This window comes from Cetorhinus maximus, chromosome 12, assembly GCF_964194155.1.
Source record: "Cetorhinus maximus chromosome 12, sCetMax3.hap1.1, whole genome shotgun sequence".
Classification (NCBI taxonomy): Eukaryota; Metazoa; Chordata; class Chondrichthyes; order Lamniformes; family Cetorhinidae; genus Cetorhinus; species Cetorhinus maximus.
Window position 1 is genome coordinate 94,641,650 of NC_135890.1, and position 244,819 is coordinate 94,886,468.

The window sequence follows — 244,819 nt, forward strand, 5'->3', positions numbered from 1 at the left end:
CTTGCAATGGATATCAAAATCAGCACAAAGTGTTTTTACAATTACATTAGGAAAAGATGATCAGAATCATGTGGGACCTTGTAAACTGATAACAATGATATTGTCAATGAAAGTAAGGGCTAGATTTTATGGTCCCCCGCCAGGTATGTTTTCGGTGGGGTGGCAGGTAAAATATGTCAGGTGACTAGCCCACTGCCTTCCCACCCACCCCTGACACAGGCCCCATAATAGAGGGGTGAGCAAAGTGCCCACTAGCCCACCCACCTTAGGCTTATTGAGGGCCTTAAGTGCCCGATTATTGCCTACTTAAGGCCCTCAATCCTGCTCCACTGCTACGAAATGCTGGGCAGTGACAGATGGGCAAGAGTGGGAAGGCCATTTTTTAAACAACTTTGTTGAAAAGGCGGAAAGAAAGTGGGGAGGGGGGGGTGGTGGTGGGAGGCGCATCATTTGGGGGGTTCCCTGTGGTACTGCTGGAGTTGTTGGCCAATCAGATTGGCTGGCAGCTCTTGAGGGCGAGATTTCCTCCTACTGAGAGGCAGAAGTCTGACCCTCAGGTTGTTTAGGCTGCCAGCGGTGTGTTATCACTGCGGGTGGCCTTATTTGGTTTGGAAGCGACTTTCCTTCCAGCAGTGCAAGCAGCACATCCCTCCCATAAAATCCAGCCCAAGGAATTGATGGACATGCTGCGTAATTACATCAGTATTTAAAGTTGAGAGAGCAATCAGTCTGCCAGCCATCCCGTAGAAACTATTATTGAATCAAGGACAGGGACTGCCCTAAATTACAATGCAAACAAAATAACAGTTACGGAAAAATTAATGGCACCAAAGAGTTTCAGATCCCCAGGACCAGATGGTTTTCATCCCAGGGATTTTAAAGATGTAGTTGAGAACATTGTAGATGCCCTGACTACAATCTTCCAAAGTTCCCTCGGTTTGGGAACTGTTCCGTTAGATTGGAAAATTGCGCTTGTCACTCTGCTATTGAAGAATGGTGAGGGAGGGAACCCAAGGAATTACTGCCCAGTTAACCTAACAGTTGGTAGGAGATTGCTAGAGTCCATAATTAAAGATAGGGAGGCTGAACACCTTGAAAATTTTTAGCTGATCAGAGAGAGCAAGCACAGCTCATGCTGAAGAGTCTGATTGGATTTTTTGAACAAGGGACCATATTTGTGGACACGGGAATGTTTGTGGATGTTATGCATATGGAATTCAATAAAGCAAGGAATTGAAGGTAAGTTAATGACCTAGTTAGGAAATTGGCTGATCGGAAGGAGAAGGAGTCTGGGATTTTGCCACCACAAGGTAAGTGCCAACATTCCAGATACAATGTGGGTCCCGCGCCCGCAGAGGAGGGCAGCAGGACCATGGTGGCAATCTTCCTGGCAGTGGCCAATTAAGAGACACTGGCTGCCTTTGCGATCTGCTGGCCCAATAGAGGGCTGGCAGCTCTACAGCTTTGGTAGCTGTGGAGGTTGCCACTGATAAGCCTGCAAGGGAAAAGAGAGAGAGCCTTTATATTGATGCACTCTTTAAAGGAAATGAAAAATTGTTTTGTCATTTGATTGGAGGAGTAACCAATAGAGGGCACCATTGCTGCCAGAAGGGCCCTCTTAGGGGCATGGAGCCACCAAAAACTAAGGCACCACCCTCCTGGGAAACAGCTGGGATGTCGCCTCCATGCAGCTGGCAGCCTCCCCACTTGAGGGGGAGCCTGCTGCTGCCAGAAAGATGTTGAAAAATGGCCAACAATTGGCCTTTTAATTATGTAAATTGGCCACCTGTTTACAGTCAGTGGGCAGCTGAATCACTGCCATTCCCACCACTGAAAATATTCACTGGCAGCATAAACATGTTGGGCTTCCTGCCTGACCCCATTTCACTAGGCCTCCTGCTCCAAGCTTGCCTCCAATAGGCTGATACAATCCTAGCCAGATGGCAGGACACTATAGGGCAGGTACTTTAATCAGCAGTATGTGACTAGTGGTGTCCCATAAGGATCTGACTTTGGGGGTCTCAATCATTCACTGTATTCATAAATGACATAGGTTTCAATTTATTTGTGTTTGCTGGGAGAGGGGTTTGGTTGCAGTTTGGACCTCATGTGGTTTGCAGCTCACAGAAAATGCCTGGCAGCTATTAGCAGGCTCCAGCCAGCTAGGACTTAGAGAAGTCCTTGGGAGCCGAGAAAGTGGTGGAAGGTCACAGGTTTCGAGCCAGACCATTAGGGCTCAGAGAAACTCTGGGAGCCATTTATAACTCGGTGCAGCCAGCAGACTGGAGTTTGGAGAAACCCAGGGGCAATGCCAGCTTAGTGAAGCTAGCAGTTTGAGAAAGAGTGGGAAGCATGCCAGTAATTAGAAGCAGGAGTGCAGCTTTGTGAACCCCATGGAATGCAGCCTCATGAGAAGAGATTAAACCATCGAGGGGTGAGCAGTCCAAGTCAGGACAGCTTTTGAGGGAGTTCAGAGGCTAAATCTTCAAAAATAAAGAGCTGAAATCTCTCATGAGGGAGACAGAGTTTTAATGAGGTTTTGTGGCTCAGTGGTCACTGACACCTGGGTAGGTTGCTGAGAAATCTGTGGGATCTGTCTTAGTCACATTTTCCATTTAATGTGCAGTGTGGTGTGTTCAACCACAGTTTGCCTGTTAATTCATATTTACCTCATGTTAATTCTGAATGTTACAGTATAAGATAGAGATTGTAAATTGTTTTACTTATCTGACTTCATATAGTCAAGTTTATTTTACTTGTTTAAAACTGTGGAATATTGTGGCTTTATTCTCCTAGTGGGCAACTCAGATTTCAAACTTTGTCTACTTTAAACAAAAAGCCCTAACCAGATCGTACCACTATGATCAGTTGCCATCTCTGATTCAACATGTTTGCCACACTAGTATTTCTCAGCACTATTTCATCCCATAAGTAGGATTGTGTTTCATGGCTTTACACATTCAGATGGTGTACATGAGCTAACTCAAACTTTGCTCTTGAGTCTACAGCACCATCTAAAGCCTTCCCCAGCCTCATGTGTTACGTCTTTGTAAGTCACTGTTTCCCCATTATTCCCCCAACACATTATAAGTTTGAATATGTTATCAACCGACCTGCTGACTGGGTGTAATAAAATGGGAAACCAAGCAAATAGCTGAAGGAGAAGCTATGACAGGGTGAACAAATCAGCAATGCACTTGTACAGGAGCCCTCACCCATGGAGGATGAAAATTATCAAATATTTCTCTATTAGTGATTTATGAGCCCTTGGAGAAATAGTCCATCAACTCGTCTTTAAAGTCTGTTAAAATTATATATTTAAGAAGTAAACCTTTGTAGTCATTCACTTGAGGGCAGTTTACTTGGGTTATAAATCAGTAATTTTGTTTTCAAGTGATGTTATGATGGGGAATTCCCATGCCGCTGCAATGTCAGTGTGAAGACTGGTCTGTGAAGATTTCCTTTGATAATTTATAGCACTCACTAAATTTATCTTGTGATCCCAAGACTCTGCCTCCTGTTTCTATATGTTCTGCTGACAAATCACTCAACAAACACTGCAGATAGGTATGACTGCCACACTGTGTAGCTTCAGGGAGTAGGCAATGACATGAAGCTATTACATACCAGCAGACACAAATGATCATTTCAGTCAGTGTGCTTAACTGTCCTGTTGCTCAAATAGTGTTTTGCATTACCTGTAAAAGTTAGAAGAGCTGTCAGTTCATATAAAAAGAGTATTTATTATTTTATTTCATAACATTGAAGATAGTCAGCCCATATTTCATGGAGGTCAGTACACCCATTCCTACCTCTATAAATAAAGCTGCCACGTTGTATCACAGTTAATAAAAATCACAGAAAAAAAAGTTATATCCCTAAGAACTCCTTGGTATGTTCTGTTCATATTTGAGTGATGGGTTTCAACTTAAAAGTTTCGTCAAGACTGGAGAACCATTTGATGTCGGAGCTTAATTGTAACCTCATAATTGTGGAAATCCGAATTTCATAATATTTGTGTTAAATTCAAAGGAGCCTCTTGGCTTCTTCCCACCCATGAAGATTGTGACTAGGACACGCTGAAAACAGATTACTGCCAAATGAGAAAGACCATACTAAAGGTCATCTTCTTTTTGCTTTGCTTAGAAATTGGGGGCATAAAGTGAGTTGTGTGTAATTGGAAACCCAGTTTAAGAGCCAAAGAAAGGAAAGAAAAATAACATTTAAAATTTAACAGCTCAAAAAGAATTTGACAAAGAAAAAGCAAGATGGCTAATGGAAACTCTGAAAATTTCTAGTCAGCTGGAGAGCTTAATCTTTGGAAGCGCCATTTAATGGCAGAAGTGTGTAGTATTATAATAAATTGTTATAAAATAATACACTACCCTTGCCATAAGATCAGCTGAAAGAAAGGCTGGGGTTTTCCACTCCCACCTGTGATGGATGCCATGGAAAATATCACAAGAGCCTAAAAACCTGTTTTACGTCGACTGGAAAACAGTCCTATTGTCTGCTCTGGTCTTCCATGAGTGGGCAGGCTGTTTGTTAAAAGAAAATTGTAAAGGTGGGAAGGAGAGGGGGCACATAATTCGGGTGTGCCCTTTGCACATCAGGGGCACCCTGCCAAGATGTTATCCTCTCCTGTGTTCCTCTCCACTTGCCCTCCAAAATGTGCCCTCCCACCCCCCCTTGCCCCCTTCCCTGAGCTGCTGGATCCCTCCCTGTCCAAGGCCCCCAACTTACCTTGGACTGGACCCCATGGCTGCCTTTTCCATGAGCTAGCTTGCAGTGCCAGCAGTGGCCACTACTCGCTTCTGGTGCTCCTGGGATTACGAGAGCTGCCAGCCAATCAGATTTTCCCAGCCGCTCTTGAGGGCAAGATTTCCTCCCACTGAGGGACAGAAGTCCAAATATCGGCCTATTTCGCCCTGCAGCAGCATGTCATGGCTGTGGAACTAGCTTCTTTTTGGTGCACATCTGCCAGCTTGGGGTGGGGTGGGGGGGGGGGGAAGGGGGGCTGGGGGGAAAGCAGGAAGGGGGTGAGCAGACTGTGCCCCTCCTCCCCCCATAAAATCCAGCCTGGGAAAAATCTATCAAAACATCATAGATGGAGTGACAGACGATGATGCCCAAATAGGTCACAACAAAACATATTCAGCTATGCTGTTGTTCACATGGAATAATTCCGAAACAATGCTGGAGTTTTGACATCTCCACAGTGATACTAAATTACATTAGCTGCCACTTTCTGGGGTGGGAAAGGGGGGAGGTGGACAATGAAAGCCAAATGAACTGCATTTGCGCTTAATGAGAAGTAACTCCTCTGTATTTAAAATGGGTGCCGATTTTTGAAGCACTAAGCTCAGTTCCTTATTCTAGCTGGTCCCATTGAGATAAAGTAGGGATATTTTTCAACTTCCATTTCATCCAGACTTGCTTTACCCCATGATTCGTAAGTTTTTACAAAGCAAGCATCATCCAACCACTGTGTCTTTATATAATTTGCCTCCTTTCCTATTCTTTTCAGCAATGGCTTTAGTGATTGCCAGATCAGCTGAAAGAAAGGCTGGGGTTTTCCATTCCCGCCTGTGATGGGTGTCATGGAAAATATCACAAGAGCCTAAAAACCTGTTTTACGTCGACTGGAAAACAGGGTCCTATTGTCTGCTCTGGTCTTCAATGGAGGAGCGCATTTCCGGACATGCAATGTCGGGAAGGCCATTTGAATACATTTAAATGTCACGGGGCAGAGCATTACGCTCGTCAGGCGGGCGTGCACCCAGTCCGAATAAGCATAAAAATGATGCGCGATGACGTCAGGCGAGCATCCCGGTGTCAGCGAACACTCGCGCGATATTTCAGTTAGCGGACGCACGCGGGAGTCAGCAGCACACCCGCCGACAATTAGCAGGCCTATTAAGGCCATTAAAGTTCTAATTAAATGAAATTTTTCGCTGCCCGTCCAACCTCACGGTGCGGCCTTTGGATTTTTTGCAGAAACCTCATTCACGGGCGGGATGAGGTTTCGATCAGCGATTTAAAATAAAAATATGTTTTCAAACTCATTTCTAACATGTCCCTGCTCAAGTGACAGAGTCAATGAGCAGGGACGTGTTGTTAACATTTTTAAATTCTTTATTTTTTATTTTCAAAATTCTTCAGCTCCCTGAGGCAGCTCTGTGCCCCAGGGAGCTTTTAATGCGTGCACGCCTGTGCATGCGCACAATTCCGCACTCGCGCTCCTCCCGCCCCCATCCCAGCAGCGCTGAGCATTAATTGGCCAGCCAGCATGACATCCATGTCGGGGCCCAATCGTGGGCGTCGATCGGCTTTGCGACCGCTCCCAGGCCCGACATCCACGCCCGCCTGACGAGGGCAAAATTCTGCCCGTGAATACTCATTATAAAACCTGCTTGTAGGTATCATCCCCCCCACCCCACACTGGGTCAAGAGGTCACATCGGCGTTTAATTAGGCTGGCGTCTTTCACAACCGGATATAAGTGACGAGCCCCTGGCTACCAAACTTCACTTGTGATTTCGAGGTTTGTTCGCCTACCTTTCATTGCACTGCGCTCGGGGCACCTCGACTCAGCACCAGGCTTCGCAGGCAGCACCACATCGCTCTCAGGGGGGGTAACCCAGGCGAGACTCTACCTACCAGATCAGCAGTAAGGTGGGGGTGCTGTGGAAGGGTCCGCAGGGCAAGACCTCTATGAGGAAGGAGGCAAAAGTGGCAAAGGATGCACTCCGACACATGACTAGGGGGGATGCAGGTTGGAAGCGTCCTCTAGGCCAGAATGGCGACGAGTGTCTCAGAGAGGCTCATAAGCGAGCTGGGGCCCGAATTGGAAGATGGCAGAGTGATGAGCCACTTAACTTTACAGTACTGACCTTGCAAGGACTGTCCCTGTCCAAGACAAGGGAAGAGGAGGGGATGTAAGTAAAATGTCATTCGTACCCAGCAAGTTGTGTGCAGGTGACAGTGCAGTGATTGAGGATCCCAGTACCTGGCCAAACCAATCGCATAGCGGCCAATTATGTCAGGGGCTGGGAGTGGGGGGTGCGGGGGCGGTGGGGGGGGCGGTGGGGGAGGGGTGGTGAAGGTGAGAGGGGGGTGCTGGTTGTGGGGAAGGTCAACATTCAAATGCTCATTGCTATGGCCAGGATTTCAGTGTCAAATAGGTGCCATCACTGTATCCAAATCCTTGAACCCACAGTCAAACGCAAGAAATATATAGAAATTGGAGCTTTGGAGGCTCATGCTGACTCACTTTTTTCTCTCCCATTGACGCCACAAGGAGGGAAACTTTAGGAAGGTGGAGGCTGGACTTGTTGCTGCCTGCGTTCTCACATACAGGCAGGAAAGAAGGCGGAAACAATTGTGATTGTAGCGCCAGGCTCAACAGAGGGAGAACTAAGCCTTCAAGAGCAAGGGTCAGCAGGGCCCCCTCCGGACACACAGGATGAGGCTAACAGAAATGTGGTGCCTAGGCATCTCTCGAGACTGAGGGTCTACAGACCTCACATGTCTTATCTGCAGAAGAACGAGAGACAGTGTCGCCGTGTCCAAGGATCTGGTGACTCACATTTTCCACATTCTGCAGGGACTGGGAGACTATCCATTGCCAGTGGCTCTGAAAGTCACCACCTCACTGAACTTCTACACAAGTGGCTCCTTCCAGGGCTCCCTGGGGACCTGTACGGGATCTCCCAAGCATCAATGCACAAATGCATACATGAGGTGACAGACGCCCTTTTTGCGAAGGCCTACAATTCCATGCACTTCGCCATAGATCAAGATAGCCAGCAGGCCAGAGAACTGGGCTTTGCTGAGATTGCCGGACTCCCACAGGTGCAGGCTGTTATTGACTACACTCATGTGGCTATAAATCTCCCTAGCCACAGGCACTCCAATACATAAACAGCAAAGGATTCCACTCGCTCAATGTTCAGCTGGTCTGCGACCATAAGAAGCAAATAATGCAGGTGTGTGCAAGACACTCAGGGGGCTGCCACGACTCATACATCTTGAGCAGTTCGCAGATCCCCGACATCTTCGAGGGACCAGACAGAATCCAGGGTTGACTCCTGGAGGAGGTCGACAAAGGCTACCCAGCAAAGGGCCTGGTTAATGACGGCTGTGCAGCGGCCACAAGACCCTGCAGAGAGAAGGTACAATGATGCTCCTATCGCTACCCAAATACTGGTTTAGCAGACCATTGGTATCTTGAAGACGTGACTCTGATGCCTCGACAGATCTGCTGGAGCACTCCAGTACACTTCCCAGAGGGTCTCCCAGATTATCATCGTCTGGCAACCCAGCACTATAAAGGGGGGAGGGCTTGCCAGATGCAGACATGGAGGAACTGCACGTCTCCTCCAATGAGGAGGACATTGAAAGGGATGAAGGCAAAGAGATCGAGGAAGCCGGGGCTACAAAGAAAGAGGCCATACCATGGGCCAGACAAAGTAGGCATGCACGTGAGGCCCTCATGGCCACCAGATTCCAGGAGGAAGATGACAAGTAGTCGTCTGTATCCTCTTGGACAATTGTCCTCTCTAATGGAACCACTTAAACACCAGCGTTGCTAACCCTATCCTTGCAACCGTGCACTTCATTCTAAGAGTGAGCTCTCAACCATTCTGACAAGGTCCTTTGAAGGATGATGAAGGGTCAATAACATGTGTTCTTGTTGAGAACATATGAACAAGGAGTAGGAGTAGGCCATTCAGCCCCTCGAACCTGCTCCGCCCTTCAATAAGATCATGGATAATCTGATAATAACCTGAAATCTGCATCCCACTAACTCCTGATAACCCATCATCCCACTGCCTACCAAGAATCTATCCACCTCTGCCTTAAAAATATTCAAAGACTCTGCTTCCACCACCTTTTCAGGAAGAGAGTTCCAAAGACTCAAGGCCCTCAGTGAAAAAATTTTGTCTCATCTCTGTTTTAAATGGGCAACCCCTTATTTTTAAAGAGTGACCCCTGGATCTAGATTTTTCCACAAGAGGAAACATCCTCTCCCACATCTACCTTGTCAAGACCCCTCAGGATCTTATATGTTTCAATCAAGTCACCTCTTACTCTTCCAAACTCCAGTGGATACAAGCCTAGCCTGTCGAATCCTTCCTCATAAGACAACCTGCCCATTCCAGGTATTAATCTTGTAAACCTTCTCTGAACTGCTTCCAACTCATTTACATCCTTTCTTAAATAAGGTGACCAATACTGTACGCAGTACTCCAAATATGGTCTCACTAGTGCCCTGTACATCTGAAGCATAACCTCCCTACTTTTGCAATTAATTCCCCTCACAATAAATGATAGCATTCTATTAGATTTCCTAATTACTTGCTGTACTTGCATACCAGCCTTTTGTGATTCATGCACTGAGACACCCAGATCTCTCTGCACCTCAGAGCTCTGCAATCTCTCACCATTCAGATAATATGCTTCTCTTTTATTCTTCCTACCAAAACGGACAATTTCACTTTTTCCCACATTATACTCCATTTGCTCATTCACTTAACCTATCTATATCTTTTTGTAGCCTCCTCATATCCTCTTCACAAATTTCTTTCCTACCTATCTTTGTGTCATCAGCAAATTTGGCAACCATCCTTTCATCCAAGTCATTTATATAAATTGTAAACAGTTGAGGTCCCAGCACTGATCCCTGTGGCACACCACTCATTACATCTTGCCAACCTGAAAAAGACACGAACTCAAAGACCTCATTGCGGGCCAACACAAAAGCACCAGTGATAAACCCGTGATGTGCCTAAGTTGCCTTATGTTTACACTTTCAGGTGCCACATCTTGGTGCTGCCCCCTCGCTGGGACTGGCATCTGAGCCAGCCTGCTGACTCTGCTGTCCTGTTGGCCTCGATGACCTTGGAGGCCGTCCTCTGGCTCTGCACTGGCCCCACCTGAGAGGGAGCTGCCAGTTCCACAGCTGGCATCTCCCCAGTCATCGCAGCCTCACCGGATGCAACGGTCATTGGCAGAGGGGCAGAGGAGCTGCCGCCCTCATCTGAGAGGAGCCCGCAGAGATGACAGGCAGCTGCTGCACCGACAGCAATGGACCTGGGCGCATGGCACCTCTCCAGGTCTAGGGCCTCCTGCTCGAACCGGCTAGGCATCACCACCTGGGCCAGTCCTCTGCCAGTCCTCACCCGCTCGGCGGCATTATGTGTATTCTTCTCCTGAAAAGGAGAGAAGAGCATTGATTAGTGCTAATTGTACCTGGACTCTCTTAGCGGCCGGCCCACCCCAGCCAGAGTGGGACATGGCAGGGCTCCAGTGTCTTCTCACCCCGCTGCTGCCGAACACTCACACAAAGATGCTAGACCTGTCCGCCACCACACTGCCCCCACCCTTGGCCAAATGCCGTCTACATCACATTTGGCACTGCACGGTCTAACCTTCCATAGCAAGGAGGCACAAGCATGTGGAGTGCAGAGGACAGCAGATTGATCGGTGCCACGCCACCTTGAAGCTCCCCTCCCAGCATGTCATCACCCTGACTTTGGCATGACCTGGAGTTCCAGCACTGCACCAGGGTGCAGCACCTCCAGGTTACCCCCAAAACAGTCATGTGGGTCTCAGTGTACCACATGCTGCGGGGGCAGAACCCATCTCTTCACCACCCTCTCAGGCTGACCTCGGCAAGGGAATATCTGCTGGCCCACCCAGCGAAGGACACATGCCGTCGATGATTCAATGCAGTCACTACACTCAGCTTGAGTTGGGGAAGGGGTTGTGGCCAGGGGACAAAGCCTACCTGCTGGGTTAAGTGACCAATGCCAACAAGGTCCTCACCCTTCCTGAGCGCAAGAGGTCGTTGAAGCGCTTGCAGCACTGGATCCAGGTGCACCGCACCACATCACGGGAGCTCACTATCTCCGCCACCTCCTCCCAGGCACATTTGGTCATGTGGGGGGGGGCCTCCTCCTCCCGAGCTGAGGTACAAGGGCCTCCCACCGTGCTGCCACTTCCTCGAGGAGGGCAGCAAGGCAATCGTCCGGAAAACGAGGGGCACAGTGTCCCCCTGCCCTACCTTCCTGCCTGGCCTAACCACCAGCAGTGCTCTGGGGAGCCCTTCCAGTCACTATGTTTGTCAGCCTTTGAAAGGCTGCAGCAACTTTTTAAAACAGGCCGCCGGGTCACCATTGGACCCAGCAGTCATAGCAGCCATTACAATCATCGGGTCCACGCCCGCTCCCACTCCACCCGCCCGCCAGAAAATTCTGCCCATATTTCTGGCTAGCTTTCTCTCATACTCTAATTTTTCCCTCCTTATTAGTCTTTTAGTCATTTTTTGTTGTTCCTTATATTCTGTCCAATCTTCTGACCTGCCACCTGGCTTTGCATAATTATATGCTTTTTCTTTAAGTTTGGTAGTATCTTTAACCTTTTTAGTTAACCACAGGTGGTGTGTACATCCTTGGACTTATTCTTACTCATTGGAATGTATCTATTCTGAAATAGCCCCTTAAATATTAGACTGCATCTCCATTGACCTTCCCTTAACCTAATTTGCCAGTTCACTTTAGCCACTCAGCTTTCATACCCTCATAATTGCCCTAATATAAGCTTAAAAACTTAGTCTCAGACCCACTCTTCTCTCCATCAAACTGAATGTAAAATTCAATCATATTATGGTTGCTGCTTCCTAGGGGCGCCCTCACTATGAGATCATTAATTACTCCCATCTCATTGCACCTGAAAACATTCAATGTACTCCTCATCTAGGCTATCATTACCCATCTGATTTTTCCAGTCTATATATAAATTAAAATCTCCCATGATTATCATGTGCCTTTCTGACAAGCTCCCCTTATTTCTTCCTTTATGCTCCACCCTGCCATGTGGTTACTGTTAGGGGACCTGTACACAACTCCCACAAGTACCTTTACCATTTCTCATCTCTACCCAAACCGTTTCCACATCCTGGTTTCCTGAACTTAGGTCATCCCTCTCTGTTGTGCTAATAACAAACAGAGCCATCCCTCCACCTTTTCCTCACTTCCTGTCCTTCCTAACTATCCTGTACCTTTCATTATTCAAGTCCCAATCCATGTCCTCCTGCAGCCATGCTGCCGTAATGGCTAGCAAATTTTAATTGTTTATTTCTATCTGCGCTCTCAGGTCACCTGTTTTTTTTTTCGAATGCTACGTGCATTCAGATACCGGGCTTTTAGTTTTATCCTTTTATTCATTTCATAACCTTTAGTTTCATCTGTTGATTTACTTTTAGATTTGTACTCTATATCCCTTCCTGTCACGTCCTGTTTTTCAGTTCCTGTAATAACACCGTTTTCTTTTGTCTTGTCTCTGCTCTTTGATTTACCACATCTTCCCAAATTTGATCCTTCACCCTCAGTATTTAGTTTAAAACTTTCTCTTCTTCCCTAGTTATGCGGCTCGCAAGAACAACAGTCCCAGCACAGTTCAGGTATAGACCGTCCCAATAGTCCAGATCCCACTTTCCCCAGTACTAGTGCCAGTGCCCCGTGAACCAGAACTTGCTTCTCCCACACCAGTCTTTCAGCCACACTTTCACCTCCCTAATCTGATTTGTCCTATGCCAATTTGCACATGGATCAGGTAATAATCCAGAGATTATGACCTTTGAGGCTCTGCTTCTTAATTTGGTGCCTAGGTCCTCACACGGGCTATGCAGAACCTCCTTCTTTGTCCTGCCTATGTCATTGGTACCTACATGGACAATGACGATTGGGTCCTCCCCCCTTCCATTGCAAGGTTCTCTCCAGCCCTAAGCAATGTCCCTCATCCTGGCACCTAGACTCACACTCTTTGCTGCATAAAACAGTGTCAATCCCTCTGATTATACTATCCTCTACTACCACTACATTCCTTTTTGCTCCCCCCGCTTGAATGGCTTCCTGTACCATGGTGCCCTGGCCAGTTAGCTCATCCACCCTGCAGCCCCCACTCTCATCTAAACAAGCTGAAAAAACCTCACACCTGTTGGACAATTGTAGAGGCCAAAGCTCCTGCCCTCTGAGTCCCCTTACCTGCCTCACTCACAGTCACACTCTCCTGTCCCTGACCACTGACCAAATTAGAAGACCTTGTCTTAAGAGCTGTGACTGCCTCCTGGTACAAAGAATCCAGGTAACTTTCCCCCTCTCTGACGTGTCGCAGTGTCTGTACTTCAGCCTCCAGCTCACCAACTCTGAGCTGAAGCTGCTCAAGTGTCAAACACTTTACTGCAAACATGTTTGCCCTGGATCAAACTGGCATCCAGGAGCTCTCACCTGTTGCAGCTCCTTAATGTGTTCTAATTAAATATTTAATTATTTTATTCAATTATATATTTTACTTTTGTTTTTATATATTTTATTAACCTTACCAGCAGTTGTTAGACTATTTAGGAGTAGGATAAACTTTAGTCACTTACCAGATACTCACCAAATAACTAGCTTATTCTCCTGTAGCAGAGTATGACCACTTCCTAAAGGCTGAGGAAGTTAGAAAACAGAAATCAAAAGAGCACCTCTTTCTCTTCCTTCCCGAACTCCCTTAATGACCCAACTCCCAGCACTCTATTCTAAGGTGCACTTCTTGCAGTAAACCTTACCCAGCACTGAATTCCCACTTTGAACCAAATTCCCAAATATACTCACTCGGTCTCTGTCTCACTCAGGCCGAAGTCTCCCCTCTGTGACTGTGCACCTCTTACTGATCGTGCGCTTAAAAAGTCCCTTTCTTATATAGATCTGTGATGAGTCACTCTCTAGCCTAGCTTCCTGCTACAGTTATAAACACAGGATTTAGGCCCTATTCAGGCAAAGGGCTTTCAAGTGATTGACAGTTAACTGCCACTAAGACAGATGCCTGCTAACTAGGCAACTTAACTTAAAGGCTGTTAATTCTGGGTTGTTAGTTCTAGGTCAGAATCTGACTCTTACTCCAAAATTGAACTTGAAAAAGATTTACCAGTTGAATTCCCACTTTGAACCAAATTCCCAAATATACTCTGAAGAAGTTTCATATGGACTTGAAACGTTAACTCTGTTTTTCTCTCCACAAATGCTGTTAGACCTGCTGAGTTTTTCCAGCATTTTCTGTTTTTATCCCAAATATACTCACTCGGTCTCTGTCTCAATCAGGCCAGGGGAGGGCATTCCGGCATCATACATCAGAAGGCACAGCCTCTTGTAATGTCTCTGCAGCATCGCAGTCACCGCGGAAGCCTACTAGAGGCAGGAGCAGCTCCACAATCCTCAGTACACTGGTAGCTGTATGCCTGCAGTCTGACAAAGCTCCTCAAGGAGCTCCATCTGCCAAAATGGTACAATGCATTCTGTGTCACCTCAATGGTTTAACTGAGAGGTCACACTTGGGGCAAGGTAGCAGGGGATGTTACGCAGGTATAACTCCATTTTGACATCACATGGTCTTTTGTGCCCCCTTCTCCCCCATCACATTGACATCTGTCACTCTCTGTTAGGGATGTGGGCATGTATTCATCCTGACTTTTCCATGGATTCAGAGCACATTAGGATCACAAAGTTCACACGGTCAGTCCGCCCTCATGGCCAATCCTGGCTCTTGCCAACTGCAAAATACAATCACACCATGAACCAGTAAAGGTAAAGCTTGTTTGATAATAAAGGGCACTCATCGGATTCATTACAGTCTGGATTGCATCCCATTGGTACCCTTAAAAATGTCAAGAGCTACCATTTGCTCTTCCAGAGCATGCTCCAAGGTCCCTTTGATCGCATCACATGACCAATTGTTTTTATCTTCAATGACCTTGGTGAGGGTATAGGTGAGGGGGGGCTACTCAAAACGTGTGGCTCAGCGCTTTATCCCTACATTGTGATGAGAGCCTTGTGGCCACAATGCAGACAATGGCAAAGTTAGAAAGGCACAAGGTTGGAGGCTTGAACGCCAGAAAAATGAAGTGCCTTCGAGGGTCAGAGCTCTAGTATTTAAATGTGGAAAGGTGCTCACATTTGTCTCTGAGCATATCAGTTGTGCACCGTGAGAATCAGAAACGTGCAAGGTGGGCAGGATCGCAAACAATCTTTGAGCAAGGCCTCATAGATAGGAAATCCTGCCGGATGACAGTGAGTAAATGGAGTGTGAGGATGTGTGACCCTTCTCCACGCACTTACATCTTTTGATGGACACGAAACCTTCACCTTACAATATTGCAGATGAGCCTCAAACTTAAACAGGCAAGAATGAAGAATACATCAAGCAGCACATCATGTGAATGAGGTTCCTTACACAGCAGAGTTGACATTAAGGACGAGGCATCAATGATGTTGGGAATGATATGAGTGCGATGAGTCCACACACTGGTGATGTGGAAGCTGGCAACATCAACCTGAGGCACTTGGCTTGGACATCTGCAATCAGTGGCGGTAGGGGCCATTTTGTCACACCTGATAGACAATGACACAGCTGATCATAAAGAGGCATACACAGAAGTTGTGAAATGGGTGGTATTCTATTTGTATTCATGCAAAGTATACAACATGTGGTTATGATCCATGCCACCATCTTGCTCCTAATATTTCTTAACTTTCCTAACCATGCCGATATGTCTTGGGTGCGTCTCCAATATCCAAGGTGGAGGTGGAGGCAGCCTGTTGACTGTTACGCTCTGTTGGCTGTGATGGCTTTGGCAGCGTCCTCTGGAGGACCGAGACTTTGATGGCCCCGGCCTGCTTTGGGTCTCCTGCTGTGGCACAGGTGCACCCTCCTTGGCTTGAGGAGCTGGAGGTGATGGGTCACGGGAAGAGGGGATTGGGATCGGTTGGACACTCCCGGAGTCATCTGGGTGGATGGCCCCAGGGTGTCTAAATGCTGGTCCCCCTTCCTATGGGTGCCTGAGGGCTCTGGGTGACTCCTTGAGGAGAAGGGTAAGCTGGAGTGAAATCGAGTTGCCCTGTCCCCCCTCTCACATAGCCACTGATGGATGCCACCAATGGCTACAACAATGGAGTACAGCTCCTGCAGCAGTGCAGGTCCTAAGCAGTCCTGGACTAAGGTCTTCATGGCAGTCGCCATCCTACCAATGTTGACCTCGGTGCGTTGGCATGCACGCACCATAACCCCAGACTGAATGCAGATGCACTCCTCCATCGTTCGTTTCAATTTGTGCAAAACAGCTGACAACCCTTCCTGATATTCCCTTGAGTGTCGCTGAAGCTTCACCAGCTGAGTTAGGACCCAATCCAGAGGCCTGTCATCAGACTTGGACTTAGCAGAATCCTAACCCCCAGCAGTCCTCCAAGCACTGGCTACCTCAGATGTCCCTGCCTCTGCCTGCTGTGCACCAGATTGTGTGCTCTGCTCACCAGATTGTGACCCTGACTCTACTCTAGAACTAGGGCCCACCGAAGTGTCTGTTTCTGTGCTGGTGGAGGGTGTGGTTGAGCATTGTGACGAGTCTTCAATGATGCTCTCCTCTTCTTCTACCTCTGTGTCTTCAAGGCTAGAGATGAGGGCATGGTTGGATGATACCCTCAGGCGCTTTCCAGAGGTGCCTATGAAAGAAAGTAGAGATTACTTAAGGATGGCAAGTGATTGGAAGATAGCAGAATGGACTCACAGTATAGTTGTCTGAGGGATGAGCTGGTGCAGGGTCCTCACTTGGGTTGGCGTCACCCATCTCACCGTTGCCACAGGCACGATCCCTGTCCTCTCCGGCCAGCAGGATGGCACACTCCTCTTAAGTACTGAGGGCCTTAATTTCAGCCATTCCACCCTGGCTTGGGCCCTCTCACTCCTATTGTGTGTGAGCTTGTCTTGCATGAAGACAAATGGAGCGATTGTGAACAGGACACATGCCAAGGCCCATGAAAAGGTTGCCTGCCTTGTGTGCGTGATGAGTAAAGAAGTGGACGGAATGAAGACACGATGTACACAGGACATGAGACCAGATGGAGATGCGAAGGTGTATGTGAGAGAGTGAGTGGTGATGTGACTTCAGCTGGCAGTGTGTGAGATCCCTGTGGAGAGTCATCCTGCTACGTCTTGATGGGCTTGTGAATTGAGAGTGATCAGATGGTTGGCTTCCCCTGCCAGAACGGATGAGATAATTCATCCCCTTCTTGCACCAGATTACAGGCATATATGCCACATTTGTGCTGACTGCCGACCCACCGCCCCCCAAGATGGAGTGGTGGCATTGGTGGACCTCCTCCGGCCATCACTGGGGCAGAGGACATCTGAGCGGGTCTCAACAGCATCCAGCAGGTGGCCTATCGAAGCATCACTGAACTTGGGAGCTGCACTCTTCTTGTCTTTTGAGGCCATTTCTTCTGTGGGGCTAAACTGGCCTGGAGACATTGAGAAGGCTGCACCTTAAATATGGTGCCCAGAGGACAGAACCGCTGAGGTCACAGTGGAGCAGGTGAATCAGAGGCTGCCTGCCTGCGATCTGATGTGCTTCTGGTTTTTGCATTGGTAATCTGTGTGTTTGCTGGGAGAGGCGGGTCTGGTTGCAGTTTGGAACTTGTGTGGTTTGCAGCTTGCAGAGAAGCCGTGGAAGATGTTAGCAGGCTCCAGGCAGTTAGGGCTTAGAGAAGTTCTGGGGAGCTGAGAAGGTGGCAGAAGGTCACTGGTTCTGGGCTAGGCAGTTAGAGCTCAGAGAGCAAAAATGGTAAGAAAACATTGCTCACACTAATATAGACTACAACATAAAAATGTACATGGTCATTTAAACACACCAAGGTAAAACAAAGCTAAAATACAGAAATAATTTCAAAATCAACAGCTTGCATTAGGATAATTCAGTATCGTAAAAGTAGTTATTAATGAAAAGTGTGAAATAGGTGGAAATTTGTTCTTAAATACTTATTGACCTGTTAAAGTAGCCAACTTTGATGTTTGAGCCACTAAACTGGAATGAAATTCCATGAATGTCTATTCATTGTATACAATATGATTTGTTGCATAGGTACTGTAATTTACATTGAAGTCTCAGTTGCAGTGAAAATGCTGTTTTTCAAGTGGATTTGAACAATATTCAAATCACTTGGCTAATTCTTGCTGTTACCCAAACTGCAGTTTATATGCAAAAACATTAATATCCTTCTATGCACCATCTCCAGTAAAAGACCTTTGGTGGGATTTTCCACCCGCCTGCCGCCACGATCTTCCGGTCCCGCCGCAAGTCAATGGACTTCTGGCCAGGGCGCCACCTCACCCACAGCGGGTCCCACCCGTGACGGGGCCGGAAAATCCCAGCCCTTGGGTTTGGTGCCTCATTTATTCCAGAATGGTGCATTATCCTAATAATATCCAAAGATAAGGAACAAGGTAAAGTATTTTCACTCATTGAACTTAAGTAAACCCGTACACAATCTGCACTGCCATAAACTTTTTCCAACAAAGCTCTTTCATAAAGATAAAAGATCTTTGAAATGCCTCTCCATTGCCCAGGGGTAAAATGGAGAAACACCAGAATATCAATTTAACGTTACAGCCTACACTGCATGACCTTGAATAATTGCTTTCCACATCCAAAATTCAGGGTCTGAACAGGACTGGAAACCTACTGTTCCATAGAGTGTTTGATCATCTGTGTCGATGATCTTTAGGGTTTTCTTAAGATATTCATCTAGCTCCTTGTAAATGGGTTAATTGCTATTGAGTTAATTGCTTTTGATGGAGATCAACTGCAGAAATCTCATACTTCAAATCAATAAAGAAATGCCATTCCACTGAAAATAATACATCAAGACTTAACATATTAAAATTGTCCAGAGCAACTGCTGAGGGGAAAATTGAGCTGCTCATTTTTAGATCTTTTTTACCCTAAGTATCTGTAGTGTGTGTACAATGAAAAGTTTCACAACTGTCAAGTGTCCATAGGGCAATGTGTCCATTGGGTATGAGAAAGTGACATGTTTGTGTTGCCTCTGACTCCCAACATCAAATGCATTTACCTCATGGATTTTTTTGTTACTAAGACTGACAACATTTATTCAGATGCCTCTCCTGCTAACTGCCCTCTCCCTGACATTGTCTCTTCAATGGGAATCAATGGCCCTGAAATTGGAATATGACAAATTGGCCAAATGTGGTAAAAGAGCACATCTGCTTTTCCCAACTCCACAATAAGACAAGTAAAACAGTTCGTATTTACTTTCCAGTGGCAGGCCCCCAGCATTCCCTTTAAGGTCTGCTGAAAAATTAGCCACAGAGTGCACTCTACATGCTGCAGTCTTTGCAGAGGGGGCCTAACATCCCTTTAAGACACATACCCTGAACACCTATGAAGGAGCCTTTAACAATGTGATAGGCGACACAGAATGAACACATGCACAAATGCCACCCACCTCACTATCTGGTATGTCACTGACACATTGTCCGTCAATGCCACAGATCCAACAAAAATCAACAGATGTGTTTAACGACCAGCAGAGCCAATATAAGGAGTTTTACACTATCGTCCAAAGTCAAAATGACTTACATAACAATCAGTATATATTACCTTAAAGGCCTAAAGATCCAATATAAAGGCATTGTTTAAAAAAAGCCTTTGTTTTCCCTAATCCAGACACAACTTTTCATCATACTGTTAGCCAGGCACCCACAAGGCAGAATAACCAGCGACATCAGGAAGAACTAAGAACACATTAATCGGCCCTTGGATTTGGGCAGTGATATTCAGAGCTGCTGATTACAGTCTCCAGCTACGTATGCCCTGCCTGTAAATTCCAATTACCTGTCAGGTTTATCAATATTACAGGAACTCCATGGAATTGTGTTCGACAGGTTCATTCAGTAAAAGTTCCTGTATTAGAACAGGAATGAAATAAGAAGGCTAAGGGTGAAGCACATTTTCATTTTCATTATATAATAACTGGTTAATCATCCATGCAAATGTTCACAGTAAAAATACATTGTATGCTGCTATAATAATATTACACTTTCTCAACTCACTGTTATATCCAGGATACCATACACCTGATGGAACATGCTGCTGTGACATAATGATGATATAGCAGGATTGAACCTTGAGACACAAAACGTTAGACAGATTAAATCCAATAATAAAGGTTCTAAGGACCTACGCCTAGAAACTGATGATGCTATAAAGCTTTTGCTCTCACAGTCATTGTCTGACTGAGGTAGAAATATCAGGACTGCAGTATAACACTTACTTATCCATTTTCCCAGACTAAGAAAGTTAATATGGGTAGGGCTAACATGCTTAACAACAATTTGCACTCAAGAGGGAACCCATTGCTGTATTAAGGCATCAATGCATTAGCCAAACAAAACAGGTGTTAGTGGAGAAGTCACACCACATATAGCTGGAATATTCATCTCAAGGAGAGTAAATTCAAATTTCCTGCTTACTGTAGGATTTTAGGCACTATAGGGACTGTAATCAATGCTCTCCCATTACTGGAACTGATAGGAGACAAGTAAGGGCAGGAAAATTATACTAATGATGCCAAGTAACTCATGGGGCACACCCTCTGATGCTGCCACTTTGTCACACAGCAGAGCAGAGGCAGAAAATCCTTCAGAGATTCTTCCAATTGCTCACTATAACTTCAGCAAGAGATCAGCGGAACTAGAGAAACAGAGTAAACAGTCTTCATCAAGCACTTATGGCATTTCTCCAGGGGTTCTGTCAAGTTTCTACCAGAATTACAGCAGGATGTACTTTCTAGTACTAAATTAAATAATCAGATACAGCAGTTCAGCTGTAATTTAAAAATTGTGGTTGCAGCCACATTTAGCAGTTTGATGGTGAATTCGAGGCTATTCTTCAAACTAAGCTAAATACTATCTTTCAAATAAGACATTAAATCAAGGCCCCTGCTGCCCTCTCAGGTGGATGCAAAGGAATCCCATTTGAAAAAGGGCAGGGAAGCTGCTCCCGGTGATTTGGGCAATATTTGCCCCTCAATAAACATCACTTAATAAATAAGAGAATATCTGCTCATTATCACAGTGCTGCTTGCAGGACCATGCTGTGTGGATATCGGCCATCATGTTTCCTACATCATAACAGTTACTATGTTTTAAAAGTACTTCTTTGGTTATAACACGCTTTGCAAGGTCTTTTTTATTGAAATGATGGACAGACTTGTAGCTGCACTTTCTATGTATAAGGTGCTACATAAATGCAAATTACTGTTACAAACCAAATTAACTATGGTGAATCCTCAGCAAATCCTCAGCTTAGTGCAAGCATTAAGACGAAAAATATATTTTTAGATATTCAATTGCCTTTCCTTCTTTTATATTGATAAAATTAGCCATATGTTTTTTTTTCTGGATTGGTTATTTTCATACACTGCCTAAGGTTTTTTATTGGAAATGTATCTACCAGTTTTCCCCGGGTGCGATTGATGCATTGCTTCCTTTACAGCCAAGACTTGTGATGTCACGAATATGAAATTTGAGCAATCACGTGCCAGAGTGATGCAAATTTTGCACACAGCAAATTGTGGCACCCAAACTGTGATCACTGAACCATGATGGACAAAGTGTGTTTTTTCAAATACAGATAGATATGCCCACGGCCTGCTTAGCAAAGTAGTGTGAAAGAAGGAATTTATTCCACAGTTCTTTGTTGTGGGTTTCTATCGCACTTTCTAACGTTATCTTATTTATGCTTTGGACCAAGGGAACTTTTAATAGTTTACATCACCTCACTTTTAGTGTAATTTTCACCTTATTTTGTTTCAATATAAAAAATTACCATAACAATTTAATAGGCTCTGTAACAATATTATGCATTTCATTTATATTTATGAGCAGGTTAGGTGTAAAGCAGCTTATTATCACAGGGTAGAGCTTAGAGGGAATAAAATAGCGTCGTTCATTTGCACTGAATAACTGTTAATAAACATTTAATAAGATAATTTACATAGAATTGCACAGAATTTACAGCAGAGAAGCAGGCCAGAAACAGCCCCACTGGTCTATGCCAGTGTTTATGCTCTGTACAAGCCCACTCCCACCTGACCTTATCAGCAGAACCTTCTATTCCTTTCTCCCTCATGTACTTACCTAGCTTTCCCTTATCCAAATGCAGCATAGAAATATAGGCAGTTTGATGGCATCAACCCACCACCACTAGAAGCAGGTTTGAGACTGCTTATCTCACTTAGGATGCTTACAGTAGACACATGAGAGACTTTCATATATTATGATGGCAGAATTTCATGACATCAGTGTGCCTTCAGCAGCAGTGGTTGACTGATGAGAAAAATTTGATGGATGCCATCAGCCATCAGTAACTCACTCTGAAAGGCTTTCTTAATGTCTCAGCTCAGAAAGTGAATTCTGGTGGGCTTTACAACCAGATGCAACATCAGAGTCAAGTCTGATCCCATCCCGCTGGGGGTTAATGAACAGAAAAATTACGTGTGAATCCCAGGAATACTCAGGTCAATTATACTGCCTCAACTGCTATCCCAGTTTAACTACTTTAGTGCAGACTGAGAATTACATCTTCTGCTTCACACAAGTTATTGTTATAGCTGATGGTGTCCTCACCCACTAGGTTCTGACCACTTCTGTTTTATAGGGTGTCATAACTGGCCAATGGGATCCTTGTAGATCTTCTGAGATAAACTAGATACATATATTTTCACGCTGCTTCCACCTGATAAATTAGTGTAGAATAGAGTTTTGGAATCATAGAATCGTTACAGAAGTAGGCCGTTCAGTCCATCATGTCCATGCTGGCTCTCCTAAGGAGCAATTCATGTACTGCCACTCCCCCATCCTCTCCCCACAACCCTGCACATTCCTCCTTTTCAGATATTTAGAAAATGTGGGAAAATTTATGGCACTGAAGGAGGTCACCCCGCCCACTGTGTCTGTGTGGCCGGAAAACGAGCCACTGAACCTAATCCCATCTTCCAGCATTTGGTCTGCAACCCTGGAGGTTACAGGACTTCAGGTGCATATCCATGCATCTTTTAAATGAGGTGAGGTTTCTGCCTCTACTGCCCTTTCAGGCAGTGGGTTCCTGAGTAATTGGGATGCAATTACTCTGCATCAATTTGTGCACAACGAGTTCCCACAATCAGCAATGAGATAATGACCAGATAATCTGTTTCTTTAGTGATGTTGGTTGAGGGCTAAATACTAGCCAGGATATCAGAAAGAACTCCCCTGCGCTTCATCAAATAGTGCCATGGGATTCGAGAGGGCAGACATTGCCTTGGGTGGACAGCTCAAAGAGAGCACCTCTGATAATGTAATATTCCCTTAGTACTTAGTTGAAGTGTCAGCCTATATTCTGTGCTAAGGTCTCTAGTGTGGGACTTGAATTTAGAGCCTTCAAAATTGGAAGCAGGAGAGCTACGCTGAGATAAGGCTGGCACTGCTCTAGTGAAAGTGGTCCCGCTATCTCAAATCTTACCTCATAACCATTGCATCCCAATCCTGGTAACACCCATGTAAATTTATGTTGTATGATCCCTGTGTCTTTTATGGTCTAACCCTAATAGGGCCCCAAAACTGCACACAGCACTAATTGTAGCCTAACTAATAATTTGTAGAAATTTTACATTACTTTTTTACTTTGGGATTCTATCCCCTTATTTATAAAGCTCAAAATATTGTTGGCCTTTTTTATGGCTTTATGTACCTGCACTTATACTTCAAGGACATTTATGACTCAGAATTTTCTCAAAGTTGTTCTTACTCTAAGGAACTTCTTGTTCCATGAAGGTGAACCCATAAGTTTCTCTGTCATCCACAGCTTTTAGAGTCCATCCATTGAACCTAAATTGCCTTTTTCTTTTTTCCCCTCCCAAACACCAGGAAGTGAGTTATTAAGAACACGCATGTAAAACAGGCCTTCAGCAATGATGCCATGTATAGAGAATGGAGCATACAAAATACAGGGTAAGGACGTTTTAATTAGCTTTAGTTTCATTCCCATAATGAGGCCCATATAACATCATCAATATGAATGTCTTGAGCACACAGTGTAGCATGGGTACACTCCAGACCCCTCTCCCCATACCAAATATGCACTTAACCATTCAGCTTAGCAGGAACTTCCCCCTTAAGGCGCAAACAGGAAGGAACATATATCATTACTGCCACTGACTTTGAGCTCAAAACTTTGACGTTTATGTAGCTTGTGGTATCCACAATTGAATTGAATCCACAAGTTTATTTCAATTGAAATAAACTTTAAAAATTAAAGCCAGCAACTTGAGTATGTGGAGTGCTTGACTATAAGCTAAGAATATTCCCTTATAATGCTTTTGAGCAGTATTTCAGGACTCAATTAACATGTAATGTTCCGAAAGCACAAACTAATCAAAACCTCCTGTGATGCAGGGCAAATAGCCATTTTTTTTCCTTTTTTTATGGACTTCAGCATATCCAAGCCTAACAATCATATGGATCGCATTAGCAGGGGAACTGAGCACTAGGAAACAAATTGAAGCCAGCATATACATTTATTTTCAGTAGGAATGCCAAAGTGCTGATAAAAAGAAAAATTAAACAAAGACAACATTGTTGAAAATGCAGCTCATATGTCGATCATAAACCATACCTGCTGCTCTTTTGAGTAAGGATGGTGTTGATAATGGAAGAAGAAATAGATAACTCTTTAAAGCTAAATACACTACTGTTCCTGCATAAATAAAACTCTGAGGTACAAGTAGGAGTTAAACCCCATTGTTTAAAAAAATATCTTTCTGGAAGATAGTTAAATTATCATAATGGAGATCTCGATAAAAATTCACAATCGTGAAATCCGCCCTCATTCACTGCAAGAACTTCAGTATCCACAAGAAAAGAAATTGTTTCAAAAGTTGTTTCTTTTTTAACTGTTAGCTGCATGTGGAAAGAAATAGTTCAGAGATAATGTGAAACACTGCAGCTCTATACTTAACTGTGCAGAACTGTTTATATTAAAGCTTATGTCTAGTGATATGCACTTGAGATTTTTTGAGTTCAGATCATTCATGTAGGCTTCATTTTTGACGGATTGAGGATGCTTCACCTTTCAAGGATTAATGTAGTTTCTCATTGAATGTAAGATTCCCAACAGAAATATGATCATAAATTTCTAAGATGTCACTATCTTATGTTTAAAAACGAAGGGTATATTGTGATGGAGAATACAGTACTCAGCAGAACGAAGATTCATGTGCGAAGTTGGGCATGTGATGTTGGCTGAATACAATTGTATGAAATTCTTTCACCTTTAATTTAAAGAAAATAGAAGGTTAACTGCTGCATTAAAAGAATGGAGAAAGGAATTTTATACACTAGTATCCCAATATTATACAGCATGATTTAACACAACTAGCTATTAAAATGTTAGACACCAGATGAAGATAATTACAATTATATTAAATGCTACAGCTGGTTGAGATTTTCGCCCCCCCCTCCCCCCCCCACCCCACCCCCCAATGCATCTCCTATTTACGCTATGTTAGGTAAATAATTAAATAAAATGGTAAAATTTATATGTAAATTCTATTTTTAACAGGAATTAAGTTTATGCACAGATTGTGGATTAGTTCAAATGATGTCACTAAAATAATTGTTCACAGAGCCATCTGTTCTCATTTGCAATATTCCCAATCCTACCAGGGTTCCTAGGATACAAATTACTATCTGTTAGAATTAAGATCAGTGATATATGAGTGTGAATGGGCAGCAATGAGTGTGTTACAGTGTATAATTAACTCCTCTGTTGCAGCCATAGCCAAATTACTCTTGGAAAAATGTACTTCCTGTGCTTTGTAAAAGATAAATCTTGTACCATACCAATTAAAGTGATTAAAGATGTGACTTGTAGTTGTTCAATCTAATTTCCAGCATCCTCAATTCTCATGTGCGCTATATTGGGAATGCCTATTTGTAATGCATGTTGCAGCAGTGGGTGCAAAATGCTTAAATTCATTGCTGGCTAGGCGCCTGTAGTGAAAGGTTGGACATTATTCCAACTTCCAGACCATTTAGCATCGGAATCAGGTTCAGTGCATCTTTTGTACTGCACTCAATGGGGGAGACAGCAGGAAAAAGATATAATAGACCATGATATCAGGCTCTGCACAAGGTATATTGTACTGCCCTGCCAGCACTGAGCATAGTGGGTGTACTATTCCAGGTAGAGATATTTAGAGTAGAGAACATGGTACATAAGGGAGTGTCTATGGATGTTATTTATATGGACTTCCAGAAGGCATTTGATGAGGCTCCATACAAGAGACTATAACCAAAAATGAAGGTGCATGCAATTGAAGACAACCTTTTGACATAAGTAGAGAAGACAGGTGGGAGACAGAGAGGACGGATAATGGGTATGAACTCCAATTGGCAGGATATGAGGTCCCTCTGGGATCTGTACAGGAGCTTCAACTTTTTATCATACTTTCATCAATGACTTAAATAAAGGAATGCAGAGCCATATATCCAAGTTTGCTGATGATACTGCTAGGTAGCAATAGTAATCATTAGGAGTAAAAAGTTGCAGAGGAACATTACTTGCTTGTTAGTGGAAAAAAGTTATGGCAAATGAAGTTTGATGTGGGAAAGTGTGAGGTCATTCCTAGAAGAGCAAATGTGGTACCATCATTCAAGAAGGGCAGTAGGGATAAACCGGGCCAGTGAATTTAACATCAGTGGTAAGGAAACTATTGGAAAAAAATCTGAGGGACAGGATTAATCTCCACTTGGAGAGGCAGGGATTAATCAGGGATAGTCAGCATGGCTTTGTCAGGGGAAATCATGTATAACAAATTTTATTGAATTTTTCGAGGAGGTGACTAGTCATGTAGATGAGGGCAGTGAGTTGATGTAGTCTACATGGACTTCAGTAAGGCTTTTGACAAGGTCCCACATGGGTGAATGGTCAAGAAGGTAAGAGCCCATGGGATCCAGAGCAATTTGACAAATTGGCTCCAAACTTGGCTTAGTGGCAGGAGGCAAAGGGTGATGGTCGAAGGTTATTTTTTGCGATTGGAAGCCTGTGATGAGTGGTGTACTGCAGGGGTCGGTGCTGGGACCCTTGCAGTTTGTAGTATACATTAATGAATTAGATGTGAATATAGGAGGTATGATCAATAAGTTCGCAGATGACACGAAAATTGGTAGTGTCGTAAATAGTGAGGAGGAAAGCCTTAGATTACAGGACCATATAGATGGGCTGGTAAAATGGGCAGTGCAGTGGCAAATAGAATTTAATCCTGAGAAGTGTGAGGGGATGCATTTTGAGAGGACTAACACGGCAAGGGAATACACAATGAATGGTAGCACCCTAGGAAGTACAAAAGATCAGAGGGACCTTGGTGTACATATCCATAGATCCCTGAAGGTAGCAGCACAGGTAGACAAGGTGGTTAAGAAGGCATATGAGATACTTGCCCTTATTAGCCAAGGCATAGAATATAAGAGCAGGGAGGTTATGTTGGAACTGTATAAAACACTAGTTAGGCCACAGCTGGAGTACTGTGTGCAGTTCTGGTCACCACACTATAGGAAGGATGTGATTACACTGGAGAGGGTCAGAGGAGATTCACCAGGATGTTGCCTGGCTGGAGCGTTTCAGCTCTGAAGAGAGACTGGATAGGCTAGGGTGTTTTCCTTAGAGCAGAGAAGGCTGAGGGGGGGGAACCTGATAGAGGTATACAAAATTATGAGGGGCACAGATAGGGTAGATAGGAAGAAACTTTTCCCCTTAGCAGAGATGTCAATAATCAGGGGGCATAGACTTAAGGTAAGGGCAGGAGGTTTAGAGGGGTTTTGAGGAAATTTTCTTTCGTCCAGAGGGTGGCTGGAATCTGGAACACACTGCCTGAGGGGTTGGTAGAGGCAGGAACCCTCACAACATTTAAGAAATATTTAGATGAGCACTTGAAATGCCATAGCATACAGGGCTACGGGCCTAGTGCTGGGAAATGAGATTAGGATAGGTGCTTGACGGCCGGCATGGACATGATGGGCCGAAGGGCCTGGTTCTGTGCTGTATAACTCTATGAATCTATGACAGCATGCCCAGACATGGCCTAGAAATGTACCACAATTTCTGTGCCTTCAAATTTTAAATTCCACCTTCACACTATCAAACATTTATGCTATAAGTGCAAGCTCAGTCTTTCTTATTTGCTTCAATACAAACAAGTGCGTACACCGAAATCATAGCTTACAACGTTCCTGTAAGTACTTGTTTTCATGTCATAGTTGTTTAATTACGACAATTCTTGAGTTGTCAGTTTTTTAGGAGCTCTGTCAACTTTTCTGAAGCTGAGAGTCAGATTTTGCTAATTTTCTAAATTGATGCATATCATGGGATACGGGCCATCAGTCTTCAGTTTCATTTCCTCAATCTCTCTATACTCCCTATTCCAAATATCTCTAACGCAGCCACCTTAAATGGATTAAAAGGTCTGGATTCCCATAGACTTCCTATGGTGAATTTCTATTCCCTCTACAGAACAACGTCTCATCTTGCAATTGAAAAATTATGAAGGAGGGCACAAATGATTCAAAGTCGCAGAAGGAATCAAAATGGACATTAGAAACTAATAAAAGGGGAAGAGAGTCAATCATTAAAAACAGGAAAAGAGGAAAAAGGAGAGTGAGTAGAGTTAGAAAATAAGGCAACAGCGGAGAACAGCTGAACCAGAAAACAAATTAGAAAACAGACGCAAAATAACAGTAAGCAGTAGGTTTTAAATATTAACGCATAGCCTACATTTTTAAAATTGCAGCATGCATAAGTGAAAACAGTTTTGGAAACAGTTTTTTTTTTCTATTTTGGTGCATTTGTGCTCTTTGTGTACAGGAAAATATTAAAAATGTGATCTCTGGGAAAAGTCTGATCAATATATGCAAGAACTGAAATTGTGATATTCTTACCCTGGGATATTTAAAATGGCATCATTGTATATATGTGGCAATGAATTTAAATGATGCAATGAGATGCTGTGCATTGTAACAGCCAGGGCTACCTAGCTGAATAGAGATTATAACTTTACTATGATAGAACCAAATTAAATAGAAATTTAGAATACAAGGTATAAGCATTCAAATTCACTATCTCCACTCTCTCTGATTAAAGATCATTCACTTAAAATATTAACTGTTTCCCTCCGCACAGATGCCGCCTGACCTGCTATTTTTAGCATTTTCTGTTTTTATTTCAGATTTCCACACAGCTGCAGCATTTCACATTTGTAATGAAGTGTTTATGAAATTATAATAACAACGTGCTCCAATCCCTCTGCCCATTGGAAAAACTTCCAGCGTCCTTGCGGACTCTGCGTGCTTCCCTCTCCACGGACGTGAATGTAGCCAAGGCAGAGAGGCATGCAGCTGGGACGAACACCGCCATCGACGATGCTCTGTCTGGATCTGTTAATACCCAGGAACAGACTCACAAGGAAGACCTTCAACCCTCATATAGGTTGGAACCCACACCTGGAAGCTGGCTTTGTTGTTGTACAGCAGCTGGGGCGTGGCAGTGTCCTTGGGACCCAGAGGCGCATGACTTCACCTGGCGGGCTATTGGTCGAGGAGCCTGTCAATCAGAGCAATGTGGGCGGGGCCGGTGGGTGCGCGGGGCGACCTCAGCAGCCGGCGTCTATTGGTTGAGGAGCCTGTCAATCAGAATGGCGTGGGCGGTGATTTCCGCTCGGGGCTGGGGCTGCCTCGGGAGCCGGGACTTGGGAGGGAGTGAGTGAAAAATGTCGCTGCCGGACCTCAGCTCCCTGAGCTTGCAGGAGCTGAATGAGTTACTGGAGGATGAGGAGAAGCTGAATAAAATGGCGGAGGAGATGGAGGGGGTGAGTTTCGTGAGGTGATTCCTGGCTTTACAAAGGGGAGGGGGGAAGAACCTGAAGAGTAAACGGGGGCCCGGGGGTGGTGTTGGGAAAGTTGTCCCTGTGTGTGTGAGGGAGAGGGAGAGAGAAACAATGGAGTGGGGGTAGGAGGAGGGAGAGGAGGTAGGAGGAGGAGGAGGGAGAGGAGATGGGGGGACAGGAGGAGAGGGAAGAGGAGGAGGGAGAGGAGGAGGAGAGGGAAGAGGAGGAGGGAGAGGAGGAGGAGAGGGAAGAGGAGTAGGAGGGGGGGGGAAGCAGCTGTGACCGTGGGCAGGGGGCAGGGGGGTCCCACCCAGAGGCGTCCCACCCAGAGGCCCCCTCCGCGGGAGCCTGAGTTTAACGCCCGGCTGAGGATCCTCTGTGTAAACACGGAAATCACCGGGGCTGTGGCGCTGCAACTCTCCCAGGCGGCTGCTGCTGCTGCAGCCGAATCTCCACATTTCCACAAGGATTAGAATCACTCACTGAATGGTCAGGAGCCTTGGTCGAGGGCGGGTTGTAAATTCTTAACCCACCCCCTCCTTTCTGTAGGTAATTAGGCAGCAGGCCAGGAGGTTGAAGGTGAGAAAGACGGGGTGAGTTTTCACCTGAACTTTGCCCAGGTCCACCTGTCTTTATCTTGCTGCCTATAATGCGGCTGTTTTTTTAGAATCATAGAATGGTTAAAGCACAGAAGGAGGCCATTCAGCGTGTTGTGTCTCTGCCAGTGGCCCTGCAAGAGCCACTCGGTTATCTCCACCGCCCTGTCCTTTCCCTGCAATTTTCTTTCTTCTAGGGGTGCTTATCCAATTCCGTTTTGAAAGCCACAATTGAATCTGCCTCCACCTGGCACTCCGTGCATTCCAGATCCTAACCCCTCATTGTGTAAAAAAAAAAAGTTTTCTTGTTGCTTATTTGACCAATTGCCTTAAATTTGTATTCCCTAATTCTTGGCTCTTCTGCCAATGGGAAATGTTTCTTCCCCATCTACTCAGTCTCAACCCTCATGGTTTTGAATACTTTTACCAAATTTCATTGGTTGGGAATTGCCATTTTTCTGTATTAACTGCTCGAACAGCAAATTTAATTATCTTTAAAGATGTTTCTTTTTTATTTGAAAACGCAAAAAAGGTTACAATAGCGAACAAGATTGTGCTCCAAACCTGTGATCTTTACTGCCAAGAAGGACGAGCAGTAGGTGCATGTGAACACCATCACCTACAAGCTTTCCTCTCAGTCACACACCATCTTGACTTGGAAATATATCACTGTTAACTTCACTGTTGCTGGGTTATATATTAATAGCACTCTAGGTGTGCATCCACCACATAAGCTACAGCAATTCAAGAAAGCAACTCGCCACCTTCTCGTGGACAATAAATGCCTGCCTTGCCAGTGACACCCATATCCCATGAATGAATAAGAACAATCCAACTACGTAAAAAGAAAATGCTAAACAAAGCAGATGAATGCCAAAAGGTCTAGGCTAAAACATTGTTTCTCAAGTGGGATCAGGTATTTTTTGTAATAGGAGATGGAAAACGGTTTAAATTAATGTTGGACTTCTTTTGTGCATGTGGAGAGTTGAGACTAGATTTTAGGAGAAGCTGAGTGTGATAATTGTATTGGGTTGTGCAGATGTAATTTAGTACTAAGTTTAAAGTCAGTTTTTATCCTTATTTTTTATTTGCATTAGAAAATTCTAATGTCCACACTTATAATGGGAACTATCTAGTAGTGCTGTAGTGTCTCTATCTAGTGCTACAGTGTCTTGATTTTCAGACTACTGCAGGGAAAATCCTATGCAGCCAACTCTACTTACTTGCTTCATAATTTGCAGTCCATTTGACTATTTAACTCAGAATAGTACAAAACTCAAATATATAAAAAGACAATACATGATTTTAAACTGGTGAGTGGCGTGTGTATTTGTATTTAAAATCTTCATTTCCTGCCCTGAGGATGTTGCCTTGAATAGCGATTCTGGTTCCATGGCTACCAACGTCTTTTTCTAAGATGCTTAAGTATGAACTCATTACCGCATTATTTGTTAATGTATATTGTTTTTGCTGCATTTCTACTTGTGCTGTCTTCTGGAACCTAGGATGGGCACTTTAGGTGTGTGTCAATATATACAAAGAGCCTGCCACTCTCAAAAGTCTAAAGTCACTGGTTTAGCCAGTCTCACCCTCAACTGATTGTGCGCATTTTCCAGCAAAGATTCCTGGACGGAAGCGAAGGGAGAGCCTGGATGTTTTCGCTCTACCAGTAATAACGGTATCTCTGAAATTAGCAAAAGGTATAGTTGGGGATCAAGTCCAATATCATTTTTGATAGCTCAGTATCAAACTGGATGGTACGTCTTTATATAAAAATGCATCTTTGAGGTTTCATTTCCTTCACCTCTTCCTCTCCTGCCAGTCCTCCCAAAAAAATTAACTCTAGTGCGTTTTGGGGGCTTCCTCGTTTTTTTTTGTGTACACTTTTTTAAACAAAGGTTTCATTGTGAAGTGCTGTGACATCACGAATACATTGCTGCAGCTATGTTTCAGGTTTGTTCAGCTGTTGCTTTTGAGAAAATGGCATTCAGAAATGGGAGGTAGTCCTGGAAACTAAATGAGAGAATTGATTGAGATCTACAGGTCTAAGCAATTGCTAAGTTTTATTTTTAAAATGTACTATAGTACATAACCATTAGAATACTGACTTGTATTTGTATTAAGCTGTTTTCTATTGTTTTAAAAAGCCAATACAGTGTTTTAAACATGGAACAAGAGATTGTGTGGAGTGTAAAACTCCAGTGAATTATACATTTGTTATTGAATGATCAATAGGAAATAGCTTTAGGAGTACTGAAATTTACCTTATTTCTCCACTTGATTTTTTTTTTGGTGGGGGTGTTAGATATTGTCAGGCTAGGCCACTGGTTCACGGTTGAATGCTGAGAGAAGAAAAGGCAGGCCAAGGGGGAAAATGGCACGAGGAATTGTACAATCTTGAAGTCAAGATCTGAGAAGTATAATAGACTGCGCCATAGTTTTATGTCTTAAATATTGAACATAAATCTCCTTTCCTAAAGGGATATAGGAAATGTGCTGAGAGGTTTATACTGCCATGTTAGATTTGTATTTTTTTTAAAAACTAGTTTTGTGAAATTTGTGTGTTCATTCGTTTTGTTTTTCAAATCAAAAATGAGTATTTTGCAACAAAGAGTTCCTTTGTAAATTGATGGCCTATTAATATTCAAGGAATGGGAGGAGACCACTATGGAGCATAAACACTGGCATGGACCTGCTTGGCTGACTGGCCTGATTCTGTAGGGTAAATACTTTGTAATAACCTGCCATCCCTCCTGTTGGATTATTATTGAGCCAATTCTAACTGCAGCTTTGGCTGAAGGAACTATTAATGCTGCAGTTATATTTATCTTCTGGATGAAAGCCTTAATACACCGTTAATGTTGTTTTTTTTTATTTATATATATATATATATATATGGCAGTACAAGCAATATAATCTGATATATTTTCATGGACCAAATTTATATTTGTAGAGATTATGCCATCTGGAACATGTTACAAGAAATGGTAGCTACCATGTAGCTTAATAATGGTCTAAACCAAAATCTTAAGGTTGATTGATTTGGTAATTTAAAAACAAATTGCCATATTTATGTAAAACAAGAATAAAAATACCTGGAAAAACTCAGCAGGTCTGGCAGCTTCTGCGGAGAGGAACACAGTTAACATTTCGAGTCCGTATGACTGTTCTGTTGAAGAGTCATACGGACTCGAAACGTTAACTGTGTTCCTCTCCGCAGATGCTGCCAGACCTGAGTTTTTCCAGGTATTTTTATTCTTGTTTTGGATTTCCAGCATCTGCAGTTTTTTGCTTTTGCCATATTTATATAATGGATGCAACACCTATAACAACAATAGTGGTTGGCCTCACTACTCTTTGAAACTGTTTGGTCAGACTTTATCAGTATAGTTGTAGGGGCTGAATAATAGAATGCTAGCCAATTACTCAGTTTACTACCCAGTAAATTAACAGTATAAGTGTATTTATACAAGAACAATTTATATTTGTACAGCGCCTCTAACAGTAAAATGTCCCAAGGTGCTTCATAGGAGTGTTATCACAAAATTTGACACCAAGCCATGTAAATAGAGATAGGTTTTAAGGAGTGTCTTGAAGGAGAAACGATGGAGAGGTTATGGATAAGTACACTGATAGTTTTGACTTTCAGGGGTTGTTTTTACAATTAAGATGCATTGGATTTTCTCTGCATGTTGAATAATTAACCAATGGATTTGGAATATGACTTGGTGTTGATTGCCATTTCAGATTATTCATATCATGGTACTATTACATTCTATTGGGCTGGATAAATCCATGTTTGCTCCATATTTCTTCATATTTTTTGATTGCATATAAACATAACAGGCAGGAAGAGGCCAGTGGATCCAGCAAGGCTGGCCCTGAGTAGCTTTTGTGGTTGGAATGAGCCAGTAAGTGTTGCACTTTGTCTAAAATTTAAAAGCTCATGGCTAGGAATTTCCTCAGTAGGAACTGCATTACATGTGTTTTTTGAGATTTTGCACCTACCTTGGTTTTATGCTGGAATCTTACAATGTCAGAATTCCTCAATCATTTGTGCTGCTCCTATGTTGCATCTATCAAAATCCTAAATTACTCATTAATGTGTCTTTAATTATGCAAAATACAGGTGAATGCAAGTTTCCTATATTAATGCGAGTTCTGAATGGGTATAAATGCATGTCCAGACATGTAAGTGTAGCACATGCCCACCAAACCTGAGATCACTGTGAATGAGGAGTTTCAGTCTTGGAACAAGCCCCGGGCTTGCTTTCTGGTGTGTTTTCTCTTGGAAATTTGTTTTTAAGTTCCCTAGGACTTTTGCTTCCTTATATATTTGTGAATGCTTCTAATGGCAGTAGAATCTGTACTGTTAAAAAGATTCCAGAATTGCGTACTCCTACATATGCACAAGTGCATGTTTCTAGAGGATAGAATTGAAGAGCAGATAACTTTCTTTAAATTTGTATAGAACTTTGATTAGCCCACAGTTGGAATACTGTGTATTCCTGGTCTCCACTTTACCTAAAGGTTAGAGGCACTGGAGAAGGTGCAAAAAAAGATTCACAAGAATGAATCCAAAATTGAGAGAATTTACTTATCAGGAAAAGCTGCACAGGTGAGAAAAGAGATGACTAAGGAACCTTTTAAAGATTACAAAGAGGTGGTTAGAGTAGATGTAGAGAAAGTGTTTCTACTTGTAGGCAGTCTAAAACTAGAGACCATATTGATAGTCCCTAATTTCCAATACCAAATTCAGGGGAAACTTCTTTTATCCAAAGAGTGGTGAGAACGTGAGACACTACTACAAGGGGTAGTTGAGGTAAATAGCATAAATGCATTTAAGGGGAAACTAATAAACACGAGAGAAAGGAACAGAGGGATACGCTGATGGGGTTAAATGAAGAGCAGTGGGAGGGGCCTTGTGTGGAGCATAAACACTGGTATAGACCAGTTGGGTTGACTCACCTATTTCTGCACCATTGACTCTATAACTATATAAATTATGGTCTCATGATTTCAATCTAATTTTCATAACATCAATAAGATAAAAAAGGAATGATCTGCATGTTTCTTTGGGCCTCAGTGGTTATACTGAATTTGTGCTTACTTTGTGCTGGTTCTTGCATGAGATCAGGAGATTTTGGTTTAAGCTGCTGACAGTAAGATCAACATAGATTTTGGTGTAATATTATTGCAAGTCAGATGGTGAAAATTCCAGCTGGATCCTTCTGTTCACTTAGCTACAAATAACCCCTTCACTTTTATAGCCTTATCTGGTATTGGCTTCATAGAGGAAAACCATGGAATGCTTTGGAAATGGGAAGAATAGGATTTTGCAGTTCTAAACTAGGATTAAGGACAATCTGTCGCATTTGATTAATTGGGAATGACTGGACTATGCTACATAGGAGCCGAAGAGTGGTGAATTGAGTTGAACTGTTGATTTGAGGTAAAAACAAAAAACTACTGCGGATGCTGGAAATCCAAAACAAAAACAGAATTACCTGGAAAAACTCAGCAGGTCTGGCAGCATCGGTGGAGAAGAAAAGAGTCGACGTTTCGAGTCCTCACGACCCTTCAACGGAACGAAACGTCGACTCTTTTCTTCTCCACCGATGCTGCCAGACCTGCTGAGTTTTTCCAGGTAATTCTGTTTTTGTTGTTGATTTGAGGCATGTGTTTAGGAAGTTCAGCCAAGTGAAATCTCACACCATTCTGGTAAAATTCAGTGAAGCAGCAGGGCCCGAGCCTGGTGTTAGAGCAATGAGTTTCGGATTTGTCAAACAATGACACTAGATCTGGTTAACACACTTACATATTCACTGTAGAGATAGATGGTTGCTGACCTGTATCATCTTAGGGGGAACAATCATTTTGAAACCTTATTGTGGACAGCTGAGCTGAGTCTCATTCTTTATGGGTCACAGCGTTAACCAACTGATAAAAAGGCAATATATATTATTTGGGGTAGACACATAGAAACTAGGATCAGGAGTAGGCCATTCAGCCCCCCTTCGAGCCTGCTCCACCATTCAATATGGTCATGGCTGATCCTCTATCTCAATGCCATATTCCTGCTTTCTCTCCATACCCCTTGATGTGCCTAATATCCAAATACTTATCAATTTCTTTCTTGAATATACTCAGTGACCCAGCTTCCACAGCCTTCTGTGGTAGAGAATTTCCTCATCTCAGTCCTAAATGGCCTGCCCCGTATCCTGACACTGTGGGCCCTGGTTCTAGACTCCCCAACCAGGGTAAGCATCCTCCCTGTATCCAGTTTGTCTGGCCCTGTTAGAATTTTATACGTTTCAATCAGATCCCCTCTCATTCTTCTAAACGCTAATGAATACAGACCTAGTCGAATCAATCTCTCCTCATACAACAGTACTGCCATCCCCTGTATCAGCCTAATGAACCTTCGCTGCACTCCCTCTATGGCAAGTATATCCCTTCTTAGGTAGGGAGACCAAAAATGCACTCAATACTCCATGTGGTCTCACCAAGGCCCTGTATAACTGCAGTAAGACACCCCTACTTCTGAACTCAAGTCCTCTTGCAATGAAGGCCAACATACCATTTTCCTTCCTAATTTCTTGCTGCACCTGCCTATTTACGTTCATTGACTGGTGTACAAAGACACCTAGATCGCTTTGTACATCCACATTTCCCAATATGTCACCATTTAAATATACTCTGCCTTTCTGTTTTTCATACTGAAGTGTATAACTTCACATTTATCCACGTTATACTGAATCTGCCATGTGTTTGCCCACTCACACAACTTGTCTAAATCGCCCTGAAGCCTCTCTGCATCCTACTCTCAACCCCGCCCAGTTTTGTGTCATCAGCAAACTTGGAAATATTGCATTTGGTTCCCTCATCCGAGTCATTTATATATATATCGTGAATAGCTGGGACCCAAGCACTGATCCCTGTGGTACACCACTAGTCACTGCTTGCCACCTGGAAAAAACATTTATTCCCGCTCTCTGTTTCTGGTCTGTCAACCAATTCTCAATCCATGCCAGTATATTACCCCCAATCCCATGTGCTTTAATTTTGCCTCTAATCTCTTATGTGAGTCCTTATCAAATGCCTTGAAATCCAATACACCACATCCACTGGTTCTGCCTTATCTATTCTACTAGTTACATCCTCAAAAAACTCCAGTGAATTAGTTAAGCATGATTTCCCTTTCATAAACCCATGCTGACTGTCTAATCCCATTAATGCTTTCCAAGTGTCCTATTACCATGTCTTTTATAATAGATTCTAGCATTTTCCCCACTACTGATAGGCTAACTGGTCTGTAATTCTCTGTTTTTACACTCCTTTTTTAAATAGTGGGGTTATATTTGCCACCCTCCAATCTGTAGGAACTGCTCTAGAGTCTATAGAATTTTGGAATGTTATGATAGACGCAGTTGGTAAAGTGGAGTTATTTAAAAATCCCAGAGGGAAACTTTAAACAACTGTCATAACCTATAATTTTAAATGTTATAAAAACAAAAAACTGCAGATGCTGGAAATCCAAAACAATAACAGAAACAGAAATACCTGGAAAAACTCAGCAGGTCTGGCAGCATCGGTGGAGAAGAGTACAGTTGACGTTTTGAGTCCTCATGACCCTTCAACAGAACTAAGTAAAATTATGAAAGGGGTGAAATATAAGATGGTTTAAGGGGGTGGGTGTTTGAGATGCAGCTCTAAATTCAGGAATCAGACTACCAGTTCTCGAGGCTTTATATTAGACTAAATGAAACGTAACACAGGTTAAATATATATATACACATGGCTACAAATTACTACTATCATAACTTTTAACAAATTCCCAAACTAATCTCCATTAAGGCAACGGCAACCCACAGACTTAACCAAACACCAGGCAAAGCATTTTCACCTTACAAATTCAAAATAAGGTTCTTTTCACTCTGGTTCCTGTGGAGACAGTTGGAGGCTTGCAGCTGCCTTTTGATCTTACATTACCTCTGCCCTGCACACCTGAAAACTGCTAAAGTTATACCTACCACCCCCATTGAATGTAAATTCTCATTGTATCATCAACCTCTTTGAACTCCACCTTTTAACAATGAAACCCCTTTGATAGTACCAATTTTATTAGTAATGTGGGATCATCCTCCGCCATTTCCGCCAACTCCAGCATGATCCCACCACCAAACACATCTTCCCTTCACCCCCCCCGGCGGCATTCCATAGGGATCGTTCTCTCCGGGACACCCTGGTCCACTCCTCCATCACCCCCTACTCCTCCTCCCATGGCACCTCCCCATGCAAACACAGAAGATGCAACACCTGCCCCTTCACTTCCTCTCTTCTCACCGTCCAAGGGCCCAAACACTCCTTTCAAGTGAAGCAGCATTTCCCCCAACTTAGTCTACTGCATTCGTTGCTCCCAATGCTGTTTCCTCTACATTGGAGAGACCAAACGCAGACTGGGTGACCGCTTTGCAGAACACCTTTGGTCTGTCCGCAAGAATGACCCAGACCTCCCTGTCGCTTGCCATTTCAACACACCACCCTGCTCTCATGCCCATATGTCTGTCCTTGGCTTGCTGCATTGTTCCAGTGAAACTCAACGCAACCTGGAGGAACAGCACCTCATCTTCCGACTAGGCACTTTACAGCCTTCCGGACTGAATATTGAGTTCAACAATTTTAGATCTTGAACTCTCTCCTCCATCCCCACCCCCTTCCTGTTTCTTCCCCCTCCTTTTTGTTTTTCCAATAATTTATATAGATTTTTTCTTTTCCCACCTATTTCCACTAATTTTAAATGTATTTCCACCATTGTTTATTTCTACATTTTAGTATTCCCCCACCCCCACTAGAGCTATCTGTACCTTATCTGTCCTGTCTTATACTCTTAATTAGCACATTCCTTTAGATAATATCACCACCTTCAACACCTCTTTGTTCTTTTGTCTGTGACAGCTTTTGGTTATCTCCTCCTATCACTGGCTGCTTGTCCCAAACCCCCCACCCCTTAAACCAGCTTATTTCACCCCTTTCCTAATTTTACTTAGTTCTGTTGAAGGGTCATGAAGACTCGAAATGTCAACTGTACTCTTCTCCACCGATGCTGCCAGACCTGCTGAGTTTTTCCAGGTATTTTTGTTTCTGTTATTGTTTTGGATTTCCATCATGCACAGTTTTTTGTTTTTATCTCTATACATATTGTTTGGTAGCTGCAAGGCAGGTGTCAGTTTTCATCCCCACTTGAATGCTGTATTCAAAAAATGCAAATGCACGCTATCTCTTACATATCAAAACTAGTGCACATTAAAGCACCCAGACTAGCTGGCTTTAATCCAATTAAGACACACCCACAGACTAAACTCTATTTTAAAATAAATATTTTCCAATAATATTATATACTTTAATAGCTTCATGACAGGAAGATGACCACCAATGCATCCAATATTTCCAGGGCCACTTCCTTTTAGTACGCTGGGATGTAGATTTTCAGGCCTTGGAGATTTTTCAGCCTTTAACCCCATATGTACTCACCCCTAAATAAACTTGAGAAGATGTCAATGAGCTGCTGCCTTGAACTGCTGCAGTCTATGTGGTACACTGCTGCTGTGAGGGAGGGAGTTCTGGAATTTTGACCCCATGACCATGAAGGAACAGCGATATATTTCCAAGTCGGGATGGTGAGAGACTTGGGGAACTTGCAGATGGTGGCATTCCCATGCATCTACTGCCTTTGTTTTTATATGTGGTGGAGGTCACGGGTTTGGAAAGAACTATCAAAGGAAGCTTGGCGAATTACTGCATTGCACCTCAGAGGCACACACTGCTGCTTGGTGCGTTGGTGGGTAGAGTGAATGTTTAAGGTGGTGCATGAGTTGCTGATCAAGCTGGCTGCTTTGAATGGTGCTGAGCTTCTTCGAGTGTTCTAGGAACTACACTAATTTAGGCAAGTGGAGAGTATTCCATTACACTCCTTACTTGTGCCTTGTAGATGGTGAGCAGGCTTTTGGGAGTCAGAAGGTGAGTTAATCTCTGCAGAATTCCCAGCCTCTGTCTGAACTCTTATAACCACAGTATTTATATAGCTGGTCCAGTTAAGTTTTGGTCAGTGGTAACCCTCAGGATGTTGGTGGATTCAGTAATGGTAATGTTGTTGAATGGGAGATGGTTAGATTCTCTTGCTGGAGAAGCTCATTACCTGGCACTTGTGTGGCATGAATGCTGCACTTGGTCAAATGTACCCTGATGCCTAGGGTACTTGCTCTCACCCCACCTCTGGAATTCAGCTCTTCTGTCCATCTTTGGACCAAGATTGTAATGAGATCAGGAGCTGAGTGGCCCTGGTGGAACCCGAACAGAACATTGGTGTGTAGATTGTTGCTGAATAACTGCCACTTGATATTACTGTCAACAACACCTTCCACCATTTTAATGATTGAGTAGACTGGGGTGGTAATTAAATGACACATTTGGCCTTGCCATATGTAGCATTAGACATTGATCATAAATAGCTGTGCCTGTAATGTGAATTTGCATATTATGTTTGAAATGCGTCAAAAGCAAGATTAGGGCTAAACCTGTTTTATAGTCCTAATGCATAGTTGATTATATATCAATGGAAGTGAAAATAGTCTTATGCAAGACACTGCGGTGTTTGAGTAGAATTTTAAAAAAAATTCAAGTGGGGTTTTCATAACATGTTAATCGTGGAAGTTAACAAGTAAATTTTTTTGGAGATTAATTTTTTAATACAGTTAATTTCCGTGATTAACATGTGATTAATTGACCATCCTAATTTATGTACAAGTATTACTTTACAGGTGTTTTACGAGTTCAAAATGCTTAGTTGGCTGGATGTATCTGCATTATTACTTTGTAGCTTGCTCTGCATTTAAAGCTACATGCTTACTGGACATTGGATGAGTTAATCTTGGGCACCCACCCTGCAAAATGTATCTGTAGAGCTAAATATTGTATTTTCGATTTGGACACAGACTTCCTGTTAGCTTTGACAATGTTTAGTTATTTAAAAGCACAAAGATCTTAAATGCAGAGTAATTCAGTTTTTCTTGCCTAGAGGTAAGCAGAAAAACTAATATTTGGCAGAAAAACTAATATTTGACACAAAATGCAACCAAATTAAAATAAAATGCCAGAGTAGTGAAAAATTAACCACTCCGGACAAAATTCAGCACCTTTAAGGTGCTCCATAATGTAATACCAGAGGGTTTCTAAGTAAGCTTAAAAGTTCTGTTTAACTGCACGAGGGAAAATCTGCCAAATTTTTCTTAACTCGTTGCTAAATATCTTCACTTTTTTTGAAAGGAAGTGATTGGGATGCCATGCAGCCCCTTTTTGCTTAGGGAAAGTACGTAGTATGCCATTTTTTAAATTCGTTCATGAAATGAATGTCACTGTAGTCCCAGAGGACCATAGGCTGCTCTCTCATAAGAGGGAGATGACTGGTGGTGAGTTTAACCTGAGGGTCACCACACCTCAGGCAATGTTGAGAAGGTGGGACCTTCATGGATGACATCAGCCGGTACGGGAATTAAACCTGCGCTGTTGGCGTCACTCTGCCTCACAAACCAGCCACCCAACCATCTGAGCTAACCGAACCCCTATGTGAGCGTTGCTGGCTAGGCCAGCGTTTATTGTCAATCCCTAATTTCGCTTCAGAAGGTGGTGCTGAGCTGCTTCCTTGAACTGCTGCAGTCCAGGTCATGTAGGTACTGGCACCCACTGCCAGTTTCATTCCTTTTAGACTTTATAGCAGTTTGATACAACTGAGTGGCTTGCTAGGCCATTTCAGGGGGCACCTAAGAGTCAATCACATTGCTGTGGGTCTGGAGTCACATGTAGACCAGACCAGGTAAGGATGGCAGATTTCCTTCCCTAAAGGGCATTAGTGAATCAGATGGGTTTTTACGACAATCGACAATGGTTTCATGGTCGTCATCGGACTTTTCATTCCAGATTCTGTTTTTATGTTGAATTCAAATTTCACCATCTGCCATGGTGGGATTTGAATCCAAATCCCTGGAGCATTATCCTGGGTCTCTGGATTGCTTGTCCAGTGATAATGCCACTGCCTCCCCTTTTGGTGTGGGCAGCGAGAAGGCAGAGCCCTCCAACTCCAGTAAGAAAATTATAATGGAAAGGTAAATCTGGCGATAATTGAATCCGCAACTGTGATAATGCCATGAAACCTAAGGTGGAGCAGCACAACCCATCGGGTTTATGCTTCAACTCGGGTGGTGAACATAGAAGCAGGGGTAGGCCATTTGGTCCATCAAGTCTGCTCTGCCATTCAAACAGATCATGGTTGATCATCTACCTCCACGCCATTTTTCCCCACTATCCCCATATCCTTTGATGTCATTAGTATCCAGAAATCTATTGATTTTTGTCTTGAACACGTTCAATAATTGAGCTTCCACAGATGATGTTGATCAAGTTGTTGATCGTTTGCTGGACAGGGTTAGGATAGAGCAAACAAAATTTTGGATTTAAGGTTCAAAATTACTTTATAGGCTTTATTTGTATAACACCATGTTCAAATTCTGCTACGCATCTATTAGATTTCTGCTATGGCGTGAACCTTGCAAAAAGAATTTCATAGACCTTCATTTTAGCAGCTGATGTGATTGCCAGCACTATATTATTGCTATACTGTTGTGACACTGAACCTTTAAAGGAAAATCCAAGCAATGGATCTGCATCTGAAGCTCTGTAACCTGCAAGGCTATGGACCAGGTGCTGGAAAGTGGGATTAAAATGAGCGGCTAATTTCTTTTTCTGGCAGGCACAGACATGATGGGCTGAATGGCCTCTTTCTGCACTGTAACCTTTCTATGGTTTCAATGGGTAACAGTGCATAGACACAGTGGAATTCTACATGGCTGAAATAAAAACAGTTCAAAATACTGCAAACTTACTGGAGTAACAAGGGCAACAAACTAGTGTTCCCACAAGGGCCATCTGTCACTTGTTCATGTTGCACTTTTCGGAGTGCTTTCCCTTGTTCTATTATCACATTCTGCTTTCTTACCTTTTCCACTATCAGCACCTTTTTTAGTCCTTCGCACTACCATTAACACCCCCTTTGTCCTTTTGTTCATGACATCTTTATCAATCTCTCCTTTGCCCCCAACTATCGCTGGCCTTCTGTCCAGCTTCACCTGCTCCACCCCTCTTAAACTGTATAAATTTCATCACATTTCTACTCCTCTTTAGCTCTGAAGAAGGGTCATACAGACTCAACGTCAACTCTGTTTCTCTCTCCACAGATGCTGTCAGACCTCCTGAGTTTTTCCAGCATTTTCTGTTTTTGTTTCAGATTTCCAGCATCCGTAGTATTTTGATTTTATCTGTGTTTGGCAAGGATTGGCTAATGCTCCAATTGTAACATGAAGTTGAAGAATTTTTTCTTGTTTTTCAGGTACGGAATATACAGCCAAATAAAGACATAAGTCTTGCTAGTAATCGTAGTCTAGCAGAACAGAATCTACAATATCACCCCAAATTGGACTGCCTGAAACTCCAATTAACTGGGAAATATCAAGAACTACAGACACTATTTGAAGCATATCAGATGAGGAAGTCAAAATTAGGTAACCTGTTGTGCCTCCTTTCATATGTAGTACACATTGATTTGAACTTTTGGCTCTTCTGCTTTAGTACGTTTCATATGTAAATGCATGCAGCATACTTCTCATGAGTGTCACACTTCGTAATAAACACAACTCCAATCGCCAAAAGTCATTGACCCTAATAATATATTCTGTTAAATGCCATTGAACAGTGTCTTCTGACTTGTCTTGAGCATCACCATTAGCATGGCATTATTGCTTGAAATTTGCATAATTTCGCTAAACAATGACTTGCATTTCAAATCAAAAGTGAATTTAAAAGAAATGCAAACTTCTTTGTAAAGAAAATCTTAATAAATTTGAATCCTCTTCCCTCTTCTTCTATTTTACATAAAATTATCATAATCCCAAATTTTCATAGATTGGTTTGATGTGGCAAGACTTTGACTTGAACTGAATTGCTGTAGTTTTACAGTCCTGCTTCCAGGCGAGCATTATATTTAAGCTTTTTTCTCAGCCTGTCACTTTATCTTCCTCTTGGTTTATTTCATTTTCCAGGAAGAGACTCAGATCTTGGATTTGAATTATATTTGAAAAGATTATGCATTTGTTCATGTTGCATTTCAGTGAGTTGGACACTGAAAATAAGTGTTGGGAACAGTCATTGTTCCTGTTCAATCTTTGTCATTTGAATGTTTATCTATCTATCTAACTTCTCAGTTACATTGGCTCAATGTCCCTGAGTGCCAGTTCCAGAGCAGAACATGTCTAAAACTTAGTTACATCTAATATATACTCAGCAGGCATGTCAATTCTTTGTACTACTTTGTTTCTCTTCACAATCGTGTCTTTACAAGCAAGCAGTGTGCACTATATAGCTCAATCTAAATGCACTTTGTGGGAGCTGTATGTCATATGTTAAATGAAGAAGAAAATTAACTGCATTGTTTTAGTTTCAATTTTCATAATTATGAAGAAGGCAAATGTTATAATGCTCTTTTACTCAGAAGCTTACAGATAATGGCCTAGAATTCACTGAAATGGCATGTTGACCACTAACGCCATAACTTAGATCATTGTGCTCACTGATCCTCCAGTACTGAATTTCTGTCAACGTTTGCCAGAGAGAGTTTGGTGGCGACTTGCACAACGTGGCCAATATATGTTGCTGTAGCAACAAGTAAAACCAAAAACATTAAATATTTTGTCCCAAAGCAGTTCACTTCAATATAGTGCAGTGAAAGAAAATGCGTTACGTAATGGTTGAACTAACACAAGTTAGCCGTATTCGACATGAGATTTAATAAAACAAAATACCTGATAAATATGCATTGCTTTACTATTTAATGGCAAGAATTTGCTATAATTGTTTAGATATTTCATCTGTATATGCAGGTCTCTGCTTCTTCGTTTAAAACAAGTGAAGTTTAATATAAATCAAAGTAACTGACCAGTCACTTGAATATTGTATAAAAGAGTAAATAACATGTGATAAAAGCAAACTTCCCTAGTGGCCATGATGCTTCTGAGCGTGCACGATTGGCAGTCAAACTAGCCAATGTCCACAAAGCCTCTGGTAATGTTCCAAAAGAAGTGTTGACTATTTTGTCCATGCAGAGTGCTGTGTGTGTCTGACCTCAAAACGAGCTGGGCAATGTGCTGGTTTGATCTGTGGTAGAAACTAAAATAGCTGAGATGTCTCAAATGCAGGCGTGCTGCTCCTTACTACTAAAATGCAAAATGCTGCTTAGATCACAGTATAGAGTTGGGTGTACTGTTCTGGGCACCACAACTTAGGATATATTACCCTTGGAAAAAAGTGCAGTGAGTTCAGACTTCAAGGATTGCAATGAGTTATTACATAAATTAGGCTTGTTATTTCCTGCTACAAAAACAACAGTTCACAATATGATTGAATGTAGAACAGGATTGGGCTGAATGACCTACTCCTGTTTCTACGTTCATAGAAGGTGTTGAGTGTTTTATTGAGCTACTGATAGTGAAGTAACCCTACCTGCGATAGGTTAGAAAAACAGAAATCTTGAATAAGCTGATTCCGAAGTACTGTGCAGGGTGAAATTTTTATTTTTTCCCTTGCTGATCTGATTTTTTTTTTAAAGCAATTTCTCTAATATGTTAATCCATCAAAAATTCACTCTCCCCACTGATTATAATGAATTTCCCTGGTTTTCACAAGGACAGGGCATTGGGGAAATCCCAGGAAAATGATGTTGTGGTGTAAATAATAAAGTCACTTGTACCATAATTTCCTGGAATTCTTGTGCCATAAAAGGGATCGATCATGTCGTTGTCATTACAAATTCCACAATTGCAATAACTAAACCAAACACTTTCAGAATGATAATGTACTCATTTCCAGCCAATGAAATTGTAACATTTGAAACTTTTTTGTGACTGGAAAAGGATTTTAATTTTTAAAATACTTTTACAGTAAAATAAATAGTTTTAAAAAGGCATAACTCCCAGAAACAGGTAAAATACAAGGTCCAACAGTCATCGAAAATCATACTCCTTTTCACACTCTTAATACTAGGTTGGCATTTCATTCAATATACCCAGTAAGGGAACTTGGCTAAGCAGATAATATAGTTGCAATAGCTTCCACATCATGTGATGGATGGCCTCACATCCAAGACAGTAACTTGAAGCCAACCCTCTCTGGAGAACTGAGGGGAGATTCGGAGCATTTGTTCTCCCTCTCCTCTGAGCCCACCCCCCCACTCTGTCTCACCCGTTCATTCCATAATAGAGACGCAGAGTTGCATTTTACTACTCGTGGTATGAGAACTGAGATAGACATCTTGTTGGGAATGTGTTCAGTTCATTGATGTTTCATGCAAGGTAAACCAGATTGTTAGTTTATACTTCACCTTGTCTCACTTGAATGCTTATCTACCTTTTGAAAAGGAGACTGTGTACAAGAGCAAATTATCCAGTGTACAAACGAGCAGTTCTTTTGTTAGCAGCACTGGATCAATCTATCATTTGGCTAGAAATTGAGCAGCAAAGATGCTCTTAAGTTGAGTTCTGCTTATAGGAGTCATCTATCCAACTCTTGCCGGCATCCGTCCATCTACAAAAGATGATGGCCACACAGCAAACAATCCATTTCAGATGGGGTGTCTCCATATTATGCACCTTTGCTGCAGGTTAAAGAAGCCAACCCTTGAGAGGCAGGTTTTGCCATAGGTGCCACACATGAAGCCGCCAGGTGTCATTGTGGGTTGTTTTCAGGGCCTCCAACTCTTAATGTATCTAACTCTACCTGAGGTGGCATCTAGTAGAAAACTGTTTAACATTGATATTTGTTCTTGCGTAGCACTTTGCATACTCATATCTCAAAGCACTTTGCGCAATGAATTACCTTTTGAAGTACAATCACTTCAAAATGGAAAAAGATTAGCCAGAAAAATGTTTGGTTTTTTTTTGGCCCATCTTCTCAATATCTTTTAGTCCTTCTGAAAGCAAAAAATAGTTTCCTTGGGCATTTCCTCTGATTTGAAGCTTGACACTGTGCTCAAAATATCGAGAATATCATTGACACCATGTGAATATTGCCTTGGGGATATTCACTAGTGATAGTACAGCTGCACCATATTCCTCATGATCTCTCAGTCACGCTGACGGACTATAAAGTTCAGGCTTAGAAACTCCTGAAGTATATTAGGATGGAAGCAATAGGAAACTTGGGTCACAGCATTTTCTATAATTTCTGCTTTAAAATAAAAATTGTAATATCAATTTGCATTAACTTTTGACCATCAGCCTGTGATGAAAAGATTTACATGAAAAATTCACCTCATGGTGCTTCTTGACTCGAGATGATTTGGTTTTATTGTGGGGTGGGGTGGGATGGGGGGGGGGCGGGGAACTCGGGCAACAATGTATTTAATAATAGCCACAGATTTAATCCGGTAAAATCCATGTTTTAAAGGTTATAGGTAACAATTATAGCTGAGTGTGTTTATTGTATAATTGAAATAACCAAGATGTAGATGGTTCTGCATTTTAGCTGATTGCTACAAGTTGAGCAATATAACCATTAAATGCCTTAATATTTAAATAGAGGTAAATTTTGCAGACTGTACCTGGCTGACACATATGTTGGTTTTTGACTGGTGCATTCGTATTTTTAATGGCAATTATTTTGATCAGTAGAATATACTGTTGTTTCCCTTTCCACCTTCCTATGTGATACGTCTCAAATTGTTGTTAGCATTTTAGCTGATACAGCTGTGTCACCTTTGGTAAGTCTTAACTAGCCCTGTGGACCAAATTTCCCCTAATTCTTCCTTGCTGCCCTAGCCCTGAACTTGTCTTTCTCTAGATTCTGTCCCATCTCCTGTCTTGATTCTTTGAACTCATCTTGCCCAAGAGACCCACCTCCTAATCCCTCAATCCTAATCTGACCAAACTGCTGACCGCCCAACTTCCCTACCTAGACCTACATTAGCTCATTTTGTTAACGGTTCCCTCTCCTCCGGTACAATTTTTTCTACCACCCCCACTAACTACTAACCATCTCCAATCATCTTATCCTCTCCAAAGCCCGTAATGTGCTATTGTCTCCCAAATCTGTGTCCATCTTCCCTGAAATTCCATGTTTGAATCCCCCCCCAATCAGGTTTCTGGTCTGAAACTGCCCTTATTGAAGTCACTAATAATCTTAGTGACAGTGATAAACTTCCCCTTCTCATTGTTCTGTACCTATTTGCAGCCTTCACCACAGTTGACCACAATATCCTGTTTCAATGTCTCTCTTCTGTCATTGGCTGAGTGGAGCTGCTCTTGCTCGGTTCCTTTATTGACTCTTGAATCGTAGCCACAGAATTGCATGCAACGCCTTCACACAACACAAGAATACGAGCATTAGGAGCAGGAGTAGGCCATTTGGCCCCTTGATTCTGCATGACCATTTGATAAGATCTTGCCTGATCTGATTGTGGCCTCAACTCCACTTTCCTGTCCGCCCACCATAACCCTTGACTCCCTTCTCCTCCCACTTCTGTGCTATTACCTTTGGTGTCCCCAAGGATCTATCCTTGGGACCGCCTTTTATTTCTCACCTACCTGTGCATGCTACCTACCTCACTTTACAATATCATCTGAAAACCAGACATCAGGTTGTAGATGTACCTCCCACCACCCCTCTGATCCCTTACCTGTATGATTTGTCTGCTTGTCTGACACAAAAAATTGGATGAGCAGAAATCTTCTCCAACTAAGTGTACAGTAAGTCTGCACATAAAGTTGTTCATGAAAATCACAACTTTAAATGAAACATTGGTTCTCATAAGACTCAATGTTAAAACTGTAGTTAGGTTCTGTATGACCTTCCTTATCAGGAAAAAAAAACAAATATTAAAACAAGTTGTTTGGTAGTACAGAGCTTGTGTTGTTGAAAAAGATGTTGTTGAATCTTTTCGTCTTGCCCTCATCAGAAGAGATTCGCAAGATTACCAAATCTAAAGGGAACAACAATTTATAGAGCATGAGAAGAAGGTGCATTTGATTGGCAAAAGGACCCTGGTAGCGGTGTTGCCGTGATGAATGCACCACATATCTGGCATCACACCGGCACTGAAATTCATATACCATATTATCCATTTGTGTGATAAGCAAAACGTCTTTTTGGTTTGAAGGCCGCATCCTGTTAGTTGCCAGTACCACTCGTGTTGCTATTGCATCATAGCAACATGAAACGGCTAGCTTCACCTGTTACTCAAATTTTCAGTGCCAGATATGTAGACCATACATTCAGACTGGATCGTATCAAACAGCATGGCTGTTCGCAGCGGGCAAAATATTGACCACACTTAACCAGCCTGTGCTTGCAAAACTCAGAACATAGTGTTCAACATTAGATGTGATTCCGTGATTGGGCAACATTTGCTAAACAATCCTGATTGTGCTAAGAATTACAACCAGTTTAAGATTATCAGTAAGGCTTGCAGTGTGGCGTGCTGGAAGCTACATATAATCACACACAAGGCCCTATCCATTGTAAACAGCAACTAACAAAAGCTTAGGGTCATCCACTCCCTGGTTCATTTCCCACGATAATGCCTTGACCAGAGTCGACCTGCCTGGTTTGAATTTAAACAAAAGCTTGGCAGTTAACTGTTCCCTGGTGCAATCTCCATGGCAACGCTTCTACCAATCAAGAATCCACCTGCCACCAATCTCTCTTCTCATGCAGTATAAATTATTGTTCCCCATACTATTATATTCTGGCGAATCTGTCCTGATGAATGCAAGATAAAAAGCTCAGACAACATTCTTCTTTTTGCCAACAAATTATTTCATTGTTTCAGCTTTCCAATTGTAATTTTGCAAAGTGCACAAGCTATTTATCAGAGTTCCTGACCTGCATTGACACCGACTTCTTCAAAACATTCAAACTTTACATTTTCCAACTACCATACAGTGGAGGGCATTGAAAATAATTAGCATCTAAATCACTATGGCACGAAACTTGGTGATGCACAATAGCAGACTCATAATGGGACTTAAATGAGACTATTGTTTAGCAGCCAGTGGGTATTTGTGCCCCTTCACTATTCAAAATGGATATGTGCCTAATTGCTGCATGCTTTTTTGCTGCAGTTTTACAGGCCCTGCTATTGTTTCCATGAATATATTATGTATATGTATAGCATCTTGAGGTATTTTTCCATTCCACTTGTGGTCTGTTTCGAAATCTGTTGCTAACAGCACAGTGGCCAGAGAAGATTTTGGTGGCTTGGCAGTGGATCTATCATATAGAATTTAGCAGAACCAGAACAAATAATGGTTTGGTTGAATGAGACTCAAATTAGTCCCTGCTCTGAACCTGACCTAATTTTCCACCAAAACAATTAGACTATTAAAAGCTTCTAATGTTACAGGCAGTAGTTAACGTCAGTGTTGTAGGCATTTGTCATTTACTCTTGTAAGTGTTTTATACAAGGAAAATATTTTAGACATGGCAGAGTATATTTACTATAGATTAGCCAAAATTTATAGTATTAATTTTTATCACCGTTGCATGGTTTCCCTTACTTTCATTACAATGGGCAGGTTTGTGGATTTTTTTTAAAAATCAGCTGTTTTTCTACATGCATAGCACAATGTTCATGTAAATATGTAAATGCAACCCATTGTAATGACTCAGCTAGTTAAGGCAATGAAGATATGGCAGAGAGGCCAGGAAAGTTTTAATCTCCCATGTGTAGTGATTTCAGCCAGGGCAGTAGTGCAGTAGCCATAATTGATCATGGTATACTTGGGTTGAAAGTACCAGGGCTCCTGCTCCTGCTCACATTGACAGGATTGCGCTTGGCTATGACGTTAGCTGCAGTCAAATAGCCTGCCACTCCCACTACCCAAACAACATAAACGGATTGGCTACTTGGGCAATAGATGGCTGCAGAACCTACCCCAGCAACAAGTCACTGTCAGGTAACAGAAAATTGGCTGGGAAAACAACAGGGGTAGAGTAATGAGTCCTGGAATTTTTTTTTTCTTATTAAGTTTATTTATTAAATTAACTCCTGTGGCCAAAGGCCAAATTAAGATAAGTTTTACAATCAATCTAAGTACAGGATAAAAATACAAAAAAATGATAGAGCAATAGAATAACCTACTGATCATTAGTTTTGACTTTTTTAAATGTCTTCAGGTTCAAAGTTTGACCGTCAATAGAATTTGTTTATTGTGCTGATGAGACATGGCATCGGACCATTGTTAAGCCTTTTTACAGCTTGATTCAGTTGTTTTGAGTTCCGTAGCTGGTGGCCTAAAAGATATGTCTGCGGATACCAAGTAGTAGTTTGGCAGCGTAAGAACTGCAGAGTTGATCATGTTTGTTTTCGAGTGCCCCTAAGCCTTAATTGTGTAAGGCATGTGTGTAACTAGAGCAATTAGGGCCAATGAAAAAGATTAATGGAGTTTTTTTAAAAACTTGAGCAAAATAGGTCACATGCTGGAAATCTGAAATAAAAACAGAAAATGCTGGGCACAAGGGCATCACATCGGAGCATTAACTCCTCTCTCCACAGACATTGCCTGACCTGTGTATTTGTAGCATTTTGTTTATTTTTTAAAACTTGCTTTGTAGCATCAGTTGTTTTTCTTGTTAAATGAAAACCTAATTGGTTTCAGTTCATTTCAGAAGTTTCTGGATGTGTTACTAGCCTATGGTGAGCAAAGAGAAATGTGCCCACAGCACTACTCTGGTGCTGCTTTGAACCTGTTAAGAGTTGACTGGCAATGGCCCAAGATGACAGCACCTTAGTGATCAAAAACGTACCAGCTTGGGAAAACTAAACCGACAGTAATCAGTTTTTGAGCAAGTGCAATCAAATAACAAAATTCTCAGATTTCCCAAGTGTTTAGCATTTGCTGTGGAAAATATATAATTTAACCTATCTAATGGTCTCTGTGGCACTGTAAATGCCCTTTGAAAGAAAAACAACTATTAATTCATCTCACTGCTTCTATTGGTAAAAGATTACATGGTTCAGAGCCATAGAGAATAGTTGTTAATCTCTGCTGAGTTAGCTGATCTCAATCATGGTCTGAGTGGAATTTCCATAGTAAAACCTGTGACTTTTTTCACTGCAACCAGAGTGAGGATGCTCTTATTTTTTTGAATGATGCAAGCTTGAGTTTGGAAGCCACGTGATCTATCCAAGTTAAATGGATAGGAGTCAAGAAAGGCCCCAGGTTTAACCTCCAACCTGTTCTTAGATAGCCAGGGCAGCAGTGGGGCCACTACAATTGTTTTCAGCACCCTCGAGCCAAAGAGAAGAAAATTGGTCAGGAGCTTTTGCTCCTGATAGCTATGCTGTAACCTATGCTGGAATTGTGCGGTTTAGACACAAGTTGCAGACATGATTAGGCTCTCCTCTGATGCCTGATGCAGTGGAATATCCTGACGCCTGTCTAGGCAGACACATGAATAATAGCCCACTTTGGTAATGTGGTGGTGCTGTGCCCCAATAAGCCCATCTCTGTGTGAGAGAGAAGGGGAGGAAAATTATGATTAAGTAGCAGTGAGGGCAAACAAAAATTAGTGAAGGGATCAATTGTGAGGCACAGGAATGTTCCCTTGTTCACAAAATGATTTCTAGAGCTGTATATGCTTTTTTGATATAGTTAAATTGTTAATCAATAATGCAGTTGTTTGTAGTTCATTATCACCATCATATTGGGGAAGATAGTGACATCTTATGCTTAAGAAAAATTGTTTTGCTGGCTGCTGAAATTAAGATCACAGCATTTGTGGTGTTGTTGATCCCTAGCTGCTTTTAGAGTCGTATCTGCTACCTAAAGTCTGGTATGGAGGACTGTAGAGATTTTTATGGGCTTTTGCAACATCTGGAATTTATGAATGCGTAGGTAGAAGCAGAAATTTGACTTATAGGTAGACAGCAGAGAGATGTGAATGAAGAGAGAGAATTATATAGAAAAACGTAACCAAAATTAAACATGGTCTGTTTGGAGTAAAAAAAGAACAGGAAGGGAAGCTCAACAAATTCTAAGAAAAATTGGGGAAATTATTTTGAGTACACTTTTCTTACACTAGTTAATGAATTGTTTTAAAACTTGAGGGACAATCCAGAGATCATAGTCCAAATCATGGTGAGAAAGATTATCAAGACCATGAAATTGCAGGAACAGTAAAATAAAAGCAAAAAAGACCTGAGTTTATCAGCATTTCCTGTTTTGATACAGGAACAGAATTGATTAGTTGTGGTAGCCCATGGTACTAACCAGTGCTGATGAACAACTCCTGGAATATTGCATGTGAATCTACTTCCTACAATTTACCCGACAGAGGTGACTGTTGCCAGTGGGGAAAGAGTGATTCACAATCTGTTTGTTTTTATTAATGTTTGAATCAATGATGAGTGCTTGATCTGATCTCTCAAAGACATCTAGGGAAATCTACCTTGCTGCAACATGGCCAGATGTACTTTTGTTTTCAGTTTAGGTGAGTGGACCTAGGTTAGCTTAGCAGTCAGCAGCTGAAATGGGATAAATTTGAAAGATAACGTTGCACCTTTGCAATGTTAAGATTCCTGTGAATCATTCAGTGAGGTAACAAATGTTTTGTGTTGAACATGATTTAAACAATGTAGAAAGTATTTTTTATACTTTTTTTCTAGATTTCCATTCACCGCCACTTGTTGAATGGTGAGTAATCTGCTTCCAGGGATGTTTGTGCCATCCCATCAACTACTATCTCTCGGGTAATGCCAGTGTCTGTTATCACCTCATCACAATAGCATAACTAAAATTGAAACTTCCTTGGGGAAACGTTGGCATGAGCCCGTCCCATGCAAGTGTTTGTATAGCTGATGTTCCAATGTGTGCAGATAGTGAAAAGCTCTCTTATCGGCACATTCCAATACATGTGATACAAAGGTATTTCCCAACATTTATCAGTCAGCATTTCACTTAGCCTGACCTCCACAGTTGGAAACTGAGGAAAATGTTATATAGTGTATCTCACTTAGATTAAGCTTGTGCTAGCCAGCAAAAAAAATCCATTGATGTGATTATTACTGTTGGATCTTCTTGCTAAACAGTTGAGAATTATTTTTAATCTGTTAATTTATTGGGCTCTCAAATAGCTACACAATTTTGAACAGTAAAAATTGGAGCAGCAAGTACAATGAAACACGCACCACTCTTAAGGCATGTGACTGTGTTGATTTGTAGTCCCATCTATTTGAGCTGTTTTCCCTTTTTAACCACATCACTTTTGCGCCTACTTGTTGTAAGGCCCCTAGGGCATTCCATTATGACATATTCGAAAGGCGATACTTAGTATCAACTTCCTGTATACAGTGTCATGGGAGATTGACCAGTGTGAGAAGAATTTGCACAAGACGATGGTTAAACCAAGGCTCCACTGTACAATTTTTGTCTTCTAAGCTAATAAGACATTAAAGCCATAGAAAAAAGTGCATGGTGTTGATTCATCACAGTGCTAAGAATAAGAAACTATATTGTAGTTATGAGGAGAAATGAGATATGTGCACTGCTTCAATTGGAACAGAGAAAACCAAACAGATGGTTTGTACAGGTTTTTAAAAATGATTTAGAGATTTGATGGGGTGAATAAGGCAAGACTTATTTCCTGTGACTAGGACTTCAGTGCCAAAGTATGACTAATGTAAAATTCCCTGGTAGGAAAATGTCTACTTGGAGTGGACCTTGAAGTGCTTTGACCCAGGCAGTTGAGGCAGACACTTGCTTCTTTTGAGGGAAAGGTGAATCATCACTTGAAGCAGAGGAGCGTACAGGACTACAGAAGTGAGCCAGTGGATTGCTGTAACAAATAGCACTGATATCGGCTGATTAGCTTTGTACTGTGCTGTAAACTTCTATATTTCAGTGGAACATTAGTGCTACTGATTCTGCTGAGAGAGTTTGAGAAGCTAGGGTCCTAATTGATAAGCAGAACCTCGAAAGTAGTAATCTCTGGATTACCATTTTGAGCAATGTGTAAATTAGCATTGGGTCAAACGTTCATAAAATTAAATGCATGGTGCAGAATAGTGTTGGAGACAGATTTCGATTCATGGGGCACTGGCACCAGTAACTAGGGGAAAGAGGGAGCTGCTCACCTGGGATGGGCTCCACTTAAACCGGACAGGGACCAATGTACTTACAAATCAAATAACTAGGGCTGGAGATAGGGCTCATAAGGTTTTAAACTAAAAAGGAGGGAGTGGGGTTTGGGTTGGGTTACAGGGTAATTTATAGATATAAAGAGAAAAGTCAAGGCCATGGGGCAGTGTCGTAATTTGTCTAAAGATCAGAATGTGACGGGAACGGTCAGAGTTTAATGGTAATAGTGCACAGCTGAATAAGGTTAAATCAGGGAGCAGTGATTAAAAGTTAATTCTTTACGAATGCTTCATGCATTCAGATAACAACTGGATTAATGGAAATAATAGAGATAAGTGGGTTTGAGTTTTATCGTGATTAGAGACCTGGTTGCATGTTAACCAAGTTTGGGAGCTAACTAGACATTTCAAAATTAGACACAATGGAAAGTGGTGGGGGGGGATGACAAAGACAGTAGTGAGGAAGGATCTTGGCTTGGATGAGCAAGCAGTTGAATCAGTATGGGTGGGGGTAGTTGAGAAATAAGGGACGGAAGATCCTATTGGGAGCAGTTTATAGACCCCTTAACAGTAACAACACTGCTGACCAGAGTATTAATCAAGGAATAAGAGGAGCTTGTAACAAATGTAATGCAATAATCATGAGCCTTTAATTTTCATTTAGACTGGGCAAATCAAATTGACGAAAGTGTTTAGAGGGTAAATTCACAATGTATTCAAGAGAGTTTCATGGCATATTGTTCTGGGAAACTAAATAGGGAACAGACTATTTTAGATTTGTCTTGTGTAATGAGACTATTAATTCGTAAGGAATCTTCTGGGGAAGAATAATCATATGTTAGAATTTCACATGCAGCTCAAGAATGACACACTTAAATCTGAAACTGGAATATGGATCTTAAACTTAAATAACACCAGTTACATAGATATGATGGGCATATTGGCTACTGTAGGTTGGCAACTGGATTATAAGGTATGATAAAAGCAAACAACTGCAGATGCTGGAAATCCAAAACAAAAACAAAAATACCTGGAAAAACTCAGCAAGTCTGGCAGCATCTGCGACAGGGAGGTCTGGGTAATGCTTGTGGACAGACCGAAGGTGTTCTGCAAAGCGGCCACCCTTAACCGAGGTTTTCCACACACGGTGGTTGACGGGGCCCTCAACCATGTCTGGCCCATCTCCTGCGCATCCGCCCTCACACCTTCTTCTCCCTCCCAGAAACATGATAGAGTCCCCCTTGTCCTCACTTATCACCCCACCAGCCTCCGCATTCAAAGGATCATCCTCCGCCATTTCCGCCAACTCCAGCATGATGCCACCACCAAACACATCTTCCCTTCACCCCCCCTGGCGGCATTCTGCAGGGATCGTTCCCTCCGGGACACCCTGGTCCACTCCTCCATCACCCCCTACACCTCAACCACCTCCCACAGCACCTTCCCATGCAACGGCAGAAGGTGCAACACCTGCCCCTTTACTTCCCCCCCTCCTCACCGTCCAAGGGCCCAAACACTGCTTTCAAGTGAAGCAGCATTTCACTTGTACTTCCCTCAATTTAGTCTACTGCATTCATTGCTCCCAATGCGGTTTCCTCTACATTAGAGAGACCAAACGCAGACTGGGTGACCGCTTTGCAGAACACCTTCGGTCTGTCCACAAGCATTACCCAGACCTCCCTGTCGCTTGCCATTTCAACACTCCACCCTGCTCTCATGCCCACGTGTCCGTCCTTGGCTTGCTGCATTGTTCCAGTGAAGCTCAACGCAAACTTGAGGAACAGCACCTCATCTTCCGACTAGGCACTTTACAGCCTTCCGGACTGAATATTGAGTTCAACAATTTTAGATCATGAACTCTCTCCTCCATCTCCCCCCCCCCCCCACCTTTTTTTTCCAATAATTTATATAGATTTTTCTTTTCCCACCTACTTCCATTATTTTTAAATGTATTTCCATCCATTGTTTTATCTCTACCTTTTAGCCTTTTTTGATTCCTTCACCCCACCCCACCAGGGCTATTTGTATCTTGCTTGACCTGCTTTCTACCCTTAATTAGCACATTCCTTAGATAATATCACCACCTTCAACACCTCTTTGAAGGGTCATGAGGAATCGAAACGTCAACTGTGCTCTTCTCCACTGGTGCTTCCAGACCTGCTGAGTTTTTCCAGGTATTTCTGTTTCTGTTTTTGTTTTGGATTTCCAGCATCCACAGTTTTTTGTTTCTATATCTGTTTCTACCTCTTTGTCCTTTTGTCTGTGACATCTTGGTTATCTCCACCTATCACTGGCCCTCTATCCAGCTCTACTTGTCCCACCCCCCCTTAAACCAGCTTATATTTCACCTCTTCTATTTTTACTTAGTTCTGTTGAAGGGTCATTCGGACTCGAAACGTTAATTATGATATGATGGTAGACAAGCAGTGGTAAAAATTTAAATATTTTACACACCTATCTGCACAAATCTATTCAATTGAGAAATAAATGCTGCATAGAAGTAATTCATTGCCAACCAAAGAGGTTATGGATGGTATTAGCTTTTAAAAAAATGGGCTTAATGTTGCCAAGAGTAGTAGTAAGCTTAAGGATTGGGATAGTTTGTAAACCAGCAAAGAATGATCAAAAGATTGATGAAGAGTGGAGAAAATAAAATGAGTAAACTAGCAAGAAGCCAGTGACTTCCACATCCTGAATAAAAAAAAATTAAAAGCTTCTACAAGTATGTTAAAAGGAAGAGTAGCAGAAGTAAATGTACGTCCTTTAAAAGGCTGAGACTGGGGGAAGTTGTAATGGAGAATGAGGAAGTGGCTGAGATGTTAAATAAATAAAACACAAGTACTGGAATTAGTGGGGAACCAAAATTCTAATGGCAGTGAGGAACTTATCAATTAAGAAAAAGTACAAGAGAAATTAATGGGTCTAAAAGTCAGCAATCCCCTTGGGACTGATCTCTTATATGGTTCTAAAATTCCTTAGATTTTGGAATGGTCCCAGATTATTGGAAGGTAGCAAATGTAGTGTCATTATTGCGAGAAAGGGGTGGGGGAGGCTGGTGGAGAGAACTGGGAACCACAGTCCAATTAGCCTGACATCTATCGCTGGGAAATTGCTGGAATCAGTTATTAAGGAAATGGTAACGAAGCACTTAAAACGTATGACTAGGTGGAGTCAACCATATGATTAGGCAGAGTCGACATGGTTTAAGAGAAGAAAATTGTTTGACAAATCTTTTTTGAGGATGAAACCAGCAAAGTAGATAAAGGACACCAATGGATGTAGTGTATTAGGATTTTTAGAAGACATTCGCGAAGGTGCCGCATCAAATGCTGTTACACACAATAAGGGCTCATGGGGTTGGGGGTTATATATTAGAATGGAAAGTTGATTGTTTAAAGGAAAGAAAAGAGAGAAAGTAAATAAAAGGTCATTTTCAGCTTGAGAAAACTGTTGGATGCTGCAAGGATCAGTGCTTGGGTCTTGGCTATTTAGAATCTATATTAATGGATTAGATGAAGAGACTGAGTGTAATGTGTCAAAATTTGTTAATACAAAGCTAGGTGGGAAAGTAAGCAGTGAGGGTGATGGTCTGCAAGGGGTTGTAGGCTGACTAAGTGAGTAGCAGGAAAGTGGCAGAGTGAGTACAATGTGAGGAAATGTGATATTCACTTTATAGGAAGAATAAACAATCAGGATTTTTTTTAAGTGGTGAGAAACTGTTAAACGTTGAGGGATTTGGGTGTCCTTGCACATGAAGCACAAAGTTAACATACAAATACAGCAGCCAACGGAGAAGGCAAATGGTATGTTGGAGTTTATTGCAAAGGAGTTGGAGTATAAGAGTAAAGAAGCCTTGTTGCAATTGTACAGAGCTTTGGTGAAATGATACCTGGAGTAGTGTGTGCAGTATTGGCCTTCATACCTAAGGAATGATAATTATTTTAAGGATGGTACATCACAGAATTAATAGATTGATTCGTGGGATGAAAGTATTGCCCTTTGAGAAAAAATTGAGTAGACTGGGCCCATACTCTCATAGAAGAATAAGCAGTGATCTCATTGAAACATGTAAGATTCTGAGGCTGGCTGCTTCCCCTGACTGGAGCGTTTAGAACTAAGGCACATAGTCTCAGGGTAAAGTGTCTGCCATTTAGGACTGAGATGAGTGTTATGACACAGCAGTTGGTAAAGGCTGAGTTGTTTAAATCCCAGAGGGAAACTTGAACAACTGTCATAACCTATATTTTCAATTGGTATGTTTGAGATGCAGCTCTGAATTCAGGATAAAACCACCAAGCCGTCGAGGGTTTTTTTTACATAAAACTAACTTAAACATTTATTAATTTAAATTTAAACACATGTCTACAAATTACTACCATAATAACTTTTAAACAAATCATCAAATAAATCACTCCCAGGTAAATCTTCACCAAGGCAACAATAATCCATAGACTTTAAACAGACACCAGGCAAAGCACATTTGACCTTAACGAATTCAAAATGAGGTCCCTGCAATTTGGTTCCTTTGCAGACGCAAATTCTTGGCTTACAGGCTGGTTGGATCTTAAATGCCTCTGCCTCTCACACACACTTCTTTCGATTTATACCTAGCTTCCCCTCTGAATGTAAATTTTCCATTGTATTACTAGGTCTTATTAATTTTACCTCCTAACAATAATCCTTTCATTCCACCGATTTCATTAGTAATATAAACACTGCTTGGTGCCTCCCAGCTAGGTGCAAGATTTTACCCATTCTTTTGAATGGTTTATTGAACAAATGCAAATTGTACTTTTAATTTACATTTATCTAATTAACATCTCTAACTACTATACATCAAAGCACCCAGACTAGCTGGCTTTAATCCAATTAAGACACACACACAGGCACAGACTCTACTACAATTCCAATTCAAAAATTCCAATAACGTTATAGGCATTAATCTCTTCGTGATATCCCCCTCCCTATCGAGAAATGAACTGCCATAATTTTAAGAGGGCTTCATTTCTAATAACCCACTTCACACTATCTTATACTTATTACAGTATTACATTACCAGATGCATGCATGAACATAACAACATACATTCAGTGTCCATTTTTTTAATGTCCAATCTTCCCTTTAAGCTTCAAACTCTTTAACTCTTCTGCGAACAGATTTTCTCTACCAGCAACATGTATAATCCGTAGATTCAATGGTTGTAATAATAGACTCCTCCTGAAAAGTCTTACACTTTTGTCTCAATTTGTCCAAAAACATCAAAGGATTGTGGTCTGTATAAACAATTGTTTCTGACAAATTATTTGCAACATAAATTTCAAATGCTGCAATGCTAACACCAAACCCAGGGTCTCTTTTTTGATCGTTGAATATCTTCTCTATTGTACATTCAGCTTCCATGAAAAATACCCTATCGGTTTTTCAATCCCAATGTCATCCTCTTATAACAGTACGGTCCCAGTGCCTATATCGCTCGCGTCAACGGACCACTTGAATTGATTGGCATAATTGGGTACAGCCAAAACTGGTGTCGCAGTTCGTACAGTTTTCAAACATATCAACTTTATGACTTCTGACACTCCAGTGTTCATTGAAACTTGTTCTTTTTTAATAGTTCAGTCAGTGGAGCAACCACACTGCTAAAATTTGGAACAAATTTCTGGTAAAACCCACTCATGCCCAGAAATCTCTCAACATCTCGTTTTGTTGCAGGCACTGGGAAATCCACGGTAGCCTTGACTTTCACATCTCTCTGAACCACCTTACCATATCCAATGGTATGGCCTAGATTCGTAACTTGCGCTTTTGCAAATTCACTTTTAGCCAAGTTCTCCACCAAATTAGCTTTTTGTAATCGAAAATAATTCTTCCAGATACTTTAAGTGCTCCTCCCTCGCCTGACTGAAAACTATCAAGGCCATCAATATAAACAGCATAATTGCTTAGACCTGCAATTACTTTGTTTGTCAGTCTTTGAAATGTCGCAGGTGTATTCTTCATACCAAATGGCATGACTTTAAACTGATATAGCCATTTGGCATCACAAAAGTCAATATCTCCTTTGCTCTTTCCGGCAACGATACCTGCCAATATACTTTTAGTGAGTCAATCTTTGTGATAAATTTTGATTGTCCCACTTTCTCAATGCAATCTTCCAGCTGTGGTATAGGATAGGAATCCACTTTTGTCACTGCACTTAGCTTTCAATAGCTCACAGTCTATGTTCCATCCGGTTTTGGTACCAGTACAAAAGGTGAACTCCAGTTACTGCTAGACTTGATATCATTTTGAAGCATGAAGTCAATTTCTTTTTGTACTTGTGATAACTTTGCTGGATTTAATCTATAAGGATGTTGCCTTATTGAAGATGAAACTTGCACAGACATATATATAGCTAAATCTGTCTTTTCCAACCTATTCCCCACAAATAGGTTTGTGTGACTGCAATAGCTTTTCCAAATCACTTTGACAGTTGTTTGGAAGGTAACTCAATATTGTATTTAAATTTTCAAGTACCCCTTCATTATCCAATTTTATTAGAAGAAAATCAATTTGAGTCCTGCACTTCTACCTCGCTGTCATCATCCACCATCACCAATACCTCTTTTTGTTCCTCTTCACTGTCAAAGTACTTTTTAAGCATATTTACATGAAACACCCCCTGCTTCTTTCTTCTATCTAGAGTTATTAAATAATTTACTTTGCTCAATTTGTTTTCAATCCTGTAAGGCCCTAAAAATCTTGCATTTAATGAATCACCTAGTACTGGTAACACAACTAGTACTTTCTCTCCAGAAACAAAACTGTGAACTTTCGCTTTCTTATCTGCCTTCACTTTCATCGCTTGCTGTGACATCTTTAAATGTTCCCTAGCCAACTCTGTTTAATCTTTCCCTGAAATTTGATACGTAATCCAGGTTTCTGAATTTTGACCCAGAAATTTCTCATGAATCGATTTCAGTGGTCCCCTTACCTCATGATCATAAACTAGTTCAAAAGGGCTAAAGCCAGCCTAAGTAATAGGAGTGTCTCTAATAGCCAATGACAAGAATGGAATTCCTGTATTCTAATCCTGTGGATAATCCTGACAGTACGCTTTCATCATACTTTTTAAAGTTTGATGCCATCTTTCCAAGCTCCATGTGACTCCAGATGGCAAGCTGTTAAATTAAACTGTTTTATCCCCAAACTGTTCACTACTTCCTTAAACAGCCGTGGCATGAAATTTGACCCCGATCTTGTATTTCCATAGATAAACCATATCTTGTATAAAAAAAAAATTAGTTAACTCCTCCATAATCTTCTTGGTTGTAATATTTCTTTAAGGTATCACTTCAGGAAACCTGGTAGACACATCCATTATTGTCAATAAGTACTGATTTCTCCTTTCCGCCTTAGGGAGGGGTCTTTTACAATCAATCATGACCCTGGTAAAAGGTTCTTAAAATGCTTGTATGGGATTACTGGCACCGGCTTAATTGCAGCTTGTGGTTTCCCTGTTACCTGACGTGTGAAATGTGCTACAGAATTTGACTACATCCCTATGCAATCTTGGCCAAAAAAAACCTGTTTTCCTAAATCCTAAATGTCTGCCCATTGGAATTTCATGAGCAATTCTCAATCTCATTTCTATACCCTAATGGGATAACAATCTGATGCACCTCACTCCAGCTTTCATTTGCTGAGACATGATCCAGCCTCCATTTTCTCATTAAAATATCTCCCTTAAGGGAATAACATACTGGAATACGTTTTTGCTTCTATTTGTGAGTAAGCTTTCCAATATAACTGCTTTAATTGCAAACAATTTTTCTGTAATTCCACTAACCTCTGAGTTAATCACTTCAGCTGAATTGTCCTGCAGTCTTTCCTCCTGAACGATTTATCAAACACAGTGCCACCTAATTGGATTTCGACACCACCTTCTTGCCTTTGAACTGCCTGCCCTTGTTTTTCTTGTTTCAACCTGTGTGCCTGTGATCTCGTTATCACACAATCTGGAAACAATCCAGGATGCTCTCTGCAACACCTCTGTTGAAAACATCTCTACAGGCTGCTGAACTCCATAGGCATCACCCATATCTGTGGCCCAGCTATATCATTACCCAAAATAAATTGAACCCCTATACTGGGCAAATTTTCCACTACCCCAACAATAACTTCACCTGACTTCCATTTACTCTTTAAATTTATCTTCCACAATGGGATAGGTTTAGCATCTCCATGAACCCCACTTATCACCTCCTGCAATGCTCCCTCTGAACAACAAATATCACTACCCCACAACATTAAGGATTGACCAGCCCCTGTGTCTCTTAAAAATTTTAACATCTTTACCTATTCCACCCTGTACACATGGAAAGACTTTTCCTTCACACACACAGTCTTTAAACATTTCTGCAACTTGCACCTCAGAATTCTCTTTGGTAAACTCTGAACACATTCCCACTTCTTTACCTATTGCTGATTTTTCTGTTTTACTTGTACACGCACCACTGGCTTTTCCTGTGTCTGAACCTCAGAACTCTCAGTACTTTTATTTCCATAACTTTTCTGCACCCCAATAATTCCAACAGATTTTCCCTGCAATTTCCAACACTAACCTGTGCCCCTTTATTACAATGAAAACACCTCAATTTTCGAATGTCACTCCTACCCTCAGCACCTTCCCTTACATTCTGAGAAAAAAACTTTCTGGGAATTTCCAGCTACTACTCCTCTTCCCTGACTACCCACCTTCCTTTCACCTTCCCACTTCCTATCTTTTTCGGATTTAAAAGGGTGACCAAAGAGATTTAGCCCTATGAACTAACTAATGATCATCAGCTATCTCTGCTGCTTGCCTTACAGTTTGAACCCTCTGTTCCTCCACATGAGTTCTCACTACTGAAGGAATTGAATTTTTAAATTCTTCCAAAAGAATTACTTCCCTAAGAGCTGCATATGTTGTCTCTATTTTTAACGCCCTTACCCATTGGTCAAAATTACTTTGTTTTACTCTCTCTCAAACTCAGTATAAGTTTGCCCAGGCTGTTTTCTCATATTACTAAATTTCTGCCTGTGTGCCTCAGGAGCCAACTCATATGCAGTCGAAATAGCCTTTTTCACCACATCATAATTCACCAACATTTCTTCTGATAGTGAAGTATATACCTCATGCGCTGTACCCATCAACTTAGACTGTAACAATAACGTTCAGTTCTCCTGTGGCAATTTCATCTATTTAGCTATCTTCTAAAATGAAATAAAGAATGCTTCAATATCTTTTTCCTCAAACTTTGGAACAGCTTGTACAAATTTAAACATTTGCCCACTGGATTTTAGGTTAATAGTTTTTTCATCATCAGAACTCTCCTCAGAACCTGATCTCTTTTTGAACTTCCTGCCTTTTAACCAAGTATTCCTGTCTCTTTCTTTCTCTCTTACCCTGGCCTTTTTTTCTTTATCCTTCTCTCTTGCCTGAAATTCCAGTTCCAGCTTCCTTTCTTTCTCCTGCCTTTCAGCTTGCTCCCTTTGAAATGTCCTTTCTCTTTTCTTTGCTTCTAATTCAAGTTTATTCAGTTCCTTTGCTTCTTCAAGTTCAAGCGTCTTCATTTGTAACTGAAGTCTCACTACCCCCAGCTGTGACTCACTAGTGTCAGGTATCACTTCCAATTGTAGATGCTGTGCTATACCTTTAATTATATCCCCAGTTATAATTTATTTGCCAACTCTTTTAACTTACTTTTGGATACAAACAAAAAACTGCGGATGCTGGAAATCCAAAACAAAAACAGAAATACCTGGAAAAACTCAGCAGGTCTGGCAGCATTGGCAGAGAAGAGCAAAGTTGACGTTTCGAGTCCTCATGACCCTTCAACAGAACTAAGTAGAAATAGGAAAGGGGTGAAATATAAGCTGGTTTAAGGGGGGCCGGGGGTGTTGTTGGGACAAGCAAGCAGTGATAGGAGGAGATAACCAAAAGATGTCACAGACAAAAGAACAAAAAGGTGTTGAAGGTGGTGATATTATCTAAAAGAATGTGCTAATTAAGAGTGGAGAGCAGGACTAACAAGGTAGCTCTAGTGGGGGTGGGGTGAAATAAACGGTGGCTGGAATACAATTAAAAATACTGGGAAAAGAAAAATCTATATAAATTATTGGAAAAAACAAAAGGGAGGGGGAAGAAACGGAAAGGGGGTGGAGATGGAGGAGGGAGTTCAAGATCTAAAGTTGTTGAACTCAGTATTCAGTCCGGAAGGCTGTAAAGTGCCTAGTTGGAAGATGAGGTGCTGTTCCTCCAGTTTGTGTTGAGCTTCACTGGAACAATGCAGCAAGCCATGGAGGAGTGGACCAGGGTGTCACAGAGGGAACGATCCCTACGGAATGCCATCACCCCCTACTCCTCAAACCCCACCTACGGCATCTCCCCATGCAAACGCAAAATATGCAACACCTGCCCCTTCAATTCCTCTCTCCTCACCGTCCAAGGGCCCAAACACTCCTTTCAAATGAAGCAGCATTTCACTTGCATTTCCCCCAACTTAGTCTACTGTATTCGTTGCTCCCAATGCGGTTTCCTCTACATTGGAGAGACAAAACGCAGACTGGGCGACCACTTTGCAGAACACCTGCGGTCTGTCCGCAAGCATTACCCAGAACTCCCTGTCGCTTGCCATTTTAACACTCCACCCTGCTCTCTTGCCCACATGTCTGTCCTTGGCTTGCTGCAATGTTCCAGTGAAGCTCAACGCAAACTGGAGCAACAGCACCTCATCTTCCGACTAGGTACTTTACAGCCTTTCGGACTGAATATTGAGTTCAACAACTTTAGATCTTGAACTCCCTCCTCAATCCCCACCCCCTTTCTGTTTCTTCCCCGTCCCTTTTGTTTTTTCCAATAATTTATATAGATTTTTTTTTCCCACCTATTTCCATTATTTTTAAATGTATTCCACCCACGTTTATTTCACCCCACCCCCACTAGAGCTACCTTGCTTGTCCTGCTCTCCACTCTTAATTAGCATATTCCTTTTAGATAATATCACCACCTTCAACACCTCTTTGTTCTTATGTCTGTGACATATTTTGGTTATCTCCTCCTATCACTGCTTGCTTGTCCCAACAACACCCCCCCGCCCCCCCCTTAAACCAGCTTATATTTCACCCCTTTCCTATTTCTACTTAGTTCTGTTGAAGGGTCATGAGAACTTGAAACGTCAACTTTGCTCTTCTCCGCCAATGCTGCCTGACCTGAGTTTTTCCAGGTTTGTGTTTTTACTTTTAGATACGTTTTGTAACCCAACCAGTTATTTCTTCTCCCAGACAAGTCTTAGCAATTGCCAAAGCTATCTCCGAGCCTCACCACTTATATAAAAAAAACCTCACCAACTCCTGAATTCAAATACTTCTCGTACTTGTAACCCTAAGATTCACCAATTCCAAACCAATCAAGGAATTACAAATATTATCGTGCCAAGCTCCCCAATTGTTATGACACAGCAGTTGGTGAAGGCTGAGTTGTTTAAATCCCAGAGGGAAACTTGAACAACTGTCATAACCTATATTTTCAACTGGTATGTTTGAGATGCAGTTCAGGAATAAAGCCACCAAGCCTCGGTTTTTTACATAAAACTAAATTAAACATTTATTAATTTAACAACAAATTTAGACACACATATATACATGTATACAAATTGCTACCATAATAACTTAAACAAATCCCCAAATTAATCACTCCCAGGTAAATCTTCACCAAGGCGACTATAACCCATGGCCTTTAAACAGACATCAGGCAAAGCACATTTGACCTTACGAATTCAAAATGAGGCGCCTTGCAATTTGGTTCCTTTGCAGACACAGCTCTTGGCTTACAGGCTGATTAGATCTTGAATGCCTCTGCCTCACACACACAAACTCCTTTCAGTTTATAAAAGCAAAAAACTGCGGATGCTGGAAATCCAAAACAAAAACAAAAACACCTGGAAAAACTCAGCAGGTCTGACAGCATCTGCGGAGAGGAACACAGTTAATGTTTCGAGTCCGTATGACTCTTCATTAGAACTTTCCTTAGTTCTGTTGAAGAGTCATACGGACTCGAAACATTAACTGTGTTCCTCTCCTTTCAGTTTATACCTAGCTTCCCCTTTGAATGTAAATTTTCCATTGTATTACTAGGTTTTTTAATTTTATCTCTCCTAACAATAATCCTTTCATTCTACCAATCTTATTAGTAATATAAACACATTGCTTGGTGTCTCCCAGCTAGGTGCAAGATTTTACCCATTCTTTTGAATGGTTTATTGAACAAATGCAAATTGCACTTTACCCTTTAACTTACGTTTATCTAATTAGCATCTCAAACTACTATACATCAAAGCACCCAGACTAGCTGGCTTTAATCCAGTTAAGAGAGACAAACACAAACATAGACACAGCCCTACTACAATTCCAATTTAAAAAACAATTTCCAGTAACATTATAGACAATCTCTTCATAACAGGAGAAACTTCTTCACTCAGAGTTGTGTATCTTTGGAACTCTCTACCCCAGAGGGCTGTGGATGCTCAATTGTTGAATATATCCAAGACTAAGATCGATAGATTCCTGGACACTAAGGGAATCAAGGGATGGGTTTGGCAAATGGCATCGGGGTTGAAGGTCAGCCTTGATCTTATTGAATGGCGGAGCAGGCTTGAAAGGCCCAATGGTACCCTTCCTGTTTCTTATGTTACGCACTATATTGTATACTTATCACCCAGGCTAGGGGCAGTTTAATTCTATATGGTAATGAGATTAATCCTGTTTTAAATTATTGCAGAATTAAATCTTTGAAGCTCCATGGCATTACTGGAAATGAAAATGTTTTGATCTGTTTAGCAAAATATGAAATACACTTCAGTTTATAAAAAATTCTAACATTTAAACTATTGTTCTCCTCTCCACAGACAGTCAATCCAGTGGTTCTTCACTAGACATACTACTTGCACTGCTACAAACAGAAGGAGCTAAAATTGAAGAGGAGACGGAGGTAAATGTTTCTCATGATTCAAACTTTTAATTGCAAAATTAAGGTGTTTGTTTAGTGAGTAACTGCCCCATAAATTATGACACTGAGAAACATGGAAATATTGAGGAAGTCCCAAACTGAATCTATTGTTAACAAAATAAAACCAGAATTACCTGGAAAAACTCAGCAAGTCTGGCAGCATCGGCGGAGAAGAAATCAGTCAACGTTTCGAGCCCTCATGGCTCTTCGGCAGAACTGAAGCATAGTTTCAACAAGGGAGAAATATAAATTGGTTTAAGGTGGGTGGGGGGGAAGAGAGACATTGAGGGTGTGGTGTGAGCAGATAATCAAAAGATGTCAGAGACAAAAGGGTCAAAGAGGTGTTGAAGGTGGTGGTCTTTGTCTGAGAAAAGTGCTAATTAAGAATGGAAAACAGGATATTCAAAGTACAGCTCTAGTGGGGGTGGGGTGGAAAGACTAAAGGTTTTAGTTTTATATTTAAAAATAATGGAAATAGGTGGGGAAAGAAGAATCTATATAAATTATTAAAAAAAAGGCGGGTGGGGGGGGAAAAGAAACGGGGTGGGGATGGGGGGAGGGGGAGTTTAAGATCTAAAGTTGTTGAATTCAATATTCAGCCCAGAAGGCTGTAAAGTGCCTAGTCGGAAGATGAGGTGCTGTTCCTCCAGTTTGCGTTGGGCTTCACTGGAACAATGCAGCAAGCCAAGGACAGACATGTGGGCAAGAGAACAGGGTGGAGTGTTAAAATGGCAAGCGACAGGGAGGTTTGGGTCTTTCTTGCGGACAGACCGCAGGTGTTCCGCAAAACGGTCGCCCAGTTTGCGTTTGGTCTCTCCAATGTAGAGGAGACCGCATTGGGAGCAACGAATGCAGTAGACTAAGTTAGGGGAAATGCAAGTGAAATGCTGCTTCACTTGAAAGGAGTGTTTGGGCCCTTGGACGGTGAGGAGAGAGGAAGTGAAGGGGCAGGTGTTGCATCTTCTGCGTGGGCATGGGGAGGTGCCATAAGTGGGGGTTGAGGAGTAGGGGGTGATGGAGGAGTGGACCAGGGTGTCCCGGAGGGAACGATCCCTACGGAATGCCGTCAAGGGGGGTGAAGGGAAGATGTGTTTGGTGGTGGCATCATGCTGGAGTTGGCGGAAATGGCGGAGGATGATCCTTTGAATGCGGAGGCTGGTGGGGTGATAAGTGAGAACAAGGGGGACCCTATCATGTTTCTGGGAAGGAGGAGAAGGCGTGAGGGAGGATGCGCGGGATATGGGCCGGACACGGTTGAGGGCCCTGTCAACGACCGTGGATGGAAAACCTCGGTTAAGGAAGAAGGAGGACATGTCAGAGGAGCTGTTTTTGAAGGTAGCGTCATCAGAACAGATGCGACGGAGGCGAAGGAACTGAGAGAATGGGATGGAGTCTTTACAGGAAGCGGGGTGTGAGGAGCTGTAGTCGAGGTAGCTGTGGGAGTCGGTAGGCTTGTAATGGATATTGGTGGACAGTCTATCATCAGAAATTGAGACAGAGAGGTCAAGGAAGGGAAGAGAAGTGTCAGAGATGGACCATGTGAAGATGATGGAGGGGTGGAGATTGGAAGCAAAATTAATAAATTTTTCCAGGTCCCGACGAGAGCATGAAGCAGCACCGAAGTAATCATCGATGTACCGGAGAAAGAGTTGTGGGAGGGGGCCGGAGTAGGACTGGAACAAGGAATGTTCCACATACCCCATAAAGAGACAGGCATAGCTGGGGCCCATGCGGGTACCCATAGCCACACCTTTTATTTGGAGGAAGTGAGAGGAGTTAAAGGAGAAATTGTTCAGTGTGAGAACAAGTTCAGCCAGACGGAGGAGAGTAGTGGTGGATGGGGATTGTTGGGGCCTCTGTTCAAGGAAGAAGCTAAGGGCCCTCAGACCATCCTGGTGGGGGATGGAGGTGTAGAGGGATTGGACATCCATGGTGAAGAGGAAGCGGTTGGGGCCAGGGAACTGGAAATTGTTGATGTGACGTAAGGTGTCAGAGGAATCACGGATGTAGGTGGGAAGGGACTGGACAAGGGGAGAGAGAAGGGAGTCAAGATAACGAGAAATGAGTTCCGTGGGGCAGGAACAGGCTGACACGATCGGTCTGCCAGGACAGTTCTGTTTGTGGATTTTGGGTAGGAGGTAGAAGCGGGCCGTCCGAGGTTGGGCGACTATCAAGTTGGAAGCTGTGGGAGGAAGATCTCCAGAGGAGATGAGGTCAGTGACAGTCCTGGAAACAATGGCTTGATGTTCTGTGGTGGGGTCATGGTCCAGGGAGAGGTAGGAGGAAACGTCTGCGAGTTGACGCTCAGCCTCTATTGTTTACTGATTTAATTAAGCCCAACAGTTTGGTGTCCCTGGGTAAAGAAGGAGGAACATATTCGCCCTGGCTTCCCATCGCTGTTCATAATCCAAGATGTCTAGGTGGAAGTGTGTGGAATGTGCTGAGAGTAGGACCAGGCTAAGTCCCGATTCTCCCCTTCATCATATGATCTGTTGACACTTCATCTGAAGTTCAGATTTTTACCATTTGCTTATTCTGTGTAGAAACTACGTCAAGGAAAAATGACACTGCTTACTAAAGACTAAACTAATTTGTCCAGAATTTTTTGTTCTTCAAATGCAGCATTGTTTCCACATACAGATGGAATATTTGCTAACTTGTACTTTTTTTAAAAAAGGCACGGAGGAGTGTTATTTTTAAATCATGTACCAAGGGTTTCCTTTCCTATTTAGTTTTGTTTAGATTTTGTTCCAGTAACCATTCTCAATTAAGCCTTTCTGAAGGTGGCAGCAACCAGCTCCACAGTGCATACGTACATCTGTGACGCAAGTAATCTTACTAGTTTCATTGCAGTGACAGAAATTAGATGGCTATACAAGCAGAGAGGAAGCTTCTTGAAAGGAAGTTGTACTGAATTAGGGATATGAGGAAAACTCTGTCTTCAAAGCAAATTATAACCTTATTCTGTTTGAAAATTTCCACATAAACAAAAAGGCCCAAATCTTCCATTCCCCAGGGGGTCGTACCCCAGAAGATGCACTGGGGGGACCCCATGAAAGTCCCCAGGCAAGGATTGCACAGGAACTGCCCGGGAAGTTTCAACTTCCGTCGGGCAATTACCCTGTGCCTGGAACCTTCCGAAACCGATTTAAATCGGAGACTTCAAATGGTTCCAACCCTCTTAGCAGAATAATGACCTAGGAGAAGTTAGAAGGATTAAAACCACTTCTAACTCCTGGGTAATTATGGTACTTAACACCGTCCCCATCCCCCAATTTCCCATCTGACCCATCCTCTGCCCACTTACCGTCAAAGTGGCTGGGACCTTTAAATTTTGGTTTACAGCAGCTAGTGCTGTAAAACGGAGTGTGGCGTCACTGCACATTTTTCAGGAGGCCCGGGTTGGAAGTCTGGGCGAGAAATGTACAACTCCAGATGTGGTTAAGTGAAAAGGAGCAGAGTGGAAATTTGATGGTGATTGCTACTCTATGGAAGTTCTGGGCCACTGTCTTTAGTTACTAAACTAGTGATATGTATATGGGCTGAAGCAACTAACGCAAGCATGATTTTAAACCAGGTTTATGCATTATTCAGTTTTTATGACTAATGTATTTGGTGGTATAGATTTTCAATGCTAAATTGGTGACTCTGATGTGATTTAAACCCAGCAGTAAATATGAAAAGATCAGTTTTAAATTTTAAAAAGTTTAGTTGTGCCTTTCCATTTAAACATAATTTTGTCATGTAATAAAATGTGAGAATCGCTAATATAAAATGTTCTTTACTTTTTAAAAAAAATGTAGGAATTGAACAAACTGTTAGTGGCTTTAATCTCTCAAATTTTCAGATCATGGCTCAGGAGTTTCTGGATGGTGAGGTACCCTTGGACGTTTTCATTGAGCGGTATCAGAATAAAAGGAAACTTGCTCATCAGCGACGGGTGAAAATTGAAAAGCTGCAAGAGATTGTCTTAAAAGGACCGAGGCTAACTCAGGCACGGTTACCACCGCTGCACAAGCAACCTGAGCCAATACAGACAAATCAGAATTCCAACTTTACGGAATCCAACACTCCTCCCACTGTTGTGCCTCGGAGGATTCCACCTCCCCCACCCACTGGAGCCAACCCCACTCCATTTGCAAGTGCGGCCCTGGGAGTTGAATCAGTACTTCCTTATCCAATTGCTGCTTTCCCTCCTATCCCACCAAGATCAGGGAATAGTGCTCCAATTCCCACATCTCAGTTAGGTTATCCACTACAATACAGGCCACCTTGTCCTCCGCCAGTCACTCAGAAAGCTGGACAACGTCCTCCTCAGCCAGGCTTTATTTTGCAGTAATCTTATAAAATGGGGTCCATTCTACTCTTTGCATAGGTGCTTTTAAATTCTGCTGAAATGTTCAGTGTCTGATAAAGTGTACGTGATCTATATTTCTTTGAGGGCGAATCACTACATTTGTTGGGAGACTGCAAATTAGACGTTTCCTCCAACATGGCATTTTTTTCTTAAGAATTTCAGAAAATTATGTATAACCGCAAAGTTCTATTTTGTGCGAACACTTTTGGATAAAATGTTCGAAGATGTAATGGGACCTTTTACCATAATCTTTCAATTTTATAATGCTTTGGAATCCATTGCACTTTTTTGGATAGAGACCTTAAGTGGAAACTCATTAGATTCAGATGATGCAAAAAAGGTAAATGCTGATATATGAAGTTCATTAAAATTTAGGAATAGCCCCTTAGCATATGGTTGATATAAATTTATTTGCTGATTCACATTTAGAACTAAGTTGATTTATTCCTGAAAACTTACCTTTTTCTGCTTTTATACAATGATTGGTATAGACATAGACTCTATAATCCTTGCAGGTCTCACAACCTGTTTGTCCCTGTAAAAAGGGTAGGATGATGTGTGTTTGTATGTTGAGTGCTCTATGAAGATTATGCCTATGTGATTGTATGGTTGGGTATAGTTTTCTTAAACTTTCGGCTGAATTTTACCATGTTTTTGAAGGGGAGAGTTTCATTGTATTTCGTTCATTTCAACACTAATGAAGCAGATTGATTGAATCTTAGTTATCTTTCACTTGAATGTTATACTAAAGTTTCTTAAAATTAGCTATGATCAAACAGGATTGGCCAAAAAACTGAAATTGAATTGTTGAATTGTCTTGCTGATACATGTATAAACCACTTTAAAACTACAAATCTTATGACTACAAAATTTGCTACTTTTGACTTTTAGCTTTAATTAAAAAGCTTGGTAGAAATTCGTCTTAGGCACTAGGGTAAAAAGGGAGGTATCGTGTCAAATGCCTGTTGCACACCCTGCCTTTTGAAGTCAGTGGATCTGAATATCGGGCAGGCTGTATACCAGCCCGTTGATGCAGTACCACTGAGGACTAATTTCTACCTCTTTTTAAAACATTATATTCTACAACTAACTACCCTTCTCAATTTTTCTACTGTGAAATGCTGGAGCTGGATTCTATTTCGATGACTTACCTTGTGATGAAACTGCTTTAAAATTGTGAAAATGTATAGAGTAAAATTTATAGGAAGTGTGTTAGATAACCCTGTTTCACCCAGATGTATTAGAAAAGTTGTTTTTCTTCAGATAAGTAAGCTGTGTTGCACATTTTATCCAATGTATCTGATCAATGATGCATGTTAAGCAATTCCATTCAGGGCTGAAAGCAGATGTGCTACTTCATTTATTTGCAAATTCAAGGTATCATATATGGCTGAATATTGAGTCTAGAACATACGTTTGTTATGTGCCTTAGCAATATTTGTTATAAGGGACAGTGGGAGATGTTTTACTTTGTAAACTTGTGATGCTCATGTGGGCAGCACTTAACTTTTCATAAAATGTATGTTTTTGGGGAACCAGAGGGATGGAAAGGAGAGTTGCAGGTAATCGGATTATTTGACTAAGCTGGTAGTGTGCAGTATATTGGAATTGTTAAATGACTGTAATCTCCTAATGTTGATACTAAAATTGAGCAAATTAGTTTGTGGTAAGATAACTCCTTGTGTGCTAAAAAATGTGCTATTGCAAGTGACTGACAGTCCAATCTCTTAACTGTTTTGTTATGACCCTGAAATTGCATGTTGAGTTGCAAAAATCCTTTGCCATATTTTGTCATTTACAACTCAGTCAAGTGATGTAGCAGTAGCAACATTTTTAATCTAACAATTGAGAAAATTGTTTGAGTATGGTTTGTAGGACAACTTGGTCAAATTGCTTAAGTTGGCTTGAAAGGACCCTAAGATTAACTATGTCTGCTACAATTTTTCATTCATCAATGATGGAAAACTGTTTATTAAATAGCTGGTAACTATGTGCCTACCATAGGAAAAACTCAGCACTTCAATTTCAAATGTTTTTTTTTAAAAAGTAAAATATTTGACAACACACTTTTTTGTGAAGTTTATAGTTCAGAACTGCTGTTACTAATGATTGTTGTAGGGATGAGCTACACAAAGTTACCTCAAAATATTTTAATCATATTCTATTAATAAAATCCAATGTACTATATCCATTTTCCTATGACTCTAGTTTCAATTCTTCTACATTATCAGTAAATGATGGCGTCTGTAATTACCACGTGAGTCATGAATTGAGTTTAATCTTCCTTTTAGCACTAAGTTCAAAGGTCAATGATACTTGGCAAGTGAGTAGATCTAAAGTAGAAATTAACAGCGTGCCACCTGTTTCTTTGATTTTTCAATGCAAATAGATGTTCGATTCTGGATTTTCATCCAAAATTGAGTTTTTTACAATCAGTTGTAAAAACCTTGGTTTTATCATTTGTGAGAATGGTGTAAAGTACAGAAATAGCTAAGGGGCATTTAACAACTCCTAAGTGCTCAAATTCCATCTACTGGTCTTTTAAGATCTATAATTTGTATTTAACTAGTTTAGGGATCTAATAATAAATTCACTTCTGTATTATTTAATACCCTAACATCTCACTCTGAAATTATATAATCCCTGCAGAATCACAACGGGATATGTGATCTACAATAGCAATAATTCAGATTTATTGTAATTTGTATATATATTTACCCCCATTTTTGTACTAAAGGTTATATCAGCTTAAAATTAAATTGAACTATGTACAATTTCTATAGAGTGACTGGAAATTATTTTCAAAGCACCTCAATGTACTGCCTCTGTACTATGGAGCACTGTTGACTTGGGCAGAGCCTAAACTTGGATCATTTATCTTTGCTTGATCATGGGTATGAATGGGATGTTGAAATTCTGTTGTGGTTGGCACACAAGATTAGTCAAATGGATTATTTATTAAGGCTGACTCATTGGGGTGATATGAAAAGTGCACATAACTCCTTGTAATTAAAACATTGATGCTTGTTGCTGTAATTTGTGACAACTGATCTAGTCTATTGTGAAGCTTGTTAACTCAAAATGCAGATGAATGGTTACTTTGTATTGGCCTACATGTTGTGCACATCTGCATATGCATAAACCTTTATATTCGCACACTCCTGAGGTACTTTGGACACTCTTCAGGCATTAGGGGAGGTGATAATTTAGCAATTTTTGTTTTTGAAGGTAAAATAACGAGGCAGACATGTTTAGAAACCAAATTCAAGTATCAGTGATTGGTCTAGAGCCCATCATTGATTGTGGAGGGCAGGGGTTATTTGCAGTGGGCCAGCGTTAGAAGAGCAAGGATATGTGCTGAGATGTAGTGCTGAAGAAGATTGTAGTGATGGGGGTAATGGAGAAGTTGGGTGTGCAGGAAAGAATAGAGCATGAAAAGTTATATTTGTGTAAGACAGAACTGGGGCAGTGAGGGTGTGTTAGAACAAAGAACAAAGAAAAGTACAGCACAGGAACAGGCCCTTCGGCCCTCTAAGCCAGCGCCGATCATATTGCCCGTCAACTAAAACATTTTGCACTTCCGGGGTCCGTATCCTTCTATTCCTATCCTATTCATGTATTTGTCAAGCTGCCTCTTAAACACCACTATCGTACCTGCTTCCACCACCTCCTCTGGCAGCGAATTCCAGACACTCACTACCCTCTGCGTAAAAAAACTTGCCCCGCACACCACCTCTATAGTTTTCTCCTCTCACCTTAAATCTGTGTCCCCTAGTAATTGACTCTCTTCCACCCTGGGAAAAAGCTTCTGACTATCTACTCTGTCCATGCCACTCAATTTTGTAAACTTCTATCAAGTCGCCCTTCAATCTCCGTCACTCTAGTAAGAACAATCTGAGTTTCTCCAACCTCTCCTCATAGCTAATAACCTCCAGCTCAGGCAGCATCCTGGTAAACCTCCTCTGCACCCTCTCCAACGCCTCCATATCCTTCTGGTAATGTGGCGACCAGAATTGCACGCAATATTTCAAATTATGCTGACAAGAAACTACAAGATTGTCATTTAAGATCATATCTGGATTACTAATGTCCTTTTAGGGAAAGAAATCTGGCCTGTGTGACACCAAGCCCACAGCAATGTGGTTGACTCTTAAATGCCCTCTGAAATGACCTAGCAAGCAGCTCTGTATTACCTTCCTTCTCGAGGCCAATTAGCAATGAAGAATAAATGCTTGTCTTACCAATGATGCTTATATTCTGTGACTGAATTATAAAAATTAGGAGCATAGGTGGGTTGATGTTCCAGTGAATGAAGTAACTAATTGCATATATTTGGATGCTTATTCATCATTGTGAATCATAACACTGAAATATATAGATGACTAATCTGGGGAAACGAGGCAATCGGGAAAGTTATTGAAGATGACCTAACTGGGCTGTGACATGAATGAAGTGTACCAGAGCTTGAGGTAGCACTCCAGGATAGGTTTGAGGGCAAAATTAGAATTCTACTGTCTCAATAGCTGAGTGGGTAATGATTCCTATCAACCAGAAAGTTTCCATGTTCAAATCCACATGGAGTTAGGTGATATCACTAGGGTTTGTGTGGGTATTACAACTCATTGGGCTGTTTCCATGAACAAAAAAAAAAGCCAGAAATAATGTTCCTGATCGCTTTGCCGTGATCCAAGGTGGAAACTGTGAACGTTGGCTGAGGACTTGAGCAGTTTCGACTGTGCTAAGAGGCATTCAGGCCAATTATAACTTCTGCTACTAACTCAGCACTGACCAGAATTTGAACATGCGACAACAGCACACCAGCTGTAAGAGTTGCCCACTGGGCAGAATTAACCCAATTACATCGATGAGACTGACACGAGTTTTAAACAATTACATTTATGTAACCCTATAGAATGCTGTTCTGTACATTATAGATCTTGGGCCAAATCACCTGGTCTGTGGGCCATCAGAGACTGGACATATAACCAGAGGTGTGCATCAGGACCCTACTAGAACGGTAAAAGGGGTGTGTCCCGTGTTTCTCCACCCCCACCCCCCCACACATACTCCATTGCAACTGAGCTCTCCAAGAAGAGCACATTTCTGGTAAAGCAAGGCTCTGAAGACCTAGCAAGAAATGTGGAGCAGTGTCTAGAGCAGTGAGGGGGAAGTTCAAGCGGATTGGCATTCCTCGGAAGATCTCAGCCATTGTGATGTGTTACATAAATGAGAAAAGTAGTTCCCCTGGTGGCTCAATGAGTAATTGCACAGTGTGGGGCCATCCAGCAGATTAGAACAGCACTGAAGATGAAGAAATTCCGATCTCATTCTCAGGGGGGGTGGGGAAAAAAAATATCGTTCAGAATGGGGTTGAAAAAAATTTGGAATGCACTTTTTGAGAGAGGAATTACAGTAGTTTCATAATTTGCAGTTGGGGTGAGAGGTCAAGTGTCCTTCCCTCGAGCACATCAATTTCCATGAACATCTTCGTGTCAACGCAAGGGCTGGATTTTTCTTTTTGAAACAATTATTTGTGGTAATGATAATGTCCTGTTTTGGATTTCTCAGTGGAACTAGGTCCTGGGGATATTCCCAATGGATCTGCTAGTGAATGCAGCAAATAGTTTAAGCTGTGCAGACTAGCAAGGCCAAAAATTTGATCCTTAGCCTTTGCTGTGATCTCAGCTTGAGTGGGTTTTAGGGGTGCTACAGTTGGCTTCAGCGGGTTAGGGAGGGAAAAAATGGCCAGGTTTCTTGCTTATGACCAATATTAAATGCATGAGAGGCCAAGATCAAGCTTGACTTCCTGTTCTGTGATCTCCCTGCTTATAGTCTGGACACAAAGGGAAGAGGGGAGGGTAAAATTCCTCGTGGGTATTAAATCATCAGTACAAAACAAGATTTCTTGGTTTTCACTCAGGCTGACTCTTGGCTTGAGTGGGATACAGGAGGACAGCTGCTGCCCACTCTAAACCCCTACAGTAAGTAACCATGATCAGGGGCAAGAAAACAATATATAAGCTTTTCAAAGGAGTGGGGCAAAGCAGACGAGGCAGAGACAGAACATGCTACAGAATGGATCTGAGGTGGCGAACATCCAGTTTTATAAATCCCTCAGTTCTCTAAACTGCTTGTCATTGTCTAGGATTTGGATGTGGTATTATGCATTTGAGCAAGTAAGTCGTAATTGTTCCCTGTAGTCCAATACTTCTCATTTCATGGCTGTATTTTTGAGTATGGGCATTTGTTTAGCCTGTTTCTAACTTACTGGTATTTCGCCAGTGTCCCAATGACACCCTCATAGTAATTGGAAGTGCCTAGTTTTCTCCACCCTTTGGGCTAAATACCACCTATTCCTACAGACTTGAGTCTTTTTAACTTCACTAGGGCATTTGCATCGAAGTAATTGATTTTGCCTGGGTAATCTGTAGCTGGTATGTGGCTCACATTCCTTATGGAAGTAATCATTCAGAGTATTTGCTATAAAATTCCTATACTATAAGAATCATGTGCTTTACTTCTCAGGGTGAGCAAATTATAGGAAGAGAGTAGGAATCCTAGTATACAAAAGATCAGTTCATGGTTACAGGCCAATCTCAAAGAGCGATCATGATTAAGATCAAAGGAAAGTCTATTGTTCTGATTGTCATACAAGTTTATGCCCTGACACAAGATCACAGTGAGCAGGTCATAGAGGCATTTAATGGTGGTATACTGAAGTGTTATGATCAAGTCAAATCGACTTATTTGGTAATTGTAATGGGAGAGTTAAACATTAAAGTCAGTGAAGGAACATCAGGGACGCATGTCAGTCAATATGGCCATGGATTGAGAAATGAATGAGGAGAGAGACTGATAAAAATTTTGTCAAAATTACCTGATGTTGGCAAACCAAAAAAAGCAACCAAAAAAACTACGCTTGGAGAAGTCCAGGTGATGTGTATAGAATTCAAATGGATTGTGATGGTGAAACATTTTAGAAACAGTATATCTAATAATTATACAGTATCCCCATGCAGATATCAATTCAGATCATTGTCTCCTTGTGGCAAAAATTATGAAACTAAGTCCAAAAAAAGTGTGCAACCATTTAGACCTTAACATGTTCAAGGATGAGAGCATCAGGCGTTCAGTCAAAGTTTTAAAAAAAAAGTATCAAATGTCTCAGGATTGAGGAAACAGAGGAGAGATCTCAGAACAACAAATTGAAAGAAATAGGAGGGATGCAGTAGCAAAGAGATGGATAGAATATGTAAACTGTATGAAGATCCAAATGGAGGCTGTCCTTAAGGTCTAAAAGCAAATGAAGGACCAAATGTTATATCAGGGTAAAGAATGCTTTGAAATTGAGTACAGGAAAAGTCCCAGGCATAAATGAAGTAACAACCGAACATCTAAAAGCCCTTGGAGAAACAGATTTGGAAGTGATAACAGAAATTTGTGATCAAATCTGTATCTAAAAGGATGCATTCCAAGTGACTTGAGACATTGATTATTCAGTTACCCAAGAAATAGGGTGTCATTGTTTTAGAACTATAAGCTTAATGAGTCATATCATTCAAGTGATCTTGAAAATCATAATAGAAATAATAACACGTTTGAAGCAGAAATTGGTGAAACAGTCTGGATTTGGAGCTGGAATAGGAACAAGAGAGGGAATATTTAACCTAAGGACAATCTTTGATAAATATCTAGAAGTAAACAAGAACATTTACACATACATATACTTCATAAACTATGAAATAGCATTTGGTTGTATTTATCACCAAAATTTAAGAGACGTGGCTGAAATGTGACATTGACAGTAAAGATGAGATTTATCCAGAGCTTATATTGGAACCAAACAGTGAGCATCAGACTACAAGAAGGACATTCGGATATGTTTCAGATGGTAGTATGACAAAGCAGTGTACTGTTGCCAAAATTATTCAATCTGTAAACAGAGCAAATCTTTGGAGAATTAGATGTACTTCCAGGGGTAAAAATGGGAGGCAAGAACATAACAAGCAGCAGGTACAATGCCCATAGACCTCTGCAATTTCCACCCTTACTTCCCTCAGTATCCTCAGAGGTTACTCACCGGCCCTGGTGACACATCAGTTTTTTTTAGCTCAACCATTACTTCCTCTTTCATTGACTTGAGAGAACTCCCCCTTGAAATCCACCTGCAAAGGAGTCAAGACATATGCCTAAGTTAGTAAATGATCAGATAGCTGCTTTCTGAAGAATTATACCACCAAACCAGCAATGGCAACCCTTTCCTGCTGATCCCTTTACCCCACCCTTTCCTATCTGAAAGGGAGCAGTTGTTTTCTCACATGGGCTTTTTCAATTTCTGCAACCCTCCTTGGATATGCACCAGAAACATGAGCCAGTCCACTTGCACAGCGCAAAAAATGCAACGATTGCCATTTTAACCTACTGTAATAGTCTCAGCCTCCATCCCCTAGAGTGCCAAACAATGTTCAATGAGCTGAATGATGGTGGGTGTGGCCTGAGGCATACAACCAATAATCACCCGGGTAAGAAAACAGAATTAATTTTGCTTCCAATTTCCACCCCTCCATCATTTTCACATGGTCCATCTCTGACACTTCCCTTCCTTGACTTCTCTGTCTCAATTTCTAGTGATAGACTGTCCACCAATATTCATTACAAGCCTACCGACTCTCACAGCTACCTCGACTACAGCTCCTCACATTCCGCTTCCTGTAAGGACTCCATTCCATTCTCTCAGTTCCTTTGCCTCTGTCGCATCTGTTCTGATGATGCCACTTTCAAAAACAGTTCCTCTGACATGTCTTCTTTCTTCCTTAACCGAGGTTTTCCACCCACGGTTGTTGACAGGGCCCTCAACCGTGTCCAGCCCATCTCACGCGCATCCGCCCTCACACCTTCCTCTCCCTCCCAGAAACATGATAGGGTCCCCCTTGTCCTCACTTATCACCCCACCAGCCTCCGCATTCAAAGGATCATCCTCCACCATTTCCGCCAACTCCAGCATGATGCCACCACCAAACACATCTTCCCTTCAACCCCCCTGGCAGCATTCCGCAGGGATCGCTCCCTCCGGGACACCCTGGTCCACTCCTCCATCACCCCCTACACCTCAAGCCCCTCCCACGGCACCTTCACATGCAACCGCAGAAGGTGCAACACCTGCCCCTTTACTTCCCCCCCCCTCCTCACCATCCAATGGCCCAAACACTGCTTTCAAGTGAAACAGCATTTCACTTGCACTTCCCTCAATTTAGTCTACTGCATTCGCTGCTCCCAAATTTTCTTTAAATTCCTCTAAATTGGAGAGACCAAATGCAGACTGGGTGACTGCGGAACACCTTCAGTCTGTCCGCAGGCATGACCCACACCTCCCTGTCGCTTGCCATTTCAACACACCACCCTGCTCTCATGCCCACATGTCCGTCCTTGGCCTGCTGCAATGTTCCAGTGAAGCTCAACGCAAACTGGAGAAACAGCACCTCATCTTCCGACTAGGCACTTTACAGCCTTCCGGACTGAATATTGAGTTCAACAACTTTAGATCATGAACTCTCTCCTCTATCTCCACCCTCTTTCCGATCCCTCTTTTTCCAATAATTTATATAGATTTTTCTTTTCCCACCTATTTCCATTATTTTTAAATGTATTTCCATCGTTTTATCTCTACCTTTTAACCTATTTTGATCCCTTCCCCTCACCCCACCCCCACTAGGGCTATCTGTACCTTGCTCGTCCTGCTTTCTACCCTTAATGTCACCATTAGCACATTTCTTAGCTAATATCACCACCGTCAACACCTCTTTGTTCTTTTGTCTATGACATCTTTTGGCAATCTCCACCTATCACTGGCCCTCTATCCAGCTCTACCTGCCCCCCGCCGTAAACCAGCTTATATTTCACCTCATTTCTATTTTTCCTTGGTTCTGTTGAAGAGTCATACGGACTCGAAACGTTAGCTGTATTCCTCTCCGCAGATGCTGTCAGACCTGCTGAGTTTTTCCAAGTGTTTTTGTTTTGGATTTCCAGCATCCGCAGTTTTTTTGCTTTTATCTAAGAAAACAGAATTACCTGACCACGAAAAAATGTTTTTTTGCATTTGATGAAGTGGTAAGCCAGTGACACTCTGAGGGTATGAGTGATATAGGGAAAGCAGGCTAGCTGTTCTGAATTCAATACTTTGGGAAGAGTTAAGGTTACTGAGTGTTAAATCAAATTTGCAGAGGATAAACGTATGTTATGAGTAAGAGCAGAAGGAGAGAAAAGGACAAAATTCCAGACCTAAAATAAATCAACCTTTGGCATTGACTAGATTGTGGAATCTTGAACGAGACATGGCGAACCTGTCTGAAATCTGATGTTAAATTGCAATAGAAATCCTCTGTGAAGCTTTACAATGTTTATATTTGAGTGAGGACCAAGGCAAGTTTCACACAGAATCAGCAAAAGGCTTGGTTTAGAGACTCTGAAAATTCAAAAACTTATTTTGTTTCAAAGTATCAATGAAGGTTACTCAATTGCTCGTCAGATTTATTTTGCTTTTATACAAATCTAATTCTTACAATTTGTCGTTTGTTTTGATACTCAACGGTTGGTATTCTTGGTGTTTTTTCATCCAACAAAGTGATCAGCCTAAACATTTTAGTCTATAACTTCAGAAATGGGTAATTGTTACTCCTGTAGAATTCACTCCGTTCAGCGGGTATAATTTTAGATCAATGGACATGTGGATCCCAAGGAAAACATCTTATTGCCATGGCTACAATTCACGTTTACAACAACTGACTCAATGTAGGGGTGGAAAGGGTAGTTGTGGGTTGAGCAGGACATGCAGGTTGCAAGCCAGTGGAGTGGGATATCAGGGGTTTATGGAACTTGAACCATTGACAATTAAATACTGGCGAGAACCAAAAACAAAGGATTATTTTGGTTTTGTTAATGTTGAGCTGTAAGCCAGTTCATCCAAGACTTTATGCGCAACAGGCAGTTATATATTGCACAGCAATGGTACTGGAGTCAGTGGCATAAAGTTAAAGGTGGTTTCAGTGACATAATCATGAAAACTGATCTTATACTTGGAGATAATGTCACCAAGGTAGTTAGATACGTATTCACATTGAGTTCAATGAGAGGCAGAATGATTGTAAATCTGTATTAACAGTATGAGGCATCAGTGATATAGCTGGTTGTCCAGGTAGATCTTTAGGATTTTGTAATCCTATTAGTTATGTCAGATGTACAATAAACAAGCAGAACTAAATGTTAATAGCCATTTATTTCAAATTTCACATTTAAAATTCATGTTTTCATACATGAAATTCAGCAACACAGCCAAAGACAACTGTTCATATGGCAAATTCATGTATGTCTTGAAACTTTGACTATTGCTAATAAATATACCACACCCATTAAAATGTCCACATACATACAAAAAGACTTTGCTCTATCGATTTAAATCTAAAAATGTATAATTTTTGGGGAAGGTATGTACAAAGCTTCTGAAACTATTTTACTAATATTTCATTACTTCAGATAACGTTGCTGGTGCTTTCCAGCAAATCTTCAAATATTCTGACCCAGCAGCAAATGCAAAAGTGTACAGAGCACTTTAATAACCTTTATAGAAAAAAGACATCTCAATGTAATCAATAACAGTCTGATTTGTGATGGACTTCGGTTTACAGAGGTTGCAATGAATAGTTAGTTGGAGGACAGTTGACTTATTGTGTCTCTTCCCATTCTATCCCACATGACCAATTTGAAAATGAACACAGGTGTTTAACAATGTGATTATTCGGTGACAATGAGTTAACACCTATCCTTTACTTTCCATATAAATTATTTCAATCTGATAGAGAGCGACCAGATAAAAACAAGTAATTTGATAAAATGAACAAGTAAGTTTGTGGAATGTAACACTGCCATTGGATGAGCTTGACTTCTGTGAGCAGCATAGAGGAGATCCTTCTTCCCTGTTCCAAAACACTGCAGCCATTTTCACTCTCTGCACATTTCCTTATTGGGAGCTCCGTAAATGAGAAACATAAGTCAGGTCTGGTGCATTTAGCTGCAAAATAACATTGAACAATTATCATATTTGACACACGGTTATAATCAGACAGGAGCCCACTACTACCTTTTCAGGGTAACTCCATTTCGGCAATAAATGCTGCACATTGCTATTTGTGGGAGCTTGCTGTGTGAAAATTGGCTGCAGTATTTCCTAGTTTACAACAGTGACCACACTCCCAAAAGCACTTTATTAGTTGTAAAGCACTTTGGACGTCCAAAGGTCACGAAAAGTGCAATATAAATACAAATTTTTCACTGCGCCCCAACTTTCCCCAACATCCTGAAGCAACTCGAGGTTTAACAGCTCAAGAATCCTCCGAGTCGGCCCTTAGATACAAGTGTTCACCAAATTTCAAGAATTGCAGAGAAAAATATATTACCATTTAAGTGAGAGGTGTCAAACTTGCCTGAGTATCTTTTTTAGCTGGGATGTTTGGTTTTTGGGAAAGCGGTGGCTTCTTTGAAATCTCGGGTTTGGAAGGTGACTTTTCATCCTCCAGTATTTTGTCACATATTCCTCCCAGGTCATAATGCTTCTTCCTTAAATCTCCTAGCTTCATTCTCTCCTGCTGCAGTTTATTTTCCAGCTCCAACACTTTCACCTGGATGAAGGATAAGGAAAGCAGTTAGCAGGGAGCTTGGGCCCTTCATGCACCAGGGCGTAATTTTCCCCCTGCGGTTTGAAAACAGTTTTAAAAGGCCCGAAAGCTTAGAGAAGGTTTGGCACACTAGATTTTTGTTTGTGGAGGAGGAAGCCTGATGCGTCAATGATATCACAGGCATATGATGTAAATCAGGTATTTCAACATATTTGTGCCTCATTGTCAAATCCTGTTTCTATAGGATGCAAACACTTTGATGTTCAACTTGCCCATTGCTTCATTAAAGATGCAACAAGGACTGAGTTAGATCAAGGCAGCTATTTCTATAATGCATGGGGGAAAAGTGGAATTAAAAATAAGTCATTAATGAGGGTTTGCTGCTAGCTGGCTAACATCACCCCTGGCTTCCATAGGCCAGAAAATGATTTTCTGCTAGTGAACTCTGTAGACACCTGGAGATGTCCTCGATGACAACATTTCTTTAAATATTCATGACTTTCTTATTTCTGATGTCGATATCCAGGTGGTTAACCTCAGTGTTCAATTGACGTGTAGGCACTTGCTCTACATATAGTGCGAGCGGTGAAGTTACCTTTGAGTGATATCCACCAGGTTAAGAGTGTTTCTATTGTAAGCATGTTTCCGAGGCCCTCCATTATCTCTGATAATATCAGCAGCCTCTACTAACAGCTCCTCCAACAGAACACAATGGAAGCCTATTTTAGGAATAGTTACTGATTTTTCTTGTCATTTGAGGCTGTGTAACATAAACCCTTTTACCTCGCTAACACAAAATCTAATATTCAAAATGCTTGGCATGCATCAAAACCTATTGAGGTCTGAGGTAGTCTAGGGAAGGGAGGACTTAAGAGTTTCAGATTAAATCTCAGTCCAATGATTGCATTCACTATATATTTTTCAATAATTTCCCAACTAAAACACAACAGAACTAAAAAGCACCTATAGAAAACTGGGTTCATAAATGTCTTTGCAAAGCTTCAATTCTTGAAAATCAATGGTATTGCCAACACCATTACTGTCTGAATTGGAGAATAACAATGTTATGGTCCTGGAAGATTGTGCATTCATTTTCTTATTCATTCTAATTAAACTGGAATAGAAATTAGTAACAAATCAAACGCCAGTTACAGGTAACCCTGTCAATTTCGTTATTGTAGGTGTGCGCACTGCAGATAATTAAGAATTTACTAATTTTCATCTTGGATGTTTTTTTCTAATCCACAGCTGAACTTAAGTTTACTGCTGAGTGTAAACCTGTATTTTCTGCTTCAAATAACATAAAGCCTTGACTTATTATCCTGACCTGTGACTCCTAACATTGGATATCTACACTAAAAGAAACCTCAGTACATTATTGATAGGAAACCCTGGATGTACACACACAGTTTTAAATAATACAAAAGTCCAATGGATTTGCAGGCAGCACCTGTCTTCATCACCCGATGACAATGAATTAGCTCCTGGCTTTGCACCAACTATTAGTGATGATGTACCAGAGGAGAAGTTCCAGTGCAGCTTTTGTAAAAATGCCTTGAAGAAAGCATACCAAACAGCCTGTGGACATTGATACTGCTGGACAATATGTTGAGTGGATTTAATTATAAATCCACAGGCCAACCAGGCCTTAGCCTACCTCAGGGCTACTTTTACTTGTGCCTGCGCCTGCGCTGGAGTGGATGGGCTGGGGGTGCAGTTTGTGTCCAGTTTTTTGTGGCCTGTGCCAGTGGCTACCCTAATCCTAACTCCAACTCGCCTCCAACTCATTCCAGTTTTAATGGAGGGGATACAGTGAGTTGGGCAACCAACCCACTCCGAGGAGGCAGGCTGACAATTTTATTAAATGAGGATGCCTGCCTCATCCAGCCACCACTAAATTTAATCCAAATGAGCCAATTTTTCTGGGCATCAGGAAATCCGACAACTAAAGGGAGGCGAGGACTATTGGAATCAGGAAATAAGTGCCTTTCCACAACCTGCTGGATCCAGTTTACCTGCTTCACCAATCCCTCATACACCTCCCAACCCTCCCAATCTCAGCCCACCCCTCCACCCCGTCCCTTCTGAGCTCAACTCCCTCGAACCTTCCACTCCCCTTCCCGGGGTCTCTGATCTCTCCCAACCTCAGCCTCCAATCTGTCTTCTGGCTTCAGATCGCCCATCACTGCTCCAAACCCCAATCTTGCCTCCAGTCACCAATCTTCCTAACCCCACCCCCCTCAACCTTTCCTCTCTCCCTCCTCTTTGTGCCTAGCTTCGGCCTGGTACCAAAAGGGCTAGCCATCCAACAGCCAGTCAGCCTCTCAGTCTGGCTGGCTAAAGCTAGAAAATAGAGTTTAAAAAAACAACATCCTGATCCGGTCCTACCGATAAATCCGGCAGGAACCCCATTCTTCCGTGTTCCCGACCTCATAGTAACTTCCCCATGCTCTCCCTGCCTCTGAGTTAATATCCAGCCCAAAGAGTTTGCTAGATGGACGAATACTAAACACAAATAGGGGCATCCATTTCTTCACAAAACTTACAACTTTTGGGTGTAATCAGAATATAATGTAACGTTAGACTAACAAGGCTGTGTAATAATATCTGCCCCTCAGAGAGAATGGGACGCAGTACAATCTGGAGTCTGCTGCAACTAAATGCTGGGTGACAATGCAAATTCCAAATCACCGATGCAGCTGGATGATCCAGCAGGACTTACAGCAAACTGTACGCCATGTCTAGGCTCCTGATGGAAATGAGAAAAGATGCCAAGCTGCATAACACCTTCGGCAACCCTGCAGACAGAGCACTGCACATATACAGCTGGCCTAGGCCAAGCGGGTCTGTCCATTCCAGGATGGACTTCCTGTTTACGTCCCAAGTATTCACGATCAGATCCACCGATATCAAGCCGGTGTTCTTCTCTGACCACTGCCTCCTACTGGCCGATTGTCACTTACAGGAAGACCAGAGGGTTGGTAGGGCAACATGGAAGCTGAACGTGAGTTTGCTGACCCCAGAAAACATTGGCGAGCTCACAAAGTATTACAAAGGTTGGATAACCCCTCTTTGACTCTCTGATACACTGGTGGGAGAGAAGCAAGGCGAACATCAGAGAGGTTCTTCATCCTCAAAAGAGATTCAGAAGGCTACAGAGGAACAGAAGGAAATGTCCCGGCTCCACAAAAGCGTGCAGAATCTGCTCCGGCTGCTGTCGCTGGGGGTCGGTGTCAAGGAGGATCTCCAAAATGTAAAGAGCCATCAGGTCTCGCTCATTGCTGCAGAAGCCTCCAAGGTCATCTTCCAGTCCACAGGGTGCACTCCATTGACCAGGATGAGATGTGCTCATGATCCTTCTTCCAAATGGTACACAGAGAGAGCTCTGTGACCTGCAGCCTGAAGGAAGAAGGTGGCTCAGCAATGTCATCACAGTCTGACATTGAGGATCAGCAAGGCCTTTCATGCTGGATTGTATGATGTGAAGCCCACAGACAGCACAGCCTCCCAGTCCTTCCTGTCCTCTAACATGAAGGTCTCAGGTGACAGTACGCGAGAGAGTCTGGACAAACCACAAACTCTGCATGAGCTGACTAAGACCATCAAGTCCTTTGAGAAGAGTCAAACTCCCGGAAGCAACGGCTTACCGGCAGAGTTGTATTTGACTCTATGGTACTAACCAGCTAGAAGTCTAGGTTCTGGCCGGCAGCATATCAGAATGTAAGAGGAAAGGCATCAACACCCTCATCTACAAGCGGAAGGGGGAAGGGAGGAAATTAGAAATTGGTGGCCCATCTCATTTCTGAATATGGACTACAAAATTCTGTCCAAGGTAATTGCCAATTGGGTCAAGTCTACTCTGGAGTTAGTGATCCTCCCTAATGATACCTGTGCTGTACACAGCAGGAAGATCTCTGATAGCCTAGCACTATTCAGGGATATGATTGCCTATGTAGGGGATAGGGGTGTGGACACCTGCCTCATCAGCTTGGACCGGGAGAAGGTCTTTGCCAGAATATCGTACACATAATGATGGATGTGTTCTCCAAAATGGGGCTTGGGGCATGCAACTGGATCCAACTGCTCTACGCAAACATCAGTAGCGCAGTTTCAATCAATAGATGGGAATCGGAAAGCTTCCTGATCAAATCTGGAGTCAGGCGGGGCTGTGTCCGTCTGTTGTATTGAGCCTTTTGTTGAGTCCATGAGGGAGGATGCGGACTTAAAAGGAGTGATGATCCCAGGCAGCGGAGACATGCAGGTCAAGGCCTCCCTGCATATGGACAATGTCGCCATTTTCTGCTCGGTTCCACAGTTGGTGCGCAGACCAATGAGCATCTGCGACAAGTTCGAACTGGCTTCAGGAGCCAAGGTAAATCGTGGCAGGAGCGAGGCCATGTTCTTTTGGAACTGGACTGAACGATCCTTTGACCTCATCACCTTCAGGTCAGACTACCTAAAGGTGCTGGGGATATGGTTCAGAGGGACAGGGGCACGTGCTAAAAACTGGAAGGAGCAAGTAGCTATGGTAAAACAAAAACTGGGCATGTGGGAGCGACGCTCCCTGTCCATTGTGGGCATGAACCTGGTTATCAGACGTAAGGCACTCTCGGTGTTGCTGTACATGGCACAGGTCTGGCCCATTCCTCAGTCCTGTGGTGTGGCGATCACCTGAGCCATCTTCCTCTTTATCTAGAAGTGAAAAATGGACTGTGTTTTCACGGACACAATGTACAAACCTATAAAGGTGGGGGCGGGGAAAAAACATACCCAACATCGATCTCACCCTGACAGCCACTTTTGTGTGTGGCTGCATCAAACTGTGTAGAACCTCGGTACGCTAACACCAAGTGTCACTATGTGCTGAGATTCTACCTGTCCCCATATTGTGAAGATGGGTCTGGCCATGTTGCCATGGAACACTCCAAGTAGTTGGACCGTGCCGAACTATCTGTCCCTCGTGGAAAAATTTATGTGGAAAAATACCTTTGACCACAAGTCCATCAGGCAGTGGTCGGCACATAACATCCTTGAGGCTCTGCGGGAAAGGGAGATGGTGGATCCTGTTGGATGATTCCCTGAGCAGACTGTCAAAGTCATTTGGCAGAATGCCTCATCATCAGAACTTTCAAACAAGCACCAAGATGCAGCTTGGCTGATGGTGAAAAAGCCCTCCCCGCCAGATCCTTCCAACACGCCCAGAGTTTTACCCCCTCCGCATGTTGCCTTCGAGGTGGCTGTGGTGGGGAAGAGATCGTTGTTCACCTCCTTGTGGATTGTGCCTTTGCAAAGAAGATCTGGAGAGAAATGCAGTGGTTTTTGTTGAGGTTCACCCTGAGCAGCTCTGTGATGCAGGACTCTGTGCTCTACAGGCTGTTCCCAGGGACAAACACTGTGATAAACATCAACGCTGGCTGGAGGATCATCAGCTCAGTGAAAGACGCTCTTTGCCTGCTTGCTTGTCTGCCAGTGCAAAAAGTTGTCTTCAACTGAGTGTTGCAGACTGGCACATTCCAAGATCCAGGATTATATGCCTAGGGACGCACTAAAGCTTGGGGCAGCTGTCGCAGAGGCGCAATGGGGACAGGTCGCTGTCTTAAGGCCCTTCGGCCATAGCACATTGAGGGGCTGTAAACTGTATCGAACCCCCCGGGCCATATGTCTGACATGGAATGTACATTGTGAATGTCATTGGCATTGAAATTGTATTGAGGCACCTCATAGTGGAACATGCCAAATGGACATGCCGTATGAAGGAAAGTTGAATTCTATTGCACTTTCTGTAATTTTCAATTTGTAATGTTTTGCCCTCGGGCTGTATGTGTGACATGGAATGTACATTGTAAATATTAAGGATAATACAACTGTACTGAGGCACCTCAGAGAGGGGCATGCTGTATGATGGAAAGTTGAATTTTATTGCACTCTGTAATTTTCAATTTGAAATGTTTTGTAGGCAAGAATTTTCCCGTCGGCGAGTGGGGGCAGGGCCCGCTGGCCGGCGCATAAAATGACGCGGAATGACGTCAGGTGGAACTCCCGACATCATCCCGCGTCATTTGAATTTTCAGGTCGGTGGGGGCGCAGCTGAGTCAGCTGTGCGCCCGCCAACCTGTCAACAGCCTATTGAGGCCATTCAAAAAGCAATTAAAGTAATTCGTGGACCTGCCCGTCCAACTTTAAGGTGGGCGGCAGGTCTGGAGCGCTGGCGGCCACCCGAAAAAGCATAAAACCTACTCCATGGGTGGGATGAGGTTTCATGATTGAATTAAAAGATTAAGATTAACTTTTACTCAAAGTTATGTCCATGTCCCAACTCATATGACATTGTCACATGAGGGGACATGGATGGTGAATGAAATTTTCCAAAGAATAACTTTTTCACTTTGGGAACCGATCTCCCTGAGGCAGCACTTAGTCTCAGGGAGATCGGAGCACTCCTTCGTGTACATGCGTGAAGGAGCGCACTTCTGCATTTGCCATTCCCCGCCCCCCCGCCCCACCCTCACAGGGAGCACATAGCGCTTCCGTGTGGACGTTAAACTGGGCAGGCCTTAATTGGCCCGCCCACGCCCGCTCCTGCACTTCCCCCCACCGACACGGGGAAAATTTTGCCCGTTATGTACTTCAACAAATTTTATGAATGAAGTATATTTTTGGGAAACAAAGTACAAATTCTAAATTGCAGAAGTTAGTTTTAACAAGTAGCCTTTTCAGGACTGAAGCATTTAAATTTGCACCTGTGTGTTATTGTCCCTGAGCACAACGCAACACACAACTAACTCCTTATAATATTCCACAACTAGCTGAATCCCAAAACGAATTAAAAATTACCTGTGTTTCAATCTCCTCTTTTTTTAGTTTAATCCTTGACATTCCTGAAAAATCCATTGTATCTGAGGAATGTAAAAATAGAGGGGCATCAGTACCTGAACCCAAATGTACATAAGATGTAAAGTATCAAATTCAGCAAAAGCTGGTTAACCAGCAAGTCTAATGTGATCTCTGTACCTTTATCTTCAATTTGTTCCTGTCCTGATTTTGTTGAAGCCACTACGTTAGCAGTCATTTCATTCACATGCCTGGAGGCTTGCTGTAATCTGGATAGGTTTCTGCTGCTCCTGGCTGCTTTCACCTAAAATCACGTCAACATGTCCATCATTCGAGAGTGTAGATAACCTGCACGTCTATCCAGTGCCTCATGTAAAGTGAAATGTATCAGTCCCCTTAAATGGACCATAAAGAGGGTCGACACCAAGCAGGGTGAAAAACAGGAAAAGTAGAACTCAGAGACTGGGCTACAGAAAAACAAAAGCTTTTCAGGATTCTTTGAAAGTAAAGCAAAGTGGAAAAGCACGGAGATTGAGAAAGGGGATGGAAAGGCCAACCATCAATGCTGGAGTGGAGGGAAACCAGGAGTAAGAATGCGACAGAGGTGTGGAAAGGATTTGAAAACAATTTGCAATCAATTTGTGGGGCACATTGGGTTACTCCTGACTCCTGCTCCATCCATCATCGGTGGCTTTTATTTCAGCCATTCTGTTTCTAAACCCCTCCACCGTGCCCTCTCAATCCCGATAAACAAGTGAGTCATGGCAAGGAAAGCTGTAAAGTAAAGTCCCACAGCTTATTAGTGTTGGACACTATTCCTTATTTCAGTTGTACCGATTTCTCCTCACCTATTCCCTCCTCTCCTCTCCCCTCCTTTCCCCTGTCTGTTTAGGATCTCATTTTCTTAACACTCTCACCTTTGACGCGGCGACAAGCTGTGCTGTGCTGGCTGCGACCTCGTGTGAGCACACAATCAACTCCTCGTATTTCCCAGTCTTCAGGACAACCTTATCGGCTGAATCTCTGGATTCAGAAAGAAAAATGAACGTGACTTTATGACACTTCATCCCCTAGTCCACCATCAGCTCCACTTCCAAGAGCTGCCATCATTACCAGCCCAAAACCAGACGGGGATCAAGAGAACCTGGCACAGGCTCAGCGAAAATGGAGGAGCACAAACGGAATCCTTTAGCCCATTCATTTAGTGGGTGTAAAATCAGGCCTGGCTCCCTTATGAGTATGTGCTTCTCCACACCCAATGATTTGGTGCTTACTGGTGCCTAATAATAGCACCAGAAACAGGAAATCCTACCCTTAGTCCTTGGTTCACAGCTGCTGTGAATTCAATTAAAACTTTAATAACTTTTGGAAATGTCTCTACATCCTAACGCACAGAAGCAAACCAGGTTAAAAAAAAATAGGTTTGCATGCAAAAGAATTAATATGAGTGGTGAAAGAAAGAACTGGGGTTTTTCACTGCATCACTCTCTAAAGATCCAGAACTGATGCCTTAAGGCCATAGCTAAAGTGTAGATAAAAGCAAAATACTGTGGATGCTGGAAATCTGAAACAAAAACAGAAAATGCTGGGAAAACTCAGCAGGTCTGACCGCATCTGTGGAGAGAGAAAAACAAAACTAATGTTTCGAGTCTGCATGACCCTTCTTCAGAGTTCGAGAGAAGGACTCGAAACGTTCACTTTGTTTTTCTCCCTCCACAGATGCTGTCAGACCAGCCAAGTGTAGAGTTCTGCGGTTCACTGAACTATTCACTACAAAATGGAGAACACCATTCTGTCCTTGTACAAGGCCGGTAGTTAAAATACTGTGCCCAGTTTAGGTTTCCTCACATGATGGAGGTTATCGAGGTCCAGAGGAGGGCCACTTGATTCATTCCCAGTCTAAAAAATAGCTTGGATGTTAGGTGGTTCTTCTCTTCCTACAGAATAGTCAGCTACGCAGTGAACACAGATTCACAGAATTCTTACGCGCAAGAGCCGGACATGGCAGGGATGGAGTTCACCTCATACAAGAGGTGGTTATCTGGTTAACATTAGATTGGTCCCAATCTAATTTCCTGGCATAAATCTGATCATCTAAGAGCGTCAAAGTGGAACTCTCCAATCTTTCATTTTTTTTTAGTGTTCCCAAGTTATTACTTGGCTCCGGGTGGGTGGGCTGTTTGCATCGTGATGGTTAAGGCATCGTAGCTGTGTGGGACACACTGAACGGACCAGCAGGTCTTTTCCTGTCTTGGCATTTGTTTATTTTTTCAAAGCGGACTTGGTGTCTGGTTTAGATTTTGAGCATTTCTGGTCAGCTCACTCAAAAAAAAACAAGACCACCTAGTTAAACACTGGGTGTGTGAAAGCTCAACGCTCAAGATTCTGGCTTTGTTCCAGCTCATAATTATCAAAAACTTTCCATGACGTTTTCTTGGGTGGGGGGAGGAGAAAGAGTCACCTGAAGCAGAATGAACGTGATCTCTTCAAGCTACAGCTCCAGGGCCGTCCTTTATCCTTTATGAGAGAATGTGATGTACACCTGCATATCCACAAGCCTCGGGGGGAGGGGGAGGGGGGGTGCAAGTAGTGAATTAGTGCCAATTAAAATAATCTGAAAGGAAGGGAAAATTAAACAGAATTTGCTCTCACATGGCACCTAGTGGAGAGTTACAGAACAACATTAGCTGTCATAAAAGCAAAGTACTGCGGATGCTGGAAATCTGAAACAAAAACAAAAATAGCTGGAAAAACTCTGCAGGTCTGACAGCATCTGCGGAGAGGGGTACAGTTAACTGTATTCCTCTCTGCAGATGCTGTCAAACATTAGCTGTCAATTGGATAAGAATAACACAGTGGGGGGTGGGGGGGGTTGGAGTTGATGGGTGAGCCCGTGCAGGCACGCTTCTGATTGGCGCCCCCAATCGGAGGCACGGCGCCATTTTATCTGGGCGGGCCAATTAAGGACAATGTCACATGAGTTGGGACATGTTCGTAATTTACAGAATAACTTTATTACAATTTTTAAAACCCTGCATGAAACCTTATCCCGCCGCTGGATGGGGTTTCATGTTTTCTCTATTTGCCGCCGGGGCTGCTGGCTGACCCGCCAGCCTTAAGGTTGGACGGCAGGTCCTTTAATTGGCTAAATAATCCTATCAATGGCCTCAATTGGCTGATTTTGCTGCGCACCCGCCTTCCTGAAAATTTAAATGGGGCGGGATGACATCGGGAGTTCCGCCCAACCTCATCCCGCATAATTTTACACGTCGGCGGGCAGACCCCGCCCCCTGCTCGCCGACGGCAAAATTCTGCCCCTGGAGCTGTCCTTTCAGAAATAAAACTTTTACTTAGATTAGCTCATACAGAGGAATGCATCACAAGTAAAAGGGCTGAAGGTGAGAGCATTGAAGCATTCATCTTGTTTAGCTCACAGAAGAACTTCCAGTGAAGCCAATTAAAAAGATACACAATACATATTGTCTTTTTGCCAGACCATTGCCCAACGTGACAGAACGACAGTTATCAAAGAACAAAGTTTTACTGGCCCCACGCATACTAATCTTGTTTTTAGAAAGAGGCGTGAGAATATGAAATGCAATTCCAGAGTTAATAATTGAAGCAGAAACAGGTCAGCATTTCAGAATAGATTCAAGACAGGTGGTTTGAAGGAGAAAGGAACAATGGGATGTGGGAACAAGCCAAGCAAATAGGATTAGGATTATAGTTTGTGTGGAGGATAAACACCAACATGGACTAATTACAGCCTGTTTGTGTTGTAGTTCAAGCGTAATTCTATGTAATGTGCTGGGTATGAGGATACAAGCTCAAAGACATGCAGAAGGTTCAAACTGAATTCCAACGATTAAAAAAAACTTGTGAGAAAAAGGAGCTTTGCCATGTCTATGAATTGCAGAAAGCTTTCATTCCCACCACACCAGTCTGAAATGTAAAAAACTCAGATCATCCTCCTGTCACTCCATTCTGTGCTGACACTCGGGCATTGCTCTGTTACACTGAGCACTGACTGATTTGAGGACACCCACTCATGGCATGACACCAGCACGATTGGTGGACACAGATACTCCTCCACACAGGTACAAAGTGTACTGCCCATTATTGTGTAATAATAGTAATAAACCTCTCATCAGGATCAAAGGAGAAAGCGTGAGAGTGATTTCCCCAGTGAGTAATGGAACAGGTACTTACACCAGCTGGGTTGCACCCCAGCCCACAGCTTTGGAGGCAGAGATCAGGCCTTCTGTCCAACGAGAATTCTTTGCGTAGAATTCTTTTGGTGTTGCTGCTCCCTGTAAATGCAAACATTACTTCACCAACTGAATTCAATATTTCCATGCATGTTAAAAGGACCCTCTGGTTTTGTAAGATCATTTTAAATGGCCAGGGTGGGAGAGGAATTTCACAGAACCTTTTTCTTAATTGACTTTCTTTTTTAGCAATTGTTTCTGTCCCTCCCTGGAGATTGAGTGACTGGGTACAGGATGGGTTGTTGATGCAGGTGGGGCCAGTTTGATCGAATGTTTGGTCTAATTTTTAAAAATTAATTTATAGGATGTGGACATCGCTGGCTAGACCAGCATTTATTGCCCATTCCTAATTGCCCTTGAGAAGGTGGTGGTGAGCTGCCTTCTTGAACCGCTGCAATCCATGTGGTGTAGGTACACCCACAGTGCTGTTAGGAAGGGAGTTCCAGGATTTTGACCTAGCAACAGTGAAGGAACAGCGATATATTTCCAAGTCAGGATGGTGAGTGACTTGAAGGGGAACTTGCAGGTGGTGGTGTTCCCATGTATCTGCTGCCCTTGTCCATCTAGATGGTAGTGGTCATGGATTTGGAAGGTGCTGCCTAAGGAGCCTTAGTGAGTTTCTGCAGTGTATCTTGTAGATGGTACAGACTGCTGCTGCTGTGCGTCAGTGGTGGAAGGAGTGAATGTTTGTGGATGTGGTGCCAATCAAGCAGGCTGCTTTGTCCTGGATGGTGTCAAGCTTCTTGAGTGTTGTTGGAGCTGTACTCATCCAGGCAAGTGGCGAATATTCCATCACACTCCTGATAGAATACTTGTAGATGGTGGAAAGGCTTTGGGGTGTCAGGTGGTGAGTTACTCACCACAGGATTCCTAGCCTCTGACCCGCTCTTGTAGTTTCTGGTCAATGGTGACCCACAGGATGTTGACAGTGGGGGATTCAGCAACGGTAATGCCATTGAAGTCATGGGGTGATGGTTAGACTCTCTCTTGTTGGAGATAGTCATTGGCTGGCATTTGTGTGGCACGAATGTTACTTGCCACTTGTCAGCTGAAGCCTGGATATTGTCCAGGTCTTGCTGCATTTGGACATGGACTTCTTCAGTATCTGAGGAGTTGCGAATGGTGCTGAACATTCCTGCCCTTTATCACATAGTCAGTCAAATTGTTGAACTCAGATTTAATCTATAATGACACAGATAACTGAGAGCAGATTGAGCATCTGAAAAGGAAGTGACACTGTTCAAGGTGGGCTGTAGAAATGTTCTATGTGCCTCGAGGAAAGTTCCAGTTTGGTGCACTGTAACTTATGCGTAGGATACAAAAGATAATACTTAAAAAGAACAGGACCTGCATTGGGAATAGAATCTGCATGAACTTGGCATCAATTTAACACAATGAATGACTGTTACATCTGACACCCCTCCCCCTCCGCCCCCCCACATTCTGAGAGACCTTCAACCTAATGGGTCTACACCCCTGATGAGTCGTGTTCATTTGAGTATTAGGGTGAGGGGTGTTGGAGTTTGTTATTAGTGGGGTCATTAAGGAAGCCATGGCCCATAAAGTCTAATTTGGACACAGGCATCTATCCTTACCCGTCCACTTTCCACAATCTCCTTCTGCAAACTTGTTGAAGCCACCACCAGTTGTCTTATTGCCTGAAGTGTGAGAAAATGCAATTTTAAGTTAGGGACATGTCAATAGGCTTCTGCAGTTGAGCTAACCAAGAATTCTGGAAGCGCTTCCTCAGGAAGCACTAATCATGTCAAAACCTCTATTCTGCTACATCAGAACATTTGTTCAAAATGAACCTACTTTGCTGCTAAACTTCAGACACAACCATCACATTATTTCAACATCGCTTAACAATGAAATGCGCTGAACTCCCCTTTCCATGAAGTAAATATTATAAAAATAAATAAAAGCAAAAAAACATTGATTATGAGTCCAACTTTTGAATAGATGAAGAATGGCTTCCATTGTCTGGTAACTGAATATTATATTCATTATTTGATAATCACCTGAAGGCTTGTGTGTAGTTCTTACCTTCATCAGATCTGTGCAAGAGTTTAAGATTCTGCAATCAGAGAGAAAAGAGAATTAAATAGCCCCAATTCACATTAGCAAAAATAAAATTGAAATTAAATCTGTTTTAATTAACTGGGTTTGTACATGATTGGTGAATTTCTAACTAACCTTTCATTGACTTCAAGTTTAATCCCAGAGCTTCCTTGCCTGGCTTGGTTCATCATTTCCTGCAAATTAAATGGCAAAATAAGAAGTGAAAAGTCTTCAGTAAGTTTCAGAATATATTCCCTCCAGAGAACAATTTGAACTGTAAGATTTGCTAATGCTGGATGAGTTAAGGTTGTTTTCTGTTTGCACATTTTACGTCATTAAGGATGTCAGTTAACGATTTCTCATGACCCTTTGAAACAGAATGAACTCCTACTGCAAAATACATACCAAATTATAGGGCAGGTCATGGGATATTTCCAATATTGCTTTAGAAAAGCTAAATAGATTTTTAAGAATATATTCAAAGTAAAGATAGAAATCAGTAGGAAAACCTCAAAAATATTTGTAATTGCTCTCACTGAGTCGGTGCTTACATGTACAATGTGATCTTGAACTAAGATACAAACTGAGCAGAAACACTCAATGTCCTCAGGCCAGTGAATGGAGAGATGAAGGGGTCGCAGGGAAAGAGGAAACCAGCCAGGGTTTTCATTATTGACCACATGTTCACAACACAAAGTATTCAGCTCTCAAGAGCTGTGCATTATTGCCCTTTGCTATTCACATACAGCCCAGAGGGTGGTACACAAGAGCAACATCTGACATGACCATTTACAATTTACTTTCCCTGAGCCAGCTCCACAATGGCACAGTTGAGGGACCTCGCCATGTGAAAGTTCATGCCATGATACCCACCTTCTGCCAGCTGGTGCTTCATGATATGATGTATTAATACACTAGGGGATGGTAGAAAATCCACCACACAAATGCACCATAAATAATTACAGAAAACACAGTGATTAAAATCTGAATTCTATATTAAAGTCTTAGATATAACACACAGACCACTGTACATGTGTATAGGAAAAATAAACTGTTGTCTGGATCTAACTGATTCCTCAGAAACTGTAGCCAGTCAAAAAGATAGACATTACTGTCCACTACAATATCTCTCACTATATCTCATAGACTCTTAATATATCCTCCAACCCACCATGATCAGCGCAACAGACAATTAATTCTAATAAATTTGTAAAACATGGCAATTAAAGCTATTTAAGTACAGAGGTTAAATTCAGTCAATGGCATGTGATAAGTACAATAGGTTTATTGGGTTTGGCCAAAGAATACATGAATTATATCACCAATAATAACATTATCATTGTTTTGCAGTACTCAGGGGAATCACTGCCTGAGATCATACTACAGTAAGCTAAAAGCAATAACCTACAGGAAGTTGACCAGAACCACATTATAAAGACACAAATTGACTAAAAAGCAAATTATTAGGCATTAGGATTTTGCAAGAAATTAGGGAACTTATTCAAAACCATTAAAAAGGGAAGTTCTGATGAAAGGTCATCGACCTGAAACGTTAACTCCATTTCTCTCTCCACAGATGCTGCCTGGCCTGCTGAGTGTTTCCAGCATTTTCTGTTTTTATTTCATTAACAGGGGACTCTACTTTCATTAGACGCAGATCCTCCCCTACCTCAATTCTTTTCACCGCATCTTCGATAGCCGCAGATGTTTGTGCCATCTCTTTATCCACCATATCCCCAAGTTCCTCCTGTCTGATATCGATGCTCTTAGGCCTCAATTCCTGAGTGAAAGATTTTAAAAAAGCACAACTCTCCACATCAAGTACTTTTCAAATACAATCAATACTGAAATAATCTACTTCTTAAAAAAAAACGAATATTTTATTTCAAGTTTTATACCCGAAGAATCCTTAACCTGCAATAAAATGAAAACATCTGTTGGAATATAAATAAACCCCCCAATAAAAGATGGAATCCAATTTGATAAAATGTCACCAAACAGAGTAACCCTCTCATGATGCAGTTATACTGCCACTTTCGCACTTCTGTGAAGCCTGTCTCCTTTCAGAAAAGTGACAGTGCAATGAGGTGTCAGAATCCAGTCTAATTCAAACACTTCAGCAAGGGAAGTCGGACTAACAGCCATTTGGGAGGCGACTGATCTAAATTGCAACTGGAGTGCAGTGACAAGCCACTTCTGAAAAGGAGTCCCCAGATATTTTACAACCTCTTTTATTTCTGAAAGCAGAAACTTCCAAATCGCTGTCCGAGCACGGAGTTTCATGGCTGGGATAGAAGTCTGTGTCAGTGTAGAAACAGGCAAGCACAAGGTATTAAGAGTGATGGAACCAAGGTGAGGAGATAAGAGATAAGATGATCTGTTTGAATGGTGGGACAATTTTTGTTCCACAGCGTGTTCTCCTGATCTCCAGAGCACAACACTGTCAGCTGCAAACTGCACTCTGCAGTTGATGGCCTCGGAACCAACAGCCCAGCGTTAGAGGAACATAATGCAACCTGCTCAGACACTGTGGTACAGGATTACATCAATTGTGTACCTCAGTTGAGGAATATTACAAGCAAAGCAACAGTGACTGTTAAGGTTGCCAACTGCGATTAAATATACTCCTGGAGGTTTCATCACATGACTTGCCCCCTCGCTCCAGTCATTAGTCGGCCAACACATCCATCCTTGTTATGCACTGTCTTTCTACACCAATTGGAAAGCAAAAAGACTCATTACCCAATTAGATGAGGCTTGGCTGTCAGCCAAACAGCCTTTTTTCCCCTTTTCAATATTTTTATATCTGGTAAAGAGAAATGTTCAAAGAAAATGAAAGAAAAAAATATTTTTTAATGTCTCTATGGTATTTCTCCAGGGTTGCGCACAGCAATGTCCTGGAGATTGATCTTTGATTCCTGGAGCTTCTAGGTCAATCCTGGGGGGGGTTAGCAACCCTAGTGACAACGCAATCCCACTTAATGCAATCATGAACTTCACAATGGGATGGACCTCACAACCAATTTAGTATCCATTCCCAAAGTTTCCCCTAAATCCCCATCGTATTAAATTGAGGTAGTAGCTTTACACGTGGAACTCTGTCACACATTTGCTAGAGGTTCTGACATACCACGTTACCAGGCTTTCCATAGGATGTTACCTTCTCAGTGGAACATTCTGGATTGATCGTACCTGTCCAAGGTCAAGAATCCTCTGCATCACTCTCCTCACAGCAGCTGGGTCTGCACGGCCAATTGACTGCTTATCCTTCAGGTCATTCAAATAGTCAAGGCTCTTATCCCCACACTCTCTGCAGTTATCAGTCAGTCCTGGAAGGTTGAAAAAAAAACCAATATAAATTCATTCTTAAAAACTAATTTTGTGTTGCTTTCAACAAATTTCATTTTCTCACATGAGGCTGTTTCTGGTGATTATATCGGAACATTAAACATTTTTCTCCAGTGACAGTATCAAATACATTTTGTGCACTGGGGAACCCACAGGTAATATTGATCTATCTTGACTGAAAGTTGGCGTAAAGCAAAACTGCAGCAGTGAAACTTCTGCATTTTCCCTACTGCCCTTGTAAGGAGAGATTCTCAGGAATTGCCAATCTCATAATCAGACATCCAAAACATGCCTGAAATCTTCAGCCGAACAGATGACACTGGAGCTCCGTGCACCATCTACTTATTGTAAAGTTATTGTAAAATATCTTTTTCCTGTCATTGTTCCTGACATTTTATTTATTCTTTCATGCGATGTGAGTGTCATGGGCTAGGCCAACATTTATTGCCCATCCCAAATTGCCCTTGAGAAGATGGTGGTGAGCTGCCTTCTTGAACCGCTGCAGTCCATGTGGCGTAGGTACACCCACAGTGCTGCTAGGGAGAGAGTTCCAGGATTTTGACCCAGCGACAGTGAAGGAACGGTGATATATTTCCAAGTCAGGATGGTGAGTGACTTGGAAGGGAACTTGCAGGTGGTGGTGTTCCCATGCATCTGCTGCCCTTGTCCTTCTAGGCAGCAGAGGTCACGGGCTTGGAAGGTGCTGTTGAAAGAGGCTTGACAAGTTGCTGCAGTGCATCTTGTAGATGGTACACACTGCTGCAACTGTGTGTGGGTAGTGGAGGAAGTGAATGTTGACGGTGGTGAATAGGGTGCCAATCAAGGTTACTTTGCCCTGGATGGTGTCAAGCTTCTTGAGTGTTGTTGGAGCCGCACTCATCCAGGCAAGTGTTGCACATTTAACACGTGCAGTTAACATTGCAGATCATCCGCCAGAACTGATGAAATATTAGTTGTGTTTCTCTCTCCACAGATGCTGCCAGACCTGCCGAGTGCTTCCAGCATTTTCTGTTTTTATTTCAGATTTCCAGCCCCCGCAGTATTTTGTTCTCATCGACCTTTGATTTGTCCATTTGCAGTTTTCACCTTTCTTCATTTGCTGGCCCCCGACTGGTCTTCTCACCTCATTTATCCCATGATTCAATCAGTGGACATCATCGTGACTTAAAGTAGATCATTAGACAACACGGGCAGTGAAGAAAGCGGTCAGTAAAATCAGCACCTCCTCCTGACAACGATATCACAATAATTAACTCCAGGAGCTGATGCATTCAGTACTTACTGTCGGCGTGATCAGTTGGAGCCAGGTGTGATGTGGCACTGCCATTTAAGATGGTGTCTGCAGTCAGGTGCGCAAACCTGGTCAGTGCTTGCAGGAGGCTACTGGCATCTACAGGAGCAAAGGAAAGGAGGTTTAGTCAGACACTGAAGGAGAAGGTCGACGTGAACATTATAGTTTCAGTGTCTTAAATCAGATTTTTTTTACTACTGTGTGTTATGCATAGAATCACAGAGGTCTGGGGTGGACCATGCACATGTATGCAGTTCAGAGGTGTTCAAAAACGAACAATGAGGGACCTCCCTCATGCCTGACCTTTACCCTTGGATCAGCCTTTCATTTTTATCAACAGGTTAAACAATGTAATTGTGACCTTTCCTTTAGATTTATATGAAAGTATAGCTGGTTTTAATAAACCTGGGCTCCACAATGACTGAGTGTGTAAATCATTGCATGGACTAATACAGATGCACACAGACCAGGAAGGGTCCATATGTCTGGCTCAGGCTAACTACTCTGTGTGAGGAGCTGAAATAGGATTCTCAGTTATTATAGCTCCCAACATCCACAGGCTATGGGAGGAGACTAAACAGCCAAGTTCTCTGGTCCAGTAACCCACGCTGGGACGTGTACAGGTAGATGAACTGAAGTTAGGATTTAACTCAGCCATCATGGCTGCCACAGGGGAATAGTCTGAAAATCTGGAACTTACATTATGACAACGTGACCAAGGCACTGTTGGAGGACCAGCATCCACTGAATCTTACCACAGCAGAATGTTATTAGGGTGTCAATGTGTCAGTAATTACATTGTCAAGGTCCAATAACAATCTTCTTGTTGGCCTGCAATTACATTGTTAAGATAATTGCATTGTTAAAACAGGTGATGGGTATTGGCTCACCTATAAATAGGTACAGCTGTAACACTCTGGTGTGGAAGGGATTGGGAGAGTTGGTTATGTTGCAGAGCTGTATTGCGAATAAACTTGTTTGTGGAAAAAGACTAGCTTTGGACTCATTCTTTCATGACACCTATTGTTGGTAACAGGGGAGGGTGTCTAAATAAACCATCCGTGATAGGTTTTGTTTTACGGTGAAGTCGTCAGACTAGGCCATTGGGAGTAGGTGTGTGTGGTCCACTCTCTCGGCTGGGAGGGAACTGCACAGCAGCACCCAAGGGAAAGCTGAGAAAAACAAGGAAGTTACTTGCCTTCAAAATAAATAATCACTATACAGTTTGATAGTTAGAATCTTAACTTGCCAAATTATTAAATGCTGTCTGTGGAATATGGGATGTGGAGTCTTGGAGACTGGGGTTACCATACCTGCCATGTTCTTCAGGAACTCGGAGTGCCCTTGTTGCATCAAGCTTACTGATTCAAGGGCAGCTTCTGCCCTGTTGATTAGGTAATCTACAAGTAATGGAAAAGATCAGATCCCTTTAGTTTTGACTGGCTCTGGACCTGGACGAAATGGATACAGTCAAGAAAAGGACAGATAAGGAGCACTCCCATATTTACACTGTGTAAACTACTGGTCTACTTGAAGCTACCACTAAGGCCCAAAGTGGTCTTGGATGCCATTTTTAAAGCTCTATTTTCATTTTTTCTTTTGCCTCTATAGATTTCTCCCATGTTTGTTAACAGAGTTGTCTAGTAGACCTGAGTTGCTCTTGGATTGGCCAATCATGACTCACCTGCCCCACAGGTATCTCTATTCAACTGGGACCTCACTATGCAAGAAACACCAGAAGAGGGGACCTGGGAGGGAGAAGGGGAACTGACTGACACTAAGTCAGTTTTATTAAATTTTATTACCAGTGGATCTCCGCTGGCATAGTTTATGGTGATTTGGAGAATAAGTTGCTTTTTACTAACAGGTACACTATAAAATATTATATGCTGGATCATTGTGAGCTTGTTACTTACAATTAACCTGCTTATTAGAACACACTGCAGTAGTAAAGTGTAGGGCTAAATTATGCCATATACCTTCTACTTCAGTGTGAGGAATTGATTTAGTAACTGATGGTGTAGAATATAAAATAAAGTGGTGGGTTAGTTGATTCCATGAGGAATTTCAGGATGTGAGCTGGATATTTCCCAAGGAATTAATACTGCAGAGCTGGCTCCAAAAAAGTCACTGAGGTGGAAGGAGTATGATGGAGAAAGTAGCTACTCAGGTTCTGCATCACGCAGCGTTGGCGTGAAAGAGTTTTGAAGCTCACAAATTGTGGGATATAGCAGCGGGGCACCAGCTGCCATAGAGCTCTGGTGGCAACAGCTACCACCGAGTATAGTGTGTGCAAGAAGCACCAAAAGATTGGACAGACGTCTGCTCCACATCAAAGCTTCATGGTGATTTGTTTTAAATGACTAACAGATCCTATGGGAACATGCAAGTCATCCCTCCCACAACTTCACACTTTGTTTCTCAGTCTTCCCTTCTTCTGAAACACAACCTCCTTGTGCTAAACATCCCAAAAGCAGCCGGTGCAGTTTGTGAAGCCTCTGTGTACGGGGACGTGAGGAGGAGGAGGTGCAATGTGAGGAAACAGTCTCATTCTAACACACACACTGTAAAACCATGTTAGCTCAAGAGACTAGGGAAGGTGACAAGAGAATCCTGTTATAATCCGATCAAACATCATGGAGTAATGTTGGAGCATGGAATATGGGATTACATAAATAGTTGGGGGAAAAAAAGAAATGGAAAACTGTAAAGGTGCAGCACCTTTATCATAATATATGTGGAAGCTGAACATGCCAGAACCATTTTGTGTCCTTTTGGCCATGACACAATGATGCATTTGAAATGAGTTCTGTAATTATAACATGCATTTGTAACCAAGTATTTCATACACAATTTCTACTCACAACAGCACCTGTTTAAAATCAAATATGCTCTTGCATTCCCACAAAGAATTGCTTTATTTGCTTGGAAACCATTTCCTTCTCCCCAGAACAAACTAATTCCTTGCGCATCAATTAACAAAGCCCCACATGAGGGGAAGTGATGAAGACAAGGTGTTTATCAACTGATAGCAGGATTCAGACCTGGTGAACTGGTGCATCTAATATGCAGTGGATCATCAAGTTTCGCCACAGCATCTTGAATGATGTTCTCAGCTTCTCTTACAGTTCCCTGGACCAGGCTGAACTGTTCATCTAGAAGCTTCTGCTGCAGCATCTGCTCTCGGTTAGTCTAAAATACAAAGCAACATACAGTGAGCAGCTGTTGAATTTTCTGCATAAATGGAAGTAGGAAAAAAGGCTCTGTATCTACCTCCTTAGCCCTCACCACTATTTGCTTTGTGCATTTCTAATTTCTCTCATTATGCCTCTATTGTCAAATATTAACACTTCACTTATCCACTGGACAGTTTATTCCATTCATCCTCCCATCTGAATGTATTTCCCGCCCCCCTTTCATTATAGATGTTCTTTGTAGGCTGTTCAACTCTAATTCCTCCCAGTTCTCAATGGTCTACATCTGAAATATTAGCTTGTTTTTTGTCTCTGCAGATGCTGACTAATTTTCTGTTTTGTTTCAGATTTCAGGCATTTTATACTGTTACAAACGGGTCTTGAGTGATTAACCCTGTCCAGAATTTGAACAGAAAACTTAACAAACCGAAAAAAGTGTTTTCATTTGTAGAGAACATTTTACAATCACAAGATGTCCCGATGCATTTCACAGCCAACAAAAGACTCTTCTGAAGTGCAATTAGTGTTTTAATTTAGGGAAGCACAGCAAGTTCCCACAAACAAGAATTAAGAAAAATGACCAATTCAGTTGTTGGTAGTGATGTTGGTTGAGGGTTAGACGTCGGCCAAGACACCAGGGAGGGAACTTGCCCTGCTCTTCTTCAAATGGTGCCATGGAATCTTTTGAACTTGAAAAGCAGCATCTCAGACAGGGCTGCACTGCCTCAGCTCCACAACAAAGTGTCAGCCTGGATTTTGCGTTCCAATCTCTGGAGTGAAGATTGAACCCATGACATTCTGACCCAGTGGCAAAGCTGATGCCTAGATAATAAACGGAATGCTAAGATAATTTCTATGGACTCTGACCTTCTCCATGAATTTTTCCTGCAGTTCTTCCAGTTCCCTCAAGCTCCTGTCTTTCTCGGTGCGCATCGCCGTCTCTTTATCCTGAATCGTGTTCCGCAGGGAGTATGCTTCTGCCTCCTTTGCAGCCACGGTTTTCCTCAGATTGTCCTTCTCTGCCTCAAGGCCCTGCAGCCTAGAATTCATCTCAGTGCCCACCTGCAACCAAAGTCCCAAATCTTGATTACTACGATATATATATTTCTAATCCTAGTGAATGGAATTCTAACATCAGTTCATATACGGTAGTTGTAAAAACAAATCTCCATTTCTGCCAGAATTAAACGCAGAATGGGAACAACGTCTGCTTCACAAGACAAAATCAAAATTCCCCTTTACACAGATTCATACAACATAGGAGGTCATTCAGCCCTTTAAAAGAGCTGTCCAATTAGTCCCGTCCCCCTGCTCTTTCCCCATAGCCCTGCACATTTTTCTTGTTCCAATTGTGTTTGCAATGTTGACGGTACTGCTGCTTCTGGTGATGAAGGACTATTACACTTGTGCCGGCATTGTCCGTTATCCTCTTTCCAAACACTAACAAGGAAGAATTCCTGTTAAAAAGGTAACCTCAGAGGTCCTCTGAGTCACTCAGGAGATGAATACACCATCAACTGTGAAACTGAGCAACACAGACCAGGCAAATTTGTAAGGAAAGCATTAATGGATTGGGCTACAAGTTCAGAGCAGTGTTTGTTATGTGGAAGCCAGATGGGTGCAATACTTGCCAATTATATTGATACTTGTTAATTGCAGTGATACTGCTGAATTGAATAGGACAATTTACATTGAAATAGAACAGCTAATCGCAGCAATACACACAGAAAATGCTGGGAAAACTCAGCATCTGTGGAGAGAGAAACAGTTAACCCTCTCAGTCCATGTGACACTTCTGAGCTAAAGAGAAGTAGAAATGTGATTTATTTTATACTGTTTAAGATGGGGTGGAGCAGGTGGAGCAAAGTAGAATGTCAGGGATAGGTGGGAGATAAGAAGAAATTGACAAAAATGACATGGACACAGGACAAAGGGAGTGCTAATGGTAATGTTAAAGACTGAAGAAGGTGCTGAGAATGGCAAAAGATAAGATAGCCGAATGTGTTAATAGCAGGACAAGGGTCAGTGTTCTGTGAAAGCACAGCATAGAAAACAGTGACAGATAGCCCTGTGGAGGGAGGGGTAGAGGTGAGGGTGTTGGGAAAAAGGATAAAGAAAGGATAAAAAATAAAAAGATTTTTTAAAAATAGAAAAAATTAAAAATGAATAAATCAATGAAAATAAAAGAATAAATGAATAAAAACAAATACAAATTTAAAAAAGGATTTTTTTAAAAAGGGGTGAGGATGGAGGAGAGAGTTCATGTTCTGAAGTTGTTGAACTCAATGTTAAGTCCGGAAGGCTGTAAAGTACCTAGTCTGAAGATGAGGTGCTGTTCCTCCAGTTTGCGATGGGCTTCACTGGAACATTGCAGCAAGCCAAGGACAGACATGTGGGCATGAGAGCAGGGTGGCGTGTTGAAATGGCAAGCGACAGGAAGGTCCGGGTCCCTATGGAATGCTGACAAGGGCGGGGGGGTTGAGGGGAAAATGTGTTTGATGGTGGCATCATGCTGGATTTGGCAGAAATGGCGGAGGATGATCCTTTGAATGCGGAGGCTGGTGGAGTGAAAAGCATTCCGTAGGGACCGTTCCCTCCGTGACACCCTAGCCCACCCCTCCGTCACCCCCAAATCCTCATCCCCTTCCCATTCAATCACAGAAGTTGCAACACCTGCCCCTTTACCTCCTCCCTCCTCATTGTCCAAGGCCCCAAACACTCCTTTTAGGTGAAGCAGCACTTCACTTGCACCTCCTTCAATTTGGTCTACTGTATTTGCTGCTCCCAATGCGGTCTCCTCTACACGGGCGAGACTAAACGCAGACTGGGTGACCACTTTGTGGAACACCTTCCTGTCACTTGCCATTTCAACACACCATCCCGCTCTCATGCCTACATGTCCGTCCCTGGCCTCTGCAATGTTCCAGTGAACACAAACTAGAGGAACATCACCTCATCTTCCAATTAGGCACTTTACAGCCTTCCGGACTTAACATTTTTTTAATTCATTCATGGGATGTGGACTTTGCTGGCTGGGCCAGCATTTTATTGCCCTTGTTGCCCTTGAGAAGGCGGTGGTGAGCTGCCTTCTCTAACCGCTGTAGTCCATGTGGTGTAAGTACACCCACAGTGGTGTTAGGGAGTTCCAGGGTTTTGACCCAGCGACAGTGAAGGAACGGCAATATATTTCCAAATCAGGATGGTGAATGACTTGGAGGGGAACTTCGAGGTGGTGATGTTCCCATCTATCTGCTGCCCTTGACTTCTAGATGGTAGTAGTTGTGGGTTTGGAATGGCTCCTCCATCTTACCCCTTTTTTAAACCTATTTTCTTCTTATTCATTTGTTTTAATTTTTATTGATTTATTCATTTTTTTCATTTTTCTCTTTTTTATGTTTTTTATATCTTTTTGTTTTAATCCTTTTTCCCCCACACCCACCTCCCCCCTCCCACCATAGAGCTATCTGTCACTTGTTTCTATATTGTGCTTTCACAGCTGACCCTTGTTCTGCTATTAACACCTTCTGCCATCTTACCTTTATGCCACTATCAGCACCTTCTTTAGTCTTTAGCACTATCATTACCACTCCCTTTGCCTTGTGTCCATGACATCTTTCTCAATTTCTCCTGAGCTCCCACCTATCCCTGACCTTCTATTTTGCTGCTCCACCTGCTCTTAAACAGTATAAAATCTATCGCATTTCTACTTCCCTTTAGCTCCAAAGAAGAGTCATACAGACTTGAATCATTGACTGTTTCTCTCTCCACAGATGATGTCCGACCTGCTGAGTTTTCCCAGCATTTTCTGTTTTTATTTCAGATTTCCAGCATCTGCAGTATTTTGCTTTTATCTTAGCAGTGAATAGCAGCAAACTGATCAAAGCCAGGTGGGAAGAAGTCTTTATATGGCTAAGCCAATGGAAGACAACTTGGGAATTCTTTAACCAACCGAACAACTGATCATGAATCCAACTAAGCAATCTGCATCCAGTAGAGGATTGTTCACGAGCTCTTTCAAAAACTATGTTCTGTGTCTAAACCTGTGTAAAGGTCTCATACAGCAACACTCCAAAGGGAAGACAGAAAATACGTATTGATGGGAGGAATCCCAGTCAGCCAAGCAGGGAGATCTTGGTCAGAGGTCACTCCTAAGTGGCCTACATTAATCTCAGATTAACCACTTGAGGGGTAACTGTATGATTTAATTGAAACTGTTTTGTTCAAAATTCTCAATAAAGGGGTTGGATTTAGTGTGAAATTGGGTCAATTGTAATTCTCAGTCTCCAAATTTATGAAAGAGTAAAATCACCTACAGATTCTTGTTCTGTGCTGACTTTACCTAAGGGAAATTGTTGGGGGAATTCAACGAGTCTTTGTACCCCTGAGCCAAATAGGGGAGAAAACAGCCACAGTCACTACTCCAAGCTGCTGTCCAGTGGCCCATGGTGGAACATGCTTGTGTGTAGGAACTGGCTTGGCCATGATCCCCCCTATTCCTACAGACTGACAACACCAAACTGTGCAGATTCACAATTAAACAATGGCCAACATGGATGAGATGCCAGGGAATGTCTAGAAGTTGTGGAACTGTGCCCCAACATGAGTCGGCACTTTCCAGAGTACCGGGGAAGAAAATGGAAGGTAAAAATGCAACATTTCCATTTGGCACTCTTGCTCCTGGTTACATTCTGGCTTGTACCTGTTCAGAGTTCCGCAGCGAGCTCTGGATGGTAGATAGTTCTTCCTTGCTTGCAGCCAGTTCCCTTTTCAGTTGTTCCATTATAAAGCTCTGGTCCTCCAGCTAAAAGCAATGATATCAGATAATGTCAGGCAACACACCTCATATGGACATTGTAACCCAGTCAGGGTCCTTAATGAGGAAGACTAGCAAATAACAATATGATGAGAGTTGAACTTCGCACAATCATATCAAAAGCAGCTCTACACATGCGTGTCTGATGTAACCTGTAACCAGGAATCTTAAAACAAAGGTATCACATCAACAAGAAGCAACAGGAGGCACCAGAATTAAAATGTTTCATAAAATATTTAAGGATCGTGGGCCAATTTAGAAGAATAAACTCTTTCTCTAACTAATGGCTGAATGCTATTAAAGTACGTTTTCAGACTGTGCTGTGCAAGTAATCAATGATTTATTTTTTAACTGAACCATTGGATTGCCAATGAAGTGAAACTTGGGAGAGAATTTTCCTCCCCGTCGGAGGGGGGGGTTGTGCGAGGGCCAATTAAGGCCGCCCAGCGTGTCGCGCGTCCAGAAGTGCTGTGCGCTCCCTGTGCAGGCGGGGGAGGTGGTGTTCCCTGAGGTGCCTCAGGGAGATAAGTTTTAAGTGTCAAAAATTTGAATAAAGAAAAATAAAAAATTTAAGACATGTGAATAAACTTTAATGAAAAAATTTATTTAATTTATAAACCCTTCATGAAACCTCATCCCGCCCGTGGATGAGGTTCCATGAAAAATGCGAAGGCCGCCTGGGCTCTTTACCTTAAGGATGGACGGGCAGCTTTCTCAATAGGCTTAATTAGTTAATTAATGGCCTGAACAGGCCTTTGACAGTTCAACAGGCGGCCGCATGTCGCCGAACCGAAAATCTAAAAGACACACAGTGACGTCAGGACGCACGCACGACGTCGCCCCGCGTCATTTTAAGCTTTGGCGAGCAGGCCCCGCCCCCGCTCGCCGAGCCGAAAATTCTCCCCTTGGATCAGGAAGCTATTTGGCAGCTAAACTGAATCTTGGCACCAGAGCGCACTATCTAACACCAAAAACATCTGAAGCATGGTTTTGTGTAGGGGATGAACAAATTAACGGGCATCACCCAAGAAGTGTGGCAGGGAGGGAAGGAACATTCCCATCACATGAATACAGTAACATTATATGCACAATTGTCCCATTTACAAGGTGGCACCATCATATGGTAAAGAATTAAAGCAGCCAAAGGCAGGCTAAATGGCCTTTTGCAATACAATGGCACTGGCAGGTTGATGCAATAACCAGTTTTTTAAAACTGTAATTTTAAGCGAGCAGCGAAGCAATGTGATGCTCCACACAATAGGATTTTCTTCACTTGTGTGAATTTATTGAAATTACAATGAGGAAGCAGCAGCTACATAATTCTAAGTTTTACCACACACTTAGGGCAGAATTTTCCCCCTGTCCGGGGTGGGGGGGGAAGTTGATGGGCGGGCATGTGTGGGCGCACTTCCGATCGGCGCCCCCAATCGGAGGCGCGGCGCCATTTTACGTGGGCAGGCCAATTAAGACCCGCCCGGCATGACATCTGCAGGGAAGCGCTATGCACTCCCTGTACGGGCGGGGGGGGGATGCCTAAAATCGAGAGTGCACTCTTTCACGCATGCGTACAAAAGAGCGCACTCATCTCCCTCAGGCTAAGTGCAGCCTCAGGCAGATCGGCTCTACATGTAAAAACGATAAAAGTAGAAAAACAATATTTCCCTTACATGTCCCCTCATGTGACAATGTCACATGAGTTGGGACATGTCGATAATTTTTACACAATCTTTATTTAAAATTTTTAAAGTCTACATGAAACCTCATCCCGCCTGTGGATGAGGTTTCGTGTTTTTTCTAATTCCCACCGGAGCTCCTGGCCTGCCCGCCAACCCTAAGGTTGGACGGGCAGGTCCTTTAATTACTTAATTGACCCTGTCAATGGCCTCAATTGGCCATTGACAGGTTGGTGGGCGCGCAGCTGATTTCGCTGCGCGCCCGCCTTCCTGAAAATTTAAATCGGGCGCGGTGGCGTCGGGAGTTCCCCCCGACGTCACCGCGCATCATTTTACATGTCGGCGAGCAGGCCCCGCCCCCACTTGCCGACGGTAAAATCCTGCCCTTAGTATGTGATGTTAGTAAATGTCACTTTCTGATGGAAAAATTTTAGACAGAACAGAATCAATATCAATGGAAAAACACACCACCAACAGAACATAAAAATATCAGTGCAGAAAATAACATTACAATGCAGCTTTTTCAAACTTATTAATCACAGGTCCCCTAATGATCTGGGGGGAGGATAAATGCACTAAAATATGGTATGGTATGGTATAGACCAGTAGCTTATGGCCATATTGTTATCTGATGTTAGTAAGGACATGTAATGGAACTATTACAATTTGACTCAGTGTCCTTCGTGTATGAGTTAAGATCTTTAAAAGATGGCTATTGATCTGCCTAAAGTTGGTTGTAGCATACATATGAGGTTATAAAGGAATTGATCTGAACAGAGTCTTAGAAATTGGTCTCTAAATGAATTAAAGGATTGAAAGGCTTGCAATAAATAAATCTTGAATCCAGATGGATTTTAATCTTGTACTGAAGGCTTCTTTGGACACATTATTTAAGCATTAAAGTGAAATTCCACAAGGGTTCTCCTGCTAAAACCTCAGCAGGAGCCCTGGTGAATCAGTGGAAACAGTCCACTGATCTCCCACCCAAGTTACAGCGAGAAATCAGGAGAGCCCCCAAAGAATTTCCAGCCCTACAGGTTTACTAGCTATCACGAAACCACTGATGGGTTTCATAAAGATTGATTCTTAATTTCATAAAGTTTGGAAAGCTTTGCAGCAGGTTCTGCAATTGCTGAAATATTAGCATTAAATTTACTAGCGTTTAAGGGTTACCATTGGCACCTCCCAATCTGGTTTCCTACATTACAGTGGTTACACACAAAAGTATGTCTGGAAGGCGCTTTGGGTCATCCTAAGGTCATGAAATGCACTATATAAATGTAAGTCTTTTTGTTTCTAGCGATATAGTAATAGCCTTTTCATTTGTGGATGATATTTATTAACGTCACCTTGAGAAGGTCAGAATTATAAAGGTTTTGCCTCAAAAAGCAACCCAGGCTGAGAATACCTCACCTTCCCTCATCCTAAGATGTCGTCCATTCTGTTAAATTTGCCTTCATCTTTAGGAGGTACATCCATTTAAAACTAATGAAAGTCTAATGCAATACTCATTCTACTCATTTCCATTCTAGAAAGACATAAAGAAAGGGAACTCCTCATATTCAGCTCTAGGTTCATTTTAGAAAGAGGATTAAAAATGAATTTCTCTCAAGTTCAAACCTACCTGGACCGTGCACACAACAAGGTACTCAGGCCCTTTTATATGTGTTTTAAAGGAAACCGTCGTGTATGTAATTTTTGGCCACAAGTTATTCATTGCAGCAATGCTCCCTGCATCATTGCCAGCCAAACAAGTGGGAAGACCTGATGGCGTCTGCTGGCTATCATCCTATCTCCCTGATTAATGAGGACTGCAAAATTCTCATCAAAACATTAGCCGAAGATGTACACCTGCCAAAATGAGGAAGCCATTGAATATTCCACATGACACAAATAAAAGCTTCCGTCTCCCTGGATACTCAATAAGCCAGTGTTGCAGCAAAATGTATTCCATTTAAATCTTTCGAGTGCTTTATTTTCTCAATGGATTTGATGCATAATGCAACAACTTTTAAACCCGTGTTATTGTCATTTCAATTAAGAAGATACTCTAAGTTGCCCTGCATCATTTCTTCTAATTCGTTTAACTTTAAACTTCGACTCATGATATTTAATTAAGACTTTTACTGGCTGTCAAGAAATTTCCCTAATTCAGGGCTCGCTCAAGAAACTCATCAAGAAGTACTTCAGTCAATATTTGTAAGTCCACTTTTGTCAACTGGGAATCTGGATCTTTGTAATAATTAAGTTAAAACTTCATATATAGAGCTACAATACAATGTAGTCAAACTCTACTTCTGTCTTCTTTACTACATTCTCGCCATATTCTGCTGTAGCACAACAAACTAAGTTTTCACTTAAGATTATAATAAATTAACCCAAATTTCGTACTGTGATTTCAAGGTTTAGAAGTGAGTCCAGATCAGCTTATGGCAGGTTCCAGTGCTAGTGTGCAAATGACATAGGCACTGGAACCTATCTATGGAATTTAGTTCTTCTGGTAACATTGGGCTTGTGACAAACCGAAATATTGTTAAGCATCTAAACTAGCTGAGACTAAAATGAAGCACGTTTGTCCATGTTAGGTTGGCTGTTGGTTTCTTTCATATTAATATCAATTCTGCAAGGTGCAAGAATGAATGATACGGTATGGAGGTACAAAAGGGGTCACTTCAGATGCACTATTCTTTAGAAGCATTCACGGCACCTTTTTCTTTCGCTTTCATATTCAATTTGGTCAGTTTGGCAATTGGTCTGGTACAGAAATGCTGAAGTATGGGGTTGTACCCAGAAAGGGAGTTATCCAGTGAGTAATTCAGTGTTCTGGCACAGATCAATGGAACATTCCATTCCAAACATGCTGGTGACAGTGACTATTGATAGAGTGTAGATCACTGCAGTTTAGAATCTGGTCTGTGACAAAATCAGTGACAGTGGATTTGGTTTACACGTGTCTGGGTAACAAGATGGGTCATCTGTTTAAGAAGCAGAGAGCCAGTGATTCTTTGCCACCCCTTTGGTAGAGAGCTATGTGACCAAGAGGTTCCAAATGTGAGGTATATATTGGACTGCTTGGGTTGGTTAGTTAGGAAATGTTGAAACCAGAGAGACCAAGCTGGATGTGGCTCAATAGTTGCTGTTTGAAATGCAAGAAAAGAATGAGTGTCTTACAAGGATCAATGTTATATTGAAAATCATTGAGGAGAAGCATCTTTGAGTTTTAGTACTGAGGAGGTTGATGAAGATTGTAATGACAGTAGATATGCTGTTTGTACTGAGTGCAGGTTACTTACCTGTCTAATGTTAAAGAAATTTGTCTGTTGGTTTATAGTTCGAACCTTGATCTGAGAAGATTGTACTGAAAGCTTGGACGTCTTATAGTGGCACATGTTGTCGCATAGGTTCCTTGCATGATGTCAGGATCACTCTACATTTACCTACTAGGCAAATACAAGGAATCATTCTGGTTCTGAGGAAATACATGATGCCTTTATGGGGCTGTTCCTGATACTGAGCCCAAGTACTAGCTCTTGTCCCAAAGCCCAGAATGGTACTATATTCTTGGTCTGGCATTTCCAGGTCATGGTCTGAGACACATCCCAGAGGTGATTATGGGTAGCTGATCAAGCCAGGTGGACTCTGGAGCCCACAGTCGTGCTTCAGCCTTACCTTCATCTCCGCTTCTCTTTTAGCTTCTTCCATGGCAAATTCAAGCTCTTGTTTTGTACGGGCCACTTCTTCCCGGGTCTGCTGTGTAACCGTCAGCTGCTTGGTTGTCTCAGCACTCTGCGTAAAACAGACAAATAAGAAGGAAATTCAACCCTTTGCCTATCATGGTGCAGTATACCAATTCCCTGCCGTTTTGTTGCTAGATTAGCCCAATCCAGTATAAACTCTGAAGATTCACAAACTACTTGGGGTAGTTTGAGAGCTCAAAGATCTAGGGGTCAAGAACCAGCCTGTTCAGTCACGTGAAGACCGACGGCAGATACTCACAACCCCAAATAGATGTCATCCTCAAATCGAGGGACAGCCGGCAACAGCGGTGACTAAGAACTTTACCATGGATCTCAACAACTCTCCGCCTCCCCAAGTACAACACAGAATCACTTACACAGAATGAGGAAATCAAGCACAAGCATCATTCTGTCCCACTTTGTAATGAATATTTTTCTCCCAATAGCTTAGTAAATGTGTTATAATGTGTGTCACTGGGCCACACAAATCACAGATCAGAAACCTGGCAGCAACAAACAGTGCTGGTGTTTCCAAATTTACGAAAAAAAATTAAAGTGGAACATCAAAAAGAATCAAAATCCAAAATTCTGAATTGAGTGCACTGCTGGATTAACTGTCCCAGATTGATTCCCTGATCTGTACTCTGTTGACCGATCTCAGTTAAGGAAGCAGAAGAGTTGGGGCCAATACATTGTCTCCGGGCTGAGGTGGTGATGGAAAATGAGCTGGAGCTTCCATTCTGGTCGTTATCGAGTGAATCTTATCAGAGAGAGTGCTCATGCGGAGAGGATCAGGTTTGACTCTTTTTGTGTTAATGGCAGTGTTATCCTGTTGAAACCTGGCAGCAACAAACAGTGCTGGTGTTTCCGAATTTACGGAAAAACAATTAACATCAATGGAACATCAAAAAGAATCAAAATCCAAAATTCTGAATTGAGTGCACTGCTGGATTAACTGGATTAATACTGATAGAGTGTAGGTCACTACAGTTTAGAATCTGGTTCGTCCCAGTTATCTCAGGAAAGAGAAAATGACTGAAAAACATTCCATGATGCAATAGGTGAGGTATGAGTATTGCATTCATATCCAGTCATACATGGTAAATATAAAAACACCCACTTCATGCATATCCCATTAACCTATTACCAAGGACCAAACACCTGATGAAAAACCACAAAGTCATAAATGCATAAGTGCTAACACCCTGCTCTGACTAGCTGAAATAATCTTGATTCATTTAGGTAAATGGATCCAAATCTGATAAACAGCAGAATATGCAGAAGATTATGTGGCCAGATACCAGGCACAGAATAAACCAGAACTTTGACACAATACGCTGAAGTATGTTTAAGCCTAGTAACTCTAATGGTGCTCAGCCCCAATCCATGTCTGCTCCAACAGTGTCCAGGAGAAGTCAAGCACTCAAAATCACCCCCCCCGCCCCCAAAGGGATACAATTCTACAGCAACCAGTTACACTCTGGCATCTCACCCAAGTGGCCATTCCTCATATGCGAGCCTCAATATTGTTCAGTACCACTCACGACTCTTCAGATACTGAATGATGTCCATGTCCATATGCAGAAGACCTGGACAACATTCAGGCTTGACCTCATCAGTGGCAAGTAACATTCGGACCACACAAGTGCTAGGCAATGAGCATCACCAAGGAAAGAAAATCTAACCATTTACCCTTGACATTCAATAGCATTACCATTGCTGAACCCCCACCATCAACATCCTGGGAGTTACCACTGACCAGAAATTTAACTGCATAAATTAATATTCTGGTTACAAGAGCAGGTCAAAGGCTGGGAATTCTGTGGCTCATAACTCACCTGACTCTCCAAAGCCTATCCGTCATCTACAAGCTACAAGTTGGGAGTGTGATGGAATACCCTCCGCTTGCCTGGATGATTGCAGTTCCAACAACACTCAAGAAGCTCGACACCATCGAGGAAAAAGCAGCCCACTTGATTGGCACCCGATCCATCTCTTAAAACATTCACTCTCTCCACCACCGATGAACAGTGGCAGCAGTGTGTACTACAAGATGCACTGCAGCAATTCACCAAGGCTCCTTCGACAGCACCTTCTAAACTCGTGACCTCTACCATCTAGAAGCACATGGGCAGCAGACATGGGAACACCACCATCTGGAAGATCCCCTCCAAGCCGCTCACCATCCTGACTTGCAACTATATTGCCCTTCCTTCACTGCACTATCAATCTCCTGGAACTCCCTTCCTAACAGCACTGTGGGTGTACCTACATCACATGGACTGCAGCCGGTCAAGAAGGCGGCTCACCACCACCTCAAAGACAATTAGGGATGGGCAATAAATGCTGACCTTGCCAGCGACTCCCACATTCCATGAAGGAATAAAAAACAAGGTGAGTGTTGGCAAGCTCTTCTGTGACAGTAGTGCCTGATGTCCACAGACACACTTTCACCAGAGTCTGCTGGACAGAGATCAGGAGCGGAGTCAGCAGAGACTTTCTCTTCCCTAACCCTACGTCAGAGCAAATCAGCTAGCTCTGCACAAACTGCAAATAGAGTTGCCAACCGTCCGAGATTGTCTGGGAGTCTCCTGGGATTAAGGAGCTATCTCAGGCCCTCTGTGTTAAATGAATCCAAGCCAGATGGTGAAGTATGAAACTAGACACAGATCCTTTTCTTGATAGTAGGTTTATTCACGGAATGCAGCATTGTATATTTCTGCCTCCTACTTATCAACACCCGGTGTCACTCTTTTAAAAGCAACAATAAATCAAATGAAATAAACTGATTGACTCGGCAAACAACCTCTTAAAGGGGCACTGTAACAAAAAACAAAACTTTACAAGGTAAGTTAATAAATTAAAATGCCATTCTCAGGGCTGATGATGCACCCCAGCCCCTGTGGTGCCCATCGGTCGCGGAAAACCTCAAGCGTACTGGTGGACACCACATGCTCCCTCTCCAGGGACACATGGGCGCAAACGTAACTGGGGAAGAAGGACAGATAGTTGGGCTAAATAACCCCCTCAACCACCGGCTGCCTAGACCTACCAATGGCCACCATGGAAAGGCCCTGAAGCGGGCTTACAAGGAGGTCCTCTACCCTGCCCACCCCCCTCCGCACCAGGTGGCCAAAGGTCAGGAGCGTTGGGCTAAAGTGCAACCAAAAGTTGAGGAGCATCCCCTTCAAATAATCAAAAAGGGGCTGCAGCCTCGCACAATCAATATATACATGGAACACGGACTCTTTGAGGCCACAGAAATGACAGGCGGCCTCGGAATCCGTGAACCATCTTAATCTTTTCTTGCATGGGACTGCTGAATGCAACACCCCTCAGGCCAAATCCCCGAAGGTAAAGGGGAGGACTCCTGCGTATGGAGCCCTCCACTGGAGGCCTCCCCCCACCCATCTCCGGACGGCAAAATGGAAAGCCATAGCATATCCAGACAGCTGACGAGGGTGAGCAAGTGAAGGTTGTGTAGCAACAGCCTGTAGGGGAAACCTCTCTGTGTAGAGCAGAAGGGCACAGTGGGGATTTCCTCGAGACAACTCAAATTTTGGGGCTGAGATTCCCAAGGTAGGGATCCGGGCATGAGGCCAATGTGAAATTCCATCCAAACAGGGGTCATTTCAGACAGGTCACGTCCTTTTTATATGTGTTCAAGATACTTAATCAATCAATACCCTCCACCTGTTTAACTTTAACCTTAATATAAATAGTTGTTTGGTAGTATAGAACTTGAGTATTGCTGAAAAAAAAGAGGCATTTTTGTCTTGATCAACCAGAGTCAAGCTGCCTAGTTTAAATTTCAAACAATGTTTGGCAGTTAACTGTCAGTCGCTATCAACTGGTGCATTCTCCACAGCAATGCTTCTAACAATCAGAATCCACTTGCCAACCACTCAGCACTCTCTTCTCATCCAGTATAGGTATGTTGTTTCCCCTGACATTGGTATTTTCTTGCAAATTGGCCTGATGAGAGCAAGACAAAAAGCTTCGAACAAAAAAAGTCTCTTTCTTCAGCAATACTTAACAATGCAATTAACATAACATTAACACACTGCTGCAAGCAACCCAGAAGAAAATAGAAAAAAGAGAAAAGAGAATTGATGGGCAGTGCCAGTGGAGCAATGAGAGATGGTGAAGCTTCGGCAGACAGGAATGGAGGCCAATTTTCAGGGGGCTAGCTGGGGAGAGCTTCCATGAGCAGGTTAGGCTGTGCTGGAGCCTGTGTGAACACTGTAGGTAGTATTGATGTTGATATTTTGGGAGCAGCAGTAGCCATTTTAGGTGAGTATCTGTCATAACTTACTTTCTTTTTCTATTTGCCTGCCCCCAGCCCCATTGATTATTTCACTGCATCTGTTACCAAGTTTGGAGCCCACCAGTGAGGGAAATATCAGAATATTTTGCATCTGAAACTATAGCTACATTCCCCTTTTCCCCACTGTGTAGCTTCTTTCCTCCTGTTGGTTTTCATTGAAGTGGAGTGTGAAATGGCATTTAAATTCCCCTCCATCAGTTCACAGTGCCTGTGCATGAGGCAGGCTGTGCAATACTCCTGGATTACCGGTGCTGCCCGACTTTCTGAGCGCTTCCAGTCTTTGTTTTCGATTGCATGGGACTGACCACCTTTACCTCCCTGTTGGAGTCACTAGGTCAAAGCCCAATTCTCGGGCTTTGCTGACATGACCTGTCTGAAATGACCCCTGTTTGGATGGAATTTCACATTGGCCCCATGTCCGGATCCCTACCTTGGGAATCTCAGCACAACTCTCAGTTAGAAACTCCACCACCTTCCAAGATTCTGACCACCCACAACTCACAGATCATCTGGATAACCTTTTTGAGACAGCCAATTTGGGCCAGTAGTTTCCAGCGACCCCTGTGCTGATCAAAGGCCTTTATAAGATCAAGACTGACGCAGCAAATGTCCAAGGTTTGTTCCCGACACAGAAGCTGTAACAAACAGGTCCCTTAGGAATCAATACGGGAGGTGCCCCATTAGAAAACAATAAAGTCTGTACGAGTACTTTAGTTTCCCATGACGCATTTAAAACCAGACAAATATCTCAACTGACTTTTCCTATCATCTGTTCACATCCAAACAATCAGCTCGTAACCCATACATTCCACACCACCTTGTTCAGACAGACACGCAGCAATCCACCTTCCATAACAGCTTCTGGACAGGGTTAATAGATGCAGTTAATTCAGTAACAACTTGCGAGAAAGGCCTCAAGCCCTGCCTAGAATGGTTTCAACATCAGTAAACTCCAATCAGCAGCCAACTGCCTAAGAAAGGAGGAAACCAGGCCTATAAATCAACTGGTTTTGACTGTAACACTGACAGAAATCCATCCAATTTAAGTTGGTTGCTGCAGGCATTCAGGTCACACCCAAGCCTCACCGAGACCATCGTTGTAAACATCTGCAAGAATCAATACAATTTTAGAGCTGGGCACACTAAAAACTGAATGCTGTATACGGAAAGAACTGTAAAGTAGAAATCAATTTCAATTCAATTTTCTCTGCTGAGAACCAGGCTGACACCTTAAACCTATGAAAAGTAAAAGGTTAATTAGTGTTGAAATGAACATTAGTTCAACTGAAAGCAAGCACAAAAATAACCTCGCTCACTTTGAATTAGACATGCACCAGATCACAACCCACTGAAAGGCTTTCCTTACCTTCCTGAGGAGCTCTGCATGGGTGTTTACAAGATCACTGTGCTTTTCTTTCAGCTTATTGTAGCGCTGCTCATTCGCTTGCACCTTCTCTGTAAGTATAATTTAAGTGACATTAGAATGAAACTAGAACTCAGCTTCAGAGCAGCTAATGGATGGAGTTAATGGGTTTAGTCATTTTTATTTCAAGTTGGCTGTTGTGATTTTTCAGAGGAGTCTCTTGATTGCCCATGTTCATGGAGTGAAAACTGAACCCAGAAATAGCTCCAGTTCTCAGGTGAGATTTCAGTCTCACAGGCTGAGGACAGAATAGATTACAAGAAACAATCCCATAATCAAGTCCAGTGCTATAGCTTGTCTCACTCTGATAAAAACTAAGAAAACAAACCAAGAAACATTTCACATGCACTTTAATCACATGGGGCAGAATTTTCTCTTCAGTGTGAGGGGGGGCGAACAAGAGCGCAAGACCCCGACTGTCCCTCCTCCCCACCCTGCCCGCACAGGTAGCGCTGAGCGCTACCGGGCGCACGTCACGCTGGGCAGGCCTTAACTGGCCTACCCATATAAAATGGCAACGCGCAGCCAATCACGGGCAGCAATCAGCTCCGCGCCCGCCCACACCTACTCCCAACCGGCCCGCCCAACAGGCAGAAGGTTCTGCCCATGGACAGGAAAGTTTCTATCTACTGTAACCAGGAGCAATGGTGGAATTATCTAATCTCCTCCCATCCTTAACAGATAAAAAAGGACTGGAATGAGTGCCATTCCCAACACCTATTTTTCCCCCACCTTTGCTGCTGGTAGCGCTGATAAGAACAAGAGAAGTGATTCACAAACAAAAACACGTACAAACATGAATAAAAGTAGTCCAGTTTTAGATGGTGGGCAGCTTTCTCTGCGCATTTACTCAGTGATCGCCTTGGGTAAGATCCATTCTCGGACTCAACAGCAGAGGCAAAGGTCTCAACAAGATTAAATAGGAAAAGCCTATCAAATCCTTCCAATTGAAATAAAATATCTAAATAGATTCAAGATTGCCCACTGGTTCTATCTGAGCCGCATGTTAACAGTAAATCCTTGCCTCAGTTTGTAGCATGCATTGTAAGCTATCATTTATACAGGAAGATCCTGAATGAGGAAGGTTGGTCCTTAAGTTGGGACTTCAACAATCTCCAGTCCCTGCGAGAGTTCAGGCTAGTAATGAATGGCAGCAAACCAAATGTAGGGAAAAGTTAGACTTTGGAACAGGCTGTGGATGGGAACTGGGGTGTCATTAAATAGGACAGTAAAGCGGGGGGTTGTTCCGAAGACTGGCACTAATTTGAGCTGAATGCCATACCCTTTGAACCAATATCATTCAAGAGCAATTAGTGACTACATCATAATGAATATGGCAAGAATACAACTCACTCTCCGCCTCAATCAACAAAAACTGTGCTTTATCTGTGTCGCCCTTCTGTTTCCGAAGGTTCTCCAGCTTATCCCGTAGCTCCTCATTATCGATCAGTGCTTTCTGCTTCAGTTTGCGTGTTTCCTCCAGCTCTGTCTCTAAGGTATTAATCTGGGCTTTCAGTTGTGCAATGTACTTCTGGGCCTGGCAAAAAGATAACACTATTGGAAAATGGAGCTGTTGAAAATATCAAACCTAAACAGAGGGATTATCCCTGGCTAGTTAGTCATTAAAAAATAAGTGTTCTTCATTGCTTTATTTACAATGACTACCTAATTACACCATTGCAATTCTATCAGACAATTTTCCTTCCGGCCTTCATTGAACCTGAAACCAGCTACCCAAACCATGCCTGAACCTGTAGGTTTTGTGTTATCTGACAAGCCATATTGGGCTGACAAAGTGATGGAAGGTGTCGTCGACAGTGCTAACAAGCGGCACTTATGAATAGACTGCTCACTGATGCTCAGTTCTGGTCCCACCGGGGCCACTTAGCTCTTGACCTCAATACAACCTTGGTCCAAACATAGACAAAAAAGCTGAACTCAAGAGGTGAGGTGAGAGTGACTGCCTTTGACTTCAAGGCAGCATTTGACCCTGTGGGACATTAGGGAGCCCTAACAATACTGGAGTCAATGGGAATCAGGATGAAAACTCTCCACTGGTTAGAGTCATATCTAGCACAAAGGAAGATGATTGTGGTTGTTGGAGGTCAATCTCAGTCTCAGGACATCACTACAGGAGTTCTTCAGGGTTGTGTCCTAGGCTCAACCATCTTCAGCTGCTTCATCAATGACATATCCTCCATTGTAAGGTCAGAAGTGGGGATGTTCGCTGATGATTGCACAATGTTCAGCACCATTCGCGACTTCTCAGAAACTGGAGCAGTCTCTAGTGTCCAAATGCAGCAAGACCTGGACAATATCCAGGCTTGGGCTGACAAGTGGCAAGTTGCATTTGCACCACACAAGTGCCAGGCAATGACCATCTCCAACAAGATCGAATCTAACCATTGCCCCTTGACATTCAATAGCATTACCAATGCTGAATCCCCCATTATCAACATCCTGGGTGTTACCACTGACCAGAAACTGAACTGCACTTGCCATTGAATACTGTGGCTACATGATCAGGTCACAGGCTGGGAATTCTGTAGTGAGTAAATTACCTGTTGACTCCCCAAAGCCTGTCCACCATTTACAAAGCACAAGTCAGGAGTGTGATGGAATACTCTCCTCTTGCCTGGATGAGTGCTGCTCCAACAACACTCAAGAAGCTTGACAACCAGGACAAAACAGCCTGCTTGATTGGCATCCGATCCACAAATATTCACACACTCCACCACCGACTCACAGTGGTAACAGTGTATACCATCTACAAGATGCAATACAGGAACTCAACAAAGATCCTTTGACAGCACCTTCTAAATCTGTGACATCTAGCAACTAGAAGGACATGGGCAGCAGATACAAGGGAACACCAAGCTCCCCTCCAAGCCACACACCATCCTCACTTGGAAATTTATCGCCGTTCCTTCACTGCTGCTGGGTCAAAACCCTGGAACTCCCTTCCTAACAGCACTGTGGGTGTACCTACACCACAAGGACTGCAGCAGCTCAAGAAGGCAGCTCACCACCACCTTCTCAAGGGCAATTAGGAATGGGCAATAAATGTTGGTCTAGCCCACATCCTGTGAAAGAATAAATAATCAAGAAAAATTAGATAGATTGCTCAGAGATGGAAACATTTGTATTATAATTATTATGTGGATGATATTGGCAAGGTAGCATTTACTGTTCTTCCCTAGTTGGGAAAATGTAAGGCATAATTACAATTCACAGACATACTTACCTGTTATTAGGCATGTCATACATTGCCCTGAGAGCATTAAGCATTAATCAACATAGTGTTCTTGGGAGTTATGTGTAGACCAGACTGTCTATGTGTGACAGGTTTTCAGCAATTATGAATACTTTTTCTGGTGATAGACCAGAAATGACTCATTCAGTTTCACAACTTGCCATGGTTGAACTGGAACTTGCAACTAATAGATTGTCAATGCCGCACCATAACTAGGCTACCATACCCCAAGTGGAATACAGCGTCAATTCTCCTGTCAAAAAGACTTATATGAAGCGTAAAGCACTCATTTGCGGTGGGGATGTAAAGCTGGTGATGCTGGATCAGACCCTCCAACATGGAGCTGACTATCTGTTACTGACAGTTTCACACTTTCAAAGTTAAAAGTTTTGCCCATTATGGCCCCATTCAAATCCTTGGGACATACCAAAGTGTTTCAAAGGAAATTAATTACTTTTGTTCAAGGAGAGAATGCTAGACTGCTGCAGGCGTGATGGCCAATGGTGGAGTACTGAAAATTGGGGATGTGCAAGAGGCCAGAAGTGGAAAAATACTGAGATGCCAGAGGCAATTGCAGCAGCTATCTTGCACACAGCAAAGTACCATAAAAAGCAAATTAGATGAATGGAGTAGTTAACCTATTTGGTTCAGGGACGAATGTTGACCAGGACAACAGGAGAATATGTTGCTTTTAACATACGTGGAACCATGGTTTGACCTCTCATTCAAAGCAATATCAAATGGTGGAGTAGGCTCTAAGGGCCGAATGGCCTATTCCTGCTCCTATTTCCAAATGTACAAATAGATTGTGCTTCCCCCAATACTGCATTAAATTATATGCTGAATTCTGCTGTAGCTGGCTTGCCCACTACCTGCTGACTCACAGCCAAGAGTAATTAATAGTAATAGAAGCTGTGATGTTCTTTTTAACAATAGATGGATGGACTTTGTCAATGTCACAACAAACTTCAAGACAAATATATTTTCACCCCCACCCCTCATGACATGTCAGAAAATCATTAAAAATAATCTAAAAGAAAGTTGTGTGGATAACTTGGAAGTAAACAATCGATGCAAAGTTAAATCACTCAGAAATAACAAGCGTATCAAATATATTAACATTTAGACAGCTTGTAGACACTGAATTTAGAATGCCGCTAAGTTGGACATGGAGACCATGTTGTATTTATCTCTGAATAAATTCAAGAGAACCTTGTCAGTCTCGCATCGTCTCCATATAGCTACCGAGACTGATTTTAGAAACACCACCATATACTTCACAATTCCATTTTAGACTAGCTGCTATTTTAGAACAACATTTTTCATCATCATCAGTGTTTTATGCAGATTTTGAGCTTTTTAGCTGTTGCTAATCATCTTTCATCATGTCAAATTTTATCCCATTGTTTTGTATTGCGGTACTATTTCTAATGCAGGTTTAATTTGCCAAAACATTTCTAGAGAAGGAGGACTATCCACAGCAACAATTTTCATTTATATGGCACCTTTAATGTAGTAAAACATCACTAGGCACCTTACAGGAGTGTTATCAAACAAAATTAGGAGCCGGGCCATGAAAGGAGATCTTACAGGCGATCAAAAGCTGGTCAAAGAGGTAGGTTTTGTGGAGCATCTTAAAGCAGGAAAGAGAGAGGTAGAGAGGCAGGGAGGTTTATGGAGGGAATTCTAGAGCTAACGCCAAAAGCAGTTGAAGGTACAACCAGCAAAGGTGGAGGATTGAAAATTGGGGATGCACAAGAGGCCAGAACTGGAAGGGGTTACAGAGATAGGGAAGGGCAAGAACATGGAGGGATTTGAAAACAAGAGTGAGAATTCTAAAAATTAGGTACTTCCAAATCAGGGGTCAATCTAGGTCAGTGAGCACAGGGATGGTGGGTGAATGAGACACGGTGCAAGTTAGGATGAGCTCAAGTTTACGAAGCGCGTAAGGCCAGCCAGGCGAGCACTGGCGAGCATCTAGAGGTAACAAAGACAAGATTGCACTATAGGTAGCCATTCTCCCTTACTGGAAATGAGAGTTTAGTGTGAGAATAAACCCATCGAAATGGTGGTATTAACTGGACATGGTGCAAAGGTTAATAAAATGGCAACCCAGCTTAGGAGCTCAAAGCCTAAAATACAATCTCTGGCAGCTTTCCTTTTTATCAATCACTTCTTTGGTTCAGGGTGAAATCTTACCTCAGCCTTTACTCTTTCTATCTCAGCTTTCAGCAGCTCCACCTCTTTCTTCAGGTTGTCAATTTGAAGATCTCTGCATGAAGAATGCACAAATGACTGTCTAAAATTTAAACCAAACAACATTGTTTGATAAATCCAGTCATTCTCAAAGCTCAGCCACCTTACCTATCGTCTTTCACAAAACCATTATTAGTTGGGGGACCAAAAGTAGCATCGAAGATGTCCACATCCACCAAGTTCTAGAAGAAAATAAAGTCATCGCATGGTTAAAGTATTTTGAAACGCAGAGATTTCTCCAGTTCTTAAAAGCTCCCTCCTTGCTTGTAAAAGCTCATCAACAAATAAGCAATGACTGATAAACAAGAGCCTTATGCTAACTTGAGGCAAGAGGGCAGCATATGGGGGTGGGGCAACAAGCTCGCTGGTCAGTGCAGGCGACTGGCTGAGGCCATTTTAATCACCAGGCCCAATTTTAATTTTTCACTTTGGAATCTCACCAGAACCTGGCAGAAATAGTGAGATGGCTGGTGGCCAGGAGCAGAGAACTGTCACCACCTTAAGGAAATGACTCTCGGCATAAGGATTTGGGGGTGGGGGGAGAGGGGGCAGTGTGGGGGAGGGGGTCCAATATGATCACAGCCAACAACAACAATTTTATATTGCACCTTTAAAGTAATAAGACGTCCAATGGCATTTCACAGGAGCATTATAAACCCCAATATGACGCCAATAAGGAGATATTAGGTCATAAGACCAAAAGTTTGGTCAAAGAGATAGGTTTAAAAGAGCATCCTAAAGGCAGAAAGAGGCACAGAGCGGAAATGGAGGGGATTCCAGAGCTTAGGGCCTTGGGGGCTGAAAGCATGGCCACCAGTAGTTGAGTAATTATAATTGGGAATGCACAAGAAACCAGAATTGGAGGGTCATAGATGTTCCAGAGAGTTTTAGGGCTGGAAGATGTTACAGAGATAGGATGGGACGAGGCCATGGAGGGATTTGAGAACAAGGAAAAGAATTTTCAAATTGAGCACTGTCAGGCCGAGCCAATGTATGTCAGTGAGCACAAGAGAGTCAGAACACGGAAGGCAGAGTTTTTGACGAGTTTCGGTTTATGGAGGGTGAAAAAAATGGGAAGCTTGCGAGGAATGTCATGGAATAATTGAGTCGGGAGGTAACAATGGCACAGATGAGAATTTCAGCAGTAGATCAGCTGAGGCAGTGACAGAGTCAGGTGAGGTTATGGAAACCTGCAACAAGGCACATTTTTGACATTGCTGGGCCTGTTCTGGCCCTGGATCCACGTTGCAGCAGAATCCCTAAGCACAACGTGTGCACCATGTGCTGCCCACAGTTAAAATCATGTCAGGACATGAATAATGTCACCGGACACCAACTTTTGCATTTTAATAGGGCCACCTCATCGTGCCAGAGATGACAGCCTCCTACATTGCCCACAAACATGCCAGTTAAAATGGTGTGTGCTTCAAATGCAGTGTGAACAAGGTGAATACCACAACTCCAACAGCACGCCCCCTCCCCCCCTGACCTCTGACAGAATATACCAGAATGTACGAGTGCAAGACAAAAAGCTTCGACATATCTCTTTTCAGCAATATTCAAGTTCTGTACTACCAAACCACTATTATTATACCTCTGCTGGTTACTTTGACCTGTTACTTAAATTCTCCTGTAGTAACACCTTTAAAGTGATGTTGCTTCCAACAATATAAAAGCCTATATGTTGGACAGAAGGCAGATTTCCAAGTAGTATCTGGAGTTCTTCTTCAATTGGAATCTCCTCATTATTGAGCTAAAACTATCTTAATCACTATCCTCACGTACGAAGACATCTTCCAACCAAGTCACTTCTGCTCCTACCTCACTCATCCCGTTTTAAAACCGCTCTCTTGCTAGGAGTTTCATTTCATTTTTACATTCGACTTGGGCTTCCGCTTAAAATTACTATAAACAACTCCCAGTTTACGAGACAGCCAGAGGAATCCCATCAGGAAAAATTGCCTCTTACCTGAGATTCAGTCACTGGAGCTGCAGAGACCTCGACGAGACTTTCTGGTTCCTCAATATCATCAGCTGGGGCCTCATCTGGAATAATCACCACAGGTTTCACATGCTCTGCAAGGGCAGAGGCGCGCAAAAAATTTGGAGGACTCTGTGAAGGGCGAAACATAAGACATACTGGATAGTGTCTTGTTCAAAATCTATTTGGGGTACCATGAAATGTCTTTTAAATGGCGGTTTGTTTCTATAAATGGGTAGGAATGTATCCACAATTGGCCGCCTCACCAAATTGAAAACTGCAACATTGAGAACAACCTGGGAATCACAGAACCAGTTCAAACTCCAGTCGCCATGGTCTCATACTAAAACTTTCCCTGGGCAGGGCTAGTTCTTTCATCTTGGGGGTGGGAAGATGGGAAACAAAGGCATTTTCTAAGTTATTTAAGCACAAGCCCTTGTACCTAAGCAAGCAGTTGCACTAATAGCCTCAACAGGGATGTGCACAGCAAAACCTGGATTCCAAATCGACTGTAAAAAGAAAGACTTGCATTTATGTAGCGCCTTTCACAACTTCATGACATCCCAAAACACTTTACAGTCAATTAAGCACTTTTGAAGTGTAGTCATTGTTGTAATGTAGGAAAAACAGCAGTGAATTTGCACACAGCAAGCTTCCACAAACAGTAATATGATAATGACCAGATAATCTGTTATGGGTGATGTTGATTGAGGGATAAATATTGGCCAGGACACCAGGAAGAACTCCCCTGCTCTTCTTCTAAATCCTGCCATGGGGCCTTTAACATCATTGGCGAGAACAGGTGGAGCCTCAATTTAACATCTCATCTGATAGACTGTCATGCATGCAAGGGGAAATGAAAAATATTATACATGACATCTGTTCAGACATTTATTCCGTAATTAAAAGAGTGTGGGCAGAATTCACCATCTTCAGGAATTAAGTGGATCAAACGTTAATGCAAGTCAAAACTCTAATGGGCAGAATTGCTTTCAGCCAGTACAACAGAAGTCAGTAGCTAATAAGAAGCCAAAGTAAATATATTAAAACCGCATTTGTCTGTACTATCCTTCTATTTTTACAAGAAGGTTCCATACCTCAGGCAATTTTGGAATCTGGATTAACCGTTTGAAATATAACATGTCACGAGATCGGCTAAAGAAACTCTTCAGGCTGTAACAAAGTAAAAAATAACAACTCAGTAAAAAAAGAGGCATTCTGTGATATGTTAATAAATACAAAAAAGTATTACTTTATACAGTGCATTATAATGTATTGCCTCACATTTATCTACAATAAAATGTATCTTCCACCTATTTGCCTACTCTGCTGTCCTATACCTTCCTGAAGTCTTGTTAGGGCCCTCCATGCCATTTTCCAAATTTCAGGACTGTGTTCCTTGCACCCAAGTCCACACCATTTATATAAATATCAAGAACAAAGATGGACCCAGCACTGACCCCTGGGGTACACCACAAGGTGACGATCAAGTATCACGTTGCTGATCCTGGCAGACACATAGCACAACACAAGGTCAATGTAAAATACTCAATGCTTTGAGTATGGCCTTCACACCACTACCTCTGTACTGTAAATAATAGGTGCTCACAATCTTTTATACATTTCAATACATGACGTATTTGAAGACCCTGCACATTATTTCCTTCTCTGCTGCTGTATCATTCATTTATAAAAACCTAGGATCTGTACAACGTGAACTCTGCAAATTGCAGACCATTTACTTTTCCCACACTTATCCAGCCAGCTGTGAAAACTACGTGGCCAATTATCGGTCTGTTGTGAGCCGAGGTTTTCTGCAGAGCTCTCCATTAGAGTCTCTCCTGATTCAGTAAAATAGTTATAAATTATAAAGTTATAAATTAGCAGTTGTTTGGTACCTGTGAAACTCATCATAGAATCGGTCCCTGTGTCCTGTCAAAGTGTCTGCTGGCAGACCTGTTCAAGAAGGTACACAATAATGAATTTGGCTCCATGAACAGTACATTCATTTGTTCATACCTTGTATTGAAAGCTGCATGATGAGTTTTTAAAGCCGTCAAACTGAACCTTATTCCAATCAGCAAGGATTAGTACAGAAATGTAGTATTAACACTAAGAACTAGGAACAATCATGGTGATGAAGCATCTGTTCCAGCTACAAGATTCAGTGCAATAGCTGATATCAGATATGGCTGGTCTGAGGTTGGTTAAATATGCTGAATGGTGTAGGACTGTGTCACCGGACCAGAAAGGCTCTAATACAAACTGAGACAGCCACAGTTCACACTTAGAAATGTCGCCCATTGATCAGCAGTGACAGCACCAAGTGAAAGCTAAGGTGATCTTGTTAAGATAAAGGAAGACTAAATGCAGACACCTGACGAGACACATCCAAAGATCCCAAGGGAAATGGGGGAAAAAATGGTGCGGTACTGACATTGGGTGTGTTCCGTAAAAACAGAGAGGAGTCAATGTAACACCCATTTTCAAAAAGGGAGGCAGAGTTAACCTGGGTAATTGCAAGCAAATTAGCTTGTCATCTCTGATAGGGAAACTTGTGGTATCTTTAATTAAAGATGGAAGGAAGATAATTAGAAGCAGCAAACACAGATTTCAGAAACGAAGATCCTGCTTGGCAAATCTGGTGGAGTTCTTTGTGTAGGCTACAAATGATGAATATGAGAGCGCAGTGGATATGGTGTCCATGGACACTTAGAAAGCTTTTGGCAAGATAGCGCACAAAAGACTGTTGGAGAAAATTAAGGGGTATGAAATTAGGGGAGTGGGGATTAGCAAACTGGATTAAAAACTGGTTGGAATGGACATAGACATAAGATTAAATGTAAGAGATACAGGAGAGAGGGCAAGATAAACCTTTTGTTATATTGAGTTGTGACACTGTGGAATGCACTACTGGAGTTAGTAATTGAACAAGAGGCCATGTTAACATTTAAGAACAGGTTAAATAGGTGGCTGAAGGAAAAGGCTTTGGAAACATGGTGACAGATGGGAATAGGACTACTGCTTGTATCAAGGAGAAACATCATGACTGACAGGTTGGACGAAACATTGCAGTTCAATGTAATTGGCTGCTCATGATCAATAATGTTAAGTGGCTTCTTAATACCGACTCCAGTTGTAGAAAATTGTTGCTGTATCCTAACGTGAGTTTTCATCAGATATTTTTGAGACAATGGAAACATCAAGTGCACGTGCACGGCTCCCTTGTTGGGTTTGGAGGGGTCGGGGAGGGGTATTTAGGCTCAGCCCCCGGATGGCGTGCCTGTAGTCATAGAGATCTAGATAGCCCCACTTGCTACATTATCCACCTTTAACCAGCTGCCTGGTTGACATTTCCATATCTGATACAAACTCTGTAAGAATGACCCCATTGTTCATATGTTGGAAATGAGGCAAAAAAGCAAAGTTTGAGGGGATTCAGCTGATTGCTGATTGTGGTTCAGCTTTTGAATTTTAAATCCTGAAGCAGGAGGTATTAATTGAACGACTAAATATGAGCAAAATTATTCCAGGTTGGTCAGCTTAGAATGTACTTTGTACAAGGGGAAATGCACAAAAGCGCTTAAAGCCCAACAAAATGTGATAAATTGAAATGTGCTTAGGTTTAACTTCCTCTCCGAGTTATGCTGTAGGTCTTAAACGCTGTCTGTCTGAAACACTGAGCTGGTGTACTTCCAGAACACGCTGTTCCAGTGATATCAGAGACTCCAGACTGTATGGGTACAGACAGCGCTTATCTGAAAACCTGCACAAACAGTAAATGTTAGGCATGTTCATTAAGCAAGCAGCCTGTTAAATTTGGGTGACAGATCAAAGCATCCAGTGCAGCAAGGCAGCTGACAGCATGTATACATATAACAAAGGGTGACGGGGAAGCTATGATAGTTGTTATGCTACTGGACACGTAAACCAGAGCCCAGACTAATGATCTGGAGATACAAGTTCAAATCCCACTATGACAGCTGGGCAATGTAAATTCAATAAACAATTAAATAATTTTCAGTTAAGTAATTCTGAAACACCATAGATGTCGGTGTATAAGTTGACCTCTGAAGCCTCAAAAATCCCTCCAAAAACGGGATCTACCTGGACATTGAGCATCAAAGTGAACCACTGGCATGGATGTGGGTGGCTGCCATCTTTGCCATTCGCCATGGGATGTCTACTCTTTGTGGGCATATCTTAAACTTCTGTGCATCTTCATAACACAGTCCATATCACCTGCTTGATCCTTTGCATCCAGTTACAAGGTACTGCTAAGTAAAACATCCATTTACGGGGTGAAAAATTGTGGCTGACTACTAAAGCAAGTATAGCATGTCGTGGCTGAAAAGGAAGGTTGACTTATACACCAAATATATGATTTTTGGGGCCAAAAATATGGGGTTTCCTTATATGCCGAGTCAACTTATATGCCATGATCTAGGGTAAAAAGCTAACATCAATAATGGTGACCATGAAACTAGTGGATTGTTGTGAAGACCCATCTGGTTCACCAGTGTCCTTTAGTGGAGAAAGTCTGCTTTTCTCACTCAATCTGGCCTATATGTGACTCTAAACCTACAGCAATGTGATTGACTCTCAAATACCCTCAGAAATGACCCAGCAAGTCGCTCAGTTTTGTATTCATAGGCAGCATCTCACCACCACCTTCTCAAGGGAAATAGGGATGAGCAACCAATGCTGGTTCTAGCCACATCCGGTAAATGAATCACCTTAAGAAAAAACTCAAGTTATTACTGATAGCAATATCATGAATACCCGAGATTGTGCCAGACTCTCGATAACTCAACATAACTCCCCACCCCCCGCCACAATAACCAAGTTGTAGCTTCATGCCAATAAAAAAACCTGACAGACCTGATGTTCCAACCTAGGAAAAGGAGTGACCAGACTCACCCAACACACCCGAGCACAATAAAACATAAAGAATTCTCTGCTGCATATTCCAAATGACCTTTGTACAACCAAACAAAAGATTTTATCCAGCGCAAGGCCCCAACCAAACGTTCACAAGCTTCCTGAGCTGGTGCATGCCAATGCTGTGCCCAGCGACGAAACTCCAACCAAAGACACAATTACTGCCTGTCCACTTATGAGTAGTCACAAGTGTGGATTACAGGAACGATGATATATCAAGGACCTGCAATAATACATGTGTAACGCCAGTATACTTCCCATCCAAGGAGAGCGATGTTACTTCCAGGGCTACTGAGGGGAATGTGGAAAAAGTCATTAGCGCTACTCTAATGATGTGTACAGGAAAAAACTCACTATGTCGATAAATGAGGAGCTTCCTATACATGCCAACCATTTATGTTTTATGCATAAGGAATCAGTGTTTAGACCCAATGCCAACAATAGAATTTGCACAACATAGGAACATTATTTTTATCGATCTTCACATCCGAATGGAATTAGAAACAAAGCAATGGCCAGGATTTTACAGCCCCATCGCAGCGTGTCTCCCCCCGCCCCAGCAGATGTGACGAGCCACTTAAATCTCCATTCAGTTCGGCAGGACCGTAATATCCCACCGGGCGGGAGGGGCTGTAAAGTCCTGGTCTATGTTCCTACTAAATATGTTCTTGCTTAAATAATTTCACCCGCTTGAATCTGCTAACATGTACCTCTAAATTACCAATGTGTCCACGAGCCACAGTGGTATGGTCAACCAAATTTGGAACGACTGGGATTTAATTCTATTCAACTGTTGCTTCATTCATTCAGACAAACGTGGGAAAACATAAACGTGCCTGCTTAATTCAATCCATTTAATTCTACACCTATTCTAGCACCTGGAGTTAGTAATGTTTAAGCTGATACTAAAGGCTGGCTCCACCGAACAAGTTGGATATGTAAATTGGTGCTCTAAAGTCTGAAAATAATATGGGAATCTCCTTTTCTTTAATAAAAATACTTTTTAAGGTGATAGCCTTGCTGATGTAGTTCCATTCCACTCCTCTCCTGGAGATTCTCATACATGCTGAGTTCCAGTTCCACAGACACTGACGGCATCCAGCAAATCATCCAAATGGGAGGAAGGGAACAATACAGCCTGGTCTGATCTTACCAACAACCAATATCCACAGGTGGAAATGCATAAGAGACAGCTGAAAGTACAGCCAATTTAATAGGATTAATAGTTAAGTAAAAAAGCAGGGGATATATATATTAGACTTTGCTTTCTGCAGGGTCCTTGGACTATGGTGTAACCTTGGTAGTCATGGCGACCTCATACGGTCAGCCTGGTAGCTCAATTTCTGGTGATAGACTGTCCACCAATATTCATTACAAGCCTACCGACTCCCACAGCTACCTCGACTACAGCTCCTCACACCCCACTTCCTGTAAGGACTCCATCCCATTCTCTCAGTTCCTTCGCCTCCATCGCATCTGTTCTGATGATGCCACTTTCAAAAACAGTTCCTCTGACATGTCCTCCTTCTTCCTTAACCGAGGCTTTCCACCCACGGTGGTTGACAGGGCCCTCAACCGTGTCCGGCCCATCTCCCGTGCATCCGCCCTCACACATTCTCCTCCCTCCCAGAAACATGATAGGGTGCCCCTTGTCCTCACTTATCACCCCACCAGCCTTCGCATTCAAAGGATCATCCTCCACCATTTCCACCAACTCCAGCATGATGCCACCACCAAACACATCTTCCCTTCACCCCCCTGGCGGCATTCCGTAGGGATCGTTCCCTCCGTGACACCCTGGTCCACTCCTCCATCACCCCCTACACCTCAACCCCCTCCCACGGCACCTTCCCATGCAACCGCAGAAGATGCAACACCTGCCCCTTCACTTCCCCTCTCCTCACCATCCAAGGACCCAAACACTCATTTCAAGTGAAGCAGCATTTCACTTGCACTTCCCTCAACTTAGTCTACTGCATTCGTTGCTCCCAATGCGGTTTCCTCTACATTGGAGAGACCAAACGCAGACTGGGTGACCGCTTTGCAGAACACCTTCAGTCTGTCCACAAGCATTACCCAGACCTCCCTGTCGCTTGCCATTTCAACACTCCACCCTGCTCTCATGCCCACATGTCTGTCCTTGGCTTGCTGCATTGTTCCAGTGAAGCCCAACGCAAACTGGAGGAACAGCACCTCATCTTCCGACTAGGCACTTTACAGCCTTCCGGACTGAATATTGAGTTCAACAGCTTTAGATCATGAACTCTCTCCTCCATCCCCACCCCCTTTCTGATTTTTCCCCTCCTTATTGTTTTTTCCAATAATTTATATAGATTTTTCTTTTCCCACCTATTTCCATTATTTTTAAATGTATTTCCATCCATTGTTTTATCTCTACCTTTTAGCCTTTTTCGATTCCTTCACCCCACCTCACCCGCATTAGGGCTATCTGTACCTTGCTTGTCCTGCTTTCTACGCATAATTAGCACATTCCTTTAGATAATATCACCACCTTCAACACCTCTTTGTCCTTTTGTCTGTGACATCTTTTGGTTATCTCCACCTATCACTGGCCCTCTACCTAGCTCTTCTTGTCCCAACGCCGCCCCCCCAACCCTTAAACCAGCTTATATTTCACCCCTTCTCTATTTTTAATTAGTTCTGTTGAAGAGTTGTGCGAACTCGAAACGTCAACTGTGCTCTTCTCCACCGATGCTGCCAGACCTGCTGAGTTTTTCCAGGTATTTCTGTTTTTGTTTTGGTAGCAATGTGCTGAGGCTCATAAAGTGATGTGTGGAAAGCTGTTTACACCTATGAACTGCAAGTGAGAAAGGGGAGGAAAAAATGGGTGAGTGGTGGGAGGAGGGAGGAGTATATAATATCAACTTTGTGCAAAGAAGAATACATTTGACCTGAAAGAATATGTTCCTCCTCACACATCACATGGGTGTGTCATTGCACAATACTGTGGCACAATGAACTTGTAAAACCAGGTTTTCCAGATAGCCCCGACTCATCTTTCAATAAAATACAACAGATCTAGGCAAATGGACCATACAAGCTTGCAGACATCTCCAGTGAAGTGGGAATATTACAGCAAAGACGCTATTTCTATTTTCGAGCAAGCAGCATGGAGATTATGCAATGATTAGCTAATGTCATGTGGCTGAGAGCAACCAATCATGTTGGGAGAAGGCTCACATTCCTAAAATATACCAAGGCAGACCAGGAGCAGCACATCATGTGATGTCTAAACTGGCCCACGCACCACTGCTTTAGGAGAATCAATCTGAACAAATGTGGTTGTAGCCTCATTACAGTAAGTACTGATGCATATAAAACTAAAATATATGACCTTGATTGTGTTATATAATGATGCCTCTGAAAACAATGTTGTGATATAAACAAGGAAAACTAAATTCTTCCAGAGGAGCTTAAGATGCAAGTTGGTTTCTAAGGGATCTGCAGATGTAAAGCCAGCACCACTTTTGTTGTCTGCACCATTTTGTTCTGATTGCACCACTCCTCTTAGCAGATGTTTTTTCCCCCAGCCATTGTGTGCCTTTTCCAAATAATATCCTACCTGAAATATAGTCACAACTTTTGTGCTAATGTGTGTATGTGAAGTTGTGCATCAAAGTTGCTTCAGTGTTGTTGCTGATGCTTCAAGTTCACCACACAATTTAAATTGGAATATTAAAAGCCTTGATATGCAATGTAAACATGGTCCTTCTTGGATTCTAAGAGTCTTATGTTTGCTAGCTAGCTCCTGGCATGTAAACTATTAAATATGCTGCCTGCCCTGGGACTATAGGCACATATTTTCCTGGATTTACAAACCTGCTAAACGGGATTAGGGAGCCAGGTGCAACAGAAACATACAATAAAGAGGGTAAAGACTAGCTGCTTCGTCAAGCCCATCCATTCTAGCATGGTGTGATTTTTTGACCACCATCACTCCTGATTCCCCCTACCACAAGCAGCCACACAATCTCCTGGGAAAAGCAGAAACAGTGGAATAAAATCTTAGTCCCATTTATGAAATTTATTTTCCAACTTCCAATCACAGTTAATCAAGGTCGACAGTGACCGGTGACAGCACCTGATGATCTACCTCCTTCCTGGGCGTAGATACATCGCCCAGTTTCAGAAGCTCATCCAGTTCCTTTCTATATGCTTGCACTCACTGCATTTGTCAGCAACTAGAATATTCTTGCATGTAACTTATTATGCAAACACACACACACACACACACACACACACACACACAAACACCTCTCTCATTCACGTGCATACTCTCATGCTCACTCACACAAACAAAACATCTGGTGAGTCTCCATAACCTATCCCATTCAAACAATCTATCCACAAGGAGCATTCCCAACCATGGAACCTCTCAACGAACAGCAGTATCACACAATCCAACTGAAACAACCAACAATATAAAAGTGGCTTAACAGATCTTGAGTTTGTTAAAGCACTTAGAGTTGCTTTTTCTATAATATGTTCTGTTTCCTATGCCAGCACTAGAACACTCATTATTAGCCTGTTATAAAAGCTGTCAAATTAATGACATGTTTGCTGTGAACCTAATGTGTAAATTAAGGATGTGGAAATGCTTTTTCTCTTGAAGCATTGTGCTGTGTAATTTTATTAGGTCTATCTGCATCACAACTCTAATTACTGATCTACTTTTAATAAAACAATTACAGCTATTCCTTCCTTCCATCATAAGGTCAGAAATGGGGATGTTCGTTGACGATTGCATAATTCACAACTCCTCAGATACTGAAGCAGTCCATGTCCAAATGCAGCAAGACCTGGACAACACACAGGCTTGGGCTGACAAGTGGCAAATAACATCGTGCCACACAAGTGCCAGGCAATGACCACCTGCAACAAGAGAAAATCTAACCATCACCCTTGACATTCAATGGCTTTACCATCACTGAGTCCCCCACTATCAACATCCTGGGGATTGCCATTGGCCAGAAACTGTACTGAACCAGCCATATAAATACTGTGGCTACAAGGCAGGTCAGAGGCTAGGAATTCTGCAGTAAATAACTCACCTCCTGACTCCTCAAAGCCTGTCCATCATCTACAAGGCACAAGTCAGGAGTGTGATGGAATACTCTCCATTTGCCTGGATGAGTGCAGCTCCAACAACATCAAGAAGCTTGACACCACCCAGAACAAAGCAGCCTGCTTGATTGGCACCCCATCCACAAACATTCACTCCCTCCACCAACGACACACAGTGGCAGTGTGTACCATCTATAAGATGCACTGTAGGAACTCAGCAAGGCTCTTTAGACAGCACCTTCCAAACCCACAACTACTACCATTTAGAAGGACAAGGGCAGCAGATAGATCACCACCTGGAAATTCCCCTCCAAGTCACTCACCATCCTGACTTGGAAATATAATGACGTTCCTTCACTGTTGCTGGGTCAAAATCCTGGAACTCCCTCCCTAACAGCACTGTGGGTGTACCTACTCTACGTGCAGCATTTAAGAAGGCAGCTCACCACCACCTTCTCAAGGGCAATTAGGAATGGGCAATAAATGCTGGCCCAGCCAGCGACATTCACATTCCATGAAAGAATAAAAAAAAATTGAGGAGTCTACATCAATCTTTCAATATAGAAAAAAGCATTCTAAGGCACCTCAAATGGATGTGAAAAATGGATGTCATGTCAAAAGCTCAATATTAGGAAGAGAGACCAAAGGTTTGATGCAAGACGTGGATTTTGAGGAGGTTCCTAAAGGCGAGGCGGGATATGGGGTTAGAGACTCAGTTCAAGGTAGAACAAGGTCTGGAGGTCACCGGGCCTTAAAAGGAAGGTGCCCTAGTCAGAAGGGGGCTTCTGATGGAGGTGCCCCTCCCTTCCGCCTTCCCACCCAAGATCTAACTTGCTTTATTTTCGGGTTTCCCCCATGGACATGCAATGGTCACGCCAGTCAAAAAATTGAGGCTGGGTGGGAAATGGGCCTAAGTGGCCATTAATTGGCCACTTAATTAATTGGCCACTTAAGGGCCTCAGTTAGGGTAAGAGCAGGCTTCCCATCTGAGGCTTTGCCCGCCCCAGCATAAAATCACTGCGAGGTGGGGGTGGGCAGGAACCCAGGGGGAATCTCAGGCTACCCCTCCCCCAACCCCCATCTAAAACCCGCCAATCGGAGGGGAGGGGAGGAAGGGTGTAAAATTCAGCCAAGGAATTTTAAAGGTCGAGTAAGAGGGATGGAACAAGATGAATTACCCAAAAGTAGAAGATACCAGAGGAGTAGGGGAGAAAGCCAATTGCATTATCTGTTTCTCTGTAAGAACTCAAAATCTCTTTACAAATACTTATGGTTCACTTCTTTGCCCATCAGGAAAGTAACCCTGAAAAATCAATCAATGGCTAACCTAAAATGATCACTGACTTTATTGATTAGCAAAATCTTCCTCTTTGCATTTTTCATGAAACCTCAGCCAAGGGCGGGATGAGGCTTCCATTGTTGAATTTTAAAAAATAAAAATGTATGGACAGAATTTTCACATATATATATTCAGGTGACTGATGCTGATGCATGGACACTTTTTTCCAGATTTTAAAATCTTTATTTATGGCTTTTAAATTCTTCAGCTCCCTGAGGCAGCTCCCTGCCTTCAGGGAACTTTCATTCCATGCTCCCCTGTGCCTGCTCTTACGTCAGCGCCCACCTCCACCCTCTCGCCCCCACCCACTCATCCCCACCCCAGCAGCGCTGAGCATTTCAGCACACGTTTCATGTTGACTGGCCGTTAATTGTCCAGCCAGTGTGAAATTGCGGTCGGGAGCCGATCGCCGGCAGCAGCCGTTCCCCGGCTGCTCTTGGGCCTGCCAATCGAGCCTGCACGTCAACCTAAAAATCCTGCCCCAAGCCTAGATTTTGACTGTGGAAGGACAGTCAGTTCTTCTGTCCAGGGCCAGGAGAGTCTGTAATGTAGGTTTCTCTAACTGTGAGGCTCTGCGAGACAAATGGCACACCAGCAACGTTTCCCCCTCACGAGTGTCATCGGTGAGAGGCTTCATACTGTGCACTGGCAGGCAACAAAATAAATACCTCCCAAAAGCAGCAGGCACGGCCAGATTCAAGCAACCAAGCCACAGCACTGAGACCAAATGGTGTGTGGGAGGCAATCGACTCTCAAGGTGATTTAATTTGTCAAAAGAAAGAGCAAACCAAGGTTTGTACAAAGCTGGCCAATTAAGATGTTTGTAAAGGAAGAATTGCAGGGCTGGGGGACAAAGGCGGGAGAATGGCACTAAGGGAATTGCTCTTTCAGAGAGCCATTGCGGACATGATGGGCCGAACGGCCTCCTTCTGCGCTGTAACAATTCTGGGATTCTGAGGAACTCTGATCGCAATTTCTCCTTTCACCAAAAACTACTCATGGAGTCAGGCTACTATAGCAAAATATTCCAGGATTATAAATGGTATCCGCAACATTATCACATGAAAAGAACATTTCATTGAGAACTCTATTCAGGTGGGATAAAGATGATTTGGATACAGTTAATATTCCTTGTCATTTATTTTATTTGTATCTTCCATCTTTGTCAGGTGTAGAAAACAATGTAGCAGAAATTCTGGATACTTACAGGAATGGAGTTTGAACATTAGTGTTACAGTGTAGTGGTAAAGGTGGCTGCAATCTTGGATCACCTGAATGAGAGGAGCTAGTCGGCACTGACCAGATGGTGTCTGGGATACGGCATAGGAGGTATCCAGTGATCTGAATACTGTAAACAAGATGGGAACAAACATTAATGTTAAAAGGAGCCCTTCATAACTTTCTTTGGTTGATATATTGTTTTTCTTGGGGGTGGAGTGAACAGGTCAGCTCACATCCTGGTAGATATTGTCATTTTAAAAGGCCCTTATGCCCAAAGTGGAAAGAGGCGAGGGAGAGAATTAATTGTATGAGCAGATCTTTTAAGGCCCAGGAGCAGCTTGTATGACTCACAACCTTGTACATGCAGTTCAAGCCATTCCTACACTAAATTACTTGCTTCCCTGTGACTTCAGTTGGTCAATTTTATAAACAAATACAATTATTTGCATTTTTCTGTAAGAAAACCAAGCTGACTCTGAGAACTGTCACAACAACAGTGTAGCAATAATGCTACTGCACAATGGACATTCTGATACTTTGCCATCGTTATAATGAGACACTGACTCGGTAGCAAGTCCAGGGTGTAACACACCGAAGATCGCTTTAGGGCAAAGTGCAGCTGAATGCTAACTATAACCCACATCACTGAGTTCGTCATTAGATCCTAAAGCTGTGTATCATTTTCTGAACCTTCTTTCAGTCATTTTCTACCTGGGTTTCCATTAACTTCACAGCAACAACTCAGAAAACTGGTTATGAGAAGGAGGTTAAAAGTCCTCAATGAATCCAGAACCATTCTTTGTTCTTATCAGTAACTCAAGCTGGTTACAACGGATTTCTAAAACAAAGCAGGGAACTTTACTGAAAATAAAAACAGAATTACCTGGAAAAACTCAGCAGGTCTGGCAGCATCGGCGGGGAAGAATAAAGAATATAGGGGTCCCCACCTTAAACCAGCTTATATTTCACCCCTCTCCTAATTTTACTCAGTTCTGTTGAAGGGTCATGAGGACTCGAAACGTCAACTTTATTCTTCACCGCCGATGCTGCCAGACCTGCTGAGTTTTTCCAGGTAATTCTGTTTTTGTTTTGGATTTCCAGCATCCGTAGTTTTTTTGTTTTTTGTTTTTAGCTTTACTGAAAATTCTGAATAAATGCACCAAGTGGCATGCTGCCTGACCTTGCTGCGCAGGAAGGCTCCAGGTTTAATCTCACATTTAACTGGATTAGGTGACGACAACAACAGAAACTTTATATAGCTCCTTTAACATTGTGAAACATCCTAAGACACTATATTTCATAGGCGCATAATCAGACTAACTTTGAGATTAAGTTGCATAAGAATGCAGATGGCCAAAAATTGGCCAAAGAGTTAAGTATTAAGGAGCAAGAGTTAATGATACAGGGAGGTTAGAGAAGGGAATTCCACAGATTAGGGCCTTGGCATTAACCAAGGTGTTGTTGGTGAGTACAGAACATTGGTCTCAGCATCTCCAAGGGAAAGAACAGCTGGGGTTCCAGCTCCTGCTCACATCCCCACAACAAACAGGTTGTGTATGTGCAGATATCTGGTGAGTAGAATAATAGGCTCATCTAGGATTCATTCCACCATGATCAAATAACCCGCCGACGCTCAATGTTTAGGCTCACATTGAGGCAACGAACTGAGATGATGCCAGTACCTGTAGAACTAAGAGGAAGGGGAAAAGTAGAGGAAAGCTGATAACAAACCTATAAGCTAGTCCCTTCCAGCACAAAATCCATGCTGCCTGCTCTTCATGTCACTGAGAGGAAACTGATTTTCACAAGCGAGGTCACGTTTTGGGATCCATTCTGCCCTATTTATTTCAAGACACTTCAGTATCTTTGATTGCTCTCATAGATGGATCGAAGCTCCTTACAATCTCAGGAGTATCTTCACTGACCAGGATCAATAGCAAGTCCAGGGTGTTGAACAGAGGACCTTCCTGTAACTTGCTATAGCCACTGGATCTGTCCTATACCTACAGAACCTCTCTCACATCCCTGAAAAGTGGCAGAGTATCCTAACATTAGATCTCAATTCAACCTTTGAATAAAAAGCAAATTCACATCTCATATTTATTTATATTTATGTGTGTGTGTATGCATGTGCATGTGCGTTTAAATAATTATACATATATATGATAAGCTGGTTTCTTATTTTGAAATTAGCCATCTAATACATGGCAGTCAGTCTCCCTGTAGCCCCTACCAACTGTAGGAGATAAAGTGAACTGACCTATTCAAATGGTTCAAATAAACTAATCGATTGAACATCAAAAACATTGGCTAGGGCTTCCTGAATTTGAACAACTATCGCCTACAATCAAAAGTAACTATCAGCCATACACAGAACAAAGCAAATCTCACAGGATATATTTCTTTAAATGTGGCTTAGCTCTTCCATTGAGTTTTGGAGAAACTGGCAAAACCTTTATTAAAAATTGGACTGCCATCCAAAACATTTCATTTACATTTGTAACCAAACTTAAAGGCCATGAGATTAAACCGATGGTAGCAGCGTGGATACAGAATTGGCTAAGGGGCAGGAATCAAAGAATGATGGTGAACAGTTGTTCCTCAGACTGAAGCAAAGTCCCTCAGTGATCAATTTGATATATATTAATGAATTGGACTTGGGTATATAGCGCATAATTTCCAAAGTCTGCAGATGACATGTAACTCTTAAATATAGAAAATGATGAGGAGGAAAGCAACAGACATCAGGAAAACATAGATAGAGTGGTGAAACAGGCAGACACATGACAGATAAAGTTTAATGCAAAGAAGTATGAAGTGATACACTTTGGCGTGGAGAATGAGGAGAGGCATTATAAGTTATTAAATGGTACAATTTTTAAGAGGATGCCGGAACAGAGATATATGGTTGTGTATGTACACAAATCTTTGAAGGTGGCAAGACATGTTAAGTAGGCTGCTAAAAAAGCATATAGGATCCTTGGCTTTATTAATAGAGGCATAGAGTACAAAACCTTCATCAAACACTACTTAGCCTCAGCTGGAACATTGTGTTCAATCTGGGACAATTCAGAAAGGATGTCAAGGGCTTAGAAAGGATGCAGAAGACATTTACCAGGATGGTACCAGGAATGAGCAACTTTGATTATGTGGACACTGTGTATCATCTATGCCTCAGGTGTTAGCATTCTGCCCTCTGTGTTAGAAGGATCTGGGTTGAAGTCCCATCCCAGGACTGACACTCCAGTGCAGTACTAGGGAATGCTGTACTGTCAAAGGTACTGTCTTTTGGGTGAGGCATTAGACGGAGGATGCTTCTACCCTCTCAGGTGGATGTAAAAGATCCGAGGGCTCTATTTTGAAGAAGAGCAGGGGGGTTATCCCCAGTTAATACTTATCCCTCAATCAAATATCACAAAAAAACACAAATTATCTAACCATGATCACATTGCTATTTGAGTGAGCTTGCTGTGCACAAATTGCCTGCTGTGTTTCCTATATCACAACAGTGACTACACTTCAAAACTACTTCATTGGCTGCAAAGCACTTTGAGACACCCAGTGGTCATGAAAGATGCTATATGAATGCAAGTATTTTCTTATTTTCTTTTACTGGAGGACCTGGAGTCATTCTCCTTAGAGCAGAGACAGTTAAGAGTAGATTTGAGAAGAGTGTTCAAAATCACAAACTGTTTGATGGAGTAAATAAGGAGGAATTGTTTCCAGTGGCGAAGAGGTTGGTAACCAGACGTTTCCAATGGTTTGTTTTTTATTATTCGTTTGTATGGGATGTGGGCTTCGCTGGCTAAGCCAGCATTTATTGTCCATACCTAGTTGCCCTTGAGAAGGTGGTGGTGAGCTGCCTTCTTGAACCGCTTCAGTCCATGTGGTGTAGGTACACCCACAGTGCTGTTAGGGAGGGAGTTCCAGGATTTTGACCCAGCGACAGTGAAGGAACGGCGATATATTTCCAAGTCAGGATGGTGTGTGACTTGGAGGGGAACTTCCAGGCGGTGGTGTTCCCATACTGCCCTTGTCCTTCTAGATGGTAGTGGTCGTGGCTTTGGAAGGTGTTGTCTAAGGAGCCTCGGTGAGTTCCTGCAGTGCAAATTGTAGATGGTACACACTACTACTACTGTGCGTCATCGGAGGAGGGAGTGAATGTTTGTGGATGGTGTGTTAATCAAGCTGGCTACTTTGTCCTGGATGTGTCAAACCTCTTGACTGTTGTAGGAGCTGCATTCATCCAGGCAAGTGCACAGTATTCCATCACACTCCTGACTTGTGCCTTGTAGATGGTGGACAGGCTTTGGGGAGTCACGAGGTGAGTTACTCGTCACAGGATTCCTAGCCTCTGACCTGCTCTTGTAGCCACAGTATTTATATGGCTGGACCAGTTCAGTTTCAGCTCACTGGTGACCCCCAGGATGCTGATAGTGGGGGATTCAATGATGGTAATGCCATTCAATGTCAAGGGGCAATGGTTGGATTCTCTCTTGTTGGAGATGGTCATTGCCTGACACTTGTGTGGCGCACATGTTACTTGCCACTTGTCAGCCCAAGCCTGGATATTGTCCAGGTCTTGCTGCATTTGGACATGGGCTACTTCATATCTGAGGAGTTGTGAATGTTGCTGAACATTGTGTAATCATCAGCGAACATCCCCACTCCTGACCTTATGATGGAAGGAAGGAAGCAGCTGAAGATAGTTTGGCCTAGGACACTACCCTGAGGAACTGCTGCACTGATGTCCTGGAACTGAGATGATTGACCTCCTACAACCACAACCATCTTCCTTTGTGCTGGGCATGACTCCAAACAGCAGAGAGTTTTCCCCCTGATTCCCACTGACTCCAGTTTTGCTAGGGCCCCTTGATGCCAAACTCAGTCAAATGCTGCCTTGATGTCAAGAGTAGTCACTCTCACTTCTCTTCTGGAGTTCAGCTCTTTCGTCCACATTTGAACCAAGGCTGTAATGAGGTGAGAAGCTGAGTGACCCCGGCGGAACCCAAACTGGGTGTCAAAAAGTAGGTTATTGCTAAGCAAGTGCCGTTCGATAGCACTGTTAATGACCCTCTCCATCACTTTACTAATGATGGAGAGTAGATTGATGGGGTGGTAATTGGGCCGGGTTGGATTTGTCCTGCTTTTTGTGTACAGAATATACCTGGGCAATTTTCCACATTGTTATGTAAATGCCAGTGTTATAGCTGTACCAGAACAGCTTGGCTAGGGGCATGGCAAGTTCTGGAGCACGAGTTTTTAGTACTATTGCTGAAGTGTTGTCAGGGTCCATAGCCTTTGCAGTATCCAGTGCCTTAAGGTGTTTCTTGATATCATGTGGAGTGAATCGAATTGGCTGAAGACTGGCATCTATGATGCTGGAGACCTCCAGAGGAGACGAGATGGAGCAATCACTCGGCACTTCTGGCTGAAGATTGTTGCGAATGCTTCAGCCTTATCTCTTACACTTTGTGCTGAGCTCCTCCATCATTGAGGATGGGGATATTTGTGGAGCCTCCTCCTCCAGTGAGTTGTTTAATTATCCACCACTATTCACGACTGGATGTGGCAGAAATGCAGAGCTTAGATCTGACCCATTGGTTGGGTAATCACTTAGCTCTGTCTATCACTTGCGTGCCAAACAGCATAAGCAGCAAGTAGTCCTGTGTTATAGCTTTATCAGGTTGATCCCTCATTTTTAGGTATGGCTGGTGTTGCTCCTGGCATGCCCTCCTGCACTCTTCATTGAACCAAGGTTGATTCCCAGGCTTGGTGGAAATGGCAGAGTTGGGTACATGCCAACATACCAGGCCATGAGGTTACAGATTGTGTTAGAGTACAATTCTGCTGCTGTTGATGGCCCACAGCGCCTCATGGATGCCCAGCCTTGAGTTGCTAGATCTGTTCAAAATGTATCCCATTTAGCATGGTGGTAGTGCCACATAACACAATGGAGAGTATCCTCAATCTGAAGGCAGGGCTTAGTCTCCACAACAATTGTGCGGTGGTTGCTCCTACAGATACTGTCATGGACAGATGCATCTGCAGCAGGCAGGTTGGTGCAGATGAGTCAAGTATGTTTTTCCCTCTTGTTGGTTCCTCACCACCTACCACAGTCTAGCAGCTATGTCCTTTAGGACTTAGCCAGCTCGGTCAGTAGTGGTGCTACCAAGCCACTCTTGGTGATGGACATTGAAGTCCCCCACCCAGAGTACATTCTGCGCTTTTGCCACCCTCAGTGCTTCCTCCACGTGATGTTCAACATGGAGGAGCACTGATTCATCGGGTGGGCGGGGGGGTGTTCAGTACGTGATAATCAGCAGGAGGTTTCTTGCCCATGTTTGACCTGATGCCATGAGACTTCATGGGGTCGGGGGTCGATGTTGAGGACTCCCAAGGCAACTCGCTCCCAACTGTATGACACTGCGCTGCCACCTCTGCTGGGTCTGTCCTGCCAGTGGGACAGAACATACCCAGGGATGGTGATGGTGGTGTCTGGGACATGAGCTGTAGGGTATGATTCTGTGAGTATGACTATATCAGGCTGTTGCTTGACTAGTCTATGAGACAGCTCTCCCAATGTTGGCACTATGCCCTGGATATTAGTAAGGAGGAGTTTGCAGCGTCGACAGGGCTGCAATTGCCATTGTCGTTTCCAGTGCCTAGGTTGATGCCAGGTTGTCCGTCTGGTTTCATTCTTTTTTATTGACTTTTTAGCGGTTTGTTACAACTCAATGGCTTGCTCGGCCATTTCAGAGGACATTAAGAGTCAACCACATTGCTGTGGGTCTGGAGTCACATGTAGGCCAGGCCAGGTAAGGACGGCAGATTTCCTTCCCTAAAGGAGAGGTTGATAACCAGATGACACAGATTGAAGGTCATTGACAAAAGAACCCCATGTGAGGAGTGAAGAAACAATGGGCAGAATTTTGACCTTGATGGGCGGGCGGGCCCCACCAGCTCGGCGGTGGGCAGACAGCCAATCGCCGCCGCCAACACGGGCCCCGCCGCCATTTTGAGTGGGCGGGCCAATTAAGGCCCGCCCAGCAGGCCGCCCAACAGGAAGTGCTATGTGCTTCCTGTGCGGGGAGGGGGGTGGGGGGGGATTCCCCAACTGTCAGAGTGCGCTCTCTCGCACATGTGCACAAAAGAGCGCACATCTCCCTGAGACTAAGTGCTGTCTCAGGGAAAACGCTGACAGTTTTCGTAACTTGAAAAATAGAAAAATAAAAAATTTTTTACATGTCCCCCTCGTGTGACAATGTCACACGAGATGGGACATGTTAATAAATATCACAGAAACTTTATTAAAGTTTTTTAAAACAGACATGAAACCTCATCCCGCCGGTAGATGAGGTTTCATGTTTTTTCAGAAGCCCGCTGGGGCTCCTGGCCTTTAATTGGCTTAATGATCCTGTCAATGGCCTCAATTGGCCATTGACAGGTCGGCGGGCGGACAGCTGATTGCGCTGTCTGCCCGCCTTCCTGAATATTTAAATGGGGCGGGATGATGTCAGGGAGAACCCCCGATGTCATCCTGCATCGTTTTCGCATCGGCGAGCAGGCCCCGCCCCCAACTCGCCGACAGAAAGATTCTGCCCAGTGTTTTCCCCTCAGTGAGTTATTGTGATCCAGAATGCATGGCCTGCAAGGATGATGGAAGCAGATTCAATAATAACTTTCAAAGGGAATTGAACAAATGCTTGAATGGAAAAGATTTACAGGGCTCTGTGGAAAGAGCAGGGGGGTGGGACTAATTGGATAGCCCTATCAAAGAGCTGACACAGGCATGTGGCCAAATGTCCTTATTTCATTTATAATTCCAAATCATTTTTTAAACCTTGCGCCCTTCCTTGCCAAGAACCTTTTCCTGAAAATAAAATATTTTAGTAAATTGTAGCTCAATAAAATGTTTAGTACAGTGCAAGCACACAGTTGTAATAGATCCATAAGTACAGGGTAATAAAAAGTGATTTGATGGCATATCCAGAGAATTTAGAGTGAATAGTCTAATTTACAATCACTTCTATCTGTGAACATTGATTAGTGGGACTGAAGAACATCTTACTCCAAATAGGTTAATAATGATCACTTATAATTTTACAAACAAGGTAGTTCTGATTTTTCAAGCTAATAATGAAAATATGGATCAGATCTTCTTCTTGTTCTTATACTTTGGTCTGTTATGCAAGTAAAGAAGAAATGGGAAAACAGCTGAGATTAACTCCTTCAGGTGCCTGTAGTTCTGTAACATAGGTCATGATGACGATTGTTTTAAAAATAATTCTTTTCAGTGCTTTTTCCACATTATAGCTACAATCTGGAGTGTCACAAGCTTTTCTCCTGTTGAGTAAATACCACACTGTTGCTACCAGACATGGGCGGGATTTTCCGGTCCCACCCGCCCACCACAGGAATCATCGTGGGCAGGACGGAAAACTTGATGAAGCAGCAAACGGTCCGTTGATTTCGGGCAGGAATTTCCGGTCCCAGGGCGGGCGGGACTGGAAAATCCTGCCCAAGGTCTTCCATAACTGTGGCAACTTGCTAGATTCCCCAAAGCTGGCAGCAGTAGTTTGGGCCTTAAACAAATCTTGCTTTAGTTGGACGGTTATTACATCCTTCAGTTCTGTTATGTTTTGCTGGAATTGTGAGCTGATAATGCTGAGATGAGGGCAATGGGATATCTGGGATCTTGCTGGACTAACAGTTTACCACCTTAACTAATGAGATTTAAGGATTAAGTAAGAAACCACGGAATGGCAGAGAAGGTGGGTGGACTGGAGTCAAATCAGGTACAGGAAGAGAAATAAAGAGTGGAAGAAAGATTGTACTGAGAAAGAAAAAAAAAGAGACAAGAAGGAAAAGTAGAAAAATTTAAACTTGACATTTTCAAAATCTCCAGGAACAAATTCCCACCTGAAGGAATGAGACTCCACAACTCTTAAGTGTTCAATTTCTGACCAGGGAGAGATGTTAATTGGCATTGCATTAACTATTATCATGTCACTATTGGCACAAGTACCCTTTTAATTACCAAGCTTTAACATTCTGTGACGAGTTTAATGTGCAAATTCAATAAGTTCTTTAAAAAATAACAGGGAAGCTCAGGGCTCGGGGCTACCTGTGCATAAATCAAGCAGTAACTCACAGCAGATCTCTCAATCCCTGAAACTCTTTCGAGTTATCAACAGTCACAGATTGCAACTCTTTCAAGTACAATCACAGTTCTTGGTTTCCGGGAGTGGGGCATGAACCCACAACCCTCTGATTCAAAGGCGAGGGTGCTATGGACTGAGCCACAGCTGACACCTCCCTCAATCCCTGAACTTGCTGGCCAATTTACACGTTGATAACAGTATGCATCGTTGACAATATGGGAAGCAATTACAAACACTCCGAGTACCACTTCCATTTTTATACCCAGCCTGTAAGAACAACTCCAAGATAATTCATAAACCAGATCAGGTTCATGACTAATATCGATTTAGTACTGTCAATTACTGTTAGAACTACATGAGACTTACAATTCCGACATTCATTTGTCTTTCCAACCCCCCACCCCCATCTTCATCTCAAACATCTCAAACATCCCTTTCCAGATGCCCAGTAGCTGTTGTGCCAGTGACTGCAGCTCCTGCGCAACATGAGTCAGCAAATTCAAAATAGAAAATGGCTGGGTTTGCATTTTCATGATTTTTATTATGTATTTCTTGTTTGTCTGTTATCAGCACTTGCTACGGCCCGTCATATCAAACAAAATGTCCCGTTTGAAACGCAGTAGCCATAGGGTCAGAAGTTGGATCCTTGCCATTGTGGGTGGATAGGATGAAAACACTTGTCATTTGTGGCTGAGCTGCAGCTGGGTCTGACTGCATTGTAAAGGAGCACAGGCCATCAGGTCAATTCTGGTTGCAACCAGCAATGGACAGCTACAGTACTGAGATTAAGCACAAAAAGTGGAAGGTTAAGGGTCAGTTATGTAAATACAAGCTTGTCCACAGTCTTTAATTACAGTGCTGCACCGGGTGCATTTTTCATTCAAGTTGAATGAATTTTGCTTGTAAAGTTCCACTACATTTATATTTTTACAGATTTAGTTGCTTTTGTCACTTGAAACACATCCTTTTAGGGGACTGTCCTTTTACTGTAGGATTCCAGCTGGAATGGTCATGTACCTAGCCAATGAACACTGCACTTCAAACTAGTTCAACTAAATGAAGCGCTCAGAAAACACTGAATACCATCTATAACAAGATTTTGTCTTCCAACCTGTTTAGAGTGATCAGCTCAAGGGGCGCTTTTGTTGGTGGGCGGTGTCTGGGACATGTGGAGGCATATGAGGCATGTGGAGGAGTGGAGCGAGTGATACATGTTCAGCTGCCACTGGTTGGTCGCAGAAGCAGCAAGTTGGTTGGGGTGGGGGAGTGGGTGTGGCACGTATTGGGTGGAGAACAGAAAGACTAGGTAAGGGGAGCCCAGCAACAAAGTTGGCTTGGCTGGGCAGGTTGTTTCCGTGAGGGATGGGATGGGATTGATGGGAGGGATGGAGATGGAAAGAACAGGATGGGCATAGCTTGGGCAGGATGGGAGGAATGGGATGGGGATAGCATGAGAAGGAATGCATGGGAATGATGGATTGACATGGGATGGGAATGCAATGGGAGGGGAGACGAGATGATGGAATTGGTTCAGTGTAGCAAAATGGCAGGGACAATTATTTGATACAATTTATTATTCAAAAGCTATTCTTTGTGCTAAAAATAAAGATTCACTAAATTTGAATGAAAACGTTTTAGAAAAGCTTTCAGGTGAATCAGAAGAACACATCAGTGTTGATTCTCTCGATGAAGAAGATGACAGCAGCCTGTAACCTCCAGGGTTGCTACACTGTCTAACTCCAATGGGCGTGCCACAGCACAAACTGAGGCCTGCATTTTCTTTCCCGGGTCGGGAGCGCAGCGTCGAACATTTCCCAGCCCTGCAAACGCAACACGGAAGAAAGCGGCCCAAGAGGTCGGATTTTCATTCGTGTGGTTGGGTTCCCTGGGAGTCAGGTCAGGCGACCCCCGAATGAGGGCGGAGGATGCCGGGTGCGGAGGCAGACTGGGCGGAAGGCCTGCCATGCGGATCCGGCACTGCGTTGAAGTCTTAAAAACAACAGAGAAACATAAAACAGCCCAACAGCCCTCACCCTTCACAACTCCTCACCACCCCACATGCTCCCCATGCCCTATCCATGCCAACCCATGCCATCTCATGCCTTCAACACACCCCCCCCATGGACCCTCATACCCTCCATGCCAACCTTTCCCCCACCCACCCCCAAAAGCCCTTTGTAGCCCCTATGCCAACTTAGTCTCAACTCATGTTTGCACCCACCATTCTTTGTCCCTACATCTACCACGCCAACTCACTCAGTATCCACCTTGGGCAGACCTCAGGATCCATGCTGAGATTAAATAAAGTTCAAACTGTCTATTGCAGCCTTTATTTTAAAAAAACACTCTCATTCAGAAAAAACTTTTACTACATTTATATTTCTTCGACTACATTAACCCTTATAACAACAAATATTTCATTCAATTGCATAATCCCTTATAAAAACAAGCACGAGAATTCATAGACCCACTTCAGAGAGTCCATAACCACTTGGAGCTGTCAATCACACAGGGCAGAATTTTACATCTCGTGGGCAGGCACGCACCCGAACCAATCAGGCGTAAAATAGCATGAGAAGACGTCAGGTGAGCATTCCGACGTCATCCCACGCTTGCCCGATATTTTGTTTGGCAGACACGCACGAAAGTCAGAAGCCGCCCACTGACGATTAAGAGGGCAATTAAGCCCATTAATGGCGCAATTATCTCTGATTTTCCATGGCCCGTCCAACCTTACAGTTGGCGGACGGGCGAATCGGCCAGGCGGACTTTGGATTTTTCGTCAAACCTCATTCAAGGGTGGGATGAGGTTTCCGTTATTAAATTTAAAAAAGATAAAAATCTGCGGACAGCATTTCTATCATCTATATGTTCGGGTGCCTGATTGTGATGCTTAAACATTTTTTTTCTCATTTTCAAAACTTTATTTCATGGTTTTCGGTTCTGCAGCTCGCTGAGGCAACTCTCTGCCTTCAGGGTGCTTTCTCTCAGTACCTGTCCGCGCCCAACCCCACAGCGCTGAGCTTTTCAGTGCGCGTTTCATGCTGGCCGGCCTTTAATTAGCCAGCCAGTGTGAAATCGCGGTTGGCGCCCGATTGCAGCCAGTGGTCCGTTTCTCAGCCAACCCCTGGCCCACTGATCATGACCACCAGCCAAGCTGAAAATTCAGCCCACTGTGAAATGGCAGGCACCCTACTAATCTTTTTTTTTAAATCTCCAGACAATTGTTTCAAAGAATTAAAGGATAGGAGTTCTAAATGCCTTGACAGCTTGACAGCTCCCTTTGGCAGTTCATCTTGACACTTTTGACACCTCCAATGAGCTTCATAGTTCCACTGAGTTTATGCACTTTTTACGAACATTCATGTCTACCTTTAACATATCAAAGGGCACCTGACCCCCCCATCCCCACCCGAAAAAGGGAACTTGAGGTCAAGTTGGGAGCTACCCCAAAAATGCGCTGGGATTATATCCAAAGGTACTTTACCTCACCAAAAATGGAGAGGTCGCTATCCAAAATAATCCACAAAATTCAGACCTGCCCCTATCAGCTTTAATGTACTCCCATACATGATTTCTATGGGCTTTTGATTTCCAGACTCGTACGCCATTTTCGCAACGACGGGGCGGCTCTCCATTGTTGCAAAAATCCGGACCTTTAGACTCAAGAGCAGTTATTATGTTTCTATGAAACATGGATCCTAAACAAGGGCTTTGTAATGGAACAAGATTGGTCATAAAGATACTGTGATACTGTGATTACAAAGCTCTTTTCTTTGATGATAGATGCATCATTAAACCTGGGGGGCGGCTGCAGTCTTTTTGCCTTTTGTGGACATCTTCCCTGCAGTAGTCGTGGGCTGGAAACACTGAGATGTGTGCGCGGCTAGACATAAAATATGGCGCCTGATGTGATGAAGCGGCGAGGTGATGGCGGGCGGGTGAATGAGAGTCCGCCTGCTATGGAAATGGCATATTTCCTGGGAATGCATAAGGAAGGCAGCCAGTTTGGGACGACACAGCCTGAAAACCTGTCGTCGTGGCTGGCAGGTGTACTTAGTGCAAATCTGGGACAGTTCCGCCCTATGACTATGAACAAGTTACAAGGCCAGACCCTTGACAAAAGTTGCATTTGTATTCCTGGGCCTGTTCATACACATGGACAGCTTTGTGTAGTTTTTTCCAGATGAGAAGTTTTGATAACTAGAAGTTCTCTATTTAAAGAAGTACTGTTGCAATAAAGATACTAAGTGACCACAAATATTTTGCAGGTCTCTGCTAGGTTATTAGCATTCACTTTGGGTTCCATCTATGACACACAGTCTGCGGAAAACCACTTTGCTCCTATGGATCGAGTGATGATCTTTTCTAAGTGTTCACCAGTGCAGGGATGAATTGCGGCAGTGAAATATGTTGAAAGGCTAAAATTGGGAGTTGACAGACAGGGCTGAACACAGCAGCTGTGAGTGATCACTCAAACACTCAAGACAGTTCATTTATTCGTGGGAGGAACAACCAAGTGTACAAGATGTTACAAACATTTCTAGATACCTCTCCCTGGGACCAACTAAGTTACTAAAAATTAAATATTTAGCATCAAAGGTACACAAGCCACTAATATCTGCCCTGACAAGAGGAAAAAGATGATCTTCTGTTCCTGCTGTTCCTTCAATAAACAACAAGCACCAGTTTTGGTTGGACACTGATTTCCTGTACTTAAAGCAGATTGGCACATTGTGTGTTTTCTGTTCCATTGCATAGGTACGTCTAAATAAAATGTAGCATGTGTTTGTAAGAATTCGCAATCCCATGCTAGCGAAGGTAGGGCAATCAGCCTAGTTGCCAGCTCCTTCTTGGGAAGCACGTGCCTGTGAACACCTGGTGAGCAAAGATTTGGTGCCGAGCTCTTACGTTCTTATTGGCTGAATGGCTCATTCAGGCTTTTACGTCAAGTATGTTAGATGGACACCCGAAGGCTGTGGCTGCCTTTGTAACCATGTGATAACAGAAGTCTCCCCCATCCGTGTAACCCATGGGACACAAGAATGTGGTCACTGTTTGTGTAACTGCATCCAGTCAGAACAAAGTTCATTCAGGAGGGGGAAATGAAATACAAGAGAAAATTCAAAATGAAGTATTAAAGAAAGGGGGAAGGAGCACACCATACAATGTGGCAGTCTGAAGCATGAGTAAACTGCAAATTGACCCTAGCTGATAGCCCAAATAACTTTTGGTGTTCTATATCATTCAAGACCATGACACACCAACCAAACTGTATAGATTTTAATAATGATTCACTGTGGATTTTTAAATGTCAGATTCAATAAATATTCTGGAACTTGGAGAGACTCCAATTCCCTAAAACTGACCTTTTCTTTTCTTCCCTTCAAAATTGCACTTTAAGCAGCAAGTCTTAAAAATGCTCGTAGGAATAACCAGATAAAAATAGGCTGCCAGAATTAGACTCCAAGAATCTCCACCAAAGGCATCCGGGAAATGAGGACATGTTTGAAAGCAAGGGCTGGAATTTTCCAGCTTCGTTGGCATCGGACATCATGGAGGGGGCTGGGGGTGAGGACAACATGGCAAGAAGGCCAAACGTCGGTTTCACGCCTTTGTTTGCAATCGTCCACTCCACCCATCAATGGCGGGGCGGTGTTTCCCGCTGCCACAAGTCACGAACCTAATTTCAATACTTTAGCATCTTGTTATAAGTCCTGCTCACTGGAATTATCCCCCCACGTCTAAATTTACTACCCACGTCGACATGATTTCAGAACATCGTGCTTCACGACCGCCTTTAAGAGGCGTGCACCTGGCGAGCTGAACTTCAAGGGGAACTCGGAGGCGAGTGCACACAACCTTGCACAGCGCTCGCGAGCATCGCCTGAAGCACATCGAGGAAGGTGTCGTACATTTGCGGGGGGGCACAAGCAAGTCACTTTTTCCTGGCTGGCTTTCAGTGCAGTGCCGGGGCAAGGGCTGCAGTGCAGGTCATGCCGGGGGCAGGGTCAAGGGGTAAGGCAGCACAGACTGAAGGAAGTACAGAAGCACATGCCGGGGTAGGGGGATGACGAGAAGTAGCCACGCACTGCGAAAAGCTTGTCCAAAGTGAGCATTCTTCTGCAGCTGGGACCGTTCAGCTGCAGCTCCATTGACTTGCTTGGAGTCGGGCCTCTGAAGATTTTCTGCCCACTCAAGCAACGCAAAAGCATGAAAGTTCCACCAAATGCTCCAGAACTTTTCACCCCTCAGGCACAGACTGCAAATTAATGTGAGTTTTAGGGGGCAGCAGAACAATTGCCGACTGGGCAAGTTGTACAATCCCCTTGTGAAAGGTGGCCAGGGTGCAGTCACTGGTGGAGGCGCTCACAGCCCCTTGCAATGTCTTTATTAAGGTTTGGACCAGTATCCCTCATGGTTCAAGCTAACAGTGCAGCCTCACAGTATGGGTTAGGAGAATGCCTGTGCCTGAGCTGAGAGAACAGCAAGCAGTCCAATAGGCAAAGCTGCCACCAATCAGTCAAGTGGAGTGGGGCGGAGGTGGGTAGGGCTTCGGACAGTCAATGAGAACATTACACACTGGCCATTCAAGTGGTATCCAGCACTATCCTGCATGCGTGAAGGGCCTTCAGGCTTAAGAGAGGTTCTTAGACACATATGCTAACCCACACGGCTCTCCCTTTGATTCTGCAGGAGACCATCAGGATCATGGAGCCTGGTGATTTAATGGTATGCCTCATGGTTTACATGGAGCAGGGAAGAAGGATAAATCTGCAACAGAGGCGCCTGGCTTGGCAAAGGGAGGAGCACCACCCTCAAGATGAAGGAGCGGCAGGGCCTGCTGCGCATGCAGCTGAAGATCCACAGAGAGCCAGCACTCATAGGCACCTTGCTAGATCCAGGGTCTATGGATGGTGCTCGTGATTCCTGCAGATGACTGAGAAACAGTGTCGTTGAAGACTGCGCATGTCTAGGGAACATATGCCACCTGCTGCAGGATTTGGCGCCACGGGAACTTGAAGGGCATCCACTGCCAGTGGCCATGAAAGTGACAACAGCGCTCAACCTTTACGCCAGTGGCTCCATCCAAGACTCCACAGGTGACTTCTGCAGGATCTCGTAAGCCTCCACGCACAAGTGTGCCCAGGTCACAGATGCCAACTTCATGAAGGCACAGAATTTTGTGCATTTCGCCCAGGATCAGGAAAGCCAGGAAGCTAGAGCACTGGGATTTGCACAGATCTCTGGTATCCCCACAGGTGCAGGATGCCATCGACTGCACTCACATGGTGCTTAGATCTCCATGGCAACAAGCAGTCAACTACGTCAACTACATCAACTGCAAGGGCTTCCACTTGCAGAATGTTCAGCTAGTCTGCGACCACAACAAATGCATCCTACAGGTCTGCGCATGATTCCCAGGGAGTGTCCACGATTCCTACATCCTTAGCAGGTCTCAGACCCCTGACATCTTCCAGGGTCCACAGAGGCTGCAGGGTTGACTCCTTCGGAACAAGGGCCACTCGCAGAGGATTTGGCTGATGACACCCATTCGGCAGCCTCAGACTGCAGCAGAGTGACAGTAAAACGAGGCAGAGGATGTGGCTGATGACACCCATGCGGCAGCCTCAGACTGCAGCAGAGTGACAGTAAAATGAGGCTCATGCCACAACTTGGACTTTGGTGCAGCAAATGATAGACATTTTGAAAATGAGGTTCTGGTGCCTCGACAGGGCCAGTGGAGCACTGCAATACAGTCCATCGAGGGTGTCACACGTCATCATTGCTTACTGCGTGATCCACAACCTGGCACTGCAATGTGGGAAGGATCTGGCCGAGGAGGAGAAGGAGGAGACGCACATCTCCTCCGATGAGGAGGATGTCCAAGGGGATGATGATGATCAGGCCCTCAAACGCAAGGCTACCAGCAATGAGGCCATCGCACTCGCCAGATGAGGCAGGCGTGGTTGGGAGGCCCTCCTAGCCGCAAGGTTAGTGGAGGATGATGACGAGATGCAGTGAGGACAGTCCTGGCATCCTCACCTTGCCTCTGTGAACGTTTGACTCCTGTATGGCTGATGGCAGCGCACATACCCTCAGTGCTCAGGCTCATGTCATGGAGACACAGTGGAGGCCCTAACAGTTGCCCGATTGCAGGAGGATGATGACGACATGCAGTGAGGACACTGCATAGATCTTCACATTGTCCCTCTGAACGTCTGACTCCTGTCTGGCTGAGGGCAGCTCTGTGGTCGGGGTCATATAATGGAGAGGCAGCTTTAAACTTTAAATGCACCTGATCCCTTGTCAGCCTTCAGCACACTGAGTGAGATTAAACTGCCCTGCACCCCTCTCGCGTTGACATTGTTGGAGGCTGACTATGGCATCAGCGATGGAGTTCAGTCTGTGCAGCAGTGCAAGACCAATGTCCTGGTGGCCACCATCCTACCAGTGTTGACCTCAGTGCGTTGGCATGCCAGCACTATCACCTCAGACTGAAGGTGGACTCCTCCATCGTGCCTTGCAATCTGGGGAGTGCAGTGGCCATCCCTTCCTGATGTTCCTGAGTTTGCCTTTGCAGTCCCAGCAACTGAGGCATGACCAAGTCCAGAGGCTTCTCATCTGACTTGGATTCAGCAGATTTCTGGCCTCCAGCTGTCCTCCGAATGCCAGAAACCTGGGAAGTCCCTACCATCGCCTACTGTGGATCGGACAGTGTGATGTGCTCACCAGATTGTGACCCTGAGGCTACTCTAGAACTAGGTACCACCAAGGTGTATGTCTCTGCACTGATGGAGGGTGTGGGTGAGCGCTGTGATGGGATTTCAATTAGGGTGTCATCACATTCTTCTCCTGAGGTGTCTTCAGGTTTGAGTCAAGAACCTGGGTTTTGGACTCCCTCGGCTGCTTCTCAGATATGCCTGCGAAAGCAAGGAGAGATTAATTAGTGCATGGCAGGGGACTGCAGAACAGGGAACTCACTCACAGCATGGCTGTCTGATGGGTGTTGCACTGCTGGATCCTCACTTGGCTGAGCACCGCTGACCTCACCGTCAGCACAGGAACGGTCCAGATCCTCGCCGGCCAGCTGGATGACTCTATTTTCAAAGTCTGTGAGGACCTTGATGTCAGGTATCCCTCCACCAGTCTGTGACCTCTCACTTTTGTTGTGGTGCCAGTTTGTCCTGCATGAAGTCAGATGGAGAGAGTGTAAACAGGAAGCCTGCCAGGCCAAATGAGAAGGATGCCTGTCATGTGTGGGTACTGACTGGTGCCATGGATGGGATAAGGACATAATCCACAGGGCAGATGAAGGTGTGTGTGAGAGAGTGAATGGTGATGTCCCTTGAACTGGCAGTGAGTGAGATCCCTGTGGATGTGTGACGGGCTTGTGAGTGTGTGAGTTGAGAGCGATGAGAAGGGTGACTTACCCGGGCAGAACAGAGGAGATTATTCATCCTCTTGCAGGGTGTTGGCAGTGACCACCATTGCCACCGCCTCCCATGCTGGATTGGTGACCTTGCTTGCTGGTCTTCGCCAGAGCTGGGGTAGAAGACTTAACGGCAGGCCTCCACTGCATCCAGTAGGTGCCCGAAGGAGGCATCACTAAATTTAGGGGGAGCATATTTCCTCCCTTCGTCAGCCATGACTTTGTAGCACCTTTCGATCCCTGAGAGAGAGCTAGCTCTGTGCAGGGGCGCCCTTTAAATATGACGCCCGGATTATTGAAGGCCTGAGGTGATGGTGGGGCGGTCGAATCAGAAGCTGCCCTGGTGGCGATCCGGAGTGTTTCCCATGCATGCATTATTAATGAGGCATGACATGCCAGGAATGGGATGATATGGGGTGAAGACCCGCTATTGTGGCAGGCAGATAAAACAACTTTTTTCACACCCACTACCGCACTTAGTGAAAATCTGATATGATTCCGCCCAAGATGTCTGTGGGATTAAAATACTGTAGAATGCAGTAAGTGGATCCTTTAAAAGTTCAGAGACTCCTTACTTGAAAAAGACTGGTGAATGAGACAGAAGATTTGAAGCACTTGGTGATTCAAGCACATTTACCAATTTTCTGAAGTCAGTAATTTATACAAGGGCAGCCTGCAGCATTTTACTCAATCATGCCCTTATCTGATGTACATTTCCCAGCAAGGATTTTGCGTTTCCCTAAGAGACATTGAGGCTAATCACAGCACAGAATGATGGTCAATCTGTAATAACGACAACCTGCATTTGTATAGCACCTTTCAAATCGTGAAACATTCCAAGATACAGTGGCATAATTAGACAAAAATGGACACTAAATCAAAGAAGGGGATATTCGGAAATTTGACTAAAAACTTGGTCAAAGAGGTGGGTTTTGAGGAGGGTCTTAAAGAAGAAAAGGGAGGAAGTGGATAGGCAAAGGATTTTAGAGAGGGAATTCTAAAGCAAGGGGCCAAAATGGTTGAAAGCAAATCCGTGCCATTGACAGGATGAAGGAAGGGGAAGTTATACAGAAGACCTGAATCTGAGGGCCAGACAATTTAGTGAGTGGGAGATGTAGGGCTGGAGGAGTTCACAGGGATGGGTAAAGGGGAAAGTAAATTTACCCACTGATCCTGCAGACATCTTGCAGTTATATCTCAGCAGAACTTTCATTTTTCTAATGAAATTGATGCACAAAGATTTAAACATTATTTTAGAGTTTAATTTAAACTTCCTCACTCCCCCATTCTCTTACACACAGCACAGGAGTCAGATATTATGGAAATGTGACCATTTTCAAAACAAGCCAAATCCCTCTGGGATAAAATGAGTCTTGTGGATACCACAAACTGGGAGCCATTCCATCGACTGCCTGTTATACATATCACCCAATAATCAGTCCATTTGGAATTGAAGATCAGTGGATGTGTATAACAGGTGGACCGCCTGATAATGCCCGTTTTGGGCAAGTTGAATTTTTACCCCTTGACCTTTGCATTCCCTCCTAAAGGACAACTGCCCCTGGAAAGAAAAGTGGCACTGTTCCATTTTGTGTTCCTGAGTGTATGTTTAGTCCACCCTGCAGTCAGGCACACAAAGGATTTCAACGGTTACCTTTTCCTACGTACGTCTGTAAAAACAAATTAGATTCATATTTCCCTTTGTACGAGCTATGAATGCAACTCAAATTCAGGCTTTCTCACATTCAGCTTATGAACAGATTCACACTATCCCATATGATTGGGTCAGATTTTCAAACTGCAGCCTGGATGTAAAACTGGTGTTTTGTACAGGGGATTTGGTAATCTACATTCAAAGAAAAAAAAAAAATCAGGTAGTGCCTAGAACAGTCACTGGTAAACAGAAAGTTTAGAAGGATGAAAAGGATCTTGTCCAACACCTACATGTTTAAATACTCATATAAATCAAAATGGTTTCAAGTCCCTAGCAATGTAGCTTACTACATGCTGTCATAGTGACTCACTGGTTTTCTTTTGCCCAATGGCCTCCTTGCCTGTCTCATGCTGGGGTTCCAGTTCCAATAGCATCAGCAACCCTCTCGTACCTCACCACAAGTGGCCACCTGCATGCATAAGCCTTGATGTGTGTGAAAAGTCTATTCAACTGTGGCCAAGCCCAGTCCTGCTCTCCTTCCACAGCCCCCCCATGTATTTTCCATTTGGAGGTACCCATACAGCGAGCAGATATCTAGCTTTTCTCCCCACACCTCCCCCTCAAACCAGGCTAGTCTAAGGGAAGAGAAAATAATAGTGCCCAGTTGAGATCCACTAACTCAGCATATACAATGATGGAACCTGAAACCTTTCTGTTTTGCTTGACTCAATACCACACAATATGTGCATTTCTCATTGACTCTTGGATCATTCAATCTTGTTTAGGATGTCATTGACCGTTAATGCAAAAGGGACGATAATTAACCCCTTCGGCGGTTTGTTTAGACCATTCAGAACACGTTGAAATTATTCTAGCAGAGTCTTATGGATCTGAAAATTATAGTTAAACAACTAACATAAACATGTTTTTCAATTATCTTTTAAAACTGTGAACTGTTTTATTATAATGTGCAATATTGAAAATGGATCAGGAGTACTATGCACATTAGCGCTCTCACAGGGGATTGGGAACCATATACAGCATTGAAAAGGAGAAACAAGGTGCATAAAGGGTTAGGAATGACAAATAACATGAGAGTAAGAAATAGTGAGGAATTAGGTAGGATCAGAATAAGAGGGGATGCAGTAAGGTCTAAATTAGGTTTACAGTGCATTTTTTAATTCATTCCTGGGATGTGAGTTTTGCTGGCAGGGCTAGCATTTAATGCCCATCTCTAATTGCCCTTGAGAAGGTGGTGGTGGGAAACCTTCTTGAACCACTGCAGTTCATGTGGTATAGTTACACCCCTAGTGCTATTAGGAATGGGAGTTCCAGAATTTTGACCCAGCAACAATGAAGGAACGGCAATATGGTTCCATGGGAGGAGAATTTGCAGGTGGTGGTGTTCGTATGTATCTGCTGCCTTTGTTCTTCTAGGTGAGAGTGGGCTGGGAAGCTGCTGTTGTAGTGACCTTGGCGAGTTGCATGTATGTAAACGCACTATGTGTGGTAAGTAAGTCTGGTGTGCTACAAGTGCAGAGAGCCACATGAGAATATGATATTGTGGCAATAATGGAGATAACAGCTCAAAAAAGGGCAGGACTGAGTATTAAGTGTTGCTGGATAGGGAAGGAAAGAGAGGAGGAGGGGTGGCAGTATTGATAAAGGAGAATATCACAGTGCTAGAGAAAAGGATGTCCTTGAGGGGACAGGCACATATCTACCTGGTTAGAGCTAAGAAACAATAGAGGTGCCATTACACTAGTCAGTGTATTCTATAGGCCACCAACAAATAGGAAGGGTATAAGGAGCAAATTTGCAGGGAAATTATAGAGGTACAAGAGCTATCGAGTAGCGATATTGGGGAGCTTTACTTCTGCTGATATGGACTAGGATAGGAATAGTGTAGAGGGCAGGAAGGGGGAAGGGTTTCTGAAGTTTCTTAAAAAGAATTTTCTTGATCAGTATGTTTCTGGCCCAACAAGGAAGGAGGCATTTCTGGATCTAGTTATTTTTCGGACTGGAGGGAAGTATACGATGGGGTTCTCCAGAGATCAGTATTGGGACTGCTTTTCACAATATGTATTAAAGACTTAGATTCGGGTGTACAGAGCACAATTTCAAAATTTGCAGATGACTCAAAACTTGGAACTATTTTGAACTATGAGGAAGACAGTGATAGACTTCAAGAGGACATAGGCAGGCTGGTGGAATGGTTAGGATCTGGAATGCACTGTCCTAGACTGTGGTAGGGACAGATTCAATCAGGTCTTTCAAAAGGGAACTGGCCAAGCGCTCGCAGGCTACTGGGAAAAGGGAAGTGGGAGTTCATGAATTGCTCCTGCAGAAAGCTGGCACAGACACGACAGGCTGAATGGCCTCTTTCTAACCTTTCGATGATTCTCTGATTCAGTCGAGTTTACATGCTAAGTGCCTTCTGACTGAACAGTTACAGTTTAAGCTATCTAATCTAGATCAATACAAGGAGACACCGTCAAACAGAGCAATAAACATAAGCATATGTAGCATTAAAACAATTAGTTTTATTTCTGTCTGAAAGCTCAAGCTACTGGGTATTTTTTTTCAATTTTCCAAAAACCCGTCTATTCAGCCTTTTTCGACATCATTTTCAAAATTAACATTTCTGTCAAGGGGTGGACTAAAAGTGATAAAGATTAAAAACTTACCACTTTCAGCAACTTTCAGCTCGCAGTCCATATAATCAAACATTTCCACCGTAAGCTGGAAGCTGCAACAAAATTTGTTTTATTTTAATGTTGCGTCTAAAACAAAATTATAGCCAACTTTTCCATGTGCATCTAATTATTATTTATAACCAAAATCTCAGCAAAATGTTGATTAGCTCCAATGGAAACAAAATGGCTGATGGCCCAGCTCACCCACCGGTCCCTCATTCCCACACTAACACAGGATCCATTTACATTCCCTTACACACCCATCCAGGACCTACACACAATCACATTCCCACCCACCATCCCTCCCACACCCAAACATGGCCACCCACAATCCTACCCGCCCTTCCTTGCACACCCACCTACAGCCCACCCGCTATCCTACCCACCCGCCCATGGTCCACTCAACTCCCATCCATGGCTCACCCATACCCACACTCCCACTCACCCACCCTCCCACACTGACACATGGTCCACCCACACAAATCCTCCCACACATCCACGTTTCGCACACTCACCCAGTGAAAACCTCAATCCACATTCACCCAGTGCACACCCGGACCAACGTCCTAGGGCCCACCTACCCATGGTCACTTTTAGTAATTTTTGACAAAATAAAATCCCAATTTTGAAAAGAAAGCAACTTATCCTCTATAATATAAAGCTCCACATTGTTGACTGAAGCCATGCAGGAATTATTTCGCAGGCATCATTTAGGCTGACCCACAGAGACAGTGAAGTCTACCACCGCACATTCCTTCTGCTGAAGGGAGACACAGCTTGTGTATAACTACCTCAGAAGAACCTTATCATGCATGAGAGCAATTACTTAGAAATGTAAATTAAAAATTACACACATCAGGGTGCTAACAACATTCAGCAAAAAAAAACTTACTGCAATTGTGGAGCTTTCAGCTCAGAGGAACCTAGCTCGGAGGCCAACAGTATAGAGATCAGACATTAACAATCTCAATAATCTAATGTTTCAGACCTAAACCTGTATGAAGCTTTTCAGGCACGAGGATGATATGCGACCAATCACAAAGGTTGTTGTAGGCCAACTTCACTCTTACAGGTCTGGAACGGTTGACTCTACTTAGAATCACTTTTGATACCATCTTCCATTTCCCAAGGGAAGGGGAGGGGGTGGTCGTACCCCAGATGATGCATTGGGGGACCCTTCAGAAGTCCCCAGGCAAGGACTGCATGGGAATTGACTGGGAAGTTAAAATTTCCAATGGGCAATTAACCCGCACAAGGAACCACCCGACACTCCGAGTTAAATTGAAAATTTCAGATGGTTCTGACTCTCTGTGCAGAATGGTTACCCAGCAAAAAATAGAAGGGTTAAAACTACTTCTAACTCCTGGGTAACTATGATACTGACCTCCCAACAGCACCCCTCCAAATGGATCCCCAACCACCCTCCCCAGCCCCTGACTAACCCTCATCAACCAGCTACCACCCATCACCCTCCGATCCCCGAACCCCCCCTCACACCCCTGATTAATTCCCCACCCCCTAACTACCACCCAATACCTCACAATCCCCGAATGCCCTACCTCCTCCAACTACCACCTGAAGCCCCCTGACCCCACTAACCACCCAACTCCCTCTACACCCCCGACTAACCACCCAACTCCCTCCACACCCCCGACTATCCCCCACACTCCCAATCCCGACCCCTCCCGACCACCTCCCAAACCCGCCCAAATCCCCCGACCACCCAACCCACACCATCCCTCCAACTACCATCCCGATCCCCTGGCAACCACCCGGCTAACCCCGACCCCCCTTCAACTACCCCCGCAACCCCCGACTACCATGCAACTACACCACACCCCCCAGGCCACCCCTGACTACCACCCTCCACCATCCAAACCCCCCTCCATCCCGAACCACCTCCTGACCCACTCTACCCACTCACCTTCTCCCCTGTCAAAGTGGCTGGGGCCTTTAAACTTACCTGGCTTGCGGCAGCTAGTGCCATAAAAAGGGAGAATGGCTTCACTTCCCCCGATGCTGCGGCTCAGGACTGGAAGGATTCCAGAAGCTGCTGAGCTGCACTTTTCTAAGGAGGCCTGGGTCAGTAGTCTGCATGGGGAACATGCAGCTCCAGGAGTGGGTAAGTGAAAAGGAGCAGAGCGGCAATCCAATGCGACTGCCACTCCACGGAAGTTCTGGGCCTATATTTTAAGATTTTGTTTTTCCCTGTCCGAATTTCTCACTTCCTATTCTCTCCTGAAACCAGTCACTCTTAGTAAAATATGGTCCGCAAGGAACAACAAGGTCCTGCTTTATTCAAAAGCTTTATTCATGGCCCGAGGCAGCGACTGTCAATAGTCAAGCTATTTGATCGTGTTTTAAGGTGGGGAAGGAAAAGGAGACTAATGCAGCCAAAGTGCTATCCTATCCTCACCCAGCAGTTACCATGTGGTTACAAACAGGGATCACTAGATGGTAATCAGTAGCAGGAACCTTTGCTGCTCCAACTTTGCCCTGTCCCAGCCATGGAGGACCATCCTGGCATCCACCCATACTGCTGAGATCAACTTATTCAGCCAGGACCAAGAAACCAATAGAAGTAACCCACTGATACAACGGTGTTTAATAGGTTGAAACATATGTATGTGCTGCTCAAATCCTTGTTCATGTCGGGCAGTCACTGCAATAAAGGTGACTTGAGATGAAAACAAGCTGAACTATGCACTCAACCACTACAGTCAGTGCTATATTGAATTCACCAAACAGGTCACAAAGTCAAAGATTTTACACACAAAGAAATCAAAATGCAGGCCAAAAACAGGCAGCATGCGTTTAGTAATAAAGGATTGTTCACATCTTACAAAAGTCTTGGGTTTCGCTGAAGGCATGGCTTTAACCTGAAACGTCCTGCGTTAGTGGACGGTAAATTCTGTGGATGGTTTAAAATTTGGTGCCTCTACAGTCTGGATCATGAGTGCGCAACGTCTCTGCACTGCTATTCTGTGGGGAAGCCCCAATGGCTGAAAGCACAAGACACAGGCTATGTTGCTAAAGCCAGCTCTGCTATTCCAATGGGAGAATCACAGGCCCACATATTCATGGGCTCATGATGCCATCAGGAACAAGCAGCCATGCTTGCTTCCATTCTTTTGCACAGTCAATGCAAAGATTGGATCTTCCCCCATCAGCTGGGCTCAATGTAAAAGTGCCTTAGTTTCAGAATGGGAGCTCACAGCACACTTTCCATGACAGTGATAGCTCATGAAATAAATACAGAACCAACTAATCACCCAGTTACTGCCCAGAAGAAGAACAAAGGTGGTGATAAATGGGCATGGATTATGGTGGGGAATAATGATGAGCAGAGTTTCTATATGTCTGTACATGGTTCTGTACTATTTCACTGCCTTTACGAACAATCTGGAAAAGATTAACATTAATATTTACATATTTTTACACCAATTGTGCTAAGTGGAGCAGAATCCATTAGTACTCAAAACAGATTTAGCATATGGCGCAAAGCTCAATACCAAATGGTACGGCTACAACTTCAAGAGGATCCTAGAGAAACAGAGTTTCAAACTCTGAACTACTGACCTCCATTTGCTTCTCAATCGGAAGGCGAGATTTGGGATTTCAATCCCAAAAAGGGAGAGAACAGGGCTCCGTACTTTTTTGTTTGGCAACAGTTCACAAGCATGCGGCTTTCCAATGCCATCAGAATTCTGACTGTTATGTTCTTTATCTTAGAGTGATGCAACCACAGAATTTCCATGCACCTGCCATATTGGCACTCCTTTAATATGAAAGCACATTTATTGAGTACAATGACAAGTACTACATTTAGACCTAATAGTCATGATCGCAATATACGGTCGTTATTGTGTAGTAGGAAACTATCTGAAGTATTACATACTGGCCCTCGAAAATATCAATTCACAGCATAATACGAATCAACAGAGTATTAGAACACATCAGGAAAAGCACAGTGTAGGTTCAAGCAGCTGATGTTAATGGGATAATTTGTCAGCTCACTCAGGCAGAAAATTGCATCCAGTTCTTTTTAGCTTACCTCCAAAAAGAGAACAATGCTCTACAGAAAGTACAAAAAATAATGACAAGAACGATCCAGAGACCCAAAAATCCTTCACTGAGTACATTTTCCCTGGTTGCTAACGTGAACAAACAGGTTTCCTGATTTTATGCATGCATTTGACTTTTTTTTAACTGCATTAGAAACTAGCTGGAGGTATAGGCATTTATGAAGATAGAATAATCATCTTGCACTCTCTGCTTCTACCAATGTATACTTGGTATCCAAATCACCTCTTGTTGACCAGAATAAACTGGATGAATGGGCTGCATTTGACTGGACTAAGTTACGCTGAAACAAGTTTGGAGGTAGCATATTGCAGTCAGGCACAGATTTTCCTTCTGGTACCCCACTGCCATAATGATATTTGCAGAAGCCACTCAGAAATGTACAGTGAGCATGCACCATCCATATCAGGAATGGAGACGCTCTGCAAGCACTTTAAAACATAAAAATACGACTATTCAACTGAGAGTATGCAACCTGAAGCTCATCCACCTAATTCTCCAATGTAAAAAGGATTACTATGGAGGTCACACTTTTTAGCGCATGGCTCAGCTGGTAGCATTCTCACTTTGAATTAGTAGGTAGTGAGATCAAGTCCTATCTCAATTTTAAAACAGCACTCTAATGCAATACTGAGGGAGCATTATATTATGGAAAGTGCTGCCTTTCAGCTTGTCAAGGCCTCGCTTGTCTATGTTCATGATTCAGGCAGGTATTGGTGATTCCATGGCACTAGAATCACAAAGCTATTCCAGTGCACATGCCAACATTCCTTCCTTCACCACGAAAAATGGATTAACTGTTCGTGGACTCTCCATCGTGGCGAAAATGGCAGAAGTGGCCACAAATCATAATTCCCGCCCCCAAACAACAGCACTTCCCATTTTCACAGGGGGCAGGAATGGGGATGCGGGACATGCTTCATGCATGCGCATTTTACAGAGGCAGCTGACCATTTAAATCATCAGCTGCCTCCACTTGAGTGGGATTTTGGTAGGCTAGGAGTGTGAAACCCAAAGTATGCAGACTAGGCCAGGTAAGAGCAGGTCTGAGCTTTGTGGATTCACTTGGATAGCCAGGGTACCCCTTTGGAGAGGCACGGTACACGTTTGGATCTGGTCCCAAGACACCTTTGGGGGAGGTAGGGTGCCCTCTCGCGAAGGTCAGGTGCCCTTTGGAATTGTTAAACATAGTCATAAATGTGCGTAAAAAGTGGATAAAGTGATTACTCTCAAAGTCATTGGAACTGTCAACAGACCTGTCAAAATTAACTGTCAAAACGGTCAGACGCCTGTCAAAGGGACTTGTCAAAACTATCAGAAGCACCTGAGAAAGGGAGCTGTCAAGACATTTAAATGTCCTGCTCTTTAAATCTTTTAAAAAACATCTAGTGTTAACAAAAGCACGATTCCTTGTTATTTTATTTTTTCTGACATAAGCCTGAAGGCTTCAATTACTGGATTAGTGCTGGATGAGTGATTTCACAACCATCCATTATCATAGTAGGGTACTTGACATTTCACAGTTTGACTGACAACTACAAGTGATTATAGATTCTTTGATGTGGTATTATGTATTTCAATGCTTGTTGCTATAAGGGAATTTGTACATGAATGAAATGTTTGCTGTTATAAGGCTTTCTTTAGTTGGCATGGATGGTAAGAGGGGTTATGAGGGGGCAGGTGGAGCATGAGGTGGCATGGATGGGGCATGGGGAGTGTGTGAAGGTGTGAGGGATGTTTCATATTTTAATCTTTATTTTTAAACTTTGAACACAGTGCCAGAGCCACAAGGCAGGCCTTCCACCCAGCTCGCCTCCACATCTGGCATCCTCCTCAGTTCTTCCTGAATCGCCCACCCCAACTTCTAATCCAGCCCACCCTCGCGGACCAAAAGTCTGACACCTAAGCAGCCACTTTTATAGGGCAGGTTTGCAGAGCTGGGAATCCTCCCATCTCTGCGCTCCTGATCCGGGAGCAAAAATTTGGGCCTTACACTCTAAACTACAGAAAAGTTTCTCTGTTTAATTTTTAAAATGACTGAAAATGCACCACCACGTTTATACTTTAGGATGTCCCTTAAGTGAGCACTTAATTATCCCTGAACCAGTCCAAAGCTAATTCTGCTCCCGATGGCTTGCTTCCTTTCACCTTTCCCAGGCAGATAACTTCTAATCCCAGAACTTACTTTCACTGTAAGGGTTACACTAGAGATTCTTTCTCACTAGCCCAAGCTTCCAACCTCCTTTAAATCCTCATGAACTCAGTCACTTCAATCTGTGTGCAAGCTCCCACCCTAGTCCTATGTGATGAACTATAGGGTCATAATTTTCTCTATTTCAGGTGCAGGATTAGCTGCCTCAATTTTCCTGCTCTCTCTCCCTTTCTCGCTCAGATTCTTGGAGACTGACTTGGGTCAGTGAGATTCAGATATATCTTAGGAAGCCTGTAACCCTATCGACTCTTCTCTTCCCAAAGCCCATCTCTATGACAACATGAATCACATGGGCCTTGTATCCAGGTAGAAATGCCAATTATCTATCCTTTAGACCCCCAACTCCATTCTAGCTTGGAATGGAACATAGTTTAAACTATAACCATTTATAGAACCTGAAATTCCTAACACCTCCCAATGAGTCTTGGAGACTAACTGTCTAACCACAGTCAGCCCAGATTCTCTTGCCATTGTTCACCTTACGAACATATGAACATATGAAATAGGAGCAGAAGTAGGCCGTTCAGCCCCTTGAGCCTGCTCTGACATTCAATAAGATCATGGCTGATCTGTTCGTGTTTCGAGTTCTACATTCTCATCTACCCCTGATAACCTTTGATTCCCTTGCCCAACATGAATCTATCTACCTCTGCCTTCTCAGCAAGTCTTTTAACTTGGGCCCCTCTTGCGCCAAAGCAACCAAGCTACCCAGGCTCATTAGCAGGCAGAATTCAGAGCATGTCACATGACCCCTTTCATTCCTCTATTTTACCTTAAACTAAAGAGACGAACCCAAAATATAACAAACTTAGAAACTTCATAATTGTGACACCTGTTTTGAGCAGTTGACATATATTATTGAGGAAATATCGAGGAAGATATGATGTCAATTGTTAAGATAATAGGATTGATGATGGAGGCTAATACATATTCTCCATCAACAAGTCCTTAGAATGAAAGCTCCCACTTGAGAAACAACCAGTGTGTTTTAATTAAAAGAATATTACTTATGGAATATATGGAGATCTTGTGGTGCAGTGGTAATGTCCTTGCTTCTGAGCTCCAGGACTTGATGGTCGAGGAAGGTGTGTTCATAACATGGACAAAAAGGCTGAATATCAACTTGTAAATCCTTCCAACATACACCTGTGGCAGGTGATAAGAGCAGGAGAGGTTCCTTTCTGCCATGCTGCAGAAGGGAGCAGCAAACCACTACAGCACCTTGCCAAGAATAACCAAGCAGCAACACATAGAAGTCCATGGTTGCCAAAGCCCTCTTAAGGCATGGTATCTGCAGAGAGAGTTACAGAACAGCCTGTCACCTAATACATTAGTGCTGCTCCAGCTATTTCTTTCAAGAGAAACTTCGGATTTAATTATGGAAAATATACAAAATGGAACAGCATTGTAAACAATGCAGAACATAAAAAGAGTTAGGCTTAAGACAAAGAGTTACCCTATCTCAGAAGGAAAAAAACAGTAAAAACTGGGAAATAAGAATACTGACCCGAGCTGGTCTTGTATACCTTAAAATGGAGCACCAGTAAAAACTGGGAACTTAAGAGTACTGGTCCGAACTGTTTTTACCTACTGGGATCTGGCTCGTCCACATTTCCTAGCATCAGGTATGGAGCAGCATTGACAGATCACTGGGAGAACCTGTTCGTATTTCTAGTTAGCATGTTCTATATGCTATATACATATATTGACAAATTATTTTACCTTTTGAAAAATAAAGAGTGCGATTTCAAGGTCAGAAACTAATCTCAGGATTTATAAGACATTCATAAATCATCCGAGATCTGCTCACAGTTCAGGATATTAACTTCTTAACAAGATTTCAATTGCATAATTAAATTTGAGAATTAGGAAAACAGATTAACTAGGTTGGAGTTAAAAATAACAAATCAGTCGTGTTACAAATTTACAAAAATACTCCTTCAGGCACATCTGGGTCAATTATTCATGGGCTGATGAAGATTCGCATATACCTCTCGTCACCCCCTTCAGAAAAGAAAGGATTCTCTGAAATTGGAACAAGCTTGCAAATCCTGGAGGGATTTAGTTATCCTCTGAACACATGAATCCCTACAGACCAATTCAGTGCAACATAAGCAGAAGATTGACATTCTGTGACTTGGTCAGACTTACATGTTATTTACATCTGTGCCAGAAGCTTTATCCAGCGTTTCATCAGTCACCTCCAGATTAGGTGGGAACTCTGGATGCTGTACAAAGCCAAAGCAAAAAAGCGGAAAAAAATGATCAGAAAATGTCCTGATTCAGGTGCTGATATACATCTGATAAAATCCGTCTCTGTTCAAATTAGTTAGAATTCAAAAAAATAGAAATCTATTTCCTTTTCATTATTGAATTAAATTTAGCAATAACCCTACATGGGGAAAACTGTATCCCATCTCCTTTATTACCTCTGCCTGGTTCATTTCTCAGTGTCTCTCACTGCTCTCATTTCATGATTCCTCCCCTTATCTGGTTTGATTGTGGTTCAGGAGAAGCACCCCCGTTCCTCTCAGTTCCACATTCAGACAAGTATATTTTAAACCTTAACCTTCTTGGTTGCAGTCTGCTGCAGACCCTTAAAGGATCACCTGTTAGGTTGTATATTGATGCAGTTTTCCTGAACGGCAGCCCAGCACCAGCTGCACTGGGACAAATCAATATTGTAGAGGGTGCTTCAGATAGGAATTAGGTCTCTTATTTGAATTTGCAAAGGGTTAACATCTGTTTTAGGCAGGATCCTTGGACTACAATTCTTTTCCCCACACCAATACAGTGGGCGCCATACTTCCGGCCCTTAATTAATATGCATTTCCTGCCCGCTATATTGGACGATTAGGAGGCCATTTACCATCCAAAAAAGCGGGCACTGCATGGTCAAGTTTCTTGGCCAAGTGCAGTGGGCTGTGTTTCAGTGAGAATTAAACAGTATCCTGTAAGCTCCTTCTTTATTTACTGATTAATGTTATTAAAGCTGCAGATGTATGTACCCAATCTCTGCATTCACAATTTATCACATGAACAGTCATTACTGTAACAGTTTATTTGAATGCATTCATCCAAACCTTTCAGATAAAGCTCAGATCACTGAACCTTTCTTGGTACCTTTTAAAATATTCATGCTGTGAAATACTAGATACATGATTTTATATGCAAGTTTTTGACTGTACTAAAATTAGATGCACCTGACCAAAGACAGAAATAATGCCTACACACACTTTCTATAACGCACATAGGAACAGCTTGAGGTGTAACTCAAGAATTAAAGTTTTAACTTTTACTTGGGATTTTCATTAGTTGAAATCCAAAAGGCCAGTACACAAACTTCCTCAGATAGACAGGAAACATTGAGAATCTCCCCAACTATACCTGAGAACAGCGGTGTATCGCCACTATTGCAGTCAATAGGATCAGACACAGATTGCGATGGAAAACATACATACACTGCCACTAAACCATTAGGAAACAAGAGGTTGCCTAAGATTATGGTTACCGTACTGTCTCCAGCTGCTGATAGCTGTTATTGCAAAGCCAAGAAGCATGTGCATATGAATGTTGAGTCATCCTAAATTGTACCACTGAGCGTCTGTACCACCATTTGACACTTACTCCACTACACAGTCCAACTTCACCTCTTCTAACTTAGCTTACTGGGTAACAAGTCTCCATTTTCAGCTTTACTTTTATAGCATATTGAATTTCTTTTAAGATTGTGTTAAGTTTTTCTAATCATCATCAGTAATTTAATAGGATAATTCCATTTGGCAACACAAGTAATTGTAAGAGAGTCCCTTGGATTTTCTATAGTTACTGCATAGCAACTGCCTCAACCTCAGTTCTATATTCCACATAAACAATGTAAAAAGAACTAGAAATGACAAACATACTCAATTTCAAAGTGAAGGATAAATATTTGTCACTGTTAAATTTTTCAATAACTTTGTACTGTGGCTAAAACAATTGGCCAGATTCCCATTGGTGAACAATACTCAGCAGCCACTGAGGGTGTGCGGATATCAAGTAAGAACGAGATCAGTCTTTATTGCAATGTGCCTTCGCAGTTGAACCTTGCAACACTCACTGGCTGGGATTTAAGGCCAAAATCAGTTTCGCAACGTCGTGAAACCAGTTTGCGATCGTCCATTCCACCCGCCAATGGCAGGCCACATTCCTCGCCATCGGACTTCGGGAACCTCATGGTATCAGCGTATGATTATAAGGCCAGCCTGCCAGACTCATTCCCACTCTGCCGCTGGATCGTCCACCCACCTTAGCGGGAAAACACGCCAACGTGTTTCACAACAGCATAAATAAGGCATGCACTTGGCAAGCTGCACTTTGCTTGGAAATTCAAGGCTTGTTTGTCTACCTGCTTCGGTCAGCACTCGCAGTCATCAGCGCCAGGCTTCACAGACAGCACCACATCACTTTTAGGGGGACTCATGGCTAAGGCTCTACCTATCAGATCAGCCATATGTCACTTTTCAATGACTGCAGGGCTGGGGCTTTCTTGGGGAAGGGGGAGAAGTGGCCTCAGGTAAGGGAAGAGGCTGCATGACGAGAGCTGTACTGGGGAAGGAGGGTAACCCAGGGTGTGTGTGGGGGCACATGTTGATCTGTGCAAAAGGCCTCAAGATGGTGAGAGCACAGTTGACGTTTCAAGTCCTCATGACCCTTCAGCAGAACTAAGTAAAAATAGGAAAGGGGTGAAATATAAGCTGGTTTAAAGGGCGGGGGGTGTTGGGACAAGAAGCCAGTGATAGGTGGAGATAACCAAAATATGTCACAGACAAAAGGACGAAGAGGTGTTGAAGCAGGACAAACAAGGTACAGAGAGCTCTAGTGGGGGTGGGGTGCCCCCACTAGAGCTCTCTGTACCTTGTTTGTCCTGCTTTCTACCCTTAATTAGCACATTCATTTAGATAATATCACCACCTTCAACACCTCTTTGTTCTTTTGTCTGTGACATATTTTGGTTATCTCCACCTATCACTGGCTTCTTGTCCCAACACCACCCCCCCACCCCCCCACCCCCCCTCCTTAAACCAGCTTATATTTCACCCCTTTCCTATTTTTACTTAGTTCTGTTGAAGGGTCATGAGGACTCGAAACCTAAACTGTGTTCTTCTCCACTGATGCTGCCAGACCTGCTGAGTTTTTCCAGGTATTTCTGATCCAAATAAGATACGTCATTAAAATAGTACAATGAAGTAAATACCTTTTTATGAAAATCCATCTTGGTACTGAGAAGTTTGACGTAGACACTTGCCAATTGCCCGTACCGATCATGCAAATGGCCCTGGAGGAATTTTTAAAACAAGACTTTAATCACTAAATTAAAACATATAATCCTAAGGGGAAAAGATATATAATAGCAATTCTTTTAAAAAAAACTACATAAAGGATTTGATTTTGGAAGTAAGATTCATACTAAACAAAATAACTTATACATTTACAAACTATTTTATTTAATGGAAACTTCCCAAGAGAATATTCCATATCCTCTAACATCTCCCTACCATTTCACTCATCTATGACATTAATTTCTAATGAAGATAAGAGGTGTGGTTTATTAATTTTTTTCCTTGAACTGCCATTTGCCTCAGCCTTGGATAATTCTAGTACCACTATATGCCTTGTGTGCAAATTAAATGAGCAGTTATGTGTTCAATTCTAGCTTGTCCCCAATATTTTTTTAAACACCAATACGCTTTATGACCTGAAACTTAATCTCACGTGGATATTGAGAGATATGGTGTGCAACAGGACAAGGAATCTTCTCTCCTATTATAAAATTGCTGTTGCGTAACATGTCGGGTTTCGCTACATCTCGTTTCACTTCAGAAGATGGATCAGATCAACCATACAATGCTTCTTTTCCATAAGTATTGAATGAATTCATTCACAATTGGTATTATTTACAGGTACCAGCCACACAGGTGAGATAAACTCCAATATAAAAAACCCTAAACGTCTAGGGACAGATTTCATGGGGTTAGTTAAACAAAACTAGTCAGAGAAGTCACTTTAACTTCTTACTGAACTTGAGGTGAAAACATTCTAAGAAAGTAATATGTAATTTGGTTCCTCACTGAAAACAGAATACAGTCTAAGAATCATATAAACGCAACTCAATTCATCCCTGTGCTTCCCTGATGTACATATATGCTTTTCTATATCCTTGGTCCACTTGCTCTGACAACTGGACTCTCAATATTGTTCAGCCAATCACATTTATCTAACAATTCCTACAATTTATTAATCAGTTGTCCATGGTGATAAAGTTTAAAGGGTGGGGCATATTTGGACCAGGGCACACAGGTGTAAGTTAAACCCCATTTTAAAATAATACATTCTAGCCTTATTTTCATGTTTTTCATTCTGAATTTCCATGTCCATAATTATAAGGAAATTGCCTATGTAAGCATTCACATTGTAATTTTCTCCTGTAGCATAAACTGTTGCTATTGTTTGAAATTTGGCATTCTTGCATTTGTCCTGATGAGTGCAAGATGAAAAGCTTCGGCAACATGTCTTTCTTTTCAAGAATACATGTTGTAATTATGCCCTCCAGCCAGTGATGGTGCTACAGCATCTCCATTGGCAGATTGGTTGAAATACAGCAATTTTCATTATGAATGTGTGTTGGAATTGATAATGGGGAACGTTGATAGGAAGAGAAAGCATACGCAAGTTTTCAATAATTACAGATAGGTAAAAATGTACCCTAATTTACATAAATAGAAGCACCTTTTGCATTAATTGCATGATATGCATGATCTGAAGATTTATTCCTTCCCATTATGTAGATAATGTTGTACTGCTGGACCTGTACAAAACTTTGCATATTGCCACATTTTTAAACTCATACAGTTTACTCTGGACTTCACAGTACAAAGGGCAAACTTTAACTCAGCTATGAACACAATTAAAAACTATTATACTCAAGGTTTCCTCTGGAGAGCTTACTGTTGTCCACCCGATTGACACTGGCTTTACTGCGTAAGTCATCATAAGTGCTGGCTGACTCAGTGTAATTTCAGTTGATGGGAGGGTGAGCAGAATGTCACAGCATTCCTGATGTGCACCCTTGTGGGTGGAACCTACAGATATTTTTTCCTTGGTGGCTGCTTCATTGGAGACTCAATTTCTATATATAGACTAACAGATGGTCGAGAGTATTGCTGGGTCTGTTTGGGCCTGAAATAATATTTAGCCACCATGTGAACAATGAAACTTCATACACAAGTCCAGAAGCAATGAGAGGATACATACATATGGGGCAGAATTTTTCCGTCAGCGAGCTGGGAGTGGGGCCCACTCACCGACGTGAAAATGATGCAGGATGACGTCAGGGAGAACCCCCGACATCATCCCGCCCAATTTAAATATTCAGGAAGGCGGGGGCACAGCGCGATCAGCTGTCCGCCCGCCGACCTGTCAATGGCCAATTGAGGCCATTGACAGGATCATTAAGCCAATTAAAAGCCCTGCCCGTCCAACCTTAAGGCTGGCGGGCAGGCCAGGAGCCCCAGCGAGCTTCTGAAAAAACATGAAACCTCATCCACTGGCGGGATGAGGTTTCATGTCTGTTTTTAAAAAGTTTAATAAAGCTTGTGTGATATTTATTAACATGTCCCATCTCATGTGACATTGTCATGAGGCGGACATGTTAATAAATTTTTTATTATTCTATTTTTGAAGTTTGAACCGCTGTCAGTAATCTCCCTGAGACAGCACTTAGTCTCAGGGAGCAGTGCACACTTTTACGTGGATGCACGAAAGAGTGCACTTTGACAGTTGGGGAATCCCTCCCACCCCCGCACAGGAAGTGCATAGCGCTTCCCGTCGGGTGGCCCACTGGGCAGACCTTAATTGGCCCGCCCACTTAAAATGGTGGCGGGGCCCATTTCGGCGGTGGCAATCAGCTGCCCGCCCGCCGCCAAGCTGGTGGGGCCCGCCCGCCCATCAAGGGCAAAACTCTACCCAGGGTATCATTCAGGGCTCAATCGTAGTAGTCTTGGGCCTGAGCAAATGGCTCTGGGCTCGAGCCACACTTTAGAGGCTTGAGCACAAAATCCAAGCTGACCATCCATTGAAATACTGGAAAAGCGTTGCACTGTCAGAGATGCTGCCTTTCAAATGAGAGGTTAAGTTGAGGCTCCGTCTGCCCTCTCAGGTAGACATAGAAGAACCCATGGCATTTAATTCAAGGAGTTCTCCCAGTGTCCTGGCTAGTTTTCATGCCTCAAAATCTGGTCATTTCCCTCGTGCTGTTTGTGGAACGTTGCTGTGTGCAAATTAGCTGCTGTATTTCCTACAGAGATGACACTTCCAAAAGTTCTTCATTGGCTGTAAAACATTTTGGGATGCTTTGAGGTCAGGTGGGAGGTTCAAGAAATTAAAAATCTGAAACAGGAACCCAACCCAGTTCAAACTCTCCCAATTCTAGTTTTATCAGAAGCTGGATGAGGAGCAAGAGACTGACTACTCACAGGAGAAGGGCTGGTCATTGAAATCTTTTAAACCAGGCTGCATGTTTTCATTTTAACAGTGTTTATCTTTTTAGCTCATGCTGCCCAGGTTTCTCAGGCCTGAAGAAATGCAGCAGGTGAAAGGAGGCGGAAGGGCTGAATCAAAAACAAAAATACCTGGAAAAACTCAGCAGGTCTGACAGCATCTGCGGAGAGGGATACAGTTGACGTTTCGAGTCCGTATGACCCTTCATCAGAACTAAGACATATGAAATGAGATGAAATATAAGCTGGTAGAGGGGGGTTGGACAGGTAGAGCTCGATGGGGGGCCAGTGATAGGTGGAGGCCAAGAAGAGACTGCCAAAGATGTCATAAACAAAAGGACAAAGAGGTGTTGACAGTGGTGATATTATCTAAAGGATGTGCTAATGGGGACATTAAGGGTAGCAAGCAGGACAAGCTACTGGCAGATGGCCCCAGTGGGGGTGGGGTGGGGGGAAGGGATCTAAATGGGCTAAAAGGTGGAGATGAAACAATAGATCGAAATAAATTTTTAAATAGGTGGGAAAAGAAAAATATATTTGTTAAAAAATTATAAATTATTGGAAATAGGGGGACCGGAAAGGGGATGGGGATGGAGGAGAGAGTTCATGATCTGAAATTGTTGAACTCAGTATTAAGTCCGGAAGACTGTAAAGTGCCTAGTCGGAAAATGAGGTGCTGTTCCTCCAGTTTGCGTTGAGCTTCATTGGAACATTGCAGCAGGCCAAGGACAGAGACGTGAGCATGAGAGCAGGGTGGTGTGTTGAAATGGCAAGCGACAGGAAGGTCTGTGTCATGCTTGCGGACAGACCGAAGGTGTTCCGCAAAGCGGTCACCCAGTCTGCGTTTGGTCTCTCCAATGTAGAGGAGACCGCATTGGGAGCAGCGAACGCAGTTGACTAAATAAGGGAAGTGCAAGTGAAGCGCTGCTTCACTTGAAAGGAGTGTTTGGGCCCTTGGACGATGAGGAGGGGGGAAGTAAAGGGGCAGGTGTTGCACCTTCTGCGGTTGCATGGGAAGGTGCCGTGGGAGGGGGTTGAGGTGTAGGGGGTGCTGGAGGAGTGGACCAGGGTGTCCCGGAGGGAACCATCCCTGCGGAAAGCCACCAGGGGGGGTGAAGGGAAGATGTGTTTGGTGGTGGCATCATGCTGGAGTTGGCGGAAATGGCGGAGGATCCTTTGAACGCGGAGGCTGGTGGGGTGATAAGTGAGGATAAGAGGGACCCTATCACGGTTCTAGGAGGGAGAGGAAGGGCTGAATCCATGAGTGAGTGTCTTTAAAGCACTGCTTGTGGGTCAGGAGGGGTAGGAGTGCCCAGCTAGCCACCCAGTAAATCCCCAACCCCAGCGATCTCACTTCCCAACCACTACCTCCCCCCACACCCCCAGGATCTCTTCCCCGCCCCCAACCCCACTCCACCCACCACTACAACCAACTACACCAAACCATCCGTGAGGCAGGCAACAGGGAGAAAAATATGTAAAAGACACCCTGCAGTTAAAAACTGCAGCGGGAAACACGCACTTCCAGGTTTCCTGTTCAAAACCTCTCTATCCCATCCCATGTCCCCTCCCACCCTCCACATCCACACTCCAAACAAGCAGCCCTGTGACTTATCTGGCAGCTTTTATTCAATGTATATTTACAACCTCAGGAAGTCAACCTCATGTCTTTGTTTCTACTTGCCTTGAATTGCGCTATATCAGTCAACCTGCCACTTGGATTCCATCTTTTCGGTGCCAAAATGCATGTTTAAGTCTATACTCGCATTAGGAGTCAGCCTCAATTTTTCAGCCCTAAAATGGATGTTTAGGGTTATACTTGCCTTATAAGTGGGCGCAACGGATCAAGCAGGCGATACGGGCAAGAAGATGCATGGGAGTTTAAGACAATTCCACACAGAGCAAAACTGACAAACAGAAATAGGTCTTCTTGTACCAACGCCAATGGTTCACTTTTATACTTGGTGTATAAGTCGACCCCATTTTTCGAAGCTTCAAAGGTCGACTTATACACTGTGATCTACAGTATCATATATTAAAAAGCTGACTTCCATGCAGACTTCCCGTCAACTGTTTTTATTATAAATTCCTACATCCACTCATAATGGAAAATGTCCACGTAAGACTTGTCAGGCTATAATTCCACACTCCCCCCCACAATGGAAACTGCCTGAGCAAAACTTGTCTCGCTGTAGACATACCCTCATCCCACTGCCATCTCTGAAAGTAAGTGTACTTACAGCGAGGAAAAATTACATACTCAATTTCCATTATAGATGCCGACATAGGAAAATTTAATGGAATTAGAAAAATAAGGGCAGAATACAAGACTTTGAAATGAAGACCAGATTACACCTGAGCAGCCAGGTCCAATTATCTCCCTGTAGCCTTAACTCATTTGAAAACCACACTTCATCTTAACTCTACATATATGATGCCTCAGGGGATCCACTAGTATTATATCAAAGAATCTAACATCTACATGCACTTTCTCTCCAATCAACGTATTGGTATACAAAAACAGAATTACCTGGAAAAACTCAGCAGGTCTGGCAGCATCGGTGGAGAAGAAAACAGTTGACGTTTCGAGTCCTCACGACCCTTCGACAGAACTGAGTTCTCTTGCCCACATGTCTGTCCTTGGCTTGCTGCATTGTTCCAGTGAAGCCCAACGCAAACTGGAGGAACAGCACCTCATCTTCCGACTAGGCACTTTACAGCCTTCCGGGCTGAATATTGAATTCAACAACTTTAGATCTTAAACTCCCCCTCCCCCCATCCCCACCCCGTTTCTTCCCCCTCCCCCTTTTTTTTCAATAATTTATATAGATTCTTCTTTTCCCACCTTTTTCCATTATTTTTAAATCTAAAACTAAAACTTTGTTAGTCTTTCCACCCCACCCCCACTAGAGCTGTACCTTGAGTATCCTGCCTTCCATTCTTAATTAGCACTTTTCTTAGATAATATCACCACCTTCAACACCTCTTTGATCCTTTTGTCTGTGACATCTTTTGATTATCTGCTCCTATCACTGCTTGCTTATCCCCACAACCACCCCACCCTCAAATTCTCTCTCCCCCCGCCCCCCACCTTAGACCAGCTTATATTTCACCTCTCTCCTAACTATACTTCAGTTCTGCCGAAGGGTGGTGAGGACTCGAAACGTCAACTGTTTTCTTCTCCACCGATGCTGCCAGACCTGCTGAGTTTTTCCAGGTAATTCTGTTTTTGTTTTGGATTTCCAGCATCCGCAGTAGCTTTTAGCTTTTTGTTTTTATCAACGTATTGGTATATTCTTTCAAACTTGCTTGTCAACTTTTTTCATTAGAAATTACAGTTGGCCATGGAAACTGCAGAAAAACTAAAGGACAAAAAACATTGATATGATTCTAAAAATAATTTCAGGCCTCATCTTTCTTAATTACAATCTTACAATTTTCATGATTCATCTTACCCATAAATTTCCCATTTCACGGATGTTACTTTTATGCCTGGTGAAGTCGTGAAGAACCTAAAAAGAAGTAGGAACAGGTTTTTATGACACAAGGAATCCTTTCGCTTAAAGATTTGAAACAGTAAGAATATTAGGCAAAACAAATCTCTAAGACACTGGTGTCACAGACAGAATGTATCTGCTCTCTTACTGCCCATAATCAGTATATTTTGTATGGAAAGCAGTGTGTCTTTTCTTACCCTTGGAGTGTATAAATAATTCAGCAGCAAGCTTTCATGGGTTTAAAATAAAGCAAGTTATTAATCCTCACACACTTAGCCTGAATTAACACAATGTCACACGCACGGTCACATATACACACATGCATGCACACATGCTCATGCACACAAACATACAAAGATTGGATGCAGATAAAGATGGTGCACTCTTACAGATTACAGTTATTTCAGTCTCTGATTTATAATTTTCAGCTTTCACATGGCAGGTCTGTGGTTTCTTGGGCAAGGATTTTCTGGTCCCACCATTGGTAGGCATCATCGTGGGCAAGACGGGAAAATTTGGAGAGCCATTGACTTTTAACGGCTTTCCAAATTTTCCCGTCCCACCCACGATGATGCCCACTAGGGTCGGTGCCGTAAAATCCTGTCCTTGAATGGATTCAATGATTAGAAGTTGAAATGTGGGTCTTGTAAAGCAAAGGGCTCACAGCAGGCTGCAAAGTTTCTTGTAGTCAAATATCTAGGAGGTGAACTTTGAAATGTTAAGTACTTTGGCTGCTGGATGACTTGCAGCTAGTTTCAGAGTCTTGTTCTCAGACTGGCTGACGACTGTTGGATCTACTACATTCTGAGGTATTAAGAGTGCAGTCCCTGAAATCAGCTTTAAAAGCATGACCACTGGGTTAACATTTCTCAGGCCCACCCAGTCTAGTTTGGACGGTGGAGGCCATCGTGATACAATGGGAAGTTGATGGTGGCCACTGAGTTTCAATCTGCCCTTTTGTCCAGCATGAAACATGGAGGCAGGCAGTCTGAAAACTCCATAGTCTTCAAGTGTTGGCCTATCCTTAAACAATGAAGTGTGTGAATTCCACAAATGGATGTGAGGTTCCCTCACCTATGTCCATATTTAATTAGCTATCTATTTGCCACAGACTCTTTAATTATCCAAGGGCATATTGTTGTGATTCCCATACAAACTTCCAGTTAATAGCTGAAAAGAGTGACACAACAAGATTTCACATTTTAAGACTTTTACTGTAACAAACAGACTAAAAGCACTATTGACTAAACACTATTTTTGTAGCAACTTATACTTTAAACTACAAAACAGCACTTTCTCCTTTTTACTTTTAATAAACTTGTAAAACTCACTTCATAGGTATACTTTACGCTGTACCTTAAGTAGTCTTTCAATTTTCCCAGACCCATTGCAAAGTGATCCTTAGCTCCTGGAAGTGTACTTCCGTTCTTTTCTTTTCCTAGTCTGGTAACTTTTAACCCTAGAACTGCCTTTTATCATGAGGGCTTTTCCTGGAGATTCTCCATCAGCGAAAGCTAGGCAAATCTTCCAGCCTTGTTTCAAATCCTCACAAATTTGGTCTTTTCGATCTGAGTGCGAGCTCCCACCCATATTCCTGCACGGTGAACCATAAAGACTTTCATCTTCTAGCTGCTCTCTTTCTCCCAGATCCTGGCAGGTTGCCTGTGTCTTGGAGTTTCAGGGATATCTTAGAAATCATTCCCCTTTCAAAGCCTATCTCCATAGCAAGGTGAATCACATGGGCCTTGTATCCAGGTAGAATTGCTGATTAGCTATCCTTGAGACACCAACACTCTTCTATCTTAGAAGTAAATGGACAGTTTAAAGCATAATTGCTGACATTCTCAGCACATTCCTTGTACTTTGGAGAATAGCAGTCTAATGAATGTAAACACAGATGCTGCTGCCATTGTCTCCAGGTATGAAAACCTTACACCTTTTCAGCAAACAACTCGGGCCTCCCTTTAAGCTTTAACAGCTATGTCACCCAGGCATTATCAGACAGATCTCAGAACAGGTCACATGACCCCCTTCATATTACCCTAAATTAAAGATACAGTCTCAAAATATAACAATCTCATAAATCTGCTTTTTGTAACAACATAGGCATTTTTATTATATCAGTGAGGCTCCAGTAAAGAAATGTTCAAGATGAAGCATCAACCTCTGAGCATCACATTAACTTTTTCCTTTAAAGTATACAAACAAGATATTAGTCCTTGTTGGGCAGCAATGTTTTCAATATCTCTAATCTCTATTCTTGAGATCCAGGAAAAGTCAACTTTCATGTGTAGTATGAGGCACATGGACCACCAGTAATGGGAATACCATGAACCTGCCACCAACTGCACAGCAATCAATATAAACAAACCTTGTGAAATGCCTCCCCAAGATTCCCTCCTCTCGTCAAGCTACATACTGCTGGCAGCCAAACAAACCTTCTTTCATGGTAATTCATACTGTAGCATTGTTGAAAGGCAGCCTTGCTTCACAATAACGCTGCAGTCACAGTATAAATACAGCTGAGAGGAGGGGTTTTCCTGATCTTGTGGCATAACTTCAATCCTTTATTCCATTTCTAACAACTTTCCTTCAATCTCCCACCCAAGTTACAACAAATGATCAGGAAAAGCCACATGTAAATTCCAGGCAGGTTTGTTGCATGGTACTCCTGCTGCTGCCAGCACACTAGAATGTAATCAGGGAAAACTACTGGCCTCTGATGGAAGCCAGGAGGTGACCTTTCATTTGAACAGAGGTCAGTGCTCATCCTTATACCAGAATGAATCAAAGAGAGAGATTCCAGAGAGGAAGGAGCTCTCTCTGTATTCTTTTGGAGTCCCGTTAGCTTTGTACTAAATGTTAAACTTGTGAAGTATGAACACATCGTTAGTTTTACTGCTACTGCAAGGTGGACTTTCAATCCTCCTTTGTTCACCAACCCCCTTTTTAAACAAACATCTCTGCACCAGATTTTGACAGTGTTCTAAAAGACTATAACAACACACACTGCAAACTTGACCATCTGGTCTAAAATCAGCATCCTTTTGCAGTAATAGATAAATGATAAGGAAATCAATGCTCGACTGCACACTTTCTCCACAATGATAATTGACTCAACTTCCATCTCCACTTCACTAAGGCAGAACAAACATAAAGAATCACATCCACCACATCATTGCTTTATGAATCTATATTGCACGTTAGGTCTTAAAATTACACTCAAGGGATCAGTAAATTGAAAACATTAAAAAGTACAGTTAAAATGAATAATCTGACAGTTCATGATTCTGACTGATCTTTGATAGAAGTACTTTGAGAATTAGACAAAAAGTGACTTACGTTTGGATGTCCATCTCTTAGGACTTTGTGTAGGACATGACAGAACTTCCAGCTCATAATGGAACTGCTAGATAATGGAAGACCAATGGCGTAGCTCCAGAAAGTAAATGCTCCTTTCTCATGGTGTGTCCCCAATATAATTCATTCAAAGGAGTTAAGAAACTTAGATGTAGGAGCAAAACAAAATGTGACAGCTAAATTATTTAAAATCAATACGCATTTGTCCCATATTACCTTCTCCCGATGACAGGAATAAGTCACAAATGTTGCCTTAATCTCCAAGGGTTTTAGCAAAAAAAAGCATTCAAAAAGGTTTAGCAGAATGTTCTTTTAAAAAGAAATTAAGGTTAAAATAAGATACCCCTCCGAGAATAAAATTATTTCATTCCACAAAGCTGAGCATTTGCATCCCATTTATTCATTAGTCAGATACAATGGTTTGAGGAGGGAACATTCAAGAGACAGATACAATTAGAATCAGTCCCCGGTTTAAGAAAACTTTGACATAGTTTAATTCGCTTGCAGCCTTGAGTATCCGCTACCATTAAAATTGCATCATACCTCATAGAATGGGAGTAGAAGACACTGTTGATAGCACATTTCCTTTCACTTCAAGGAACTGCATTCAAACCTAAGCTAGAAAGATGGGGTGAAAGCCTCTCTTCATTGCCAGCTTTATAGTAGTTCCAGCCCAGTGATTAACAGCCATTGGCCGACAGTACAAAATTGTTAATAAGTTAGCAATAATCAGAATGCTAATAATGAAAGTCTGGCATGAGAAATGGAAACATCACATCGATGCAATGGAGAGAGGTTCCAGGCATATTGTTGATGCACAATAGGAGGGAAATTCACTCTTCATCTCATGCCTATACCTGATATGCTGATAGTTGGCCAAAAGAGGAAAAGAAAGTTTTAATTCCCAAGCTGGCATATTCCACATTTGACGAGCACAGGAGTTGACCAACGAGTAGACTGACCATAGTAAGCCACTTCAAACTTTGTCAAACAAAGTGAGAAAATGAACTTCACCTTGAGCTATTGATATGAATGAAGGAAGGAACATTTTTTAATGGAAAGGATACTACGTGCATGCTTTTCTTTGACGGGTACCTCCTGGCTGTTAATAGCTTTGCTGATGCTGGCAGCCTGAAAGAGAAAAACAACTGTCAGCTAGATCAAAATACTGGCATCAGCAAAATTCAGATAGTTTGAAGCTATGAGAACTGGCTGAAGGCAGCTTTTCAGAAGAAATGTGAGCTGAATTTCCTCATTTCACTCATACACAGTCACTGTAATGCTACCACATATAGCGCAGATCCACCAGACACAGCAATGGTAAATGGTGTGGAGGCAGGGAGGGCTTGGGACAAAGCTCAATTTGACCTAATCTCAAGATCAGGAACTGCAGTGGGAATCCAAACAGTGCACAAGGATAGAAATGCTTCAATTTGCTTAGCACGCATTAGATCTGTCTAATGGAAAAGTCAACCTTTTAATGAATTGCGATGCATTTAATAGCTGTTTTTTCCAATCTTCCTCTCAACCACACAATCCACTATCCTGTAAAAGTGTTCCTGGACATCTGTTTGTAACGAACACTCTAGAAATGTAGACTACCGTTCTTTGGCAGCTTATACTATGTACATTTACCATCTGAAATACAAATACCTTTTGACACCTATTATTAGGAGGTACAATATTGAACACCATATAATTAATTTCATTATTACTAAAGTGAACTGGCTATTTTTTTAAATTACACATTGCACAGCAAGTAGGTCACTGTAAACCAGTTCCTCAGGATGAGTTTTGCATTAAGAGTAAATCCTCCAAGATCCTGAAGACCAGATGGCCTGCTCTTCAGGTAGCTTCATAAAGTGTAAAAAAAATCTGGTTCCAATAGGAAGCCCAGGGCAAAGCTAAGTATGGGGGGGGGGCGACTCGCCTCATGGGACAGGTGGGGAGGCCCTGGGGGTGGTGGATGAGGGGGCTGGGGCTTGTGTTGGAAAGGCCATGGGAGGAAGGAGAACTGGGTTGGCAGTGGGGGTGCCAATGAAGACATCTGGAGGTGGTTGCCCTGACCAGGAAAGGGGCCAGTGATGGAGGTGACCCCCATTTCCTCCCAGCCCTGAACTCATTAAGCTGCTGGGCTTCCCCCCTCCCCCCACTTTATCCCAGTCTCCTCCCACCTGCCTCAAAATTTTAGCCTAGCAGAAAGCAGCCCTTTGGCCACTTAAGTGCCTCAACTGGGGTGAGGGCAGGTGGGCCACCCTAGGTTTCACGCACCTCCCATAAAATTTCAGAGGTTGGGTGCTAGCGTGCGGACAGGCAACAGGAAGACCACCTGTTAAATTCTGCGCACCTCCCCACACCCACATCCCACCATCCCCCACCACCCCCCCACCCCCCTCCCCCACCCCTCACCCCCCATCCACCACCCACTTGCAGACCTGCCGGTGGGGACCTGTTAAATTCTTCCCTAGTTTTCTCAGTAGTAGAATAGGAGATGCAAAACATGGTGATGAGATCTGTGATGGGTTCTGCGCATGCCAGACATCTAGCCAACCACAGAAAGAATCTAAAAGCAGTGACATCCCCATCATCAGGGCAATCTGAGTATTAGTGCCAGTGATTTAAATTCTGCCTCCTACATGAAGGGTATGGCTCTATTGTTATAGCTACCAGCACAGTCCAGTACTTCAAAAAAAACTTTTGTATACTCAATTGCAAATGACTCAATATTCAAAAAGGAAACCAAAATATTCGCAGTTTTTTACTATAGCTAACTCTCAAATTCATAAAGTTCACAAATGCATAGCCGCTCAATGACTGCTTAATGAATTGAAAACACTGGAAATACTCAGCAGGTCAGACAGCATCTGTGGAGGGAGAAGCAGAGTTAACTGATCGATGTTCTTTCATCAATAAATCCTTAATAGTTCCTGGGAATGCAATTTGCCGTGGTTACTTAAAATACATTAAATAAAGGTGCATTTTCAACACCAGGTTCCCCTGTACATTTACGATATTAAAACAGCGACAATATTTCTGAAATACTTCATTGGCTGTAAAGCACTTTGGGACCTACTGAGGTTTCGAAAAGCACTTACATTAAATGTAATTTATTTTATTATTCGAGTGTGAGGACATTTGCTCTGAAATTGTAGAGCTGTCGTGGATGTAGAAACTGTACAAGGTGCGCTAGATTCATGAGACTAGCTGAAATGATTGAGTTTGTTTACTGCTTTAAAATGAAAGTTATTACTTACTCCAACAGCTCTAAGAGTTGGACCCTGGCAACTCCTACATTTCAGCAACCTAAGAAGTACATTTGAGTGCAAAGTGAGAGCAAGAATCAAAGCAGAATCACACAAAGAGTAAAAGGTGCTAGACAGAGACACCCCAATTCAGTAAATAAAAGGTAATATGTTCAAGTTACTCAACACTCAGCCTTCAAAGAAACTGACTAAAACATGGACATTAAATGATTTTGCATATTTCTGTGATTGACTGTAAGGAAAGAAAGAAGTTCTCTTTATGTTGTACCACTTTAAGGTTTTTTCGCACTGGAGTGAAAAGGCTATGAGATGCAGGTAGGAGAGAGAAAGCAAGCTAACAGCTAATTGTCAAATCAAGCTATACGGGAAGGACTAGCTGCCGTACCAGAAAATATTTACATTAATAACATTTTTCTTCTTTCAGGCCCAAAAAGAGGTCAGTGCACATCCCGAAGGAATACAAGCAATACAAACAGAAAAGCGGAAGCACGACATCCCCATTGTCCACCCCTCCATGTCCCGCAAACGCCTGACCTAAGAGATTGGTATTCAATATCACCTTTTGCACAAGAAAGTCTGGGCGGCGTTTTGTTTCTGAATGAAAACGTTTTAATAAAGCAATGCACCCCAAGATTTTTATAAAAGTTAATTTGAGGAATTAGGGTGAAGGGTTAAAGTGGGATCTCATCAATTTAAAAATGACATGGTAAAAAAGGCAGTCAATTGGTGATTTCAAGCTTGGAATGTTAAATGCCTAAAGACTGCAGGTGGAAAGAATGACTGAGGGAGGCGAGCAGTTCTAATCCAGTTTCAGGAATTCTGCAAAGCAATGGTAATGGCACAGAAGGTGTTACGTTTTACAAATAGAGTAGCAAGTCAAACAGAAGGCAATTTTCAGATGACTATAAAACACTGAGATTCTTTCCTTCCCCAATTCGATGGTACCGAGCCAACTCGAATCATTGCCAGCTGGTTCTGGTTTCAGCTGGCACTGCCACTTGCAGCTGACAGTGGCTAATCCAGATATTTTGAACAGCACTTTAAACAGAATCCCATTCACTTCTTTCCTGGAGACTATGTTAGCAGATGGTATCCCATCTCGCTCACTCAAAGACAAGGGGCACAAAATTGGGCTCAGTAGTACTCGTTGCTTGGGACCAAAATGGCGTCCGCTGCTTGCATGAGCACTTCTGCTGTGCAATGCACTGGACACTTTTTGTTCAAGAATGCAAAATATACATCACATACACATGACTTTATTTCACGCCAAGAGGTCCTTTGTGTCCCTCATTAATTCAGACTCAGAAAGTTGCAGTCTTCATTTAGCTGCTCTTTTCCCTTACGACACTTATCGTTTATCAGCAATGAAAAGGTACATGTGAGGGACAATGCACCTAAACACAACGTAACAATTAGCTCTGCTGAAACCACAGTGAGTTCTGATGAAAGGCCATTGAGCTGAAACGTCGGGCTCGATTTAATGCAGCCTGTCACAGCAGGAAACATGGGGGTCGGGCCCAATTAATCACAGGAGAGGACCCGTGTCAGTCTCCCGTCTGAGGCAAAATCTCCCTCGATTAAGTCGGAGGGTGGAATGGACTGACATTGGATTTCTGGCCAACAACGGCGAGATGTCAATTAGGCTCGTTAATGAGACAATTGACACCCATTATCCTGAGCTCACCACAATTTAGTGGTGGCTCAGGAATTAAATGGGAGCCACACGTTTTTTCTACGCCTCATGGAGGCTGCGCAGCAAAACCTGGCAGGTTTGCCAGTGGCCTCCCAGGTTGGGGTCCCTCATTATCAGGCAGGCACTCACTGCCTAATGAAGGGATCCTGCAATCGGAAGGGAGGGGAGGGCCACTGAAAGCCGCTCCCCCCAACCTTGCCTCCAACATCCCTCCCCCACCCACTCCCACGGCCCCTCACCCTGCCTACCCCCATTATGACCTCACCCACCTGTGCCCTGGGCCCCTTGCTAATCTGGGCCTCTGGTGGGGGCACTGCCAGCAGCTACTACCACTGCCCCAGTGGCACTGACAGCAATGAGGAGCTGCCAGCCTCTGGTTGACTGGAAGCTCTCGGTGGACGGGACTTCATCACTGGGATCCTGAATCCTATGAAAGGCCAGCCTGAAGGGCACTTAATATCATCAGGCCATCACCGCACCCCCCCCCCCCCCCCCCCCCCCCCCCACCACCACCACCACCCAGGGAACTGACAGGGAGGAACCCTGTTGGCTCTTTGACCGGTGGGCAAGGCCCATTGTTGGCCTGACTAGATTCACCACGTTAACTCTTCTCCACAGATGCTGCCTGACCTGCTGAGCATTTCCAGCATGTTTCTGTTTTTATTTCAACAATGAGCTATTGTACGCCTTCTACCAACAGCTGCCATTTCTCTCAAAGTACTGTACCTCATGCTGCTTCACTATTCACGAGGAGAGTACATTCTGCCAAGTTGCCATAGTGATATGTTAATAGCTTTAACACAATGTTAATTGCTAATTAATTAATCCTCTCAAAACGTTCTCTATGCTCATCATTTTACACTAGGTTGTAGCGAGTTCTATGTTTCATCATCCAGATTGGAATCTATTTTCTGAAATTTATTTTCTAAGACCATGTTTACACTCTGCTGCTGATGTCACTATTAGTAAGACACTTTAGAAGGATTGAAGCGTTGTGACATCTGGAATGGAGGTACAAGATTTCAAGGGGTATCTTCACCCCAGCACCTAACTGGAATCAGAGCGTTGTAATCAAACGGGAAATTTTATGGAGGCATCAGCGGGCGGGGCATCTTGGCTTTCGGTTGGAGAGCCGGCATGCAACGCCGGCTTTCTCCTCTGGCTCATAATTTAGTGGGCCTTCCCCAATCAAACAGTGTGGCTGGACGCCAGTGGACATTCCACAGGGTCAGGACCCCGGGGATGGGAAGATCCGCCCGCCGCGAGCTGTCAGCCAATCAGAGGCCGGCAGCTCTCTTGCCAAGCAGTGCCACCAGGAAAGCACCAGCTGCTGCCAGAGTGACACCCACCGGAGGCCCAGGATCGCGAGATGACCCAGGCCAGAGGTGAGTGCAGCAGGAGAGGTTTCACAAGGCGGCAATCGGCAGCAAAGGCAGGTATTTTACGCTCACCCCCGTGGTGAGTTTGGAAGTGGGGAGGGCATTTAATCGGGCGGGGACCCCACCTCTGCTCATATTAAGTCCATGGTGGGAAGGCCTATGGACGGCTTTCCTGCTTTGCCTGCTGCCAATTGAGGCCCATACCGGGCAATTAATGCCCAATTAAGGGCCTCTTTCTGCTGCCACTGATATTAACCCAGCGGCCGGTGGGTGGGGGACTCAACATGTGGGGAGCATGACGAGCAAACCAGTGCAGGTTACTTGTGGTCTCCTGGGGGAGGGGTCTCTCATTCAAAGTTTCTCAATGCCTGATCTAACGACCCAACATTGGGAAAGGGGTGGGGCGGGGCCCACTGAGTGGATGATGGAATTAGCAAGCAATATCACAGTTAGCGTGCAGTAAATGAGTTGAGAGCAGATATTCTCACACTTCTAAAGCACCTCTCGCACACTCAAGGCATTCCACTTTGCAGCCAGTGAAGGACTTTTTCAAAAGCATAGTCCCTATTGTTTTACAGACAAATGCAATGACCAATACATATACAGTGAGATTCCACATCAGCAAATAAGATAAATGACTGAAATAAAAATAGAAATTGCTGGAAACACTCAGCAAGTCAAATGGCATCTGTGGAGAGAAAGCGTTAACTTTTCAGGTCGTGAAACATTACCTCTGTTTCTCTCTCCACAGATGCTATCTGATCCAGTGAGTATTGCCAGCATTTTCTGGTTTTATTTCAGATTTCCAGCATCTGTAACATTTTGCTTTTGTGAAGATAAATGACCAGTTCATCCATTTTTGGTTGAGGGGTACATTTTGACCAGGACTTTGGGAGAGCTCCCTGCTCTTCCTCAAACAGTGCAATGGGATCTTTTACATCCATCGGAATGGGCAAATGTAATGTTATGGACCGGAGGGGAAGTAATATGTACAGCCCTGATTTCTCCTCTCAATACCCATTTGTAAGCAGAAAGATGTTTTGATTTCTGATTTCCCCCTTTATAAGCGGTGGCATGTTTTCCACAACCCTTCAGTTTGGAGTGATCCAATCCTCTATTAATAACCCAACAGCAAACTCGAGATAGGATAAAATAAGAGGGTTGGTTTATTTCACACACACACAAAGTGCAGGCTAGGAGTTTTGCAACATCTGTCCCCTTTTGTCCTCATATAATAGAAGAGGGATAAGGGAAAGAAAGGGATACAGGGCAAGACTACGATAAAAATAAGAGTTATGGTTTCACATGAGTCCAGAGCCCAGAATCAAAAGCCTAGTGGTGTATTCCTTCAGAGGTTATCAGGCTGAAACTGTTGCACAGTGATCCGACTTTCCAGAAGAAGGACTTCCATGATGGGAGAAGGTATGCAGAGATGAATCAGTCTTGAAGGCACAGATACAGATGATCCAATGTTCCAGTCGTTCACAGTGTAGATGAGAGCCAGGCACCTCACCTAGTCAGAGCTCGTTCTGTTGCTAACTGTTAAGCGGTAAAACAGTAGACTGCCTGGGTTCAGTTCCACACGGCAATATTACAGGTTCTAGCAGCTTGGGGGAGGTCATGTGATATACCTCCCACTTCTTCTCCTGGATGTTGGACAAAGGATGTATTTTCCCAGGTCTGGCATCTTGGTGTTTAATAGAGGAGTCAGGGTCCCTTTTGTCCTTTGCAGGCATACCATCTCCATTGGCCAGAGCTCTGCCTTAGAAATGCAAAGGGGGTTGGTGCATTTCTTTGGAATTTGATTGTTGGCAGTCACACAGGGCATTAGCACCTCCTTAAAAGTAACAAGGTCCCTGCTGGTTTCTGAAGGTTAGAAATTCCTCTGGTATGACTCAGGGGGGCTAGTCAGAGTAAAGCCTTGTCCATTTTTAAAATAAGAATAACAATTTTATAAAGTAGCCAGGGTGAGGTAGAGATATATATTCCTTCCTGTCTTCTGGCCGGGACAGTAACTTCAGTTTAACTTTTTCATTGAAAAACAGCAACTCTGATAATGCAGCATTCCTTTAGTACAGTGCAGTAACGCAGTGTCAACCTATATTATATAGCCAAGTCCATAGCATGATCTGAACCTGCAACCTTTTATTTCAGAAGTGTGAGTGCTACCACTGAGCCCAGGCTGACATTCAGAAGTAAGAAATCAAGATTTCAATGGGGCCTTCTCTTTTATTCTAATATCAGGGATAATGTCAGCCTAGGCATGGCACAAGAGAACTATCCCAACATATGGGACTCTCCCAGCACCTTCAGCGCAGGGTGAAATTAGGAGGGAAAAGGAAAATATTCCATGATGACACAAGTTGAAAGCTGAACATCAACTTGCCTCAGTTGGTAACACTTGAGTCATAGGTTAAGGGTTCTGGCCCATTCCAAGAGCAGAGCACATAATGCACGTTAACATTACATTGAAGTTCTGTGGGAATGCTGCATTGTTTGAAATACCATCCTTTGGGCAGGTCAATAAATCAATGTCACACCTCAGAAATTCTGATGGGACACTAAGGATCCCACGGCGCAACTTTAAACAGTGGAGAACTCTCCCTAAAAGAAAGCACAGCTAGAATCAAGCTAACTGGTCATTCAACTCTTTGCTGGTTCGCTCCTGCTATGTTCAAAATTGTTGCTGGATTAACTCAACTATCATCAGAGGCTGGATTCCCAAGTAATTCACAGTCAGTGATGCACATTGAGTGCTGAAAAATATTTTCTTTTCATTATGAGTAAGTGGCTGTTAAAAAATTTCTTGTACTCCTATGCTCCAGAACTTCAGCCATCAAAGCCAATTATATTGCAAAAACAATGACATTGTTACAAAGTCAGTGTTACAGTGCAAATTGTGTGACTATCCTAAGTACACAAAAGGAAACAATCCCCACACACTCCCAAACACACATAGCCTTGTCAGGCAGTTTATTAAAAAAACACTCAGGAGAAATATTGCTCCAGTCATGAGGCCAAGCTGGTGCAGAAACTGCATTCAACAAGGTCACTGTGCAAGTTATGTGCCTTCTACCTCAAGTTGCTAACACAGGCTTACACGTTACTCTTTATGGAAGTTGAAAAAAGATTAAATAGCTGTCATCTGAGATACACATAATACATCACAAAATTCAGCAGACATACATCTGTATGTGCTCAAGATTAAATCTAGCAATAAGTTAAATTCAGAGTTTAATAGCTACCTTGAACTCCTTTCAAACTAGTAATGAAGGCTGCTTACCAGCAAATTGGAGTGTCATGGTAGTTGTTTAAAGCAAATCATTTTATTTAGTGAACAGATTTTTAAACTAAAAAAATGCTTGATGTTACATAAAAGTCTCTCTCGCTTTCTCTCTTATGACCTCAAGCTTTTATACATCTCTACCATGAGATGTCTGCCACTGAAGATGAGCACAAACACTTGTAATTAGATACTTGACTATAAGAGACTGTTGCCTTGTTCTAGAGAGAAAATTCAAAGAAGCAGTTTTCAATTATTGTCTTTGCCTTTACCAAGTGCTGATTAAATTTCCTGTTTCATTACAAAGCTAGTGAGCCTCTTGTCTGTCAAGATTCTACACCTGAACTTTTAGCACCCAGTGAAAATCACTTAAGTGGGTGCAGAATTTTAAACAGTTTGCAAAGGCAACTTTTATGACAATGAATTGGGTGTTATTACTCAACATAAACTATTCTTAAAACACATTTTAAAATTAGTGCACTCCAATATAAATGTTGCGATAGTGAAAGCGACCAATGTAACACAAGTACAACACCATTCTGGATTTGTTTACACGAGTGAAAGACCCTACATAAGCATCCAGTTAGAAAGTGAAACAAACCAGCTGTGGACCTCTGCTGTATCTGAGCCTGCAATGATAATGATAATTCGGACAGCCTGAAGTGGATAAAATGCCTTGTTGTTTGGTCGAAATGAATTGAGTAAAGGTAGGCACTAATGTTACTTACAACATCTGTGGAACTTTACCCTGCAAGGATTAGCACTTTCATGAGAGGGACTGACAAGAAGAGAGAAATTAGGTGAAGGGAGGATGGAAAAAAACAATGCAAAAAGGAACGCCAAAATATGTAAATTTCCTTTTTTGAAAAAAGAGCTTGCAATGAAATATTATTTGGCTTCAGTTTGTTACGTTAAACTCACACACTAATGTTACAGGACTTTGAGCATCTATATAAAATAAATTTACTTAAGATCAACCTTAATTTTAAATCTAATAAATTTGCTACTAGAAAGGAGTGGTGTAATTTTCCAAAGGAGAGCAGAATCTATTTATTTTATAACTCCTCAACACAGATTTGTACCACCACCTCCACCAGATTGTTTCTTAATTAGCAAACTCTGGAGTCAATGTTTGAGAGACTGTAAATGACAGGCTATATTACAGTCCAGAAACCTTTTAATAAGAGTAATTAAGGTTGATTCCAGGAAACATGAGTAGTTATCCTATTCACATCATCTAGTATAAAACGACAATATTATTTTAAAGCTGTTGGTGAAATTAGTAATTAGTGTCACTTTTTAAAAATGCTCAGGTTTTCTACAACAGTGAAGTCAATTCAGGTTTAATGTTCCCGAGTTTTCAGGCTGCATAGAAGTAACCAAACAAGTTAAGTGACCAGCTCAGATTTCTCACTGAACAACAGCAAAGCAATGCCATTACTGAAATATAAACAGGGAATATTGGAAAAACTCAGCAGACCTTGTAGCATCTGTGGAGAGAGAAAAAGAGTTAACGTTTTGAGTTCATATAACTCTTCATCAGAACCATTACTGAACTTGTTCAGGCTCCCCCGTACTGGTCAACTGCCTATAGTCTCCTTTTAGGCAACAGAGTTCAGTTGTGTATCAGCAATGGTTCAGTTGGTTGACTCTTACCTCTAAATCATGAGGGTCCTAGGTTCAAATCCCACTCCAGGTCTTATGTGCAAAAGTCAAGCCCCACACTACTGTGGAAGTATTGTGCTGTCAAAGACTGTCTTTTAGATGAGACATTAAACCAAGGCCTTATCTGCCTTACCTCCCAATGCGGTTTCCTCTACATTAGAGAGACCAAACGTAAACTGGGCGACCGCTTTGCAGAACACCTACGGTCTGTCCGCAAGAAAGACCCAAACCCCCCTGTCGCTTGCCATTTTAACACTCCACCCTGCTCTCTTGCCCACATGTCTGTCCTTGGCTTGCTGCATTGTTCCAGTGAAGCCCAACACAAACTGGAGGAACAGCACCTCATCTTCCGACTAGGCACTTTACAGCCTTCCGGACTGAATATTGAATTCAACAACTTTAGATCTTGAACTCCCTCCTCCATCCCCACCCACTTTCCGTTTCTTCCCCCTCCCTTTTGTTTTTTCCAATAATTTATATAGATTTTTCTTTTCCCACCTATATACATTATTTTTAAATCTATACCTGTAATGCCCTGTCAGTCTTTCCACCCCACCCCTACTAGAGCTGTACCTTAAGTGTCCTGCCATCCATTCTTAATTAGCACATTCTCTTAGATAATATCACCACCTTCAACACCTCCTTGTTCCTTTGTGACATCTTTTGATTATCTGCTCCTATCACTGCTTGCTTGTTCCTACAACCACCACCCCCCCCAACTTCTCTCCCCCTACCACCTTAAACCAGCTTATACTTCACCCCTCTCCTAATATTACTCAGTTCTGTTGAAGGGTCATGAGGACTCGAAACGTCAACTCTTTTCTTCTCCGCCGATGCTGCCAGACCTGCTGAGTTTTTCCAGGTAATTCTGTTTTTGTTTTGGATTTCCAGCATCCGCAGTAGTTTTTTGTCCTTATCTGCCTTCTCAGGTGGATGTAAAAGATCGAATGACACTATTTTGAAGAAAAGCAGGGGAGTTATCCTGGTGTTCTGGCTAATATTTATCCCTCAAACAGAATCACCAAAACAGATTAGTTGGTCATTATCACATTGCTGTTAGTGGGAGTTTGACGACTCAAATTAGATGCCACATTTCCTACATCACAACAGTGGCTACATTTCAAAAAGTACTTCATTGGCTGTAAAGCGCTTTGAGACATCTGGTGTTTGTGAATAGCCCTATAAAAATGCAAGTCTTTCTTTTTTTATACGCACTCTTTCTTTTCAGAACCATCGACCCTGGTCAATCACTAGAAATTAACAAACTATTAAAAAGTTTCCAGAAGATGATTCTGGTTCTGGTGAAGAGTCTAGCTCTAAAATATCAATTTGTCTGTTCTTTCCACAGAATCTGCCAGATCTGCTGAACATTTCCAGCAATTTCCAATTTTTTTTTTTATTCATTCGTGGGATATGGGCATCACTGGCTAGGCCAGTATTTATTGCCCATCCCTAATTAATTGCCCTTGAGAAGGTGGTGGTGAGCTGCCTTTTTGAACCGATGCAGTCTATGTGGTGTAGGTACATCCACAGTGCTGTTAGGGAGGAAGTTCCAGGATTCTGACCCAGCGATAGTGAAGGAACAGCGATATATTTCCAAGTCAGCCGTTCCTTCACTGTTACTAAATTACTTTCATGAATATACTGTTATATTACAGCTTGGCAGTAACAGTCTCTCAAAGTAGCATTAGGGTTTGTTGTGTTATAGGTTCATTTGGTGACTCATTGATGAGATCTTAAGACTTTTATGTTTAAACATGAACCATTTATTAGTAATCCTTAACTATGTACAGATCCCAGTTACTGCCATGCATGGTGCTGCTCCCATGCCGGTTCCTTCCTGACTGTTCTCTGAGTCTATTATCATGTGACTCTATGCATCATACCATGGGCAGTGCTGTGCTACAGTCCCATATTAACCCTTGCTCTGCTGAGCACCTTTACATTATAATGGCATGCAAGCACACACACCATCCCCCTTTCTTTTCAAAAGAAAACTTTCTTCCCTTCCAATGGAGTATACCTATTTACAATACAATCTTTACTTGCTATCTCTTTTCCCCCACCTCAAGCTTTATCAATTCAGATGGTTTTGAGACTTGACAGTTCTTCCATATTTTGGTCAGTCACATTTGGAGGATTGGAAGTAACATTCAGTGTTTCTGCTACTTGGTTATCTCCATTTAATTCACTTTTTGTGCTCCTTCCCATTACATTTCTCTTTATTAACAACCCATCTACTTTTTTCGGACACCGTGGATTTGTCCCGTTCCTTCCAAAGGAAACGTGCACCTCATTCATTCCCAAAGTGGACACAAATTTTCTTTTCCCGTGGTGCCCACCATGTTCTTGCTGGGTGTTGACATTTCGCAAATGGAACATTCATTTCCACTTGTTTCACAATTTCAGCCAAACGTTTATTTGCTGTTTTATTTTCAAATCATTTTGCAAACTTATGAATATTTTCATTCAACTCAGCAACTACTCTGGTGAGTTCAGTTGTCTTTGTTCCAAAGTTATCTACAAGATCCTTATACACACTTAACAACTTCACCTGGGCATTCAGTTCCTTTCGGTCTTTCTTCCACAGTCACTGACTGCTCCTTAGATTCTTCCAATTCACTCACTAGATCATCAATCTGTTTCTCAGGATTTTATTTTTCTGCTTATAAAGTCGGAATTTGCTCTTCCATGCTGCACATCTCCTCTTTCATTTTCTTCAGATTGGATCGGAGTTCAAGAATTCCATTGCTCTTCTCACGATGAAGTTCCAACATTTCATCAAACTCATCTTCTGCATGTGAAAGTTGGTTCTCTACATTTACCAGTTTTTCCTTAGCAGAGTCTTATTTGTGTGTGCTATCCTTTGAGATCACATTCTATAATTTTATTTCTGCTGGTTGTATCTGAGACTCTTCACGCTCCTTTGTGAGAACTACTTTTTCTTGCAACTGTTCAACTTTCTCTTGACATTCCCTGTTCTTCATTTTCATTTCAGCCATGGTTCTCACCATGTCTGAGACACCCAGTGCTATTTCTTCTTCTAGTTCCATGTGCTTCAGTGTTGGATTTACATTTTCTGACCTTATTTCTTTACTTTCTTTCTCTGCCTGCAACAGAACTTTGTCCTTGTCCTCCATTTTGGTTTCACTGTTGGCCCAGTCTGTCTCCGGCCAAGTCTTAACTTGTTTTTGTTCTATAATTGTGTTACTCGTGGCTTTGTTATCCACTTGCAGCTTGGAAAGTTCTATGGCTTTTCCTTTCAATAGCTCCTCATTTTCATTCAGCTGGTTCTACAACTCCTCTGTCTTTTTCTTGTAGCTTTTGGCTCTCTCCTGGAATATGGAATATTGCTGAGTCTTCTCTGCCGACTGGTTCTTCAGTTTGTTCAGAGTGACATTAAATTCATTTTGCTTCTCTTTGTAATTTTCCGGAGCAACAAACTTTGACCCAAGGGATCCGTGTAGCATGTGAAGATCCTTCAACAGGTTTTCCTTTTCTTTGTGAAGCTCACTCGCTTCATCTTGAGTTTTTCTGTAATTCAGCAGAGTGTCTTCAAGATTCTCCTGCTGTTCATCCATGCTGCTGTTTAAGGCAATCTTCATTTCTTCATATTGCTGAATGGTTACGCATTCCTTTTGCATTTGATCTTGAAGGACAATCAGCTGTTCTATCAACTGTTTATTTTCTTGTTGACCTCTTGTGAACTCACTATGGGCTTCAGTGCATCATTTTGTTGTAACTGATAGTTCCAACACAACTTTTTCTGAAGTATTATTTAACGTCCTTTTTGGCTCCTCATGTTTTTGATGGCTATGTGTTGATTCTTTAAAGAGTCTTTCAGGGTCGCAACTTCTTTGTGTGTCCTTTCTACCTGCTGTTTTGCATGATTGTACATCTGGTTGAGTTTTAACCCCTGTTTTGATTTGCCAACTACAGAATTGAAAGTCGTTATTTCTGCCTGATACCTTTGTGTCGTCCCTGAAATTTTTTTGTTCAGATCTCAAACAGCTTCGTTCATTTAAGACTTCAGTTTATCATGTGTTTTCAAAGGTATATATTGGGCTTGAATATTGTGCTTCAAATCTTCCAGTTCAGCTCTGATGTGAATATGTTCCTGTAGAACAGCTTCATTTACCTTTTGCATCTTTTCCTTCTTTGAGTTACCTCAGATAGCTTTCCTTCATTCACAACCATCTGCTGTTGCAGTTTGGGTACTGTGTCAGCATTTTCAAAAAGCTCTATTTTAATACCTTTCGGCTGCTTCTCAGCCTTTTCTTTCTGCTCCACTAAACTCTTCAGCTCATGCATTTTATTGCGCTGACATGTCGGCAACCATCTAATGGCTTATTTGAATATTAGCTCCCTCACACTGGGGTCTTCTGATCTCCCTCTCTTCAGGGTCTTTTGTTTTCCACGGCACTTTACTAGGGGTCTGTTGTACCTTCCTCTAGGGTCTGCGCTCTCTACAACTTGGAGTTTAAAATATCTGTCAAAGCCTTTTAATATCCCACCAAATGTTGTCAGGTATTGATTTATATGTTTGCTGTGGAGTACTTCACCCACAAATGAACCAAACACTCATGATTCCTGATTTAATCCTATAATTGTCCTGTAAACTAAAATTCTCTTCTCCAAGACTCCCACTCTTGGGTCTGGTTTAGCCATTTCCTTACCTTAGCTCTTCTAACTTTCTGTCCATGGCTGCTTTTTTTTGTAGTAATTGCAGCTTCAAATGTCATTGCCCCTTTAAGGCAGTAACCATTTTTTTCACTCAGGCTCTCCGCAGCCTGTCAGTTTCTTTGTTTTTGATTTTTGCAAGCTTTTACAATTTTAGCGGGCTCTTCGGCGATTGCCTGCCTCATTCCCTTTCAAAGCTTTTAAATTCCTTTTCTGCAGGCATTCCCTTTTTAACTTGTTTTTTACTTGCAGCTTTCTTCCTGCTTCTGCAATCTGCTGCACCCCGGGACTGCTGCCTATTCTACAAGGTAAGTACAGCTTCTTTTAGCTCACCCGTCTTGTGGTCTGACCAGGTTGCTTCACTTTGCATCACTCAGGGTCTTGCAATGGACCTCCACTCACTCTGTGGATTCCTTAACTTCCACGGCTGTAGTGAAGCTTCTTCAACTGTTCCTTCAATTTATCTTCTTAGGCGCATGTCCCTCTGGTCAGGCTTCAGCTGCTTTGAGATTTTCATATCTTGGGATTCTGTTCTGGGTTCATAGTTTAAATGCTACCTTTCATAGCACTGCTGATCACCATGTTATGTTATGGGTTAATTTGGTGCCTCATTGATGAGACCTTGAGACTTGTATGTTTAAACATGAACCATTTACTGGCAATCCTTAACTACGTACATATCCCAGCTGCTCCCATGCAGGTTTCTTCCAGACTGTTTGCCAAGTCTATTACCACATCAAAACGCGATGGTGCTGTTCTCCCACGTTAACCTTTGCTCTGCTGAGTCCCTTTACATTATAATGGCATGCAGGCACACACGAGGGTTGGGTAAACGAGAGACAGTGCAGTGGAGGTGGTGGTACAGATCTATATTTTCAAGCTACCATGCATCACTTTATGTTCTCTACACTCAGCATATTAAAAAATAGGGATCTTAATTATGAAACATAAAATTTGGTTTGGGAATGTCTCAGAGGATTAGCAGTTGTTAATAAAAATGTGGACATATTTCTTCCAGTCCTCTGCAAAATAAATAAGCATACAAGAGTAAGAGAAGCAGAAAGCACTGGAAAAAGTCAGCCTGTCTGGCAGCATCTGTGGATAGAGAAAAAGTTAACATTTCGAGTCCAGTATGACTCTTCTTCGGAACTGAAAAGAGGTAGAAAAGTGATGGGTTTTATGCTGTTGCAAAAGTGGAAGGTGGAGGGTGTGGTCAGGTGGAGCAAAAGGGAAGGTCAAGGATAGGTTATAGGGCAGAGGAGATTGAATGACAAAGATGTCATGGAACAAAGGCAAAGAGAGTGGTAATGGTAGTAGTAAAGAAACAAAACATTGGGCCAGAGCAGGTGTTAATAGCAAAATAATGGTCAGCACTGTCTGAAAGCAGATCTTGAGAACAAGATACAAACTGGCACAAACTGGCAGTACAAAATGGAGGACAAAGCCCATGGTCTGAAGTTGTTGAACACAGTGTTGAGTCCAGGAGGCTGTAAAATGCCTCATTGGAAGATGAGGTGCTATTCCTCAAGTTTGCATTGGGCTTCACTGGAACATTGTAGCAGGCCGAGAACAGAGATGTGAGCATGAGAGCAAGATGGTGAATTGAAATGGCAAGCAACCAGAAAATTGGGGTCATGCTTGTGGACTGAATGGAGGTGTTCTGTAAAGCAGTCACCCAGTCTGCATCTGGTATCTTCAATGTAGAGGAGACTGTATTGTGAGAAGCCAAACATTAGACTAAACTGAAAGAAGCACGATTTACGCTGCTTCATCTGGAAGGCCTTGGATGGTGAGGAGGGAGGAGGTAAAGGGACAGGTGATACACCTCCTGCAATTGCATGGGAAGGTGCCGTGAGAAAGGGATGAGGTGTTGCTGGTGATAGAGGAATGTACCACGGTGTTACAGAGGGAACGGTCCCTTCGGAATTCAGACAAGGGAGGGGAGGGAAAGTCTTTCCAGTCCTACTCAGGCCCCCTCGCACAACTCTTTTTCTGGTACATTGATGACTGTATTGGTGGCACATCCTGTTCTCATTAGGAACTGGAAAAGTTAAACAATTTTGCTTCCAATTTCCACCATTCTCACCTTCACATGGACCATCTCTGATACTTCCCATCCCTTCCTTGACTTTTCTGTCTCCATTTCTGGTGCTAGACTGTCTACCAATATTCATTGTAAACCCACCGACACCGAGAGCAATCTTGACTATACCTCCTCACACCCTGCTTCCTGTGAGGACTCTATTCCATTCCCCCAGTTTCTCTGTCTCTGTCGCATCTATTCCGATGATGCTATCTTCCACAACGGTGCTTCTGACATGTCTTCCAGTTTCCTCAACTGAGGATTTCCCCCCACTGTGGTTGACAGGCCCTCAACCGTGTCTGACACATTTCCCGCACTTCTGCCCAACCCCCCAACCTCACACTCTTTCCAGAAACACGAAAGGGTTCCCCTTATCCTCACTTTCCACCCCAATAGCCTCCGTATTCAAAGGATCATCCTCCGCCAACTCCAGCATGATGCGGCCACCAAACACATCCTCCCTTCCCCTCCCCTGTCAGCTTTCTGAAGGGACCGTTCCCTCTGTGATAGTCTGGTCCACCCCTCTATCACTGGCAATACCTCATCCCCTTCACACGGCACCTTCCCATGTTGTTAACTGGGGGAGGCGATGGCATAGTGGTATTGTCACTGGGCTAGTATTCTAGCAGATGCAGGGTAATGCACTGGGGACCATGGTTCAAATCCGACCATGGCAGATGGTGAAATTTGAATTCAATAAAAACCTGGAATTAAGAGTCTGGCGATGACCATAAAACCATTGTCGTAAAAATCCATCTGGTTCACTAATGCCTTTTAGGGAAGGAAATTTGGCTGGTCTGGTCTACACGTGACTCCAGACCCACAGTAATGTGGTTGACTCTTAAATGTCCTCTGAACAAGGGCAATTAGGGATGGGCAATAAATGATGGCCTAGCCAGTGATGCCCACATCCTATGGACGAATAAGAAAATATTGCAAGAGGTGTAACACCTGTCCCTTTATCTCCTCCCTCCTCACCGTCTAAGCCCCCAAACACTCCTCCCAGGTGAAGCAGCAAGTTACTTGTCTCCCCTACACTGGGGAGACCAAATGCAGGCTGGGTGACTGCTTTGTGGAACACCTTCATTCAATCCGCATGGCCTTAACTTTCCGGTTGCTTGCCATTTCAATTCACCATTTTGCTTTCATGCTCACATTTCTGCTTGCAGCAATGTTGCATTGCAAGCTGGATGAACAGAACCTCATCTTCTGATTAGGCACTTTACAGCCTTCTATACTCAATATTGAGTTCAACAACTTCAGACCATGAGCTCTGTCCTCCACTTTGTGTTAATTTTCTCCTGAGTGCCAGTTTGTATCTTGTTCTCATGTTTTTCTTTCAGAGGGCACTGACCTTTATTCTACTGTTAACACCTACTCTGGACCAATGCTTTGTTCCTTTCTTTTATTCATTCCTGGGATGTCGGTGTCTCTGGCAAGGCCAGCCCATCCCTAACTGCGCTTGAGAACGTAGTGTTAAGACATCTTCTTGAATCCAGTTCCAGAACAGTGGCACTGAAGGAATGGCGTGTGACTTGGAAAGGAACTTGCAGGTGGTGGTGTCCCCATACATGTGCTACCCTTGTCCCCCTGAGTGGTAGATGTCATGGGTTTAGAAGGTGCTGAAGAAGGATCCTTGGTGGGTTGCTGTAGTGCACCTGGTAGATTATACACACTGCTGTCACAGTCTGTCAGTAAGGGAGGGTGTGAGTGTTTAAGGTGGTGGATGGGGTGCCAGTCCAGCAGGCTATTTTGTCCTGGATGGTGACGAGCTTCGTTAGTGTTGTCGGAGCTGCACTCATCCAAGCAAATGGAGAGTATTCTATCACACACCTGGTTTGTGCTTTTTAGATGGTGGACAGGCTTTAGGAAGGCAGGAGGTGAGTTACTCTCCACAGAATTTCCAGATTCAGACTTGCCCTTGTGGCCATTGTATTTATATAGCTGGTCCAGTTTAATTTCTGGTCAGTGGTAACCCCCCTAGGACATTGATAGTGGGGGATTCAGCGATGGTAACACCATTGAATGTCAAGGGGAGATGGTTAGATTTTCTCTTGTTGGAGATGGTCATTGCCTGGCACTTGTGTGGCGTGAATGCCACTTATTAGCCCAAGCCGGAATGTTGTCCAGGTCATGCTGCATTTGGGCACGAACTGTTTCAGTATCTGAGGAGTCGCGAATGATGCTGAATATTGTGGAATCATAAATGAACATCCCCACTTCTGACCTTATGATGGAAGAAAGGTGATTGATGAAGCAGCTGAAGATGCTTGGGCCTAGGGCACTACCCTGAGCAATTCCTGCAGCAATGTCCTGGAGCTGAGATAATTGACCTACAACAACCACAATCATTTTCCTTTGTGCTAGGTATGAATCCAACCAGCAGAGAGTTTTCCCATGATTCCCATTGGCTCTAGTTTTGCTCGGGCTCCTTGATACCACACTAGGTCAAATGCTTCCTTGATGTCAGGGGCAGTCACAATCACCTCACCTCTGGAGTTCAGCTCTTTTGTCCATGTTTGAACCAAGGCTGTAATGAGGTCAGGAGCTGAGTGGCTCTGGCAGAACCAAACTGAGCATCAGTGAGCAGGTTATTGTTGAGTAAGTGCTGCTTGATAGCACTGTTGACGACACCTTCCATCACTTTACTGATGATCAAGAGTAGATGATGGGGTGGTAATTTGCCGGGTTGGATTTCTACTGCTTTTTGTGGACAGGACACACCTAGACAAATTTTCACATTGCTGGTTAGATGACAATATTGTAGCTGTACTGGAACAGCTTGGCTAGAGGCAGAACCAGTTCTGGAGCATTATACTACCATTACCACTTTCTTTGCCTTTTGTTCAATGACATCTTTGTCATTTAATCTCCCCATCCTCTTACCTACCCTTGAGCTTTCTTTTTGCTGAAAAAGGGGGAGCTTTGTCAACAGCATAAAACCCATCACATTTCTACCTCTCTTCAGTTCCGAAGAAGAGTCATATTGAACTTGAAACATTAACTCTGTTTCTCTCTCCACAAATGGTGCCAGACCTGAGTTTTTCCAGCACTTTTTCTTTATCTTTCAGATCTCCAGCATCTGCAGTATCTTATTCTTAGCTCACACCAGTAGCTGCTTTAGCCTGCTCAGTTTGGTAAATAGGAGTACTGATCCAATTCATTCAAAATACTGCCATCTAGCAAGGTTAAGACCTGCGTTGCCCTTCTTTACTTTATTCAGAGTAATTATTGAAGACACCACGATCCTCAGCTCAACAAATAAGCTTCAGTGCCAGATAAGGCCTGTGGGATTTTTAAAAAATCAATGCTATTCCTATTGCACTCTCAAAATTCTGGTATATACTGGATTTTTTTAAGCAAGGTTTACTCTGACATATTCAGTACCAGCAAAGCTTGAAAAACAAGTAAAGGTAGACAAAAAAATTGTTATGTACACACCTTGCTTCCAGTTCACAAACACACACACACACCCTATTGCTACTTACGTCACTAACAGCACTCTGTCAGTACTGCCCGCCTCAGTGCAACATGGAAACACGAACCTCTTTTGGCAGGCTACATTCCTCTTTTATGCAGCATGTCTTGTACAGATAGGATTTACTTTATTCCAGCTTCTTCTTAACGTAAACACAGCAACACACCACAGGCCATTAATTCAAAATCAGACAATGCCAAGCTTATTCTAACATCCAACAGTTTTGCGTGACTTTTTAAAAAGAAGTATGAATACACAGGTTGAGTTTATTAACAGCAGACTTCTAACCATTAATCTAAATGACATCTGTCCAAATGGACTGAGCTGAAGCAATACAGTTTTGCTAGGGCAGCATTGCCTTTGACCGTGGCCTTTTGGTCCTCTGTGCGTGCACTTTTCCTTCTCCTTTGGCCAGATTTCCTTTCAGTTTTAACAATGGATATTAATATGATATACTTGGGTACAGAGGCTGTGATGTATGATCATGACAGGGGAGATGGTGGTGTAGCAGTAATGTCACTGGACTGGTAATGCAGAGGCCCAGGCTAATGTTGCAAATCCCACCACTGCAGTTGATGGAATTTAAATTCAATGAATTAATAAACCTGGAATTTTTTTTAAAACTATCATTCAACTGTTGTAAAAACCCATCTGGTGCTCTTACCCAGTCTGGCCTACATGTGACTCCAGATCCTTAGCAATGTGGCTGACTCTTAACTGGCCCCTGCAATGGCCTAACAAACCACCAAACTGCTACAGGAGAAAGTGGTTCAACGTCATGATTCACCACCACCACCTTGTCAAGGGCAATTAGGGTTGGGCAACAAATGCCAGTGACATCCATACCCACATCTCATGAAAGAATAAAAAAAAGACAGGCAGTCCTGTTGGTGTGTGTTTTCAAATGTAATTTACTGAAAGAATATACAAGACTGTTTTTATGGTTAGGAGTGCAGGGTTTTCAGGTCAGTTGCAGTGACATTATCACCAGTGTTTGCCATGTCAGTTTTTTGCCAAGGAAGTGGAATTCATGATGTTCCGTGAAGAAGATGTCATAAAAAAGCTGATGACAGGAACAACAGCTTTTATGAAGGAAGGCCTCAGATATATAAAAGGTTGAGATGAGTCACAAGTGTTTTGAAATGCAAAATACATTGCTTTAACTCTTGTGGTTCACATTTGGAAATTGGGCACCTCATCTTCAAAAGGACACATGAAACAAGAGGAGTACCAGGATGGTATGGGAACACAAAACACTATGGCCAGGATTTTACAGCCCCTCCGCAGCGTGACTCCCCCCGGTGGATGCGGCGAACCATTTATCTCTCCATTCAGTTTGGTGGGACCGTAATATCCCGCCGGGCGAGAGGAGCCGTAAGATCCTGGCCTAAGTTGTAATCAGCTAATGGAACTGAACATATTCTCATTGAAGACTGATGGCAGCCATGGTACAAGTCTTCAAAATGCTAGAAAGCGGAGATAATTTGAATGGAAGCAAGTTATTTAAACTCTGAATCCAGAACTTTTATCCATGCCTTTGTCACTTTCAGACTTGCCCATTCCAATATACTTCTGTTCAGCTTTGTATACTCCTTCCTCCATTAACATCAGCTCACCCAAAAGTATGCTGACCTATCCTATCCTACACCAAGTCCCATGCGCCAGCATCCCTGTGCTCACTGACCAATGTTGACTCCCAGTCCCCCAATGCCTCAAATTTAAAAATATTCCTCCTTCTGTTTAAACTCCTTCAATGCCTCACCCCTCCCTATCTCTGCCACCTTCCCCAGCCTTCTAACCACTGTGTTTCTTCATCTTTGGTGTCATGTGTTTTCTCCCCTCTCTTTGCCCCATCATTATCAGCTATGCCTTTAATCAAACCTCTCCCCCTTTAAGACCCACCTGTTTAACCAAACTTTTAGTCACCCCTCCTCATATCTCCTTCCTTGGCTCGGCTGAATATGCTTATGTGAAGCACTTTCCTATGCTAAAAGATGTTTTATAAATGAAAATTCTTGGTGTCGTTGAAGAAGAAGCCAAGTTCAAAACCAACAATTTTTTCTAAGTGCAGTTGAAAGGAAGAATATAAATTGTGCGTCCATAGAAATTACTTAACACTTTTATTTCATAATTTTGTGCAGAAGATGTAACATTGGCAGTGCCAACATTTATCGCACAACTCCAGTCATCCTGAAAAGACCGTGGTGGGCTTCTCCTTGAACCATTGCAATCTGCGAGGGTGAAGGTGCTCCTTCAGTGCAGGATTCTGACCCAGTGAAGATGAATAAATGGTGATATATGTCAAAGTCAGGGCAGTATATAACTTAGGAGAGCAACTTGCAAGCAATGTGCTTCTTTAATGTTGATGCTCTCACCCTCTCAGTGGTAAAGGTTGTATGTGGCATCGCAGGTGCTGTCAAAGTAACTCTATTAAACAATAACTATGCATAACCGGTTGTGAAATGAATTGAAGGTTATTAAGATAAGAGAAGACAAAGCAGTAAGTGGGATACTATGGCAACAACTTTATTCTGACAATTGGAATGATGAGTAGAATGCAACAGGTCATGATAGAATGTATAGATTGTAAAGTACAAATGATTTCGGAGGGTTTTTAAATGTGATCACCAGATAGAAACTTTGCCTGATATTCATCTCACTTAAAGTCATTGATAGTGCAAACTGTAGAATAACATGGTCCTTTATAAATACAAGAGTAATCAGTGAACTGGGGTTTTATCATTCTGACCTCTTCATCTATGATAGTACCTTATCTATGTTGAAAATATGAAAGTGACAGCATCCCCTAGTCCTATTCAATGATTGATCACACTGAGCAACTATTTTACTGTTACAAATTTTATTAAAATAGAAGATAGAGGCATTTTTTTGGATAAGCATTTGAGGTTAAGGCCATCATGTGTATGCAAGGGCTTATCGTAGATTATTCCTTTAATTAATATATGTCAATTGATTTCTTTTATTTTGTTTATGCACTGGCACGGAAGCAGAATCTGGACCTGAAAATTTAGACATCACACTGGCAAAACAACCTGCTTTAGAATACAAGAGATGAGAGGTTTCCGACTTTTGTTCAATTGCACATGTGCTGATCTGTAAGTTTGGTGGCACATACACTATTTATTTGCCTCAAAAACTTCTTTCAATTCTATTACACTAAGGAGAGGAGCCTAATAAAATGCAAAACAAAAACAGAATTACCTGGAAAAACTCAGCAGGTCTGGCAGCATCGGTGGAGAAGAAATCAGTTAACGTTTCGAGTCTTCATGACCCTTCGGCAGAACTGAAGCATAGTTAGGAGAAAGGTGAAATATAAGCTGGTTTAAGGTGGGGGGGGCGGGGGGGGGAGAGAAGTTGAGGGTGTGGTGATTGTGGAGATGCTGCCAGACCTGCTGAGTTTTTCCAGGTAATTCCGTTTTTGTTTTGGATTTCCAGCATCCGCAGTAGCTTTTAGCTTTTTGTTTTTAATAAAATGCAAATCCTGTTAAACCCATTTACTGGCAGACGTGGGTACAAAGGTTAACTAAAGAGTACATGAGAGTTGTGAATAAATGGCAAGATTTCCTCTGTCGCTATACATGGCACCATTAGGTCATTTATGAGGATTTCCTCTTCCGTATTTCAGGGAAAATAATAAATACAATCTTTTATAAGAATTGTACAATTTTGCTGGCAATAGCATACACAGGAAATATTTATTTAAGATGGCTTTATACTTGGTATAAAGAACATAACCAAAGGGTAAGCTTCTTGCATGCCTCTGATTATAAATAATCTAAAAAGGAAAATTGCACTGAGGGGATTATTAAAGACTGTGATGGTTTAATTAAAGGTCAATTGTATTCGATTCTCATTACTTTGCACAGAGAGGAATATATGTTCTGAACTCCAACTCAGAACAGGGGTCAGTCATAAGAAATAACTACATCAGCATTGCTCGTACTTAATGTTCAAAAATAATTAGTAGCGGTGAACCCCCTTATTAACCAAACCCCCACAGGGAGCTCCAACTAAACCAACCCCTACTGGGAGTTCCAACCAACCCAACCCCCACTGGGTGCTCCAACCAAACCAACCCCCACTAGGAGCTCCCACCTAAACTAATAAGAAAAGCAAGGAGAGAGCGTGAAAAGAGACTGGCAGCTAATATAGAAAGGAATCCCAAGGTCTCTTATAAGTATATATATATAATAAAAGGGTGGTAAAAGAAAGAGTAGGGCTGATTAGGGATAAAAAGGGGGCTTGCACGTGGAGGCAGGAGAAATAACAGAGGTACTAAATGAATACTTTGCATTGTCTTTACAAAGAACATGCTACCCAGGCTGAGGTGAGAGAGGAGGTAACTGGTACACTAGAAGAATTTACAATTGAGAAGGAGGAGGTTTTAGAAAGGTTATCTTTACTTAAAATTGATAAGGTATCAGGACCGGATGAGATGCATCCAAGGGTACTGAAGCAAGAGAGAATGGAAATTGCAGGGGCACTATTGATAATCTTCCAGTCTTCCTTAGATACAGGGGAGGTGCCAGAGGACTGGAGAATTGCGAATGTTACACTCTTGTTCATAAAGGGGTGCAAGGATAACGCCAGCAGCTACGGGCTAGTCAGTATGACTTCAGTGGGAGGGAAGCTTCTGGAAACTATAGTTCAGGACAAAATCAATAGTCATTTAGACAAGTGCAGGATGAATAAGGAAAGCCAACATGGATTCGTTAAGGGAAAATCATGTTTAACTGACTTGCTGGAGTTTTTTTGAGGAGGTAGCAGAGAAGTTTGATAAGGGCAACGCTGTTGATGTGATGTATACGGATTTGCAAAAGGCATTTGATACAGTGCCACACAACAAACTTGTGAGCAAAATCCTAAGTCATGGAATAAAAGGGAAAATAGGCACTTGGATAAGAAATTGGCAGAGTGACAGGAAACAAAGAATATTGGTTAATGAACGTTTTTCAGATTGGAGGAAGGTTTGTAGTGGAGTTCCCCAGGGGTCAGTGTTGGGACCCTTGCTCTTCCTGATTATATATTAATGACCTAGACTGTGGTGTGCAGGGTTTTATTTCAAAATTTGCAGATGATACAAGGATTGGAAATGTTGTCAACCGTGATGAGGATAATCTTTAACTTCAAAAGGACATAGACATGTTGGTGGATTGGGCAGAGGAGAGGCAGATGAAATTCAATGCAGAGAGGTCTGAGGTGATTCATTTTGGCAAGAAGAATCTGGAGAGACTGTGTAAAATAAAGGGAGAAACTCTAAAGGAGGTGCAGGAACAGAGGGACCTTGGTGTAAATGTACCTAAGTCATTGAAGATGGCAGGGCATGTTGAGAGCAGTTAATAAAGCACATAGTATCTTAGGCTTTATTAATAGGGGCATTGAGTACAAGAGTAAGGAAGTAATGTTGAATTTGTATAAGACATTGGTTAGGCCTCAACTGGAGTACAGCCTCCAATTCTGGGCACCTTACTTCAGGAAGGATGTGTAGGCATTGGAGAGAGTACAGAGGAGATTCACAAGAATGATTCCAGGGATAAAGAACTGTAGCTATGAGGATAGATTGGAGAGATTGGGACTGTTTTACTTGGAGAAAAGAAGACTGAGAAGAGATTTGATAGAGGGATTCTAGATCCTGAGGGGTATGGACAGGGTAAGTAGTGAGAAACTGTTCCCACTCAAGAGAACATGAAGAACTAGAGGGCACAGATTCAAAATAATTGGAAAAAGGAGTAAAAGTGATGTGAGGAAAATTTCTTTCACCCAGAGGGTGGTTGGAATCTTGAACAAACTTCCTGAAAGGGTGGTGGAGGCAGGTTCGATCAAGGTATTCAAAAGGGAATTGGATTGCTACCTGAAAAGAAAGAGTGTGCAAGGTTACAGGGATAACAGAGAGCCAGTGCAGACTCGACGGGCCGAATGGCCTCCTTCTGCACTGTAACAAATCTGTGACAGATCTTTAAAAAGATAGTCCTTATGTACTTGCTCATCCTCTCCCTGTTAAGAACACTGACTTGTCGGCAGTGTTTATTTGAGTGCATGGACAGAATTTAATGCCCTCCCCCGTAGCAGGTTTGGTGGTAGGGGATATTTAATCAGACAGGAGGCTAGTGGCTGGGGATCCCACCGCCTTCCCTCCTCCACCCTGATCAAGTCCATGGTCGGAAGGCCCATCGATGGCTTTCCTGCCTCGCCACCAATTGAGGCCCTTAAGTGGGCGATTAACACCCACTTAAAGACCTCATGCCATTGTCACTGGTATTAGCAGGCGGTGGAATCCATTTGTGGGGAATACGACGAGCAAACCCATGTGGGTTGCTCGCTGGGTGGGGGGGAGGAGTGGGGGGTTCACTTGTTCAAGGACCCTCAGTGCCTGATCGAGGGACCTGGCATCGGGAAGGGGAGGGTCCGCTGACAGCCAACCCCTTGTCCTCATTGCCGACAGCCTCTCCCATGACGCCAAACCACGACACCCCTCCCGCCATCACTCGCCTATGCCCTGGGATCCAGCAACAGTATGAGGCCTCGGCTGGGTGTAGTACCAGCAACAGCCACCGTCTCCTCGATGGCACTGCTGTTCAATAGAATTGCCAGCCCCTGATTGGCCAGCAGCTCTGGGCTGGCGAGGTATGCCCACTGCTATCCAGCTAAGTGCCTGAGTGGCACTTAATATGGCAGGCCTTCCCAAAAAGAGGGGGCGTGGGGCTCTCACCAGATGTCCAGTCAACAGGCGAGACTCCTGTCATCTCCATTCAATAACACCCTATAAACTGTCAGATGACATTGAGTTCAATCAGGGAAAATCACCAAATATTCCAATCAAACTTTTTAATAGGATCTCTCATATTCCAGTAAAGCAGGCTCTATAAAATCTGGAAGTACTCAGCAGATCAGGCAGCATCTATGGAAAGAGATGCGCAAAGTTGACACTCAGGTTAATGCCGTATCATCAGAACTAGGCAAAGCTAGAGATGTAACAGGTTTTAAGCAAACACAGAGGCAGGAAAACAACTGGGGGAGGGAGGAAAACAAAAGGCTTAGCATTAGGATGGAAGGAAATGGTTACATAATAAAAGGACAATGATGCAAGATAAGAGGGGGCAGTAGTGGGACAAGAAGCAAAAGATTGTTGCTGGGGTGGTGCAAATGGGAATAGCAAAATCACATGGTAACCAATTCAACCACAAAAAATAGTTATGATCTGAACTTGTTGAACTCAGTGTTGAGTCCGGAAGGCGGTAAAGCACCTAATGAAAAGATGGGATACGGTTCCTCAGGCCTGCATTGAGCTTCATTGGAACAGTGTAGGAGGTCAAGGACGGAGAGGTCTGCGTGATAGTGAAAAGGAGAATTAAAACAACAGACCACTGGAAGCGCAGGTTTATGCTTGCCAACTGCACAGAGCTGTTTCACAAAGTGGTCACCAATCTGCATTTGTTCCCCCAATGTAGAGATCACAACGTGAGCAACGAATACACTATACTAACTTGAAAGGAGTATAAGTAAATCACCGTTTCATGTGAAAGGAGTGTTTGTAGCCCTGGACAGTGGGAACTGAGGTAGTGAAAGGGCAGATGTTGTTTCTCCTGCGCTTGCATGGAAGGTACAAGGGAAAAGGTTGTAGGTGTGGGGGGTGATTGAGGAGTGGACAAGGGTTGTGGAGGAAACAATCCCTTCAGGATGCTGACAGGGGAGGGAGGAAAGGTTTATTTGACAGTAACATCATGCTGGAGCTGGCAGACAATTTTCCATTACATGTGGGGGCTGGTGGGGTGGAAGGAGAGGACAAGGTGACCCTATAGCCGTTCTGGGAGGAAGGGGAAGGGGTGACAGTAGAAGTATGGGAAATGGGGCAGACACTGTCAGGAGTTCTGTCAACCACAGTTGAGGATAAAGGAAGATATCGGGAGCACTGGTGTGGAAGGTGAAATCATCAGACCAGAGATGCAATGAAGAAACTGGCAGAAAGCAACAGAGCCCCTAGAAGAATCAGGATGGGAGGAAGTGTAGTCAAGGTGACTGTGGCAGTCAATAAACTCCTCATGGATGTTGGTCAATAGCCTATACCCAGAAATGGAGATAGAAAGTCTGAGAAGGAAAGAGATGCAGATGGACCATGTGAAGGTGAAAGTAGGGTGGAAATTGGGAACAAAAATTGATGACACTTTCCAGTTCAGGATGAGAGTGAGAGAAGGGAATGACACCGATACAGCCATCAATACACGATAAAGAGATGCGGGGAGGGACCCCGAGCAGGGTTCTGACAAAGAATGTGCCACATATCTCTTGAAAAAGCAGGCATAGTTAGACCCATACAGGTTACCATGGCAACACCTTTTATTTGGTAAAAGTGAATGGAGTCCAGCAAGTTCTTCAATGTGACAAGTTCAGCCAGGTGGTGATGAACGTGGAATGATTGGGTCTCCGATCAAGGAAAAAGCAGAGAGCCATCAGACCACCCTGGTGGTGAGGCGGGTGTAGAGGGATTGGATGTCCATGGTGTACAGGAAGACAGGGCTAGGAAACTGGAATATATTACTGTGGCAGAGAGCATCTGATATAGGTAGGAAGAGGTTAGTCAAGGGGGAATAATAGTTGAAATAGGAAGAAGTCAGTTTTGTGTGGCAAGCCTGAAATGATGGTGCACAAAGGCAGTCCTGTTGTGACCTTGGGAAGGAACTAGATGTGAGCTATGTGGAGTTGGAGGACTATGAGATTGGAGGCTGTGATGGAAGATATCCAGGGAAGTTGAGGTCAGTGACAGTCATGAAAATGACAGCTTGATGTTCAGTGGTGGGATCAAGATCCATGGGAAATTACGATATGGTGTCACAGAGTTGGCACAATATGGCACTCAGCCTCAACAAGGTAGGGGTCGGTGCACCAAATAACAACAGCTCCACCCTTGTCAGTAGACTTAATGAAAATGTGAGATTGGACCGAAGGGCTCAGAGTGCTATAAGTTCAGAGGGAGATTAAAGTGAATGAGTAGAAAAATTGAGAGTGGCAGTACCCAATGAAAAGAACTAGAAATAGTTGTGTTTTATGTTGATTATCTGCCAATTTAGCTGCTTGAGAAGAGGGGAATAACCAGAGAACCATGGAGGTTTATAACACAGAAGGAGGTCTTTCACGTCATCGTATCTCTTCTGGTTCTTTGCCATTACAATTGTATTGCAATTGGCTGGTTCTCTCACATTCCTGTTTGGCAAAGCTGTGCAATAAAGTTGGGAGTGTCAACAAACATCACCAAAAATAGAGGCCGAGAAAAAAAGTTCGTCAATTCAGTGTTTAAGAAAGAAATAAACAAGGAATCTTGCAACGGGACTGTAAATCCAAATCATTGGGATACAAGAGAGTGGGTTTCAGGCCAGATTCCTTCAGCACCCACTCAATACTTATTTTATGGTTTCTTTCCATTAAAGACTTGCTAACCCAAACTTGTCACCCACTAAGCATATTTTGCAAAGTACTCTCCCCAGCAGTATTTTTATCAAAAGCTTTTAGGTGTACAGCATCATTTGATTTCTTGACCACCCCAGTCTGCCTCCAAGTTAATTTGCGACGCCATACTAAAAGCAGACTATGAGGTTAGTTGGGCAAAATATATCCCATCTGAACTGGTGCTGCCAGGTGTTTACTACGATATTTTCATACAGACACATTTCCATTCCACTTCTATTAATTAGCTAACTATTAAGGTCAGACCAGTCAGGCCACGTTTCTCCATTTCCAATCTCTCACAATGCCCCAGTGTTCATAGACTCCATCAATATACCTATTAGTAATTTGCAACACTACCTTCTGTTTCCGAGTACCCAGAGACATAGTTGGTTAAAAGCAAAAAACTGCGGGTGCTGGAAATCCAAAACAAAAATAAAAATACCTGGAAAAACTCAGCAGGTCTGGCAGCATCTGCGGAGAGGAACACAGTTAACGTTTCGAGTCCGTATGACTCTTCAACAGAACTAGGTAAAAATAGAAGAGAGGTGAAATATAAGCTGGTTTAAGGCGGGGGGGGGGGGGGGGGGGGGGGGGGGGACAAGTAGAGCTCGATAGAGGGCCAGTGATAGGTGGAGATTGCCAAAAGATGTCATAGACAAAAGGACAAAGAGGTGTTGGAGGTGGTGATATTATCTAAGGAATGTGCTAATTAAGGGTAGAAAGCAGGACAAGCAAGATACAGATAGCCCTAGTGGGGGTGGGGTGAAGGAATCGAAATAGGCTAAAAGATAGAGATAAAACAATGGATGGAAATACATTTAAAAATAATGGAAATAGGTGGGAAAAGAAAAATCTATATAAATTATTGGAAAAAAAGGGGGGGGATTGGAAAGGGGGTGGGGATGGAGGAGAGAGTTCATGATCTAAAGTTGCTGAACTCAATATTCAGCCCGGAAGACTGTAAAGTGCCTAGTCGGAAGATGAGGTGCTGTTCCTCCAGTTTGCGTTGAGCTTCACTGGAACAATGCAGCAGGCCAAGGACGGACATGTGGGCATGAGAGCAGGGTAGTGTGTTGAAATGGCAAGCAACAGGGAGGTCTGGGATTTGCTTGCGGACAGACCGAAGGTGTTCTGCAAAGCGGTCACCCAGTCTGCGTTTGGTCTCTCCAATGTAGAGGAAGCCGCATTGGGAGCCGGAAGGCTGTAAAGTGCCTAGTCGAAAGATGAGGTGCTGTTCCTCTAGTTTGCGTTGAGCTTCACTGGAACAATGCAGCAGGCCAAGGACAGACTGTGGGCATGAGAGCAGGGTGGAGTGTTGAAATGGCATGCGACAGGGAGGTCTGGGTAATGCTTGCGGACAGACCGAAGGTGTTCTGCAAAGCGGTCACCCAGTCTGCGTTTGGTCTCTCCGATGTAGAGGAAACCGCATTGGCAGCCGGAAGGCTGCAAAGTGCCTAGTCGGAACTTGAGGTGCTGTTCCTCCAGTTTGCGTTGAGCTTCACTGGAACAATGCAGCAGGCCAAGGACGGACATGTGGGCATGAGAGTAGGGTGGAGTGTTGAAATGGCAAGCGACAGAAAGGTCTGGGTAATACTTGCGGACAGACCGAAGGTGTTCTGCAATATACTTCTGACATAGTTGGTCAATCCAAATGGGATTTATTGGCTTTTAACCATTTGAGCACAGTTGGACCTTTGTCTTGTTAATGTCACAGTCCCAACACAGTGGGCTGGATTTTACATGGCGGCAAAGGCCCCGTCTCCCCAGCTTTAAAGTCGGGGCAAGCCAGCTTCCACTTGACCAAGTCACCCCGAGCAAATTTTATAACCCTCCGGCCATCAATTCTGTCCCAATCTGGGAGCAAGCCCCAGCTCCAAGAGCCACCGGCCAATCAGATTGCCAGCAGCTTTCCAATACCAGCAATGCTACCAGGAGCAGTGGCTACTGCTGGAACTGCAGCCAGTCCACCATGCCCAGGAGTCATGGAGGCCAGATTCAAAGATGAGTGAGGGGTTTCGCCAGGGCCACTCTGGCAGGACCCCGTGAGGGGTCTGGAGGACCAGGTTCAGGAAGGCAGGCGGGAGGATGGGGAAGCAGAATGGGACCATCATGGTGGTGGTGGGGTGGGGGGGGGGGGTCATCCGTTGGGCACACAGTACCTGAACAGGAGAGACCAAATCCAGCCTGCAAAAAGGCTGGCAGGTAAAATACCAGCCAGCAGCAGAATGAGGCACTTAAATTAACCATTAATTGGCCACTCAAGGGCCTCAATTGGCTCAAGGGCAGATGGGCCACCCAATATTTCATCTACCACAGGTAAAATACCAGCAGAGCTGGGTAGGCGAGGGGCATGGTACCACCATCATGGCACCTGATTTTATGTCACACCGCCCCCCCACCCCAACTGCCTGCCAATGCACTCCCTGGGGTGAATGTGGCCATAAAGTTCTGACCCGGTGTATTTGATGGTATATTGTCATTATCCTCACTGGTGTCAACACAAATGCAATATTTAGCATGTTTACTATTTCCTACTCCATAAGGATTCCTTAAGATTTGATTCCCTTTTAAGCAGCCAGATGGCATTAGTTTTGGGGAAAGAATTTTAGATAGCAGATGGTTAGAAAATAAACCTTGGGTGCCGAGAAGAACCAGAAAAGTATTGAGCAGAAAATTCAATGTTTTTCCTCTAAACTAACGCCATCTTATACTCAGTGCAGAGGATGCCATTTTCCTTTCTTTAACTTGGCATTTGATCCATTTCATCTCATTCATCAGTCTTGGCTCTGATGTACTCTTCCTCCACATCTGTACAATGTTTCGATAGTCCGAAACAGATCTATCCTTGAATCATGCCAGTCTACATTATTTGGGACTCACATTCAGTTTGTCAAACTAAGGTAGAGTCCTTAAGGTAGAGTTCCTTTGCCTCCGTCGCATCTGTTCTGATGATGCCACTTTCAAAAACAGTTCCTCTGACATGTCTTCCTTCTTCCTTAACCGAGGTTTTCCACCCACGGTGGTTGACAGGGCCCTCAACCGTGTCTGACCCATCTCCCGCGCAACCACCCTCACATCTTCCTCTCCCTCCCAGAACCATGATAGGGTCCCCCTTGTCCTCACTTATCACCCCACCAACATCCGCGTTCAAAGGATCATCTCCACCATTTCCGCCAACTCCAGCATGGTGCCACCATCAAACACATCTTCGCTTCACCCCCCCTGGCGGCTTTCCACAGGGATCGTTCCCTCCGGGACACTCTGGTCCACTCCTCCATCACCCCCTACACCTCAACCCCCTCCCATGGCACCTTCCCATGCAACCACAGAAGGTGCAACACCTGCCCCTTTACTTCCCCCTCCTCACTGTCCAAGGGCCCAAACACTCCTTTCAAGTGAAGCAGCTCTTCACTTGCACTTCCCTCAATTTAGTCAACTGCATTCGCTGCTCCCAATGTGGTCTCCTCTACATTGGAGAGACCAAATGCAGACTGGATGACCACTTTGCGGAATACCTTCGGTCTGTCCGCAAGCAAATCCCAGACCTCCCTGTCGCTTGCCATTTCAACACACCACCCTGCTCTCATGCCCACATGTCTGTCCTTGGTCTGCTGCATTGTTCCAGTGAAGCTCAACGCAAACTGGAGGAACAGCACCTCATCTTCCGACTAGGCACTTTACAGTCTTCCGGACTTAATACTGAGTTCAACAATTTCAGATCATGAACTCTCTCCTCCATCCCCAACCCCTTTCCAATCCCCCTTTTTCCAATAATTTATAATTTTTTTACAAATATATTTTTCTTTTCCCACCTATTTTTAAATTTATTTTGATCTATTGTTTTATCTCCACCTTTTAGCCCATTTCAATCCCTTCCCCCCCACCCCACCCCCACTAGGGCCATCTGCCACTAGCTTGTCCTGCTTGCTACCCTTAATGTCCCCATTAGCACATCCTTTAGATAATATCACCACCATCAACACCCCTTTGTCCTTTTGTCTATGACCTTTGGCAGTCTCTTCTTGGCCTCCACCTATCATTGGCCCCCTATCGAGCTTTACCTCTCCCACCCACCCCCCTCTACCAGCTTATATTTAATCTCATTTCTAAATTTTTTAGTTCTGATGAAGGGTCACACAGACTCGAAATGTCAACTGTATCCCTCTCCACAGATGCTGTCAGACCTGCTGAGTTTTTCCAGGTATTTTTGTTTTTGTTAAAGTAGAGTCCTGCACTGTTCCCCCGTGTCAGGTTGAATATTGTTGTCCCGTGGTCTTCATCCCCATGCAGTTCAACTACTTTTACTCCCTGAATAGTGTCCAGGTCACTCCCAAAAACCAAGTCATGGAAAGAGCCACATCTCATTCACTAGTTCAGGATGCAGCCATGAACTACAATAATAAACCCAGGCTTGCTTAGACTTGGCTTCCCAATTTACGTTGGACTGGTCAAAGTCCTCCATTCATCCTGGCTTCCTTTGCTCACTCATTATAAAGTGACAACTCATTCTCCTTATTTTGATATTCAAATCCTGAATTTTTTCTTGGCCTTTCTCGGCCAGAGAATTTGAGCTACAAAATCTTTTGTGTTGTAGCCTCCCGGGTGTCACTTATGTGTATGCAACCCTTTCTCGCTTTCCCGTCCACGTTGAATGAGCTGTACATTTCCAGGTTTTGTCCATTCCCAGAATCCTGAGTTAGCCATGTCATTGTGATGCCTATGACATCATAATTGCCAGGGGCCACCTTTGCTTCAGATTCCATTTACAATTCTACATAAGCTGCTATAACTGGCCTCTGATCTCTGACTTGCCAATGATCATTTCTTCTGGATGGATATGCCACAGCAGCAAAAGTGGACTTGGAATCGGTTTTCATTCAGACAGAAGGTGTTTTATCCTTCATCACAAAATTCTAACACACTTATGATATTTATCATTCTGTAAATGAAGTTTGGTTGACTGATGAGCAAATCAATTGGCTTTCATGACACCAAACATTGAGTTTCCGATCTCAGTTACCTCAGCCTGGCAGATGCTGACTGGGAGCCAAGTGCTTCTCCAAAATAAAAATAGTCCAATTACGTTTACACAGATGGTTGGGAAGCAACACTTTTGGAGATGTCAGAGCAGCTTTTACAGAGGAGTATAACACATGGAGATTCTAAAGAGAAGGAGGTAAGTAAAACAAAACACTCCTTAATGTCCTTCATTTATCAAATAACCTTAAGGCCAGGAAAGATAACGGCACTTTTATATATTTTTATTTTCTAAAAAGAATAATTGGATTTTTAAAAAGGCATGAAATGTAGCTTATTCTCAAATCCATAGACTGAAATTACTCTCCTTATCACAAGAATACAAATGAAAATCAAAAAAATTCACACAATAATCACAGCCAAAATCAAAATCACTAGAGAGTGTGAATCCAATCTAGGGACTTGTTACTAATACACAAGATGGTGTTTTTAAACAGGAGGTCTATCTAGGAATTTCACATTTGAAATATAACATGCTTCTTTGACAGAGATGACCATTTCAGACTGATCGCTACGCGCAGAGATATGTGACATAGGAACATTAAGTAAACTACTTTGTTCTCCATTCATCACCTATTATAGCTGCTGTAAAATTGATCACTGCAAAGACTTGCTAAACACCCATCAACTTTTATCAATGGTAACACCAGAACAAGCACAAGAACAAAAAACAGAATAAGAGACTCAAAACACAGTTCCAGTCAAGCTATTAAAGCTGCTAAAGTGATGGAGTTACTGTCAAGTTTTAACCAAGACCATAATATTAGTCTTTAATTGTGATGATTCTAAAATTATTTCAATCTCTCAGCTACACGTTTAATTATTCATATCTACACATTACAGCTCCTGTGATATGAAACCAATGATGTGGAGTCATAATACTTTCCTAATTACTTACTAGGCAAAGACAACAGCTTATGTGCTACTGAGCATTACAGACCAGACCCAAGGTTCAGTTTTTGGTCTGTACTGAGTCAGTCACCTTAGTTGGACTGTATGTAGGCTGCTATAATTTTCCTTGGCAATGTTGGGCTATAGGGGAAAAGGTTGTTAGCAATAGTTCTGAATCTTGCTCCTTATGTCTTCAGCTGTCTAGTCCCGCAACTCAAATTCCTCCCCAAACTTCTTCAACTCCCTCTCCGCCTTTAAGATGCTCCTTAAACAAAACTTAATTTTTGACCAAGTTTTTGGTCACCTGTCTTTATGCAGCTCAATGTCAAAATTTTGACTGATGTTCCCATGCAGCATTTTAAGAGGTTTTACTATGTTATATAAAAGCAATTTTAATGCTGTTATATGTATGGTCAGAGGAGGAGCAAAAAGACTGCAACACTCAAGGACTTAACAGATGTGTAATCAGACAAAAATGGATGTCTAAACAAAGAGGCAGATATTGAGAAGAGTAACGAAAAGCTGGGTCAAAGAGACGTGCTTTAAGGAGGGTCTTAAAGCAGAAGAGGGAGATGGAGATGGATGGGTTTAGGGCAGGAATTTCAGAGTGCATACCCTAGACAGGTGAAGGCATGACGGTCAAAGGTGGGATAAAGGAATGATGGAGGATGCATAATAAGCCAGAGTAAGAGGAATATAAACTAAGGATTAAGCTTTAGAGCTGGAAGAGGCTACAAAGGTAGCAAAGGGCAAGGCTGTAAAGGGATTTAAAATATGAGGATGTGAATTTTACAATGGAGATGTTGGGGGAAATAGATAATGTGGACAAGCAAGAACAGGGGTGATCAATGAATTGGACTTGACGTGGCATAGAATACAGACAGCAGAAATATGGGAGAGATGTGTTTTACTGACCACAGGAGCTGAGAGTCCAGCCAGGAGAACATTGGAATGGTCATGTCTGGAGGTGACAAAGCTTTCAATGGCAGAGAACAAAAGTGGGGGCCATACAGGACAGAACAACCAGGGCGCAAATAGCAGAGCATTTAGAAATGCATAATCTAATCAGGCAGAGTCAGCATGGCTGCATGAAGGGGAAGTCATGCCTGACAAATTTATTAGAATTCTTTGAGGAGGTAACAAGCAGGATGGATAAAGGGGAACCAGTAGATGTAATATATTTGGATTTCCAAAAGGCATTCGATAAGGTACCGCACATAAGGCTACTTAATAAGATAGGAGCCCATGGTGTTGGGGGTAACATATTAGCATGCATAGAGGACTGGCTAACTAACAGAAGACAGAGAGTTGGGATAAGGGAGGCATTTTCAGGATGGCAACCTGTAACTAGTGGAGTGCCACAGGGATCAGTGGGGCCACAATTATTTGCAATATATCTTAACGACTTGGATGAGGGAAATGAATGTATCATCGCCAAATTTGTGGATGACACAAAAATAGGTGGGAAGGCAAGTGGTGAGGATGACACAAATAGTCTACAGAGGAATATAGACATGTTAAGTGAGTGGGCAAAAACTTGGCAGATGGAATATAATGTGGGAAAATGTGAGGTTATGCACTTTGACAGGAATAAACAATTGTTGCAGTTCACCCAAGCGCTCTTTGAACATTTGCCATTGCCTATCCACCATCATCCCTTTAAATAACATTTCCCAATCCATCATAGCCAACTTGCGCCTCATACCATCGTAGTTTCCTTTATTAAGATTCAGGACCCTAGTCTCAGAGTCAACTACGTCCCTCTCCATCTTGCTGACGAATTCTATCATGTTATGGTTGCTCATCCCCAAGAGGCCTCGCACAACTAGATTGCCAATCCTTGGCTTGCTGCATTGTTCCAGTGAAGCCCAACGCAAACTGGAGGAACAGCACCTCATCTTCCGACTAGGCACTTTACAGCCTTCCGGGCTGAATATTGAATTCAACAACTTTAGATCTTAAACTCCCCCTCCCCCCATCCCCACCCCGTTTCTCCCCACCCCCCCCGCTTTTTTTCAATAATTTATATAGATTCTTCTTTCCCCACCTATTTGCATTATTTTTAAATCTAAAACTAAAACCTTGTTAGTCTTTCCACCCCACCCCCACTAGAGCTGTACTTTGAATATCCTGTCTTCCATTCTTAATTAGCACTTTTCTTAGACAAATATCACCACCTTCAACACCTCTTTGACCCTTTTGTCTGTGACATCTTTTGATTATCTGCTCATCTCCACAATCACCACACCCTCAATGTCTCTCTCCCTCCCCCCCACCCACCTTAAACCAGTTTATATTTCTCCCTTCTTCTAACTATGCTTCAGTTCTGCCGAAGGGCCATGAAGGCTCGAAACGTTAACTGATTTCTTCTCCGCCGATGCTGCCAGACCTGCTGAGTTTTTCCAGGTAATTCTGTTTTTGTTTTAGATTGCCAATTATTCCTTTCTCATTACACAATACCCAGTCTAGGATGGCCTGTTCTCTAGTTGGCTCCTCAACGTGTTGGTCCAGAAAACCATCCCGTATACACTCCAGGAATTCCCCCTCTACAATATTGTTACCAATTTGCCCAATCTATATGCAGATTAAAGTCACCCATAATTACAGATGTTTCTTTACTGCATGCGTCTCTAATCTCCTGTTTAATGCCATTCCCAACATCACCACTACAGTGGTGATATACAAGCCCCACTAACATTTTTTAACCCTTAGTGTTTCTCAGCTCTACCCATACAGATTCCACATCGTCGGAGCTAATATCTTTCCTCACTATTGCGTTAATTTCCTCTTTAACCAGCAATGCAACTCCACCGCCTTTTCCTTTTTGTCTGTCCTTCCTAAATACTGAATACTCCTGGATGTTCAGTTCCCATCCCTGGTCATCCTGCAGCCATGTCTCCGTAATCCCAACTATATCACACCTGTTTACATCTATTTGTACGGTTAATTCATCCATTTTATTGCGAATGCTCCCCGCGTTAAGGCACAAAGCCTTAAGGCTTGTCTTTTTAACATTACTTCTCCCATTCCCACTATTTTTCACTGAGGCCCTATTTGATTCTTGCCCTTGATTTCCCTGCCTATCACTTTTCTTATTCCCCTTTCTGTCTTTTACTCTTGTCCTTGATTCCCACTCCCCTGACTCCTTGCATAGGTTCCCATCCCCTTGCCATTTTAGTTTAAACCCTCCTCAAATATTCCCCCTAGGACATCAGTCCCGCTCCTGAACAGGTGTAACCCATCCAGTTTGTACTGGTTCCACCTCCCCTAGAACCGGGCCCAATGTCCCAGGAATCTGAAACCCTCCCCCTCACACTATCTCTTCAACCACGTATTCATCCAATATATCCTTCTATTTCTACTCTGACTAGCACGTGGCACTGGTAGTAATCCTGAGATCACTACCTTTGAGGTCCTACTTTTCAGCTTACTTCCTAACTCCCTATATTCTGCTTTTAGGACCTCATCCCTTTTTTTACTATGTCGTTTGTAGAATGTCCTGTAGCTGCTCTGAGACATCCTTGACCCTAGCACCAGGGAGGCAACATACCATCCTGGAGTCTCGTTTGTGGCCACAGAAACACCTATCTATTCCCCTTACAATTGAATCCCCTATAACTATTGCATTCCCACACTTTTTACTCCTCCCCTGTGCAGCAGAGCCAACCATGGTGCAACGAATTTGGCTGTTGCTGCTTTCCCTGGAGATGCCATCCCCCTCAACAGTATCCAAAGTGGTATATCTGTTTTGCAGGGGAATAGCCACAGGAGATTCCTGCACTGCCTGTCTCGTCCTCTTGCTCTGCCTGGTGGTCACTCATTCCCTTTCTGCCTGTGGACTCTTAGCCTGTGGTGTGATCACCTCTCTATATGTGCTATCCATGATATTCCCCACCTTGCGGATGCTCCACAATGTCCCCAGCTGCCACTCCAGCTCCGAAACCCAGGCTTCCAGGAGCTGCAGCTAGAGACACTTCCCGCACGCATGATGGCCCCGGGCACTGGAAATGTTCCCGGCTTCCCACATAGAGCAGAAGGAACACACCACGGCTTTCAGCTCTCCTACCATGACTTACCCCTTTAAATTAAATTAAACCTTTTGAAAGTTACTTAATATCAAATAATATCAATTACTCTAGGGCCCTTCTTCCCTGCTCCTCGTTGCAGAATATAGCCCTTACAAACGATGAATCACAAAATAAGACCTTAAAAGCTATTAGTGATAAAAGTAGGAAATACTTACCCGACCGTACTCACGGTACTCAAAGGATCACTTCGTTCCCTCCTCACCGAACTCCCTCAGTCACCAAACTCCAACTTAACCACTCTACTGCAACCCAAAGCAGCACTCCAGTGAAGACAAAGTCAGTTTTTATACTCTCTGAACCTCGCCTCTGAAAACCTGTTTATGCCAGTTATCTAGTTAACTAGTTGTAGCTGCAAGCAAAGCCTGTATAAACCCTGTTTTAAAGCTCACCTTCTTCCAACCCAAACAGCAACTTTTAGTTAATTATTAAATTAAAGAAAGACTAGACTTTAGATAGAAATTAACCCTTAAATTCCCGCAGTCACCAAACTCCACTTAAGCACTCTACTGCAGCCCAAAGCAGCACTCCAGTGCAGACCTATGCAGAAGAATGAGAGGCGACCTTATTGAAACATAAAAGATTCTTAGGGGGCCTGAGAGGATGATAATAAGAGGTTGTTTTCCCTTGAGGGAGAGTCTAGGACCAGAGGGCATAATCTCAGAGTAATAGGTCACCCATTTAAGACAGAGATGAGGAGGAATTTCTTCTCTCAGAGGGTAGTTAATCTGTGGAATTCTTTACCACAGAGGGCTATAGAGGCTGGGTCATTAGGTATATTCAAAGCTGAGATAGACAGATTTTTAATCAGTAAGGGAATCAAGGGTTATGGGGAAAAGGCAGGAAAGTGGAGTTGAGGATTATCAGATCAGCCATGATCTCATTGAATGGCAGAGCAGACTCGATGGGCCAAATGGCCTACTTCTGCTCCTACGTCTTATGGTCTTATGGTCTAAAGGTTTTGCTGGGGAGAAGTGCAATAAAGATGTAGGTGAGATAGTTGTTGAGCAAATTGATGACTGCAGAAGTATGATAGCAATATTTTGTTTAGAAGTCTCGCCAACCAGAATTCACTTTCCACAGGCCAATGCTGTTCTGCTGCCACTGATGGGGAGATTTGTTAGAGCTGCCAAGGGCAATTCCTCCTATAGTTTTCCCTCCCTGTGCGTGGAGCAACAACCAATCCCCACACATTTGGACAGCAAAAGGAATATGGAAATGTGTTAGTTTGAATCTGCATCTATTTTTAAACCTACATTTCAGCTCATTAAAACTTCAGTGCACTGCCCACATCTCAATAAGCTTTGTTGTAAGGGAAACTCAACATATATACAACAGGGTTTTATTGAAGATTTAAAGCTGTTTTTTTATATATATTTTGATATGATTTATGAGCTGTTTTGCCTGAATTGTGATAGAGTGTATTACAAATATAGTCAGGAAACTAGCTCTGGGGTGTCACTGTCTAACAAAGCAAGGGAGTTGAATTAACATAGATTTAAAATGACAAAATCACTGAAGCATCCTGAATTAATGACTGCAACTCCTGTTGTTGATTCTGCTTCTTCACATTGTCTAGCCCAGTAAGTCCGGCATGACTGATCCTCATGAGGTTTGAAACACTCATTGTTAAAACAAAACTCACACACACGCAAAAAAAAAGTCAACAGAAATGAACAGGGGAAAAACAAAATAAAATCCAAAACCAAAATTCTTCATAGCCATTTCAGCTTAGAAAAATAGTGCATTTGGCAACATTTGTTCTTTAAACATGTATTTGTCCCATGCAAATCCTTTACTAATCCTCCCTTCCCATTTTATCTTATTTTCTATTCTCCTTCCTTTCTACTCTCCTGAGGCAGTGGCTCTTATGGGATAATGAGCACAGTGGGAATACTAGCTGATTTCTTTTTCTCCCCCGCCAACCAAGGAACAGCAAGACTAACTGTAATCACAACACCACTGTCCCGATGGAGAACAGCTAACTCAAGAATCAAACCAAGAACCTAGGTTGGTTCAGTTAAGTCATACTGTATCATCAGAGCAAGTCCCCTTCCCACTAACTCAATAACCGGTCTCAACTCTGAAGGAGATTATTCACACATAGAAAAAACATTCCATGAGTGCAAATCCAAATCATAGTTTTGAAAACTATCAGATCCACAACTGATCCAACAAGACTGTTAGACACCAGTAAAGCAAAGGAATCTTACACTTGAGTATTAATTAAAAGATTTTCTGTGTACAGCATCCATTCGCTGCAGCTCCTGGAAGTCAATGACTCCTTTCTAACCAGGACAAACTCATTCCTTTTCATTTTACCACTTCACAATTCAGAATTCAGGAGCACATAAGATCCTATTCATGTACGCAATATCAATGGGTTCCCTTTATATCTTACACTTACAGCACAAAGCATAAATATGCATAGATGCAAGTGGGGATCCTGCAGCGTAAGGCTCATCACAAAACAGAGCATGAAGTGTTCCTAATCATAACATAAGGTTGTGTGTAACATTTTTGAATTATGATTGGGACTCCATGAAGAGCCTGTCTGTTCTCAGTGACTGGGTTTGGGCACAAGCCTGTTTGTCAGCTGAGCCTTGCTGAGTTCAGCGGTCTCATTTGTACCAATTCCCACCTGTTAAGAACTAGCCTACTTCTTTAAAAGGGAATTCAATAATGATAGTTCAATTTACAATACTTCCTCGTCTACCTGGGCCTCTCCCCTGTCCCCTCCCACAACAAGTGCGAGGAGTTCATGGACTCCTTTGTCCCTAAGAATAAGACAATCTGATCAGCTGCCTCTGCTGCGTCCTTCCCTTCCAAAGGCCCACCTGGCCAAACTTCCTTTAATGCTTTCCCTGCCCTAGCCCTGAACTCGCATCTTTCTCTATTTTCTCTCCTATTCTTCATGACCTTTCTGAGCTCATCTTGTCCATGAAACCCACCTCCTGTTCCCTTGATCCTATTCCCACTAAACTGCTGAACATCCATCCTTCCTCCTGCCCCCATGTTAGCCGATATTGTAAGCAACTCTCTCCTTTAAATCTGCCGTCATCACCCCTCTCCATAAAGGAACCAATCCTTGACCCCACAGCACTTGTAAACTACTGTTCCATCTCCAACCTCCCTTTCCTCTCGAAAGTCCTTGAATGTGTTGATTCTTCCCAAATCAATTCCACCTTTTCCAGAACTCCACCTTTTCCAGAACTCCATCACAGTATCACAGTATCTTTAGTGCAGAAGAAGGCCATTCAGCCCATCGAGTTAGCACTGGCTCTCTGAAAGAACATTCCACCTAGTCCCACTCCCCTGCCTTATCTCCATAACCTTGCACATTCTTTCTTTTCAGGTAGCAATCCAATTCCCTTTTGAATACCTCGATCAAACCTGCCTCCACCACCCTCTCAGGAAGTTTGTTCCAAACTCCAACCACCCTCTGGGTGAAAATTTTTTTTCTCACATCACTTTTACTCCATTTGCCAATTATTTTGAATCTGTGCCTTCTAGTTCTTGATGTTCTCTTGAGTGGGAACAGTTTCTCACTATTTACCCTGTCTATACCCCTCAGAATCTTGAATACCTCTATCAAGTCTACCCTCAGCCTTCTTTTCTCTAAGGAAAACAGTCCCAACCTCTCCAATCTATCCTCATCGCTACAGTGCTTTATCGCTGGACCCATTCTTGTGAATCTCCTCTGTACTCTCTCCAATGCCTTCACACCCTTCCCGAAGTTTGGTGCCCAGAACTGGATGCAGTATTCCAGATGAGGCCTAACTAGTGTCTTATACAAGTTCAAAATGACTTCCTTACTCTTGTACTCAATGCCCCTGTTAATAAAGCCTAAGATACTATATGCATTATTAACTGTTCTCTCACAAATGACATCCTATGTGGCCAACAAAGGTAAACTTTCCCTACTCATCCTTCTCAACTTGTCTGCAGCCTTTAATATGATTGACCACATCATCCTGCTCCAATGCTTCTCCAGGTCATCCAGCTGGGTCCGATCACTCTCATGTGGTTCCATTTCCACCTATCTAATTACAGCCAGAGAATCACTTGCAATGGCTTCTCTTCCTGCTGCTGCATTGTTACCCCTGGCATCCCTCAAGGTCTATCCTTGGTTCCCTCCCATTTCTCATCTACATGCTGCCCCACGGTGACATCTTCTGAAGGCACAGCATTAGTTTTCACATATACAAAGACAACACCCAGCTTACCTCACCACCACCTCTCTCAATTCCTCCACTGTTGCTAAATTATCTGATATACAATACTAGGTGTGAAATTTCCTCCAATTAATTATTGGGAAGACTGAAGCCATTGTTTTCAGTCCCCACTCCAAACTCTATTCCTTAACTACTGACTCTATCCCTCTCCCAAACAACAGCCTGAGATTCAGACAGTCTGTTCTCATCCTCCGTGTCACATCTGATCCTGGGATGAGCTTCCAACCTCATATTTGCGCCATCACCAACACCGCCCACTTCCACCTGCGTTGCATTGCCCGACTTCACCCCGTCTCATCTCAACTGCTTCTGAAACCCTCATCCATGCCTTTGTTACCCTAGACTTGACTATTCCAATGCACTCCCAGCTGGTCTCTCACATTCTACCCTCCATAAACTTAAAGTCATCCAAAACTCTGCTGCCCGTGTCTTAACTTGCAGCAAGTTCCATTCCCTTATCACCCCTGTGCTCGTTGATCTACATTGGCTCCCGGTGAAGCAATATCTTGATTTTAAAATGCTCATCCTTGTTCTCAAATCCCTCTATGCCCTTGTCCCTCCCTATCTCTGTAATCTTCTCCATTCTCTCAACCCTCTGAGGATCTGCGCTCCTCCAATTCTGGCCTCTCGTGCAGCCCCATCACAATCGCTTCACCATTGTAGGTCATACCTTCAGTTGCCTAGGCCTCAAGCTCTGGAATACCCTCCCTACACCTCTCCACTCTTCTCCACCTCTCTTTCCTCCTTTAAGACATTCCTTAAAGTATTTGTCTTTGCCCAAGCATGTGATCATCTGACCTATTTTCTCCTTATGTGGCTCATCGTCATACTTTGCATTATAATGCTTCTGTGAAGCGCCTTGGGACGTTTCATTGCATTAAAAAGGTACTATGTAAATACAAGTTGTTGTACTTCTGAAGCACATTACCTTAAACTTGGGCTATTGCTGCACCAGTGGCAATTATTCTAATATAACCACTTTAATCCTAAATTAGCTCAGCTTGCAACAAACATATTTCAAACACAGGGAAAAATGCATAATAGAAAGAACTGTAGTACTGGTTAGGACAGGGAGTAGCTGAGCCATTCAGTTCTAAGGAAGGATTTATATCTGAATTATCAACTGTCTTTCTATGTTTTCTTGGCCGATGCTGCCTGGCCTTCTGAGTTTCTCTAGAGTTTTTGGGGTTTTTTTTCAGATCAACGAAATCCAAAATAGTGAGTGCTGAATTAACTGATCCCTGCCAGAGCAATCATGGGGTCCCCAATGTTGATCTCAATAATGTCTGGATTAGAGGGGGAAGAGGCAAAAAAATTAAAGAAATGAAACGGTCTGGGTGAGCATAGGATCAGGCTCAAGCTATGATATCCATCAAGGAAATACAGTCCGACACTCATCTTGTCACTTCACACAAAGAAAGGTTACTCAGGTGAAAAACTGAAGGCACATTGCACCCACAGAACTGCACTGCAACGAGGAATCAACATGTTCAGTAAAGGGGGAGGAGAGATTTAGTATAAAAATTGGAGTGCAAAGTCTTAAAAAATAGCCAAACAGCATGCTTATCAATAAAGAGTGTGCAAGTATTTTTAGTTATGCTTCAGAATTACTGTTCTAAACCTCAAATAATTACATGGCAAAGATAACATCAGCATAAAATTATCACCTTCCAACTCTACTTTCACTTTCTACGCATTTCTCACAGGATATTAAAGAATGAAATGTCATCCACCCACTATAGAACTATAAACCATTTCATTGTCTACATATTAGGATTTGTCAAACAGCAACATTAATTATTTGCATCTAGGTTGATTCATTGTTCCAGGAACCTCTGCAGACTTATAGCCGACAAAAAGCAGTTCTTTGAAAAGCAAATGGCACAACTTAATAACTTCTACCACATTGTTGTCCACAATTAGCAAAGGTGTGCTACACAAACAGCTGAGATCCAACATGGTTCTACTGAATTTCACACACGATACGCCCATTACTGTAACAACATGAATGTCTAACACGCACTTGAGATTCAAGCCCATTTCCTAAAGTGAAATGGTGCATGTTGTAAACCAAAAATCATGTTAGTAAACCGTAAAGTAAATTTGGATTTTACAATCCATTTATATAGCAAAGGGGGCATTATTTTGTACTATCAATAGTGCAACATTGGCTGATCTCTGCTTGATCAAAAGTATGGTCAGCAGAATTGACCTTAATGTCCCACAATAAGAAGAAAAAAGGAAAAACAAGTAACTGTGGACATAATCATCTTATTTCCCATAACAGTTACATTTACACAGCACCCCCCATTGTAAAAGAACACTTCAAAACCACTTCACAGGGAGGCAGGCAATGAGTAGTAAAGCAAGTAATTTTTTTATTCATTTACAAGATGTGGGTGTTGCTGTTTAGGACAGCATTTATTGCTCTTGGGAAGGTAGTGGTGAGCTGCCTTCTTGAACCACTGCAGCCCATGTGCTTTACGTACACCCACAGTGCTGTTAGGGAGGGAGTTCCAGGATTTCGACCCAGTGACAGTGGAGGAATTTGGGGAGGAGGAGGACACACCAAGAGACAAAGTTGAAGAGATCTTTGTGAGAGACATTTAATGCAAGGGGGAAAAGGTAAAGCAGTTTGAGGAAGGTGCAATATTTCTGGAAACAGAGATAAGTGATTAAAAGATCATCCTTCATTGCTGAAGCAGAAGAGTAGGGGATCTGTTTGGAGAAAATTGCTCAGATAGGGTGAAGTGGGGTGAGCAAACTGAAAGATTTAGAGGCTGATTTGCTGAGTCACAGGGAGGAGTGTGCAGAACACTGTTGTGGAAGAGAACTCAGGGCATCAAGTCTGGATTCGCAGAAGTTTGTTAAGAATAGGTGGAAGTACCAATTCTGACAAAGAAAAACATTTCAGAAAAAACACTTTTGAAGCGATAAAGTCACAATTAGGGTTTCAACATCAGTTCGGAGAGGGAAGCAGAAACTTGGATCAGCAATGCTCCTGAAGTACAAGAATGCAGTATGACAAGAGACCAGACCAGGGGCAAAAAAAAAGCACCTCAGTGTCAAGTGAATGCTGAAACTGCCCCACACTAGACTCAGCCCTGAGTGCTCAGCTGGGATAAATGATGGAGTGAGAGCCACAGGCATGTTGGACGATTCACAAAAGCAGAAATGGTTAGGCTTGCATTTACACTAATTTACACTATTAGTGTGCAATGTTGCACACTAAACAACTTCAAATAATATACAAATCAACCTAAACTGAAAATCTATTACAAATGTTAGAGAGAATAAATCATGGGCAACCATGCATTTTGATAAATGTCTCATATGATGCCACCATAATGCATTTACGCATTCATAGAAATACCTGTACATCTAAACATGGCCTCTATGTACATCATTTCCTATTAATAAAGGATGTTTTGGTCTTTCAAACAGCAATTCATAAACAAATAATAGAAGCTGAGCAGGCAACTTTATGGATGATCTAACCACAGCATATTCTTTTTATAATACTGATAATGTACAGCAGTTAGTGTTCCTCTGTCCCAACCAAACAAATGAATCCCTATATCCCTTTTGACTAATTACTTGATACATTTTTACTTCTGACTTAACCACATAGAAGCCAACCATCTGAACGAGGCAAGAAATGTGATATATTTATATTAATATACTACTGAGGGCATTGATAAAATGTTCAGTCTTTTCTCTCACAGAGTATGGACATTGTTCCAATCTCTTGCTCCAGTAACACACTGCACAGTGTTTTTCCACTGTACATTTTCAGCTCAAATAAAGGATTTAAACTGATACTCTTAGTCCAAAAATTTTGCAGATGCTTTGTGGTAATAACAAGACTGTCCTGGCATTTCCCCACCCAGATGTTATGAAAATTAGGTTTTTCCATCAGGGTAAAGAGGTTTCAACCGATTTCCCTCGGACTAGAGAAAGCAGTCATGAAAACTAATTTCTAATCAAGTGAAAATATACAATTGTTACAACCGGATAATGTCTTGTGGAGAAATGATAAACATTTCCATTTATACAAGCAAATCATAACCCACTCATGAGTTTCATCAGCAGAAAGGTTTATTATACCACACTGTTACCCACAAATAATCTTGATGTCTTAAGAGCTGGATGACATCATTTCAGCCTCACAGTAGACCCAGAAAGAAAGAATATGATTTTCTTTGTGTAGTTAAACTTTTGATAGAATATTAATGTCCTTAACTGGAGATAAGATTGTTAGTCTACATTGCATACCATTAAATAATTATTTCATCAGATACCATGAGCAAAGAACAGTTTACAAGGGTTGGGTTGCATAGTCCGTAGGATTCGGATCCTTTGTTCTTGCCGATACTCACAAGCCTAATTTATTTCAAGAATGTAGAAAACAAGGGTGAGGCTAACCCTGGAGTGTATGTACACTGTAATCAAGGAAAGGGCATGATGGCAAGGTTGGTCCTGAAAAGTACCACCTACACCTAGATTGGATAATACTGAGGATTACTGGGAAGAGCATTACAACACATTATATGAAAACAAATTTAAAAATCTTCTACTTATTTGAGAGGGGTGATAGATATATAGCAACTGGAGAAGCCCATTCAACCACTTGAGCCAATTCCACATTCAATTAAATCACAGCTGATCTGTACTTCAACTCCATTTACCTGTGTTTGTTCTGTATCGCTTGACAACAAAAAATCTGTTGATCTCATTCTTTCAAATTTCAACTGACCCACATCCACAATCACTGAGACAGGTCCAGATTTCCAATATCCTTCATGCGAAAAAAAATGCTTCCTAATTTCCCTCCTAAATGGCCTAACTCCACTTTTAAGATAATACACCCTTCTTCTGTATTCCCACACCAAAGGAAAGAATTTTTTCTGTATCTACCCTATTGAATCCTTTCAGCATTTTAAATACCTTGACTGGACCATCCCTCAACCTTCTAAACCCAACAGAATATAAGCCAAAATTATGCTACTTGTCTTCATAATTTAACTCTTTAAGCCCTGGTATCATTCTGATGAATCTGCTTTGTACCCCCTCCATGGTCAACATATTTTCCTGACTTACAGTGCCTAAAGCTGAACAACCTCATTTTTGAATTTTAATCCCCAAGATGAACGCTAACATTTCAGTAGCTATGTTGATGAGATTTTGTACCCGAGCATAGCTTCGAATAATCTGTGGATGTGGACCACTAAGTCGCTTTGTGCCTCCACATCTCCTGGTCTCTCACCGTTAAGAAAAGGTACCCACTTTTCTTTCTGAAATCCGAAGTGGATAACTTCAGACTTCCTGACATTGAACTCCATCTGCCATTGTATAACCCACTTACTTAGTCTGTAACGTTCCTTTGTAATTTCCTGTTCCCATCCACACGTCTTGGTCTTCTTTGTGTCATCTGTAAATTCGCATGTAGAATTCTATATTCCTTCATCCAAGTAATTAACATCAATGGGTAAAAGACTGAGGCTAAACTACACAGCCATGGGGAACACCACCTGTCACATCCCATCAATCCGAGGACAAACATTTTCCCCCTACTCTCTGTCCCCGTCTCTCAGTCAATTACCAACTCATGCCACAAGGTTTCTCCAATTTCACACATAATATTTCCTAATAATATTTTGTGTGGAGCATCAACAAATGCCTTCAAAAAGTCTATTTAGACAACATCCTTAAGCACTCCCCAGCCACCTCCTTAGGAAAAAAAATTACATTATTCAGACATGAGTGTCACCTTCACAAATCAGTGCTGACTCTTTGTGCAGATAATACTTGCTGAAGTGCTTTGCCACTCGTGTCCGATGACACAGACGAGTAACTTCCCCACGATTGATCTTAAGCTGACAGGTCTGTAGTTAGCTGGTTTATCTCACCCACTCTTAAATAATGTTCGAATGACATTTGCAATGTTCCAATGCTGAGACACAAATCCTGAATCTAGAGAAGTTTGGAAGATTACGACTAATGAACCTGCAATTTCCTCAACTATATATTTTTAATATTCTGGAGTGAAAGACATCAGGTGCTAAATCTATCTTAAGTCCCATTATTTTCTTCATTACCATTTTCTTACTTATAATAAGTCCAATAGTCACCCACCCTGAATTATTTTTAGGTTTCCTTGTACCTCTGGTATTTTGTTTTCTTCCTCCACTGTGAAAATGGATAAAAAGTGATCATTTAACAAGTCTGCCATTTTCTTATTATCGGTTACTGTCTCACTTGCATCTGCCTTTAATGGGCACACATTTCTCTTTACTACATTCTTCCACCTAATGTATGTATAAAAGCCTTTGCTGTCAGCTTCAATATCCCTTGCCAATTTCTTCATACACCCTTTTTATCCTGCCTATTGCTTTCTTTGTATCTATCCCTACCTTGCCTTTTATAGCTGTCTGCTGGATTTCCATTTTTACTTGTATGTGCGTAGGTCTTTTAGCTTGTGTATCTTATCTTATTTGTTGACTATGGCTGTATAACTACACACTTTTAAGGATATGTATTGGTTTTGTATCATATCAAATATTTTTCTGAACATTTCCCATTGGTTGTCTATATGGGTTCATCTATTAACAGTTCAGCCCAGTTTACTGCAGGGGTCAATTTATTTGTCATGCCATCAAAATCTGCCTTACTTAAATTTGAACCTTTGGTTTTGTGACTCTCCCTCTCAAACCCAATATTAAATTCAATTATATTATGGTCACTTCTAGGTGGATGTTTCCTTACGGTCACATTGTTAACTAATTCTAGTTTGTTACTCAGCACCAAATTTGGTATAGTCTGTTCCCTGCAATGTTAAAATCTATTGTTTTTGTTGCTTATAAAATCATAGTACACACACCATAAACAATAGAATTTGTTAATATTGCTTATCTGTTGTGCAAGAACTAACATTGGAGAACACAAAAGGAACAATTGCTTAAGAATGGCTTCACTTTCACTTGTTTGAGGACTAAAATTATCAGTATTGAACAGATTCAAATGTCGAATCTGAGGTTAATACATGGAGAAAATAACAGGGAAATGATAGCAGGTGATGTGACAAATCATGGTTTTCATTCTATATTACCACACCAATGATCAGAGTCAAGTCCCAGCCATTAAAACGGGCCTTTGCACCATTCCCCTCCAGGCTACTGGAGAAAATAGACACTATAAAAGGTAATGCATGTTCTCCTGCATCATCATATACATTGTTTATATAATACTGGATGTCATAATAAGAGATATATTTCTTAGTCATTCCTTGTGATCTTATTTTGTGCCTTAGTACAACAAACTAGAGCTTCCCTGATGGTCTAATGCACAAGTGTTATGTTTTTAATCTTCATGGGCTTCTTTTGTGTTCTGGAGCCTGAAAAGCCACATATAAAAGTTTAAACTAATGTGCCATTAGCCTGTATGTATCTCAACTTACAGATACTAAGAGATTTTGGGTGTATCCACCAATTAGGCAACAGCACAGTCCTTTCCAAACCTACAAATCCATTAAATTCAAATATGATAAATCACAAAGATTGGACACCATAGGCCTTGATGTAGCATTAAGTTATACTGATACCAACTTTGATTCCCAATCTGTGCTACCTATCTCTTTTGGCTCTTCAGCCTGACAGATCCTCAGTTTGGACAGCGCAATGACATCAGTGCCTGGAGGACATCCAGGACCTCCTCCTGATATCCAGTGACTCTGCTGGGAAATGTGCAGCTACAGACATTGTTTGAGAACATCTCTGGCTCAGCTATGCTGTCCACAGTTGAACAGCTACTAAGTCTAGGCTCCGATGTAAAAAATAGGCTGTTGAGCAAGTCATTGCTGTAGGTACCTACAGATCTGTATCTCAACAGCTTCAGGAAAGGGGGTACATAGAAAAGTGGAGAAAGTTGGCAAGAACCAACACACTAGAGGTCAGGGGTCATGTGTGAGCAGACATGTGGAAAGGGGCCATGTCTTCATTTCTGGTGATTTTATTTTGAATACAACATGGGCGGGCATAGTAGGAATTCAGATTGTTACAGCAGCTTGTTCAACATGTTTTCCCAGATTCCTTCTAACAAGCTATTTACATGGAATAGATTTGCCCTTGACATTTAAGAGTCCGTTGTAATATTTTAGAATGTTCCTTTAAACCTCCTCATACTGAGTGTTCTTTACAGCTCGAATATTAAACCAATGCCAAGTCCAAGCCCAAGTAACATTTTCAATTTGTCAGTCCAAGTTTTTTTGGCTATCATTCCTGTCCCCATTTTAAAATATATCAGCAGCATGCCTCGTGCACCGGCTGTTAATGTTTACTCTTACTATGCAGACACATGCTAACATTGGATATGCCACTTTTACAGGTAAGGGTGGACAAAGCTGGGTTAATATTTTAAATAAATAGGGTGCCTGGTCACAACGTCGGTCGGCAAATTGGAGATGTTCTCCGAAAATTGCTCATTGCTGGACTGAATTCCGTCCCAATTAAGCGACATGTTACATAAAATAAGTGAAGGCCCATGAGGCTGTGGAGATAGAGGGAAAGGGCAGCATTTCCAGTGAATCCTTCCCACTCGCTCGCCCTGGCCATGTTACAGAGAGGAAAATGGACAAGACCTTGAGAGCAGCTGCTTTCACCTTCATTCAAAGGTGACTCGAATCCAGGCCCCTCCAAAAAAAAAGAACCATTCTGGGAACTTCGTACAGGTCAATATTTGCAGCTGATAAAAAAAAGTGTAAATACAGAGAGATTTGGGGGGGGGGTGGAGGAGAGGCTCTCTCGCCATGTTCGAAGGTTTATGGAAACCGGTCAGAATAAACAGGTCGCGGAAATCTGGTTCAGTCGCAGCTTCGTGTGACTTTTAACCGATTGCTCTCATTTCCGATCAGGAAACACTGTTTGGACAGCTCGAATTTCACAGCGTTTGGAGCCAAAACACACACACAATCCACCTCAGAAGAAAATGAAATCAGTCGCTACCTGGGTTGTTAAGAAGATCCCGGACTTCCTGCAAAGCGCCCTGGTTAACCCAACTTTAAACTATCAAAGCAAAAACAAAAAAAAAAGAGGGGAGAGGGGGAGGAGGGTTTAAAGAGAGTAAAATAATGAAAAGGATTTTTTTTTTTTAAAAAAATACATGAAACAACACAAATGCAGTGAATGCTGGGTGTCGATAGCAGAAAGGTGTCTTGTATTTTTTACCTGCTGCCTGTCAAACTGCTCTCTCTCTGCCTCCAAACTGTGCACAGAGCGGCGGTGCAGCACCTTGGCTGGTACCTGTCTGATCGTGTTCATTCTGAGCTGTCCAGACGGTGGAGGTAGGGGGAGGTGGGGGGTGGGGATGAGCTCCTCGCGCGATCCGCTGGAGCGGCCGCCGCGCTGATCCTGAATGAATGGGCAGCTCCCCTGTGCTCCAATCCCGATCGCGATCCTGCTCCTGGTCCCGATTCCGAGCGCGTGTCCGGACTCAGCAACAACTCACTGGCAGCAGCAGCAGCAGCAGCGGCAGTAGATGCCTACATGCATGCTGGGAAAGGCTGACTGCCAGCCCAGCTCTGCCAAGTACACCCAGCCTCCTCCTCCTGCTGCTGCTGCAGAGTGGCACAGGGCAGCCGGCTTTTAAACAACGCACCCACACACACACACACACACACAACGGGATGCAAACATCGGGGGGGCCGCAGTTGCTTCTAAAAAAAATACATTCAACCATACCCTTCGTATGATTAAATGTTAAAGAGCAACTTTTGAACAATCGCCCATTTCTGTTTGATTCCCCCCCCTCCCACCCCCTATTAATCAATGAGGGAACCGTGTAGAGCAACTGTTGTGTTTGGGTCTTTGCAGTTTGGTCTCCCAACCAGCGGCAAACAAGGTAGCCCGATCGGCTTTGTATACACTCGTCTCATCCGTAGAGGGAAGTGGATGGGTTAAAATGTTCTTCAGCACCCAATGTTGTGAGCGGGTGAAGTAGCGTCTGCTTGCTGCCACTGTGTAGGGGTGCCAACTGCTGTCAGTGTGCTGTGGTGCAGGCCTTAGGTATGATGAGGACATAGGCCATTTTACCGAACCAGTCACAAAGTGAAGTGAAAATGTGACCCCTCAACATCTGTTGCCATGAAGGCCAAGGGTGTTATTCTAAAAATAACATTTTGCTGTGATGCCCCATGCACCAAATAGCACGCAAATGCTCATTGTTGGATCTCAGACACGATTTTTTCATTCGTTCATGGGATGTGGCTAGGCCAGTATTAATTGCCCTTGAGAAGGTGGTGGTGAGCTGCTTTCTTGAACCGCTGCAGTCCATGTGGTGTAGGTACACCCACAGTGCTGTTAGGGAGGGAGTTCCAGGATTTTGACCCAGCGACAGTGAAGGAACGGCGATATATTTCCAAGTCAGGATGGTGAGTGACTTGGACAGGAACTTGCAGGTGGTGGTGTTCCCAAATATCTGCTGCCCTTGTCCTGGTTGCTAGACGTCGCGGGTTTTGGATAGTTACCAATACAAAAAACAAAATACTGCAGATGCTGGAAATGTTAGAAGAAACGCCAGCTCTGGCAGGATCTGTGGAGATAGAAACAGAGTTAATATTACAGATCGATGAGATTTCACCAAAATAATGACCATGATGAATAATGACCAGCTAGGCAAGGTACTGGAAGAAGCCAGTGGCAAAGGAAATTGTGCTTCAATAAGGAGTCATTGTCTTCAGAAGAGAAAATGAGAAACATTGACAAGTTAAAGGGATTTTTTAAAAAGTCAGCTTCAGTTCAAATCTCAAGAGAAGGTTTTAAATCAAACCTATTGACTTTTATTACAACTCACTGTTTATACTTAAGGTTTCCACAATTTTAGTACCTGTATCTCTAAAATCAATATCAAAAAGCCTAAATATCCATTCATTTTTTTATTCTTTCATGGCATGTCTCTGGCAAGGCCAGCATTTGTTGCCCATCCCTAATTGCCCCTTGAGCTGATTGGTTTGCTAGGCCATTTCAGAGGGCAGTTAAGAGTCAACCACATTACTGTAGATCTGAAGTCACATGTAGGCCAGACCAGGTAAGGATGGCAGATTTCCTTCCCCAAAAGACATTAGTGAACATGATGGGTTTTTAATGACAATCAATGATTGTCTCCCAGATAGTAAGCACCTAACTGCTAACATTGCTGGAAATTTAATATGTGAATTTATTATATAGAAAGGATTATAAAAATGAATTCACCCCTGCATTTGAAGATTTCAGGTTGCCTCAATAGCAATAATAAAACCGATAATGTATTCCCATGCCTATGGATGATACAATTTTTAAAATGGAATGTTTTACTAGTTTGGCATAGATATAAATTAGATCATCCAGCCTCCCTCCAAATCAGGTAGTGTAACACACAACCTACTAAACGAATAAAATCACACCAAGCACCTGATACGTCTGAGACAGTGTCAACAACAATTTATATTTATATAGCACCTTTGACATAATAAAACATCCTAAGGTGCTCAGAGGTTCATTATAAAGCAAAATTAGACAAAGTGGCATAAGACCATATTCAGGCAAATGGCCATAGCTTAGTCAAAGAGATAGGTTTTAAGAAGCATCTTAAAGGAGGAAAGAGAGTTAGAAATTTGGAGAGGTTTAGGGAGAGAATTCCAGGGCTTAGGGTCTAGGCATCTGAGGGCATAGCCACCAATCATGGAGCAACTAAAATCGAGGGTACTCAAGAGGCCAGCATTAGATGAGCGCAGATATCTCAGAGGGTTGTGAGGCTGAAGGAGATGGTGAAGGGGCAAGGCCATGGTGGATTTTAAAACAACAATGAGATTTTAAAAATTGAGGTGTTGCTTCACTTGGAGCCAATGTAGATCAACAAGCACAGGGGTGATAGGGTGCACAGTGTGTTTTAAAGAAACAGAAAGGGAACCTTTGGATGACCTCGAGTTTACACAGGGTAGAATGTGGGAGGCCAGTCAGGAGTGCATTGGAATAGTCATGTCTAGAGGTAACAAAGGCATGGGTGAGGGTTCCAGCAGGAGATGAGCTGAGGTTAGGAGGTGGATGAACTTACAATTGAATGGGAGCACATCTTTGTAGTCTCAACACTGCAAAAAAAAATGCTGTCTCTAATAATTTTGCTTGCAGTAACTCTTTAAAATCCATGTAATCCTTTCCAATTCTCACATCAATCTTCAGGGCT

At 42.9% G+C, this 244,819-nt stretch overlaps 2 protein-coding genes across 2 annotated transcripts; one reads left to right on the top strand and one right to left on the bottom strand.

The window, feature by feature from the left end:
• The first annotated feature begins 29,155 nt into the window (after window positions 1-29,155).
• On the top strand, window positions 29,156-75,213 carry vps37ba (VPS37B subunit of ESCRT-I a). Its single transcript, XM_078554117.1, has 4 exons — window positions 29,156-29,794; window positions 43,850-44,021; window positions 68,569-68,651; window positions 72,517-75,213. Exons 1-4 carry the CDS (start codon window positions 29,696-29,698, stop codon window positions 73,006-73,008), a joined length of 846 nt encoding a protein of 281 aa, XP_078410243.1. The 5' UTR covers window positions 29,156-29,695; the 3' UTR covers window positions 73,009-75,213.
• Window positions 75,214-84,279: 9,066 nt separating this feature from the next.
• Window positions 84,280-241,955, bottom strand: hip1rb (huntingtin interacting protein 1 related b). The gene is made up of 32 exons (XM_078554119.1): window positions 241,828-241,955; window positions 188,439-188,503; window positions 187,355-187,496; window positions 183,971-184,027; window positions 177,215-177,295; window positions 174,130-174,206; window positions 165,675-165,736; window positions 142,723-142,863; window positions 132,049-132,106; window positions 131,248-131,323; window positions 130,139-130,282; window positions 128,278-128,351; window positions 128,113-128,185; window positions 124,014-124,197; window positions 122,604-122,692; window positions 116,843-116,959; window positions 111,387-111,488; window positions 107,555-107,749; window positions 106,538-106,685; window positions 104,807-104,893; window positions 103,485-103,592; window positions 102,047-102,183; window positions 100,524-100,634; window positions 98,990-99,048; window positions 98,840-98,870; window positions 98,389-98,451; window positions 96,735-96,835; window positions 93,443-93,548; window positions 92,706-92,829; window positions 92,529-92,590; window positions 85,503-85,697; window positions 84,280-85,090 (listed from the first exon to the last, which is right to left on the bottom strand). The coding sequence occupies exons 1-32, from the start codon at window positions 241,918-241,920 to the stop codon at window positions 85,040-85,042; spliced, it is 3,213 nt and encodes a 1,070-aa protein (XP_078410245.1). The 5' UTR covers window positions 241,921-241,955; the 3' UTR covers window positions 84,280-85,039.
• Window positions 241,956-244,819: the final 2,864 nt, after the last annotated feature.

Coding starts and splice junctions, on each gene's coding strand:
- vps37ba (XM_078554117.1), top strand. CDS start 29,696: ATGTCGCTGCCGGACCTCAGCTCCCTGAGCTTGCAGGAGCTGAATGAG. Junction 29,795..43,849: donor TGGCGGAGGAGATGGAGGGG/GTGAGTTTCGTG, acceptor CTTGTTTTTCAG/GTACGGAATATACAGCCAAA. Junction 68,652..72,516: donor AAATTGAAGAGGAGACGGAG/GTAAATGTTTCT, acceptor TCAAATTTTCAG/ATCATGGCTCAGGAGTTTCT.
- hip1rb (XM_078554119.1), bottom strand. CDS start 241,920: ATGAACACGATCAGACAGGTACCAGCCAAGGTGCTGCACCGCCGCTCT. Junction 124,198..128,112: donor TAGAAAGAGTAAAGGCTGAG/GTAAGATTTCAC, acceptor TCTTTTTGCCAG/GCCCAGAAGTACATTGCACA. Junction 104,894..106,537: donor TAGATGCACCAGTTCACCAG/GTCTGAATCCTG, acceptor CATTACTTGTAG/ATTACCTAATCAACAGGGCA.